The sequence below is a fragment of the Pipistrellus kuhlii genome, unplaced genomic scaffold (genome assembly GCF_014108245.1).
Source record: "Pipistrellus kuhlii isolate mPipKuh1 unplaced genomic scaffold, mPipKuh1.p scaffold_m20_p_4, whole genome shotgun sequence".
Lineage (NCBI taxonomy): Eukaryota > Metazoa > Chordata > Mammalia > Chiroptera > Vespertilionidae > Pipistrellus > Pipistrellus kuhlii.
In genome coordinates, this window is record NW_023425540.1 from 68,512,375 (window position 1) to 68,800,732 (window position 288,358).

General features: G+C 40.8%; 2 protein-coding genes and 1 pseudogene across 3 annotated transcripts; 2 read left to right on the top strand and 1 right to left on the bottom strand.

Annotated features, from left to right (window-relative positions):
- Positions 1 to 297: 297 nt before the first annotated feature.
- Positions 298 to 148,311, top strand: MEGF10 (multiple EGF like domains 10). Of its 2 annotated transcripts, XM_036410554.2 has the most exons (25): positions 298 to 1,018; positions 45,117 to 45,246; positions 53,289 to 53,390; positions 53,574 to 53,674; positions 71,721 to 71,813; positions 92,359 to 92,605; positions 94,506 to 94,626; positions 98,592 to 98,728; positions 104,919 to 105,131; positions 111,836 to 112,010; positions 113,546 to 113,666; positions 115,033 to 115,196; positions 117,792 to 117,894; positions 128,147 to 128,293; positions 129,442 to 129,576; positions 130,745 to 130,873; positions 132,339 to 132,467; positions 134,561 to 134,689; positions 136,916 to 137,044; positions 139,209 to 139,445; positions 140,456 to 140,583; positions 141,927 to 142,050; positions 144,932 to 144,976; positions 146,265 to 146,471; positions 147,691 to 148,311. In XM_036410554.2, the coding sequence occupies exons 2-25, from the start codon at positions 45,134 to 45,136 to the stop codon at positions 147,876 to 147,878; spliced, it is 3,417 nt and encodes a 1,138-aa protein (XP_036266447.1). In that variant the 5' UTR covers positions 298 to 1,018; positions 45,117 to 45,133; the 3' UTR covers positions 147,879 to 148,311. The 2 variants fall into 2 exon arrangements, with proteins under 2 accessions (XP_036266447.1, XP_045427073.1); XM_045571117.1 differs by lacking the exon at positions 298 to 1,018 and having other exon boundaries at positions 45,115 to 45,246.
- A 1,847-nt stretch (positions 148,312 to 150,158) lies between these two features.
- LOC118703671 lies at positions 150,159 to 169,412 on the bottom strand (annotated as a pseudogene).
- Positions 169,413 to 193,902: 24,490 nt separating this feature from the next.
- PRRC1 (proline rich coiled-coil 1) lies at positions 193,903 to 220,148 on the top strand. The gene is made up of 9 exons (XM_036409797.2): positions 193,903 to 194,060; positions 198,828 to 198,986; positions 199,254 to 199,643; positions 201,510 to 201,670; positions 205,168 to 205,270; positions 208,091 to 208,254; positions 210,109 to 210,212; positions 211,866 to 211,968; positions 217,370 to 220,148. Exons 2-9 carry the CDS (start codon positions 198,848 to 198,850, stop codon positions 217,577 to 217,579), a joined length of 1,374 nt encoding a protein of 457 aa, XP_036265690.1. The 5' UTR covers positions 193,903 to 194,060; positions 198,828 to 198,847; the 3' UTR covers positions 217,580 to 220,148.
- The last annotated feature ends 68,210 nt before the right edge of the window (positions 220,149 to 288,358 follow it).

A 288,358-nucleotide genomic window follows, 5' to 3' on the forward strand; every position in this document is an offset into this window, starting at 1 on the left:
GGGCAGTCAGAGAAGTAGATTCCAGAATTGGCGCACAGCCAATTGAGAAAAGACTTTTTCTTGGTTCTAACTTTCTAATGTGGGGTTGTCCCGGGACCTCCTTGAGGAATCGGCAGAGGGAGCCCTTCCCCAAGAAATCTGCGCGAGGCCTCGCAGATATTTCCTTGCGGGTCCGGAGTTCTTTGTAAAGTAGGCTCCCTGGGTCCCACCCATCCCCCAACTCCTGGCCCCACCTTCCCCACCGCTCCGTGCCGCCCCGCACACCCGGGCATCGCTAGGTCACCCCTCTCTTCGTCCCACATTTGCCATCCCTTCCTGCCACTGCTGGGGACGGGCCCATCCGCTCCGGCTGGTGGCTCGGGCGCTGTCCCCAGTCCCCCAAACCCTCCTAAAGGGTCTAGAACACCTCCCGGGTTTTGACCCGGAGGCGCTCACTGGACGATGTGGTCTGGGCTCAGACGCGCACTCCGCCACCCGCTGCAGTAACCCCCCCCCCCCCCCCCCCCAGGTTTTCCAACTTCGTGACCCGGACTCTCGGCGGGGTCACTCTCGGACGGTGGAAGCCTCCCACGGCAGGGGCGACCTGCGGTCGGGGCGCAAGAGTCGGGCCGGCAGAGGGATCCTGGCTAGCTGCATTGGAGACCGTGCGCGGCGCCAAGCGACGCCCCCTCCAGTGGCCACTGCCCCTGCGGCGGCAGCTGCAGCAGCGGCAACTGCGTGCACCCAGGCCGGGCTCGGGTTACTCCCCTCCTCCTGCAGCATCTCGGGCCAGAAGGGAAAACCTTACTCAAGTTTGCAGCAGAGTACTTTCTCTGGTGCGCAAAACTGCGCTGAGACCAGCCTCCTTTCCCGCATTTCCACCTCTGAACCTGAACCAAGACTCCCCAGTGTGGTTCTCCCCTGGGACGCAGCTTGGAGGCGAAGACTCTGTGCGGGGCAGGTTTCCTTTCCTGGCTGGCATCCGGTGAAAACCAGGGGAAGAGGGTTGCATTGCGAATCTCAGGATCTCTGGACCTGGGTAAGAGTTGGGCACGCTCAATGCTGCAGACGCTGGACTTTGGCAGGATGGTCGATGGTTTCTTGGGGGGTGGGGGGGTGGGAGGGGGGCGAAGGGGAGAAGTGGGGAGACATGCTTTCCTTCTCCAGGATATCCCGGTTCTGCATGAGGTCTGGGAGACGGGCCCAGCCTAGGCTGTTTACAAGGGTTTATGGTTATTGTTTACAGTTGATCCTGTTACTTGGGACTTTTAGGGACTTCTTGGAGTATTTTTCATGGGGAGACAGCCACACCATGCATTTCATTTTACATAATTTCTGCCCTGTATTGCCTTGTCCGTTCTGTGATGACGGGTGTAGAGAAGCTTGGGAGCAATAAGACAGAATGAAAAGTAGTTTCGCAGGACCTTCCTTTGAGATCAGCTTCCCTTCTCTGGGATCTTGACTTGTTTTCTAACTTTTCTTTCTCCGGTACTTGATATTCAGATGGTGCCCATGGACCTGGGATAGTCCCACATCCCCTGTTCTCAGCGTCCTGTCAGGGTCAGGATAGCAGGCTGGGTGGCTTAGACCAGAGGGTCTCTTCCTTGTATGCATGCCTAGTTCCTCAAGGAATGTTGGAGGAGGTTGGGGAGAGGTCATTCTTCAAGCCATAGTTACCATAGAAAGATCTATGTCATGTTGCTCTTTTAAATTCCTTTGATCTAGGACTTTTACCCCTGGATTATGGAAATATTTTTTTCTTTTTTCTTTTTTCTTTCTCTTTTCTTTCTGGAAGTTAGAATGATCCCACTGAGTAAATGAAGTATAATGAAAATTTAGAAAAATATCCTCACATGAAAATCTAAATTCTTTTAAAATCTGTTTTTATTGATTTCAGAGAATAAGGGAGAAGCAGAGATAGAAACATCAATGATGAAAAGGATTCATTAAGAGGCTGTCTCCTGCAAGTCCCTCACTGGGGGCTGAACCCCAAACCCCGAGCATGTGCCCTGACTGGGAATCAACTATGACCTCCTGGTTCATATGCCAATGCTCAGCCAATGAGCCACTCCGGCTGAGCAAGGACCCAAATTCTTTAGAGGAAAATTAAAGATTTGATTATTCCAAAAGTTTTTAGGTTCCCAAGGCAGAGGAGAATCACATTCCTTCTTGGCTCTCCTTACCTTTCTCCTTCATATCCTGGGTCTCACTTTCTGTGGGGTCTTCTCAACTTGCTTCATTCCTTATGGATGAAAAGACTGGGACCAGGTCATATTCTTCAGAAATGTCTTCTGCCTGGTGGGACTGCTCCAAGAGGTCAGCTTGCAGGGTGCTTTTTGCTTTGGTGCCCTGAGCTTAGAGAGCTGAGGAGATCATGAGCTCTGGGACCAGGTAGCCTAAAGTCAACTCTCAACTCTGCACTTTCCAGTTGTGTGATTGGGACCAGGTAGCCTGAAGTCAACTCTCAACTCTGCACTTTCCAGTTGTGTGATTTTGGTCATTATTTAACCTCTCTATTCTCATCTATAAAACCAGCATGATAATGCAGTGCTTATACCAGAGGGCTGTTAAATGGATTAAATGAGTATAATGCATGTGGTGTGCTAACAAGCTTGGCAGATGATAAGCAAGTAAGTATTAGCTATTATCATAATTAGGCTAATATTGGTAACTTTTGCTGTATTAGGATAATAGAGCTTTTATTAGCTGCCAATATGTTGGCTATTATTTCTCTTTGGATGGCTTTTGAAGACCATTCTCATTTGGGTTTGCCTCCCCCCAGAACATAATGTATTGTCAGATTTACCACAGACATGATCTTTCTGTTGGGCCCCTTTGGAGGAAAGAAAGTGTATGTAGCAGGGCTGGGATTGTAGAGGGGGGATCATGGTTGTGTGCCAAAGGGTTATTGATTGGGACAGGCTAGCAGGTGGGATATATACACTTAGTTTACAATCTGTAAACTACACTGCCTTAGAAACTCCTTGCATTAATATACTTCCTTTAACCTATTTTTTAAGAGGTCAATCATTTATTCAGTAGTTATTTATGAAGCATCTATTATATTTCAAGCACTGCTCTAGGTTCTATGTGAGGTTCATTAGCTTTATTTAAAAAAATGGATATGCATGAGTATTTACTTTATTACCCCCCCCCCAATTTCACACATATTAGGGCTTTATGTAATACTAGCACCCTATAAATTAAATCTCAAATATTTTTAGCTACATTTCTTTTAGTAACTGTTAAAGTGAAGAACATGCATCGCTGAAAAATTGAACAAAATATTCAGTATAATTTCTAGCAGGGTTCTTCTCCCCCATCAGCTTCAACATAAACTTGTGTAGGGAGGTGGGGGAAAAAGCTGAATAACTTAGTGTTCCTTCTGGCTCTAAAATCTTTAAATTAGTAGCCTTTATTGATGGTTGTTTTTTAAACTTTCTTTGTTTAAACATTTGCTTTGAGTACATAAATATGTCACTTCTATTGTTGCATGTTAATCAAAGTAAGTAATGACACAAATAATTAGTAAAAAAAGGAAAAGTATTTAGTTCTGCTTGTATTTCATCAGCTATTCTAGACTTTGATGTATATCAAGCATGGAGGAGCTTGTTAAAAATAATAGATTGAATTGTGAGAAATTGCCAAAGTTTGACATTTTGACCTACATAAAATGGAAATTCAATATCGTTCAACCTAATATGAATCCCAGCCCCCGCTGCTCTGGTTCAGACGCAGTAAGTCTTGGGTGAAGTATGAAAAGTCTGCAGCTTTACCAAAGTTCCCCAGATGATTCTAATACAAACCCAAGTCACATGCTTATTTAGCAGCAATGGCTTTACCTTCCTCATGATCATCTTTTTGGCCCATTAGCATATTTCTAAAATACAGATCTGATCATGTCATTTCCTCTTTTAAAAATCTATGGCGAGTCCCCAGATGGTGACCATCAGTGTCACCAGGTGCTTCTTAAAAATGCAGATTGCAGGGCTGTACCCCAGATGTAAGGGCCAGAAATCTGCATTTAACAGATCCCCTAGTGATTCTGGAGGAGGTGACATCATATCACACTTGGAGAAACACTGGCTTATAGCAGAAAGCTATATGATACAAATGTTCAGGTTTGTACTGTCTTCTCTGTGTTGTCTGCTTCCCTGTCCTCCAAGCATCTAAGCCCCACTGATCTTGATCTCACTACTTTTCCTTGGAGAACACATTGCCTGCTTTCACTCCTCTATCACCTAGCTATGTATGCTGTTCTGTCTGCCAGAAATGTCCTTGCTCCTCTTTTCAATCTAATCAACTATTTACTACCCATTTATTCTTCAAGATACAGTTCAAAGAAGACATCACCTCTGAAACATTTTCTAGTTCTCATAAACTTAGAGATGTCTCATATGATTCCTACTCTATTTTGTGGATAGCTTTAATATTCTCTATCATATCGAATCAACTATGTTTGTTGTCTGGAGATGACTACACCTGGGTGATGAGATGATCATTTCCTATTTATCTAAATGGCTGGCACATAGTAGTTACATAATAAATACCAAAAAAAAAAAAAAAAAAAGTAAGGGAAGAACAAATGAATGAACAGTAGTTGACATTTTCTTAGCATCCCAAGTGTTTGGGACAGTCACTATATACAGACTGAGGGCTGTGGAGAAGCCAGTTAAGAATTTACAGTTTGGTTAGACATAGTCTAGAAAGTGAGTAACCTGGAGTGGAAAAAGGCAAGATAGAATAGCCTAAGATGACTTATGAAACACCAGATGCCACTGAATTAATGTCACTATGGCAGCACTATGATAAGCCTGAGTTTATCACACCTTTGGGATGGTTTTGGTTGTGAATAACGGTGTTAGGGCACTGAAATAAAGTGCCAATGCCAATAGAAATAAACAACTTTTGCCTTGTGCTTTTCAATTTATAAACACCTTTGTATTTGTTTTTATATTTGATGGTGACTCATTCGGCACTGTTTTTTCTACTTTAGTATAGTATGCATTTCTAGAAATTGGTCCAAAGATTGTGCAAAAGCCTACATGTTATAAAGGATGCTTGCTGTAGAGGGCCAAATTTATTATAAAATTTTAAATTACACCTTGCCATTAGACATAGCATTCAGGTTTAATGTTTTAATTTTTTTCTTTAAACTCCTATAATTTTAGTTATTTTTCTTATCTGAACAACAGTTGACTGGCTCATAGTCAATAAATGTCTGGTTCTGACTAAAGATTTGCCATTTTGGGCATGACTAATAACTTCTATCTTTATCTAACTTATATTAAGTTTATGATGCAAAACTTTCTTATAATTACTATTATTTTTTAATTCTTATTTTTTTCATTTTTCATTCTTTTTTATAATTAATGAGAATATACAATAATATTTGAACAAATGAACAAAAAATTGTAGGGTAATGACAGAGCTGGTGATGCTGCAAAATGGAACTTTTATCTCATGGGCAGCTCCACCATAAAATAAACAACATCTAAAAAGTTCACTTACTGGCTGACATATGCGAGTTCCAATGTCATAGGGCAGGATGTTAACAGAATTAATACGTGAAGTAAAATGTCTAGATTGTTTAAACTTCAAACAAAGCCAAATTAATGCCAGTGATCTCAATTTCTCAAGGATGTGTATCCAGGATTTCATTCTAAAAATTAGCTTAGTTTTAAGAATTAAGTGAGATTCATTGGATTCTGTTGATTTGTCTTCATTTTTCAATCCTCTTTCCAGAATGAACTCTTTAAACCTTAATTTAAGCTTGCATTTGGCTGTACTCTTATAAGTTTCTTACCTAGTTTCCTAATGTCTTCATTTATTCATTCTATTTTTCTGAATTTCCCAAGATTTTGTATTTCTCATGTCTCTCTTTTCTTCACAATTTAATACTATTTTTCACTGGAGTCATCCTAATGCTTTTTAAAAATAGTATTGCATAGGATTAACTTATAGCCCTTAATAAGAGGATTTCTTATAGAATGAGGACAAAAGTAAGATACAAACCAGTGCTATTTTACTTTATTCAACTTATTTGCAAAACTGCAAGTCACATGTGAATGTCATTTGATGATGCATACTCTGCACCATTAGCCAGTCTGAAGTGTGAATGTGATAATATTTCCTGTTATTATCTATGTTAATTTTTAGTGATTTCCTCTATTCATTTCCAGTGATTTATACTTCTAGATAAAGAAACTATGGGGAGCATTTCAACCTCCTCAATTTTCTACTCAGAGGGCCATAAATTGTACCCTTCCCCCTTTCTAAGACAAAGAATACAGTATTTCAGTATGGAAAGCCTCATCTTGATAGGTACATGTGCAGGACATTAGCATCTGTTAAAAACATCTTATGTTTGGAGCAAGGAGACCCCATCATAGAGGGTGACTAAGTGCCTTGTCATTAACATCCTGGCCTGACCTGGATTTGCTGCACAGATCTGGTTAGTTCTAACCTCACCACAAAAATAATAATAATAATAATAATAATAATAATAAAAATAAAAATAAAACCTCACCACAGGTGACCATTTCATAATGGATCTTTTAAATGCCTTCTGGTAAAGATTCAGGTTTATCTCTTTATTTATTTATTTATTTATTTTAGTATGTTGATTTTAAAAAAAATACATTTTATTGATTTTTTTACCGAGAGGAAGGGAGAGAGATAGAGAGCTAGAAATGTCGATGAGAGAGAAACATCGACCAGCTGCCTCTTGCACACCCTCTACCAGGGTTGTGCCCACAACCAACATACATGCCCCTGACCAGAATTGAACCTGGGACCCTTCAGTCCGCAGACCGACGCTCTACCACTGAGCCAAACCGATTTTGGCTATTTTTTTTATTTTAAATAAATTTTTATGGAAAATTGAAAATCAAAACACACAAATTTAACTTGCTCTTCATGGAACAAAATAGGAAGGTTAATTAGACTCAGGAGATTATTTCTACAATTAAAATGGAAAATTTTAAATATCTACATTGATTGATATCTTCAGAAGGGTACTTGATTTATTTTTTTTCAATGAGAGATTGATGACAAGATGTTTTTTTGTGTTCTTTCAAAAATTAATTGACTTGAGTTTTATTTTTGCTCCAAGAGTTAGTTATTAGGTGAACAGGGCATAGAAATAAATAGGATGTGGAATTACCAAGATACTTGCCTTAAAAGAATAAAAGATAAAGAAAATACACCTGACTGTGTAAGGACCAAGTGGGCAGTCCTGAGAACTCATTCTAGAGAGAGGACTCCATGTGGTGTGCTCGGAGGTTTCCTGGAAGCCTCGGGCCTGGAAGGAGAGAGGAGTTGAGTATTTTAAACAGGGGAGTGAGTTCAGCAAACATGTGGCAATAGGAATTTGCAAGACATTTTCAAACAATAATGACTAAATCATTCCACAGTAGAGGTGAGTTAACGGTGGAGAATCATTTATGACAGCCATGCATGGGGCTGTGGGACTAGACTCTGCCTGTTCCCAAAGCTCTATGGGCATTAAAGGACCCCCTCATATTACACTGCTATTTCAGTATATAAGCCAGATGTGGTGTGGGGCACCCTATGGAGGTTCAAGCAAAAACTGAGTGCCCATCCCATGCAAAAGTGTGAAACAAAAAAACATTTTTCAGCAACTATGGGACTTCTTGGGTGTGGGGATGGAGACAGGGGTTGTTTTTCTGCCAGCACCATCCAGTTCTGTTTTCTTCCTTTTATCTTATTATTTTTTCCATCATCATTTATCCCCACATAGCCTCCTCCACCTCCACCCACCTCTCTATCTCCCACAATCACCACACTGTAGTCCATGTAGCACCATCTAGTTCTGAATTCATATTTTCCTATAAGAAGTTTAATTTAAAGTTGATCTTGCCACACCAGTGGTCGGCAAACGCAATAGTCAACAGAGCCAAATATCAACAGTACAAAGATTCAAATCTCTTTTGAGAGCCAAATTTTTAAACTTAAACTTCTTGTAACAACACTTCTTCAAAATAGACTTGCCCAGATCATGGTATTTTGTGAAAGAGCCACACTCTAGGGGTCAAGGAGCCGCAGTTTGCGGACCACTGTGTCACACTATTGTACTTTCTCTTTTAGGATGAAATGGTCCACCCTACATCTCCTTTACTTCATAAAATATCACCAAACATGTGCCTCTGAGTGGCTGACTTTTAAGGCTTGGAACTATGGAGAAAATTTACTCCTTAAAACTAAATATTAAACTTGCTAGTTTTTAAAGAGCCATCTGTCCATCCTACCTCTGGGAACTTCATTTCTGAAAGAAGTGCTCACCATCCATCCTCTTCTGAAGGCTCCAGCCTCTGCCAGATTGCTTCAGCACTCTCTTCTCCTGGAATCTCCCACTTTATGCTCATCACTGACCCCACTGTTATCATTATTTAATTTCCTGTCTCTGTCCCCACAGTCCTCGGTGCCCTCATCTTCCTCACTTATCTTCTCCCCAAATGTTTTCCCCGCAGTAAGATTTGATTATCATGGCATAAAGTATTAGCCCTTTCAAAAATCCTCCCATCTTCAGTACACCCCTTGAACAGACAGATGTGCAAAAGCAGTCCGTTATTAGTGAAGACAGGAAAATTTGAGGCCTCTGTTTAACCTATGTTTTCAAACTTTAGGGGCCTGAGAGTCACCAGTAGATAATGGCTCCCATCTAATGATTTGGGTTCAATAGGGGTGCAGTAAGGTCCAGGTGTTCTGAGGCAGGTGGTCCACAGATGCACCATAACTTTTGTTAGGGCTATACTCCATTCAGAAGGCACGACTTCTCTTCTCTCTTTTTTAATGTTTTAGTGACTTGGTCAGAGTGGATCACAGAGAATAACTGGTCTGTGAAAACCCGTGCCTCTCCATCTCTGCTTGGAGGGACAATGGCTGTAACACAACGCTGTTCATGTGACAGCCGGAGAAAGGGGCCCATTGTTCAGGGGTTGGCTGATGCTCCATTCTGCTCTGGCCAACCATCCAAGTGAGCTTGGTAGCCCCAAGGAAACAGACACACTTGAATTGGAGAGACAAAGAAAAGAGGTCAAGGCCTTTCAGAGTTAAACTACTTGCAGCAATGAGGTAGGATTTGGGAAGGAAAAAGTAATTCTGTGGAAGCATCATTAATCTGCTGGTTTGGGAGCTTGAGCCATGGTGTTAAGGGAACACAAGTCTGTGTGAACTCCCCCAGCTGATCTTTGACCAAGGAAGAATTGTGTTCTACTATGACCACTAGCTTATCGTATTGCAGAGTTTTATTATTGATTTTAAAAACGAGAAAGCTCTTTCTCTATTCATGATAGGCCAAGAGACATATCTCAGCCTCTTTCTCCAGGTTCATCAAAGACAAGTATCGGCTCTGCAAGCCCACCTAAATCAAGGCCTGTGACCTCAGAGAATGATTCTTTGTTCTTGGGTGTAGTCACCATATATACAATGTATTAGTAATTTCCTTTGGAATCTAGATTCAGATATCAATTTTGAAGCTGACATTTTTTAGTTAAACCCATTGAAAATTGTTGATCTGTTTGGACAATTGTGAGGTTGGGGGACACCCCAGATGCCATTCGTCTCCCCCAACTTCTAAACCGGATTCTAGCCCTGGAGGGAAAAGGTTGCAAAATTTCCTGCAAAGATCTAATCTGGAGCTCAACAATCAGCTACATTCTGTGTGTCAGAAGAAGATTCAAATTCAAGGTCATAGCCCCAGCGAAGGTCGCAGATTTTTTGCACAGATTGTTCTTTTAGCCTGATTATTCTCTTCATGAAAAAGTATGCCATTCATTCAGCCTTTTGCCTCTGGGTTTTTTTCAAAGAGAAACTTAGTCTGTAGTTCTTGTGGATATTTGTAAGTGGCTTTCAAAAAAAAAAAAATACAGCCTTGAGTGATGCAGAATGGAGAAAGCTTTTTCTGGATGTAATGGGCTGCAGAGAGCATCTCTACAGGGTGCAGGCAGCCGGTACTCATTGCCATAGGAATCCTTTTGTCTCTGAGATAAGAGGTTTTCTGACTGGGAGCATTAGGCTTAAAGAAGTTTGTACCCAGAAGAAGGCAACATGTGATTTGCCAGAGGTCACTTAGAGCTTCATGTAATTAAGTCTGTCATTGCACCTTGATTATAGACTATCATTGTAAATCCATTAAAGGAGAAGCAAGTGGATTGCAGAGAGGCAACTAGCTTTATTTTCTTCATTATGTTTCCACTCCACCCTTCTCTTGCTGTTTGTTTATACTTTACTGAGTGGGTATTTGGTTTTACCAATGATACAGATGCTTTAGAAGTGAAGAGGGGAGAGAGGAGGCTGTTCTTTGCAGGTGGCAAAAGGATTGTGTTAAACATACTCCTGATGAGTTAATTTTTGGTTCATTGTCATTAGGCCTATTCATTGGGTCCCATTCCTGTGACTTAGAGAGGCTCTCTCCTTGGTGCTTGTAAGAGATGAGAATGTGCTGTCCTTGAAAAAACAGGCACGTGATATGTTGTCTTTTATTCCCAAGTCGCATGTTTAATATAATACTAATGCTTTTTGGCATAGGATGCTTGCTGGGACTTAGTGTTGTGTCGGAATGGAAGTCTGGGATGCTAACATTGCTCTATTTCATCAGGGTATGCTCCCTTTGTGAAAATGTAACAAGCTCTTCCATTTTTATCTCTGTTCTTTTGCGGAACGTATTTCATGCTTCAGTAAAAAGTACAAAAACTTTTAAAGCATCATGTTTAATGTAGAAATAAAGCTCTCACATTGATGGAAGATGAGAAATTTTGAGAAATTTAACTATCGCATAATTTGGGGCCTGGTAGGGCTGGGAGGGCTGGAACTTTAAACATCTAAAAACTCACCCTTACTTCCATAGCTGGAAGAGCTTTATGTCAGAAAACGTGGACCAGCACTGTCATAGTTGATTGTTTTACTTTTTTACATAGCAACTTCAGTGCCTTAGAGGTCAACAGTGTTAACAGAACCCTACACTTTAGAATCTAAAACAGAACCATTTTTCCAAGTTGGCCAAATAGCAAATCTCATTTCAACTCTACTCTCCTTCTATTCATTATAATCGGTTCAGAAAAATCAGAAAAAGACTATAGACATGGATGTTTTTCTGAAATTTTAGTTGACATTTCTTCTGAAGTCCAAATTGGAATGCTTTTATTTTTCTCACTCTCCTTTTTCTAACTGGGACAAAGTAATATGAGGTCTTAGGATCATCTCTCTCATTCATTTCAGCCATCACTTCCTGAACTCCAGGAGCAGTACCTGTGAAAGTGGGACAGCCCTATAAGCAAAACAATGCTTCTGGCATGGGAGTGGCTTGTGGACCCTTTTCTCTCTGCAGGACATTGGTCGTCATCAGTGTGGGTCATTGCACTACAGAACATCTCAGGTTGCTGTTTGGAGCCAGTAGACTCTAACAGAGAAAACAAGATCTTTTTTTTTTTTTTTTTTTTTCTCCTGAAGGAAAATTCAGGAAACTTGGCTTTGAAATGGTTATGGCACATCTGTCTGAGGTTTGAGTACCCATTCTGGATACTTTCTTTGGGCATTGAACTTAAAGGTTAACTGTTGATTCACATGAAAACATGTGATTAAAATAGTAAGATGATATATGATTTTGTTGGTCTGAGTCTACTCCTGACTGGTCTTGTTATTTACTGTATGAAATGGGACAACCTGGGTCAGGAACCCATCTCTACCCCTTAAAGCTTCATGACCTTCAGAAGGCTACCTAAGCTCGAGGTAAGCCTCTTTTCATCACCTGTGAAATGATAACAGTATATACTTCAACAAGTGTTGCATTTACCATAATGGTAAGCACATAGTAAGCACTCCATAAACATTCATTATCATTATAACAGCGAATAATGTTAAAATAGCGGAGATTATTAACATGTTAAAGAATAAGGCCTGCATATGGTTTTTATGAAAGAATCATCCTAGTGCTTAAGATCCTATAATTAAATACAGAAGTTAGAAAGTGTAGTTTCTGATACAAAACATAAGCTATAAAGAATTTTAAATATTATGTAATACAAAAAAACACACACAAACTAGTTAAAATTACTCATGGGAATGAATGTGTGTGTGTGTGTGTGTGTGTGTGGTTTTTTGTTTGTTTGTTTGTCTTAATGAAGGCAGTATTTTATTTTTAAAAGTTATTTTTCTCAACTGTAGAATAAGGATGAGGCTTCCTAGTTAACACATTTATTCTTCCCTAGTAAGATGTCAGCTGAAGGAAAAGTGTTCAAACAAAAATTTGTACATAGATGTTCACAGCAGCATTATTCACAATAACCCAAAGGTGAAAACAACCCAAGTGCCCACCAAATGATGACTGGAGACTGGATACACAAAGTGTCATATATCATATGATGGAATATTATTCATGCATAAAAAGGAATGACATATGATATATACTATGACATGTATGAACCTTGAAAACTTAATGCTAAATGAAAGAAGCCAGAGACAAAATGCCACATATTTTGCTATTCCATTTCTGTGAAATACCAACTATAGGCAAATCCACAGAGACAGAAAGTAGTGGTTGCAAGGGACTGAGGTGAGGGGGAATGAGGAGTGACACTGTCATGGGTACAGGGCATCCTTTAGGGCTGCTGAAAATGCCCTGGAACTAGATAGTGGTAATGGTTGCACAATGTGGGTACATTGATGAATTTTTATGTTATGTGAATTTTACTTAAAAACGTTTAAGATGTTTTATTTTAAAAAGGGGGTTTGCATTTAGATAAGACTGAATCAGCCAGTTGGTCTGTGTTCACAATGTGTCTGCTGTGAGCCAAGTCTTTATTGCATGTTAGAGAGAACACTAAAAGTGAGAAGCCATGGCCCCTGCCCTCGGCACATTGCTAGTGTGCTGGTGAAGACAGGAAAGGATGAGGAAGCAGGTGATAGATTTCAGGTGAATCCATCTCATTACCAGGTGTAATCACTGTGTGTTTGGAGAGAAGACTTCTTAGAAGAAATGGGACTTGGAAAGATAAGTGAGCTTCATGTAATTAGAGAAGAGCAAAAAAAAAAAAAAAAAAAAAAAAAAAGAGTTCCCCAATGGGTAGAAATGCACATGGCACTGGTAAGGGTGGGCACGGGCAGGAGCAGGCAGAGATGGTCAGAGTGGAATGTTTGTATAAGAAATATTAAGAAATAAGGTTGGGAGTGTATGCTGAAGCCAAGTTGGAACATTTTTGAAAGATGCTTAGCTTCACCAGGCAGTGGATAGCAAAGGATTATCATTAATGACAGGAGTAGAAAATGAAATACTAATGGGAAAACAATATAATAAGACTATTGCAGTAATTTTACTAAATCTAACATATAATCTGTTATTTATTTATTTATTCAACAAATATTTATTCAGTGCCTATTATGATCCATGTGATTTTCTATGCAAAGGGAAGGACAGCACCTAAGATGAACAAGGTCCCTGCCCTCTTGGATTTGCATTCTGAAACACATTTCAATCATTGGCTGCTTTGTGCAGTGGACAAATGTGTTTGAAAAGTGAAGGCACAGGCGTGCTAGACTGTAGTGATTTAGAATGTGGATTCTGGAACCAGACTCAGTGAATTTGAATCCTGGTTTGCTTCATTGACTACTCTATTTATGACCTTGTGCCAGTTACTCTAGACTTCATTTTCTATATTAATTATGTGGGGATAAACATGGTAGCTCTCTTGTAGAGTGGATATGAGAAGTAACTGTGATACTAACCAACAAGGACTTGGAACACTATATGACATGGTAAATGTTCAGTAAATTTTATTTATTTGTTTGTATCTGATGATTAATTTCTACTCAAGGATTTGTTGGTCACTTCTGTTTGTAATTCAGAGAGACTATTGCAGAATTCTGGTGTGTTGCATCTCAGGTGTATGCTCTCTTTAATATGTCATACTATTTTGTATATTGAACTTGTTGAATTTATTGGCATACAAACTCGGTTCATAATTCAGGAAAACAGCAGTTTTTCTTTCTAACAAACTACAGTCCTGACATTGCTTGGGCAAAAGCTTCTAGATAATGATTCTTCCAGATGCTGAATCAAGAAGCCTTTTTAAACTCTTACCTGAGCAGTACGGTCCATATTAAGAGTCCAGTGACAAATAATGTGCTTGATGGCACAGACCTTAGCACATCTAGTCTCCCTCTGGAGGCACAGCCACAGTTTAAATTTAATGTCTTTATGTTAGCCCAGTGGTGGGCAAACTGTGGCTCGTGAGCCACATGCAGCTCTTTGGCCCCTTGAGTGCAGCTCTTCCACAAAATACCACACGCGGGTGCGCACGTACAGTGCGATTGAAACTTTGTGGCCCGTGCGCAGAAGTCGGTTTTCGGCTCTCAAAAGAAATTTCAGTTGTTGTACGGTTGATATTTGGCTCTGATGACTAATGAGTTTGTCGACCACTGTGTTAGCTCATCACAAGTGCCGCAGGCCATCTTCACTCTCGGGGCCTCTGTGTCCCTTTCTGTGAATTAGGGTTCAATAGCCAACCACCTCATCAGGAGGTACATTCTTGACGTGTAACTAGAAGGAATCCTTGGAGCTTGTGGGGAGAGACTACATAAACATTGAGGGCCTTTCTATTTCTAGAATAAACTGATTCTAGAAAGTAAGGTCGTTGAGCACATAGGATCTATATTACTCACCTTTCTGTCCCCAAATGGTCCCGCATAGTGCTATGGACTGAATTGTGTCTGTCCTCCCTGCTTCTACCATCCATTCTATGTTGAAGCCCTTCCCCCAAAGTGACTGGATTTGGAGATAGAGCCTGTGAGGGGTGATAAAGGTTAAATGGAGTCATAAGGGTAGGACCCTGACCCAGTAAGGCCGATTGGTTCCCTTATTAGAAGAGAGGAGACATCAGCGCTCTCCTTCCATCATGTAGGATGCAGAGAGAGGGGACCAGCTACAAGCTGGGAAGAGAGCTCTCACCCGAAACTGAATTGCCCAGCAGCTGGCTCTTGGGTCCCCTAGCCTCCAGAACCATAAGAAATAAATTTCTGTCATTGAAGTCACCTGGCCTGAGGCATTTGGCTAAAGCAGCGTGGGAAGACCAAGACACGTAGACCTTGTCCCCTCTTAAAAAAAAAAAAAAAAAAAAAAAAAAAGTGGAATAGGAATCTAAATATCTATGGACCTGACTGATTTTGAGATTGTTCAGAACTATGGGGACATAAAAATAACATGTAAAAGTGAACCTGACCCACAATCTTAATCCTCACTAACATGGGCAGTCTTTGACCTTGTCTTCCTCCATATATCACTGAGGCCAGGGTAGCATTAGTGCTTGATTAAAACTTCCCCAAGACACAGTCTTTTCCCCAGGGGAGGTGCCAATGAGCAGGACCAGAGTCAGTCAGTAGCAAGTGAGAACCATTGTCAGAGGGCATGAAGGAAGAGCCGGGACAATGTAGACTTGGGACGTCCAGGTTTTGGACATGACCTTCTAGTTCTTCTTTGTTTGGATGCAATGGAATCAAAGTGGTGCGAAGGAATGGGATGTAATGGAGGTCACATCACTGAGGAAGACAGTGACCTAGGCCAGGAAAGGTGTTTCCTGGCAACGAGAAGAGATCCTTCTAAAGAGTGATGACTGTGCCTGGGCACAGCCAGAGGTTCAGGTACAGGGCGTTCCTCAGCGTCGCTGGCCAGATGGCCTACTTTTATTTCAGTGAAGACCAGCTTGGAGCAAAAGCACTTTTCTTCCAACATTCAAATACAAAAACAGAAAAGCTTATGATTGGAGCTCGGCCAAACCAGGGCTGGAAAAAGACCCCTTGCCTTTTTTTCAAGGCTGCATGGAAGCTTTGTTTGTGCAGCCACCGGGACCTCCAGAGGGCCTCCCACAGCCCATTGCTGCTGTAGCGTTTAATTTTTGTATATCCCCTAAGCTACCCCTTCAGGTCCAGTTTTCACCTCGCAGCGTAATTGTTCTTGGTTGAAGATATTGCATTGTTATGAAATCCAGAGACCTTCTGAAAGTGGTCCCTTAAGTTTGCTTTAGAATTTTGTGCGCTTACGTGTAGCTCTCTCCCTAAGGACGAAACGCTGGTCTTTCCCAATTTGTCCAGCGTTCAGGGGTGGCAGTCAGGAACACTGATGGTCTCTCTCTAAGAAGGATTTCTTAAAGTTTGACCTAAGGAAACTGCTGTCTAGCCAGAGAACTTGGAAGAGCATTTTCATTTCTTGTCCAGGTTGTGCTATTTGTGAAAACCAGGCCATGTAACAAAGGGCCCCGTGGCATGGTATTCACTCCCGGGCACGTAAGGGAGACAGCAGTGCTTTTATGCGACAGTGGCTGGTGTGTCCTCTGTACTTTCTGTGATGGTGAGTGTGTCAGGCTCCACTGCTGAGAAGGAAGGCAACCAAGCCCGAAAGGTTGATTTTCAGAACCAAGTGTCAGTGGGTATAGAAAGGGCTGAGGAAGCCAGGAGAGTTTTGTCACCAAGTTCTCAGAACAAAAGCAGCTTCCCACTCTCTGTCCAGGAGTTGGACCGATCACAAGTGAAACCCCAGGCAGAGCAACCCCCCATTCAGTGTATATTGGGAAGCACAGTGCAGTTTCTTCCATGGTGAAATCCCTGAGACGCGAGGGGGTGACCGGGCCTCTGCCTGGCTCTGGACCTTGTGCCCACAGAGACAAAGCTGTGTGCGCTGGCTACCCACCCATTCTTTTTGGCTCAGCAGTTCCTGGCAGCTGAGCAGCTAGGGTCAGGGAAGATGCTTTCAAGTGGTCCGTATCAGGCATCAGAATCATTGTTGAAGGCCCAACGGGGAACTCATGGGAGAGGAAAGGAGTCCAGATGAAGCCAACTTACCTAAGGAGAAAGGGATATGTAGGGAGTTTCACTTCATTGGCTCTGTTCAAGGTTTACCTTAAATGTATTTTATGTGAATCGAGGGGGTGGTAGAATCACCATTTGAAGTTTCAGCATTACTCCAGAGTGTAGCTAGCTGCCCATTTTTGGAACTGAACTGATTTGAGGTAATTTTTTGTTTTCTAATCCCAATGCCAATGAAAAGCATTAACAGTGAGGCAAATATCAAGGCCAGCATCATTAATCCATTATTATTATTAATAGCAATTATTATTATTTTGTGTGAAGCCAATAAATGCTTCAGGACAGTGATTTTCAACCTTGTTAATTTCATGGTACACATAAACTAGTTTCTAAAATTCTGCGGCATACCAAAATACGTATTTTTTGCCAATCTGACAAAAAAAAGGTATAATTTTGATTCATTCACAGCTGATGGCTATTGTGTTGGCTGTTGTCATTTTTTTATAGATATATTTTAATACACTTTTACCTATTTCAGCGAGGAAGAGAGAGGGAGAGAGAGATAGAAACATCAATGATGAGAGAGAATCATTGATTGGCTGCCTCCTGCATGCCCCACACTGGGAATTGATCCTGCAACCTGTACATGTGCCCTGACTGGGCATCAAACTGTGATCTCCTTGTTGTCGCTCATCCACTGAGCCATGTCAGCTGGGCTTGTCATTTTTTTTTTCTAATTTGACAATCTAAGGGAAAAGAGGCAAGTGCCCTTACTAAATAGTCAGGTATTGCATGTTTTAAAAATTCTTGCACCCTGACAAGTTTGGCCCAGTGGATAGAGCGTCAGCCTATGGACTTAAGAGACCCGGGTTTGATTCTGGTCAAGGGCGTGTACCTTGGTTGTAGACACATACCCAATGGGGAGTGTGCAGAAGGCAGCGGATTGATGTTTCTCTCTCATTAATGTTTCTCTCTATTCCTCTCCCTTCCTCTCTGAATTTTATTTAATTATTTTTAAATGAAGTATATTTAAAAAATAATTAAATTAAAAGTATTAAAAAAATTATTGCAGCATACCAGTTGAAAATCGCTGTGCTAGAGTGAGGGAGCTTACTTTTCTCCCCAGAGCTTGGTTAGGCAGCCCAGAATAGTAGAAAGATTTCTGCTTCTGGAGCAAAAAGTTCTTGTCTTGAGATCTGCTTTTGCCACAGTTTGATCTTAGGCACCTTAAAAAAAAACCCAACAGACTCTTTTGTGCACATTTCCTTATTTATGAGATGAAGAGGACATAAGGCCTTTTCTAACTCCATGAATTTAATTAGAAAGCCTCTCGCCCGTGTCTAGGGTGTAGAGTGCAGCTGAGTGGGTGGGTGACAGTGGGGTAGGTGAGGGCAGTGCCCCCACTTTGCCTGAGCTGCTGTCTGGCACGGCCATGAAGCCAGACACCAAATGGAAGAAGCACAACTGCGACATAAACAGCTCGCCTCTCTGCTCCTCCCTGTGGGGGCAGCTGTTTTCCTGGGGGCTCCTCCGCTGAGCTGGCTGTGCCTCTTTCCTCTTAAAGCAGGGATCTAGCTGAGTCTCACGTGGAGCGAACTTCATACCAAATCCAAACTTTCTTTCTGTCCATGATGGATGCATTTTCTTCCAGCCCATTAGGATAGACAATATGTAAAAATGAATTGTTCCCTCTCTGTCTCCTTTTTAAACTTACAAAATATTTTTTTTAAAAGACAGAAAATGGTTAGCTTTACAATTTTTGTGAAGTCTGATATCTCCTTCTACACCTCTAGAGACCTTGAGGAGTGTCACATGCCGTCACAGAGCCCAGTTCAGGAGTGTGGTGTGGAAGCCCAGTCCTGCCTGGGTAAGAGAAGCAGGGCTCTCTAATCCACACCACATGTGGTGACCTGAGCAGACCCTGCAGGACAACAGCCTGGCTGTCTCCTGGCGGAGCAGTTGCTCAGAGCCCTGGTCCAGCTGTGGCCTGCTTTGTTGGGAAGTGCATTGTGACTTGATATTTTAATCTTTTTTCTCCTTATAGGTATTTAATAACAACTGGTCTGAGGGCATACCTGCCAGAAGGGATTGAAATCTACATTCTATAAAAAACACACACACAACAAAAACCAAACCCAAACACATTGTTTTATGTTATCTTAACTTCATTAGCAATTAGAGGGGTTAGGGGAGAATAAAATCTCTAAACAAAGCTACTTCAAGACTCAGAAAGTCCAACCTGAGAAATTTAAAATTGAAATTGGGGAAGACAGTCCATTTAAATCCTCAAATTCCTTAGAACTTTTCTGAGAAAGTAAGTAGCATACAAAGTCCTAATCCCTAAATCCATTCATTCCAAGTTAAACAATCAAGTCGGGGTTTTGAATTCAGGCCCACAGTAGTGGAGAGCTGTGTTCTAAGGTGCACTATGGCTTCAAAGGGTTGGATGCCTTTTGGTTTCTATTTGCTGAGAGACAGTTAAGTTGCTCTATTTTGGTTTCTGTGTCTGGGTTCTGGAGAAACCATCACCAGTTTTACAGCTTCTTGGAGAGCCGAGAGAGGTGATGTTCTGGCCACCGAGGAGGCCGGGTTGGGGCTGCCTGGACACAGGAGCACATTGCCATTACATTTGCTGGCATTTGCTTCCTTCCACTCTCAAGTTCTAGCGACTAGATTACAATTCCAGGTGTGATTCCTGGAAGAATGTGTGAATGCTTGTTTTAACCATGCATGTGGGCAATAAAAAGATGCAAACAGAAGTCCTTACATCTTGGGCAGACATCTGTTACTCCTTTGAACTTGACTTACTTCTAGATAATTTTTTTATTGTGGTAAAATATACATAACATAAAATTAACCGTGGTAACCATTTTTAAATGCGCAGTTTTGTGGCATTAAGTACGTTCATATTGTTGTGCAACCATCACCACCAGCCATCTCCAGAACTTTTTAATCTTTCCAAACTGAAACTCTGTACCCATTAAGCAGCAACTCCCACTTCTTTTGGCCCCAGCCTCAGACAACTACCCCTCTACTTTCTGCCTCTATGAATTTTACTACTCAAGATACCTCAGGTGAAATGTATGTATAATCTATATATATATATATATAAAAGCCCTAAGTGACCCTTACGACCAGATGACTGGCTGGTAGCTATGACACTCACTGACCATCAGGGGGCAGACACTCGATGCAGGAGCTGCCCCGTGGTAGTCAGTGTGCTCCCACAGCCAACTTCCTGTGGCAGGCCAACCTCCTGCAGTCACTCCCCCAGCCAACCCCCATGGCTCCCCCACCCCACGTTGGTTGGCCCCAATCGGCCCAAGGTGAGGGACCCCACCAGTGCACAAATTCATGCATGAGGCCTCTAGTATACAATGTTTGTCCTTCTGTGACTGGCTTATTTCACTTAGCATAATGTCTTCAAGATTGATCAATGTTGTAGCATGTGCCAGAATTTCCTTTCTTTTTAAGGCTGATTAATATTTTATACTAGCATCCCAGTGCATGAATTTGTGTGCATTGAAAGGAAATTAATTGGAAGAAATATTTTATTATTGCTATTCTCCCTTTCTCTATAATAGAAGTGTAAATCAAATTCATGGTCAGCAATGACAGATTGAAGCACACACTTGCAATTGGCACCAGTGAGAGCTTTATATGTATCGTTCACTCTCAAGTCAACTTAGCCTTTTATAGAAATAGAATAAACTTGCTTAATTAGCCTTGCTTTCTGATTTAGCTAAACTTTTTCCAGCCCAGTGAAGCACTCCAACTTCTCTTTCAGGTAATTGTCAGCAACAGTGTAAGATTAACACGAAGCAGATTATTGTAGATCTTACAAGGAGAACAAAGGATAAAATATTTAACTTCAGCAATGTTTGACTATATTTTGAGTAGTGAGAAAACCTGAAGTCATTTTCAAGGCCCGCCACTTCTTACTTCTTTTTAGTCAGGTCAAATTTCTAAGCTTTCTAAATCTCTGTTTTCTGGCTAATGAAAAGAAAACAGGATTCCACTGAGTCTCCCATCTACCTACTCCAGAACTTCTGTGAGGATCAAATGAGATGAGGCATAGGAAAATGCTTCTCAGACATTTGGTTCAAGTATAAAATGTTTCCACCTGGCTATAAAGTAAATCATGTTCCTGGACTGAAGAAACCCCAAGGAGGCTAGTCACTAGGGAGAGGAAGCTGGGTGTTGCTACTTGATACCATTACCTAGTGCCCACAGCCACCATTTCTGGGCGGAAGTGGGCTGTGGGCTGCGTTTTGTGCCATTGAGGTCTTGGCAGCATTGACTGTGTTTTGGTTGGGTGTTGCTCCAGGGTGGTGGCAGGGCCTGTGTCCCACTTGGGGGAAGCCGAGTGTTGCTTTGTGGGAGATAGGTCTGCCATGCTGTTTCTCTGTAAAGGGCCAGTGTGCATCATGGCAGCTCCTGTGTTGAGTGTATGGCCCCTGGTAGTAAGTGCATGTCAAAGCGACCAGTTGAATGGACACTTAGCATATTAGCCTTTTATATATATAGATACCATGTTTTATTTATCTAATCATTTATTAATGGGCATTTGTATTATTTCCACTCTAGAGGTATTATAAAATGCTGTTAAACATTCATGTACAAGTCTGTTGGAATTCCTGCTTTCAGTTCTTTTAGAGTGTACACTCAGAAGTGGAATTGCTGCACCATATGGTGATTCCCTGTTCATTTATTTATTTATTTTAAAATATATTTTTATTTATTTCAGAGAAGAAAGGAGAGAGAGATAAAAACATAAATGATGAGCATCATTGATCAGCTGCCTTCTGCACGCTCCCTACTGGGGATTGAGCCCACAACTGGAGCATGTGCCCTTGACCAAAATTGAACCCAGGACCCTTCAGTCTGCAGGCTGATTCTCTATTCACTGAGCCAAATCAGCTAGGGCTGGTGATTACCTGTTTAATTTTTTGAGGAATGGTCATACTGTTTTACATAGTAGCAGCATTTTGCATTCCCAACAATGCACAGGGTTCCAACTTCTCCACAATCTCACCAGCATTTTTATTTTCTGCTTTTTGTTTGTTTTGTATTTTAATAGTAGCCATCCTAATGGATGTGCAGGGTTATCTCATTGTGATTTCAATTTGCATTTTCCTAATGATTAGTGGCCATTGGTATATTTTCTTTAAAGAAAATCAATTTAAGTTATTTGCCCACTTTTAAATTAGGTTGTTTGTTTTATTGTTGTTGAGTTGTAGGTTTTTGTTTGTTTTTTGTTTTTGTAAGTCTGGATTTTGATCCCTCATCAGATATATGATTTGCAAATATATTCTCCCATTGTGTGGGTTGCCTTTCACTCTGTTGTTAGTGTCCTTTGATACACAAAAATTTTAATTTTTAGGAAGTCCAATGTCTCTGTTTTTTTCTTTTGTTGCTTGTGCTTTTGGTGTCATATCTAAAAAATTATTGCCTAATGGCTCTTAGACATTTTCACACATAACTTCTTTCTCTGTAATACCACAAAACCATTACTGGTGGAAATTTATTTTTTAAGACAATGGCTCTGAAATGGCTCTTTTTTACTTACTTGAAGAGTGGTCTTTTTATAAGTTCAGAAAAGGTTAATTTCACTTTCTGCTGTGCTCTCTTATCTTCCTTCTGTCCTCAAGGGATCACAAAGGCTCATTTGTGGATAATGAAAAAGAGAGAGTGAGGGAAAGGCTTAGTTTGAAAAGAGCCTCAATCATTTATCTCATAGGGGCTGAGGAGAGAAAGGCCAGATTTAAGAAGTCCCCGGAATGAATGAGAGAGGGCCCTCTAGCAATCACTACTTGCAGGAAGTGTATGAGATTCCACACCAGACCATCATTTGTCTGGGAAGGCTGAGATCCGTTTCCTAAAACCCCCTTTCCCCTGAAGTTGGACAGACAGTTGAAGAGTGGGTTGGCCCTATGGCGAACTTCTAGTAAGCTGAGAGTCCATCCCAAGTCAGAAAAGGTGTTTCATGTACACTTCTCCAAGTGCATAAACAATGGCTTTTATAAATGTTCATTCTTTTTTAGAAAACACAAACTACTTTTATTTTTATAATGCTGGTAAGACTTTTTAATAGCTTTAGAAAACCTTTTTTTGTTTGCCAATTTCTCATACTTGACTCATTATTTCTGGATATTATTCTGTACACAAAATACCACTAAGAGTAGTCACACATCTAAACACCATGGATATGGCCTTAAACAAGAAAGCAATGGAGTAGTGCATCATAAATGTATACAACCCCATTCTCAAAGGGCAAAGAATGCACAGAGAGAGAATGCTTAGGACACTGTTCTTTATACGTGACTGTTCTAGGAGAATGTATTCACAAGGTATTGTATTTCTGTTTGATAGCCTTTTCTCATTAATTACAACCATCTGACACAATTTCTGTAGCATTGGGCTATTGTCTAAAACAACCAGGGTTAGGTGAGTATGTGTGTGTTTCCCTACCTGGTGTGTATTCAGACATGAGGTTTCTTGCTTGCTGTCCTTGTACATCTGATCTGAAGAGTGGTTTTCTGTGTCAACAATGTCCCCGCGCAACAGCCTGCATGGTCACTTGACTTAGACGTATGGAGGGCTGTGGGTGTCTGGATTCTGCACTTCAGAAAAGTTGAAGATGGCCTACATTATGAAGGCAATCCTCTTCAAATGAGCTGTTTAATTAGTAGATTCCCAGCATATACCTATTTGCAGGAATCCATGAGCAGCTTTACTGGAGACAAGGAACGATTAAGTATGACTCCAGTAAGTACGTCACAGAATGAGACACTAAAATGCCTAAAGTCCAATTTGGTTCAAGAGCCCAAGACATCCAAGGAACTAGGTCTCCTGAGAAACTGGCTTCGGGGTTGCATATTAGCTACCCATTTAGCCACAGAGACCTTGGGAGCTCGGAAATGCTTTTCCTTTGCAGCATCACATCTGAACTCCTGATTTTAATGTCTGCAAGCAGGCATCGCCACAGGCCACAGCTCAGCCCCTCCTATCTCACCTCGTTCCTTCCTCTCACCTGTGCCCCTTTATTGTGGACTGCAGGGAAGCAGGATGGAGCCCTACCTGGAGAGAGACACAGAAGACAGAGCAAGCAGCCCAGGCCCTGCTCCCAGCTTAACGGGCACCAGGAAAAAGTGCCTTCAGCTGGTATGGGGGCTTGTGCGAGCCAAGCTTTGCTTGTTTGCCATGGAAATCCTGGTTGTAACAGAGACCAATGCCATTCAGGCAGCGAGCAGGAAACTGCTTTCATGGGGAGGCTTTTTTGGCACTGTGTCCGACATACACTCCAGTCAATCATGGTAAAGTGCCTAATAACAGATGTGGTAATTAAGCCTGAAGAACTCTGTCTCTATTTTTTCGTTTTTATTGCAGGGAATAACAAAGTGCCTCATTAAACCCCCAATCATGCTGATTTTTGAGTTGAGCACACCGAAGTCCTAAAAAATGCAGTCTCTGCAAGGGTTTTCTTCTTAGGTCCGCCGCGGCCCAGGGAAAGGTTGGGTCAGTTTGGGGGAGAACAGTTCTGTTTTTTTCTGGGCTGCCATTTTCACTCCTATACAAAGCATATGCAGACTCCTGGGGTCCAATCAGGTTCCTTTAAGTACCTTGGATATAAATAAACAGTTTTAGCTTTTACGTGCTTGGGAGACTAGAAAATGCTCCCTGATTCTCTTTGGTTCAAATTATACTGTTTATAGCAAGAAATTAACCTCTGCTTTCAATCTTGCTAAGGTTTCAGATAGCCTGAAACCATGGTCAATTACCATATTTTAATCTGATACATTTTTTGTGGAAAAAATGTAATTACATCTGAAAAGACCTGTCTTTGTGGCAGCTTCTTAAAGCAAATGTCTTCATTAAGCGTGTTTTTCCTTCTTTCTTTTTTCTAATGATGAACATGAGTCTGGATCATCATTAAAGAAAATGAATCTGAGAATTTAATGACTTGGGACAGGCAGAGGAAATACATGTCCTCCATAGTAAGAGAACATGGCTCAAACTTCCTTCTGAGCTCTTCCTGGTGGCTCAGAGCTGGTTCTCCGTGACCATGTACTGAGGAAAGACAGCCAAGTGCTTAGCCCATTTCTGACATGTCTCTACATTGCAATACTATTGGATAATGTAGATTGTGAAGCTGCATGTATGCTATAAAGATGATTTTTTGTATTTTTTTCTAATCCAGTATGGCCATAGGCCATAGAGATTTGAACAGACATGTTGAAAAGGCCTTAGGTCCCATTTTATAAAATTATTGGTTTGTTTCCTTGACCCCTAAGTGCATAATTTGGGTTTTTCAGGATGTTCCAAGAGAATTTGTAGGTGACTAGATTCTTAAGTTAAGCTCTCTTACTTGGAGCTAGTGAAGCACATGCTTCATAAAGCATAATAAAGATTTAATTTATTCAATTCTTTAATCAGTAAAGCATAAACCTGATCTGCTCTTCTGGTTAGCCCTGACAAGGAATATGCTGTATTTAACAGTTGTACACACACATATGTCATGTAAAGCCATACCATTAATGATCCTCCATATTTGTTTCCTATCCAATACCTAACATTTGTAATTCATTTTTATCCTCTTTATGCATTTAAGACATTTTATGTCATTGATGTCAATCATATTTCTTGCCAAAGATGAAAGTAGGCATGTGAACACTCAGATTTTACCACATTAAAATGTGTTTTGAGAAACCTTCTCCATATACAGTACACATCAAAAAGTGAGACATCCTAGGTATAGTGGAAAAGAACTGTGGTTCAAGCAAAGATACTGTTTTCATGACTATTCAGTTATGAGAAAAGCAACATTTTCCTTTAAATAAGATTCATATTAGTTTTTTTATTTATGTTTTCCTTAATAATAACAAAGATCTTCTGGAATAATGCAGTTTATATTTTAGTTCCAATTCTATTGTTGGGGGAATTTTTCTATAAATTCATGGCAATGCCTTTATGAGAGGAAGTGGCTACTTGGCCAACCAAGAGTGGCTGTGAGCTAACACACCACCTCCTGGAGGAATAGATCATATCAGGGATCCTTTCTCCAAGTTACTCAGGGTCCCACTGATTCATTGTTTCCCTCAGGTATGGATCCTGTTCTCAGTTATTAGCCTCTCATTTCAAGCCTCTGGACTCATATCAACTGTCTATGACCCACAGGATATGATCCCCTGACTGCCCTCCAGCCTTAAAGATGATGTGAATGTTGTGTGCTCGGTATCCCCAAGTTTTGATCTAATTCAGTTAACCATTTATTGAGTATCTATTATGTTCTCCTAGATGGGGGAGAGGTAGAAATTAGGGAGGAGTGGAGTGTAAGACAAGACAAAGACATGGGCTCTGCTTTCAAGGAGTTTAGTTGAGCAGATGTGATTGGTTATGTCAAAAGATGACCAGTAGCCCAAGGTAGCATATATGCATCAGATGAAGAATGTGGAAAGTGTGTTCCATCAGAGATTTCTGTGCAGTTTTAGTGAATAGACTAAAGAATATATTTACTTATGTCCTAGATATGATGTGTTCCCATTCAGAGGATAAATTAGTGCAGAGAGAGAAATGTTGACAGGAAGCTTATATAATAATAAGAATTCCAAACAATTACAGAGGCTTATATGTTGACCTTGATTCGTAGGAGTGAATCATAAACACTATCAAATTAGCAAGGAAGAAAAAATAAAATTCATGTAGGAAACTATTTCCATCCTCCATAGACTCTTCTATTAAGATAGTCTTTATGCATAGTTTAAATTCATTAGATTTTATTTTCCCCTTTTAAATTAAATGATTAGAAAGTTAAAAATCTTGAACAAGTGACAGTAATATAGTTTATAGGAATTGCTTCTTCATAAGAAGTATACTAATGTATTCAGTGTGATGGGGTTAACTTAATATTGAATGGTTTCTGTTACCAGTGGTTTCCAGTATTTATGATAATGTGAAGATATAGCTATTAGAGATTTTGAAATTAAAAAGGAAGAGAATTTACATTAAAGTCAAAAGGGAAATGACATTTTAAAAGAAAAAGAATGGAAGAAGGGAAGAGATTAAAGATAATTTCATAAATTGCAAAGCCCATGACTGTGCAGAATCCAGAACTCATAGCTTTAGTTCAAATACCTTTAGCCTCTGTGGTTCAAATTGCCATAAAGAGTTATCAAAATCTGCTTAAAAATAAAGGTGATTCAGCATGAAACCTGTAATTATTGTGATAATAATGTTACAGTTTATTTATTCTTAACATTATTCTTAGTGCATTAATGCCCACCTATGCTTTCCATTTCCTTGCCACATTTGGGTAATGAACACATGTACATTTAGGGTCCATTGCAATTACAATTATTCTTTTACTTGTATTTACAATGTGGCCTTCTTCGAAGACCACCAAAGAACTTAGTTACTTCTCAAAATTAAACCTTAAAATATATCTGAATCTCTTTTTTTTCTTTCTGTCTATATTTCAAGAATATATTTAAATCACTTTATAATATTATCTTTCCCTTTTGTAAACTGTATTTATATTATACTCCATGAACATGTTGAAGCAGGGCAGTTCTTCAGTTGCTGTGGACTGTAATAAACTGCTAATTATTGAGGTTTCATTTTGGGGGTTTTCCAGACATTGTTTTGCTGGTGAAGTTTGTTGAGTTGGGTCTCTCTGCCAGCCCGCACTGGCAGGCCATATGGATTGTGCTTTTCAACCACAAGGACACTACTCTTCCAAAGAGTTCTTAGCACAGCCTTTGAAAAGTTGGTTCCATTTCTCTTTTGCTCCTGATTCCTGTATCTTCCTTTGTGACTTCTGTTGCCTGACTCCCAGCTCATCTTGGACTCTCCCTTTGCAGCTCCCAAATGTATGCTCCTGGTCACCTCGCTTTGCCCACAGCTGAGACAAATACCAGGTCCAAAGGATCCTGTCGCATGTTTAAGCAGGGCTACTTACTGAGAATAAAGGAATGCCAATGAATAGAAAGTCTCAGGCTTTTAAAGGAAATTATAGAATAACTATTCATTAAGCCCTTGAAAGTATCCATAGATTCTCTTCAGAAACAACATACATTTTTTTCCTCTAATTAAAACAATATTTTTATGGCAAAGCTTTCATTGTTTTCCTTTACTTATATTCATTAATATTGCAATCATTTTGTTGCAACTCTGGGATTTTCCTTTACAGTTGTATAGTTTAGAAATTAAATGGGACAATTGTGACCTTTCTTTCCTTTTATATTGGGGAAGACATTTCAAGATCCAGTACAACTGATTTATATAATCTGAGCTTTATTTTTCCTATGGGTCATTCATTCGTTCATTCAATCAGTAGTCAAGAAGTTAAGTGCTCCATATATGGCAAGAACATGTACAGATGAACAGTGTACTGTTTTGACATTAAGAAGTTCACTACCTAGTGGAGAGATGAGTAAGAAAATGGTGAATAAAATAGTGTGTGTGACTACTCTGACAAAATCCATATCATCTTCTCCCAAGAGTCCTAAGGATTATGGGAGCAAAGAAGAACAACGTCTAGACTGGCCTGGGAGCTCTTCTAAAATGAAGTAACATTTGATTCTCTCTGTTTATTAGTTTTCTTCTCCCTTTTAAATTTTTATTGGGTTTATTGGATAAATTTATTGGTTAATAAATTACTTAGGTTTCAAGGTACAATTCTATAATACATCATTTGTATATTGCATTGTGTGTTCACCACCCAAAGTCAAGTATCCTTCCATCATTATTTATCTCCCCTTCCCTTTTTCTACATCCTTCCACTTCTTTTCCCTCCAGCAATTAGCATACTGTTGTCTGTGTCTATGAGTTTTTTTTTTCTTAATCTCTTCACTTACTTCATCCAGCTGTCCAACTCACCTCCCCTCTGACAGCTGTCAGTATGCTCTCTGTATCTATGAGTCTGTTTCTATTTTATTTGTTTGTTTATTTTGTTTATTAGATTCCACATATAGGTGAAATTATATGGTACTTGTCTTTTACTGACTGGATAATTTCATTTAGTGTAATACTCTCCAGATCCATCCATGCTGTCACAGAAAGTAAGATTTCCTTCTTTTTTATGCCAAGTAGTATTACATTGTGTAAATTTACCCACTGAATGGGAGAACATATTCGCCAATGATACATTTGATAAGGGCTTAATACCCCAGATTTATAAAGAACACACATACAACTCAACACCATAAAAACAACAAACAATCCAATTAAAAAACAGGCAAAGGGACTGAATAGACACTTCTCCAAAGAGGATATAGATGGTCAATAGACATATGAAAATATGCTCAACATCAGAGAAATGCAAATTAAAACCACAATGAGATATAACCTCATACCTATTAGAATGGTTACCTTCAATAAATCAACAAACAAGTGTTTATAAGGGTGTGGAGAAAAAGGAACCTTCTTACAATGTTTGTGGGAATGCAGACTGGTGTAGCCACTGAGGAAAACAGTATGGAGTTACCTCAAAAAGCTAAACATGGCCCAGTGATTTCCACTTCTGGGAATATATCTGAATAAGCCAGAAACACTAATTTGAAAAAATATATGCACCCCTATGTTTGTTGTAGCATCTATACTTAAAAGGTGAATATGCAAGTGCCCCTTTGCGAGTTAGACCAGGAGATGGGCAGTTTGATTGCTTGCTAAGTTGTGAGCTGACCATAGGGGGGTGGCACAGAATGAAGGAAGGTCCTGGCTGGCATCTAGCAGCTAGCAGCCTGGGAGGAGAAGGCCCTGGCTGGCAGCTGAAGGCCCCCATAGGCACTGATCACTGGCCAGGCCTAGGGACTCTAACCATGCACAAATTTCATGCACTGAGCCTCTAGTTATTTATAATAGCCAAGATTTAGAAGCAGCCCAAGTTTCCATCAGTACATGTAGTGTCATTATTTGTCTCATTATAAGTTTTAAAGTCCCCCTTGTCTGATATAAGTATTGCTACCCCAGCTTTTTTTCTTCCCATTTGCATGAAATATCTTTTTAAATCCTTTTATTTTTAGACTGTGTGTATCTTGCATTTTGAGTTGGGTCCCTTGTAGACAGCATTTATATGTCTTTTGATTGGAGCATTCAAATCATTTACATTTAAAGTGATTATTGATAGGTACATATTGAAAGCCTGGTGCACAGACTCATGCACACTGAAAGGAAAATAATTAGAAGGTGGCCAGCAGGGTGGGACTGAGCAAAACAGGCCAGACATGCCCTGGAGCCAACCTCCCACAATCCCTCCCCAGCCGGCCATACCTGGGGCAGTGCTGGGGCTCGAAGGGCATCTGTGGAGTGAGCGGGGTCATTCCGGCAGGAGGGGTCCCTCGGCCTGGCCTGTGGGGATTGGGCTGAAACCAACAGTCTAACATTCCCCAAAGGGTCCCAAGAGTGTGAGAGGGCAAAGTTGCTGTTGCTTGGCAGCTCCTGTGTTCAGCATCTACCCCCTGGTGGTCAGTGCATGTCATATCAACCAATTGCTCACTTAGCCTTTTATATATATAGTAGAGGTCCAGTGCATGAAAATTCATGCACTCAGAGGGGTCCCTCAGCCCGACTTGCACACTCTTGCAGTCTGGAACCCCTTGGGGGTGTCCAACCAATGGCTTAGGCCCCATGAGGAGTGGGCCTAAGCCATAAGTTGGACAGCCTTAGTGCTGGCACTGAGGCTGGAGAGGCTCCCATCACCACTGCTGCATTGGCCAGCCATGAGCTTGCTTCTGCCTGAGCAGAACTCCCCTGTGGAAATGCACTGATCACCATGGTGACTGGTCAATTTGCATATTACCCTTTTATTATATAGGATAACTATATTTTTCTATTTTTTCTTCTTGTCTCCAACTCCTTCTTCTCTTCCTTTTGCTCCTCCTCCTCCTTTTCTTCCTCCCCTTTTTCCACTCTCCTGCCTTTCTTCTTCTTCTAGAAGGCACTGTAACTTTTGTGTGTGTGTGTGTGTGTGTGTGTGTGTGTGTGTGTGCTCTAATTGGGTGTCTTCTGATATCTAGTCTTCTAAATTGCTGATTCAATACTAGGCTTCATTTAACCTACTGTTTATTCCTTCTAGTGTATTTCTTCATTTCAGGTATAGGGGAGATAAGTAATGATAGAAGGAGACCTGACTTGGTATGGTGAATCCACAATACAATATAATAGAGGATGTATTAGAATTGTACAACCAAAACTTATATATTTTAATTAACCAATGTTACCCTAATAAGTTCAATAGAAAGAAAAATAATTAAAAAAAACTTACTATCAGCAAAACCTATTTATCTTTTCCATTAGAAGTTAAACTAAATGACTTACCTGCTATTCTAATAGTTAGAATGAGGAATAAAATTGTTAGTCACAAATGACAGGGATATATATTTCTCAACTTTTTATTTCATATTCCAATGTTTCAATGAAATGTAAAAAAATCTTGACTTTTTTAGGAATATCCAACCAAAAATTGACCATTTCCTCTTTTCTGATAGATGGTTTTGCTAAAATATAAAAATGATAAACAATTTAAAATGATGGGACCATAATAAGTAGGTACAGTTGGCATCATTGGCTGAAATGAACTTAAGAGTACTTTGGAAAGCAGATAAAAATGCCAAATGATGTGTTTTTAAAAAGTTGTAAAATCTGTACATGAGGTAAAAGATGACAACTGTTGCAACATTTTTTTTCCACTGGGAAATTCACTTAAGCCTGAAAAATAATGAAAAATAAATTTAAAACAAAATACTTCCAATAAGCAGATCAAGTATAAGTGGCTGAGAGTAAGAGATAATTACTTCAGTGCCCATGAAAGTTGTAAAACTATGCCCTATTTCAAACTGACAAGTGAAATTCATCCTGAGAACTTTTAAAGAACAACAAAGAGAAGTATTTTAAAGTGCATAAGGAATGCACAACTGCCTCATGATACATGAAAATTATTAATTATTGAAATACATATTTTTGAAATATGTTTTTTCAACAGAATTTTATTTTTTCAATTCACTAGTTTTAAATATTGCTAGAGAAGTCTTACCAGACCCAAATCTTTTTTTAAACGTGAGTGTGGTTTTTTTCCTTAAATTCTTTGTTCAAGTTCACATCCTCACTATACTTTTTATTTTCTAAATTCCTTCATTCATTTGCCCTCCTCTCTGCCAGGTGCTGTTCTAGGTACCAAAGATAGCACAGAGAACCAAAAATGCACCATTGCACTGAAGAAATTGAGGTTGTCCATTTATCTTTAAACTCTTTCGCCACAACCATTAGCTAAAGTTTTATGAAGCCTGTGTCTAATCTACTCCTTGGATGAACAGATTGAGTAGACATAACGTACTGTGAGCACCTTCCTCCTTGGAATGAAAAGGAGCATTCATAAGTTGCCTTATTAGAATGTTGGCCATTTCCTCAACATTTTAGTGTTAAATTTTTATAGGAACCCTAGGGCTTATAATTTGTATATTTGCACTTTATGTAGACTGGCATCAGCCCCAGGATGTAAGTTTATCATTATTCTCTTTGTATGTAGCAGTTCATAACACTGTGCATGACAAGCTCACAGAATCTTGAATTTTGGCCTAACATTAGCCTAAACGGAAGCTATTCATGAAATAGCTTTGTGACCTGGAGCATGCACTCAATTTTTCTGGACCAGAGCATCATCATCTGTAAATTTAGAGTATCGGCCCAGCTTCCTGCTAACAGCTATGTTCACACGAAAGTTAGTGAGTCGTAGGCATTCTGAAGGTATATAAGACAGGCAAGTAGAAAACTCAGCTCTCCTTGTAAGTTCGCCTGGCCATATATTTTGCATTTTCTGGCTGATATTCCTGAAAAGGAAATAAAGCAGAGAGAGAATGAGTGACTCGTCAGTGACCAAAGTTTGACACTGAGTCAGACTAGAATGTACCTTAGTCTCTAATTCTTTCCTTCCCCATGGCATCCAGGTCCCGGATTTCCCTAAAAATGGCAAAAAAAAAAAAAAAAAAAAAAAAAAAAAAAAAAAAAAAAAAAAAAAAAAAAAAAAAAAAAAAAAAAAAAAAAAAAAGACAAGTATGCAGAGAAATAAGAAGAAAGAATTATGAATAGTGTGAATGAAGGAAGTAGTATGGAGAATGGCTCTTCATTTTCCTATCAATATGAGATTGTTCTCGGACTGTTACTCAGGGTCAGACAGGGTCACTTCTTGAATACAAGGTCTGTCTAGATACTCACAGGAAGTGGTGTTGCTACTTCAGCATGTGGCACTTTATCTACCAAAACAAAGGCCTATTTTAAGAGTCATAAAGTTGGGGTTTGGGTTGTGGCTTCGTATATTTGCATCTATATGTGATTGGCGAGGAAGCGGAGGTGTAAGGGAAGGCTGCCCAGGAATTTTCTCCTAAATGTTCTGGCCAAATGCAACTTTGAATAATTACCTTCTTCTGCCTACTTAGACTTCCTCAGCAGTTTCCTCACATTTTGCCTCATATCTTCAAAGATTTTGACCCTGTGGGATAAAAGTGTCCAGACACTTTTGTGGCAATGCCCACTGTGGGAGATGTCTGTGGTCACTCCGCATCCTGGTCTGGATTAGTGGTTCAGAGCCGAGTAACCCTGGGAAGAATGGCAGCGGAGTCCTGGTTTCATTGATTATTGGAAACATCTGTACAGTCTAAATGTGGAAATACCTTATGTACCCTCTAATTCAGAATCTCAGTTTGACCAGAAAATAGTTTCGTCACTTGGAGAATCTAACTTTTAACGAATTTGCATTTCAAGAAGCATTTATTGCTTCAGCACAGAGATGGAAAACTTTTATTTATTTATTTATTTATTTATTTATTTATTTATTTTAATATATTTTATTAATTTTTTACAGAAAGGAAGGGAGAGAGATAGAGAGCTAGAAACGTCGATAAGAGAGAAACATCGACCAGCTGCCTCTTGCACACCCCCTACCAGGGATGTGCCCGCAACCAATGTACATGCCCTTGACCAGAATCAAACCTGGAACCTCTCAGTCCGCAGACCGACGCTCTACCACTGAGCCAAACCGGTTTCGGCAAGATGGAAAACTTTTAGAAAGACTGTTTTTACCTGATGGAGAAGTGATCAGACTGGAGTTAAGATACCTGATTCTGGGTGCTAGCTTTCGACCATCCATGTACTTGCTCCATGATCATAGTCAAGCCATCATAACTTGGGACTTGAATTATTTCATCCATAAAATGAAAGATTTTGATTGGATCCCATAGTGCCTTAAACTGTAACTATATTTTCAGCACAAAAGCTCTGTGGAACCCAGGACATATATAGTGTTGGGAGCCAAATGAATTAGAAAAACCTAAATTACAATATCTACTTTGAAGCATTAAAAAATAGAGGAATGGTATGTGTGTGTGTGTGTGTGTGTGTGTGTGTGTGTGTGTGTGTGTGTTTTAATCGAATCTGGATAGATAATTTTTTCTAAAATCTTGGTTCCCTGGAAGTTCTTTTCCTCATAGGGTCTTTGCCCCCTGTGTTTTTGTCTCTAAGAAATGGCCTTTGAGATAAAGGCTGGCTTGATTTGGATTGCTCAGCTGTGTCCTAATAGTGAGTATCTCGGGAATTGAGGGTTATATAATGACTGAGTTAGGAGAGCAGGGGACATGCAGGTGCTCCCGGTCATGTCAGTGGTGGGGCAGAGTGAGTGCTGTCATCTTTCCTACTAAAGCAGCACACAGCATGGATAAGAACCTTCCCTAGAGAGGGCCATGTGAATACTTAGGCTTCCTATTACTGTTCCACTCCCATGTTCGAGGAAAGACCCAAGTTTCTCATGACACTCAAGCATCCTGCTGCGTGTCAGAGAATTAATTTTTTCCTCTTTCCTTTTATTACACTTCGACTTTTTTTTTCTAAAGGAAATTGCCTTCTTTTGTCATTTATTTTGTAGCAATTAGATTTTTTTTTTCCTGCTTGTGTCAGGGGATTGGTTAAACCCAAAATGCTCACCTTCTGTAATCAGTATTGTTGATTGAAAGAAAAAAGAAGGCAGTAAGTCCCCCTTTCTTCCTGGGTTGATCAAGTCCTATTTTCTCATTCATTTTTCTCAGACCTGTTCAATCTTGGACTACCTGACGTCCCATGAAGTGCTTGGACATTTTTACCTTAAACCATGTTATTCAATATCATTCCTGACCTGACTCCAACACTTTCCCACTCCTTTCTCTACTCTGTGTTTCAGACGATCTTGTCCATTTGCCTTTCTCTCTTACCTTTGCTCTTACTGCTTCTTCTGGATACAACCTCCCCTATTTCATCTACTCAGCAAAATCTTTAATAATGCCATCTCTTGTGCCCATGCATCAGTTGAAAATACTTTCTGAATATTTATTTTGTAACCTTCTTTAGACCCTAATCACTTATTAAATTACCTTGTCATTATCATCCAGATGACACTACTTTCACATTAGATTGTCAACTCTTTGAGGGCAAAGATGGTCTTCACCAATGTTTGGTGATTGAAAGAATAAATGCATGTTCTATAGCAAAGGCATTGAAAATTTTCTATGTAAAATAATGTGAAAATAATTACATTACTAAAATTGTAAAATAGTGTGAAAATAATTACATTACTAGGACAGTTGATGAAAATTGACTTGGTTCTGTAAATTAGATAGTAGTATTGCATCAATGTTAAATTTCCTCACTTAGATAATTGTATTAGAATTATATAGGTAAATATCCTTATTCTTAGAGAATGTATATTGAAGTATTTAGAGGTATAGGGATATGATTTTTACAATTTACTCTCAAGTGGTTAAAAATATATATATATATATCCTATATAATAAAAGCATAATATGCAAATCAACGGAACGGCAGAACAACCAGTCATGGGGGGGGCGGGGGCAAGACCAGCGAGCAGGTGGCAGCAGGCCAGCCAAAGTGCATGCCAGTGGGCAGAGGAAGGGGACAGCAATGGGGAGGTTGGCGACCAGTGGTGGCAGAGGGGTGATTGGAAGGGCAGGGCCGGTCGCTTGGCATCCCCAGATTGGCTTGCCAAGTCTGTCTCCAGCAGAGGGAGGCCATCAGCGACAGCGGTGGGGTGATTCAGGGAGGGGCCGACTGCTTGCCATCCCCTGCAGAAAGCAGGCCTAAGCCATCAACTGGACATCCCTTGAGGGCTCCAGGACTGAGAGTGCATGAAGGGCTGAGGGATCCCTTCACCCACAAGTGTACAAAGGGCCTCTAGTGTGTGTGTGTGTGTGTGTGTGTGTGTGTGTGTGTGTGTGTATGTATGTACAGTATATAGAGAGTGACAAAATAAATGTGGCAAAATGGAGTCTGGGTTAACAGCATTCTTTATTCTATTTTTGTAGCTCTCAAAGAAATTTGAAATTATTTCAAAATAAAAAATTAAAAAAATATTAATTCAATTTCATATATCATCTAATCAGAAATAATCATAGAAAACTAGTTCAACTGCAGGAAAATGAAATGAGGATTTATTTGTAGGTGAAAAGGTAACCAGGAGAAGAGTTTAGAATGCACTTATTCACTGTTTTATATGTGAGCCAGCACAGAGTACATGATGAACTCTCCGGGTTACTGGGAGGCAGGTCAATTCTTCTGGGCAGTACAATGCTGAAGGCTTCAGGATAATCTGGGGCAGTGCTTTGTGTGGAAAAACAGCAGGTGAACCTCAAAACACAAGCATTGCCAGGGCTATGCCTTGAGGGACAAAATTACTTAAATTGGAATTAGAAGTGTGGAGTCTTGCCAGGAGTTCTCAGATACACTGCAGGTGGTTCCTTTTGTATGCTACTGCCACTGATGATCCAGCAAAATAGTGGGCATTATTGAGAGCTATTTTGCAAGTCAAACAAAACATTTTGGATATCTGACATATTGAAATACAGGCATATCGGTTCTCTATTGCTGTGTAACAAATTACCTCAAAGCTTAATGGCTTAAAACACCAAACATCACCTCACAGTTTCTGTGGTTCAGGAATTCGGGAAAAGCTTAGCTGGTGGTCCTGGCTCAGGTTCTCATGAGGTTGTAGTCACTGTGTCAGCACAGGCTGTGGTCACCTTAAGGCTTGACAGAGGCTGGAAGATCCACTCACCGGGCTGTTGGCAAGAGTCCTCAGTTCCTCTCTATGCAGATCTCTTCATTGGGCAGCTTTAGTTCTGATGACACGCCGGGAAGCTGGCTTCTCACAGAATGGCGACTGAGAAACAAGATGGAAAGTGCACTGCCTTTGGTGACCTAGATTCGGAAGTACTCTGTCATTTTTGCCATATCCAATTGGTTGCACTATTGAATGCAATGCAATGAATCTACTCTATTCATTGTGAAACAGGCTCACACAAGGCAGGAATCATTAAAAACTTGCATCTGGCTATCACAACTGGGTATAATTAGGGCTGCCAATGTATAGTTGTTGAAAAAAGAAAAAAAAGAGAAAATTTTATAAAAAGGGCTTTGTGTGTGTGTGTGTGTGTGTGTGTGTGTGTGTGTGTATACAGACCCCCCAAAATTAGGACCCTTCAGGTTGAGAAGAATGAATGGGTATGTTATTGAGGAATATTAAATTTTGAGAAGTTTAGGAAAACAAATATGATTTTATCTACCAAATTCTGGGGTAAGAAGTAGTGTTTGAAGTTTCTTTTTCTATTAAAAAGAGAGGTGTATTGTTTTCCCAGTAGGAGATAGACTAAACCGAGAAAACAGAACTGGGATTCAGAATAATTTAAACCCCAAGTAGCTGTCTCTGATATCAGCATATTTTCTATTATTTCCCCCAGTCTTACCAATTCTTTTTTTTTATTGGTATATATTTATATAGTTCTCATTCCTTAGGCCACTACCCTGGGATGGGCAGTCTCACCCCACACCTGAAGCACTAACCTCACCCACTTTTCTTTGCCCCCAGTCTCTGTCCTCTCCATTGGATTCTGCACACCTTCTCTCCAAAACACCTCTTTCACAAAGAAATGCACCCCGCTCAAAGAATTAAGTGCATTTCACTGCAGACAAAACAATCATCTGACCTCCTTAGTCTGGTGCTCAAAACCCTTGCTCACCAAGTCTGTCTCCCTTTCTAGCACCACTTCTCAAGATTTCTTAGAGCTTCTGCTCTCCACCCTTGAGACTTGGCTCACACCTTTCTCTTTGCGTCATGGCCCATGGTTTTCATTCACCCAAATCCTTCCTATTGCCCAGAGGTGATTGTGAGGTCAGATTGCAGACATTCAAGTCATCAGCCAGACTCTCTGAATTCTCTTCTCTGTTTTCATTGTCTGATTTCAGGTGAAACACGTGGTCTTAGTGGATGAGACTGCATATGTAAGGTGAGAAGGCTGAAGGAGGCACGCAGTGACTTCTAGTTGTTTTTCTTTTGGGAGCTCTGTTCAAGGGTGGCCTCTTTCTTGATCCTTTGCTACTCACATTGATGCCTTCCTTCCTCTTCAAACTCTAGCAGTTTATTTCCATATTTACTCACCTGATAAATAATCATATTTCATTTATGATCTTCCTTCCTATTAAATTTGGAACTATCAAGGGCAGCAATCGTGCCTTAAGTCAGAATAGTCCTCACTGTTGCTTGCATGATAGCTCATTAGTGAGATATGTTTGTGGATTTTGTTCCATATATTGTGGATGATGAATTCATAGGAACGTTGTAGAATATTTCCCAAAATTGATGACAAGTGGGAGCCAGGATCTCCCCCAGCTACGGTTGGCTGGTTACGTAGGTGAAGCTGTACCTCTGTGCTTCCTCAGCATTTTCTGGCCTTAATCATGGCTGCATCATTCTATATTGAAATGGTCCATTCGTGCCCATTCTCCACGTGGAGTATGAGCTCCCTTGGGGTAGCTCAGTGCCTGTCATCCCCAGGGCTTTGCTCAATTTTTTGTTTGATGTGAAGTGCCAGAACTGTTACTAGAACACTCACTTCATGCTAATATTTAAAGGATTTTTTTTTTTGGTTGTTTATGAAACGGTTATCAATTTATAAAATAGGGTTTGAGAATTTTTTTATTAATGCCAATAGATATACTCATTTAACTTATATTCGTAGCAGCTTCCAAGGTGTGCTGTGGGACTGCCCTTATAACATGTTTTATTTTTTCTTAGAGGAATATCTTCATTGTGGTATTTAATATTAGCATAATGACATGAGCCCTTCCCTCTCCCCCGAGACAAAAAGTATGTATCACACTTGTATTGCTTCAAATGAATGGTTACGTTTAAGGAAAATAATACGCTATTAGAATAACTAGCTTTGGATGCTGAAAACTGGAATCATGACAGTGCCTTAGGATTTCTTCTTATCAGCAAGTAGTATCTACAGGGAAGTCCTCATCTGGGATTTTCTCAGGGCAACAAACAAGCATTACTCTTTTGACATATTTAATACTCTATTAATATTGTTATTAATACTCTATTCACAGGCTCAAAGAAAAACACAGGAAGAATACAGCATATTACCTTATCCCCCACATGGGCGGCCTTTCCGTTAAAGCTAGTCCATCCTTTATAAATAACATGTACAGGGTGGGAGATTGCAGGGTGGATTGTGGAAAAGTAGCTATTCTTAATCAAGAAATTCATTCTCATTTAGAGAACTGTGAAAGGAGTTTAGAGAAATGAGCTTGAGAAAAAAACTGGATAAGGGCACCCAAGTTATTTCTCTGTGCCCTTAATGTTTCTAGGAAGGAAATAGATTTTAGAGTCAGAAAGAATTGTCTGAAATCATTTATCCCTCTATTGTTGCAAAAATAAATCAGCTAGTCAATGCCCCATTATTTATTTCTCCCTAGCACACCGATAGAGAAACTACTCCCTATCATCAGAGGCCAGACTCATGTCTTGTAAGGACTTTATTCATCCTGAGTATTTACCGTGTGTTTTCGTGGTAGGTAAGCAAGCCTGCCTTCCTAGTTGGCAGCAAGAGTTAACTTCTGCCTGCTGTGTTTCCTCTTTCTAATAGCAGCACTTTAGCAACGCTAATCAGTTATACTGATTTTCTGTTTTGATTTTTCCATAATAATTAAGTGAATGATATGGAATGCAATCAAGTTTGGCAGTAGGGGGTTCATGCAAATGACTCTTTATTTTTTTACATTTTAAATTTTGTCAAATGGAACCTTGAGAAAAGTTATTTGAAAACTGAAGACTGGCTAGATGGCTGAAGTAGCTTTCCACCCAATTTAGAGTTTTGAATATTTTCAAAATGTCCATTTTAATAAAGCAAATTGACACAGTGCCACCTTTTTTAAGAATTAAAATAAATCTATTATTTAAAGATCGTATTTTGTTTTTAGTTGTGCTGCAAAGTGGAAGATTATAGTGTAAGATGACAGCTTAAAAGAGAGGAATGAGGGAGAAAAATGTATTACCTTTCTTGCTTCAGGGTTGACATAAAGGAAAAAGGTACCCACATGGAAACCTATAGAACCTATAGAACAAATAAACTAGGGAAAGAATATATAACACATTCCTCCCAAAATGTATACACACTTTAACAACTGATAACTCAATTTTTATTCCTTTTTTTTTTTTTTTTTTTTTTTTTTACTGATTTGAAATAATGGGTGAAGCCAGACTAAGCTTTGAACAAAGAAAATTTATCCTAACGTGTTACTAGACTTTTTTTAATGGGGTTACATAAAAGATAAAGTTTAAGGTACAAAACCGGTAACAGTCGACAAGTTTAGGGTGCACAAATACGGAACAAAATGATTCTTGATGTTTGCAATTCCATTGCTTTGCTTTGTCAGCAGTGCCTGCACCAGAATGATCATCAGTTTGAAAACAGGCATCGACAAAAAAATTATTCAGTTCTGTAGATTCTTTTAAATTTTGAAAATGAACTTATGTTAATAAACACTCACTTTATAATCATTCAAAATGTGTGCATTTGGGGGGCCACCCTGCATGTTATTTTGATAGTCTTTCATTGCCTTTATTAAACTAGACAGAACAAAAGGATCATCCATGTTTCTGAACATAATGAAATGATGCATTTCTATAGTTCTTTACAGCTCATTGGCATGTTTATGAATTGTCTTCTCCCACCGTGTGTGTGTGTGTGTGTGTGTGTGTGTGTGTGTGTGTATCTTTTTTTCCCCACTGTTGGAACATAAATAGTTTAATGACCATTTCTGAAGCCTCCACACGTACCCTGAAGGTCCTGAGGTCAGCCCACGTCCACTGACACCAAGCTAATAGGACTTGGATCTATTTGAAGGGCCCAGGGCAAGGCCCCAGACCGAGCAAGCGCAGCTCAGCTGAAGTGCACACAGTTGCTGCGCGTAGGTTGATGGGGAGGCGGGGCTGTCCAGGGCTTCACGTGCAGAGCTCAGGGCGTGGCGGCCCACGTGGCTGCGTATGCACAGCACAAGCCCCAGGGAGCCGGAGAGCAGCCGTGGGCGCCACTCCTTCTTCGCAGGAGCCTAGAAACGTGCGTGGCTGGTGGTCCCCGAATTTTTGCCCTCGAAGTGGGTGACCTCTCCGTGGCCACAGTGCCCACCCACGTGGGCCCGCACCAAGGTCCCGTCGCTACGTCAGCTGGAACAGGAAGAGGTCTCCAGGCTTGGGTTCCTGTCCTCCAATTCCACAGCCTCGAGTGCTGAGCCAGCAAGGCCGAGGGGGAGGATTTAATGGTATCGAAGCCCCAGTCTGGGCCTGGAGTCCAGAGAAGACGAGACAAGCTGCAGCCTTCTGCTCCAGGTACCTGGCATGCGAAGCTCATTCAGTTTCAGAGGAAGCATTGTCCTGCTGACACCTTTTCCGATTTCTAACCTCTGGGCCTCCAGTTTGGCTGTCCCTTCTTTCGACCCCCGTGGTCTCCAGGCGCCTCAGAATGAGCCTCACCCCTCTCATCCCAAGGTGCCTCCATGTCTATACAGACATTTGGATTATTTTCACAACAGGTTTTTTTGTTGTTGTTGTTGTTTTTTGTGAATTTGCATGATTCCAGCCTCTTAGTCTAGTAATTCCTTTTGCATTTGGCATTTTATACTTTAATGTAAATTATTCTAGAATTCAGTTAATCTAATTTTAATTTGGAAAATACTTTGGGAATAAGGAACCAAATGGAGCATGAATACATTTTTTTTTAAATGTACTGATATTTTCCTTTTCATGAACGTAGCCCGCAGCTTTGGATTGCAGTTTGATTTTTTTTTTTTTAATGTCGAATTTCAAAAGCAACGAGGTGGCTAAATTCTGCTTTTTTTCCCCCCTTCCTGCCACCCACCCCCTTAGAGAAGTAAAAACCTTCAGAAAGCCATGCGTCAAGTGCAACACAAGAAGGACTACCAAAAGATTCATCCTGAAATCTTTATATTAAAGGAAAACACACCACGTTGTTCTTTTTTTATTTTGGGGCAGTTTGATTCATTGCTTGCAGCGATTTCTAACTTTACAGACTAAACATTTCTAATTGGGAAATGGATGGCTTGAATCTGAGATGGTGATGCAGGATATAAACTTTTCAACTAGGGGTAATTACTTTTGAGTAGTTGGCAGATTACTGCTGACCAAGCCCTTGTTTCGCCTTTGAGGAAAGAATGAAAATGAATATACACATTTCACACTTCATTGAAAGGAAATACTTAGCCTGACATAGATAAAGCCAGGAGACAAGAGGGATATTTGCCATGCTTATTTGTTCCCATAAAATGTATTAAAGGTTTACTTATTTTGATGGATGAGGAAAACACTAGCAGTAAATTTATGTGTTTTCAACTGGGGAAATGAGGCAATAAAAACACCTACTTCTTAGGTTAAGTAACTGTGAGGATTAAATGGGAAAATCACATAAAAGGTTCAGCAGTGCATCTGGCTCACGGTAATCAGTCAGGAAATGTTAGCTCTTGTTGTTTATTGTCATCGTTACTTTTTATTCATCCCTATTCAGTGGAATAGCTTTCGTTATATAATGTTAGGCTTCAGGTTTTACAACTTCCTGATGGTTAGTTTGTGAGATATATCAATAATTTGAATCAATATATAAGCCATATTTTGCTTTAAATGCTTTAAATGTTGGAATTATTATATTTCATGAGGATTGAAGTCCCCTTTAAAAAGTTCATAACCTCTCCCAATGGCTTGCACCATCTTTTAATTATTCTACAAATTAATGATATAGTTTTTCTTTTTTCCAATCAAACATTTTATTTGGTTTTAATCTTGGGGGAGGGGTTAGATATAGATAACTTGTCATAATGTACCTGATGTAGTTGTCCTTATAAACAGTCCTGCTTTTGAATAATTTAATACTTCTTCATTTGATATATTCCCTTGAATTTGCAGGATAAACTGTTTTTTAACATTAGGTTTTTGTTGCTATTCTTGTTTATGTGTTTGTTTTAAGATAACTTAGTTTTTAAGTTATTATTCAATACACTTGGATCCCAAGTGCTGAAGACCGGTAACTTCATGGTGTGGAAAGTTAGTGTAACGCCTCAAAATGCCAAACTGCATGGGTCATATAATCTGGCCTGTTGTTGCTAGTTTCACTAGTTTATCTATAAACAGTTAATTTTAATTAATTATTTAGTTAGTTTTAATTAGTTATTGCTTATTTTAAATTGGTAAACGGATCAGCGATTTCTATTTCAAGTCTATCTGTATAATGATTATATAGAACTAGAGGCCCGGGTGCATGAAATTCATGCATGGGTAGGGTCCCTAAGCCTGGCTGACGATCAGGGCTTATCTGTGAGGCAATGGGAGAGGGGCCCCCTTGCTGGCACCCACCTTGGCTAGCCTGGGGCCTGCAGGCTGGGGGCAGCTCCTGCATTGAGCATCTGCCCCTTAGTGGTCAGTGCATGTGTTATCGACCAGTTGTTCCACGGGCTATTCTGCTATTTGGTTGATTTGCAAATTAGGCTTTTATTATATAGGATACTTTTACATAATATGACAAACTTTTCCTTCTTACTAAATGCTGAGTCCCTGGAGGTGAAGAGATGGATATGATGTCCTCGCATATACCATTACAATGTTACACTCTGGAGCTGACCTCACACGTGGTAGGCATTCAATAAATGCCTGTGGATGACCTCATTTGAATATCTCATAGGAACCTCAAAGGACATATCTAAAACTGAACTAAAGCTTCAGCCTCCAGAGGAGGAGGGCTTCTGTGCTTCCCATCTAGAGAGGTTCCACTTTCACCCAAGTCCCTTCTCTCTCTTTTACTCTCACGTTCAGTCACCAAGTCCTGTGGGTTCTACTTCCTAAAAATGTCTCAGTTTCCTTCAACTCCAATGTAGCTCCCTTCATTCACCCCAAGTCATGTCCTACCTGATCTCCCTCTAAGAGTCTCCTTCAGGTCACTCTCCCCTGCAGCCAGAATGATCTATCTGGTGTCACTGCACCCTTTCTGAGGTCTCCCTTATCCTTGGATGAAGTTCACAAACTTTGCTATAACCTATATAACTCATGATATTTCTCTGTCTCTTTCTCCCACTGAATTAAGTTGAGCCTCCTAAGTGCCTGGCCCTCTCTCACCTTCAGTTTCCTCTGCTTGGAATGTTCTCCTCCCTCTCCTATCCCTTTTGCTGCTCTGTTTTACAAAAACACCATGTTGTTATTTGTTTTTCTATTATGGTCTCTTCCTCTCAGTAATACCAGGTTCATTTTCTCTAACACTGACCTCAAAATAGTTTTATGCTTTTTATCTGCACATCTTTGTAGAAATAGCTGGTTTATAGAAATAGCTGTAAAATAACTGTTTTTGTTTCATTGCAACAGGTAGGGAAACTGAAGCACTAAATGTAAGAAATATATGTCATAATTATTAAAGTATAAATTTCTTAAAGGGCAGAGACAGGAACTAGATCTGTGCTTTATGTCCAGTTTTGCACAGTGCCTAGGATAGAGTATTCAGGGCACATTGATCTCAGTTTGAGCCTAAGGTGCTTCTCTTTTGAGTCAATGAGGCTTCTGTTTCATCATTTATGCTTTGGGACAAATGAGGCCAAATTCTACTGTGAGCCTTCTTCTTCCAGAAGGGAAATATGCCTGAGGAGAGAATCTGGAAGCCCGTATTGCTTTGAGTTGTTCGGGTAGATTCTTTTAATGTTAGCTGGCATGGAAGAGAAGGGCTTTTGTTGTGATGGCAATTAATGATGATTTTCACATTGTAGAAATTTACAAAGCAGTGGCCACCCTGCACCACATAAGAAACACCTCTCTCTCCTGGACCATGAAATCTGTGACCTGTCTATTTGAATACATGGTTGTTATGCATGCTTCAGCCCTGGTGACAACTGGTCCCAAATGGCTGCTGTTGGGTCATTTTAATGCATCTCTAATTTGGATTTCTTTTTTCTTGTAGGGTGTTCATCAGAAAAAATGGTTATTTCTTTGAACACATACTTGGGATTTTTCTGTTTATTATGCCACTGGATAAAGACAGGATCATCTCTGAATCTTGAAGACCCTAATGTGTGTAGCCACTGGGAAAGGTAATAGTTCTGAAAGTAATCTTAGAAATAATTTCTAATACATTTCTTTATATACTGTCATCTTCAGTCAGATATATAAGGTTAGAATTTGATGATTGTAAAGTTACTTTTATGTAAAAATCAGTTATAGCTAATAAATCAGACAGTATTATTCATTTTGGTCTTATAGAATATATATTATGTGTGTGTGGGGGGGAAACTTGATATATTGATTCTTACACAGGTGCAATTATAAGTTTGTAAGAGTCAGGGAAAACATTACATTAATCGTTCAGTTAAAATGAATTCCCTAAGGTCCTGTCTCTGCTCTAACTTTATTTATAGTAAGTTGGGGGAGTTGGACTTCTGTATGGAAATCAATGAGTAAGCAGTGGAAGACAGTGTATAATAATGCACTTAAAATGTATGGCAAAAAAAAAAAAAAGTGCTTTCGGTGGCCTAAAAGGGAGACATTTCTGGGGACACTGGTAAAGCTACCTGGAGGTGGTGTCACCTAAGATGTTTCTGAAGAGCTGACATGAGCAGGTGGCAGTGATCGGGAGGGGTTCTAGAAATGGAAGATGGCCTGACGCCTGTGCCCAGCAAGACTAGAGTCAGTACAACCCTTCTGGCATGGCTCAGTCGTTGAGCGTCAAGCTGTGAACCAGGAGATCACAGTTTGATTCCCAGTCAGGGCACATGTTTGGGTTGCAGGCTTGATCTCCAGTGGAAGGTATGCATGAGGCAGCCGATCAATAATTCTCTCATCATTGATGTTTCTATCTCTCCCTCTCCCTTCTTCTTTGAAATAAATAAAAATATATTAAAAAATAAAAATATATATTTTAAAAAGGACTGGAGAAGAATAAGACTGGATAGATTATATGAGAGCAGATGATGTCATGTCCAGACCTGGGCAATCTGCAGTAGGAAGTACAGAGAAAGAACAAAACAATGGGCTGTTCTCGGGGATCTCATGGTCCCCTTTGGAACACAGAATTAGCACAAACCATGTGATAGTGCAGCACAATCATATGCAGTCTACTGAGCTCTAATGTGCTACTTGCATGGCTAAGAAAGTATCTTTATCCAGAATAACATTGCAAATGCAAGTTTTTCAAATAGGAGGTGTCAAGTATTAGACTGTAGGGGTGTCGAACTCAATCAGAGAAGGGGCCAAAATCTAAAATCCAGCCTAAATCGCGGGCCGAATGGTTTACTGAACAGTCATAAACTGTCATTGTGATGGAAACGCAGCGGAGTGCAGTGATGACAGCGCGGTGCGGGCCACATTGCAAGGCCTGGCGGGACGGATTTGGCCCGCGGGCCTTGTGTTTGACACATGTGTACTAGAGAGTAATATGTGTTTTTATTATCTGTAAGTGCATTAACATAAGCTTTTTGGTCTCTTTTTGCTGTCACCATCAGCACCGTGATTACTCCCCCACTGAGCACACACTCTAATCACCCACTGGTAGGATGCACAAAGCTCAGAGCCTGTCCAGCACAGCAGCTCTGCTCTCCCAGGGCACACTGGCTCCTCACTCACAGCTTTATTCTTCAGTGAGGGCTCATTCCCATCCCCATGGGCAGTACTGCAATCAGGGTAACAAAAATACATTTCCCCGATCTATCAATAGAGCTATATATTATTATGAAACTTGAAGCTGTAGAGGAAATATGTGTATGTATAAAGGTCTTTTGTTTGTGATATTAACTATATCATACAGAATGTAAGAGGAAGGATCTGTGTATTATCTTTATAGTCATTACAGCACCATTCATAAAACATTTCATTAACAAAGTATATAATATTTATTAAAGTAATAAAAATACATCTCACATTCAGAAAAGGGAGAGTCCGCTTGTGGTTGAACTTCCTGGAAGATAATAGTGTTGGAGTAGGAGGAAGAACAAATTTGTAAGATGCCATGAAATAAAAATCATCAGGTCTTGGTAAAACATTGACGACAGGATGTGAAGGAAGCAGAAAAGGCTGTGTGAGAGTGACGGTGTCATTGCACATGTGGAAAGATAAAAGGAAGAGAGCCGATTTGAGAGGGAAGGGACTCAAGTAGTTTACTCTGTTGTGTTCATAAGGCCAGTTTGAAATATGGGCCTGGAAGTGTGTGGGTGGGTGTGGGAGCATGATGAAATGTGAACCGACGGGTGCTCCAAGGGAAAGGCTATGAAGAAAAAAGAATCCAAGACTTCAAATACACATTTTTGTCCTGATTCCTTGCTCAGTATCTGACCAAATTTGCCAACACTTACTTGCATTGTTTTATTCACCACTGATGATCCCAAGTGTCTGAAACACTGCCTTCTATTAATAATTGTCGAAGGAGCTTTCACCTTCTGATAGGAGATGACTAATAATGGACATCAATTGGGAGGGAGGAGAAAGAGAGGCAGAAAGGCAAGGGGCACATTCATTTTTAACTGTAATATAATTCCACTGTTGCACAAGTAATTAAGATAACCTCTAACATAGTCACTAATGGACCGGGAGGTTGAGCATGAAAAAATAGAGAAATGATGGCGATTTTTTCCTGACTCTTATTTTTTTTTTCTATATTAAATGAACTGCTAGAAGGATTGACAGCTACAGTCTTCTTATGGATAGATTTTCTGTTACAAAGCTAGAAATGATTCTTTGAAGAAAGGAAAAGGAAACTGGAATTGTTTTGAGAAGCATGGAGAATGGAGGATGAATTAAAATGATCAAATAAAGGTGCAGGTGACAGGTTCTTGTATATTTTTGAAAACTATTGAATAAAATGGGCTTGAATGGAAAAGGGGAGAGGATGGTTAGCTTAGGGAAACAAGTCTTACTATAATAGTAGGGCTGAAGAGGGCTCATTGCAGGCTTTCCTATACTAACGCCCACCTGTACCCGATGGTTCGGAGCCGTGGAGTCACCTGGAGGCTTGCTTCTCCGAGTGCAGCATGAGCCTCACCTTGGAGCTTGTGGGAAATGTGGGGTCTCTAGCTCCACCTCAGACCTAGAAATGATTTATTTTCAATTAAAAGTATGCCTCATTTTAATGCAGCAATGCTGATTCTCAGAAGTTGTACTTAAAATGAAATTAAGAAAAATGAAATAATTTAAAATACACAGGAGGTAAAGTTATCAAAGGAATTCTGCACAGCATCCTTTTGGAACGTGAGTAATTCCATGAATCACCTGTTCCTTCTCTCCATCCTCTCTTTCTGTTCTGTGAGTCCAAGTTCTTCCTTCTAAGGAAGGCACAAATGAAGAGAAGCTGTTCTTTGCCCAACCAACCTGTTGGGGGTAAAACACAGAACTGGTAGTAATTGAAGCAGCAATCTAAAGCAAACAGAGATAAGAAATGATGATTGTTATCATATCTGATTTTAGTCACAAGATAATTTAAGCAGATAAAATGTAATTAACCACTTTGGAATGTGTCCAACTGGTGATGGCTTATTTCCTCCATGTTCTTTGACCTTAAACTAAATCTTGCTAGGGTTTCTCCCCAGATAATACTTAATAGGTTAACATCACACTGATTATATGTTTTCAGTGTGTTGAGAAGGTTAAACAAACAAGCAGGAGATAAAGGGTTTTGCATCTGGATGCTTAAAATAGTCTGGGATTGAGATCAGATTCCTTTCATACCACAATTTGCCCCTCACTCTCTGCTTTAGAAACTTTAGATGTCCTAGTGACATTTGAAAGGAGACAGAGGAGCAGGGAGTGTCCAGGGGGTCGTGATATTAGTGCTGAGTCTAGATTACCCACTAGCACTGGGGCACTTAGTGTTGCTCATTTGTGATGAAAACGAGATTGGACTAGGTCAACAATCTTCAGCCTTTTTCATCTCATAGCACATAAACTAATTACTAAAATTCTGCAGCCACCAAAAGATATATGTTATGCTAATACAAAAAAAAAAGTATAATTTTGATTCACTCACACCAGATGGCTATTGTTGTATTGACTGTTGTCATTATATATTAGCGGGGCATCTTATATACTGGAAAATACGGTATTGATTTTCCACAGAGAGCAAGGAAGAGGGATAAAGAGCTAGAAACATTGATGAGAGAGAAACATTGACCAGCTGCCTCCTGCACACCCCTGGCGTGCCCGCAACCAATGTACATGCCCTTGACTGGAATCAAACCTGAGACCTTTCAGTCCGCAGACCAAGGCTCTATCCACTGAACCAAACTGATTTTGGCTGTTGTCATTTTTTTTTTTTACTTGACAGTCTAAGGCAGTGGTCAGCAAACTCATTGGTCAACAGAGCCAAATATCAACAGTACAATGATTGAAATTTCTTTTGAGAGCCAAATTTTTTAAACTTAAACTTCTTCTAACACCACTTCTCCAAAATAGATTCACCCTGGCCGTGGTATTTTGTGGAAGAGCCACACTCAAGGGGCCCAAGGGCCGCATGTGGCTCGCGAGCTGCAGTTTGCAGACCACGTGTCTAAGGGAAAAGGGATCATGCCCCTGACTAAGTAGTTCAGGTATGGCATATGTTAAGCATTCTTGCAGCACACCGCGTGAAAATAGCTGGGCTAGACCATCCTGCTCTGCGACTTTGGAAGCAGCTGCTCGTGAATGTGAAAGTGTTAGCAGAGATGCTGTGTAAGTTCCAGCAGCAGCTGAGGCATTGGCCAGAGAAGCAGTGATAAAGACTAGAGAGGTGGGCCAATGATCAGGGTACCCTTCACGGTACCAGCACACAGCTTCCAGAAAGTGGCCCCTGGAAAAGTGACAGCTTATGGAGTAGCAGTCGGTGGGTATTGAGTACCTTAGGTGTAGGCACTTAGGGAGTATTTGGCAATCAGAATTTGAAGACTGTTTACTAACATGGAAAATTCTTATGACATGAACTCTTAAGTTTAAAAAAATGGGCTCCAAACTCAGGTGCATAGCATGACTATATGAATATAAAAAGAAAATACGCTAAACTAAAACTAAAAACCCCTAGAGCAGCGTTTTTCAACCGCTGTTCCGCGGCACACTAGTGTGCCGCGAGATGTTGCCTGGTGTGCCATAGGTGCAGACAAGACAATAATTTTATAATTTTTCACTATTTTGTTTACTTAATATTTCATAATAAAGTAATTATAAAATACTTTGTGTTTATTTGATTCCTATTCAAGAGAATTACTTTATATATAGTCAATATAGGCACAGAGTTAAATTTTTTAACATTTTCTAATGGTGGTGTGCCTCGTGATTTTTTTCATGAAACAAGTGTGCCTTTGCCCAAAAAAGGTTGAAAAACACTGCCCTAGAGACGAAATAAGTACAGTACAATGCTATTGATGGTGATGGAAGAGTTATGGAATTCTCTCATCTCTCTCTTTCTTAAAATTTATTTTCCAAACTTTGTTGTGTGACTATAATACTATTAAAAAAATAAAAAAAGAAAGATTGTGTGGAAAAGAAAAAATGTATATAAAAAACAGCAACAGAAAAGACAATAAATTTGGGTCAACAAAGTTTAAAATTCTTCTTCTATAAACTTAAGTGGGAGCTTCAGCTCAGGCCAAATTGTAATTTATATTCAGTCAGTTATGAATTGAGTGTAAGCCTCTGAATAACTTGAATGCAAAGAATCAAAATAGAAGGGAAATGCTCAAGTGAATTTTATAGTCCTATTTTCCCCAAACTGCCTACATATCTCCATTAAAGTTGTATCTCATTATTTTTAGTATTTACAGGCTGGGCTTTCCTGAGAGCTCCTTGATACCAGGAATTTCATAGAATTGGTTCAATAAGTTTATTGAATTGGATCCTAAATGGCTTGATTTCTCTTTTATAGAGAAGAGCTTTTTTGTATATTCAAACGAGAGAAGCATCCTGCAGATGTATACTATTGGAGAGCAGCAAGTGGCAAGAAGAGGAAATTCCTGTGCTTGCACATGTCCTCTTGTGTAAGCACTCTTCTAGGCCACTAGAAATGAGTAGAAATATTTTTCCTGTTTGCTTGTGGCATCAGTTCTCCAAGCCACATCAAATGGGATGTATTTGGCCAGGATTGTTTGTTGGTGATCACGTTTGTTCGAAGGCATTCAAACCTTAACAACATAACATGTCCTTGGAAAATTTAGGAAAATTCCAGCAAACTAATTTAGTTAAGCTAAATTGCTAAATTAATACGGCAGAGCCCCATAGAATGATTTTTACCCCCAAATGGCATTAATTTAGAGTGGTTTCTTTTTTATTCCTGCAGCACCGTGGAAAGCTGCTCTGTCTTTCCCACGGGCAATGTAGCCCTGCACCTGTACAACAGCCCATACAGGGGCATTTACTCTCTTTGCTCTTCACTCGCAGTGGAATGGAGAAACAGTGCAGCAGGCCTCAAAATTTTGCTATTTACAAGCAGCTGGGTAGGAAGAACAAAAAGTTGGCAAGGTAGTCTCAGAGTCTGCATCAATCTGAACCTCAGGACATTGCTAGTGGTCTAAAGAAAATATTAATAGCTTAATATGAAATTTAATTCTAAGAACATTTATATTTTAATGGAGGCCTCTTGCTTTACCCAAAAGGAGTTATATTGCAGATGTAGGTAACAGCACACTCTAATCTCCTCCGAACCTGTTCTTGCAGGTAACAGTGGGTGTCATCAACTAGAGTAAAAGGAAATAATCATCTAAAACGGGTTAGAAGTTCAGAATGCCACATGGGAAGGGATCTTCAGACCATGCCTGACCTCGTGGTTTTAAAATCTGACCATCAGAACCCAGGGAAGTGGGGTTATCTGCTGAAGGCCATCCAGTTTCCCAGCGTCAGATTAGAACTATCACACTGGCTTCTCATCCGATGAGCTTTTTATAGACCTACTGCAGCTGCCAAAGATTTGCGGAGAAACCTTAAATTTGCCTAGAAATCAAGTTGCAATGTCCCAAAGAATGAACACAAAAGTGTGGATAGTATGATTATTTCATGAGTGTCCAATGGAAGCCTAGGTACATAGTGACTGACAGACCAGCTGGGGAAAGGAAGGCCACTGTTGGTGGGGCCTGCACCACACAGCTTTTCAAATTGGGAGGTTCTGCTCTATATCTAATCTGAATTTTTCGTGCTGCTGAAATATTGACCTCTTTTTTTCGGTACCTTCTCTAGTTGTTAGTTTCTTTTAGTGAACTTGAGTGATTGAGTTTGTGATTTCAGCTCAGTGGAAGTCTTTAAAAGAATGTTAAAGAAAATAAACTGTATGGAAAGGAGGATTCTTTAAATCTTCCTGCAGGCAGGAACTCAAAGCTCTTTTAAAATGAAGTATGGGATTGTACACTGACAGTTCTTTATACCAGTATTTCATGGATGTTTTCCATCCACATTCTTAGGCCCAGAGGAGTGCATGCTTTTCCTTTAATCAGAAGTTGTTAGTGAAAATGTATTGGAAAACAGGCTGCCTAAATATCAACAGGTCTGGTATGATCATTTTAAACTAATTGGGTTGGCCATAGGTTTACTGGTTTTAGAGACTTCTTTAGTAGTTTTTATTCAGAGGCTGTGCATATTCTTCCATTGTCTGAGAAGTGAGGCAGGCACACAGAAGCAAATTATTGCAAGTTTCAACCCAGGAAATATCCTCTTCCTGATATTCCAGAGTCAGTAGCAAAATGTGCTGTTATGAATACCCAAAGTGTCTCTTTGCTGATTACTCTTATTATCTGCATGCAGACTTAGACTGAAAACTTTTATTGTGAAAGGTTTTGGTTATCCCTGGACCCCTGGGGTGAGAGGATAGAATGAAATACAGAAAAAAATATGGTGATATGTTTTTAAATTTAGGAATATCAGAATTTATGGTGAATTCTAAAAGAGAATTTATTTTGAAATTTATAGCATGAACTCTTATCTTTTCAATATATTTTTAGTTTTGGTTCTGGTTCAGATAAAAACCTATAAAAAACATGGAGACTCTAAATCAGTATGGAATTGCAAATGGGGCTAATTTAGCCTGTGATTGCGTTTTTTTGTTTTTGGTGTTTTTTTTTTTCTTTTTTAACATAACATATAATTAATGTAAGAAAGAGAAATATTGATTCTTTATCTTTCCTCTTCTTTTCAGCTACTCAGTAACTGTGCAAGAGTCATACCCACATCCCTTTGACCAAATTTACTACACCAGCTGCACTGACATTCTGAACTGGTTTAAGTGTACACGGCACAGGTAATGAAAGCTCAGATATATTTTCGAGTTTGGCTAACTGGGAAGGAATTTGATAACAGTCATTAAATACTTTGCTTTTAATACCTTTATTCTATTTAATAACTCTGTATTGAAATATACATTATTTATTTCTAATCTAATTGCAGGTCAAAAGAGGTAACTGTGCTTTTTTCCTCTATATAGAATCAGTTATCGGACAGCCTATCGACATGGGGAGAAGACTATGTATAGGCGCAAATCACAGTGCTGTCCTGGATTTTATGAAAGCAGGGAAATGTGTGTCCGTAAGTAAGACTTTCATTTCCACGAGGTTCGCTTATTTTTCCAGTGCTGGCTTGCCTCTGTTCACAGCAGCAGAGATGGAGGCCTGGGGAGATAGGGCATTGTGGGTCATTGCCTTTCTCTGTCAGCTGCTGCTTTCTTGGTCTGTGTAAGGAGGGAAGCATTTACTCTGTCCCTCTGTCCTATCGAAAATCCTCAAATGAATTTCCCCTCCAGGAGAAAACAGATGCTATAGATAGATGCTTCAAGGCCAGATATAGTAATGTTAATCACCGTTTTCAGTACACGTCTCTTTGGAAATGGGTTGAGGAGTGATTAGGTTTAGGTCACAGAAGGGAACAGAGATGAAACTTTCCCACAGCAGATGACCAGAGTACTGCGTCAACTTCTGGGAGGCCAACGTGTTCTTTGCTGGTGAATAGAATCATGAGGCTTATTAAAAGTAGAGGAGCTGTCACAATAAGAAGTGACTATAGTCATTCAAGTAGATTTTTTTAATTGACATTTTCTCTCTTCCCTCCCCTCTCCATCTCACCAATTCATTCTGGATGTGTTGAGAGAAGTTTGTTATTTAATGATACACTTTAGAAAATCCTAGACTATCACACAACATGCAGTTTGCAACCGAGGTCTTTTACCATTGTGCATTGGATATGTAGAAGAGAGATTTTTAAAAATGATTTTATTCAAATATTTTGGCTCAACACACAGCTGGAGGGCATCTTTGCTTTCTGAGCGGAGACATTCGCGTTGAGTAGCAGAGAGAGAGATAAGGTCTGTTCTAATCTGAAGGCACTAGGAACGATCAGACACATCTGGGCTTAAGAATCTGCAGTGCCAGGTGATAGTACCACTCAGCTGTGTGACCTCAGATAAGCTACCAATACCTTTTTGAGGTTCCTTTGAAAGAGAAGGCAGCAGGAAAAAGGGAAAACAAATATGATATGTACTGACTTCATAAAAGATGCCATATGCATGAATCTACAGGAGCTGAGCAGGGCTGTTCAGAACAGCACATGGACATCACACACACACACACACACACACACACACACACACTCGCATGCGAGGCTTAGATCAATATATGTGTTCTCTTCCTTCAAATCCTGGATTTTATTCAAAGTTCTTTTAAATGTTGTAATATTCTATTTGTAAGATTTCAACTTTAAAATAACATTTCTAATCAATTATTGCATTACACATTGAAAAAGTGAAATTAGAAGACTGCCCTCTTATTCTACAATAACAGGCCTTTAAATATTACAAATATATTTTAAAATTATAAACACACTATATTTTGATTCTTTTACACATTTCTATCTTAAAATTAAAATATTCACAAGACTAAAAGTTGATTAACTTCTAAGCCAATAATTTTGGCATCTCATGTTTTTTGGTTCACTTTCCCCCCCTTTTTTATTGAATTTATTGGGTGACATAGGTTAACAATATTATACAGGTTTCAGGTGCACAATTCCACAGCATATCATCTGTACTCTGTACTGTGTGTTCACCACCCCAAGTCAAGTCTCCTTCCATCACCATTTATCCCCCCTGAACCCTCCACTACATCCCTCCTCCCCTACCCCTCCTTAGCAATCACCGCACTAAATTTTTGTGGTCTCTTCTGTATGTGAAGTTATTTATTCTTTTATTTTTAGATTAGAGTAAAAACAAAGATATAACATTAAATTTACTATCTTAATCATTAAAAGTTTTTTTAGATTATTAATTTGAGAGAGAGAGAGAGAGAGAGAGAGAGAGAGAGAGAGAGAGAGAAATTGATTTGTTGATCCACTTATTTATGCATTTTTTGGCTGCTCCTTGTATGTGCCCTGACTGGGATTAAACCTGCAACCTTAGGATATTGAAATGATGCTCTAACCGACTGAGCTACCTAGCCAGGGCCCATCTTAATAATCTTTAAATGGTATTAAGTATATTCAGATTGTTGTGCAATAGAGCTCTAGAACTTTTTCGTCTTTTGAAACTGAAAGCCCCCCTCACCTTTCCTGCAGCCATTTACTTCTATTTTCTGTGTTGAGTATTTGACTACTTTAGCTATTTCATATTGCGAGTTTTTACTACGTTTAGAAATTATGTGGTATTTGTCCTTTAATGACGAACTTAGCAACCTCATCCATGTTGCAGCATTTTGACAGGATTTCTTTTTTTAGGGCTACATAATATTTCTTTGTGTTTTCTGAAGTTTTTTTAAATACCAGAAAACATGGTCCTTGATTACTGCCTTGATGGAACATACTGTGACCGTTGTCTGTTTTAGATGCTGTATCCTGTATCACTGAGATTTAAGACATTATTTCCTGGTGCCATTTGTGTTTTCCTTTCAGTGACAGGAACAGGCTGGGGGATGAAGTGAGACTGATTGGTTTCTCAGAGAGCCACAGAAATGCTGATTAGAAACAACAGGTGGCAGTGGAGAGGGAAACTGGCTGATTTCAGGGCTGGTAAAGGAGACAGTCTGAGACTGGGACTTGAATAACACACGTCAGGGAAAAGTCGGCAGAAGCCAGGCTCTTTGAAGCCCCTTATTCTCACCAGCATCACGGGGATTCATTCTCACCTCAGAGTTCCACAGGTCCCCTCTCCTAAGAGCTCAACTGTTTTCAACTCCAGTGGTGGTCTGGAGCCAGGGCAACCTCCTGTCTTTTTGTATGACCCCCCACCATGAAACTCTGAGGAGAGAGGAATAGTCTCCGGTCCTGTGGCAGCAAGAGGAGCTAGGCAGCCCGAACTGAAACGTGAATGCGCTGGCACATGGGAAGGAGTTGAGACCCACACTCGTGATCTCCACAGCAATTTCCAACCATTTACAGCTCATGGCACACAGGAACTAACTACTGAAATTCTGTGGCACATCAAAAAACATACTATGTTTTTTGCCAATATGGCAAAAAAAAAAAAAAAAAAAAAAAAGGTATAACTTTGATTCACTCACACCAGATGGCTATTGTTGGGTTGGCTGTTGTCATTTATTGTTTGACATTCTAAGGGAAAAGAGGTCAGTACCTCTGACTAAATAGTCAGGTATTGCACATCTTAAAAATTCTTACAGCACACCAGTATGTGGTGGAACACCATTTGAAAGTCAGAGTTGTAAATTATGGAGCAAATGTGTATTGTAGGCTGCCCTGGGCACCTAGCCATTATTTACAAGTTAGAATTCTAGAAAACGTGTTTGGAGGTACACAAAACTGTCTTCCAAACACCTCTTTGGAACCCACCCTGTTAGCAAGTGGAGATTGCCTATAGGTTTGGTTGCGTGGAACTAAGGCAGGATCACAGGAAAAGCAGCAGCAGGGCGGAAAGTGGCAACTCTCCCTCTGTGGGAAGGATTGGTTGATCCCAAGATTGGGCCGACTGTACATTCTCACTCCAATGTCCTTGGCTTCCCCTTGGCTGATCAGAGAGAAAGTAAATCGTTTTAAGCAGGGCTGTTTGCAACAGAATCAGAATGGACAAAAAGCATGGCCTTTCTCCAATCCAGCTTCCATCTTCTGCCCAGATGCCTTCTTCTCCCGCTGGGTGCTACTGCAAAGGAAGGGAACATTCTGACGACTGTTTCCTTGGTGGTAGACAACTCCTAGTCTAGGTTTGTTTGATGGAAGAGGTCAAATACTAACTTCAAATCAAAGCTGGAATGGGAGCATTGCAGGCAGTGTGACTTTCAAGGAAGAAACAAGGGGAGGTTTGGGGGCTGGGTCACCCGCTCGATTGCCTTGTCGGCCAGCTCTGAGCAGAAGATCAGTTCCCATGGATGTGCCCTGTATGTCTTTGGCACTTAAGAGAACTTGGGAACCGTAAATAAGAAGCCTGAACTCCCACACACGGAACTGTATATGATTTCCTGTCCTTAGCAGAGATGAGTGTGACAATTGATTACCATGCAGTGAATGAATATTCACAGCTGATTTTTAGCTTGGCCAACTTTATGAAAAACTGAGTTGGCTGTAGGCAAATAAGGGGACTAGAACTGTGTTTGGTGTTCACATAAAAAATAATTCTGGCAGATAAACTTTATTCATGTTTGAATATCATGCTTAAGTAAGTAATGGGGTTTAAACCCAAAATTTAGGTTAAGGACTTAGAGACATCTGCACCTCACTTACCCAGAACTGTGTTTCTTCAAGGAGACAATCTGCCACAGAGGTAGCACTTTTAGGGGGCCGCATAAGGGTATTTTGCCATATAATCCATACATTTCCCCCTTTCTTCTTTTTTGTTTTGAAATATTGTTAGACCAAAACTAATAGTTTCCCTTTTGGGAGAGAAGGTACCTTCTCTTGGAAGTGACTACCTGGAACCTTGTGTTTAGAAGGAGTCTGAGGCCATATCTGTACTGAGAGAGAACAGATAGACGACTCATTAGTGATCTGTCTTGTTCTTGGTATAACCCAAGGGCCCACATTTGCCATCCCTGTATTAGACTCTGTCTGGCATCCTATAGCATTTTGGACCTTTGAGTCGTAGAGATATCAGCTGAGATTCCTGAGTCATGCACCTGGCCCACAGGCTCTTGCTACACGTAGCTTCTCCCTTTAACTGGGGGTCCTATGTACTGTTCCTGCTCTGGTCCCCAGGAAAATGAGCTTCTTCTGTGAACTGGAATATTTGCTAAGCTAGCTCAGGATTATATTGTCAGAAATTTCGTTTGGGAATGCAAAAAGATATTCAACAGCTACCTTTTGCCTCAGCATCAGCCATAGGAGGGCCTGATAGGAAGGATATTTCAGACGTAGGCAAATTGGGCTTTTGGGAAGAGCTGGGCAGCAGATACTTGTTTCTCTGACTTGGAAGTCACGGAAGGACACCTTTAATTCTCTATCTAGTCATCATGTCATTTTGGTCTTTGGCTGCTGAAAAGTTGGGGCAGGTTTTTCAGGACGAGAAGAGCTAGAGGGCCGACAGGATGCCGTGTACGAGGCTGTGAAGATTCAGCGTTTGGCGGGTGCTGTGTTGGCAAGCTGGGCTCTGGGGGACTTTAGAGGAGCACAGAGAGAGGTTAGGAGGGGAGGACCACCTCTCTGAAGTTGAAGGCAACCTGAGCTCTCTGCTCTGAGTATGTTTGAATCTTACAGGCTTGTTTAATAATAAAGTTGTGACCTTGTTAAAATATTTTCAAACAACCTTAGGGTGTAGTAGACTCTTTTATGCAGCCCCTTTTGAGTACAGCTAACAGTGAGACAATCCTTTTAGGCTAGCCAAAGAGCCCTGAACTGACAGCGATCAGATGGTATGTTCTTCAGTGTACACACCCTTGATGCCCTTTCTGCCAGTGGCAGTGGATTTTTCCATGTTTCCATGGGACCCAGCGCTCTGTTGCTATGGAGCCTGATGTGGTTCAGAGGAACCTACCAGTACATACTGGGAAAGGCCCCTTGTTCACACACTGCACCAGCAGAAATTCTAATTCCCCCTACACATCTATTGGAACCTAAACTTCTGCTTCCCAATTTTAGTCATTGGCCTTTGCTAGCAGGGAAGATAGGATACTGGAAAACAATGCAGAAAATCTTTGTGGCCTCTCTAATGGCCAATATCTGCCACTTGTTGGGATTTTATAAATAGAAACCATGAATTTAATAATAATAATAAAAAAAACACTATAAATTCAAGATAGCCTTGTTCTAAACAGACAGAAATCATGACTCAGTCTAAACAAATGGAAATCACATCTGCTACTCTTTTTTGCTTAAGGAAGCCTGGCTTTAGGGTCCCATAGAGGGCTGAGGGAAACAATGAAAATTCTTGCCTTATCTCTAGAAAATGAGTTTTTGCAACTGCAGTCTTTGCAGGGCAGATAGCATTTTTACAGGCCTAATAATTTATGCAGCCTCCTTATATAGATAGATAATAGCTACTATAAAAGCTCAGAACTGAGAAGCCATTTTTGTTGCATATTGGTTCAAATCCTTTTAGAGCAAAGTCATTTAAAAATGATGGCAAAAACACATTTTGATCTAAGCGACCAACCACAAAACATTTGCATGACCAGGTGGTAACAGAATTTGTGTTGTTTTTTTTTAGTTTGGGATAGCACAACTGTCCGAACTTTTACAGATAATCCAGCATAAACTTAGTACATCCCTCTGGGCCACACACAGAGATACTAATGGGAGAGGAAGACCCGTGCACTGATATAAGCAAAATTGCACAGACACTATTCTTTCCTCAAGCTTCAGTGGTAGCTCAAGTTCTAAGTGTGTATGGTTTGTTTGCTTTCTTGAAAGATATCAGGTCAAGCTCTCAGAAAACCACCACAGAGAACGGGAAGAAGCCTTCTCAGTTAAGGTCACAGGAGGCAACATGATCGGAAGGTGGGCCTCCCAGGCCAGCTGGGCACATTGAAGGGCCAGAGGCCGTTATGGCAAGTCTAAAGATATGGCAGTTGTTTAAGCCGAAAAATAACTCAGTTAATTTATTGTAGTTAGCATGTAATTGAGGGTCAGAAAATGAAATGTGCCACCTCAAATGAAATCTATCTGTTGATGCAGAGAGGAAAATAGGTTTCTAGAAACTTGGGCCCTGGTAGTTGCATGCCTCTATTGTGAGCCACTGAATAATTAATTGTCCTGCAAAATTTATCCAGTTAGATTGGGAAATGCCTTCTGCTGGATCCCCTTTAAGGTAGTCTGTTAAGGCTCTGAGCATGCTTGGAGTAAAGGCATGTCTCAAACTTATTTTACCATGGAATTTCCTAATCTCTCCCTAACCCCCCACTAGTCCCCCCAAGAACATAATAGAACTGATGGCCTATAGAATCGACTTATTTGGAAAAAAAATGCTTTAAGGGATTTGCTTTGCTTTTATATAACGTTTGACTGGCAATTATAAATATTTAACTTTATCAGAGACTCTTTGGATCATAATTTTGTTGTTGTCTTTTAGTTTTATTGAGATATAATTGACGTATACCATTGTATAAGTTTAATGTGTACATTAAATAAACTTTCTGCTCCCTTATTCCTCTCTTTTCCTTCAGAGATTCGCAATTGCTTCTTTTGATGTTATCCCATAGATTATATAACCGACTTTCTTCACTCTTTAAAAAAAAAATTATTGTTAAAAGTATTACATATGTCCTCTTCTTCCCTATTGACCCTTCCTAGCCTGTAACTGCCCCCTATCCTAGGCCTTTACCACCCTATTGTCTATGTCTATGGGTTATGGATAAAATTCATTGGTTGATCTCTTTTTCACTCTCGTTCTTTTTTTTTTTTTTTTCACTCTCTCCTTTAACTGGATAGCATCAAAATATCTTCTACTTCATAGTTTCTTTTCTTACTTGATCCATTCTTATGTTGCTGCTTTCTATTGCATTTTTATTTACATTCTTTAAATCCAGAATTTGTTTGGTCTTTTTAAATTATTTCTTATTCCTTGTTAAACTTCTCATTTTGTTTATGCATTGTTTTCCTGATCTTGCTGAGTGTTTTTCAGTGTTTTCTTTTAACTCATTTAGATTCCTTAAAATAGCTATTTTGAATTCTTAGACAGGTAAATCATAAATCTTCATGTCTTTGAGGTCGGTTACTGGTACATATTGTATCTCTTCAGTGGTGTCATGTTTCCTTGTTATTTAATATTCCTTGAAGTCTTGCAATGTGTGTTCACGTCATCACCTTTAGTCTTGACTAATATTGGAAGGTAAATACCTCTGTCAGATCTGCTAGGGATTCTGAGGCTTTCTCAGACCTATTGATAAGCCTGCTCCCTTTATGCTCCCTCTTGTGGCAGAATTCTTAAACTTGTATACCTTTTCTGCATCCTGCAACACACCTGACCAAGTGTTGACAGCCTCCCTTTTGCTTTCCCAAGGGTGGAGATAAAGCTCAAGTTTGTGATCTCTTTCTGGCCATATATGAGCCAGCTTTCTGCATGTGCTCAGTAGACATCTGCCAAAGCTCACTCTCACCACTGTTGGGAGTGTGGACAGAGAACTGGACAGAGTGGAGGTTTTTGCATGGAGCATTGATAGTACCCATGGGCCATTTGGAGAGGTGTCCATGAGCCATGAATCCCATACAGTATTATTAACTACTTGAGGCCTGGTGCATGAAATTCATGCATGGCAGGGCCCCTAGATTTGGTCGGCAATCAGGGCTAATCAGGTTCCTTGCCTCCCTGCCTTCCTGCCTCCTCTCCTCCTCCTTCCCTCACTGCCTGTGTGGTTCCTTACCTCCCCGCCTCTCCCCCTTCCTTCTTCCCTTGCTGCTTGGTCTGCTTTCACCCACCCCTGGCCCCAATCAGGCAATCAGGCAATTAGGCCTGCAGGCTGGGAAGGGACCTGGGAGGTTGGCTGGCAGGCCACATCAGCAAACGGGGCCTGCAGACTGGGAGGAGCTTTCTGCATTGAGTGTCTGCTCCCAGTGGTCAGTGTACATCATAGCATCTGGACATTCCAGTAGTTCTGGTCATTCCATCGTAATTGTCACATAGACTTTTATATATATAAATAGTCATCATGGTTTACATTACATCCTCATGACATTATTTTATTTATTTATTATTTATTTATTTATTTATTTATTTATTATTTATTTACTTATTTAATATTTTTAAAATCCTAACCTGAGGATATTTTTTCACTGATTTTTAGAGAAAGTGGAAGAGAGAGGGAAAGACAGAGAGAAACATCAATGTGAGAGAAACACATTGATTTAGAATGGCATTCCTGCAGAGCCCTGAGCAGGGCTCAGGCTGTGGAGGAGCCTACAACCGAGGTACAAGCCCTTGACTTGAATCAAACCCATTACCCTTCAATCAGCAGGCCAATGATCTATCCACTGAGCCAAACTGGCTAGGGCCTCATGACATTATTTTATAACTGGGAGTTTATACCTTTTGACTCCCTGGAGCTGTACTTTTTAGCTGAACAAGTGCTTTATGAGTTTTCCCTGACCTGCTTACTCATCTCTTTGATCCCACCTAGCTCCTGGAGGCATCTCAATTTATGTTCCTTGGTTTTTTGAGGAGTGTTCTAGTAGCAAAGGTCCTGGTGCTTCCTCTCAGACCCTTAATTCTGCCCTTTTTTAAGAAATCCTACCACTTACTTTACACATTGGCTTAAGGCCTTGATACTGAAATGCAAATGTCTTTGACCAGGGGAAAAGCATAGCTGTTATTATTAGTCATTGACCCTTGAGTATGAGAATTCCATTTATTCACAAGCTAATATAGACAGGAAAGGAGAATAGAAAGAACATAAGGGCACCAGAATCCAAAAGGAAATGTCTGGAGGATCACCACCGAGGAGGGAAGAGGGATGAGGGCACTGAATGGGAAAATGGTAGCCTCAATGGTTACCACTGCCGCCTTAACTTCCCCTGGGGCGAGCCTCTATTATTAACGTGCGGTTCTGATGCATTGGATAATCAGAAGCAATAGTATCTGGAAACAAGTGTCAGCAAGATGAAATAGGACAGACTGGGGGAAATGCCATGTGGTGGAAACATGCTGTGGGTAGGGGGTATTCGTGAAAGAATTCCGTGGCTCTGTAGAGAGTGGTTGGACCAAGAGGAATGCCATTCTAAAAACAGATCCTGGTGTGGCACTTCCCGTAGAGTCACCATTCTTTCCCCACAGACATAAACAAAACAGGACCAAAGGAAGTGATTTATCCAAATGAAGGTCCCTTCCATCTGATTTCTTCTCCAAAGTGTATGCTGATGATTTTGAAATCTTTTCCAAATAGAATCAGTTTGCAGTTGTATCATCAGCTATAGGCTAAGTTGCTAGGAATTTGTGCTTAGAAAAGTGGGAGTTTATCCCAGTGCCTGTTAATTTTTTGAAACTACGGTCCATTAGGATCGTATTCCTTATTACTTAAATCTGATTTAACCTAAAGAGACAACAATGCCAGAGTCATGGCCAAAATAGATAATGCCTGTATATGTGTGGAATTAAGCTAAATACTTTTTCCATTTTCCATTAAATGAATAGGATTATGTGCTCCACAGATGGTATTTCAATCCCTTGTGTGGAATCTATTACAATAGTCTATTTCAACACAAACTTTTTTTGTCTGTGTCATTCACTTTGTAGAGGAAAAAATTAGAAGAACATTGCGTTGTGAGTTTTAGTATTAGCATTTCCTCAGATATTTTTGGGAAGGTCTAAAGCCAATACCTTCATAAGCATTTGGAGAGCCCATCCATCAATGACCACAGACTCTTACTGAATTTGAAAAGTATGTATAGTATTTTAGTGTTAGCTCAAATTTTTGTAAAAATAAAATAAATCCGCCCTGTTTTGTATATAGAGAGTTTTCTTTGTTCTTCCCTGGAAGTTCTTCTCACAGTCTAGTTGTATGCGTCTTGAACCAGGATCAAATCTACAACCTATGTATGTGCCCTGACCAGGAATTGAACCCATGATCCTTCCGTGCATGGGACAATGTTCTAACCAACTGAGCCACACCGGTCATGGCTCTAGTTTTTTTTTTTTTTAAACTGCTTTACTGAGTAACAAAGACATAAAACAACTAGACAAATTAAGTGTATAATTTCATAGGTATGGCAAATATATATATATATATATATATATATATATATATATATATATATATATTATATAGCCATGAAACTGTCACCTCAGTTAAGATAGTTAACTATTCATAGCATACAAACACATTTTCAGACCCCTTTGTAATTCCTCCCATCTATCCCTACATGCCCTTCACTTTCTGCAGGTAACCACTAATTTGCTTTCTGTCACTCTAGATTAGTTTGTATTTTTCTAGAGCTTTATATAAGTAGAATTATACAGTATGTTTTTTTATATATCTAATCTATTTCACTCAGAATAGCCATTTTGAGATTCACCCATTTTGTCTGGATTATCATTTCAAATAAAGCTGCTCTGACAATTCCTCTACAAGACCCTATATGAATATGTATTTTTATTTTTCTTGTGTAATACCTAGGAGTATTATGGCTGAATCAATCGATGTTTCAGAGATGCTTTATTTGAAATAGCCAAACTGGAAACCATCTAACTGTCCATGAACATTTTTTAAAAACTGCCAAACTTTCCCAAAGTGGTGTCCATTTTAAAATCTCGCTAGAAATGTATGAGAGTTGCACTTATTTCACATCCTTGCTACAGTTTTTTTAATTTGTCATTTAAATAAATACATATAGTTTTAATTTGAGATGTTCTAGTGACTAATGACATTGAATATCTTTCCATAAGCTTAATTGCCATTAGTACATCTTCTTTGATGATATATCCAAATCTTTTGCCATTTGTTTATTTGTAATTGAACTGTTTGTTTTTTATTTTGTACCAGAGGCCTGGTGCACGGATTCATGCGCTGGTGGGGTCCCTAGGCCTGGCCTGTGGGGATTGGGCTGAACCTGGCTCTCCGACATCCTCTTAGGGGTCCTGGAATGCCAGAGCCTAGAATTGGGCTTCCTCCTGTCTGGTTCTGGGTGCGTCACCCCAGAACCGCAGCTGCCAAGTCACCGCAGCTCTGCAGCTCCTGCATTGAGCATCTGCCCCATGGTGGTCAATGTGCATTATAACTACCAGTCAGATGGTTCAATGGTCACCTGGTTGGATGGTTCCTTTGGCTTTTATATATACATATAGATTCTTTATATGTTCTGGATACAAATTCTTTATCAGATAATATTTTTAAAAGTATTTCTTCCAGTCTGACTTATCTTTTTATTCTCTTAATGGTGTTTTTTAAAAAGCAGAAGGTTTTAATTTTGATGGAAAATTTTATTTTTTTTCTTTTGCAATTATGTTTTGGTGCTATATCTAAGAAATTTTTGTCCAACTCAACATCACAAAGGTTTTATCCTATGTTTTTTTCTAAAGTTTTTATACTTTTGTAGATTTTACATTTATGACTATGATTCATTTTTATTTTTGTATATAATGTGAGATTATATATCCCAGTTTATTTTCATAGATGCCTGGTGCATGAAATTCATGCTCGACCTGCACCCTCTCCAATCCGGGAGTCCTTGGGGGATGTGCAACTGCCATCCCTCTCACAATCCAGGACCTCTGGCTCCTAACTACTCACCTACCTGCCTGGCCTAACCACTCTGCTTGCCTGCCTGACCCACCTAACTGCCCTCTCCTGCTGGCCTAGTCACCCCTAACTGCTCTCCCCTGCCAGGCTGGTTGCCCCTATTAACTTTTTTAAAAAATATTATTCCCTTCACACACTAGTCTTTAAATCAAGCAGCATTAGTCCTAAAACTTATTTTTCCTTTTCAAGGTTGTTTTGGCTGTTATAGGTACTTTGCTTTTACATATGAATTTTAAAACAAGCTTGTCATTTTCTACTAAAATAGCTAGTGAGGTTCTGATTGGTATGTATGCAATCTATTGATCTATTTGGGGGAGAATTGGTATCTTAAAAATATTGAGTCATCTGACTCATAAACGAGGTCTGTCTCTCTAGTGTGAACGTGTATACATATTCTGCCTTTGTTGGATGGAGTTTTCTGTAGTTGATTGGTAGTTTTGTTTCATTTTTTAAATTCTCTCAGCAGTAGTTAGTTTTTCAGTATAGTTCTTTCACCTTTTAGATCATATTTATCCCTATATATTTCATATTTTTATGCTATTGTAAATGGCATTTAAATTTTCAATTTCTAATTGTTCACTGCCAATGTATAGAATTATACTTAAATTTTGTATGTCAGTTTTTATCTACAACCTTCTTAAACTCTCATTATTTTAGTAGCTTTTTATAGTAGATTCCATCTGATTTTCTACATACATACATACTGTATATTTACATAATCTTTAAATAAAGGCAGTTTTACTTCTTAATTCCAAATATGGATTTTAAATTTGTTCTTGCCTTATTACACTTTGCTACAACCTCTAGCACGATGCTGAATAGAAATGAGTAGATATCCTTGTCTTGTTCCTAATTTCAGAGGGAATGCATTCATTCTTTTACTATTGAGTATAATATTAGTAGTAGGTTTTTCATATTTGCCCTTTATCAGGGTGGAGGAGCTCCTTTTTGGTTCTGTCTTGCAGATAATTTTAATCAGAAATAGATGTTGTATTTTGCTGAATGCTTTTTCTGGGGCATTTTTAAAAATAATAATTTTATTATGATTTTTTTTTTTAATTTAGGAACTGACTCACCTGAAATATCTCCCAAAGAGGCAGGGTATAAGGATTTATGTTTGGATGCAATAAATAAATATCTGAAAAATAGAAAGTTACTGGTAAATAGATAAGGTTTGCTGGTATTGTTTCTCTGTAATGAGAAGTCTAGAAGTGGGTGCTTTATGATATTCATTCATCTGTGCAAGGAATTCAGAGTAAAGTTCTTCATGATCCTCTGGGCCCTTCCCTCAGAGCTGCCTGATGGTATTTGCAGATTCGGCATTTTGCTCACACACCAGGCACCAGGAAGGAGAGAGTAAAGGGGAATTGTACTTACTGTCCCCATACACTGTTTTCCATATGGACACTTCAATCCAGAGTGAGGGCTGGGAAATGTAGTTTCTTACTGGTCACATTATTCTCTGTGGTGAAACTGGCATTCTATTAGTAAGGTTTGGTATATAATTTGATATACATACATTGAATATATATACTGTATATTGAATTTTTACAGAGAGGAAGGGAGAGGGATAGAGCATCAGTGAGAGAGAAACATTGATTAGTTGCCTCCTGCACACGTCCTTCTGGGATGTGCCCAAAACCAAGGTATGTGCCCTTGACTGAAATGAACCTGGGACCTTTCAGTCTGCAGGCCTACGCGCTATCCACTGGGCCAAACCAGTTAGGGCTAATTTGGTATATTATCAACGTCTACCAAAGACACTGCTAGTAATTACTCTTAGTACTTATCCTTAAGAATCATGAAAGCCCTATCAGGAATGGAGGGAAGGAAGTTAGATATGGATGTTTTTTCATTACATTTACTAAGTGCAAATGTGTGGGCTCCCAGTATTCTCTTGCTTCCCATGACTGATCACCATTTATGCAGGCTCTGCATATGAACTCCTGGTAGCTGTGAGGCAAAAGCCCTTGACCCCAAGCAGTGGGTTTTGCAACTTTGGGGATGGAATGGAAGGAAAATGGGGTATGAGGCAGCTGCTGTTGGCCACTCTTCCTTACAATTTTATTACAAAGGTGTCCACTTTCCGATGTTCTCTCTTTCAGGAGACCCACCTTTATCTTACTCAAGTTGGAATCAATTGCTTCCTTCCATAGCTCCCACATTATTTTTTATGACAGCTTTATATAATTCATAGTATACCATACAAGACAACCATTTAAAATGTACAGTTGAATGGCTTTTTTCATATATTCAAAGTTGTGCAATCATCACACAATTTTAGAACATTTCCTCACCTCAAAAAAAAGAAAAAAATCCCTGTATCCATTAGCCACAACCCCACATTCACTCCTAATCCCTCCCAGCCCTCAATAACCACAAATACACTTTCTCTGTCTATAGATTTAACTATATGAATATTTCATATAAGTGGAATTATTAAATGTGCTCTCTCAGTATTTTGCTCATATTTCTGTTATTTCCCCTGCATTCTGCTCTGTGTTTATGGAGTTCAGGGACCTCTGTGACTTTCTCTGCAGACTAGGAGTTCCCGATCTGCTGTCTTTGGATCCACAGTAGCAGTGTGTCTAAATATTAAATATTATTTAGTGATGTATTTATAATACATCACTAAATATTAAACACAATAGAGTGTATAATTTGGAAATATGGGCACAAAATTATTTCTGTCTGTACTTCAATTAGATTTTGTAGTAACAATTAGATTTTGTAGAAACAATTAGATTTTGTAAAGACTCTGCATATAGTTAGTTTCTAACAAAAATATTGAAGGAATGAAGTTTACTAGTATCTTGAAAATTAACTCTCTGCTCTCTCTCTCTTTGTCATTTGAATCTTCTAACTTCTGACTCCTAGCCATCTAATACATCTGTCCTAGTTTCTGGCCCAGCACAATTGCTACCATCTTTTTCACCCCTGTATCTCCCTCCTCCCATAAGACCCAGCATAAGTTTTGTTCCTGTGGAGTCAGGCACCTATATCGATTGGGAACATCATTCCATTTCTCAAGTTTCTGCTTCCTTGTCCGAAAAATGTGGGAATGATGTTCAGTAAAGGCACCTTTAACTCTATCCATGTTCCTCAATGCCAACGCAGAATAAATGAGCAAAAACAAAGGCCATGATAAAAGGAACTTCTGAGGAAAGTTGGGTTAGCTGGAAGGTTTGTGGTTTGTTGGACAATTATTTTCAGGAGATACTCTGATGATGGAAACATTTTTTCACATTAACTTAAACTAATTGATTATATTATATTATTTAGGATGACTGTAGGTACTGTGCTTAAAGATATAATTGGCTTATAGAGAAGTCTTTTACTGCCCACTCTGACTTTCACCTTTTTGCCACACCCTAGGTGTAAATCCAAAGGGAAATGGATGTGGCAGAAGAGAAAACTATTGAGTGTAGTTAGTGGCTCTCAGTATTAAAGCCAAATATTTGCTCGTGAAAGCAATGAGGTCCATCGCACTGGTAATGGGATTTAAATGGATTAAGGAATTGAGACTGAAACAGGAGCATAATTAGAAAAGACTCCAGGGTCATCATGTCAGTCCTCACCTGTTCATCAGGCAGACAGTCTGTCCACAGCTTTCACTTCAACAATGTGGGTTGTTCTTCTCACCATTGTCTCTTGCCTCCCAGAGTTTTTGGGAAATGATGCCTGGGCCACCCCTTGCAGTTCAGTGTGTCTGCAACAGTGTGATTATTGTGGGTCCAGAGATTCAGTTTATATCTGATCTTTAAAAAACAAACAAATACACAAACAAAAAACAAACAAACAAAAAAACACAACAACAACAACAACAAAACAACTCCTGAAAACTCAGAGTGTGATTCTTAATGATTTTCTTAAAAAGGGATATAAGAAATAAATTATATAGGCCATATATAATCTCTGCCTGATTTAGATGAACCTTTTCCAATTAAGAAGAAAGGACATGACCAAGAAATAAAATGACTGTTGCCATTAATGCCCAAATTTCCTGTATGGATAGACTTGAGCCTCCTGTGGCATTAACTTAATCTTTGCATACTCTCGTTATGATAGTTTTCTGGCTTGTTTGCGCATGTCTTAATCTGAAAGACTAGGACAGAGCTATGACCTTACAAATGAACAGCATACCTGCAGTATCAAATACATGCATGGATGTAGCAGGAGACACTGAGCCCTGAGGCTGGCACATGCTGGCTTAACCTGGCAACTAGTCAGCACATTGTACATGTTTCAAGGTGATTTCGCTTTTAATTACAATTAAATATGTAATTGTCTGAAACAAATATGGTGAAGTTCCTAAGCATCTCCTTCCAACTGTAGTGTCAGAATTTCTACTCTGGGCCAACGTCCCCAGGTCACCTGGCCTGGCACCCCTCACTAAATTGCCCAAGAACTCAGAAGTATTCTGGTGATGTAAGAGAGCCTCAGTTTCCTGAAATTTGTGGTCACTTTATTCTGTTGTGCTGTCCTCTACCTGATGGGTTGTTTGGGGTTTTTTTTTGTAATAAATTTATATTTTTTTCTTTAGAATATTTCCAGATAATTCTCAGAGTAAAGTCTTAACACCTTGGTTTGGTCTTCAAGATTTTTCTCTGTCATTTTCCAAAGCTAGTGCTCCAAACAATGCACCCAAACAAACCTCATTTTCATTTGTTTTTCTTTCCACAGTTTGCTTTTGCTGTTTCTTCTTCCATAATGTCATTCCCTGATGTCTAAACCTTTTTTTTATAAAAAACTTAGAAGTGATTATCATTTTCATTTTGGGTGCAGCAATATAGAGAACATAGGCACACACACACATCCAGTATATAAATCACATAAAATATTAATGACATGGAAAGATTTTCCCATTATATTAAGTGAAAAGGCAAATTGAAAAATATTATGATTCTGTTCTTCTTTTCCTTGAGGGGAAAAAAAAATATATATATATATAAGAAAAAAAATTCCTGAAAGTTTCCACCGACCCAAAAATGTTACTAGTTGTTGGAATTGGAGATGAGGTTTATTTTGCTTATTGGTATTTTATGTTTGGATAGCAGATCTGTTTTGTTCTTGTAATAATACATGAATTAAAACATGTGGTACCCTAAAGCATGTGGTACCTTATCTCATCCTTACATAAAATTTTGCAGTATCTTAACCCCAAACACTTCCAAATTGTTCTCACCATTACTCATATATCCAGGTATTTAAAAATATTTAATCAATGTGAGTGGCACTAATGTTGGAGGTAATGCTCATTAATGTTCAGCACAGAATAATATTTTTGAGAGCCTTTTCTGCCATCCCAATGGACTTGGCTTTGGAAATCATCAGACTATCCATCCACTCATGTCTGTAATGACCCCCCTTACCTACAGAGGTTGGGTCAGAGCTAAGATAGTCGCTAATGAAAGAGGAATTTAAATTTACTGCTTCCTAAGACCTGGGTGACATTTTTTGAATATTCTCCTCTAATAGGAAAGGGGCATGTAGTTTTCCTGTGTTGCAGTTATGAATAACGTGTGCACAGAGGGGTTTAACTATGGTTTCTGGTGAAGGTTAACAGGGATACATCTGTCTGCTCGGTCACCCTGGATCCCTGATGTCTTCCTTTGTGCTTTGCCTCTGCATTCACAGCCACATACTCATCTCCCGAAACAAAGAGGATATATTTGGTCATCACTGATCATTTTTTAAAAACTGGATTAGGCAGTTTCCCTTGAAACTTCTTTCCTAATGCAGCATGAAGTAGAGTTAAATAGCAAAAATGAAGGAATTTATTTGGAGCTATCAAAATAGGAAGGGGAATTGTTTGGTTCCACCGCAGACTGCAAGAGGGCTGAGGCATGGATTGAAGGAAATTATCAAGCGTGCATGTTGTTTTTAAGTGATACTTGAGACTGGGATGGGAAACAGCTGTGTTGTTGGGGGGTTTTTCTCGTGCCAATGTTCCTCATTTGATTGATTTCTCTCTCCGACAGCCCACTGTGCAGATAAATGTGTCCACGGTCGCTGCATTGCTCCAAACACCTGTCAGTGTGAGCCTGGCTGGGGGGGCACCAACTGCTCCAGTGGTGAGTGTCCACCTGCTGTTGTCTGTCTTGGAATGTTTGTGCTGGAAGAGCCCCTTGTCTGCAGATTCCCCTGAGCCTTGGGTTTCCCATTTCACCCTATGCAGAATGTAGTGCAGATTCCCCACCCAACTCATTGACAGAGTTTCCTTTAAATCTGTGCAAGTTATTAGATACAGAGCTGTTGTTAACTGAGTACAAAGAAAGGTGCTCAGTTAATCTGATGTTGATGCTTCCGTAAATACCAATGCATTTGCCAGAGTAGGGCAGTCGTGGTGACATAGCTATTGTGGTCTCACTTCTGTTTTCACTTGTTGATTTATCTATGGTATTTGCTTGGTGATTAAAATTTACTACTTGCTGGTTTTAACTCAGAAGAAGTAGAATTGATATTTTCAATGCTTAACCGATTTGTCTCTACATTTTGAGATGCAAATAACGAGTACTTGCTTGAGATAACTTTGGGGAGAAATATTGGCAATAAATAAAAATTCATGAACAGTTTAGTATTAGACATATATAATGTGTCATCTGTCTCGTTAAAATTACAACACTAAAATAACAATATTTGGACTACAAGCAGGTTGCATTTAAAATCTCACATTGTTTATTATGAGTATTAAATGATGGCATGTCATGTAGTGCAGTTGCTTTTCTAAATTTCACAGTTAAAACTTAAGTTTTCTGGCTAATTTGTTGCTGTGTGTGTAATGGTGTATACTTCCTTTTATCTTTTATTCTTGACAGTCTTACAGATGTCCCCTATTTTCCCCACATTCACCCTCCACCCAGCCCCTTGTCCCACCTCAGGCCTTCACCACGCTATTTGCCTTGAAAAATGTGCGAGGGACTCAAAGAGCAACTAAATTGTAAAGAACGGACCATCGTACTTAGAGAAAGGAAATAATAGTTTTAAAAATTAGCAGGCTCTCATGGCAGCACAGAGGTGTCCTCATTGCTACAAAACAGTTTTTTGAAACTAGTCCAAACGGACTTCCAGCTGTCTAGGGAAGCCAGGTTTAAAATTTTTGCTCACATTGGAATGGGGAGATGACTGTTTATCTTGTTAGAACTACTTGTTTCAGTTTTGTGGTCTCTTGGCTGCCCCTCGTGCTGTCTGTGCACAGAACATTCTGTGTGAAAGAGCCTTTTCATTGTATCTTAAGCCGGGTGAGAGGGGGGAGACAGACAGTGAGTGAGAGAGAGAGAGAGAGAGAGAGAGAGAGAGAGAGTGTTTCTGCCCCTGATGGACTTCCAGTCCCAGTGCATAACTGTACTGCAAGGTTTTGTTTTGCTTCTGTTGGAGATCGGGAGAAGAGTAGGCATTCTGTTCACATGCTGTTGAGGCAAAATGTTTGGGATGTGGGGGTTGGCTCATGTCCATTTCTCTGGCCAACTGACCTCAAAAGTGATGTGGCTTTTATGAACTTTTCCAGCTTAATAATCATTTGTGCCTACACATTTTGAGGAAAAATAACATTATTCTGTAAACTAGTGGGCAAGAGAAGAGTGGATGTATTCGTCATTTGGAAAGTGAGGTTTGTTGCTAGGTCCAGGGCAAGAATGCTGTGGAATAATTTCAGCTGTATTTATATTCTGTCTCCCAAGGACTGCAGCCTGTGTCAAGCTGAGAGATCAGACTAAGAGTGTGTAAACAAAACAAAAGCCTACATGGGTTTCAGATCCTTGAGAACTGGTTCAGGCCTCCTGGAATATAAGATAGTGTTTTATTTTGCAGGTTAGGCCTTCTCAAAAATAAACTATCATTTCGGAGTTGATTCCCTTTTGCAGAAAGCTCCTTGAATTCAGAGAACACATGTTCTTTTAATCCTGAAAGGTGCTATTGACTTGACTCTTATTTATTCTCTACAACTCTTGTTTTGGTTTATTTATAATGATCAAAGGCATAAGTAAACATGGACAGTTATTTGACATCTTCAAAGATGTTCAGAGAAAAGCATTTCTGACGCCTTTTCTAAGCACGAAAGAGAATGCTATTCTGAGCTAGAGCAGTGGGTCTTGTTACCTGGATTTTGTCTGTGGCAGTTACTCTACTGTCACTAATTAGGAGTTGTATAATTTACTTATTATTCTTGGCCAGATAATTCTTGCAATAAAATTCATGCGCTAGTAATCTATCTAGTAACAGAGTTAAAATAACCTAATTTTCAAAGATTTTATTTCTATGTCACCTCTTCTCTGGTTATTCTTACATATATATTTGATGATATATATTAGATCCATAAAATAATTGCTTTGACAATCAGAGCAGTTCCTTATATCAGTCAGGGTCCAATCAGGAGACAGATACCACAATAATTTTTTTCCAGTAAAACTTGTATTTTGGAGCCATTTTAAATTTATAGGAAATTTGCAAAAAATACTAGAGTTCCCATATGCCTGCATCCAGGTTTCCCCCTTGTTAATGTCTTACCTTTAGATTGTCAAACTGAGAAACTATTAGTACATCATTGTTAAATGAACTCCAGACTTCATTTGGATTTCATCTGTTTTTCTGTTGATGTTTCTTTCTGTTCCAGATTCAAATCCAGGGCACCACTCTGCTTTTCATTGCCCTGTCCTCCCCGACTCCTCTGGTCTGTGACAGTTTCTCAGTAATTGTTTTTCCTAACCTCAAGAGTCTTGAAAAGTACTGGCCAGGTATCCTGTAGAATGTTCCTCAGTCAGTGTTTGCTGTTTTTTTTCATAATGATATTATGGATTTTGAAAGGAATATTACAAAGTTGATATGCCCTTCTCATGCCATCATATCAGGTGTTTCATGACATTCATGTGACATCTCTGGTGGTATCATCACTTGGTTAACCTTCATCGCTTGCTGATTTATAGTGTTTGTCAGGTTTCTCCACATAAAGTCACTATTTTCCGCTTTCCCTAATCTATTCTTTAAAAAGCAAGTCACTAAGTCTAGCCTTCCCTTAAGGGTGAAGGACAGGAATTACTAGTAAGCTTTAGTCTTTGAGGGGTGAGTGTCTACCTATGTTATTTGGAGCTCTTTTCAAGGACGACTTGTCTTTCCCCTATTCATTTAATCACTAATTTATATCAGTATGGGCTCATGTATAATTATTGATATTTTGGGTTATATACCAACAGTAAGTTATTTGTTTGATTGTTTGTTTTTCTCAAGTTGTTCCAGCTTTGGGAATTGGGTGTTCTTTTGGGTGGCTCCTGTGTGCTGTTGACATGCCCCCTTCATTCTGTTTGTTTGTTTCTGTTGGTTTGTTTTGAGCACTTCCTTACTTTCTGTACTACAGGATACTCCAAGCTTATTTTGTGTTTTTCCTGCCTCAGTCCTAGAATGAGCATTGGAAAATGCTATTTCAAAATGAAAATTGGTGTGTTGGGAATGCTCATTGCTACTGGGACACATAGTAACTTTAACAGGGAGAGTTTATTAAAAAGATTTATGAACTACCACAGGGGGTTGGAATAATGAGGGATCAGCTGGTAAGAAGCAAATAGCACTCAAGACAGTGCAAGTGTAGCTGACATAAGGAGCAGCCTCCGCTCTTCCGGCTGAGATAAAGTGCCCCAAAGGAAGCCCCACCTGGGGTGGGATCCAGACCTCGTCAGAGAAGGCACATCCACAGCGCACTGAATGGCAGAGAGGCTGCCGGAGGACTGCTCTCACAGAACTTACTGGAAATCTGCCCTACAGGACGCTGGGGAAAGCTTTGGATAGAGAAGTGTCTACTATCACAAAATCCCGAGGGGGTACCCAGGGACAGTTGCTGGCTCATGGGTTCTGCTGGCCAGTGTGTTGCAGGAGCTGGATGCCAGACAAGTGGCCCCTGGTGCAGGAACCTAGCGCTGGGCTGCAGAAGCTGCCTCTTCTGCAGAAACGGGGCTCTATGAAAGCTGCCACGCAGTCAGGTGCTGTAGAAGCCAGTCCCATTGTGCTTCCAGGGCAAGACCTGGAACTGCAGAAGCCACATGCACTTCAGGAGTCAGTTGAGCTAGCACACTGGGACGTGACGGACAACTTTCCTCCTGGGATGTCTCTTCTGTGTCCTCTAAAGAAAATGCTTCTCTCTCGGCTAGCTGGAAAAGGAAGAACATCTAAAGGGCCCAGATCCATTTTCGTAGAGCCCGCAGTGAAGGATGAATTTAGTACTGAGAGGCAATAAAGAGGTAGCCATTGCAATCCCTGCCTTTGGTTACTCAGCTCCTCTCTGCACACTTCTACACACATTTTAATTCTTACATATCAGCAAAATGACTCTATATTTCCACCTAATAAGCTATAGTTCCTTATCTTTTAAGTCAAGACCTTCTCACTCTTTTCCCCAAATGACAAGATGCAAGTCCCAATAGTTGTGTATCCATTGTTGATTAAACCAATCTCTCCTCAAATTCATGCATAGCTCCACTGAATATTGTTACCTAGATACTAATGTCCAACAACTTGTTTATAAAGTAACATAAAAATGAAAAGAGAGGAAAAAGAAAACAACATCTACAAATGAATGTATTCATATAGCAAGCAAATAGAAACTATTAAAAACTACAGCAGGCCCCTGTTCAGTAACTAGTCACAAGGCTGTCATTGTATATGCACCTCCCTTCTTCCATTCAGCATTGTGTGCCCACCCTTTCTCAGTCCAGAGCCCACCTGCTTGGGGCTCTTTACATGGTGGAGTGATTTCAGCCTCCATTCCTGAAGGACCTGAATTCTCAGTTATCTTGCCTTTAAGTAAATTATTGATGTTTTCTGTTAACCTTCCCTATTGGGCATGACTAAGAGGTGCCCCATATCAGAGTTCCTTGGTTTCATGTAGCAACCCAATTTCCTCTCGAAAATCAGGATCAATCATTACATCCAGAAGAGTAAGTACTTTATTTACAGTAAGAGGCTAAAATGACCAGATGGCAGTAAATTGATAACTGTCACCCAGAACTATCTCTCTGTATTTTTCCCCAATAAACTTGGAAGATTAAGGGACTAACAGATACCTTCCCATGTACAGGTTCACTAAGGCCTCCCTTGGAAATTTAATCTGCTCACTTTGTCAGTGGAGGGCAGGGTTCCTTGAGTGTGATATATAGTCAGAGTTCCTGGTCTCAGTGTATTCTCTGTATAAAAAACCAGGTGTGTCAGAGAACTGTACAGAGTTTGTTCCCCCCGGAGTGAAATAAAGATTTATTTGACTAGACTTGGACATATTGCTTCTTTTTAAATTTGATGAAATGATTTTTTTTTAAAAAGCACACACATATTTTACTTTTATTGGCATTCTAATGTATACCCTAGCCTATATGGCATTAATCTATCTTACCTCCATCTTTCTTCTCTCCTCTCTTTCCTGTTCTCTCTCTCTCTGTTTACCTTGTTCCCTCATCAATCTCTCTGTCCCATCGTCAGTCCGCTATTCCAGTTCCTTCCTCACTGGATGACAAACAACTCCTGGAGGGCAGGAACTGTGTGTTATTAATCTCTTCAGGCTCCATAGTGCCTGGTATGAGGTTGGAGCACAGTAAATGTTTGTTCCATTTAATTAGATTAAATGAACCACATGATTCTCTATGATTCCGAGAAGGTCATTTGTGTATTCATGAGTGATTACTGTGTGCAAGGAACTGTATTGGATGCTGAGGATAAGGAAGCAAATGTGGGACGAAAGCTCATGCTTGGAGAAAGGTAGAGAGCAGCATGAATGCCTCATTGTGAGGAAGAAAATGGCCCCAGTCATGGCGGTGGATTGAGGAAGCCTAAGCGGAGCTGGGTAATGTAGTTCGAGGTTTTCTGGGTGGGGTAGGGCAAGAAGGACCTCATGTATTGCTGTGGGCAAGGGGGGAGGAAAAGAAGATGATATAGACTACTCTGCCAGAAAGTTAGCTGAGAAGCCAACCAGGAGGAGCAAAGAGGGAGTTAGCGAAAGGCAATGAAGACTCACGGAAAGCTTTGTGTTTGCTTTCGTTTACTAGCAGGGGTCCTCAAACTTTTTAAAGTGGAGGCCAGATCACGGTCCCTCAGAGAGCTGGAGGGCCGGACTATATGAACTACTAATTCCTACCGTAACACCTCGGCTGCGCTCACTGCCCAAAAAACCTGGCGGGCCGGATCAGACTCCTCTGCGGGCCGCATGTGGCCCGAGGGCCGTAGTTTGAAGATGCCTAGTAAGGTGAAAAAGATTTTGAGGCTGAGGGGATGGTGAAAGAAAAGGGAGGGAGGCTGGAGATGGAGTTGAGAGAGACCATTTAATTGAGGAAACAAGGCTCCTTAGGTGACGATTGGTGGGCGGAGATGGATAGGATCCCAGGAACTGATTAGCAGGAAGAAGTACTTCCCATTCCCAACAGAATGAGCAGGAAACAGTGTTGGGCAAGGTTGTCCATAGGTTTCTAGTGTCAGAGGTGCTAGTGGGTGAGGGAATTCATATTTGGTGATCTTCATTCATTCTCTTGGTAAACTTGGACGAGAAGTCATCTGCTGATACTAAGGGGAGCAGAAGTTGGGTCACGTTGATAATGACATTGACTGTTCTCTTTCATTGAGCACTTAATACGTGCCAAGCATCAGTAAAAGGGCTTTACATGAATGACAGTTTATGCTCACAACAGACAATGGAATGGTTACAATTCTTACTCCTATTTTATGGATGAGAGAATGGTGGTGCAGAAAAATTAAATGACTTGCCTAAGTTGATACACCTGGTAAACAATGGAGACAGACTCACATCTCACTGAGAGGCGTTAACTTCAACCACAGGGGCATGGTGCCTCCTGAAGTTGGAAAGGAGGTTTTAGTGAAAGTGACAAGGGGCAGTGAGAAGAATGAGAGCAGGAGGCAGGGGTTGAACACACCAGACAAGTGTTAAAATAAAATTTCTGAAAGATGGTGTGGGTACACTAACATTAGAGATGGGGAATTCCAAAGGACACCAGTTTGGCTGGCCTCATTTGTGATTTTTTAATTTCCTCATTTACAATATTAAGAACATTGGCCAGATTATATATACAACCCTATTCAAGTCCATGTTTCTGTGTGTGAGATTGACTCCAATAGCTACATACATGCAATTCCCAAGGCTTTTCTTAGTGCTGGAAACCATTTAAAGCTTTTGTATGAGTTACAATAACACTTTTGTTCTCCCAACCTATATACTCCACTTATGATTTTCTAATGTCTATAAAGAAATTTATTTCTCCTCTGGCTGTAGGGTACATTCAAAACTCTTGGGAAAGTCCTAAACCAGCCAGCAGCCAGCAAGTAGTTCTCAAATTCTTGTTCTTTTGACCTTAGGACCAAATAGAGGCAAAAAAGTGGAAATGAATTTTGGTTTAGAAAATCAAAACTAGAGTTGTTTTGTCATCGATAGTGTTTCTGATTAAATGTACTTGGAAGTAGTGGAAACATGCCTAAGAAGCAAAACTAGCTTAAACACTTTCAGGTACTACATTAGGAACACTGATAGCCTTTTATTATAAATAAAGAAGGCACTCCACAAAGCACTGAGTAAGTAGAAAGACTTTGCCTGCAGGATATTCGAATTGGGGAGTCCATTTGAAGGCTGTTACAGGCCAGAAACCGTAGGCACAAAAGCTGACTTATTCCCCAGCAAGACTTGTAAAGGACTATTGACTGGGCACAATAGTCTGATCGATATTGTCTGGGAGAGAAGGCACTCGGAGCCCAGTCCTGGAGGCAGGTCATTAACATGTCCATCTCTCTGTCAGAATTACTTTAGAAAGTAGGTTGATGGAGCAGCAAGAATAAGAGTAGATAATTGGTGTTCAAGAGCACGGGGGCAGGGCATTGATGGGGGTTAGGATTGAATTCAGAATGGTTGAGCAGAACTGCCCTAAAGCAGTTTCACTGATGGATTGCCCAAATATTTTTATAGAGGTTACAAGCAGAAACCGCTGACTTTGCCTTCTGAGGGAGCCTGAAATCTGGGCTGTGCTTGGTTCCTTTCTGAAGGGGCAGAGCACCTCCTCCTCGCCTTCCTCCAGCCCCCAGGTTGGAAGTGAATGGCAGCAGTCCTAGCTGCTCTCTGCTCTGTTTCTCAGCCTCACTTCCCTCAGACTTCAAATAAGGGTGAGAATACTACCTACTTCATTTTCTTGTGAGGATTAAATGACACAATACCGATCCAGTGCTCCGCGCTGTGCCTGGCAGCATAATAATGGCAGAATAAATGGTGCTTTCACTTTCTGTGTGACACACGGGGCTACCACCAGACTTCTTAACAACAGTCTGGCCTTTGGACTGGACAGTGGATGGGGTGGCTTTTTGTGGCTCATTTCGTCCTGCAGGGGACAGTCTTCATTAAGAAGCCTCTCTGCCCATCGTCACTTGCCAGGCGGCTCCCCAGGCAGCCCTAGTGGGTCTTTTGTTTTGTTTTTGGTGTGATTTCCAACATCGGACCATGGATGTCCATCCTTACCAGATAAATTCGGGTTTACATTGATTGCTTCTGGCACAGTTAAGAGCACTGTAGACGTTTATGTTCCTATGCTAATCAGTGTGAAGACAAGGCTGGGCTGGCATGTCATTTAACCCTACTCCACATCATTTATTGATTTTCTTGTTATGATGTTGTTGTTTCGTGTAATATCCCCTGACATCAATTTATTAGAAAATCTTGGTTCAACCTCAAAATATGACCAAATCTAACCTTTTCTCATTCTTATTAACATGCCCATCTCTGCCAGAATTAGTTTAGAAATCAGGTTGATGGAGTTGCCACCCAAGTCCAAGTCACCATCCTCTTTTTAATTAGAGGCTAAATTGGTTTATATTAAGACTTATATCTTTCCCTTTGTTCTTACAGACTTAAAATATCTACTATATTTTGCTTAATTTGGAAGCTCTAGATATTTTATCTTTTGTAGTAATTAAATATATTTATTTATTTAAAATAATTTTTCATTTTTCAATTATAGTTGATGTATACTATTATATTAGTTTCAGGTGTATAGCCCAATGATTAGGTACGTATTTATATAATTTACAAAATGATCACCTCAATAAATCTAGTACCCATTGGCACCATACATAGTTATTAAAGTATTATTGACTATAATACATATGCTATTGTTTACATCCTGATAACTATTCTGTAACTACCAATATGTACTTCTTATTCCCTTTACTTTATCACCCATCCCCACCTCTACTCCCTCCAATCTAGAAACTATCAAAATGTTCTCTGTATCTATAAGACTATTCGTGTTCTACTTGTTTATTTTTGTTTTGTTTTTAATATTCCACATAGAAGTGAAACCATATGGTATTTGTCTTCCTCGGTCTGACTTATTTCATTCAGCACAATATCTTCTAAGTCTATTCATGTTGTTGCAGATGGCATTATTTCTATCATTTTTATGGCTGATTCATATTTCATTGTATATTTATGCTCCATTTCTTTATTCACTCCTCTGTTGATGGACGCTTAGATTGCTTTCTTTTCTTGGCTATTGTAAATAAGGCTGCAATGAGCATATGGCTGTATATGTTTTTTGATTTAGTGTTTCAGGTTTCTTCAGGTAAGTACCCAGTAGTGGAATTGCTCTTATATTGGTTATCACAATTGTCTCCTTGATGCAGCATCTACTTGGGCCCCACTAAAGTCAGTTCTCCCTAGTGAGACCAGGTGACCTGCAAGTGTATAATGTATAATACACACTTATTATACATAATAAATTCCAATGGGTTAAATCTGAAAAGAAAGAAACATCATTTAACACTATCAGCTGTTAAAGTGTGTATACATTTTTGGGGGCACCCTGTATATAAGCAACGTAATTGGAGAAGTTAAGAAATGGTCAAATGGTCGCCAACCTTTCGGATCTCATGGACCACCAGTTGGCGACCAGTGCTCCAAAGGTTTCTTTAATCTAGTGGTCACCAACTTTTCGTACCTCAGGGACCACCAGTTGGCGACTGCTGAAGTCTAGAGAAGGGCATGACTTCAAGTCTTTCCTCCAGTGGCCTTAAGGCAGTTCAGGCTCCTGCGGCTTCAGGATTCACTTCGGCTGGTATCTTGAAGGCTCACTAATCTTTGGTGACTTAGCAGAAGTTTCCTTCCTTGCCCACTAACTGGAAGCTGCCCTGAAACTAGATTCCAGGAGAGATGCAATAGATGTAGTTTCTGTGAACATTGAGGAAGATGTAGATGTGGAGTTCCTCAGACTCAAGAGAGGAAAGGTCGTAGTATAAGCGTCAAGATTCTAACTCATATGGAGTGTGACTCCTGAATTGGTGGTCCCGGACTATAAGAAGTTTTGAAAGTCAGCCTTAATATGAGTGAGAATGCTTAACAATTTCTCATCAAAACTTTCACATATTACTTTTCAAGGTGCACATTTTATAACTCAGCTGTTAATTTGTACCCAAATGATGTGTAAACTAAGGAATAAGGCAAATAAATTCAAACTACAAGTTATTTCAAATCACATATTAACCATTTTCTCCTGGCAATAATGTGCTTCCTGGTTGTTCTGCTTAGAGTGAAATAACGATACCATGTGTATTAGGTGATCCTGTAGCCTCACTTGTTATCCCACTCATAAAATGCAATAGATTAATACCCAATTTTAGAAGAGATACATATAACTCTTTTATGAGGTTATGTTGATAATTGGCTGAAATTAAGTGCTCTGGTTTATTATATAATTAAATTCAATTGAAATATGATGTTGGGGGAGAGCTCTATGAATGGGACTGCCAGAGTGATGAACAAGTGGCTTTTAGAGCAAATTAAACCAGAAACATCACTGAAGGCAAATTGACAAAGCTGTCCTACAGGGCACATCATGAGAATGTAGGGTTTTTTGGAAAAAACAATAATGCTGGAAAAAACCGAAGGCCTCAGGAAAAGAGGAAAACCAAATATGTATTGGGTTGACTCTATAAAAGAAATTACAGCCACGAGTCTGCAGGAGCTGAGCAGGGCTGTTAAGGACAGTACATTGGGGACCTCACTCATTCATAGGAGTCAGAGGTGACACAACGGCACATAACACACACATCTTTTATGATTAATCTGGTTTCTTATTGCTTGTGATTGTCAAAGCATTTTTTTTTTAAATACTAGAAAACTTCTTCAATGCAAATAATAAAAAACCAACTAACCACAGTTTTTCCTTTTTGGTCAAAATCTCCCCCTCCCCCCAATCCCATATACATACACACTTTTTAAATCATTTTACCAAACTAGTATTATATGAAATGTTAAAGGCTCTTCTTGAAGAAGAAAAAGGGGAAAAATAGATTTAAAAAAACATGAACAAGAAAATGGCAATAAATACATATCTATCAACAACTGAATCTAAAAAGCAAAAAGAGCAGGGAAAGAACTGAGAACCAGGCAGAAGGAGACAGAGAAGACTTGAACTTGATCTGCAATTTTTTATTTCTTGCATTAAATGTGGAAGCAAATGTGATGAGATGTTCACAATAGTTAATTCTAAGTGTGGCTTCATGGGCCTTTGTTATAGTGTTACTTATAGTCTTCTATAGTTAATTTTTTTTCTCAAGGAAATGATAGTAAATTTTTCAGACCATCCACTTAGCATTGAGGGCTTGAGGCCTGGTTTTCTTACTATGAGATTTTAAACAGAACATTTAAGACCTCTGCCCTCTGGCCTCTCACATCCAGATTGAAGATGCTAAGTACTTTGCCAGAGATGGTCCTGATTGCTTATCCTTCAGTGCGCACCTCAAGCCCCACCTCCTCTGGAAGCTGTCCCCCCTCTGCCCAATGGTACAATGTGATAGGTCTTCTGGGTTCCTTGAGGACCTACACACAGCAACACTTACTGGTACACATTGTTTGTGATAAACCAGTCTCTTCTAGTAAATAGAGAAATCTTAACCATAGAACATGTCTTAGGCAGAAGCAAGTAGTAAGTGCTCAACAAACAACTTAGTAGCCATAGAAGATGCTTAACACATTTGTAATGAAAGAATAAATGAACAAAGACCAAAAATATGGCAAGACTTTTTAAAGCAAGACAACCTGTGGTGGCCCCTGAGGTTATTATTCTTTTGACTTTGTGGAATAAATGTAACCCCCCCCCAAATCCCTTACCTAGTCCCAGCCTACAGTATGTGTCCTGGAGGTTTCCCTGCACCACCAACAGGTTCATCATTGTGTTCTCATAGAGACATCAACATCTGTAGTTAGATACATCGAAGAGTAAATATTTCATGCCCCCTTTGCTGGTTCATAATTTGAGAGAAATACACACTGAAATTATTAACAAGATAGTGTTGCTTTGAAAATCTAAATAGCATACATTTTTTAAAAGAAGGGAAAAGGTCCTCCCTCAGCACTGAACGATATTCATATAAACAGCCCCGGTGGTGTCCACAGCGATGCTGGCACCGTGTCAGCTCTCCAGTGGGGCGTTTTGACATGTGAAGGACATGGGGCTTTGGTGCTTTCAGAGGATCTGGAAAATACATTTTTGTTGTTCTTCTTCATGGATGGAGAGGCTTTCCAGAGTTGTTTTATTTCTAAAGCATTGATGTTTTGAATGAGGATCTTTTCTTCTACATTAACAAAAGGAATGACACAGCGCTGCCTTGTTAGTCTGAAGCACGGGGAATAAAATCACAGGAGATAAAAGACGCTGGGAGACCCAGGCTTAGGAAGAAAGGGTGTGTGTTTCAGCAAGAACTGTTTTTTTCTGCCCTTTTTAGGCAACAGAATATTATGCCGGTCTCTTCTAAAAGACACACTCTGTAGAGATCATTTCTTAAAAGCAACTTCTTTGTGCTTTGCCTGTATGGTAGAATATGAAGGGTTGAATTTCCTTCCCTAGTAATTTCTCTCATAGGCACAAACTTTCCTGCTTAAAGTCAATGGAGAACATCATGGCAAAATTCCACATAAAAATATTTTTTCAAATTAGTACAGCTGACTGATGTATTCTGATAAATACTTGACATTTATATGTTACGAGGACTTACAGTCTTAGTTACTTCAAAAAGCAACCCTGGTGAGGGTAGTTAGGTATTATCAGCTGGCATCACTTTCCCCATGATAAACTTGAGTTCCAAGATTCAGTACGTATCTGGTAGAGAAGTATCCACAAGGTTCTTGAACTTCAGATAATTCTACAATTTGATTTTTTAGATCCTGGAGGCATTAAATGAAGACCCACACACACACACCCAGAAACCAAACCAAACCAAAAAAAACAATGAATAAAAACTGAATTGCTCATTTATCCAGTTTGTTTAGACCTAACACAAGTGCACAGAATTAGGCACTTTTGTTGTTCTCTATAATTCAGAATCAATTGCTTTTAGAAAGCGTCTTATATTTCAAAATGTGTTTTAAGACTGCTCTGTGGTCTTAGTGGGCATAGATTACCTGAGGAAAAGTTAAGTCATTGGGATTGGTACATACTATGCAATAATATGGCCAGATGCTCCAGATTTTATTAATGACCATTGATTTTTTTTTATGCTAAGGAAGGATGACTACAATTGTTTGTATGTTTGTCAGTTTCTCCTTTCCCATGTCTGGGCCTCACGGCCTATACCTCTGGACACATTAACTTTCAGCAAGTGGGAAATTTCTAAATCCTGTTTTGAACTGGCAACTAAGAATGCAATGTAAAACGTAGGGTTTTATTGCACACTCGAGCCTTTTCCAGTTGGCCTTGTAAAAACAGATGAAAAGGGTGATACCAGGGCTTGTTTTTACTTCATGGAGCTACTGGAAAATTTGTTTTTGAAATTCGCATTGTGAGAACCAAGTTGTCTTTTTGGGGCATGAATGATTCATGCAAGACAAACAAATAGTATAAACCAAGGACAGGCCTGCTATTCCTGCTTCATATGCACTGGAGGATGTTTTTCTTGAGTGTCCTTCCTGAAATATTCCAATGTGCCAACCATGGAACAACATTTCTGCCTCTAGTAGGTCTGTGTACATTTTTGTAATTAGTGCATTCTACCATCTCCATTTTACAAAAGAAAACGTAGTGTAACAAAGGTCGGGGGACTTGCTCAAGGTCCCATGGCTCTGAAGTGCCGGTGGCCTGGTTGGAGTCCAGTCTGTCTGACGCTAGATCACTCCACTCCGCATTGAGCGAGTTGCTGATCAGTGAATTTTGTAACAAGGTGAACCTGAGGGTAAACATGACTCCATCACTCCTTTCTCAATAAGAAAATTATTTCATCCTTTCCCTTTCTTTTTATTTTTTTGATGGAGTCCTTAGGATGAAACAATATATTAGCATGCCCTTGTTCCTTCTCAGTTTGACATTTCTGTTTATCTCTAAATGTGCTCCTTATTCTTTGTTTACACAAACACAAGAGATGTACTAAACTGTCGCCCTTTTTTCAGAGATTTTCCCCGTGCCTTTTTTTGTTAATACCTTGTGTGGCTGTGGACATGTTGGGGCATTCCTTATCAAAACCATTCGGATGAACTGGGGATGTCGTCCTGGCAAACAAGTATTGTTTCTCAAACACATGTGAGACTTTTGTCCTGGAAAGATCCCCTTTGGAACCAGGCAGAAGCAGTGAATGTGCACCGATGTGGGTTTTGTCATTGCTGAGCATCACTCGCTGGGGATGGGCTGCGTGGTGGGGGGAGATGCTGGCTCTGGAGGGAGGTCTTGAGAGGTTGGGTTTATCCATTGCTTCTGCCCCTTCAGTACCGAGTGACTTTGAGCAAATTATCATGAGTCCATTTTGCACATGAAATGTTGGAATAATTATACCTGGTAACATTGAATGTTATTGTGAAGTTTAAATAAAATAGCAGCATAAAGCTGACACATGATTGAAAACTCTTCTCTCTCTCCCTGTCCTTTGCACGGAACATTAGATTAAGGGTTTGAAGTGGGTTGGGAGGGGAAAATGTGCCTAGAATTGTGATAGTGGTTGTATAGGCTTCTCTTCTTGTGAAAGCTATAGTGATGTACATTTACCTTCATCCGTCACCAGATGTATCTTAAGCGCCAGCCGTTCCCAGTGATAAGTGGGCCTCATTTTCAGGTCTGTGGACTCTGAAAGCTAATGGCATCAATACCTTTTCCACAGCAAGCTCATTGGCATTTCTGTTTGCATAGAATCATTATCAACTCACAGAGCTCTTTGGATCTGAGCATCTCCTTAATTTTCTCTTTGAGAAATGCCCTCTGTTCTTACTACTGAGATAGTTTCCTACCTCCAGTGTCCCTAAGTATTGAGTCACTGGCTGGACCCATAGGCTTGCTCATGAAAAGTTTTATCCTGGGTTGCTCTGCTTTAATGAATCATATTAAACAAAAAACATAATTATGGGATATGCTTAACAAAAATCTGTAATTTCACTACTTCAGAGCAGAATGGTCTCCTGAAAAGTGCTTGGACTTGTTTTCAGGAAGTCTTAGACTTGAATATTGATGCCATCTCTTATTGGTTGGGTGTTTTATGGACATTTTGCCAATATGTTCTCATCTGAAATATGTTCACTGTGCTTAAATGTGATCATGGTGGCTGAATGTGATCCTGATGCCCACCTTGTTGGAATTGCTTTGGGAAGAGCTGTGTAAAGCATGGAGCATAGGACCTGGCTCAGGATAAATGCTCAGTGGATCAAAGCATTTGAAATCTAATGTGTTGCTTGCTCTTCTCATGGGCCTAAAGGAGACAGGTAGAAAATGTAGAGCATCTACCAGTAGGTCATCCAAAGGAATAAAAGAAAAACCATATATGCTCTTAAGATCCAGAGCTACCCAGTGGTACCATTTAACAATGGAGCTCTTCCATATCTGTCTCTCTGTCTCTGTCCCTGTTTTTCTTGTTATCCCTCTCCTCATTCCTTCTCCAGATATTAGATACAAACATTATAATTGCTGATATTTGGCCACTTCTCCCCCTAAATTAATGGCAATTTAATCTGGTTCATTTTAATACATTGCTAAAATAGGATCATGTGGAGCATACTGTTTTTAATGTACTTTTTATAATTATGATATTGCTAACATCTTTCAAATTCATTAAATATTCTTCTCTAAAACCACTTTAATTGATGCATAGTATTCCACTATATGACTGTACCAAAAATAATAGTCTTCTATTACTAGAAAATTAGCTGTTTTTTAAATTTTTTGTTATTATAAAAGGTGTTGGGATAAGCATCCTTATAGCTTTGGAAGGAGTAAAATGTAGAATACAAGCTCTGAAGACAGGTCTTGTGCCTCACTGCTCACTACCTGTGTAACTTTAAGCAAGTCAACTGGGTCACAGTTTCTTCATCTAGAAAATATAGATAACAGGCCTTGGATGGTTTGGCTCAGTGGAGAGAGTGTCGGCCTGTGGACTGAAGGGTTCTGGATTCCATTCTGGTCAAGGGTACATGCCTGGGTTACAGGCTCGAGCGTGCAGGAGGCAGCCAATCAATGATTCTCTCTCATCATTGATGTTTCTGTTTCTCTCTCCCTTTCCCTTCCTCTCTGAAATAAATAAAACATATTTTTTAAAATGTAGATAACAAGATTCCATCCGGTTACTGTGCTTTAGAACGGCTGTAACTATTATTAGTTAATCAGGGTACATTGTTATTGTCTTTACACAAATATATTTATTTATTTTGGAAAAACTCCAAAAAAGGAATTTATGAATCAAGGGCTTTAGATACACTTTTCCAGACTAATCTGTAAAATGGATGTGGCAACCTATTCTCCTGTAGTAGAGCCTAAGAGTGCTGCTTCTGCCCAGCTGGTGTGGCTCAGTGGTTGAGCATCAACCTATGAACCAGGAGGCCATGCTCAATTCCTGCTAAGGACACATGCTGGGGGTGCAGGCTTGAGCCACAGATGGAGCTGTTCAGGAGGCAGCCAATCGGTGAAGTTTCTCTCTCATTGGTGTGTCTATCTTTCTATTCTCTTCCTTCCTCTCTAAATATTAATAAAAACATAGTTTTTTTTTAAAAAAACAACAACAAAAAGAGTGGTCGTTCTCACAAAAAGGGAAAGGTTATCATTATCATTGTATTAGCCTCATCTTTACCATTACCTTGCTTCATGCCTCAGGTTGTGCAGTCTTGCGTTTGATATCCCTGAAATCAGAATGCATCTAACCATTATTGTCAACCAGGGGCTGCCATGAAACCTTCTGTTGTCAACAGAAGATCAAGAAAGGGTGTCAGTGTGTCTAAACACCTGTGAAATTCAGTCTTATTGGAAAGTCATGAAGAGATATAAGTGGATGTAGTATAAAATTCCTTTTATTTCCAAGTTATTTTGAGAGCTTAATAGAGCGAACTGTCCATGCTCACGTCTGAGACCCTGATGAATCATCTCTTGAAACATCTGCAGGAGTCTGGGCACACCAAATCCGACAGCCCACCTCTAGCTGTTAGCTCAGTAAGAGCTGAAAATGAGTCATCACTCTCTTACTTGCATTTGGGTTTTTTTCAGTTTCATCTGAAACAAAATCTTGTTCATTTACCTTTTGTTTTTATGATTTTCCAGCTACTTCAATGTTAACTACATTTCATAAGTGGTCGGTAACCAATCCAGTCGCTTTTTCTTCAGGAGCACAGCACTTTCCCCCTTGAGATCAGAGTGAGGTTTTAAGTAAAATAAGTCAGATGATTTGAGTTCAGAGTCTCTCAAGACTGCCTTTCCAAGCACAGTACTTGAACTCAGGATAATTGGTTAAGCTTGGTGCTAGACATAAGGAACTCATTCTGCCTATGGTCTAGAATCTAGACTCTAGATAGACAGTCAACACACCCCTGAATTTGTAGGAACCAGGGGAGAAAGCTGGCCTTTGTGCGATGAACTGTGTAACTCGCTGGGATCCGTTGAAAAATGGATGTGTTGACGTGGTTAAATATGACAAATGAAGAAAGGAAGTCTCAGTGATGCCTTAATTCAAGCCAGGCTTCTGTGTCCCGCTCTTCCACTTCCTATTTGTCTGAAACTTTCTGTGTGCGAATTTCCCCCCAGCATCGCCCCTGTGGGTGACCAGTGAATACATTGTGAGGTCCGTGCATGAGGGGCCTTTTAGGGAAACACAGCCTCCATGGATCGGGGGCCTTTTAGGGAAATACAGCCCAAGGGGAGAAGCTGTCACTTCAAAGCATACCACAGTGCTTAGATAGAGCCAGGAAATTAACCATGTCTGCATGATAATATTCCTTTAAAAGTCTGAAACCCTTTCTTTGATGCTGCGGGTTATCAATCCCTGCTATATACTTGCTTCTATCATGAGATATAGTCAGGCTTTTCACTTTTGTTTTTGAATTGAATCCCAAGAAAACATTAACTGGTCTCTCTCTGCCTTGCTGCTCTGCTAGGAGAGAAGCATTTGGATGGGATGTGGAAATGGGTCAGAGGAGAGGAGAGACCAGCTCTGACCCCTGTACCTCTTCCTGCCCCTCACCTGGTGTTGTCAGACATTCTGTAAAACACATGGGCTCGGCCTATTTGTATCACAGTGTCACCATGATTTTTTTTTTAAAGCCTTTGACATCATCTTGATGCCCTTATCAAGGAAATTTTTTAGCTAAAATTATTTTTTTGTGTCAATCAATGAATCCTCTATTATACATAAGGGGAAAAGCAGGTACTTAGTATCTGAGGCTCCTGGAAGTTAAGAGGATATGGGAACTTGGAGAGAATTTAGCAAAGAAAATGAGTGAAATTGAATAAACTTTAAAAAAATAAGTAAAAGTTTTGCGACTATAGTATTTAGTCTAGCAAGAGCAAGTTCAAGGATGCATTCAGATTCCAGGGATAAGATCACTTATAATACAGAGAACAGTGGTGAACTGACTATACTGTAAGGAAGGCAGGAGGAAAAGGGATCAAATTACAGGAACAAAGATTTTTTTTTCTTACTCTTAACATCAATGGGCCAGGGAACATGTTATATGGGACTATGGAATTCATTTTAGTGGACCTTAAAAACAGGATAGGTGCTCGCCTAACTGGGATCACTGAGAGAATATAAAGGAACATACTACGTAATTTAAAATAAAATAAAATAAAATAAAATAAAAATCCTAGATTGAAAAAGTTAGAATTGAAAAAAAAATTCTTCATCCATATCAATAAGCAATAAAAGAAACAACTCATATGAATAACAAATAGGCTTAAATCTCATCTTGGAAAGGCCACCTAATCTTATTTTCAGAAAGAAGATTGTGCGTTCTTAGGTAAATTGCTTTCTTGATCTGCTTTAGGTTCAAGAATTCTCTCTCATTGTTTTTAATTGTGTTAAAATATATTTATTGAAGTACTAATGAGACCGAAGCCATACTGATTAAAAACAGAGTTATTCATTTCAACCTTTTGATAGTATGGAATGAAAGCTAGGTTCTCATATTAGAAGATGAATCCTGTATGTCTAATTTGTTGTTTGCCATGTGCCTAATTTTCATTTGTTTTTTTCCTTAATAGTTCATTTCAGGTCTGTTGAAATTACAAAATTTTTATGAAATGACACTTTTTTTTTCCATAAAAGCAATTTATCCTAAGAGCTCTAGGCAGGGTGCATCTTCCCTTGTGATTTTTATAGCATCTAATTAATAAATAAATCCACGACTGGCTAGGCAATGCATATGAAGAGTAGGTTTTGCTTATCATCACCCTTTATAATTTTTAGACCGTTTGGGGTTGAGGGTTTTTTCCCTTCCCTCTTCCCCTTTTAGGACTCATTGACTTGAATTACAGCCACTCTTCCTTTTCTTTGCAACTGTACTTTTAAATCTATCTTTCAAATGGTGTGTGTTTTTTCTTCTGCCTTTGACTTATCTGGTTTAATGGGCCTATTTATTTCTTTATTTACTGTCGATTTTCTGTTTCATTGTTGTCTTATTTTTAAAATAAGTCAGTGAATTTAAACATTTTAGTCAAAGCTTTTCCTGCCTTTTTGCTTACGTCCCAGTCACATATTTTAATGGCTACTTTGAAAACAGTTCAGCTTGGAGAGAGCTCAGCTCAGACCCAGAGCAGGGCCAGTCCACGCTTCCACTCTGCCTGTGGGTCCCCTTTTGGTCTTAGTGATCACCTCACTGACCTGACTTCTTGCCATCCTCTCACTGTTAGCTCCTTCCTGCCCTTTCCTTACATATTAGCCAGTGACCTTACTAGGAAACATACCCGCAGTGTTCTTCATTGCTTAAAACCCTTCACTACCACTTCCTTGTCCAAAAGATGCAATCCTACTTCTTAGTATGCATAACCGTCCTGCATGAGCCGACCATTCCTACCTGCCAGGCCAACCTCAACTCCCCCCATCACCGCTCACACCCTGCCCTAGCCAACCACACCGAAGTCCACACTTGGGGGCAGGGAACAGGCTGAGCAAGGCATGGAGTTGGAACTTCATGGAGTTAAGCTTCAGCAGCAGAGTGATGGGAAGTGGCTCACTTAGTGCTGAGCATCGGTGGTGAGGCATTGCCCTGGGTGGGTGCTGGGGCCCTCACGCCCAGCTAAGGAATGGCGATGGAGGGATCATGAAGCTGTTTTCTCTGAGAGAGAGAGAGAGGAAAGCTCATTCTGAAGAGGTTGCCATGACCCTTCCCACACTCTGATGCCCTCCGTGTTTCTTTCCCAACCTCAGCCTGCGATGGCGATCACTGGGGACCGCACTGCAGCAGCCGGTGCCAGTGCAAAAACCGGGCCCTGTGCAACCCCATCACGGGGGCCTGCCACTGCGCCGCGGGCTTCCGGGGCTGGCGCTGCGAGGAGCGCTGTGAGCAGGGCACCTACGGGAACGACTGTCACCAGAGATGCCAGTGCCAGAACGGAGCCACCTGCGATCACATCACAGGGGAGTGCCGCTGCCCACCTGGGTACACCGGAGCCTTGTAAGTGACAGGCTGCTGGGCTGCGTGGCAGAGCCCATCCCCTCCCTGCGTCCCTGCTGCCGTCTTATTCCTGTGCTTCTGTTTCTGTTGCTGCCTGAAGAGTCACTGAGAGGGCAGGCGTCCATGCACAGAGGTGGGATCAGCAGTGATGGCCACGAGGGGATCCTGCTGTTGGACCCTTGAGCACCAGAGCCCAGCAGAGCCTCAGGGCCAGCTTCCATGCCTTGCTCTCTGCAGGACAAACATAGAGTGGGCCCGGATGTTGCACTGGATGGCCAGTTGGGGGTTGTTGGGGCAGATTTGAAGTTCTACTTAATACCCCCACAATCACATTCCTTTGATACCACTGGCGCTAATGGTCTATGTTTTCCTGTTCTGTGTGGCAAATTAACTAGCTGGATAAAACAGGATGGGTTCAGTGCCTTAGAAAAGAAGAAAGAGAGAAGTTGTTAGAAATAGCTCATGATAAAAGGAGAACTGGGTTAATGAATGCCCATAGGCACATATGTTGTTTTGTGAATATAAAAGCCTATGCATCACATCTGTATAGGATAGTTAACTCCTTCCGGAGAACACAAAGCAACTACGGTACTTAACCTCCACTTACTTTTGTGGGAAGGACAGTCTTTGCTTCGTACAGATGCTCTCCCCCCAACTTGACAATGCTCCAATTTAACAATTTTCCAAATTTAGGATAGTGTGGAGCGATACACACTCAGTAGAAACCGCACTGTGAATATTTTGAGTTCGGTCTTCGCTAGGACTGCTGATATGGTGTGATAGTCTCTGGTGACGCTGAGCCACAGCTCCCTGATGACGAGGGTGAACCTCTGGTACTCTAGAGCATGTTTATTGTGTTAGGTGATTTTGCCCAATTGATGGCTAATGGAAGTGTTCTGGGCACATTTAAGGTAGGCTGTGCAAGTGACAATGTTCAGTAGGTTAGGTATATTCACTGCATTTTGAAGTTATGTTTTCAATTCATGATGGGTTTATTGGGATGTAATCTCATTGTAAATTGAGGAGCATCTGTTAAAGCAAACAGAATTTGCAAAAAAAAAAAAAAAAAAAAAAAAAAAAGTAGGAGATGGAAAAATCTTGTTCCCTTACTGAGAAAATTATACTTGTAAATCATAGAACTAAAACTTGGGGGGAAATGGGGCTGATTAGGTAAATACTTCCTGCTGACAGTATTGGGGCTATAAAGTAGAGCTGGAGAAAAAGTGCATTAGCTTAGAAAGCCCTAATTTTCAGAAGAATGAATGACCATCCCAAATGATTTAATTGTTAATATTGCTTCTGTGGGTTCTCATTAAGACCACATTTGAATAGGGCTTTGAAAACTTGGAGCAGTTTCACCAGAGAGAAAAAAAGGCAAAGGCTTAGAGAAGAAGGTTGGTTCATACAATGTGGCACAGGAGATTAAGGCATGGAAACCGGTCCATCTGAAGGAGAGGATGCTGAAAATTGATTATGAAAAATATGTGCACAGAGTGGAAATGTGCAAACATTTCAATCTCCTTCAAAGTTAGAACAAACGCATAAACAAAAGTAGATTTCCAGCATGTGGGCTTTAAGAAAGTTACATTGAAAGTTCCTGACACCAGGAGTGCTTTGCCAACCTGAGTCGTTCTTGGTGCTCTCAGAGGACAGATTCTCCCCAAATTGAAATGATTTTATCAGACAATACCCTAAAACAAGGGGAAGGGCCAGGTTATCCCTTAAAGACCCTTCCAGCCAATATGATCAGCGCTCTAAGTGTTAATGAAATGAACAACATTGAACAGAGAATGAACAACATTGAACAGAGAAAGGACTCTGGGTGCTGTTGTGTCTGTGAACCTAAGGCTTGTGTGGTTGAAACAATAACGGTGTCCTTTGTCACCCATTAATCCCTCAGCTGTGAGGATCTTTGTCCCCCTGGCAAGCATGGTCCGCAGTGTGAGCAGAGATGTCCCTGCCAGAATGGAGGAGTGTGCCATCATGTCACTGGGGAGTGCTCCTGCCCTCCTGGCTGGCTGGTAAGCTCCCCTCCTCCCTCCGCAAGTCACCTGTCTCAGGACATGCAGGTGAAAACACACATGGAGGACGTTTGCACAAAAACAGAGTTACACTCATGGTTAAAGATTCCAAAACTGGAAATACCCAACCACTTCAAAGCTGGAACGCTTCCTGTCCAGAGATGGCAGAGGGTGATTCAGTCCTGAACTTGAAGTGCAGTAAGGGCCCTCATGGAAAAGACAGTGGGCCGTCTGTCCTGCATTTCCCCTCAGGGTATAAAAGGGAAATAGCTCCTCTTACATATGGCAGCCAGAGCTGTTAAGCATTGTGCATACTTAAATAACCATTTTCATAATTACGTTCTATTGATCACTGTTGTTTTCTGAGAGTGTTATTTTCAACAGAGTAAGTGTTTTATGAAAAAGTTATCTGGTCATATCAATCTGGAGATACTTTCAGGGAAACCAGATTTCCCAAGTGTTGCAGAACGTTTTTAGAGCCTTTAGTATCATAATCCAAGAGGAAGTTATAACCTTCCACAATTGTCATACTTTGACCATGATACTCTTTCTTTATGTGGCATCACACAATCTCAATGTGATGTGCAATGCACAATGCCAAAACAGGTTTACAACTAGATTTCTCTGAAATGAGGAAATAATACTAATTCTTATTCCTCTGAGATGGTTTGTGCCTTCAGATAAGTCTGCCTGAAGGCAGAAGAGTGAATAACCAATGTCTGCTTCCTTTATTAGCAAACAAAAAATAAAAGAGCAATTTACTTCATGATCATTTTCTATCTCTATAAGGGGGTGAAGCTGCTCTTATATGGTAAATTGACTTCTTAATTGCCAAATCCATTCTCATTCCACACTTCCATTCTCATTAGCATCACTCTCCAAAGCTTTTGACCCTGCTTCTCATCCACTTCCTTCTGTTAATCTCTTTTCCCTGATAACCCTCTCTCCTACCTCTCACTAAAGATCTCCTTTCCTAATCCTTCTCCTCATACAAATCACTTTATTGTATTATTCTCTAGGTTTCAGTTTTGTCCTTCTCTATTCTTGATATAAATCTCTGAAAAATCTCATCCAGACCCATGGTTTTGAGAGTCATATGCTGATTTTTCCAAATTTTAAGTTTCCTAGACAAGTGTCTGTCACTATCCTGCTAGACACCCCAACCTAGATTACTATGTATGAAGCCACCGTCTGTCTAGGTGATGCCCAAGCTGGAGGCTTAGGAGCCAGACATGGGATGAAATTGGTCTAGTATTACCCTTGTTGTAAGCATGGAGCAAAGGAGAGCTGGAGTCCAATTCCCAGGAAATTATGGGAAATAAGGGAGAGGTCAAGAAGTTCAGACCACTGGGACAAATGGAAACCAAATATCATACCCAAGGTGTGAGTTAGAAATGGTAGGCAAGACAAAGTCTGATTCTGGAGACAGAGCCTGGAGAAGTTTTATGAAGTGGTAGAGTGAGAGTGAGGGGCCTTTTATTGGGCACCGATGATAAGGTGGACAAGGGATCATGGAAGGAGCACTGAGGTGGTTCAAGCAGGCCCATCAAAGTCCTTGTTAATAAAACCAACTTTATACACCCAAGCCTTTTTTAAGCCTGCTCATCTTCTACTTTGGGAAAAAGAAAATCTAGTTAAAACCAGTATTTCTCTCTTAGTGGCCCAAGGTAGAAATGTAGAATTATCTTTGACTCTTCCTCTACTTTTACTTTTTATATTCAGCCTTTTGTCAATACTGGTCCTTGCTTTGTCCATGGTAGGGGAAGGATTTTGCTGGAGAGAGCTTTGTGTTCTTTGAATGAGGAGCTGTAGATTTTATACTCCTGGGACTTTTATTAGACATTAAATGTAGAGTTGCTTTTCTTCTTGGTTGAGGTGGACATGATCAGCATAGTGAGCCCCACCCAGTAGGGGAGCAGATGGCCATCTCCATCAGCCCAGAGAAGACCCCCCCTACACTCTGGGCCCCCTGCCTGGCTCTGTATGGAATGCTCAGATCATCATTTTCTGTGTGTAGTTAAGCTTCCATCTTATACTTCTTTTTTAAACATTTTATTTGTGCTATCATCCTAGGTGCCTTTCAAAGATGAATATACCTTCCTATTACACATGCACACACATATATATGTCAACCAGAATTAATGTCCTACTTAAAGCTGTTTGCCCACATTAATCCGTACTCATAAACAACATTTCAACAGCGTTTCCGCAGCTTATGTGGGATTGTTACAAGCTGAGTAGTTCAAGTAAGTCCCTGAGAGAGAAGAATTGTCACCAGAACCCCTGCTTCCCACAGATTGATCCTTTGTGTATTATTCCTTCAGTCATGTTTATGTGTGTGCTCATGGAGGGATTAGAGTTATTTTTACATCTGTCCCCTTCACCACATTGTCAGTTAATAAGGGTTGTGACCTTATCTTTGATTCTCAGAATTAAGTGCTATGCCTGGCACATGATGATTCCCAGTTAGGCGTTGATTTGAATAATCTCTCAAAGGTTTTTTCGGTTCCAAGAGTCTGTGGAAGAACTTTCTCTGTTTGTAGGTAGATAGAAACCACCAGAGGAGACTTAATTAGCACACCAACTGCCTTTGTGGGTAGCCAGGAGTTAGAGGAAATGTATTTTCTTATGCGCTCCAGAATAAACATTTACAAAACCATCTGGTGCTCACTAGCCTCCAATTTCAGAGTGCCCACAGTCTGCTTTTCTCTTTCTTTCTTTCTCTTTCTTTCTTTCTTTCTTTCTTTCTTTCTTTCTTTCTTTCTTTTCTTTTCTTTTCTTTCTTTCTTTTTTTTTATAGAGGGAGACGGAGAACAAAACAACAGCTTCCAACATTTAAAAACATTTTTTTAAATTCCTGTTATTTGCAATATGTTGTTTGCTCCACCAAAATCCCAATAAATAGATAAGCTACAAGGCCAAGTAAAGTAGAAAATAGTAGAGTATTTCCTAGATTTATTGGTACCGTATCTTATTCTTTTCCACAGAGAATAAGAATAAATATGCCAAGGTGGACGGCCTCTAGGGTGGGGACACATGTCCAAGATACTCGTGATTTTTCTTAACAGGAAATAAGGTTTCCTATTGATCTTGGCCCAAAAATGTTTGTTGAACCTGCAGAAAATAGAAGTGTTTTTCTTCTTAAATAAAATGTCTAGGTTCATTCCTTTAGATATATTTCTACGGCGATGTTATTTTTAATTCAGGCACACAAACTTTCAGTCTTATATTATGCAACATTATAAGAAAGAAAGCCAATGATAATGTATATTTTCTCCAGAACATATGGTAAAGCATTTGGATATTTCATTTGCACCAGATGTTGCTGTTTATGTAATGGATGCTCAATAAGTATTGTTGACTTATTGTACTTGTAAGACACAAGGAAGAAAACTTAGAAGGATTTATAAATTCTATAGGTTAGCATAATAATTTAATGTGACTCTATCTTTTTTAAAATATATATATTTTATTGATTTTTTTACAAAGAGGAAGAGAGAGGGATAGAGAGTTAGAAACATCGATGAGAGAGACATTGATCAGCTGCCTCTTGCACACCCTCTACTGGGGATGTGCGGGCAACCAAGGTACATGCCCTTGACTGGAATCGAACCTGGAACCCTTCAGTCTGCAGGCTGACGCTCTATCCACTGAGCCAAACCGATTTCGGCTAATGTGACTCTATCTTAAGCTTTAGTTTTTTAATATGGGTGAGTATTTCTTAAGATTACTATTCTGCCACCTTTGAATGTGTCTTGAGATTTAGGCCTACTGAGTAAATAAGTCAGTTTAAAATTTCTAACATTTTTTAAGATGATGAGTCTGTGTTCTAAAATCCCCTAAATCTCTTGCAGCTCTGTTCCCATATTCCTCCTTCCCTTTCTGTTTCCTCTCTTTCCCCCGTCCTCCTTTGGCCCTTCCCTGGCTGGCAGCCCATCTAATTTACCAAGTCTCTTTGAATGCAGGGCACAGTGTGTGGCCAGCCTTGCCCGGAGGGTCGCTTTGGAAAGAACTGTTCGCAAGAATGTCAGTGCCATAATGGAGGGTCCTGTGATGCCGCCACAGGCCAATGTCATTGCAGTCCAGGATACACAGGGGAACGGTAAGGGACAGTCTTGTATTTCTGTTTGTAATGGCGTGAGAGGAGAAAGCTCGAAAGATCCAGCACACACCTCCATTACCGTGTGTCTGTGACTGTTATATAATATTCCAGGTAATGACACCTTCAGGTAGCAGAGGGTTGTACACGTTCTTTCCCAGTTCACTGCATAGGAGCTGAATCATTGATGGCGAGGATGAATTGAAGAAACAGAGAAAGTGTTAGAAATAAAAATAATAAAAATATCAGCCATTCTAAACCTATGATGAATGTGTCATTCCAAACAGATGAGTGCTTAGGACAGCCACTTTAAACAACAATCTTAACAAACTTAACCTTGTAAACCATTTTGGACAGGTTTATTTTTAAATCGGATGTGTACTTAGGAATATTTTAAAAATATGTTGCACATAATGTTACCTCCTTATGATTCAGAATTGTATTAAGAATGTCAATCATTTTATTGTGCTCTAGTGACAGAGTAAGATGCAATGGGACTTATGGGGCTCCCCTGTCCCACATGGTATCCTGAAAAGCAAGATAATCAAGCTCATTGGATATGTATCTAAAATAGAGAAAAGAGACTTGCAAAGTAAAAGAGTATAATGCCTGAAAGCAAAGATTTTGGAATCTGTGTCCTCCTCTATGATGTTCAAGTAATAATTGTACTTTCCTTTAGGATTATTATAAGGGTTAAACAAGTACATTAAAGCATTTAGAACTATGCTGAAACATGAATATTAACTATTATTATAGTTGAGTAATTTCTATGAACTGTATAAATCCTAGTGATTTCAATTTGAATAATGTTAGGATTGTACAAATATTACCTATCTTTTTTTTAATCCTCACCTGAGCATATGTTTATTGATTTTAGAGAGGGGAGAAAGGAGAGAGAGAGAGAGAGAAACATCAGTGTGAAAAAGAAGTATCAGTTGGTTGCCTTCTGTATGTGCCCTGATCAGGAATCAAACCTGCAATCTTTTAGTAAATGAGAGGACACTACAACTAACTGAGCCACACCAGCCAGGGCTAGCTATCATCACTTTTTGATGGTTTCTGTGACCTAAGAATTCTTTCAAACTCCTTCCTTAAATTTGTTTCTTTTTAAAAGCCTGTTCTAGTTTTATGACTTTCAATAAGATACGGTAGAGTGCTTTTCCCCAGTTAGATTCTCTACTTTCTTGTTAAATTGTATTACTAAGCATCTTATAATTTTTTTAAAAAATCCAAATCCAGTTTCTAATTGGGCATTTTTGAATAAAAGAAAGCTTACTTTTGAATACACCATGGGGCAAAAGTAGATTTATAATTGTGAGTACATGAAATGCAGAGTTTATTCCTATATTATTATTTATTAATTATTGTATTATTTTCCATACAAACAACTGTAAACCTGAATTTACCCCACCCTATATTTATTTCTACCAATCTTTTTTGTTAACTGTTATTTTTAGCAAGTGCTAAAAATTTTTCATCATCTACAAAGGTAAGTCAGTCTCTTCTTTTCAATATATAATGACTATTTCATTTTCTTGTATTATTGAATTAATTAAAACCTTTAAATCAGTGTTGACAAAAAGAGGTGAAAGTAGGAATTCCTCTTTTGTTCCTAATTTTATTGGCAGTGGCTTCAGTATAGTTTCATGTTTATCATTGGTTCTTAGAAAACTGTCTTTCATGCTCAAGTGGGCTTTTTAATCCCTATTTTTATTAGGAACTTTATTAGTTATATATGTTTAATTTCATTAAGGGCTTTTCCATATTTTGTCAATAAAATTAATGCCTTTTTTCTTTGTTTGATGCTATGACTTTAGTGCCTGGTTTTTATAACATGTAATTAGGCTATTTGGTATGTTTTGTGACCTGCATCCTGGGTTGTGGTTATATTCTGAATAGAGGAGGTTGCTAGATGAGTTCTGGATCCGTGTGTCACTAACATCTTATTATAGAAAGATGAGTCAGGAAAGGAGAGGCACAGGACCAAGCAGAATCCTAAATATAAGTTTGTGCAATATTTTAGTGCACTAAACATTTAAATGTAATTATTTTTTTCCCCTCTGGGGATTCAAGTCTCAAATTCGAGGCAACACAAAAACCACAAAGATATAAGGCAGGCTTATATTTATCTTATTTGGAATATAAGGGAAAGGAATGGCAGCTCATTTTCAGGTGAATTTTAGACTTGAAGCAAGGAAGGCGAAGAGCCAGAGAAAGAGAAGGAAAATGAAGAAGGAACTTGCTTCTTGAGTTGTTCTTGTAACTATTATTATTTTATTTTATTTCATTTCATTTCATTTCATTTCATTTCATTTCATTTCATTTCATTTCATTTTATTGATGAACTGATGGTGTGACCTCTGTTTTCAATTAGTCTATACCCATCTGGTTTCTAGAGTTCACACACACACACACACACACACATGCACACACACACGCACATGCACACGCACACGCACATGCACACACAGTGAGGACAAGCACATTTGTCACTATGAAAGGAAAACCATGTGTGACTATGGGGCAGTTTGTGGCAGGAGGTATAAGGAATGGGCACAGAATCTCTGACTATTTTTCCTGTGCTGAGCAGTCAGCAGTAACCTGATGACTGAGGTTAGGCCAGAGGCTGTCTGGAGAAGCAGGTACCACCACATGCAATGCCAGCCAGGCATTAGCAGGGTGTGGGAGCAGCTTTCCCAGCCAGAGGGCAAACAGGAAAACAAAACAGGCACCTTGGGGCAGGCAGAGCAGCTCATGGGAAGCCTAAGTAATAGTATGTGGAGAGGATGAGAGAATATTATCATAAGGGAAATGTAAAGTGTCACAGCCAAGCAAGAGTAAGGAGAAGTTGGTTTCCAGATCCTCCCAAAAATTCTTCTGAAGGGGTTAAAAGAGTGTGTTTAATGCTGGGGATCTCTGAGGCCTTCGATGGCCTCGCTGGGGTCTGTGCACATCATGGGTGCTCCCTAATGTCAGCTGGACGGACAGATTCCTGGATCAATTTTGGACTCTGCTAAGATGCAAACTAAGACTGTCCTGCCACGCCTGGGTCCATATTGCCCTCGAAGCGAAAAAGAGTGTGTGAGAAAGCAGGTCAGAAATTATAGACAGAAATTGGGAGGATGCAGCTTGCTCTTCTGCAGAGGAACCCTGCCCTCTCCCTAGGGCTGTGGGAAGCGGGCTCTTTTGCAGCGCTTGGTATATGTTCTCCTGAGAAGTTTGAAAGGCAGGAGCCTAATTCATCCATCCAGGCTTAGTGAGGAATGCGATTCTTTTACTATATCATCGTTTGGCCCAATTATTCCAGTCACTCTGGGAGGGACATGTTCAAAAGGACAGGGAGACAAGGAAGCTGCCACCCCCTTCTATGCCAACTCACTTTCTTTTCCACAAGTTCACAGTGAGATGCAATATCATTATTGAAATGGTATTAAAACAATTCTGTGACCCTCATTGGTTTGGGAATTGATATCATGCTTTATTAGTTTATCTCTGTTTATTGCTTCTCTATTTTTCCTAATTCCCGGGCATTATTCAAAAATCATATATATCTCCTAAATATTTCTACTGTGGCCAATATTTATTGCTCTGTTTTTATCCACCTCTCTGTCATCTCTCCTAAGAAAATGTATTTCCAGTTTTCCTGATTCCTAAGATAGCTTTTCTTGTTCCACTTGGTACCACAAAAGCAACAGTAGGGGCATTAAATTAGCTGGGAAATAACTTTTTACATAAAGGGGCCAAAAAGAGAGATAAGACTGCCTGAGAAAGACTTCACATTCAGCCAATCAGAAAGGTAAAGCTACTCCGTGATCGTGTTTATTTTCAAGATGGAAAATGTCTACTTCTAGAAAGATACCCTTTCATTTTGGTTTGGAAGACGGAAATGGGCATACCTATTACTAACAGGATTCTCCTACAAGCGCAATGTTGACAGAAAAGAAGTGGGAATATGAGCCAAGCTTTACATCCTGGCTACTTTAGGAAGTAAAACTCAAATGGCTGTTTGCCATTTATAACACAAACTAGTAGTATATTGAATTATAGGTTAGGAAGATAAATATGGCCAGGACCAGCTATTATGGATATTGTTTTCCCAGAGAAAAGGAAGTCTCTGCCAAGATATGATAAAATAGACACACCAGTTCCCTGTCATTTCGTAGCTGACGCTTTTCCAGGCCTCCTATCTCTGCCCGGTCCACCCACTTGAAGAGCTGTGCTTTCTACTACGAACACTCAGTTACAATCACACAGTCCAGCACTTAGCATTTCGGGTTTGTTTTCAAATCCATGCCAGAGGGAGAAGTCCTTTGCCATCTCTTTTCCTTTTTTGGTACTAACTTGCAATGAAACCTGGACAGACAGGTGGCAAAGTTGTCTTACTAGCATTTAGCAGAGCCATGATGGGGCCAAATTATAGGACCTCGGTATTTCTTCGTTCTCTGAAGTTTACATCTTCAAGGAATAAACTAAGTGATGTCACTTATTAAGCTTCTTACTAGGTAAAAATAGAATACCTTTAAAAAAAATGCTCTGGTCTAAAAATAGGTAGACGCCTGTGTAACTTTAAAACACATGTCTGATTCTATGCTAAATATTCGTGCAGTGACTCAGGAATTCACCAAATAATTTGTTGAGCAGTTGATTCAAAGACTTTGCCTATTAACACACACACCTAAAGATGTGTAGAGTCTGTGAAACCCAGTTTGCAAGAGGCTCTTTTCCCTGTCTCTATCCCATTAAATATATGCAAGAGTCAGAGTTAACCAGAAAAGCATCAAAGGATTGTCAAGATTTATCCTCTATACTTAAATAGAATTCCTGCCCAGCCCTGGTATTGTTCGTACCACACCCTATCATTAAACATAGGCGGGCGTGTGGGAAATGTTGCCTTTTAGTAAGCTTCAATGTGTTTTGCACTTGCTGCTTGCATTACATCCATCTGCACAGGGCAGTGCTGACCTACATTTTAGACTCTGGGTCTGGCATGGCCTGGGAAGCGCCTGCTGAGACTCGCAGTGCTGCCCTACTTGTGGCGAGCACTTGGCTAGACAAGACTCCGTCTCCCTTTCCTTGGCTACAAGTACTCCTGCTGCTGCAGAAAGCTCCATCCAGTCACCTTGCCCAGTAGAAGGGAGGCTTGGCTGGCCGGTAACTAGTCCTGCTCTCTCTGGAGCAATGGGTATTCTCTTCTCTATCACAATTCCCTCCAACAACTCCGCTTCTCCCTGGTCCAGATTCCCAGAGCATGTCCCTCCTCTGGGACTGAGCTCTAATGTTATTTTTTATTTTTTAAAGGCACTAAAGAGAATTTTTAAAAATATTTTTTATTGATTTCAAAGAGGAAGAGAGAGAGATAGAAACATCAATGATGAGAGAGAATCATTGATCGGTTGCCTTCTTTGCACACCTCCTACTGGGCATATGCCCTGCCTGGGGATCAAACCGTGACCCCTGGTTCATAGGTCGACGCTCCACTACTGAACCTCTCAGGCTGGACAATAAAGTGAACTTCTGAGGTCTGATGTTTTTTCCTTGCCATTTGGCAGCCCTTCTCCCCAACAGAAGACAATTTTACCTGTCCAATAAAAATTTTGCATTAGGGATCTCCACAACTTCCTACAACCTGCCCACTTCTGTTCCCAGGATGGAATCGCGGACATCTTATTTCAGTATCTCACACCTCCCAGATCTAAAGAGGACTTTGTTTATTAGTTACATAACTTTAATTGCATGGCTGAGATTAAAAATTAATGTCAATGTGAAAGCCAACAGGATTAAAATTTAGTTTAGAATCTCCTACAGTTTTCTCTTTGGAACCAGGAAACACGTGTTTTAATTTCCTGATCATAGACTGGGACTGACATTTGGACAGTTTCTTTTCTCTCTTTCCTGGTACCTACTAGAGAATGTTATATGTCCCTTTGGCAAGCACTATGTATAAAACATACTTCACGTCCCAAATTCCTTATTTTGTTTACGTTACTTCTTTGATCAGTTCATATTACTGTTACTACTGCTTGTAGTCAGAATAATTCATCTAAACGCTCTTCACACCTGTATAGGGGTAATCACTAAATAAATACCAAGTCCAAAAAGTCATGTCAGTTTATGCATAACAAAGTCTGTCTGAATGGACTGTTTCACAAGGTACTAACCAATCTACCTTCCGCGTCTGCCTTCCGCCTGACAGGTGCCAGGACCAGTGTCCTGTGGGCAGGTACGGGGTGCGCTGTGCGGAGACCTGCCAGTGTGTCAACGGGGGGAAGTGCTACCATGTGAGCGGCTCCTGCCTCTGTGAGGCGGGCTTTTCCGGCGAACACTGCGAGGCCCGCCTGTGTCCCGACGGGCTCTATGGCATCAGGTGTGACAAGCGCTGCCCCTGCCACCTAGACAACACGCACAGGTGAGGGCCCATGGCCCCTGGAAGGAGAGATTGGCAGAGAGATTCCCACCCCAAGACGGTTCCTCTCTCTGAGTTGTCCAGGGCAGTAACCACTGAGTGAATGGAAGACTTCCGTGCTTGGTGGGAGGTGGTCTAAATCAGAAGTGCTAACACTGTGAGATGGTCGTGGGTGGACAGCAAAACCTATTCTGTACTAATGGTGACTAGCAGACATTAAACTTGCTGAGGTTAATGGAACGTTTCCCTGAGAGAGGGATTCTGTGACATTCCCTGAGCAGCAAAGGTGCGGTGAGAGATATGGGGTAAGCCAGTGTAGTATGTAAAAGTCTCTCACAAAGTGATTCTCACGGCAACATCTTTTGCTGGACAGAAAGAACATCTGTGTAGAGAGGAAGTGTACCGGCGGACGTTTTTGTGAAAGTGCTTCACATGTGGCTGTCACATGTGAAATATGTTTTCAGAATTGATTACCCTGACATAGAACTCACAGGGGTCTCTTAGCTCAAAAATCTCTCAAAGAATTTCAGAACAGGAAGCCATGATCCCACCCACCCTACTGTACCTTGTCTACCCCTGAAAATATCTTTCTACCCCCCCACCCCCGACTTCCTCTTCCTTCCCCAAGGACCAGATACATATCACTTAGAATTCTGGGGTTCATTTGTAAACTGCTGGGAAAGCTGAGTTTGACCAAAATGTTGTGCCTTGTACAGCAGCTCAGACGTTACAAGAATTACTTTATTTGCATTCAGCACAGCTGTTATTTCATTTATGTTTCTAAAAGATAGCTCCTGGCCACATCAAATCTGAAATGCACAAAAGTTAAAAGTAAACACAGGCCTGTGGTTGGTCTCTTTTGTAAAGCCATTGTTTGGAAATTAAAAAGCGGACTTTTGCATTGCATGCATGTGTGGGTGTGTTTGTACGCAAGTGCATGCGCACATACCCACATGCTGGCATACATTTCAGTGGGGGACATCAAAGAAGTAAATTCTTACAATCTCAAGCAACTTTGTGAGCTACTTTAGTCAACTTTTGGTTTTCTTTATTGGAAAATCCTGCCACTGTTTCCATAACAAGGCTAAACAAACATTGGGAAGTAAAAATAAATAATCTCTACAGGATTTTGTTTGTTTTTATCTTCTCCAATATTCAAGGGGCTGGCAAAATTTAGGGACAAGTCTTGAATTTGGCTACCTTTCCTGCAGAAAGCTTTTCCCAGCAAAGGTAAACCTCATGTAGTGACAGTAAAGAGTTTTTTAATGTCAGTTTGCTATTTCATTGTGTGAAGGGACAGCCTGAAATCAAAGAGATTACTAAACCTATACAAAGGAGTTCCACTAGGAGAAGAATTGGAAGAGCAGATAAAATGTTGGTTTTATTGTTAGGGACCATGATAGCAGTGGCAGGTGCAATTGACAGTTCATAGGTAGTATTTGCATATCATTTACATTTGCACATAAGCTATGGCAGGGTATGCCTACACATCATTTTTTCACGTGGATTCAGCAAATTTAAGTTATGCTTTTTGGAACTTTCTGTTTTTTTTCCTAAATATTTTTTATCTGCATTTGATTGCATCTCGAATGCAAAATCTGTGGACAAGGAGGACCAACTAACTGTACATGAAATTATTTGACAATCACATAGATCAAAAGAACACAAAAACCTGTATAATAAAGTATAACAATCGAAGATTAAAAAACAAATAGCCTGTAAAGTGCTTTCCTAATAATAAAAGCTACTTTTAAAAATTAGCTTTTACAGATTTCTAGTAAAACTGTTTGAATGTTGATTATATAACTCTATCATGCTGAATTCACAATTGGAGTCAGCCATCTGATTTTTATATCTTGAACTAACTTCAATGTAAAATTCCTGGAAACATATGGTTCCTTTGAACTAAAAGTCATATGATATTTTTATTATTTGAAAGTCAAGCTTGTTCATTTTATCATTTAAGCATGCAAGTAGAGCTTCTATTACATAATTTATTATGTATATTTTAGAACCTTTCATTATAATTAATGAGTTAAACTAATACAATGCAAACTATTAGTTTAGTTTGTCTCAGTAAATTTTGAGTTATATGGATATACATATTGACATATATTGCAGTAGTATATTTGGGTAGAGGCTTGTATCAGCATTTGCTGCATTAAAAATAAAATCCTATCCCAAATTTAGTGATATAAGACAATTATTTATTAGCTGGTGGCTTTTTATTTTTTTTATGCATGACTATTTGTGCTGGGCTCAATTTAGCAGTTCTTTTGTTGGTCTCCCTCTGTTCAGTTGGCAGATCAACTAGAGCCTGATTAGGCTGGAATTCTTCACTTACATAGCTAACATTTGACTGGATGATAGGGCTGACCCCAAGTCTCAAGTATCTAGCAGGTTAGCCTGGGCTTCTCTATTTGGTGACAAGCAGCAAGAGACAGCAACGAGCTCCAATGTGCAAGCACTTAGCCAACATTTGGTTATGGCATGTTTGCTAATATTCCTTTAGACAAGGCAGGTCATACAACCAAATCCAGATTCAATGAATTCTACCTCTTGATGGGCAGAGTTGTAACCATTTTTATTTTGCCATCTATCATAGGGTTCAAATGAATCTAAATATATTTATTCATGATATAAGCATTTAAAATTACATTACTGTTATAGAGCCTAAAAAAAGTCACTGTGGACTTTCCAACTGAAAACTAACTTCCATGTTGGGAATGATTTTTATTGTTTGGTAACAGCTACAATTGATAAAAATAAAATGATAATAAAAGATTATATGTGAAAATAAAACTTGAGATTTAGTAAGATTCCACATGAGATATTTATATTAACTCTTGTTAATAAGGATGTTTAATAGCTGTGGGCAATCAGGATATGCCTATTTGAAAATGCCACCTGATTATATTTGAACATTAATAACATCTAAGGAAATGAATAAAAGGAAATTCTAGAACTCACTCTATTTTAGCCAGTATTGTATTGGATTTATAATAACTTAACTCTTAAACTGAACATTTTACTAGAAGATGGATATCTATTTTTATATACATGTATAAAATGATAGGTGTTCCTGTATTTGTATAATCCTGTTTTCACATACACAAAGCAAGCTGTTCTATAGACAGAGACCAGATAGGAGTATACCAACCTTCAGCCTTGAATCTGCTGCTCTCACATCAACACGTAAATCTATCTCATTACCAATTAAGCTGCCTGCACGAGAACACATCAAATGCCTGCCAAGTGCTCTGGCTTCCTATACCTAATTACAAATTGCAGAATACTAATTTGGGTGTCAATCAATCCGAGAACCAGTGAGCTGCACTAATACTCACTGGGGGGGCATTGAATATCAATTTCTCTGTCTGCCTCTAGCTTAGTTCAATTTCCTGTCCCCAGATTATCTGTTTTGTTTAACATTTATGTCTACACCATGAAATTTATTTTCTTCCTTTTACTGTAAAATATTTTCCACGAGAAGATGTCCTTTTCTATAGTATGGTTAGATAAGGTAAATTACTTTAATTAATCCATTTCTCGAACTATTTATTTTCCTCTTCTCAGATGTAGTGCCTTAGTGAACTAAATTTAAGTTTGTCTTTGCTTTTTACACAATATGGGCTTTTATTGGTCCTGCTAACATTTGATCTGTGCTCTATCCTAAGTAATAGCAATTCTTTTTTCATACCTAGCTTTCTTAGCAGACTGCTATCAAAGTTCCTTGCTTTAGGTTCCCTCATCTGCTCCCCCGATCACAGGCTCAACCCCTTCCCAAGCCTAAAGCCTCCATCCCTGGCTTTGGGCTTGAGAAGGGGACCCTCCAGCCCCTCTGATCCCAGGCTTGGCCCCTTCCCCTCCGATTACAGGCTTGGCCCCTTTCCAAGCCTAAAGCCTCTGCCTGATGGGCAGCTGGGTGTGACCTGGGTACCAAGGAGGTTCCCAGGACCTAGGTATGTATGCAAATTAACATCCATCTTTGTTAGGTTAATTTGCATACTCACTCTGATTGGCTGTGGGCATAGCAGAGGTATGGTCAATTTACATGTATCTCAATTATTAGGTAAGACTAGAGGCCCCATTGCATGATATTCATGCAAGAATAGGCCTTCCTTTTCCTGGCTTCACTACTGGCTGCCTGGGAGCCGGCAAGTCCCTGCTCCTGGGCCACCCAGGAGCTGCCAAGTCCTAACCTCCTCTTCCCTGCTGGCCTAATCACCCTAACCACCTCTGCCTACCAGCCTGATCACCCGTAACTGCTCCCCTACCAGCCTGATCACCCCCTAACTGCCCTCCCCTGCCGTCCTGATTGCCTCCTAACTGCTCCCCCCTGCCAGCCTGTTTGCCCCCTAACTGCTGCCCCCTGCCAACCTGATCACCCTTAACCACCTCTTCCTTGACCCCTGCCACTATGGCTTTGACCGGAAGGATGTCCAGAAGATATCCAGTCTAATTAGCATATTACCCTTTTATTAGTATAGATAGGTAGATGGGCCTGCTGTTCACCAGGGACAAGTAACAAAACACACCTGCCCTCATGGAGCTCAAAGTCTAGAGGAGAAGGAAGACAGTGAAAGATAGTAAAAATAAACCCAAGTTTATAGGCAGCGGTGAGTAAGAGCAGTGTGCTATGAAAAAGAATGACAAGAGAGACCTGTTTTATTTTTATTTTATTTTTTAATATATTTTATTGATTTTTTATAGAGAGGAAGAGAGAGGGATAGAGAGTTAGAAACATCAATGAGAGAGAATCATCGATCAGCTGCCTCTTGCACACCCCTTACTGGGGATGTGCCCGCAACCAAGGTACATGCCCTTGACTGGAATTGAACCCGGGACCTTTCAGTCCGCAGGCCGACGCTCTATCCACTTAGTTAAACTGGTTTTGGCTGGAGAGACCTGTTTTAAATGACAGTGATCAGGACATGTCTCCATAAGGAAGATATACTATTTAAGCTTTGACTGGGCGGGGAAGATGAAGGGAGCTAGGCAGAGTGGAAAACAGCATTATTAGTAATTCCCTTTTTCACTCTAAAAATGTCCTAGTTTTGACAATTATGTAATCACTCGCTATATTAAACAGTATAAGTTTTACTCTAAGTGTAGTGGGGAGCCTTTGGAAAACTTTAAGGAGAATGATCTACTTTATGGTGATGAGGCATGAGTGGAAGCAGGGAGAAAGGTAGATGGCCATTCAGAAGTTTAGGAGATAGATGATGTTGGCTTGGAGTAGGATGGTGATAGTGAGGATGAAGAGAGATAGATGGATTCAAGATACATATTTCAGAGGTAGGATAGATCATGGTGATGAAGTGGATATGGGAGATGAGCGATAGGAAATTATCAAGAAAAACTCCAAGATTTAGTTTAAACAACTGAGTGACTGGAGGTGCCATTACTTCAGTGGGTATAGTTGTGAGTAGACACCAAAGGAGGAATCAAGAAAGGGAAGAACAAATATTTAGTTTTTAAAGTATCAAGTTTGAGGTCCATGGAGATGCCAGGTGTTTGCCCTAAGATAAATATCAGATAACTAAATCTGTGTAGATCTAAGTGTACCTGAGACTCAGACCCTTGTCTTCCAAATTCCAACTTTCTATATCCTAATAACCCTCTTAAATATGGAGTTGTACTGAGGTATTGCTTCATGCCATGTTTTCCTTAGGAAGGCCTGTGACAGATGCCTAGGTTTTTGCTTGTGGGAATTTAGTTGTAATAGGGGCCTAAAAGTATAACTAAATAAATTTATGAAAATGGGAGCAAACTGTCCAACCTACCAGGGTGTGGCTGAGACCCTCATTTGACAGATGAGGACATCAGGCCCAGAGAAGTTGTGTGTTTTCTCTTCGGTTACCCAGGTAGTGGGACAGCTGGAGTTCCTCCCTCTGTCTCCATCCATCCTAGAGAATCATTCTTTCCAAGAGTAGAAAAATCTGTCAACAGTCCTCCAAGAAAGGTCCTTTGCAAACGTGTGGATGCCACAGTGGATTTTGTTGTTGGCCCTACGTAAGGGGAGGGTTTTCTCTCTGGAGAGGATGCCCATCTTGAACAGTCTTCCATTGTGAGCAGAGCTAGTTCCATTGTTAAGATTTTCCTTGCTGAGAGGCACATGTGTTTTGAGTGTCACAGAGTGCCCTATTGTGTCAAGCTCAGAGAGGCGTGCATCCTAGCACAGCTGATGTATCCATTTGCTGTGGGACGACAGCCGGCTGCCTGGCCCATCCGTGTGGCTGCTGTTACAGGTAGAGACAGCTGCACCACCCCCAGGTATGGGGAGCTTAGAGAAGAAACAGGCTGAAAAGATGGCAGCTTTTGGAGTTCCTTGGACATCACCCTGATTAACTGATAAGATATCATTCCTTGGATGGAGTCCTTCTCATCGTATTAACCTTTTTTTTTTAATCAGTGCTTTTGATTTATGAAAATTAAAATGAGTTCCAAACCAAAGGACACAGCAGTGGTAGTCATCCTCCCAGATCATGATGCTGATTTTATGCAACGTTTCTGTAGGGCCCTCCCATTAATTGGTTGAGCCAATTAATTAAATCACACCATGCCTGAGAATGAAGTTTAAATTTACTCGTATTGCATTTGGGATTACCCACATGATTAGTGATCACAACCAAAGCAGCATTTGCATGGGCTTTGGGTGTCACGTTTCCCTGAAAGTGACTTGCTCCTCTCATCCATTCTCTCAGCTGTCACCCCATGTCTGGAGAGTGTGCCTGTAAGCCAGGCTGGTCAGGCCTCTACTGTAACGAGACATGCTCTCCTGGATTCTACGGGGAAGCTTGCCAGCAGATCTGCAGCTGCCAGAACGGGGCTGACTGTGACAGTGTGACTGGAAAGTGCACCTGTGCCCCGGGATTCAAAGTAAGTGGCTCGGCTCTGGAGGAGGGAGACAAAGGTGTGATGTGGCTCATATTGGTACCATGATTTATGGGACCTTTTCTGAAGTACAGTGAACGTGCTAAAATCAGTCCCATGGTAAACAAGATAAAGCATGAAAACTAGTTATGGAGCGACACAAGGAATTGCCTTAGAATGATGATTGGGAAAGCCGGTAAAACTATAAATGTGGCACCAAGGGTTAACTACTTAATTAATATATGTCATGAAGTATGCTGTATTGTAATTATTCCTTACATAATTACTTTACTGTTGAATGGGCAGTATAAAATTACTTTTCCAAGTAGGATATGTATTGTTGTCAACAGTTTTTGTCTTAATTCCATGTATTGCCATGTGATGGTTAGTAGTATGTAAGTTTTTTGGTTTCTTTGGGAATCTAGAACTTACAAAAATGCCTATGTATGCCAATAGAGCAGAATTTTGCCTAGTTGCTAAGGTTTCTTAGATATGAAGCAGGAATCTTTGTTTTAAAGGAAAACAGGTTGTTTTTTAATTATTCCTCCCATTTTAAAGAGAACATTAAACTCTGAAGGATGTTGATAATTGATAATTATTCCAAAGCATTTCATGCAATACAAGAGGATCATAAACTCTCTGAGCTGAGAGATCTTTACAAGGTTTTCTAACCTGTCATAGTCCTTTGGTTGAGGCCTTGGATCCACCTTGTCTTAAAGAGTTCCTTCTGTGGTTTTTCTTTTCTTTTCTTTTCTTTTTGTTTTTTGTTTGTTTGTTTTTGTTAATCCTCACCCAAGGATATTTTTCCATTGATTTTTAGGGAGAGAGAGGGAAAGACAGAGAGAAACATCAATGTGAGAGAAACACATCAATTTGTTGGTTGCCTCCTGCAGGAGTCCTGGCCAGGCCCCAGGCCAAGGAAGAGCCTGCAACCAGGGTGCATGTCTTTGACAGGAATCAAACCCACAGGCCGAGGCTGTCTCCACTGAGCCAAACCGGCTAGGGCAGCCTCTTATGTATTGAAAGGAGGTCGCCTCCAGTCACCTCTGGTAACCTATGTCCCTTTAAGGCTTGCTGTCAGATAACAAATTGAATCATGTGGGCTGTTTCCTTTGCTGTGCCCACTAATCATATTATATATTTATTATACAAGGAAGTCTGGGAAGCATTGCAATTTAATGTATAGCTCATATTTATGTTTATTTGCTGACAGTAATTTTACAGCTGCAGTTTATTGTGATATATCTACTTGTCTGAGCAAGGACAAAAGGTTTTATATTTGCTATGAAGGAAACTAATGAAGGCAAGCAGGCTTTTTTGGGATGTTATTCAACACTGTATCATAAACATTGGCCAGTTAACATTGCCCTTGAATCTCTAAATTTGTATGGTGGTGACATTATAGCGACTTTGTAATATACAATGTGTTAAAATTGGAGCGGGTGTATAATTAGCATCACCAAGATATATTTTTGTTTATTTGTGCTGGCCTTATTTCAGCGGGTAGAGTTGCATGCATTTTCCTGTTTGCGCCTGTCTAGGGAACTGACTGCTCTGCCCCGTGCCCTCTGGGAACCTATGGGGTCAACTGTTCCTCTCTCTGTGGCTGTAAGAACGATGCTGTCTGCTCTCCTGTGGATGGCTCGTGTACTTGCAAGGCAGGTAAGTGGGTGATAGAGTATTTCTTCAGGTCCTGGTCCGTTTGTCTCCTAAAGTCACAGGAATGAAACCTTAACTGGGTTCCTAGGTCCAGCTGTGCCAAAATTCAGTGTCTGATCTCAACAAGCCCTTCAGCCAGGGGTTCTCCTGCTTTCATGAATGGATGGGGAGAGGCTCACAGATGAACTCTGATGAGTGAAGGGAAGAGACTCCTGCATAGGAGATGATCTAGGATGAGTCAAGGAAAAGGCTCATTCATAGGGGATGATCTAGGATGAGTCAGGGAAGAGTCTCATTCATAGGAGATGATCCAGGATGAGTCAGGGAAGAGGCTCATTCATAGGGGATGATCCAGGATGAGTCAGGGAAGAGGCTCATTCATAGGGGATGATCCAGGATGAGTCAGGGAAGAGGCTCATTCATAGGGGATGATCTCTGAAGAGTCAGGGAAGAGGCTCATTCATAGGGGATGATCTAGGTTGAGTCGGGGAAGAGGCTCATTCATAGGGGATGATCCAGGATGAGTCAGGGAAGAGGCACATTCATAGGGGATGATCCAGGATGAGTCAGGGAAGAGGCTCATTCATAGGGGATGATCCAGGATGAGTCAGGGAAGAGGCTCATTCATAGGGGATGATCCAGGATGAGTCAGGGAAGAGGCTCATTCATAGGGGATGATCTCTGAAGAGTCAGGGAAGAGGATCATTCATAGGGGATGATCTAGGTTGAGTCGGGGAAGAGGCTCATTCATAGGGGATGATCCAGGATGAGTAAGGAAAGAGGCTCATGCATAGGGGATGATCTCTGAAGAGTCAGGAAAGAGGCTCATGCATAGGAGATGATCTCAGAAGTTGCCTCCAGCTCCAAAACTCTGTGAGTCTCTGCATTTTGGAGATGACTAAGCCAAGCAGACATGTGTCCATGCCCCTAAGCTCACTGACCTGGAGTCATGACAAGAAATGCAGCCAAGCACCGATTTCACGAGAGGGCCAGAATGTGTCTAATTCAGAGTTCCTGCAGCAGTTAAAACCCTAGGTACTCAGTGTCCATAGTTAAGGGGGTCCTGCATTAGAGACAAGGTTGTTCTTTCAAATACAAACCTTCCTTTTCCCTCCCATATATTTCAATTTTTCTAACCTGACCACAACTCAGCACCACTGTGCATTAAAGCGGCCCCCACTCCATGTCTCCTCCCCGTTAGCCCAGGAGAGCTTCTCATGTTGGTATTTGTGTGACTGAACCCACAAATTGTTAAAAATAGGGGCGTCTGGTCACCTTATTCTAAAGGGAAAGTGGCTGGGAAAGGCTCGGCACAACGCCCTGCTGCCTCTGTTTCCTCACCTGTGCTCTGGCCTTCTTGTCCTGGCAGGCTGGCATGGGGTGGACTGCTCCACCCGCTGTCCCAGCGGCACATGGGGCTTTGGCTGTAACTTAACCTGCCAGTGCCTCCACGGCGGAGCCTGCAACACCCTGGACGGGACGTGCACGTGTGCACCTGGATGGCGCGGGTTGAAATGCGAACTTCCCTGCCAGGTAGGACCAAACCAGTCCCCCCGCTGAGAACGCCTGGGAGCCCACGCAGGAGGGTTAGCCTGTTTCTTGCAGTTTTCCTGATTTAGATTTAAAGTGCCTGAGTGCACACCAAACCTTAGTAACTATTAGAAGAATGAAGGTACCTGAACTTAGGATGGATATAGGATCAGAAAAGGGGTAGACATGAAATTGATTAGGTAGCTTTGTAAGAATCGGTGTTTTGGGTTTTTGTTTTTGTTTTTTTTTAATTATTGATTTTCCACAGAGAGGAAGGGAGAGCGATAGAGAGCTAGAAGCATCGATGAGAGAGAAACATCGACCAGCTGCCTCCTGCACACCCCCTACTGGGGATGTGCCCGCAACCAATATACATGCCCCTGACCAGAATCAAACCTGGGACCCCTCAGTCTGTAGACAGTCGCTCTATCCACTGAGCCAAACCAGTTTCGGCAAGAATCGTTTTCTTATTTTCCTCCATCTCTACTCAGGTTTCCCTAATTGCCACTGCTCCCCGCTCATTCCACCTCCCTGCCTAATTTTTTTGTTTGTTTATTTGTTTGTTTGTTTTTGTAGTTGTCCTTATACACCCATCTCTTCCTGGCAGCCAATCAATAGCATTTGCTCAACACTCAAGTGTATGCCTCTCCACTCTCCAAATACTGTGTTTCGTTGTAATGGGAAACCTCCAGCATGTGGGAAGGAGAGTGGCAGGGAACTGAAGGGGGTGGTGATGGTGTCACAGACATGATCATTGAGGTGGTAAAAGAAGATTTGGAAATGGCCCATTTTTTTTAGTGTAAATAGCTCTGGAGTCACAAGAATCCCCAGAGTTTTCCCTTGTTTGACCCTAACTCTTCCCTTGCCCCGCTTTGGAGATATTCGTCACTAGACGCCCCCCACTGTGGCGGTCACCACACACCGACAGAGGGTGCCAGTGGACAGTGCATTCTCTAGTAACTTGCTGATTTGCCCTTCTTCCTGTTTCTCTCCCTCTTTTCTGTCATTCTTTCTTCCTCCACAATTCTTTTCTCCTGAGCTGTTAAGCGTTCTCTCCGTAGTGTGTGTTCTCTGCGTCTGGGAGGACAACTGATAGCAAGATGGCACTGTGCCCCCTGAACACAGCCCCTCACGAAGGGCCTTTCTCGGGCTTACTCTGCATTAAGCAATCCATTTCCCAAAGCAGAGGCTTTGCCCTGGGCCAGTTCATGCCCCCACTTTATCTTAGGATAAAGTTGAGTCAGCTTTGCCGCCTCTCATCCACCAGTGCTCTCAGGTGGGCGAGGAGAGCGCCTTTCATTCCCAGTCCAATTGTGGACAAAACAGAGCCTCTGGCACAGTTTTGTCCTTTTTTTTTTTTTTTTTTTTTTTGTATATTAGATGCAAGGCCTGTGGTTTGGTGGCTCGTATGGTAACAAGGCTAAATCCTATGAAACCCCATAAAACTGTGGGGCCTAAAAAGTGGTTTATTTCTTTTATTTTAATAAGTTTAACAATCTGGACAAATAATTATGGCATCTGACACCCACTGCCTATTTCATGCTGGTTCTCGGGTTCCTCCCTCTTTGCAATTATGTGCTCTTGCTCTTTTCTTTGCTTTTTTGCTTCATATTTTTAGTTGATTCTTAGAGAGGAAGAGAGAGACATGAGAGCTAAACATCAATCTGCTGCCTCCTGCATGCCGCCTACTGGGGATCTGACCAGGAATCAAACTGGCAACCTTCCAGTGCACAGGACAACACCCAACCAACTGAGCCACACTTTCCCGGGCCACCCACGCTTTTCTGAGTGCTGATAGCGGGGGAGGCTTGTAGTGCTTCCCTCCATTCATCAGGGCCTGGCATGAAGAACAGAGCATGTCAATGCACAGATTCCCACTCCTCTCCCACAGACTAAATGACCACATCCACATCTCCATTGGCCAATAACAAGGACAAGCCTGTGAGAAGATAGAGGCCTGGGGGGTTGGGGGAGGGGAGAGAGACAAGTAGGAGGGTGTGCCAACACGTTCTTCATCCCCCCAGAATCCTGAATCAGAACACTTCATCTTATCTAGACTCCTTTGTCGAAAGGCGGATACTAATTAGGAAAAATAACAAAAGATTTACATTTTTCTTTATCGCTCCCTATATCCCATTGGCAACTTATGGGAAAAGCTTAACTCAACTAGAGCTATAATACTTTTTAAAATTTTGGAGCTTCGCTAAGTGGGTCAGGCTCCTTCTTTTCCACCTAAGAATAGAATGCCTTGAATAAAACATTGAACTATTTTATAAAAATTACTAGGAGCAAAATAAAATATGTTTACAAGTTGTGGTTTAGGATAAGATAGAAATATTATTTTAATTAGTTGGCATATTTACATATACCTGCATATATGTATTATTGATTTCACCATTCATATGTCTCAACCGTATGTCAGACATAAACTAAGGTGTGAGGGACTTTAAAACACTGACCTCCTGGAGCCCCTATTTTGGGGGCCAAGGAGGCAAAGAAAGAGGTGTTTATAATGCATGTAGCTGAGAGGTATTGGGACTGTGGCCCCTTTCTCTCCCATTGTCTGTTTCCCTGTCCTCATTGCTGTCTCCCATGCAGGATGGCACGTACGGGCTGAACTGTGCGGAGCGCTGTGACTGCAGCCATGCAGACGGCTGCCACTCCACCACGGGCCACTGCCGCTGCCTCCCCGGATGGTCAGGTGAGAGCCCAGGAAATGGGAATCGTGCCAACCTATGCCCAACGCTGCTCCTTGGTATTTCAAAGACACACACACACACACACAGAAAGAATGAAAATAGAGTCGTCTCGGTAAGCTGACACATTTTTACTCAAGAATCATTACTATTAGGCCTAATGAATCCATGATCCAGAAAGGACTTTTTGTTGAACTGGATGGGGCAGTTCTTCTGAGCCTGCATGGAAGGTCCAGCTGTCAGAATTCAAGCGGCCAGAGGGAAGAAGTGTGAATCGCTTTGAAGCATTTAGCAAGACCTCCGTGGTATTTTGGAGCATTGAGGAAAGAATGATTAAAATAAACCATAAGAATGTAATTAAGCTCACCTTACCAAGAAATATTAAATATTAACCTGGTGCATATACAAATGTTAAAATATTCATGACTAGGATTTGAAAGTTTGAAAACATAGTTTTTCTTACAATAATGTTCCTCATAAAAATTCATAATATGGTTGAATACCAATTTTCTAACCAAATTTCTCCTCATTTATATGACTTCATGGTTTCAACTAGGAAGTTTAACAGACTAACAGGGGTCTGAAAAGAAGAATGATTTTTGCTCATGATGTACAGACGTGGAAGATGGCACTAAATGCCCAAACACATTGGGATCATGTTCTTTTTTATACACCAACTCAAGTCTATGCTAAAAAAAAAATAAATAAATAAATAAACAAACTTTTGAGTACTTTTTAATAAACAGTATAACTGGCAATGCAACAGGACAGTTATTAAACACTAGGAGCCAGGTGCGGTGCCAGTACCATACTGTTTTGATTATTTTAGCTTGGTAGAAAGCTTCAAAATTGGGACGTGTGAATTCTCCAACTTCGGTCTTCTTTTCCAGGATGGTTTTCCAGGATGGTCCCTTGAATTTCACTTCTTTTCCAGGATGGTTTTCCAGGATGGTCCCTTGAATTTCCATATGAATTTTAGGATCAGCATGTCAATTCCTGCAGAGAATTAAGGTGGAAATGTAATGAGGATTGAAGCTATGGATCATTGTGGGGAGTATTGCCAACTTAACAACATTGAGTTTTCAGATCCTTGAACACAGGGTGTCATCAGCACCCTCTTCAGTGATGTCTTCCAGGTCTTGGAAGTTTGTTGAGAGCTTCTTTGGCTTCTGACAGGAGTAACCTGAGAAGAACCGTCATGTACTTGATTTCTAATGTCTGAGAGCTACCGTGGGAAACACCATGGCTGGTGTAATGGATTCTATTTTCTATTGATCGGAGCCGCCCACAGACACAAGGACTCCGTGGCCCTCTAGTTCCTCCTTGACTTGCAAAAGCTGAGGTTCCTCAGACTTCACAATATGACATCCTACCTTCTCATAGTTTCTGTTTGGCTCTCAGTTACTGAATGTTAAAACTACATTATTTCAGGGATTAAAGCAGATTTTGTGACTTCACCAGGCTTCTCGAAACTCTCAAATGGAGTGAGTGGCACTAAGTTCTCAATAACCACAGTGAAACGAAAAAGCCTTTTTAACCCCCAGCAAATTCAAAAATTCCCTTACAGAGAGGCCATATCATTTGTTTTGGGCAAAACTCCACCTCGTCTACTCTTGCCTTATGAATATAGAGGAAATGTGAGGTGTTCCCGAACACACCAGTCACTGCTCAAGCATCCACCTGCTTTGATGATTTAGAACCAGCCTGTGAAATGAACGAGGCGTACATGAGCAAATCAGGAACGAGGATTTGGCCTGAAGCCAGTCAGAAAATGTGTTCGTTGCATTCCACAGTCTGGGTCATGGGGTAAGACAAATGATCCCATCTGGCCTTAGACCTCTGGGCTCCTGTGGGAATGCAGTGGCTTTGTCACACAACGTAATCTTGTAATCCTCTGTCCGTCTGTGACTGGGGTGCTTCTCCAAAGGGAGGAAGCTCTATCACGTGTCGCCCACCGATCCTTTGCTTCATGGTCCCAGTGACTTGTTTATCCGGGACTCTTGTGTGGGCATCGGGTCTGCAAGTATGGAAGGCTGCTGTGAAACGTGTTTCAGAGAGGTCATCTCCACACTCACAGAACACACATGGGATAAGCAAGTGTATGTCGAGGAAAGAGAGTTCCTGAAGTTCCAGACAGTACCCTACACTTGGACCAAGAATTGGCTTTCTCCCCCCCCCCCCCCCAAAAGAAAAGTGAAAGAAGCGTAGCCTCTGTTATTTACACAGAACATCATTACATTGTCAACACTGGATGGGCTCACAGCTTTTCATCGCAAACTTGTTTAGAGTAAATCCTTTTAAAGGACCTTTTCCAGCACAAAGGAAGGTCTGCTTTCCATTCCAGCACCAGTTTCAGGGTTAAATCAATAGCATAAGCCCAGGGAAGCAAGTGCTTCTTTTCCTCTCCTCCCGGTCCTCTCCTCCTGTGGCTACAGGTGAAGTGTCGAGACCTGCCGGACAGGGTAGCAATGGACGGGATGACAGTGAGGCTTTTGTGAAGGAATCGGTGAGATCTGACACAGGGACCTGCGCTCATCTCATGACCCAGTTAACAAGAGAGCCTAGAGACACCACTGACCGCAGGAGTTTGGAGCCAGAGATAGGGGTTAGGAGAATTGTACCCCAAATTACAAAGAAATGGATACACCTAAATTAAGGAAGTCATGTGCTAACCAGTTATGTCAAGGGATTCAGTTTGCTTTCTTACTAGGGAACTCACCTACCACTCCTCATCACTTCATCCGCTACTCTAATGTTTGACTGTCTTTTTCTAGTATTTATTTCTGTTATAATGGAAAGACCTATTTTATAGTCATAAAAAAGTATTTGTAGTGTACTATCACATAGATTAACCAAAACATGCATGCACTTCTATTTTATGTGGTTATTTAAAACCTTAATTTATTGATATTTTTAGCCAGTGGACTACCTTATCAAAAAGGGGAAGATTGCAGTGAAAAAACAAAAACAACAACTAAAAACCACGGGGAAGAATGAAACACCTTTTACACCTTTTATCATTGAAAAGCCAGTCTCATTTTATTGAAGGGGAGCATTCCTGTGACAGAAGCTGTATAACCAGTGTCAAAAGACTACAGGAGGTTTAGAGACGCATTCATACCAGAGAAAAAGTAACATGCTAAATGGATAGAAAAATTATTAGGATGCCAAATAGCCCCTGGAGTCAGGAAAGAGAAAAGGACTAGCAGGGCGCGGTATAATGGAAAGAAGGGGAGGAGAGGAGGGAGAGAGGTGGGCTGCTCATCCAAGCCCTGCCAGGAAGGGGGACACTGGGCGAAGGAAACCTGGAGGCAAGTTTATGAGACTGTGGCTTCTCTACTCTGCTCATCAAGCAGAACTGGCTTGCAGTGGTTCCAGCCCCTCTCAGAAGGGCACCGCCCTTTCCACGCTTCCCCAAACACAGCAAGTGTGACCAGCTGCGTAAGTGAATGGCTCCTTCAGGTTCTCCTCTGTCCTAGGCTGACCTCTCTTGCAGCTGAGAGATGCCTGAATTGTTATAATAAGGGTCAGTGACATGCAAGTGCAAATTCAAGTGCAAATGAATTTTAATGAACGTTTTTAGCCAGTGGACTAAAAAAGTAGTGATGCATCCAGTCAGTCACAAGTGCAAATGACACGCTATCTGACTCTTTATGGTTTTGAAGGGTGGGTTGGAGAGTGTGTATGCAGGAACATCCATCTGTCTATCTATATGGTCTTGCGGGGAGGGGTAAAAGCAGAATGTGGAGTCTCTGAAGGGAGGGTGGATGGAGGGACTCGCCTTCCCGAAAGAAAGGCAGAAAAAGCCCACGTTCCCTGATCTCCCAACCTGCCTAGCAGTCTGTTCTCCACTTTTATCTGGGTCCAACCTAAGGCAGGCCATGCTTTCTGGTGTTTATGTCTTATAGCTGCAAATGCAAACATCTCTGATTTATAGGCCTTATCGGTATGTTTTTATCACAGTGGATTATTTATATATATATATATATATATATATATATATATATATATATATATATATTATTGATTTTGTACAGAGAGGAAGGAAGAGAGATAGAGAGCTAGAAACATCGATGAGAGAGAGTCATCGATCAGTTGCCCCTTGCATACCCCCCACTGGGGATATGCCCGCAACCAAGGTACATGCCCTTGAGCGGAATCGAACCCGGGTCCCTTCAGTCCCCAAGCCGACGCTCTATCCATTGAGCTAAACTGGTCTTGGCCAACAGCAGATTATTTTTTAATGGATCTTCACAATTGGCAGTATCCAAATAAACTTGATAAATGTAACAGTCGTTGAGTGTTCCCACAGTGCTTAGGTGCTGGGCCATGACGATAAGTGGTACCAGCTCCTGGCCTGCTGCGTTCTCTGGGGCAGACACTGCGTGGGCAGAGGAGGGCACGCCAGTCAACAACTTTTGACACTGACGTGTGCCGTCACTTCACTGGCTGAGGATTACAAAAGCAAAGAAGTATTAATATTACGATTAAATACTGTAGTCCCTTTCTCCTATCACCACCAAGCCCAATTATTATTAACACATCTCTCTCGGCTCTAATACATGTTTAACAGCTTACTGCTCAGGAACAAGACCTCAAATTGAAACCATTTCCTTCATTCATTTACGCCCCACATATTTCAATACTGCCATAAGGAATGTAAACAATTAAGCAAGACAAGGAGTTTGGGGGTTACCGCGGAGAAGGGGAAATAACGACACCCCAGATGATTCATTCATTTGCCGCATTCATGGACACGAATGCCTGGTGAATGCTGATTTCCCATGAGGCTGCTGGCCCGGGCATCAGGCATTAAAGGCACGGACATTTCTTTAGAGCTGCTTAGCTGAAGTTTATCGCCATCATTCAGCCATCGCCTAGCAACTTGGGAAGGCCATGAAAGAGCTCTTTGTCCAGAGGCCTGGCAAAAACAGTCCCTTACACATCTCCTTATCAGTGTTAGAGCATTTATCAGGGAGGGGAGAGGGAGGGGAGGCTTCCATTGAGCCAGAGATTCCTGCACATTTAAAGATACCTCGGAGTTTAGAAAGTTGTTTCCTGGAGTAGCTCATATGGGAGCTTTTATCTGTACTCTGAGAAACATTCCACAGAATTTCCTCAAGGTGTCCCATAATTCTTCTCTTGCTTTATAGTCAAATTGTGGAGGGGAGGGGAGGGAGATCTGGGGGAGATAATAGATCAACTGAAGGACTTGTATACATGCATATAAGTACAACCAATGGACATAAAACTCTGGGAAGGGAGGGTATGTTTGGGAGGGAGGGATGGGGGCAAAAAAAAATCAATAAAATATATTTTTAAAAAAACAACCCATAAACAAACAAACAAACAAACAAACAAAAAACACACACAGACCTAAGCTCATGAAAGTTTATCTTCTCCAAAAGAAGCAAGGCAGACACCTCCACTCCCTTTGCTGGGAAGGGTCACCCTGTGAGGTGCACAAAATGTGACTATGCCGGGCTTCCCGGCTTCAGCCTATTTTTCGTGGCTTCTTTGGGGAAGGAAAAAATGACACCATTGCTCCATCTAGTTGGGAAATGGTCCTGAATGTCACACCGAAAAGGGACAGTGCTAATTCATTCATTCAGCCAATATTTGACACCTCGCATGTGCTAGGCACTGTAGTGAACAGAACCAGGCACCATCTCTCCTTCATGGAGCTCCCAGAACTCATCAATGACCCTGGGTGAGTCTGGGGAGGGGACTGTATCCTTCGTCTGCATCCTCTCCTACATTTCTCTGGGATTCATCTTCCCCTGCATCCTAACTACCATTAATTTAGTTTAAGACCTTGTCATTTTTATCTTTTTTTTTTTTAACCTGGAAAATCCTAAACAGCCACCTGACAGGTCTTCCTTCCTCCAGGCTCATCTTCAAAGCAGCTTCTGCCCTTCTACAAACATACGTTTAATTATGCACATCTCCTGCGGAATTGCCCATCTGGTCCCTGTTAGCACTCTTACCAAACTAGAGGGGTTTGTTCTCCTGTGTACATCAGGGCCCAATCAAATGCAAACAGGAGTTTGCAGCAAAGAAAATAAAGGTTTATTATTTTTTAAAATGGTATCAAACTGAAGCCATTGCTCTAAGACCTAGTTCCCCGAACAAGGGCTTCCAGGGGATGGTTGTATAAGGGACATTCCTTAATCATGGTGGAATTAGGGTCGTGGTCTCTACTGATGGGTCAGCGCTGACCATTGCCTCTGGTCCTGATGTCAGCCATGGTGTCGCTCTGTCTGGTTTCACACCGGTGTGGTTGGTGGGGCCATCCTGCTTTTCAGGGTCTGGACCTGAAACAGGACTGAGGCCTAGATATTATCTGTAGTTTGACTAAAACTCTGTCTCTGTGGGCAACAGACTAGAGGCTTTGTTCCTAAGATTATTTGATGGGGTCAGAACCCCATTGTCCTGAGGGCTTTATGGTTAAGGGAGTGGCCATGCAAGTCGGGGTGCCGGATGAGGCCAGTTTGAATCAAGAGGAAGGAAAGGAGAAAAGATTGTATTTAAAAAATGAAGTTTCTGTGTGGTTACAGCACCAGGAGGAAGCTCACCCTCCATAGTGAGGCATTCTTGGCTTTTCTACTTGACCCTGCCTGGCTGCCCCGAGGGCTCTGCCGCTCTCAGCCCCCTTCTGAGAGGAGAAGACACATATATATTTCTTGGAGTTTCTGAGCCTTGCACCCAACTTTCCTTTAGCTCAGAACCCTCCTCAGCCTTCACAAGCTACCTTCTCCCACCACAATCCCCTAGCAGGACTGGGCGTGCCTGTTCTGGGCCCATTCTCACTCTAGGTTTAGAGGTCTTTCTCAGAGAACCTCTCACCAGCAAGCCAGCAGCTGTCAGACCCCATGAATGTTTACTGAGTTGAATCCTCTCTTCTGTCTTTGACAAACAAGGAAGTAAAACGATGTCTTATAGGACTCTAGGAAAGTTGGCAAAGACTAGGATGAGATCAGTGGAAATAATTCATGAATAAAATACACACATACCCATACACAGCCAAAAAAAAAATGATTAAAGGAAAGTTATAGTTTCCTATCCTGGAAGAAGTTTCATGCTGTGCCTGGCATAGAGTTCATATCAGTAGCACTTACCCTGGTATCCACTCTGTAAGTCTCATTGCCTGTAATTTCACCGTTAGAGATTTATTCCAATATTTCTTAAGCTCTTAGCCTGTATATTTCTTAGAATATCAATATTCTTTAGAAAATGTAACACCTCAGCAATAATAAATGTGTCTTATCCTTTCCTGATTCTAAGACGGAGGGAAAGATACAAGAGGCCTGAAGGGGAAGAATAGCAATAGAAGGAAATATTAGAAAAAGAAGACAGCTTCACACTTTTCCCTGGAGTTGCCCCCTGATTGAGATATACTTTGTCTTGAAACAGGTTAGGCATTAATATCTGCAAAGTGATGACTCATTGTTACTAATGATAGAGAAAAAGAGAAATATAGACTTCTTAGGGGGAGTTGGTAATAGAATTGTCATAAGTTTCTTTAAAGGAAATACTTCATTGTGGTCATAAAAGTTATTTAAAAGTAAGCTTGGATTGTTGAAATTTGTGTATCATGTGTTGATTGGAGATAGAGATTTGATTGATGATTTCTAGAATTCCCTGTGATGGTCTGGAAATGAAATGATGGGTAAATCATTTGAAATGAGCTTATCTTTGCAATGGATCTCCTTGCCATATCGAGGGCCTTGTTATGTTTATGAAAATTACCTCGATAAAGTTGATTATGACTGATGGTTTTGCTAATCAGCTGAACAAACCTGTTAGGAAAGAGGAATCAGATATGAAATAAAAGATCACTTATTCACATTTGTCAACCTGCCCACGAGTCATTTTTCTCAACAGGCTCTGATTGAGAATGTGCTAAATCCTATGTAAATCATGATAATCTATAACGGCACAAGTCAACATAGACTTTTGGATATAAATTTTACTCCATTCCATCTTAACTGCATTGATTAATGTGAAGGAGAGATTGGCAAGCATCTGATAAACTATGTCACTATAAATAGCTAAATCTTCTATTTCCCCACGTTCCCTCTCTACCCCCCCCCCAAAAAAAAAATGCCAAAAATCAGGATGAGTCTGAGACTGACAAAGTAATTACTCAGCTTTGACTTCTCCAAAATCCAACTGGGATTCGCCTGGGTGGCTCCAGATTAAAATGGCCAGGGTGTCTGAATCTCCAGGAAGCAGGCGTCCCTATGTCAGCGGCTGATGCAGGGGAGGGAGTCCCGTTCAGGGTCAGAGCTCAGGAACTGAACTTGAACGGAGTGAAGCCTTAGCAGATTACTCTCATGGCCACTTCCTTCCGCTGCACAAAGAGAAGTTTAGGTTTGCAGCCCCCATACAAGTGATTCCCTCCTTTGTGCTTCTGATGCTTCTGCCTTGCAGAGTCGTGAGTCACAGCACCAGACAAGATTCTATGGCCGGTGAGTCACATTGGGAATGTGGAGTTTGCAATTCCATTTCAGCTTTTCTAAAACAGATTTGATTTTTTTTTTAATTCATATATTTGTGAACTCCCCCCAAAAAAAGAAAAAAAAAATCATAGTAGGCCAAAATCCCATTATCTTATGCTGTGGACCCTGGTATAAGTTGACAAGTAGACCTATCAATTTATACCAGGCCTAATCTCCTTTCCTCAGCCAGCAGTACAAGCTAAAATAATAGTCTATTGTTGCTTCAAGCCAGACACAGTGAGGTCTGTGTGCTTCCATGGCTGCTTTACCATGTGGGAGACTTTCTGAAGGAAAAATCAGTCAAAAGTGAAAAATGTGCTTCAGCAGAAATGGCTGTGTACCAATTAGCAGTGTTCACGTTCTGGTTTGGGGCTGCATCTGTTTTCAGGTTTGGGCCACGGTAACTTTTCTCCTAATCAATTGAGAGAAGCAAAACTTGCAATACCAACATTGCCTCCTCAGCATCCTTGGTGCTGGGGGGAGGGGAAGTTGTTGGTGTTTTGTATCCCTGAGTGTGTGCATGCTTGTCCGTATTGTGTTTTCACTTGGTTGAAAGCCAGCCGTCACCAGTTTTCTACTAATTACAACTCATTCTCATTGCCTGTCAGTGCAAAGAGTGGTTATTTGAGTTGGGAAGAATTCGACATATAAGAAGAAAGCCTCTGTCTTATTTTAAGTACAGACTTACGCAGGACACTTCCATTTAATTCAATAAAACCAGGGTTTATATTCTATTCTTGCAACTTGGGATTTTCTTTATGTTCCCTCTAGGCATTTTGTTCACTCATGACTGACTCTAAAGTTTCAGTATTTCCAGAGTGAGAGTTAAACACCTACATAGTTTCCTAAGAATCATTAACTTAGACAACAGCTATAAATAACATCGATTGTGACATTGCACCTAGAGCTGCTCAGAGTCAGATTAAATGTTTAAAGAGGAGTTCGGTGGCACAGATTTATGTGCTGTATAGTGTAGCATCAAAATATCATAATAGTTTAAGATTGTGTGTGTTTTTTGTATGTGTTAATCCTCGCCTGAGGATATTTTTCCGTTGATTTTTAGAGAGAGTGGAAGGGAGGGAGGGAGATAAAGAAAACCATTAGTGTGTCTCCCTCACATTGATCGGTCGCCTCCCCACATGTGTCCAATCAGGGGCAGGGATCCATCTTGCAGCTGAGGTAGGTGCCCTTGACCATAATCAAACCCAGAATCCTTCAGTCTGAGGGCCAATGCTCTGTCCACTGAGCCAGACCAGCTAGGGCTAAGATTGTGTTTATTTGATTGCTCCAGGGAAAGGGTTTTCTTTATGTAAAACAATATAACCACCTTTTATTGCTCCTTGTCTTTTTACACTTTGTCTATTTCCCTGTACAAATACAGAATGGAGGGGGAGGGAGGAAATCACTCAGGGCTAAACGATGCAACTGTTCCGATAAATGTTGCCTTCCCTCTGTTCTCTCCCCCCAAAGAGGAAAGTCAGTAAAAACCAAGGTGTTTTACTCCTTCTCTTCTCTGACTGTAGAAAGCAGTCCCGGGATTATTTTAACCTTAGGGGGACACATGATCATGCAATGTATGGAGGCACATTGATGTGCATAAGTGGATTTTAAACCTTAGGCCATCTCCACTCGCTGTGTGCTGGGATAATTCAGCTCTGACACCAAGATCTTGGTCCTTGTCTCTGACTTAGCCTCCCCGAGGCACCGGCCGCCCTGCCTCCCACTCACTCAGCCCTGCCCGTGTGTGTTGTTCCAGGAGTCCACTGTGACAGCGTGTGTGCGGAGGGGCGCTGGGGTCCCAACTGCTCCCTGCCCTGCTACTGCAAAAACGGGGCCTCGTGCTCCCCCGACGACGGCATCTGCGAGTGCGCACCGGGGTTCCGAGGCACCACCTGCCAGAGGAGTAAGTGTTCCCCTGGGCGCAGTCTCTCCTGCGGGGCCATCTCTGTCCTCTCAGTGACGTCTGTGGCAGCTGAAGGCAGGAGGAAGTGTAATGGGCACCCTGACCTTTGCAGAGCGGCCTTCCTAGCACGTCCCCGGCTGCAATTCCTTCCAGCCTTCCAGGGCTGACCTCACAGATGGGGCGTTAGCCGTTTTTTCCCCAGTAACGATTTCATTGCCTCATTGGCATCACCATCGGGATATGTTTCTTGATCCTGCCTTTAAATCGTGCAAATGGTGTTCCAGAAATCCATTGACCTGTAAATATTTTATTAGGCAATTTGGCATTGGCCTTCTTTCAATTACTAGAAGTCAACATCAGCCAAACCTTGCGGCAAATCATGCATCCTGCCAGTAGTCTGAAAGTTAGTACTGTGGGGGACATAAGCATTGCCGAGTTAAAAATGGGGGCTGCTGACATTTGGTCAGTTGAAAAAGTTTAAGTTAGGAAATGATCCGTAAGATTTTACTAAATCTTCTTGTAAGTGTTTTTCAAAAACTGAATATAGGACCAACTATAAGATACATTATTCTGATTTTTCAATTACTTTTTGTTACTGAGAGCTCTTTGCAGTTGTCCTATATTTAAATCCCAAATACTGTCTTGGGAAGAACCTAATTGTGTAGTGTTTTGCTTTTTCACTTTTCAGGCACAATCATTAAGCTGGACCATGCAGAGGAGGAGCCATCTTTTAATTCTGACTATAGACCTATTTATTGCCAGTCATGACTAAGCGAAGGGTCGAGAGTATTTGACATGGCTTGAGAGTATTTATTTTGGCCTTCTTAGAATTTAGAATTTTATTTCCTTCTTTCATTTATTTATTAAAGCCTTTAGCTCCATGCCAAACCTCGAGCTAATTGGAGCCATAAATGGGAAAATAAAGAGGACGAAGTCATTTGCCTGTCCTCGGGCAGTTCAGAGTTTAGTGGTCTTTTTTTCATTATGAAAGAAAACCCTGTTTCTTGGTGGTTGTTATTTTATATTTGGAAAATTCTCAGTATCATTTAAAAACATGTTTTACTCAAAACTTGAACTCGGTCTCGGTGTGGGATATGAAAGAAAACTACTTGAGGAAAGATAACGGTCGATTTCCATTCTCGTTCCAGTCTGTTCCCCTGGTTTCTATGGGCATCGCTGCAGCCAGACGTGCCCGCAGTGTGTGCACAGCAGTGGGCCCTGCCACCACATCACCGGCCTGTGCGACTGCTTGCCTGGCTTCACGGGAGCCCTCTGCAACGAAGGTGAGGCGCAGCCTGGGAGGGACACCTGGTGATGAGCAAGCCCCATGCGGTCTGTCCTCAGCTCCCCAGGGTCCTGTCTGCAGCTACTACCCTGTTTCCTCGAAAATAAGACAGTGTCTTATATTAATCTTTGCTCCCAAAGATGCGCTAGGTCTTATTTTCAGGGGATGTCTTATTTTTCCATGAAGAAGAATACAGTGCACATTTATTGTTAAATGAAAATAAAGGAAATTTATTACCCGTATACGGTACGGTAGTACGGTAGTTGTCAACACAAACCAGACAAACTGTGAATCCTACAGTATCAAGAATTTACTCATTTATTCAATGACAATCATGTCATCATCTTCTGGAGCATCATCATAACAATCCAATTCCTGAATTTCCTGGTGAATTTCTTATGACTCCATTTCTTTCAGAATCAGTGGACCAAATCTCTCATGTTTAGCAATGGCATTCTGAGACAGAGCCTAGGGGGGGCAGGGGGCGGGGGCTTATTTTCGGGGGGATGCCTTATATTTCACTCAGAAGGAAACCTGTAAGTAGGTCTTATTTTCAGAGGATGTCTTATTTTCAGGGAAACACGGTAGCTCTCAATGCCTCCAGGAGGCTGTGTTTGCAGCCTTTGCAAATATGACTTTGAGCTTTGGAAGAGTTGGCTTGCCACTCCAGCAAAACCTCTTTCTTCTCTGGGCGGTACTACACTAAGGTGACCAGACGTCCCACTTTTGGCGGGACAGTGCCAATTTTTAACAATTTGTCCCGCTTCCCGCGGCATTTTAAAAAAGACTTTTTTAAAATGCCTCGGGACAAATTGTTAAAAATCGGGACCTCTGGTCACTTTATACTACACTTCAGTTTTAATTGCACAGCCTCCCGTGAAAAAATCAATCTGGGGAAGGATTTTGCCTTCTTGAGCAAAAAGTTATGAAATCAGATTTCTAGAAATGTGCTGGTGTCTCCTAACTCGTGATGCTTTAATGAGGGCGTGTGGCTTAATGTGTTTGTAAAAACAAGTCCACTGAGGACAAAGGATGGTGTTAGGTGGGGGCAGCTACTGAATGGGCAGCTGGGTGGAGGACCATCAAAGTTCCCTCCTGTCCCCAGAGTCTAGGGTTTTGTGAGATGAGACACAATAATGAGATACTGACCTGTAACTTGTTCACAGTGTGTCCCAGTGGCAGATTTGGGAAAAACTGTGCAGGAGTTTGTACCTGTACCAACAATGGGACCTGCAACCCCATTGACAGATCTTGTCAATGTTACCCAGGATGGATCGGCAGTGACTGCTCTCAGCGTAAGTCTCATCTGAGAAGAACTGATCAACTATTTATTATTTGTTTGTTTTCAAACTCTTTAGGGTTGAAGTATGAGTTGTTATCTAATCAGGCAAACTATATGAATAATTAGTTTAATTGGCTTTGTTTTGCCTTTAAGAGCTCTGTGCAGTGGTGCTATATTTAAATCTAAATAATGTCTTGAAAGGGACCTAAATAAATGGCATTTTTTGCTTATTTACTTTTCAATGATTCTTCATCTGTAAAATGGGCATCATGTACTCAGAAAATCTGTGCTAAGATTCACTCCAGACCTCAAGTGGGAGATCCTCTTTTTCCCTTGCTCTTGGGGGGGAGGGGAGGGGAGTGTGAATGGTCACACAATTATGGGAGACTTTCTTCGTTTTTAAAAATTACTTCAGATTTATTTATTGTCTTTTGGGCCATATTTCCTACTGGATAGCCATATAGAAATTATAGATGGTCCCCCTTTGAAGCAGTTATGTTCTTTAAGTGTTTGCATGAGTAAAAAGATTGTTTGGTTGCTGTTTTTTGTTTTTGTTTGTTTTTGGTTTTGTTTGTTTTTTTGGTGTTTTTTTGTAAATAAATCATTTTACCCCATCACCTTACATTGTTATTTCTCAGATACTTTGAGGTTCTGGTGGCCCTTCAATGATCAATGACCCCCTAAAATTTAGTTTCATTTTTTCAACTCTAAGAGTTTAAAAATCTGTTTTATATTGAATCTAAGTTAACTGAAGATTTAGTTTTATTATTTTCTGCTCTTTCTAAGTAAGAGATTTTACAAGTAAAACAATTCTTACCTACAACGGGGCACCGTAACGTGTAAAACAAGCCCCTTGTGAGGACAACTCTGGAACAGGCTGACAAGCACCAGCTTCCAAGGTCAATGACAAAAATTACATGGCCCTGGTCTCTCACCTCTCTCAAGTCACATCCGTTTTCTATCTGATCTCTGCTCAGCAGCCTCTCTTCAGAGAGCCCCTCCTTAAAGAAGCAGCTCTACCATTCTCATCCCCTTAACCTGTTTAATTATTTTCATCTTATCACCTCCGGTTTTGGGTTGGCTGGTTGATTTGCCTGCCTCCCCTACTAAACGAAGCTTCTGGAGCATAGCCTTTCTCGTTCTCTGCTATCACCTTCATTCCCCAAACAGTGCTGGGCACAGAGATGCTCAGTGTACTTGTTAAATAATGAAATCTGTGACCTTGAGTTGATTCCTGCTCTGCTCTGTGGTCTGTGAATGAATTCCTCTGTCAGTGGTGCTGGTTGCTGTCACGGTCAGCATTGCCATCTGGGCCTTATGTGTGGAGCAGCGTGCTTTCCCAGTCCTGGTGCACACTGCTAACCTCTCATGTGCAAGGAGGAGTGTGTGTTGGGGGAAGGTTGGGGGAGTGTTGAAACCTTCTCTGCAGGGTGCTGGCCTCGATCTCACAGAGCTCTCCACGCGTGCTGTGCTTTCAGCTTGTCCACCCGCCCACTGGGGCCCGAACTGCATCCACACGTGCAACTGCCACAACGGGGCCTTCTGCAGCGCCTACGACGGGGAATGCAAGTGCACTCCTGGCTGGACGGGGCTCTACTGCACGCAGCGTAAGCAGCCAGCCTCCCGAACCCCAGGGGAGCCCACCCAGGAGGACACAGCCTTTCCCTGTGCACCCATGAGCTCTCCGGGCATTCGAGTGCTCGGTCTACCCAACGACCTCTCAACATCTCACTATGTGGTTAAGAGATGCCATGTCCCAGGTTTCCTGTCTCTGTGTCATCTCAGGGCCATGAGGTGGAGCAGTGCTTGCTATATTAGATTTTGTTGGGGCAGTCTCTTTCTCCTCTTTAAACAGACCCTGTTTATATGGCTCAAACGCCCTTTCATATATTCTAAACGCACATGGTTAGAGTAGGTGACAGCGATTAAAAAGGGAGTGAAGGTGACAAGCCTCCGCCTGCCGTACTCTGTGCTCTTGGAGAAGATCGAGTTCCATGGCTCTCGAACTTGAGCGAGCTTCCCAGCCACCCGACGGCTCAGTCAGCTGGCCCCGCTCCCAGCGTGTCTGATCCAGTAGGGCTGGACGGGCACCAGAGCACTCACACGTCTAACAACTTCCCAGATGGTGATGCCAGTCTGGGATTGTGCTTTAAGAATCACTAGTTGTTTTTTCCATTTTGTATCCCACAGTGTCCTGACCATTTCTTCTTCTCTAAGATCATTAGCGTCATAGGTTATAATGTGACGCAAAGTACTCCCCATCTTGGCACTGTTGGGGGACAAAAGACTAGTCTCTACCCTCTTGCCTTTAATTGAATGAAGGAGAGAAGACAGGAAGGTATGGATTATGATTATCATTAATACTAGTACATAATTTTAAATTGCAGAAGTGAGCAGACGAAGAGAGATGAGCCAGAGATTAAGCAACATTGGTTTAATACTAATTAGAGAACACAAAGAATGGGCTGAACAAGCCTTTTGGAACTTTCTAAAAAGGAGTATAGACCGTGAGCCATAATTTGAAAAGGAGAATTGGCAAGGAGGAAGGCTGTCCCAGGCATATTCTGCTGAGATTGTATATATACACAGAAAAATTTTTGAGCTCCTTAGGGAAAATACCTTGCAAGTTGTTATTTATAATTCCAAAATCAGGACCTGCCTCAGGAAGAGGAGCTTTTAAGTGGCTACATCACAGAGCAGTGGGAAGAGCAATGGGGTCTAGAGCCAGACCTCCCTGCGTTTTGCATTGTCACCCGCCATCCTGCCATTTGCTGGCTGTGTGCACTCAGGGCGTGGTTCCCACATGCAGGGTGATATTATCCATCCTGCGTTTCTGGACTCCTGTGAGGATTCAGTGAGGGTGAGTGAGAAGATCTGGCACAGGGTGGGTGCTAAATGGGTACAATGGCCACGGGAGCTGTCACTGCATTCCAGCAGCTGTGTCTGCCTCTGTGTCCTGAAAGCAGAGGCTTCCTTAAAACTTCCCTGTAAAAAAGGGGGAAATAAAAGGCACATGTGATGCTTGGAAACAACCATGGAACCAGCCAGTGTTGAAGCTTTCTTGATTCTCAGAGCCCTGAAACTCTCTTGCTGCCGGCCCACTGAAGCCAGGAGGGCTGTGGAAGAGTTTCTGGGTCTTGAAAATTGTGCTGTAGTGGGAAGGCAAATGGCTTTGTTGTAAAGCACCTGCAATGTGCAGGGATGCTTAAGTTCATCATTTTCCACATATCTTCAGTGAAGGAGATCATATAACCTAAGTGAGGAACACATACAGTGGACAGGTGTCAGAGTTGCAGACATTCTGTACCCAAAGTAAAAAGCATCAGATTGTTTTTATATAAAGTACTCATTTCAGTCTATGGAATTGGAGTCCGGGATTCTTATAGTTTCATGAAAGAATGAAAGGAAACGCCCAGACCTCTGCAGGGTTGAGGATGCCTTGTTCGAAGACACCAGTCTTGCCTCCAGGGTACCAGTGATGGGTCACCTGCCAAGTGTGGAACTGGCTCCTGCATGAGAATACCACCCTCCTCACAAGACCCCTTCCTGGGACTTCAAAGAAGGCTTTGTGACAAGCTGACTCACGTGTTACTGTCTTGACTCACTCTCTGGTGGCTCAACGTCTTTAAAATGTTGGAGGCGAGAGCGGTGCTTCTCCTCGGCAGCCTCTTGACTCCAGCTGTCCTTCCTCCTCGCACAGGCTGTCCCCTGGGGTTTTACGGGAAAGACTGTGCGCTGACATGCCAGTGCCAGAACGGAGCCGACTGCGACCACATCTCCGGGCAGTGCACCTGCCGCACCGGGTTCATGGGGAAGCACTGCGAGCAGAGTGAGTACGAGAACACCGCATCTCTAGGCGGTCTGCCCACCCCTACCTCCTGAATTTACTTTTCCTAATACCTGAAGGTATTTGACGTTTTTTCAGCTGATTGCTGGACACCAGCACGGTTTATTTCCCTTCCAAGACCTGGTCACCTTGGGATCTTTGCTGCTTTTTTCCTCAAAATTCTTCTTCTGAGTAATTCCTCATTGCTCTGGGTGGAGGGGTGTAGCTCCAAGACTGAAGACAAAATTCAAGTTTTCCATCTCTTCATCCTGGCTCCCTCTTCCACTCTTCTTATTTTTGGAACGTGGATGCTCAGAGCTTTAAAAGAGCCAGTCAAGCTTTCTTTATGGCAAAGGCAGAGCTGGGGTCTCTCACGGAAGGAGGTTGCAGTCAGTGGGCCGGGCTGGGTGTGCGGGAGGCGGAGGGCTGGGTGCCCAGGGCCAGCCCACTCTGGGTGAGCGAACAAGCCTGTGCAGACATGGCCACCCATCTGACAATCGCATTTAGGAAGGTTTTACACTGTTTCTACTAACAACTTCTTATCTTTGCCTTAACAACCTTCAAGACAACATGTCGCCTTAAAATTTTGTTCTAAAATTTCTCTCATCCTGGGAAACTGTGCTCTGTTGGAATTACCCACCCTGGGTTTCCCATTTCTGCCCCGCCAGCTCTGCATTTCCTCACTGGGTTTTGGGAATATTTAGTCTCAGACTGAGCCTTTCAGATTAGTTCACTATTCTTTTCCTCTGTGACTTTTGGTATTTACAAGGAATAAATAAATACTAGTACTCAGAGCTGTGTGGGTCTCACTTTACAATGGTACTGGCAGGAAAAGAAGCAGGAGATTCCTGCTCACCAGAGGGAGCAGCCTTGGGAAGGATGAAGCAAAGATGAGAGGCCTGCAGGAGCCATGTGACTTGGAAAGACTGATCAGCATAGGATGCAATAAAGCAGCATAGGAGGATTTTGGCACTAAAGCGTTGGCCTCCACCACCCTACCAGCACGTCCCAGCACCACAGGGCAGCCCAGTAACATGCTAAACCTTAGAATATGTGTGCATATCCGTCTACCTAGCAAATATTACAAGAATGATGTCCAAGGAGCAGCTGGACAGAGAAGGCCTGATTTTAGTTTTGCTCTGCTAGTTCATTTAAATCATGAGACAGATACCGAGTCACAGAATTACCTGCACACCTCTTGGTATATACGATTATTGTGCGCATTTGTTCAAATGTCTAAATGTATGTGCATATGCATACAGGGATGGGTCAAAGTAGGTTTACAGGTGTGAGTACATGAAACACAGTTTATTCTTCTATTATTATTTATTAATTATTGTGTGATCTTCTATTTGAACAACTGGAAGCCTACTTTTGCCCACCCCTGTATATGTGTAGAAACCAGAATAAGCTCCAAACTGACTTTCGCTTGAATGGCAGACTCTAACCACTCTTATTAAGTGCTTCCATGATTATTCTGAATGACAAATTTATAAACAAAAACCCTGAGCTGGACAGAGAACTCTGATAATAGTAGCACATTGCCCCCTGCTGTTCGCTCTACAAAAGAATCACTAGTTTGTCATGATGGTTTTTAGATTTAACATGCCTATGCTCATCTTTGAAATTCATGCCCAAACTTAGTAAGACTACATCATAAAAATCCCACTACTTCAGTCTTTCAACCTTTCACCTGCAAATCCAAATTTTGAGCCATTCTTTGGTAAATGAAGTTCTTACCTAAAAAATTAACAAAACTTGCCCCCCACTTTTCCCCTTCTGCTAGCTAATTCAAGTCAGAATATGCCATTGGGAGGATCCCTGAGCCTGTGTTAAGATATACTTGTTCTCAAGGGAGCATCTCTCATTTATACTTTTCAGTCTGGTCTCCTTCCATCCCATAGCTTTGTTGGTGGAGTCACCTCAGGTTGTCCTTAGTCAGTTCTGTTGGATTCCACAGGCTCTGTGCCTACCCATCCAGGAGGGGGGTACATGGAAGCTGAAAGTCTCAGGAACTGTGATGAGGGGCTGTGATGAGGAGACACTGTGTCTCCTGGCCTGTGAGTCACACCATGAAAGCTGGCCAGCTCTCAGGCACGTTGGGTGGTACAAGTCGGCCTGAACAGGGATCCCTGAGAGGGGTGGCCTCCAGACACTCAGGGTCACACAGTAAGAGACAGCCTTGCCCCAGGTTCCCAGGGCTGAACGGGACTTTCACTTCCTTCTCAGAGTGTCCTGCAGGGACCTATGGCTACGGCTGTCGCCAGATATGTGACTGCCTCAACAACTCCACCTGCGACCACATCACTGGGACCTGTTACTGCAGCCCAGGGTGGAAGGGGGCGCGGTGCGATCAAGGTAAGGATAAAGAATAACCATCACCTCGTATGGTGTGACCGCCATGCACCCGACATGAAGTATTTTCGCCTGTGTGCTCTGATATAATCCTCCCTATGACTGCAAAGCATAGCTGGCCATTCATGTAGTTGCCAGGTGGATGCCTTATTGTTGCTGTCCTGCAGATGAAAAAACTAAAGCTCAGAGAGGTTAAGTAATGGGCCCAAGGTCATGCAGCTGCTACAGAACATGTCAGGGCTTTGATGCCAGATTTCCAAAGCTCATGAACTTTCCATTGCACCTGCAACTTTTTTTTTCAGTCTTACTGAGGTATGATTAACCTATAAAAAGCAATACATATATACAATATATGTACAGTAACACAGAGTATACAATTTGATAAAAATCTGACATGCATACATCCATGAAACCATTACCACAATAAAGAGAATGAGTATCCTTCCCTTCCAAAACTTTCATCATGTCGTTCCTTTCTAGCACTACTCCCTAGCCCCATCTACTTTCTGTCTCTATAGACTAGTGCAGTTCTTAGAACTTCATATAAATGGGATCATATTGTACATTTTTGTCTAATTTTGTTTACTCGGCATAAGTATTTTAAAATTAAACCGTGTGGTGGTGTGTGTCAGTGGTTCAATTGTTTTTACTGCTGAGCAGTATTCTATTGCATGGAATACTCCATCATTTCCTTGCCCATTCACCTGTTGGTGGACTTTCAGATTGTTTCCGGTTTGGGGCTATTACAGATAAAGCTTCTGTGTACAATAGTGTATCAAGTTTTTTTAATAGGGACATACTAGTATGCTTTTATTTCTCATGAGTAAATTAGTAGGAGTGGAGTGTGATTGGGTCATGTGGTAGGCATATGTTTAGCTTGTTAAGAAACACTTGCTCATGGTTTTTAACTAAGGTGTGTGTCATAATCCTCTTGGGGTATTTGTATGCAGTGTCCCACTTGGCCAATCTGATTCTAGGGTGAATGGGGCTTTTGAGAAAGTGCTCCTTGCGGTTCTGAAGCATGGCCTCCAGAGAGTTCTTACTGCAGGCAGTGCCCTTCCGTTGGTAAATAATATAATGCGCTCATGGGTGTAAAGGCTTTAGAATTCATACGGTATGGTGGATGAAGTCATCTTGCACCAGATTGTGTAGGTACTCAGTTCATTTCTCTCCTACAATATCGGTTGCATGATCGTGATTTATGTCTGACTGTCCTAACGAAGGATGCTATGTTCCACAGTCACATCATTACAGATGCGCTGTAGTCACACCACACTGGTCCTTGGCGCTCTGTGTTCCGGGGCAGACTGTCTCATCAGGAGGTCTGGCATTTGGCCTCATAAAGTCACAGGGACATTAGAGCTGGGAGCACCTTCAGGGAGACCAGTTTCCTCATTTTCAGATGACGAAGCTGCAGTGGAAGAGCTTAGAGGAAAGCTGAATATCAGGGTCAAGTGTTTCAGATGCCAGTTTCTCAACCCTGAATACATACCTTTAGTGCTTCACTTGATGAAAGAAGAGGAAGGGTTGTGGAAAACTTGAGTTTTGAATTATGAGTATGGTTGTAGGGTGATGTTATCAGGTATTACTGGGACAGACCTTTCTGTCATAGAAAAGAACTGCATAAGTAGTATTTTCTGAAATAAAAGCCCATTGAAATCAGGATAAGGCAGGTTCTGATCTTGGACTAGGTTTAAAATGGAGTTATTCTTGCTTGGAAGGAAAAATTACTGTTAAAAATGCTAATGATAGACATAAGATTAAGTTAGTTGAGACATTTAGGAGCTAGCCCTTCATAACCTTAATACTGTATAATAAATAAAGCACAATAAAAAAATGTATGAAGCGCCACTCCCAATTAATCACCAATGTGTTTAAACTGAAATAGGTGAGAAGCTCCCAAATCCTACTATTGAATTTTGGGGTTCAGGAACTTCTGCCTTTTTTTTTTTTTAAGTTTAGAGCTGCCTTCTTCTGGGCACAGACCAGCCAACAACATCTGAAAATGAGGAACTTTTGTTTTCCTCTCCCACTTTGTTTCCAAATTAACATCTTATGAGCTAAAAATATCTTGGTCTTAGCACAATGGGAGATGTTTGTAAGTAGAGCTCAAGCATTTACACAGCACGTTGTCATCCTTATTCAAATCTCCTTTTCTCTTTTCTAGCGGGTGTTATCATAGTTGGGAATCTGAACAGCTTAAGCAGAACCAGCACGGCTCTTCCTGCTGACTCCTACCAGATCGGGGCCATCGCTGGCATCATCATCCTCGTCCTGGTCGTCCTCTTCCTTTTGGCCTTGTTCATTATCTACAGACACAAGCAGAAGGGGAAGGAGTCGAGCATGCCGGCCGTGACCTACACCCCTGCCATGAGGGTCATGAACGGAGACTATGCCATTTCTGGTGAGACTGGGGTCCTCAGAGGCCTTGTTCTCCTTGAAAAGTGCGGTTTTCTTACCTGGTTCTTTGAAACTGGGTGTTTGAGTGTGCTGTCCATTGTTATGGTCAGGCAGCCTTGAAGAAATGTTATGTTTGGAAAAGATTCGTTGTTCAGGACGTGTTCTATATGTCAACAGTGGTAATATCATTACTGTTGTCTTCTGTGTGATTGCTTTAGACTTTGGGCATTTCAACCTGGGAAAAGCTTTACTGGGTAACGAGTCCCAAGGTTTTGCCCTCTGTGGGGACAGGGAAGGGAAAGGGGGTGGCTGTAACGTCACCAAGGCCTGGAGCAGGCCAGCAACTAGGGACAGGTCCACTGTCTCTCGCTTTGGGTTGTTCCCGCAGTTCCTTCCAGCCCGTCCCCACACAAATCCTTAACTGCACAGCAGCCAAGTTACAGCAGAAACAGATTTTTGGTTTTAACAAGAACCGTGGCATTTCCTTGAGAAAACTCTTAAGTCTTCCTTTCCGTCAAAACTCCTCATCAAAGTAAACTTTTAGGTGACATGCTCAATCATCAGAAGAAATAACCACTTAAACAGAGGAATTTGGAAACTTAAAATATGCATTCATTGGTAGGCAATTGCTGAGGATTTTGGCGGGGTGTCACATGACTGTAAATACACTGATTGTGGGGGAATGCATAAACTAGCCATACAGAATACTGTAGTACAGAATATCGTGTTAAGGACTCAGGTGTTTTTTTTAAAAAGAGGAAAATAACAGCAGAAATAACTTCAAAGCGGTGCCTTCCCAGCCATATCTGCAGATATTTCACATTTTTCAAGGAGGCTGGTAAGAAGTCAGACTCCTGCTGCTTCCGGGAGCTTAGCTGGGTAGGAGCGTACTCCACCCAATTTGCAGTATGGAAGCGGCCCAAACATATGTTCCCATTACAGAGTCTGCTTCCCTTTTTGCCACCCAGGGTTAGGGGAGCCTGCCACCTTCACTGTCTCCTCCTTTCCTTGCAGAAACCCTTCCTCACGGCAGTGGAGGGAATGCTAACAGCCATTACTTCACCAACCCCAGCTACCACACGCTCACACAGTGTGCCGCGTCCCCTCGGGTCAACAACAGGGACAGGATGACCATCGCCAAGGTGAGAGGCAATGGCTCCGGTCGGTGAGGGTAGGCAGGGGAGAGAGGACACGCAGGTATGGAGGGCTCTGTGTGCCATGCTGTTCTATTGATAGATACTTTCTATCTATTGTCTCCTTTATCTCTCTAAACGGCCCTGTAAGTGCTTATCCCGCTAAGTAACCCCGAGGAATGGGGACTTTGAGTCACTTCCACACACAGCTCCCCAGCCAGTGGGTGAGGCAGCTGTGATGTGAGGCAAAGTCTGCCTGTCTCTGCAGTTTGTACTGTTTCCATCGCTCCCCTTTGGAAAAAATGTTTCTAATATTGGGTGAGGTTTTAAAATAATGTCTCATAGCAGAATATAGCAGACTCAGTCCTGGGTAATATTGCCAAGTTTGTCTTTTCTGATCACCTGTCTCCTAGGGCACTTTCCTGGCCACTTGTACTTTCATAACAACAGCAACAACAACAATGATATGTATGTATATAGGTCGAACCACACTGCATTTTTGTAGGTCAAAGGGATCAAACAGAAACAATGTGCCAAGCATTTCTAATTATTTTACAGACAGAAGCTCGTTTAGTCTTTAGGCCAATCCTACGAAGCAAGCGTCGTTATTATCCCCACTTGGCGGCAGGGAGGTTGAAGAGCCAGGGCTGCCTAGAACCCGAGCCACTTCCTGTAGGACGCCCCAGGTCCCTTCCACATCCCCTGAAATCCCCAACATGCCTCCCTCCCAGTTGTACCCGAATTATATTTCCAGTCTCCGTTGTCTAATTCCAGCTCTCTCTTAGAAGACAACCAAGCTAATAAAATTAATTCAGTTGCAATTAAGTTAATGCAGCTGGATTTTAATTATAGTGCCTCGTAGTTAAAGAGCACTTCCCGTTCCCCAGAGACTTCCGTATTCAGCATTCCATTTGTTCTCATTCACATTCAGGGAGGGAGGCAAAGCAGATGATCTTATCCTCATATTTATAGCTCGGAAAACTGCTGAGAGTCACTGTGACTCTTACAAGATCACACAGTGTTGGTTGGGAGAGCTCCGACTAGGAATTTGTGGGGGGTTTTTTCAATGTAAAGTTCCATGTATGTAAACCCAAATAAGGCCTGATTGGCACGGAGTAACAGCATGAAATCGAGAAGCTGAGGCAGTGGGGGGAAAGTTGGGGCCAAGGGACATAGGCACCTGCCGCCTCGGTGTCCCGCCAGGTCAGACAGGGTCACCTCTGCCCCTTCCCCCGGCCTCGTTCAAGGACTGGCCGTGGTATGCCATGGACTTGCTTCCCCAGACCCGTAGCATTGTGCAGTGCCACATTAGATCCTGTTTTTACGTCTTTTGTGGTTTATGTTTTTAATAGTCGAAAAACAATCAGCTGTTTGTGAACCTGAAGAATGTGAATCCTGGGAAGAGAGGCCCAGTGGTGGACTGCACGGGCACACTGCCCGCGGACTGGAAGCACGGCGGCTACCTCAACGAGCTCGGTGATTCCCCCGACTCCCGTCCCCAATGAGCACCTTCACCTTCTGGTCACCTCAGATAGTCAGAGGTTTTCCTCTTAGAAACGTGCGTGAAAGACAGACTCATTGACCATAGGGGGCTGAGGACTGTCCCAAGTGCCTTATTCATTCACCATTCATTGCGTTTCTGCTATGTGCCAGGAATGATCAAGTGAGATGAGGACCTCTGCCTGCTTGTGGCTGTCATCCCAACTCTCTCTGTAGTAACTGACTTAATTCTCTAGGCTTTATAACAGGTAGGAATTATTATCAGCAGCAGCATCTCCATGTTACACTTAAGAAGCTGAGTCTTCAAAGGTTAAGTAACTTGTGTGAAGTCTCAAACCCCTACTAAGAGGTAGAACTGGGAGTTAACCCTATTCAGCTGGGTACCAGGTTGTGGGCTCCCCTTTGTTCCCCTGGGACAGTGGTCGGCAAACTCATTAGTCAACAGAGCCAAATATCAACAGTACAACGATTGAAATTTCTTTTGAGAGCCAAATTTTTTAAACTTAAACTTCTTCTAATGCCACTTCTTCAAAATAGACTTGCCCAGGCAGTGGTATTTTGTGGAAGAGCCACACTCAAGGGGCCAAAGAACTGCATGTGGTTCGAGAGCCGCAGTTTGCCGACCATGGCCCTGGGAGGTGAGGAAATGGAGATATCAACAGGAGTATCATAAATCAGTGGTTCTCAGGTGTTTTGGAGTCAGGACCCTTTCACACACTCTCCAAAGCTATCAATGGCCCCAAAGAATTTCTATTGATATAGGTTATATCCACTGACACTTACCATATTATAAATTAAACAAAAACACTTAAAGTAGTTATTTATTAATTTATCATAATGATCTCATTTCATAACTTCAGATGCATTTTATGGAAAATTACTAAGTTTTCCCCCCAAAAGAGCGAGAAGAGTGTCATTCTTTAACACTTTTGTCAGTCCCTTTAATGTCCGGCTGAGTGAAGGTCAGCTAGATTTTCGTTCTGCTGCTGCATTCAGGCAGCAGTGATCTCACACTTGGTGTGGTTCCTGGAAAACTCAGCTACAGACTTGAGAGAGAAGGAGAGTAGAAAAGGCAAACAGTGTGGCTGTAGTATTATAAGAAAAGCTTTGGCCACACGGCCCTCTTGCAAAGGCAGGGAGGACCCTGGACCGCACGTAAAGAGCTGCCGGGATGCCCATGGAGTAGGTGGTGACCTTCCAAGCATGTGCTCCTTGTTTCTAAGGAGAAGCTTGGTGATATAGTAACTGATGTGCATGGCACCTTATGGTTATCAAACCCTTTCATGTGTGTTTATTCGCTGGTAAGGTTGCCACAGAGTGCAGTTAAATTTGAGTCTCAAATAAGCAACAAATATTTTTCATGTAAATATATCCCAAATATATAGGGCATGGGACATACTTATACTAAAAACCACTTGTTGTTTCTCTGAAATCCAATTTACCTGGCCTTCCTGTGTTTTTATTTGCTAAATCTGACCCCCCTCCTGGATATTGGCCCTTCTGAATATTGTTTGGTAGAGAAGGGAAAACTGGGAAGCACGGAGAGGTCAACCTCCTGCCCAAGATGCCAGAGGAGGAAGGGGGAAAGCTCCATGGGAGGAAGGGGGAAAGTAGGCTTACAGTTGGGCTTTGACTGCGCCCCCTCTGATCTTTCTGTGAACACCATGTATGCTCAGTCACCCAAGCCAGATGTCAGGACCAATCCCTGTGGGCTCTAAAGTCCCCTATTACTTCAGAAATGCAAATGTTTGAAAAGCAAAACGAGCTTACATTTTTAGCTTTTATCTGCATTCTACACCAATATTATCTATGAGATGTGTATTTCTACCCATGCACAGTAAAATTGTTTCTAAGATATTCTTGCAGTATACTTATTTATAACACACTTATTGGAGAGTTTAGTTAACATTAGGGAGGTTTGTAAGAAGTCTCAATTACATGAAATTGATATTCAGTAAAATGCCACCAGGTCCTCCTAAGGGAAAAGTCCTCTTGTTCCACGTTTCCCAATGTGATTTGTTCTGACTCCAGAACACACAGTCATTGCAATGGTCACAAATAGACTTCTGCTTTTTGTCTCAGTGAGACCCAAGGCACATGAAGTTTCCATTGTAAATTCTGGATCTTCTTGGTTTGTTCCATTCCAAGAATAATTTTGCATTCCATGTACTTTTGTTTATTTTTATTTTTTAAATATATTTTACTGATTTTTTTTACAGAGAGGAAGGGAGAGGAATAGAGAGCTAGAAACATCGATGGGAGAGAAACATCGATCAGCTGCCTCCTGCACTAGAAGAGTGTCATTCTTTAACACTTTTTCAATCCATTGGGGATGTGCCAGCAACCAGTGTACATGCCCTTGAGCGGAATCGAACCTGGGACTTGCGACGCTCTATCCACTGAGCCAAACTGGTTTTGGCTCATTGTACTTTTAAAGTTGTTACACGTAAAAGCCTTCTCTTAAGAAGAACAGAGTAAGGCGCATTGCTGATGATGAAGTGTGTCGGTGGTTCAATGATGGAAATGTTGTGGAGAGCTTGTCTGAAAGTGCAACCTTGAATAAAGTGGACTCGTTTGTCTGTGCCTCAGCTGCTACCCTGAATCAATCCGCCTTTCCCAAGTCAGTGTAAATGAGCAGGAGAATGATCAGAATGACACGCGTGTATTTTTAATTCTTAGGGCTAGGGTAACCAGCATGGGAGACCTGGAGTAAAGGTGTGAAAAGCAGCAGCCTTGGTGGTCTGCAAAGGGAAGGCAGCCGGTGCCCCGCCATCTTCCTCCGTGACCTTGAAGTAGTACATGAGCTCTCTCTTGCTTTCAGTTCTCACTGGGTATTTCTTTTCTTTCTTTACCACAGGTGCTTTTGGACTTGACAGAAGTTATATGGGGAAATCCTTAAAAGGTATGGTGTGGATTTGAGGAAGAAATACATTTATCAAAATCATAATTTAAAAAATACATCTCAGAGACCGTAGTAATTTGCCACATGCACAAGAGTGTCAGTGTAGGAGAAATGTAGACTTGCTGTCTTCATTCCACAAACACACAACCATGTTTAACTGACATCAAGACAGTGACCACAGGTGGATCAGTTAGAGCAGAAGTCTGGGGAAGTGCAGGTTTCTCTTTGCTGGGGAAGCACTCATATTTCCCTCAAAAGAAGTATGGCTTATGGGGGAGAAAAGGAAATAGCAGGGGGAAAAGGAAGAGATCAGCATGGTTCTGTGTTCACTGAGGCCTGCTCTTCAGAAAGAATTTGAGTAATAACTTCAGGTGCCCAGTACTGAGGTTTTACAAGAAATCCACACAGCACAAATGCTTTCTTCACCGTGATAATAGAACCTTCTTGTGTTCCTGAGTTAATCAGCAAAATGGTTTCCCAATTAAAGCCTTTGAGAATTTGGAGACTTAGTAAAATAGAATGGAATTCATTTTATTTGAGTGTAATAATCAAAATGAAATCAAATCCATGATGTTTGTATTGGCATTCACCTTAGTAATTTTATTGAAAATTCTCTCCAAAATAAGTGAAAAACATTTAGTATTATTTTCAGTGTATATAATTCAGAAAACTAGCTAGAAAGAAAAACTGCCCGACTGTCAAATTACAGTGGGGAGGGGAGGGAGATCTGGGGGAGATAATATAATAGATCAACTGAAGGACTTGTGTACATGCATATAAGTACAACCAATGGACATAAAACTCTGGGGAGGGAGGGTATGTGTTGGAGGGAGGGAGGGGGGCAAAAAAATCAATAAAATATATTTTTTTTTTAAAAGAAAAGAAAAGAAAGAAAAACTGCCCAGTCCTGGCCGGTGTGGCTCCATTGGTTGGAGCATCATCCCATACCAAACAGGTGGCGTGTTCAAGTCTTGTTAGGGCACATACCCAGGTTCTAAGTTTGATCCCTGGTCAGGGTGCCTGTGGGAGGCAACTGGTTGACGTTTCTCTCTCACAGCAATGTCTCTCTCTTTCTCTCTCTGTCTTTCTCCCTCTCTCTGTAATAATAATTTTAAAAATTAAAAATTGTCCAAGTAAATTATCACCAAGGAAAAAAAATTAACATTGTTCAGTACACCTGAAACTACTACAAAATAATATTGAATGTAAACTGTAATTGCAAAATAAAATTTTAAAAATAACGTTCATGTAATAGCATTTGCTTTTTCCCTGCTATTTCTCTTTACAGACTTGGGAAAGAATTCTGAATATAATTCAAGTAACTGCTCCCTAAGCAGTTCTGAAAACCCATATGCGACTATTAAAGATCCGCCTGTACTTCTCCCCAAGAACTCGGAGTGTGGCTATGTGGAGATGAAGTCACCAGCACGGAGAGATTCCCCATATGCAGAGATCAATAACTCAACTTCAGCCAACAAGAATGTCTATGAAGTTGGTGAGTCTCCTAACCTAAGAAAGAACCTGGTATGGGAATTTAAAAAGCAAAACAAAACTTTCAAAGTCTTTGAGAATACAACAGCATTTCATACAAACATTATTAGAAATAATGGCCCATATTTTAAATGTAAGCTGTGTCTACCATGATCATATTAATTGATGTCGTATAATTTATTCAGGGAAACACCATTTAGAAAATTTAAAGGAAGTTTTCCTTATCTCCCACCTGGTCATCCATCTTTTGTTTTGTAACCATAGTGAATATTTTAGCCTACTTGTGGAATAGCATATGTATCATATTAGCTAATGTGTCAACTTGGCCAAAACAAATGGTTCCACTAGATTAAACAGGTGGTTCCAATTCCTGGTTGCATTCATTATATTAATATAATATAATGCTTTTAGCAGGATTAAAACATTTTACTTTTAAATGTGTCTAATATATCAGTAAGAGTCTAAACTGTGAGTCTGGTACAAATTAATAAGAATTCAATTTAAAGTTAGAGATACTTTGATTGCCTCTTGCAAGTGCAATTTGGGGAAAGTTAAAACATATCAGTGCTATCACTAGCTAGATAATAGGGCTATATAATTTAATTTTTCTTATTCTCTATCTGTATCAGTACTTATGATTTAAACTTTAAAAAATTCTCTACTACTTGTAAATGAAGTGACTAATTTAACTCTAGTCGCTAGTGATTCATTTCATGCTATAGACATGTCACTATAGATATATAACTATTTTAAAAGTATTAAGACAGCTTTTTAAAATGGAAGGCGTCGTGAACAAAATTGTTATAGAAAGGTCAGTAACCAGTCCCCTTTGCACTGTCCCTGTAAACTTACCATCGTAAGATTGGAACTCAACTTAAGTTTCCATGAACCGAGTTAACTTCTAAGGACCTCAGTCTTCTTATCTGTAGGGTGAGGGGTTTGCACTAGCTTATTTCCCAGGTTTTTCAGACAATGATTCATATCCAGGATTTCTGTCTATTCCCTGGATGTCTTGACCCCAATCATACAGTCATCCTTTGGTTCTGAGCACCATTTGTGGGCATCCGTGGGTCTACCACCCACAGAGTAACCATGTCTGTGATTATAAAAGGATCGTTTGTTTTTAAAAATAATATTTTCTTATTTGCCATTTCCAAGAAATCCCATGATCAATTTATTAATTTTTTATTGCCAATAAATTAACGTGTCCCTGGTTGTCACAGAACCTACAGTGAGTGTTGTCCAAGGAATATTCAGCAATAACGGGCCTCTGACCCAGGACCCATACGACCTGCCAAAGAACAGTCACATCCCTTGCCATTATGACCTGCTGCCAGTCCGAGACAGTTCACCCTCCCCCACGCGAGAGGACGGAGGCAGCAGCGGCAGCAGCAGCAGCAGCAGTGAATGACACCAAAGGACCTTCTGTAGCCGCTGGAACCCTTTCCAGAACTGCAGTTCAGTTCTTCTCCATCCTCAAGTTGCCACCTTATGTGAATGTTAATCAACTTGGTAGGCAGTTACTGGGCATAACCCAGAAAGCTCAGAGCTGAGGCTGACTGATGGTAGGTCCCTGGGTACGGGTGGCTGGGCAGGAGATACCCTGTGATTCTCCATTCTTGTTAGTTTTAGAACTGCGCCCCTGAAGCATGACTTCCTGTAAAACCTTGGCTATGAGCATGAACTTGCAGAACTCCTTCAGCGACGTGGGTTGCAGTAGACATGGGTATGACTGTTTGAAAAACTAAAGTTTGAAGATTTTCTTTCTCATTCGCATTATAGATCTGTACCTAGGCTTGTGCAGTTTGCCATAAAATTTAGTGTGAATCACTAAATATGTAGAAGAAAGGGGCATATTATTGAGTCCTGATTATTTGGGTGTGTGTGTGTGTTTTTGTTTGGTTTTGTTTTTTAAGTTGGACTCAGAATTGTAGGAGTAACATGAACCCAGGAGAAAACATTCTGTCAAGTGGCATAACTGGATAGATTGAATAAAACCCTAGCAGAAGTAGAAAATTTAAATATGAAAACTTTAGCCTTTTTTTTTTAGAATGAAGAAATGTACACTTAGAATTATTTTAGAAATACTAGAGTTATTATGGGAGTAAATATGTATCAGGCAGAGGTGGTTTTTCTCCGTGTTTGACCCACAGCCCACGTTAGATCCATGACATTATTCTGATCACTGTCCCCATCATACACATTCACCACTTGAGATCCATAACATATCAGTAATTATTGCATAAATATGGAAATGGAATAATTTTATTTTTGACAGACTGGATTGAATGAATGCATAATGAGTGATTGGGAAAGGGTGTAAATTTTAAGTGTATGAAGACAGTTTTGTAAACCATTAGTAATACATGCTGTAATAGAGAACTAGCAGAAAGTTTTTTTATTAATTTTCCCTACAAGTGACTGAAATGTTTTTGTTTTCTTTTATTAATTGTTGATTTAGAGAGGCTATGCTTAAGCTGGTCTTTTGCATTGCTAATATGACATGTATCCCATTTTTCTTTAATTTGTATTTTCATTTTTAAGTTGTATATTCTACATTTTATAGTGTTTGAATTGTTAATGAAAAAATATTATATGTCTGTTGTTTCTTGTATTGTTGCCACTTATCTTTTGCTTGATAAAAATGCATTGCTTTTTTTTTTTTCTTTTGGAGGGAATTTTGATTCAAAGAAATTTGTATATTTCTTTATATAGAAATATACAAATCAAATATATTAAATGCATTGCTTTTTTTTTCTTTTGGAGGGAATTTTGATACAATATTAAAAATTGGTCATTACTAAACTAGTACAAAACCATAGGTGAATGACTTATAATTGAAATAGACAAGGTTTTCAATATTCTAAAATGGAGTTTCTTTGGTCTGTGGGTTCTTAGTCTTGGTTAAACGGGGTGGGGGTGGGGGGAGTAAAGAGGAGTTTTTGTTCCTGAGTGAGTGCCACAAACTGCTCTTCACTGGGGTGATCATCCAAACTGGGACACTTTTGAGAGCAAATGTGGACATTATCAGTGATCATCCTGCAATGGGCTTCCATCTGGACTGCTCCAGGCAAACCAGAACAGATGCTCATCCAGTGTATCCTGATCCGTGTGCACTAACATTTCCACCCCAAGGTAGTTGTTCATGAGAATGCCGGTGTAATGCCAGAAAGTTAGTTTCTCTTTCTTGGACCTGCATGAGCAAGCCAAAGGGCTGGAAGGCTGGAAGTGGAAGCAGCTTCATAAGAGAACACATTGGTCTTCAACCTTTTAAACACACCCTGTGTGGTGTCTTGTCTCAGGGCGTCAGTTAACTAATATATACTGTGCACCTGTCCTGCCGGTAGTACCCGTGTACTCATTGTCCCCACTGAGCTGGGAAATCCGGTGATTTCACGTCATACACCTGCACCTGCGATGGCGGTTTGGTCTGAGGGATGACAGAACAAACATACTTACAGCATTTACTCCTTTGGTGGCTCTTTCTTTTAGGGAACCCCAAAGTTAATTCAAGGAAAGATGGGCGTACCTGGAATACACCTTAGAAAGAATTGATTTATCCCCACAGTTAACCACTGCCTGACTCTTGCGCAATGATAGGGGGTAGGCATCTATTGGAGGCTCTTGTTAGTCAATAGCCATAAAGAGTCCTTATTGGTAAGAAAAAAAGTGACAAAAACCCCCCCTTTATTTTTTTAAGGATCATCTCTTCAAATGTCCATGGTAAGTTTGAGTTTTTCCATTACTCCCTGGAGATAAGTAAAAAACAAACAAACAAACAAAAAAACAAAACCCTGTTTCTTTTCTCATCCCACTATAGGAAGAGGGGAGGGGAGAGAATACTGACCCTACAACTCATTCACATCTGCATGCCACACAATTAACACATTGGTCATAAAAAGGGTTCCTAGATGTCCCTGACCATTGGTTTTATCATAGGCATGTTCTTGTGCTATTAATCTCAGCTGCTTATTTTGAATTAGTGCACTTCTCAATTTAAAATCATGATACATTTTAGAAGTTGCACATGTTCTGTGTACTGCAATCACAGAAGTAAAAAGTCTAGGACTTCCAAGAACCAAATTTGTAAATATAAACTCAAAACGAATACTGTTACATTTTGTTAGTCTATAAAGAGCTTCAGTTTGGCCTCGTCATTTAGAGTTAGCAGTCCTTGTCGTAGTATTCAATGTGCAGTTGTAACCGATGGAAGGGTTGAGTCTGGGTAATGCCACAGAGTATTCTAGAATTCTTAAATCTGTCACTGAGAGTCTACCTCCCTCCCCATTGTTTTCTCTGGTGTCTTTAATTGAATCTAACCAATAAGGACTTCTCCAGGCCTCATTTTCATGTGGTGCGAGGACACCTGCAAGCAAACATCCTGGTCTTCCCAAGGCACGCCCAGCACTGATGTGGTGACCAAGGCCCACCGCGGGCCCTCCCCACAGAAGTGGAGCTAAGGTTACAGTTTGTAAAACAACGAATTTTCTATCTCTGGGTAACGTCTTTATTATTCAAAATAAGTATTTAAGAGGTATTTTGGTCTTCAAGGCTTTATGTCATGGAAATGTACATAGATACACAAGTGTGAATCACATGGTGTGGATGGGCAATTGTTTATTAACTAAAGATTGTTTATAAACTAAAGATGTTTACTGCCCTTTTAAGGTCCTCTTTAAATTAGTATCCAAACACTGGATCTGCTTATTCCAGTCTAGTATTTAGTCCAGGCTTCATTATGATGTGAGCAAATAGCAATATAATTTTTTGAAGGAAAAAAATGAGACTATATAAAGTTTTCTTGATTTTTAGTAAATAAAAAAAATGCTTTCAATGTTAAAATATCTCTTCTCCTAAGATGATAACTTTCATCAGTATTAGCCTCCATCGTTGTTTATATCAACAAAATGTGTTATAGATGAATGCAATAAACTTTCTAATAGAAAAAATGTAGTGTTTATTTCTGTGTTTCATCCCATTACTAATTAAAGAGAAGAAAAACTTATGATCCTACTGGAAAAATTAATATTTTTTTTTAACATGTGGCCTCATAGTACTTTATATGTACACTAAAGGACAATGCATGAATTCATGCACCAGTGGGGTCCCTCAGTCTGGCCCTTGGGATCAAGCCAAAACCAGCTCTCTGACATCCCCCAAGGGGTCCCAGATGGTGAGAAAGTGCATGCCAGGCTAAGGGACTCCAGCAGTGCACAATTGGGGCTAGGGAAGGATGCGGGAGGTTGGCCAGACAAGGTGGGACCACCACCACACGAGGGCTCCGGGGCATGTCTGGCCCATCCCACTCAGTCCTGACCAGCTGGACCTCAGTAGCAAGCTAACCTACCAGTTGGAGCATCTACCCCCTGGTGATCAGTGCACATCATAGCGAGAGGTTGAGTGGCCTTAGCATATCATTAGCATATTATTCTTTGATTGGTTAAACAGATGACCAGACACTTAGCGTATTAGGCTTTTATTATATAAGATTTTTTAAAAGTATAGTTTATAATATTTAATTGCTCATGTATCTGCTTTTCCTTCAGAATTCTTGTTCTTAAAGGACAGAGGCAACATTTTATTCATATTTGGATCTTTGGAACCCAGGTTAGTGGCTGATAAGTCTTTTAGAATTAACTTTAGGTTATCTTATGTGGATTTGCTTTTTAAATCTCAGTAGCCTATTAATACTTTCTTTTATAATGAAAACATTTCTGAAACACTTTATTGCATCAAATATAAATAAAACATTTCTTCTCTCAATAACTGTATATTTACTGAGGGCCTGAGTGCCCAGCACAGTAGGGATGCAGGGAAATACAATATATGACATGAGCTACTCTTGAGTTACTCATTAATATCATTTATTAGGGAAATAAAGTATCTTACTAACTATGTGACTTTGGGAAGTTACTTGACTTCTGCGGGCTTTGAGTTCTATATTGTATAATGCTGGAAATAACAGTACCTATTTCAAGGAATTTTGTGAGAATTTAATAACTTTATACATAAAAGCACTTTCCATGTCTACATGTGGTAGATACTGGTGTTAGCTGTGTGACATTATGAAAAATTAACCAATAATATGATTCAGTTTGTTATAATCAGATGAGTTATGAGGATGTTAAGTGAGAAGTGAGCATTTAATGAGTATTATGAAACACCTACATGTCCATGTGACCACATCCTGATCTATTTTTGTACTATAAAAAAATTCCATACGTATTTTATTTCTGGAGTAGTAATTGAGAAAAACAATAATAATATGATTTCATCTTCCAGTAATACGTTATCTTCCTAAGAATTGTGAATGCTTTTGAAATGTTTGGTTGTGGGATTCTTGGAAAATGGTGCCCTGGCTTGCATTCCCATCCTGGCAAATACAGCTGTCCAGACACAGGGCTGCCCTTGGCTACCTGAAGAGGCTCCACCCACAGTGGGACAGCAAATCCTTGAAAGGGGTGCATGCAGGGAGCAAAATGGGGGACTGTGGAGAGAGTGTCTGGGGAGAGCCATCTGGCCGGGGAGATACACAAGGAGAAATAAGGGAAGACTGTCTCTGCTGTGTGCATGTGCAACAGTGAGAGAGGCTGCCATCTCAGGAGGGGTAGTGTCCAGGCTGGGCTAAGATCAGATTTCCCTACTTGGACTCGTCAACCAAGAGGCCTTCTGCCACTTAGATCAACATCCAGCAAAGGCGATCTCTGGCTGCCCACTGAGGGGAAAACCCCTACTCGCCGCCAATACACAGGAAAGACCAGACAGATCCACAGAAGAGTTGAAAACCACGTTATCAACTCAAACAGGCAGAGAAAAGTCACAAAACCACTTGGTGGGAACATCACAGCCCAGGTAGAAGGAAAAGAAGCTAACCTGGAAAACCACAATAAACCTCTACCGTGGGGGTGGAGCTAATTATGTACATAATGAAAAAAATCCTAGATAAAATACGATTAAAACTTTTCAACGCATATTGTAGGACCAGAGGAAGTTTCTTGGAACTGAAAATAATGATTTGCCTTTTAAACTATGAGGGCTGCTTTAAGGTGGCACTTCGGTTCTCTTACTAAAATCCATGGCCTCGTCTCTGCCTCAGTTTCAGCATGGTGATCCCGGTGGCCAGTGGGTCAATGTGTAGCCGCCAGCTGTCAGAAAAATAATTACAGGCACTGATCTGTCCCACCAGAGCCCATTTGAAGCTACAACAAGACATCACCGGATGATTAGGGAGAGATGCTCCGTAGCACACCATTATATGGTTTTTTCACAACATAGACACGATAACTGTTAAATACCATCAAGGACATAACTAATAGTAAAAGGTAATAAAATAAAGTTGGTGAATTTTAAGCACAACTTTTAAAATTATACCTTACCAAATTGTAAATGTATATACTTTAATTTTAATAATGATTATGTGTAGCCACTGGCTCACAGAATTCCAAAGGTTTTAGCAGTTTGGCTCTCAACAAGCCCATATGAGTTCTTTCAGCACATCACTGTGTTTGGGTAACCCTGAGTTACGATTGTCCAGGCAGGGACCATGATCTCAGGCCACTGGCATTAATTCACAGAAGGAGCTCACAGTGTATTTCCTCCTGCCTTTTAATTTTACATCCAGAAAAACTTGGCCCATTAAGCTTATATATGAACATAAGCATTTACTTTCTGAAAATACCATGAGCTGTATCTTCTCAAATGTATACATTTCTGATAGACTCGTTTTACCAGAAAACGATGATAGGCACTGGACTCCTTCTTTCTTAAAAGATCTCAGACTAATTTGGCCTTGAAGGAGTGCCCTTCCTTAGTGGCTTTCCCGAGAAACATTGAATTAGAAGATGGCTTCACTCCAGGGTCCTGGGCTCCTTAGCATGATGATTTATTAAGGAATTGCCATTGAGAAAAAAAAATACACGTATGCACAGAGCTATTTCATGATGCCATCGCTTATAACTACACACAGAGTTCCTTAACTTGGTAACAGAACCCACCTGAGACTTTTCCCAGGATGAATGCCCAACTAACAGAGACCAATAAAAATGGATGGCTGTGTTATAAGAACTGGATTGACTGTTTTCTTCACAGTGCACTGGTTTGAAAAAGACTCACTTTAATTTTCTATTCACTAAATAGCTGGGCATTGATAAAAAGCAACTGCTTGAATTATAGCTACAATTTTTTTTTTAAGTCCTGAATATTTTTTTTGTATTGCCGGTAGATTTTATTTCTAGCAGAAAGTAAACTGCAGTTGAGTCACTAGACAAAGATAATTTAAAACACTGGAATGGAAGGCAGGTGTTTTCTTACTTGTCTGAGATGTGAAAAGAAGGCCCTGACAGCTTACGCTCAAGGGTTAGTCTCCAGAAAGAATGTATTTAAAAAGTGGAAAAAAATAAAGGGAAAAAATATGCAGAGGCCCAAACTACTGCTATTTTCCTCTGTAGAGAAAAGTAAAAGGTGGTTGCCAGTGAATATCCTAAAACTTGGAGTGAGAAACCACGTGGCCATATTAATGATGAGGAAATGCCTTTCGATTATTAAGAGTGTCATTTTCCTCAGAAGGAGAACTGATTCTTCCATGAGCTCAGCACCTGACATATAAAATGGGTTACCATTAAGTAATTTCAACTAAATAAACAAGTATAAGAACATTACATACTTCATTAAGTGCTTTAAACTTTAAAAGCAAGTCAGTATTAATTTACACGAGAAGTAAAAAGCCACAGTGCCATTAAACAAAACCTATAAGAGGAAGCATAATCTATTAAAACATTATCCTGTAAGTCTATATATTACAGAATACAAGACACATTTCCTGCTCTAAAGGCAGACTGACTTAAATGATGCAGGCCAGGACAGCCTCCCTTAGACTAATTTCGTTTCCACCCAAGGTGATGACTTAAAGGAAGACATTTCTTAGGTGTTTGCATCCTGAATTACTCACTTAAAAAAAAAAAAAAACTGGACTCCCTACTTTATAGTCAGAGCTCTTATATTCTTAGAAATCAGTTCAGAGGCAAAGGACACACAAGTTCTCCAAGGAAAAACTCAGAGGAATCGGGAGAAACCAGTGACTGCTCTGAGAAGCAGTGGCCCTTTATCTAAAGTCAGAGCTGGCTGGTGTGATCAGCCAGAACCCAAATCCTCTGGTGGCAGTGATTTCTTTCTGACATTTTTACTCACAGCTGCTCTCAGCGTCTTGTCACTTCAAGCACGCAGAAGTGGGGCGTGTTGCGTGTACACAGCCATTACCGTGTTGATTGGAACAGAAGTCTTACAGCATTCCTAAGTAGGACTTAAAGACAGATGTTGATTTGATTTCTCCTTGCTCCTCCATGGAGGACCATTTCACCCCTTCTTTAGCCCCTCATCCCGCTGTCCTCTCATCCCACCACATGCAGACCACACCACCGCTTCCAAGCATTGCTTTACCATGCAAAGATTTTGCTGCTGTATTTAAAGAATTCCGATCTCATTTTACGGTTAGTCACAGTCATTATTTAAGTCTCCATGTTTATTCCATTTACCTTCTCTCTATATATACCTTACTGTCTTCGTTATCAATTGTTTCAGAGCTATAGATGAGGCTTTTATCGTGACTGCTGCAAATCCTTTCTAGGATTGAGAGAAACATACTTGAAATGATGTTCAAATTGATACCATTTGAGAAGGATAGAATGGATGAAGCTGCTCTCAACATCCATGTGCAGGTTTTTGTGTGGGCCTAGTTTTCAGTTCATTTAGAAAATGCCAAGGAGTGCAGCGGTTGGGTCAATGTGGCAAGTATGTTTGGTTTTGTAAGAAACTGCCAGGTTGTCTCTGATGTGGTTGGTGGTGCCATGTTGCATTGTCACCAACAATGAATGAACAGCCCCTGCTGTTCCACGTCCTCACCAGCACTTGGTGTTGTTAGTGTTGCAGACTTTGGCTGTTCTAATAGGTGTGTGGTGGTATCTCGTTGTTATCGTTTGAATTTCTGTAATGACATCTGACCTGGAGCATTATTTCATATGCTTCTTTGCCATCTGTGTATCCTTTTTGATGAGGTGTCTGTTAAGATCTTTGGTTCATTTTTTAATCGCTTGTTTATTTTCTTGTTCAGCCTTAAAAATTCTTTGTACATTTTGGATAACAGTCCCTGATCAGATGTCTTTTGGAAATCTTTCCTCGCTGTCCATGCTTGTCCTCAGTCCTTGACTATGTGACAATTTTTGTGAAGGTGTAAGGTTTTTGTCTAGATTTTTTTCCCCCCTTTCTTTCTTTCTTTCTTTCTTTTCTTTCTTTTTTTTTTTTTTTGCATGTGGATGTCCAGTTGTTGCAGCATCATTTGTTGGAAATACAGTCTTAGCTCCATTATATTGTCTTTGCTCTTTTGTCGAAGTTCAGTTAACTGTATTTATGTGGGTCATTTCTGGGCTCTCAGTTCTGTTCCATTGACCTATTGGTCTACTCTTTTTGCCAACTATCTTGGTTTCATCTGTGGTTGAGTGACATGTGGGGAAAATTTTTAGTCATTATTGGTTAAATATTATTTATCTTCCTGGATTTCTTTTTTCCTTCTGTTATTCCCATTGTGTGTATGTCAGATCTTTTGTAGTAGTCCCAGAGATCTTAGAAATCGTGGGTGTTTTTTTGTTCTGTCTTCTATCTCTTTGCTTTTCATTTTGAGAAGTTTCTGTTGTGCTCTATCCTCACACTCAGAGATGCTTCCCTCAGCTGTGTCCAGTCTGAGCCCCATCAAGTGCAAACTTCAATTGTTACAGTGTTTTTTTATCTCTAGCATTTCTTTTTTATTCATCCTTAGAATGTCCATGTGTTCTTACATTACCCACCTGTTTTTGAATATTATCTACTTTGCTACTAAATCTACTTTAGTATATTAATCATAGCTTCGCAAAATTCCTGCCCTGATCATTTCAACATTTGTATTATATCTGATTTTGGTCTAATTCTTGTTCAGTCTCTTCAAACTTTGCTTTTGCCTTTTACTATGACTTATAAATTTTAAAATTTTTATTTATTGATTTGAGAGAGAGAGAGAGAGAGAGAGAAACATCAAGTTGTTGTATTTGTTTATGCATTCATTGGTTGATTCTTGTATGTGCCCTGACTGGGGATCGAACCGCAATCTTGGCGTATTGGACGATGCTCTAGCCATAAAGCATCCAAGACATATGCCTTATCATTTCTTGTTGAAAGGTGAACATAACATATTAGATAAAAGAAAGTACCGTAGGGTGAGCAGGAGCTGTACTGTAATGGTAAGATGTGGGGGAGGAGAAGTGACCCCTCCTCCTGGGCTCCATTGCCCTCAGTATCCTGGGCTGGGAGCTCACAAGTGTTCCTTATCCTGCACCCACCCCTCCACCCCCACCCCTACCCCACCCCCCTTCTGTCAGGTGGGACAGGTGGGAGGGGCTGGAGGCTGGGTTATCCTTTTCACCTGAGGTCAGGCTTGTTAAGAGCCAAGTGCTCACCTTGGTGTTTCAAATGGCCCCTTTCCCCTCCTCCCTCCAGGAGTACGAGAGTTTTCTCCCCTATTCTCTGGGAGAAGCTGCTCTGAGTACTTGGGGGGAAACTTACAGGAGCATGGGCACCCCTCAGAACTGGGTCCCCCCGAGTTCCTCTGCTCTCAAAGACTTGTTCATCCTGAGCCGCAATGCCCTGGCTCCCAGCAGCTCCGGCCTCCTGCCCGCTGGCTCCTGCCCTGTCTCTGCTCCGGTGAGTTGTGACCCTTTACCCACCGGTCAGTCTCTCGCCTGTGGCCTCCCTTCTCTGACGGAGCTAAGACCGTTATTGGCTTTTCAGTTTATCTAGCTTCTTGCTGATTGTAAAGTGGTGTGGCGACCTCTAAGCTCTTTTGCTAGAGCCTGTGGGACTGGAGAAAGGAAGGCTGCAGCATCGTTTTATATCCAGGAAATGAATACACCCTAGTTCTGAGCGTGTGATTTCCATGCTGGAGAAATCCTGAACTCTTCCTTCTTGAATATGTAAATGACCTTAGTCATTGGTTCACACTTAGAAGGACCTCTGTGTATTACTAGAACTTTTCAGGGATTAACATGTCAGCTGTTTTCTTTTAATACAGAAGAAATGTTCATTTTGAAAGTTTCATTTTTATCATTTCATGTAATGGTATATATATTTGGTGCGGTGTGGAATATTATACATTAGGAAATTATTCTTATCTTTTAGTCTAATTTAAATCCTCTGCCTTTTATGTAGAAAAACCAAGAGAAAAGGTGTTAATGCCTTTTTCCTCGGCACCTGCTAGTCCTAAACTCCATGAAGAGTTCTAAAATGTTAAAATGCCACTGTGCGCCTCTTCTAAAAGTAAGGGTCACAGTATTTCTTAAAATAAGTACAATAGCTATTTTCACTGCCTGAGCCAGACTAGTGCTTATTCTCTTGGAAAAGTGTAAAATTCACTCAAATTGCCTAATTCTACACTTTTTTCCTCTCTGCTTTTCTCATCCAAACATGTATGAAATAGTGGCTGGATCCTTTCCTGTCAGGACACCGCTAGGTAATAAATCACTTTCTACTTGAAGCGACAAGTGATTTCCTTTATCTCTGATCAAGGAATCCAAATAGTTGCCTAAATGGGTACGACAAACCCAAGAAAAACGGGGATTGACTATCACTGTAAACCTTTTTATTTCTTTGCAGTTATTTTTAGATATCTTGTTCATTGGTCTCGTTACCTTTCAGTGCTATCATTTGTGCTTCTGCTATCAGATAATGTTTTGCCCAGATTCCATATCAGATGTGATCAATCCAAACTTTTTAAGGTATTATCGTGACTTAAAAGAAAATGGAGGATGGCCATTCATCACTTTTGAAAGCTAAAGGTTTTTTTCACAACCCTCAAGCATGTCCATGAGATGGAGCTAGGCTTTCTCACGACTAAACCACAGCTCAGAGCTTACATGTCCACACAGATACAATGTCCTATGGCTTGGCTATTTGTTTTTTGTTTTCTAATCCTCATCTGAGGACATATTTAGTGAGAGGAAAGGGGTAGGAGAGAGGAGAGAGGAGGAGAAGGGAGGGAGGGAAGGAGAGAGGGAGGGCCAGCCGTCAATATCAATCATTTGCCATCAATGTCAATAATTTGCCATCAATGTCAATCATTTGCCATCAATGTCAATCATTTGCCATCAATGTCAATCATTTGCCATCAATGTCAATCATTTGCCATCAATATCAATCAGTTGCTTTCCATATTTGCCCTGACCGCAATCGAACCGGCAACCTTTTGGTGCACAGGACGACGTTCAACCAACTGAGCAACTCTTTATTTTTTTTCTTAGCATCATAAGGTTTCTGTGAGGCAGCCAATATGAAATACAGAAAGTCCGAACTCATGATAACTTGGCAGTTCCTGTTGTGGGGCCTTGAATTCCCCTAGCTCAAAGCTTCAGTCAGAAACTAAAGGGGTTATGCAGGAAGTGGAATTCTGTTTCAGTACAAACTCAGGTGTGAGCAGAAATCCTTCCAGGTTTGGCATGAAGAGCCCAGGCTCCTGCCATATTATAGATTTGTATCCACCAAGCGCAGACTAATAACCCAGTTTGCAAAGGTATCCCATACGCACTGAGTGCTCTCCAGCCTAGCCAACTCTCACCTGTGTAGACCTGGAGACTCGGACAGGGGAAGGGCAGTTTGCCTGAGCCTTAGCTCACTTCAGTTCGGGCTTAGCTACAAGCACGTATGCCTGAGCTGAAGTGGATTATGAAGATACATTTGGCTCTAAAGAGCCTTAGATGTCGGGCCTTGGGATAATTGCAAATTTTTAATAAAGCGCAATCAATTTGAAAGATTTCCACACTTTTAATTTAATTTAATTTTTTTAAAATATATTTTTATTGATTCCAGAGAGGAAGGGAGAGGGAGAGAGTGAGTGAAACATCAACAATGAGAGAGAATCATTGATCAGCTGCCTCCTGCACACCTGGTACTGGGGACTGAGCCCACAACCCAAGCATATGCCCTCACCAGTAATCAAACCTGGGACCCTTCAGTCTGCAGGCTGATACTCTAGCCACTGAGCCAAACTAGCTAGGGCAGTTTTAACACTTTTTAGAACAAACATTAGAGCTTGATTGCAGCACCTGTCTTGTATGCCATTGGGAATATAAATTAATCTTCATCTCTAAACCTTCTAATCTGTTCTCATTGTGTGGGACATAACCCAATAGTCTTAGATAGAGATTCTCTAAAAGGGATTCAGAAATACTCATTTCATGGATTTGACAAAGAATTTAATTCAATTATCAAGAAAGCAATTATAGGATCAAAAGTGAGAAGAGAACTTTAAAAAGAGAAGTTCCAAGAGCCTATATGAAACTGATTCTGTATTTCCATGACAGTTATGTTGGGAGATGTCTCATAGAAGTGATAACTTAGAGCATATATGCTCAAATCCATTGTTATACTAGTAAAACTTGGTGAACATCTGTTGGGGATTATGAACTGGTAAAAAAGAAAAATTAGAGAAATGCTGAAACCGGTTTGGCTCAGTAGATAAAGCGTCAGCTTGTGGATTGAAGGGTCCCAGGTTAGATTCTGGTCAAGGGCATGTACCTTGGTTTTGGGCTCATCCCCAGTAGGGGGTGTGCAGGAGGCAGCTGATCGATGTTTCTAAGTCTCTATCCCTTTCCCTTCCTCTCTATAAAAAAAAAAATCAATAAAATATATATTTTTTAAAGAAAATAATTTACCTGGTCTTACAATATATTTTAAACCCAAACTCTTTAATCTTATTTGTTAATTTTATGACTAGTTACTTTATTTTTATTTATTAATTCAGTACTTGCTCATTGTGAATTGTTTTAGACGAGAAAAAATAAAAAAGTCACCTTCCAGAGATAGCCATAAGAGCATTTTGTTCTTAAATACACTAAATAATCATACTGTAAGTACCTTTTTGCAGCCTTACAGTTTTTACTAGTCCGTTCTATTTAATTTATCATATCATTTACTTAATTACTTACCTTTGGATATCTGTTTCCAAAATCTCAGTATATTTTATAGGGCAGCACTGTAACACACATCCCTTGAGCCTTAATCATCAAAATGTTTCTAAGTGGAAGTTCTTGGTCAAACACCATAAAAAAGTCTAAAGCATCTAATGCCTATTGTATTTTTCTCTGTAAGGTTTAATATCAATGTATCTATGTATATTTTAACCTTTTAAAAGTGTGTGGTTTGGGGGGTGGGGGGGAGCGCAGGGGACGAGCAAGTGACTAGTAAATTTCCATTCCACAGTGAGCAAATGGAAATTTTTTTGAAAATTTCAGAGGTCAGCACAAGACTGGGTAGAGTTTATTGTAGTTTAATGTCTGGTGATAATGTCAACTTGTAGGCAATGCATTTAATGGAGGGTATCAATTTCTCTCCCTTTCCTTTCTCCCTTTCCTTCCTCTTAGAGTGAGGCAAGTTTCCCTTATTAGGACAGACACCTAAGGCAAAAATCACCTACAAAGCTGCTTGCTGGGGCTTAGGAGCATAAGAGCTTAAGGGGAGGGGCTAACCAGCAGAAAGGGGGATAATAATGAAAGCGTTTAGGGGAGGCACATTACAGTGGTTGCATGTTTACCTGCACATTGAGGTGCAGACCTTTGATTAGGGAGAAGGGTCAGCATTTGAGAAGGAGACTTAAAAGGAAGACACTCTCCTTCCCTTTGATTTCTCTGATTATTAGTTAAACAAATGGTGAAAAATTACTGGGAAAAGCCAATAAGGCCCCGATTTCCAAGGGGCCCTTCAGACTTAAAAGGCCAATGTGTCAAGACCAAAATGATCAGGGACTGAATGCCTTAAGGAAAGGAATGGCTTAGAGGGAAATGAGGGGGTGCGGTGAGTGGGTTGTGCAAGACAGATGTGTGAAGTGTGAACATTTGGGATTTAAATTGCAAAATCAAGCAAGAAAGCAAACCAAAAAAATGTATTTTAAGTGAGATCTTCCCTGGGTTATTACAGTTTCTAAGTGAATCTTTTTAATAGTTATTAATGAAATAACCATGAATCACACTATTAGTTAATGATGAAGTCAAATGTGAAAGATGATTTATTTTAAAATTTTTATTTTCTTTTATTTCTTCCTTCCATAACCAAAGAGAAGTCCGTGTTATTTACCAAGTCCATGTTATTTCATTTGTCATGAATTTTGATTCTGCACTTAGGGATAAGAAAATAAACAATTTCAGAAACAACCTTGTGACTCATAGGGACAAGATCATTGACATTTACTGTAACAGCAAGGGTATTGTTAAAAACAAAATTCAATAGAATAAATTCAAAGATCTAATTGGCTTTATTAAGTGATTCGTCTCAGCTGGCAACCAGAAGGGCGCTCTGAGGGACTGTGTAAAAGGAAGGTTTTTGTAGGAAGCAGCAAGGGAGCTGTTAGTAAAAGGGGAAAAAAAAAGTTTATTCTTGGTTTGGGGCCAGGCATCTTTCTCTGGAGGAAGGGGAAAGAAAGGGTTTGTTGATTGCCTCTTCTTTCTATGGGGGATGGAGAGGGATTGTGACATTACCTTACTGGTTAATTAAGATTGTTTTTGGGAGAGGTTGAAACTGCCGTTAGATCAAGCATTAAATCTAGGTTTGGTATCATGGGATTTTTGTACGAGTGATGCCATTTTAGGTTTGTGGTGTTATTATTTTTTCTCTCTCTCTCTAACAGCTCAAATCACTCATTTGCAAATTAGACATGACAGTATGGATATATTGTGGGCGGCAGGAATGGCACCGGGTGTTAGACCCATCCGATCAGACTGGACCTGAGTTTAGCACCCTCGATACTTGAGTTGGCTAGGACAGAACTCAGAGCCAAGATTCAAACTGTAAGAGAACATCTATGTAATAAAAACCTAAGCGACCGTTATGGTGGGGTGGCCAGTCATTATGATAGGCACTGACCACCAGGGGGCAGATGCTCAACACAGGAGCTGTCGCCCTGTGGTCAGTGAGCTCCGCAGGGGAAACACTGCTTAGCCAGAAGGCAGGCTCACAACTGGCAAGCGCAGCAGCGGTGGTGGGAGCCTCTCCCGGTCTCCGGTCTCCGCGGCAGTGCTAAGGAGCAGCGAGCTTCTGGTAAGGAGTGAGGGGTCCCGGACTTCGAGAGGGCACAGGCCAGGCTTAGGGAACAGCCCCTCCACCCAGTGCACAAATTTCATCCACCGGGCCTCTAGTTTATAAAATCACAGAGGTAGCCCGGCCAGTGTGGCACCAGTGGTTGAGCATTGATGTTTGAACCAGGAGGTCCTGGTTTGATTCCTGGTCAGGGCACATGCCTGGGTTTAGGGCTTGATCCTCAGTGTGGGGCATGCAGAAGGCAGCCGATTGATAATTCTCATCATTGATGTTTCTATCTTTCTCTTCCTCTCCTCTCTCTTCCTCTCTGAAATCAATAAAACATTTTTTTTTTAAAATCACAGAGGTAGAAGAAGTAATTCATAGAAGAAAGGGCTAAGGAAACAAGTTATAGAGGCAAAGGAAGGGCCCTAGGAGCTGGGAGTGAGGAAGGTACAGGTGACATGCCTGGGTGGATAGGAAGGAGAAAGGAAAGGTGCATGGCAAGCTCCCAGAGGGTCCTCCATCCTAGGGGTTTTAAGGGTGGAATTTTTAGGGAGGTCCCAGAGGAAGATCTCAATAGAATAGTCAACAGTTTTCCAGGTGTGTCCTTTCAGGGTGTGGTCCCCACTGACTAATTGGCACCAAGGCAGGGGGTCATTCGGTGCATCTGGCTGTGGTTGTCACTTGTCTGGTTTTGATGCTTCTCAGGGCTGGAGCTGAAACACAGGTACCTCTGAGGCCTAGTTATCTCTAGGGAGGAAAGGTCAGGTGGTCCAAACCGCCAGTGGAGAAGGATCACTCTGAGAAAGGTCACAAGGTCCCAGCATACAATTGTCCTTCCCTAGGCTCTCAGGGCTTTCTGCCCAGGTGACCTTCTGTACCTAACCCATCCTCCTTGCTCTGATCATATCTGCCTAACTACCTACCCACCACAGATATGCCCCAGGATCATTACATTGTTAGCCCTTTGCCGTTAATCTAAGAAATGTTGACTAAGAATTAATTTTGTGCCAGGCATTGAGCTAGGTATCAGGAATAGAAAATAAATAGATTTCAGTTAAAATATGGCACGGTGAGGTATTTCTGCCCCCCACGTGCTCTGATCTTTGGTGAACTTTGACAGCAGCCACATCCAGATCCTCCAATGATGGGGGAATGTTGCTAAGAGCAGGGACAATTAGTGTGGTCAAGTGGGGAAGCCAAGAGAGGATGCATTTTAATTTTGATCATCCCAGGTAATGAGCTAAAAAAAAAAGAAGAAGAAAGAGAGAAAGAAAGAAATGTTTGAGCTTCCTGAGAAGTCTGACAACTTCTTGTTTAAAAAGTACAATTTGAATGTGTGTGGGAGCTGCCCTGGATCCCATACACACCAGTGAAGGGCAGGTGAGGTGGCCACATTCCGAGATGCTATCCTAAAGTCACTTTAGGAAAAAAATAAATGTTAAATAAAAGTTGGAATTAAAAATTTTGAATAGAATATGAGTATTATAAACCTCAACAACACAAAAGTAGCAAAAGTGACTAACAAAAACAGATTGGTGAGATGAGAGGAAAAAGAGATATAATGAACTTAAGTATATTGATTGACACATTTTTCACAGTATGGGAAGGTTCAAAAGGTATTATCTAAAGATGATAGCTCAAGAAAGATATCCTATATAATAAAAGCCTACTATGCCATGTGTCCGACCATTCGTTTGACCATTCGCCAGTTGCTATGATGCGCACTGACCCCCAGGGGCAAATGCTTTGACTGGTAGATTAGCTTGCTGCTGAGGACCAGCCAATTGGGACTGGATGAGATGGGCTGGACAAGCCCTGGAGCCCTCCTGCATTCTCTCCCTGGCACCAATTTTATCCGGTGGGGTCCCTCAGCCTGGCCTGTGCCCTCTTGCAATCTGGGACCCCTTGAGGGGTGTCAGGCTACTGGTTTCAGCCCAATCCCTGCAGGCCAGGCCAAGGGACCCCACCGGTGCACGAATCTGTGCACTGGGCCTCTAGTATCCTATATAATAAAAGCCTAATATACTAAGTGTCCAGTCGTCCAGTTGCCATTCAACCAATCAAAGCGTAATACGCTAATGATATACTAAGACCACTCAACTGCTTGCTATGATGTTCACTGGCCATGAGGGGGCAGACAGTCGACTGCTAGAACAGTTGCTATGACATACATTGACCACCAGGGGGAAGATGCTCCAACCAGTAGGTTAGCTTGCTGCTCAGGTCCAGCTGATTGGGACTGAGACAGACTAGACACACCCTGGAGCCCTCCTGTAATCCCTCTCCACTCTCAATCATGCACCGGTGGGGTCCCTCGACCTGGCCTGCACCCTCTTTCAATCTGGGACCCCTCAGGGGATGTTGGAGAGCCAGTTTCTGCCCAACAGCAGAATGGCTGGTTGCTATGTCACACACTGACCACCAGGGGACAGGCGCTCAATGCAGAAGCTGCCCCCTGGTGGCCAGCGCACTCCCACAGTGAGGGTGCCACTCAGCCAAAAGCTGGGCTCATGGCCTGCAAGTGCAGCAATGGTGGCAAGAGCCTCTCCCTCCTCTGTGACAGCACTAAAGATGTCCGACTGCCATCTTAGGCCCACTCCATCCCATGAGGGCTCCCGGACTGCAAGAGGGTGCAGGCCAGGCTGAGGGACCCTCCACCCCAGTGCATAAATTTTGTGCACCGGGCCTCTAGTTATAATATGTTAGTTAAAGAAATAAGTATAAAAATAACAATAATAAAAGAAAAAGGATGGTATAGTTGGGAGAATGCCCTATCTCAGTGAGAGGAGATAGTAAATTAATTACTCATTTTAATAGTGGAAAGTTAATGGATGCTGCATAAAGGCAATAAATCAAAGAATAAGGATTTAAGTGAATTATATCAAGTAATGAAAGCTATAAGTTACTAGAAGAAAAAGAAAATCTCCAAATTTTTAGAAGAATAACATAAACAAATGAAAATAAAACACATTCAATAGAGATTAAAATATAAAGAAATATTAAAATAGAAGGCATAAAGAAATATTAAAAATAGAAGGCATAAAACAAAATAGTAGAAAAGGATTGAAAATACATGTCATATACTAATGTAAATAGTATACAATTTTTGTTAAAAGATTTTAGGACAGGTAAAAAATAAAATCCAACTGTATTGAACATATAAAATCCACATTGACCAAAACAAGTGACTCCAAAATGTTAACTGTGATGAGATGAGTAAAATATACCAGGGAAATAGTATAAGAAGTCAGGAATTTTGATGTTAATATCAGATTATGCTTAATCCAGGGTAGAAAGCATTAAAATAAAATAAAGGCAATTTGTATCAATCATTGCTTCAGTAAGCTATCAAAGCAAATATACCATCAGAATGCTAAGAAATAGAAGACTCGGAGAGGAGAAACACGATAGTCGTGGAGACTTAAAGTTTTCCAGTCAGTTTACGACAGACCAAAAGGACAAACAGATACAGATAAAAGGGACTTAAGGAATGTAATGAATAAAAAGCTACATCCAACTCTATATGTTAACAGCACAGAGCACACATTCAATTCTGCCTTGTAATAATTTATGAAACTGTTTACAATTATGCTACAAAATACATACATACATTCAAGGCATATAAACATGTGAATTGAATGCCTATGCCCCCGCAATTCATATAGTGAACCTCTGATCCCCAAGGTGATGATATTTGGAGGCGGACCTTTGGGAGGTAATCAGATCATGAGAGCGGAGCCCTCATGGGCAGAATTGGTGCCCTTACAAAAAGAGACACAAGAGAGACCATCTTTCCCTCCTCTGCGTGAAGTACAGCAAGAAGGCGGCCACCTGCAAACCAGGGAGCAGGCTCTCACCGGGAACCTAGCCAGCTGTCACCTTGATTTTGAACTCCCTCTGCCCCAGAACCATTTGTGTGGTCTAAGCCACCCATTCTGTGGTACTTCTGTTGTAGCAGCCCGCACTGACCAAGACATGCTTTTAATTGCTCTAATTATTCATAATTTCTAAACACACAAGTTTAGACAAGATGCCATGTTTCATTTAGCCGATGAGAAAAGGTGGTCATGTTTAGTAGTTCAGCACTGTCAAAGATGTGGACAAAGAGAATCAGGTACACTGCTGACAGAAGTGAAATTTAGTGATCGACTGTTAAGAATTCTATCTCAGAAATTTAACATAGAGATATGCTCAAAGGCATATCATGCAGTTACTCAGAAGGAAGAGTTTGATCACAGGCTCGTGTGAAAGACTGTAAAAAAACAACAACAACAACAACAAAAACACACTGTTAAAGGAAAATAAAGAATGTTCAGAATATGTTTTGTAACATGCCATTGTGGGAGAGGGAGAACTTTCCTCTACCCTCAAGACATGCGGCAGATTAGCAAGAGAAAGTAACCAAATTCAATTACACACGTATGTGTGGGAGCCCCACATACATGAGAGAGTCAGGGACAGAACAGGAAAGTAACGTGTGTATGACGTGCTGAGCTATGGATATGGTGAGGCACCTGGAGAGCATTTTAGGAGGAGCACATGTTCCGTGTTTAGTAATGTACTCTGCTATGTAGGTATGTAAAAAGCCTTGTCTGATGATAACTCTCATTTGGGCTGGGCCCTAATTGAAAAGTTTCTAGATAGCTAAGGGGGAGGCGACTGTAGCTTTTCCTGAGCCGAAGGGCCTTGGTTGCTTTTAGCTCAAATTAATCTGCACCCCCTGAGACACACCTTGGAGTGGCCTACACCATCATGTTACATGCATTTGTATGTGCACATAAAACTTCCTGGAGGACATGCACACACAAACCAATAGTGGTTGCTTCTGGTGAGAAGATAGTCATTCTGGAGCAAAACAGAGGTTGTTTTTCACTAAAGATACCTCTGCATGGATTTTTTATGTCTAAATACTAGGCTTACAAGTTTTTTAAAAGAGTGGAAAATAATGAATGAGAGAGACATCATATGCGCCCGTAGGGAGCCTTCCCTAAGGGAGGAGACATATACCTAACAATGACAACGCAGGGCGAGAAATGACCAACTGGATTAGTGCAGCTGGAGCCTAGAGCAGTGGTCGGCAAACCTCGGCTCGAGAGCCACATCGGCTCTTTGGCCCCTTGAGTGTGGCTCTTCCACAAAATACCACGGCCTGGGCAAGTCTATTTTAAAGAAGTGGCATTAGAAGAAGTTGAAGTTTTAAAAATGTGACTCTCAAAAGAAATTTCAATTGTTGTGCTGTTGGTATTTGGCTCTGTGGTCTAATGAGTTTGCCGACCCCTGGCCTAGAGGAAGCGCCTCGCTGCAGTAGAGATTTTCTTGTAAAAGCAGGAGAAAGCGCTGCCCGATGGCACCTCCCCCACTTCTTTTCTTCTCACGCTGTTCGCATCCCAACTTTTTTGGAAAATAGGCCTCATTTACCAAATATGGAATTCTGTTGTGCCCGGAACAAAGGGAGCAGAAACCCAAAAGGAATCATTTCTAAAAAGAATACTCCACTCTCGCTGTGGGGAGGAGTTTCTTCTTCAATGCCGTCTCCTCCGATTATGTTTCCCATCCTCTCCTTTGATCTGTGGGCATCTTTCAGGTCGAGTGGAGACTCGTGTCCCCAGTTTGCTGCTATCAATAAATAAAGTGAAACATGTCCCATGAGCAGTCGCCGGCGGTGTTCGTGTTTTAAGGGAACTCTCCCATCCGGCGCTATGGCTTGGCCCAGGGGCTCTGCGTCCTCCGTGGCACCGGCTCTGCCCGCCTGGGACACCATGGTGACCGAGCCGTGGCCATCATCCCAGGCCCTCTGCACAGTGTGACGCGCCTCCCGGCTTTGTGCACGTCCAGGGACTTGGACGACGTGGCCCATTGTTGGAAACAAGGGGCCGCTTCATCTTGACACAGACAAAGGGGGCGAATTGCTGAAAAGCTTGAAGGAGTTAAGTTTCTCACAATAAATAAATAGTCTGGGACGCATCGGCAGCAATATAATCCTTTAGAAACACACTGCTCTCTGGGTTTCTGTTCATCGTCTGCTGGAGTTCAGAATCCCATGCTTCTGAAAGAAAAAAAGAAAATGGAATGTTTAAATGTGTGAAACAATAGTTTACTCTGTGGGTGAAAGGGCGATGTTTGTAGGTCCCCATCTGACAGGTTTCCCCGGAGAGTTTCAGAAATCTCCCTCTGAACTTTGATGCCTTTCATTCTAAATTGTACTTCAACTCTCCGAAATCACATTTCTGCAACATCATAAAAAGACAGTTGATTGGTTTTTATGTCTCATTGCTGTTTTTCCCCTTGCTGACTAAGAAATTTTTGAATATGAATTATTTTTCATATTTAGAGCTTATCTCAAATTACGGAAAATAATTCGGCTAGTCAATAGAGTCAAAGAAATATCCAACTGTCTGTTCGGTGATTTCTCCCATGACCTCTGTAAGCTTTCTGGTTGGTAAAAGTGTGTACTTCTGCTGCTCTTGGATGGAAGGAAAGTTATATAATGTCTGACTGTTATTTAACAGCCAGTTTGCAACAGAAGCCAAAGCAAAAAGGGCAGTAATGTAAAAAGGGATTTACAACTCTTTTAAATGAATATCAGAATTATTACATTCTACATTTCCAAAAAGATTTTTCATTCAAATAGAAGATTATAAAAATGACACACAAGTTAGAATCATTAATTATTCTACATGCTAATGTTTTCATTGATCTTTTCTATTACTATCTCTAATATTAGAAAGCCCCCATTTCAATATGAAGCTACAGCTCTATCTGTATTTCATAACAGATAGAGTTTAGATGATGTTAAAAAGAAAAACACAAGTTATTGTAACATTATTTGATCATCATTTCAACCACCTACTAAGAGCACATGTATATGTTACAAAGAATGTAACCTAAGCTGTGTTAAGTAAACATAAACTTTAACTCCCATCACGTTACGAATTTAGTTTAATACAATAATAGAATGGGTTCTTGGGCTTGCACCCCTCTCTGTATGAAAATGCTTTCTCACTGATGTTGAGGGGTTTGGTGGTGCTGATTGTCCTCTGTGCCATATGCTTTGTAAAGTCTCTGCAACCAGTTAATGATTCAGACTGGCTCCCTTTGCCAAGCTATGTGCTGATTCTGTGTCTGTGATGGACCGTTGTCTTCATAGAATGAAAAATCACTTTAATATTGACTTCAGCAAGACACACTGAGACAAATTGGCCCCCTAATGACAACATCATGCTCTTCAAAGTCAATAGAAATGAACTTCAGATCATCTTCTGTTTGCAATTATCGCCGCCACTGCTTCTGCAGGTGTGAGAGCATAACACATTTCCCCTAAATGCATCAAAGGTCATCTGATGGTTGACATCAAGATTTTTGCCAAGTTTCTTTCATTTCTGGTTCTACCCAACCATTAATCTAAGCTCTCTGACATATATTTAGCTCAAGTTCAGTTTCCCATCTTCTTCTTATAAGAACTCTGTTCAGTTTCATATTCCCAGTACTTACCTCAATGCCTGGCCAGTAGTAGATCATCTTTATCTTTGTAGCTACCAGCATACTTGCCAGATGCTATTCCAAGTTCTGTGTGTCCTGACTCACTTAATACTCTGAACAAGGAGTATTAATGGTAAGAACCATTGTTCTCCCCATTTTACAGGTAACAAAACGAGAGGTTAAATTATTAATACTTGTCCACGGTCATATAACTAGAAACTGGAGGAGCCAGCCTGGAAACTACAGCAGCTTGTCTCCAGGTCCTGTGTGCTTAATCACCAAGATTTACCTACCCAAGCAACAATGATTTCACAGAATGGACCGATTTCACTAAATACTTTCACAGGTTCCAGGACCAAAATGGTGAAAGGGGATGAGGAAATGTACTTGGCCAGTGAGATCTGATAACTAAGCAGATGTGGCAGCTAGAATATGTTCTCACAAATCTAATTTATTTTGTGCTACTGTAAATTGAATGCAAAGAGAAAGTTTCTTTTATATGTGGTGATATACTATCTTATATAATAAAAGCCCAGTGACCATTACAGTGGAACGACCAGAATGGCTGGTCACTATGACACACACTGACCACCAGGGGGCAGATGCCCTGATGGTCAGTGCATTCCCATAGTGGGAGCTCAGTCAGAAGCCAGGCTCATGGCTGGTAAGCACACCAGTGGTGGTGGGAACCTCTCCTGCCTCTATGGCAGCACTAGTAAGGAGCAAGCAGGTGGGTGGTTAGGAGAGAGCAGGCAGGCGGTTAGGAGCAAGGGGTCCCGAATTGCGAGAGAGTGCAGGCCCGCCTGAGGGGACCACAAAATCCCTGCATGAATTTCGTGCATCGGGCCTCTAGTCCATTTACAAGTTCTCTTAAAACATCATATGCAACTTAGGTTTCCTATTTTCAGCATTTTAAGTTTCTTTCTCTTTAAGTAAAAGATTCGTTGTAATTAACATTCAAGTCTCTTCCTCTTCAAGTATTCTTCACAGCATTTGCATGAAATCATAAAGGCATGACCTTTCACATGTTTTTATTGATTCAACAAATATTAGAATATGATATAAGAATATCTCAGATTTGTATAACTCATTGAAATTAATAAGGCTCTTCTAAGTACATAGTTTTTATTTTATCCCCCTACAATGCTGGGTGTGATGATTCATTTATGCATAATCCAAGTGGAAAGGCGTTAACTGACTCAACAAATAAGTAACACTTAGTAGTTTTTTGCCTATGCTGTGTGTAGATAGATAATGCAGTGCATGGCTGTAGATACACGCCATTTTCCTCAAGATTCTAAGTAAGTCAATAGCTATGGTGAACATGGGCTGTACTGTGCCATGAGACAGATATTAAATTATGTTCTGAGAAGAGAGTGAATGTTCCTGTCTGAGGGTGTAGGAAAGGAAGACCCAGAAGAACATCTCCAAAGCGAGGTCTTCAAGGATGACCTACAAAAAGATGCAGAAGACTGTTTCGGGTAGAAGGAATAATCAGAGTAGGTAAGACTTGTCTGGTTCCCAGAACATGCGAGACTCAGCCAACACGGAGTCTTTCCTGCTACAAATACCTGACGATTCTGGAAGAAGATATAAGAAAAAATTATGTAGATACATGGCTGATGTTGCAAGAAGAAAAAAGAAAAAGAAGTGGGAGGGGAAATCCTTCTGATATCAGAAAATAGAGTCCCTTGAAACCTAGAACGTAGAAGTAGAGGCTAATGTGTTGTGATCAGCAGGTGGAATATGAGGCCCACAATTAAGTCTTATAGTCCTAGAAGCTAAAGACTTAAAGTCCACAAGAGTCAATGGTTTTGCTCCGCATGAAAATATGAGCTGGAACCATAAGGCTAGGAAAGGCTACTTGCTCTGTGAAGGGGGGAAAAAAGCTAAAAAACAAACAAACCATATATTCTGGACCATTGATGCTAAAGAATATCCAGAGCCATGCACAGAAAAAAAATATCCAATAAAAGTGTACAATTCATTTGGTAAAATAATCATCAAGATTCAAAGTTGCCATAAAAATCACTCAGAGGCCAGTGATAGCCCTAGGGGTACCATTGTATAAATGATAAACATGTGTTCAATCTGACAAGTTTATGAGAAATACAGATCTAAGAAAAATGACCCAGAACCCAAAACTATGATATATTCTGTATTCATCTAACAGGGCAGCCCTGGTTGGGCAGCTCAGTGGGTTAGCGCATCCTCCCGATATGCCAAGCTTGTGGGGTTCAAACCCTGGTCAAGGCACATGCAAGAATTAACCAATGAATGCATAAACAAGTGGAACAACAAGGTAATGCTTCTCTCTCTCAAATAAGTAAATAGTATTAAAAATGTTAGCGGTTATTATAAAAATAACAGTGGGGGCAAAAAGAAACATCTTAATTAAAAAGAGAGAGAGAGGAACAAAACAGTTGACTCATAGATGCTTGCTAATGTAGTTCAGAAATAAGAGCACTGAGCCCAAAATAAAGGAACTGGTCCTAAAATCAATCATGATAAACATGATTTAAAATGAGAATAAAGTATCAAACAACTACAAAATGATTATTTTTTAATAATGCAAGATACTAGGATATAATAACATGAAAAATGGGACACTAAATAGAGTTAAATCATTTTATGGGCTTTCTATTATTCAAAAAAGGATAGATATATTTGAATAAATGGACCCTTTTTAAAATCAAGGCATAAAAAGTAAAGGGTAGTATTTCTCATAAACATGTCAGATTGAACACATGTTTATCACCACTTATTAACCCAAGTCAAATTAATCTAGCAGTAAATGAATAAGAAGAAATAAACCCACGAGAAAAATAAAACAGTAGAGAGGTCCTGGTTCAGTGGTTAGAGCACTGGCCTGTTCACCCAAGGGAGGCAACCAATTGATGTGTCTCTCTAATATCCATATTTTCCTCCCCCCCTCCTCCTCCTCTTCCTCCTTCTCCTCCTCTTCTTCCTCTCCTCCTCCTCCTCCTCCTCTTCCTCCTCCTCTTCCTCCTCCTCCTCCTCCTTCTTCTTTTCTCTCCCTCCCTCCCTCCCTTCCTTCCTTCCTTCCTTCCTTCCTTCCTTCCTTCCTTCCTTCCTTCCTCAAAAACAATGGAAAAAATATCCTCAGGTGAGGATTAACAACAACAAAACAGTAAAGAGAATGACTATAATGTGTGTTTTAAAAAATGGCAACATGAAATGTGTGCAAGAGCCTTTAATGAGTTAAACCAATAAACAATCTGGCAAACATGTTTTCCTATCCATGGGTTCCCTTTTCATTTTGATGTTGGCTTCTTTGGCTGGGTAGGTTTTTAGTTTGATGTAATCCCATTTGTTTGGGTTTTTTTTTCCTTTGTTTCTCTTGTACTGGTGAAAAGTGTGCCACATGAGATGTTTGATATTTTGCTGCCTATGTTTTCTTCTAGGATTTTAATGGTTTCACAACTTATATTTAATATTTTATCCATTTTGAATTTATTCTTATGTCTGGTGTAAGTTGTTGATCTAGTTTCTTTTCTTTTTCTTTTTTTCTTTTTTTATGTACCTGCCAACTTTTCCCAGCACCATTTATTGAAGAGACTGTCTTTACTCCATTGTATATTCTTGCCTCCTTTGTCAAATATTAATTAACCATAATGTTGTGGATCAATTTCTGGGGTCTCTGTTCTGTTCCATTGATCTTTATGCCTGTTCTTGTACGAGGCTGCTTTGATTACAATGGCTTTGTAGTATAGTTTGATATCTCATATTGGGACCCCTCCACTTTTATTCTTCTTTCTCAAGATTGCTGAGACTATTCAGGGTCTTTTTTTGGTTCCATATAAATTTTTGGAATATTTTCTCTATATCTGTGAAATATACCACTGGTATTTTAATAGAGATTGTGTTGAATCTGTAGATTGCTTTGAGTAATATGGACATTTTAATTATGTTAATTTTACCAATCCATGAACATGGTATATTCTTCCACTTGTTTGTATCTTCCCCTATTTCTTTTTTCAATGTCCTATAGTTTTCCTAGTAAAGGTTGTTTACCCTCCTTTGGTTAAATTTATTCCATGGTATCTTTTTTAAAAATTTTAAAAAATATATTTTATTGATTTTTTTACAGAGAGGAAGGGAGAAGGATAGAGAGTTAGAAACATTGATGAGAGGGGAAAAATTGATCAGTTGCCTACTGCACACCCCCTATTGGGATGTGCCTGCCACTAAGGTACATGCTCTTGACTGGAATCGAACCTGGGACCCTTCAGTTCACAGGCCAATGCTGTATCCACTGAGCCAAACCAGTTAGGGCATTCCAAGGTATCTTATGTTTTTGTTGCAATGGTAAATGGGTTGTTTTTTTTAAGTTTCTTTTTCTGTTTTACTCTCATCACACCAAAAAATAGAAAGTTTATTCTCTGATGAAACTGACCAAGAGTTCTAGTGTGATGGATGCTGGACATGCCCACGTCTCAGCCATCTTCTGACTCTGGGTTCTTGGAATGCTGAAAGCCAGGCTGACACTCCCAGATAGAAGCCACAGAGCCTCTTTTTTGATGAAGCTGACCAGCTCAAGAGAGCAAAACAGTACTTAAAATGTAATGGACAACCTTAGACTAATGTGTGTGTGAGTGTATGTATAATATACAGGTATAGGTATGGATCAAGGTCTAGTTTTGCATCTTCATAGATGACTTGTTGAACTGTCCAACTGGCTATTGTAAGATGCAAGGAGAAACCAGCAAATCTTTCAACTTTTAAGGACTTTGCTCCTGAGTGTAATCTTGGCAGGTTCAGTTCTTCCAGCAGCTTTTACGTAATAAAAATCTATTCCAATCCAATATATGCATTGAATTTTAGGAGTTAAATTAGGAGTCATATATATGGTGTGTTGTTATGAAGCTTTGCTTTGTATGCCACACCAAATTCTGGCTCTGTCTATAAAGAGACATTCTGTGAATTTTTAAGAGACCCCTTATTATTGGAATTTTATGTTCCCAGCTTGGCCACCAGCTTCTAGCATCCACCTTTCTGTTGAAGTCACCCCAACCCTCTAAGTCATGCTCTTGGGGGTGTTTCCCTTCCAAGAGCATGTTTTATTTTATTTTTTTTAATATATTTTATTGATTTTTTACAGAGAGGAGGAGAGAGAGATAGAGAGCTAGAAACGTCAATGAGAGAGAAACATCGACCAGCTGCCTCTTGCACACCCCCTACTGGGGATGTGCCTGCAACCAAGGTACATGCCCTTGACCGGAATCGAACCTGGGACCTTTCAGTCTGCAGACCGACGCTCTACCATTGAGCCAAACCGGTTTCGGCCCAAGAGCATGTTTTAGAGTGCATACATATAATCTTAAGAAAACTGTGCATCCACATTTGCCCTAACGGACTCTGAAAGCACAGCCCACTTCTGGAAGACCGCATTAGCCAGGATTTTACCTTCAGAATGTGTAGTCATGCGACAGGTACCAAGTATTGTGCCCCCGAATTCTATAGCGCACTATCTAGCTCTCTAATTGGTTCTTTGGAAATGTGCTCCTTGATTAAAATGAGAACAGCATCAGCACCACATCTGGATGGAGAGGAGAAACACCATTGTTCTCCAACTCTCTCGCTAAAAAAACATTTCCTTTCTGACCTCTTCATCATCATCACATAACCAATTCCCTAGGCTGATCTCATACAACCTTGAAGTGAGTGAGGATAGAAGGGTTGTAAAACCCGTCTCTCATTCATTTAGAATGCTAGCAAAGATGTGCATTGACAAGCTATGTGACTTCTACGGAAACACTGAGACAACAAAAAATCACATGTAACATCTTGTTTCACATACACATACACCACCCTACACATACAATTTAAACCCATAAAAGAAAAAAGACACAATGCAAGTCTCCACATATATTGAAGAATTGACATGATACAGATCATGTTCTTTTAAATTTTATCTTGCAATAAAATTAGAAATCAATCAACAAAAAATAAAATATTTATGTATTGGAAAATTTAAAACACAATCCTAAGTGAGCCATGGGTCAAAGATTAATAATTAAATTAGAAAATAATTACTGCCCAGCTGACATGGCTCAGTGGTTGAGTATTGACCTATGATCCAGGAAGTCATGGTTCGATTCCTGGTCAGGGCACATGCCTAGGTTGCAGGCTTAATCTTCATTGTGGGATGTGCAGTAGGCAGCCAATCAATAATTCTCTCTCATCACTGATGTTTCTATCTCTTTCTTCCTCTCTGAAATCAATAAAAAAAATATTTTAAAAAATATTTTATACTTTATTTTTTAAATTTATTTTTAATAAATATTTATTGTTCAGATTATTACAATTATTCCTCTTCCCCCCCCCCATAGCTATCCTCCACCCAGTTCCCACCCCACCCTCTGCCCATTCCCCTTCCCCTGCATTGTCCTCATCAAAATGTGTATGATTTTTACAGTCTCTTCCCATTCCCCCCAACACCACTTTTGCCCAGAGAATTGTCAGTCCATTCACTTTCTATGCCCCTGATTCTATTATATTCACCAGTTTATTCTGTCCATCAGATTTTTTATTCACTTGATTTTTAGGTTCACTTGTTGATAGACATGTATTTGTTGTTCATAATTTTCATCTTTACCTTTTTCTTCCTCTTCTTAAAGAATACCTTTCAGCATTTCATATAATACTGGTTTGGTGATGATGAACTCCTTTAGCTTTTTCTTATCTGTGAAGATTTTTATCTGACCTTCAATTCTGAATGAGAGCTTTGCTGGGTAGAATAATCTTAGTTGTAGGTTCTTGCTATTCATCACTTTGAATATTTCTTGCCACTCCCATCTGGCCTGTATAGTTTCTATTGAGAAATCAGCTGATAATCTTATGGGTGCTCCCTTGTAGGTAACTGTTTTTCTCTCGCTGCTTGTAAGATTCTCTCTTTGTCTTTTGCCCTTGGCATTTTAATTATGATGTGTCTTGGTATGGTCCTCTTTTTATTTCTTTTATTTCTGTGCGCTTCCTGGACTTTTAAATCTATTTCTTTCAGCAGGTGGGGGAAGTTTTCTGTCATTCTTTCTTCAAATAGGTTTTCAATATCTTGCTCTCTCCCTTCTTCTGACACCACCATAATTCGGATGTTGGTACACTTGAAGTTGCCCCAGAGGCTCCATACACTATCTTTAAATTTTTGGATTCTTTTTTCTTTTTACTTTTTCAGCTGAGTGTTTTTTGCTTCTTTGTATTTTACAACTTTGACTTGATCCTTGTGGTCCTCTAATCTGCTGTTAGGTCTCTATATAATTTTTTTTTAATTTAAGTCAGTGTATATTTAATTTCTAATTGGTCCTTTTTCATATCCTCAAGGGTCTTGCTAAATTTATCGGCCGTTTCTAGGAAATTCTTGAAAAACCTTATAACTGTAGTTTTGAACTCTATATCCAGTCATTTTCTTTCCTCCATTTCTTTCATTTGTGACCTGTTTCTTTCTCTCTACATTTTGGCTGCTTCCCTGTGTTGATAGAGTGGATTTGTGTGCTAGGTGTCCTAAAGGGCCCAGTGGCTCAGCCTCCCCAGTTACTTGAGGTGGACACACTTGGTGCAACCCTTTTTGGGCTATGGGCACAGTCTTGTTGTAGTTAAACTTTTATTGCTGTTAGTATCACTGGGCAGAATTGACCTCCAGGCCAATTGGCTGTAAGAATCAGTTGTGTCTATGATGGGAGAACTTCTGTACTGGAGACACCCTTAATTGGCAGGACTTACTTCATTTGGGCTTTGGTGCTCACTGAGACTTAACCCTGAGTATGTCTTTTATGGATCTGAGGAGTTGTAATCTGGATGGTCCTACTCTGACCACTTGGTACATTGGCTCTTGGATCTCCAAGGAGGTGCAAATTTATCTCTTTTTGAGGCCACCCAGCAGTAGCTATAGAGAGATCTTCAGATTCCTCTTCTTTGTTTGGTGTTTGGAGGTGCCAGGATGAGGCCCACATGTGAAACAATGCAAGCTGTTGTGGAGCCTTGGAAATTTTGGGGCTCTCTCACCTAGCTGCAGTTTGTTAGGTAATTTAAGATTGCAAAGGGCCAGAACATTCAAAAGCCTCTGCGAACAGCTGGGATGGTGTTGTAAATTGGGTGGGGCAGGATCTCAGGGAATCAATAGGGCAGAGCAAAGAGCAATGGCTAAAAGGCCCCCAGGTCTCAGTGTCCTGTGGTAATTGCTGCAAGTACCTCTGAGAAAAAGTTGCCATTGTTTTCCGGCCTGATGCCAGACAGTCCAGTTTCCCCCCTGTATGAGTCTGGGTCCCCAGAGTCTCATCTGGAACTGATGAGACTGATGAGTCAGAGCAGTCGGGCTTGTGTCTACCTCCTAATTGAAAAAGACAACCACGTACTCAGCTGCCAGCCCTCTCTGCACGCTCACCAATGTACCTCTGCAGTTTACTTCTGCACATCCTGTGGTCTCAATGTGCTTTTCTCTTTCCTTATAGTTGTACAATTTCCACTCAGCCAGCCTTCCTGTGGTTCTGGATGATGTCCGTTTTTTCTTTTAGTTGTAGTTTTGAAGTGGTTGTGCGAGGCAGCAAGTTCAGGTGTTTATCTAAGCCACCATCTTGGTTTCTCCCAAAATATTTTAATGAAAGAAAATAATATAACACAATTACAATGAAAACCCCTATATATCAAAACATGTCCATCTAAAATCTAATTTAAAGGGAAATTAAAATTTTTATACTAGGAACAAAATTTACCGATATAGAGTAAAAATGTTAACCTTTACTAAATGTCAATAGGATGTTGCTTATAGATATTAGATCATGCATACTATCTGTGGCTTTTTAGAAAAACAATTCATTATTTTTTAATTTTGGTTTTTGAGGATCTCTAAAGTAATTTCTTATCCTTTGTATAGTTAAAAGGAAAACAAGCAAATTATTCTTTAAGTACTATTTGTTGATATAATATTTTACTATTATTAACAATAAATAATGCCTTAAAGCAATTTACTTTCTTTAACCAGGTAGACATAAGCAGGTAAATTTTCTCCATTTCAGTTGATCTAAAAAAAAAAAAAAAGAAGAAAGAAAGAAAAATCAAGGAAAATTCAAGGTCTTAAAGCAATACAATCAAGTTCTGAAAACTTAGAAAGAAAAAAATTTTAAGCTTTGAGCTCCCTCTATTGGCTCAAAGAGAACATTCCCAGAAACAACAAGACAACTTCAGTTAAGTAATAAATCTCACATGAATATGTTTTAAAATTCTCAAAATTATTCAGATTGCTGTTTCACTTTAAGTGGAGCGTTGGTAGTGATAAAGAGCTGAAATAATCCCAAATGTTGCTGTGGTAATAGCCTATTCTTTTCACTTAGTTACTGATAAGGGTATTTGCTCGCCCCCTAGTGGGTATTTGCAAAAAAATGACACAAAGATACTTTCAAACTAAGATTAAATTATTACATTCTTAGAATTTACTTTTATGTAATTAAAAAAATTCGGTTATAGTGGTCATACAATACTATATTAGTTTCAGGTGTACAAATTTTTTAAAAATATATTTTATTGATTTTTTTACAGAGAGGAAGGGAGAAGGATAGAGAGTTAGAAACATCGATGAGAGAGAAACATTGACCAGCTGCCTCCTGCACACTCCCTACTGGAGATATGCCCACAACCAAGGCACATGCCCTTGACCAGAATTGAACCTGGGACCCTTCAGTCCACAAGCCAATGCTCTATTCATTGAGCCAAACTGATTTCAGCCTGATGTACAACTTTTTAATTTTTTTTAATTTTTTAATTTTTTTTTTGTTAATTCTCACCTGAGAATATTCTTCTTTCCCCAGACTTCTGAAAATATAAGATTTCAGAATTTCCCGCAGCTGCTAATTTTTGCATCTGCTTTCCTCAGATTGTCTGCTGCTGGGACTTGGCCTTTCAGCATAGATGTAAGCGTTTCGGTTTGGAAATACAGACTGGAAGTCAAGGAAGGCTCTTGGGAACCATATAGCCAATAAGTCAAGTAGCACAAGTGTCTGATTTAAACATATAAAGGTGAATACTACCAAAAATACACAATCAACTACCATGAGATGGTAGCAGTTAGGAAAGGCCATGAGCATATACTACTTTCATCTTCACTCACAGCAGGGCATCAACAGGTGCTATATAGAGGATTAAATATATTTCATAAAGTAACAATTATAAGGTTAATCATTAGAATAAAAACAAACTCTAGATTATCAGACAATGCACACATACATACAAAACATTACAGAAAATGTAATGAAAGATTATTTTAAAAGTCAATGTAACAGAAAACAATTTGAAATACATCAGGTGAAAACTAAAAATACATGTCATATAAATAAAGTTGATAATGCCTCAGTGGAAGGAAAAAAAATTCTTAAAGTGAATCATAAAGCAAAATTAATTATATTTTAAAGTTCAAGATATACATCTAAGATAAAATAACTCATAAAAGTTAAAGGATGAGCAAAGGTATGTCTGACAAATGTGAAGTAAATGATAAAGGGTACAATCCACTTTGATGATCTCATCGTTATGGAGACCTATGAATCAAGTAACCTTGTATCTACATAATGAAAGCAGAAATTACAGGAAACACAAGGGAAAATAAGACATTAATTATAGAATATTTTAATTCTATATCTCAGTTCATGGCATAGCAAGTGAATGAGAAATATTTGTCAATGGAATACATAAATAATGAAAGTAGTAGGTATATTTGCTTTGCATAACTTGACAATCATTTCATGTACCCATAAAACATTGGAGGTAACTGGCCATATTTTAGGACGCAAATTAAACCTTACTCAATTTCAGAAATGTATGTGATAAAAATAAATAAGTGTAAATATTGTATAGGGCATATTAATTCATTGACTATTAGCAACAAGCCAATTCAGTAAGGAGACTGGTTATAAAATTAATATAGTAAAATAAATAATCTTCCAATATATAAGCAATAATAATTACAAAATGCAATAGAAGAAGAGACTATTGACAATGGCAAGAAAAAATAAAATACCTAAGAAACACTTAAAAAGTGTGTGTTTTGCATTCATGTGTGTGTTGCATTCATGCAGTATTTTACACATGCATCAAGCACTAAGTTATAATATTCTGGTGTATTTCCAGTTGTGCAAAAAACATAAGAAAAGAACATGTATATATACTTGTGATATACAGAGCTGTGGTTGTCTCTGAGGAGGGGACAGGCTTATGAGAGAAGTTGTCACTGCACACTTTTCTGTACCTTTGAGTCCACAGATCACCTTTGAAAAAAACCACAAAATCAAACTCTTAAAAAAGTATAGCATCTGAAATAAACGTCTGAACTTAACATTTGCTAAGCAAGAGAGAGCTGCGCTTATAGACTCCAGGCCCTCCTTGCACCTGCTGCTGGTGCTGGCTTCCAGCACAGCGCATTGCTGACGTACACCTGGTCCATATTGGCCACTCCTCCTCTATGTGATTGCTACAACCTTAGCGGCATTGTGTCATCTCTCACTTGGAATTCTTCCTAAGGGCCCACCTGCTTCCACTCCTGCCTCGAAGGTGCTTTTACACAGAGCTTTACTATGGTCCACAAGACAGTAGAAAGCTTTAGCAAATTTGGGGTCTTAATGAATATTGTTGGCGAAGGATGGAGAGCTGTCAAATACTTTTCTGATTACTAGATAAAAGTGATATTAATGAACTTGAAAAGGCAACATATGAAAATAGTTTTATGGAAAATAGTTTTATTTGATTGAAATTGAGAAGATGGTGAGCTTTTTAGGTCCTTAGAAACTGAAATGCAAGCTTTGGAGAAGGGTCTAAGGGTAGATTGTTTCTCTTGTCTATAAGTAGGGAATGTTCAGGTGCATTGGCAGTCTTTTAAAACAATATGCCAAGAGTTTAAACCCTTCCCATCTAATGTAGCAGGGCAGAAGGGGGAATGCGGAAAGATAGAGGCAGTGGGGACAATGGTGGGTGATACACGGTGACTCTTGCAGGCCAGAAGGTGAAGATTTGTCGGCTATAAGCTAGTTCCTGTCTTTTTGAATAGGAGGAATGTGAGATGAGTCCCAGTGTTGGCTCCCATATTGTGTCTGGGGACAGCAGGAATAAGATCTGACAGATAGTATTTAAACCACATGTGTCAAACACAAGGCCCGCGGGCCAAATCCGTCCCGCCAGGCCTTGCAATGTGGCCCGCACCGCACTGTCATCACTGCACTCCGCTGCGTTTCCATCACAATGACAGTTTATGACTGTTCAGTAAACCATTCGGCCCGCGATTTAGGCTGGATTTTAGATTTTGGCCCATTCTCTGATTGAGTTCGACACCCCTAATTTAAACAGTCATTGTTAAATGACTCCAGTGCATCATCTCCATGTGAGATAGGTAATCCTGTATAATAAAAGACCGAACTGCAGAACAGCCAAACAACCAGTCACTATGACGTGCGCTGACCACCAGGGGGCATGTGGGACATGGCAGGCATCAGCAGCAGGTGGCAGAGCACAGAACATGGCCGACATAGGCTGGGTGGGATAATGGAGCAGGTGAGCGGGAGCACCAGACCAAGGCAGGACGCCGGTTGCTGTCATTGGGGCGAGCCTCTGGTGGTTACTGATAATTCTTTGCGCCCGTGTGCCACAGTCCTGCCCTGTGCTTGCACCACTGCCAGTGCCAGAACTGCCACTCGCACCTGCTGCTGGCACCAGGCGACAGCCCTTATTACTCAGCACTGTCAGCAGGTGGGAGTGGCAGCTGCCGGCTTTGATAGCCCCTCAGGGCTTCTCTACATCCCCTTGCTCCTGAGGGGCAATTGGGGCCGGCAGCCACCACTTGCATAGGCTGATGACACCTGCCTTACTTGCACCTGCTGCTGGCACTGGCCCCAATCGCTCCATACCATCAATGGGTGCTCCATACCATCAATGGGTGCGAGTAGAGCTGGCACCCTCAGCACATGGGAGCAGTGGCTGTAGGAGCAGGCTGCTGACAGAGGAGACTGGCTCTGCAACAGCTGGGTGGGGGTGTGGAGGATGGGCAAAGACCCGCCCCTGTGCCCACCACAATCTCCAGCCCACAGATCCTTTCAAGGTGCACGAATTCATGCACTGGGCCCCTAATGCTCAAATAAGAAGACAGGAACACTAAAAAATAGCAAATTCTGTCAGACAGAAGTGGTCAGAAAGGAGTAGAAGAGGTTAGTTCAGCATGGATGCAGGGGAAGAGAGTCTCAGAAGGGGACAGCCTGTCCCATAAAAGCAGTGGTGCATGAACAGATCCGCTCACAGCCCCTTGTCCTTGTTGCCCGCTGCCATTACTCCCGCCCCAATAGTGTATTAAAAAGGCAGATGTTTTTCATGCAGCTCTGAGTGGTTATGACTCATGGTTGGTGTTCTCTCATACCATTTCGTGTGAACTTGTCAAAAGACTCCAAATTTTCTTTCTTGGATTTTCATGCTTTGGGTGCAATAGCTTTCCTATTGACTGCGGTGGTTTTTTAGGGCAGGAATTCATTTGTGTTATTTCTGGTCCATGGCTTCTAGCACAGTGCATCGGTCAATAAACATTGGTTGGGTGAATGTCTCAAAATGTTTACAGATGTTGTCACGTGTAGAAAATTAAGCCACAGACAATGCACATGCCTAGGCTTGCAAACTATGTAAGGAATCTTAACTTCCATTTCAGATCACATTCCTGAGGCCAAGTCAAATGGACTAAGTGAAATACATTTGATGTATAGAAAGGAAATAAAGAACCTAATTGTCTCTGCAAAAAAAAAAAAAAAAAAAAAAAAAAAAAAAAAAAAAAAAAAATTTTGATGGAATTGAAATTATGAGCTATTTGAAAAGAACTACAAGAGCACTCTACAGCATTAGCATGCTGACCCCACTCCAGCCGTTTACTTATTCATTCACTTAAACGTGGATTGAGTGCCTACTTAGTACTAGGGATTAATGCCGGGGATGCGGTGGTGAACAAAACGAAACAGTTGTCCTTGAGCTCATGGACATTTATACGCTGCCCAGTGTGCGATGAACAGTAAACAGATGGGAATGTTCAGAAGTGCTAAGTGTTATGAAGAAACATTTAAACGTATTTTTTAAAAGAAACATAAAGCAGGGTGCTTAGGGAGGGACTCTCTGGGAGTGAAGTGACGCGAGGAAGCAAATCGGTGTTCAGGAAGAGGGAGCCAGTACAGAGGGTCCAAAGTGCGGTTGGGCGGGTGCACCTGATAAACAGTCTGGAGGCCAACGTGGTGGAGGCGGAACGGGGACGGGGAGGGGGAGGGACATCCGGGCAGAGAGGTCCCAGGGGGAGGGGTCTGTGCACCTTAGGCCACAGGAAAGCTCTGCAAGAAAGTATGTTAGAGGCAAGGGTGCAAGCAGGTGGGCCGTTAGGAAGCTCATGAAGACTTCCAAGTGAGGGATGATAACGTCAGGGCCAAGGTGACAACAGGAGAGCAGAGGGGGTGGGGTCATATACTAAGGATTTGCTAAAGGATTCAAGAAAGTAAGGAGCCGAGGATATCTCAAAGGTTGTGTTTTTTGTTTGTTTTAATGAACTTTATTTTATAGACATTTTTTATTCACAGAAAACTCAAGAAAGTAGTGCAGAGGCCTCATATCCCACTCCCAGTTGCCTCTATTATTAACATCTTATATTCACAATGATACATTTCCTACAGTTAATAAACCAATATTTCTATGTAATTATTTACTAAAGTCCATATTTTAATTCAGAACTCTGACCCATAACATATAGCAACCTGCCTTGGAACCTCCGTAGCAATCAGCCCCCAAAAGCCAGGACTTCATTAATAGCTGACAGTTTTCATACGCTGGCCCCCAGTTCCAATTTAGTTCCAACCAGAGAAAGCCGAATATGCACCCCCACGCAATCACATGGAGTGCCCCACTTCTATTCGGCTCTGCCCACAGCCTCTCATTGGGCACCCCTGACACCTTTTCATTTCCCACCAGAAAGCTTTCCATGCCTCTGCCAGCCTCGGAGTCTCTGCCAAACGCAGTGATGGTGGCTGACTCCCCTGCAGGCCCTGACTAAAGAGCCTCTCCTCACTCTCAGTTGGCTGGTCTTTATTTCCACACCACATGACTAGTCGTCAAGGTCACCTTCAGCTCCCATTGGCTGAAGCAGTTCCTCAGCCCTTGAGGAATACTGGTCAGACACTCAGTAGATAGCTCCATCTCCATGATTCCATCAGAGGAAAGCCACAGAGGCAAAGTGCCATCTTCCTCACATCATCGCAAGGGCAGATTCAACTTTGATCCAAGGTGTTTTTCACCGGAGCAACTGGAAAAGCAGAACTGCCATTTACTTAATGGAAACAGTGAAAGTAGAGTTCATTCTTTTGAGTGTTTCTTTGAAACATTAAGGGTTTTAATTAGCCCCCTAATCAGACACCAAAGTAAAGCTATTGAGTAGTTGTGGAGTTTAGGAGAGAAGTATGGTTGGACATATAATTGTGGAAACCTCTAGGATAGATGTGTAAAGGCATGGGCTAGGAGAGATTAGAAGCCTGGGAAAGAGATGCAAGGACTATGTGTGGAAGATACATACAAGAATGTTTACTGCAAATAAGAATAGTTTTGCTTCTTCATGCTATGTAAAACTTTTATCTCTTTCTACATTGTTTTAAGTTTATGTGAAATGCTTCTAATATCTCATAATTAAGTACAATAGTATATTTATTACTAGAGGCCTGATGCACGAAATTTGTGCAAGAGTAGGCCTTCCTTCCACCTGCTGTTGGCCCCGGCTTCCTTCTGGCACCCAGGACCGGGGCTTCCCTCACAGCCCCAGCTTTGTCCGTAAGGATGTCTGGAAGGATGTTCGGAAGGACATCCGGTCTAATTAGCATATTATGCTTTTATTATTATAGATGTTATTTCATAGATGTCCTTTATGGACATCTTACCAAGAGTTATCAGAAATAAGATTTGACTTTATCAGATGCTTTTCCCTTATCTATTGATGGGTGGTATCAAATTTGAAACATATCAAATCATGAGCAAATTTTTCTGAAATTTGAGGGAGGGAGCAGGAAACCTACTTAATCACAGTGAATATCATCATCATCACCATCATTGACTCTTCAATTCTATTTTCTAACATCTCATCCAAGACTTTTCACCTATGTTGATAGCTCCTTATCGGCTTCATGTCTTGTCTTGTTAGGAAGCTAACCATAACATCCACTACAGAAATCGCTTAGCTCTTCTTCTTTTGTCAGGGGAGGGAGAAAATGGGAGCTCCGACGCAGTAACCCCCGGGTTACATTGTTAATTAGCGGCAGGAATACTAGATTTCTAATCTGGTGTTGCCCCCTTGCCCTAATGACCTGCTCAGAAGGAGTTCTATGAGACAAGTGGGAGGACACCAGATGGCTAGTGACATGCAATTAGGCTGAGTTGTGATTATGTGAATTGGACCCATTCATCTCTCAGGCTGTCTTCCCAACATTTTACTTCTGAGCCTTAGAGAAATGCTGAATTGCCAAAAGAACAAATACAACTTTGAACATTACTCAAAAACAGAAGTACATGTAAAAATAATTGTGTTGTGTTTCCCTTTGTAAACTATGATGTAAAATTCATAGGGAAATCCTGTGAATTCAAAAACTTGAGGAACATTTCGATGGGTATAAATATTTAGGAGTTCAGATGCATCAGGAAGCTATTGGTTGAAGTTATGCAAACTTTTAACTTTGTAAATTCACAAAAGTCTAGAAAAAATTTAGAATCATTTATGTTATTGCATATTAGCAGTATTTCCTTGGCTGCAGAACTAATTTTAGTTGCATGCTTCCTTATTCAAAGTAAATTTTTAAAATTTCCAAAAGAAATTTATTCTGTCTCCTACAAGATTATTTTTAGTAAAACCATCTGTAGCAGAGAAAAGGCTGATTATGAGAACTTTTTGCAATGTCTGTACTACACATGAGTCTTCTTAGAAATTCAAGTCAATTTAGGAATATTCAAAATATTTAAAAATTTGAATGTCATGGGCTTCAAAAAACAAAGTATTACCTGGCTGGTGTGGCTCAGTGGATTGAGCATCATCCCATGGACCATGAAGTCCAAGGTTTGATTCCTGGTCAAATCTTGCTGGGAGATAATCCCCTAGTGGGCTCAATCCCCTACTGGGAGATAATTCATGTTTCTATCTCTCTCAAAGCTCTCCCTTCTTTTCTTTCTAAAAATCAATAAAAACATGTTTTGAAAACCAAATTACTATCAAGGAGCTTATAAACAAACTAGAGCCCATGACTTCAGCCAATGGGAGCTGAAGGTGACCTTGACTACTAGTCATTCAATTTACTTTGAATAAGGAATCATGCAACAAAATTTGTGCAAAGGTGTTGGCCCTCACAGCCCCAGCTTCATATGCTATTATCTATACTAATAAAAAGATAATATGCTAATTAGACCAGACATCTTCTGGATGTCCTTCTGGACAAAGCCACAGGGGTCAAGGCAGAGGCAGTTAGGGACTGGCAGGCTGGCAGGAGAGGGCAGTTAGGGGCAATCAGGCTGACAGAGGAGCAGTAGGGGGTGATCAGGTCAGCAGGGGAGCAGGCAGGGGCATCAGACTGGCAGGCAGAGGCGGTTAGAGGTGATCAGGCAGGCAGGCGAGTGGTTAGGAGCCAGTGGTCCCAAATTGCGAGAGGGATGTGTGGGATCCGGCCTAAACCAGCAGTTGGACATCCCCCAAGGATCCCAGACTGGAGAGGATGCAGGCCGGCTGAGCCGCCGCCTCTTCCCCTGTGCACATATTTTGTGCACTGGGCCTCTAGTTATATAAATAAATAGGGAATATAAACATGTACAACCAACAAAATGCAATGGGGAATGTTTTAAGATGGGAGAAAACTTTGATCTGGTCCTTGAGAAGGAGGAGTACCTATTAGAATGGGAAAGGACTGAGGGGAACACCGGCACATGGTTTCAGCCTTGCAGCTGGTGCCGGGGGATGTGGAGGAAGATGCAGGAAGAGGAGGAGAGTCTAGAAAGTAAGGGTGAGTTGAGGTTTTTTTTTTTTTTTTTTTTTTTTTTTTTTAAGATTTACCATGTGGGCAACAAGGAGCCATAGAATGTTTTCATAAATATTTTAGATAGATAAGCTAGTCTTTAAAGCAAATTGAAATGGACTCTGGTAATAAATATTATGTGTGTACAGGCTAGAGGCAGGGGTTGACATTTTCACACTATAACTCACATGTGCAAAATGAAGTTCTTAATATCTCCGTAACTTAAGATTTTGTTGTCCAAACTGGAACACTTTTGAGAATAAAAGATGGGTATTTTTAATAATTATGATGGGCCTGGCAGGAGTGGCTCAATGGTTGAGCAATGACCTATGAACGAGGAGATCATGGTTCGATTCCTGGCAGGACACACACTCAGATTGCAGGCTCGATTGCTGTGTTGGGTGTGCAGGAGGCAGCCAATCAATGGTTCTCTCTCCCATCATTAATGTTTCTATCTCTCCCTTTCTTTCCCCTTCCTCCCTGAAATCAATAAAAATATAATTTAAAAAATAATAATTATGCTAGGTCAACAGCCCTAAATTGGAAGTGCCCTGCACAGATTAGGAGGTAGAGTCATCTCTTTATAATTAAAGTAAATTTTCTTTCATTGAAAACAAACAGGCAAATGAAATCTTGATTCAGAAATTACAACTTGGACTCAGCTAAATAAAAGTCTTTTTGGTTTATACCAGTCATGACCAGATGAATATTAAGACAACTCAAAAGTCAAAGAATACGAGCTAACACTTATATGAAGAATGCTATGTTGGGCACTGCTGCAAGCATTTCCCATATATTAAGCCATTTAATCCTCAAGTTAAAACCATGAGGTACATAGGAGTGTAAGTTCTCATTTTATAAGTAAAGAAATCAAGACACAGTGAGTTTAAATGACATGCCCAAAGTTAGCAGGTGCTAGAGCCACAATTTCAAATGCAGGTTGACTGGTACCAATATCTACGTCCAAATCCTTACTACATTGCCTCTCAAACAAAATCATGGCTTGTTGGCTCCTAAATTTGAATTCCACTGAGCCATGCTGGCACCAGATAAAAAATGAGCAATTCTTTAATACAAGTATGCCCCATGAAATATTTGGCACAACCTTCCACCCCCTTCCTAGTTGCTAAATGAACTTAAAATAACCTCATCGCATGGGCTGGGTGTAGGGCTGGGCCCTGATTTCCACTTGGCCTACACACATCTGCTGGGCTGTCCCTGTGGTTGTAGAACTCATGGCTGTTCTCTGAGCAGAGCTGTCATCTCTCAAACCAGGTCAGCTTTGCCTCTGCTCCTGGTTACACTGCAGATGCTCAGGATCTTAGCTCTGCTCCTCTCCACCTGAAAATACATGCTTTACTATTAACATGAATGTTAGAAAGCTTATGGACTATTTAGGGATATTTAAGGATACATCTATTAACTCTGAAATGAGCTAGAAAAATCCCTCTACTCAAACTATTTGGAAACTCTGTGCAGTACCAGAAAATTCCACTATCATACTCTCTCGTTATAACTCAAAAATGAACTCTATAATGTATCAGAAGCTTCCTGTAAGGAAAAAAATGTGATGGGTTCTGTTAGCAACAACTAAAACAAAAAGCATTTTGTTCTTTGTTCAAAATTTAATTTTTCCATTGATGCCCTTTATTGCCTTCCATTCCAAACACATTTTCTTACCTTGCCACTCCAAAGCAGGCAAGAAGTCGGGGTATAGCTAAAGAATTCTGAGTTCCCACTCTAGGTTTACACAGAATTTTCAGAGCCTTAGTTTCCTTTGGAATAATGTTAGGAAAAAATGATTTCTAATATTGGAATAATAATAATAATAATAATACCTGCCACATAAAATTCTTTTGAAATTTTGAGAAGTGGCGAATAAAACAAAATATTATAAATGGAATCCAAGGTTAACAACTTCTAAAACCATCATTTTGTTTGGTTGATTCCGGTCTCTCATGCCCCATTTGGCGGGTAGAATAGTTCGTGCCCCCTCCCCCAAAAGAGATATGCACCTGGAACTTGTGAATGTGACCTTATTTGGAAATGGGGTTTAGCTCCTCCAGGATCTTGAGATGAGCTCATTTGGATTTAGGGTTGGCCCTAAATGCAATGACAGGTATTCTTCTGAGAGAAAGGCAGGAGGAGATGGAAGACACAGACACACAGGGGTGAGGGTCATGTGAAGACAGAGGCAACAGTTAGAGCTATGGTGGCACAAGCCAAGGATCTGCCAGAAACTGCAACTGGCAAGAAACGATTCTCCCTAGAGCCTTTAGATCGGCCCTGCTGACCCTTGATTTTGGACTTCTGGCCCCTAAAACTGAGAGAATACATTCCCGGGTTTTTGTGGGGTTTTTTAGCCATAGTTATAGTATTTGTTTAGGCAGTGTTTGGAAACTAATACAGTTCACATCCCCACCAGTAAATCATCAACTCAGTCTCCAAAATATGTGCCAGACCATGCAGCACCTGCTCCTGCCCCAGTAGCTATACCCAGCCGCCACCATCTCATTCCTGGCCTTCATGCTTTAATCCTCGCACCTCTTAAAGTCATACTGCAGTGGGAGTGTGATCTGAAAAAGAAGTCAAATCTTGTCAGTCCTTTGCTTAAAACCTTCCACCTACTTTTCACTTCTCTCCAATTATATCTAAAGACCTTGTCATGGCCCACCAGGCTGGACCTGATCTGGTTGGGCTCTCTCTCTGACCGCATTTCTCACCATTTTCTCACTCCCAGTCTCCTTAGTGTTCTGCAAATGTGTCTAGCCCTCTCCCTCAGAGCTTTGAGTGTTCTTTTCTTTCTGTCCAAATAACCTCAGGCCGGCTTCTTTGCAGGTCTGCTCAAACCCCACTTCCTCAGAGAAGCCATTCACATTCATCTCATACAAAGTGGCTCATCTCAATTGCAGTATATCACACCATCTTCAAAGTGCTCATCACAAAACAGTATTTGCTTTGCTTATTTTCCTGTTCTTAGCTTCTCCCTCTCTTATGAGAATGAAACTGTTATGGCAGAAATCAGGTTGATGGGAAGCGACAAACCATATGCACTCCAAGGTTCAGAAAAGGACTATTTATTCCGATACTGCCAGGAATATGGGAAAGCAGCAGGTCATGCACAAAAATCTGCTCTGCCGTTCCCCCCCCCCCCCCCCCCCCCCCCCAAAAAGCCAGCTGCTTTAGGCTAGGACAAAGATTACACGAGAAGTTGGACTATCGACTTGGAGAAACTAGGAGACTCCATTGTTTGGGCAACAAGAGTGTTAATCTTTCCACAATAGACCTCACTCCAAGGTTGACTCCCTGGTCCAGTGTTGACTCCTGAGGGCATACAACTCCCAGCCAGGTCAGAATGTCCTTTCTTTAACCAACACAAAGCAGTCATGGTTAACAGAGCTTGATGAATATTTTCCACAGCCATTTTCAGTGCCCAGTATTCCTTTCTTGCCCCCTGACAAAGTCTCCTTAAGTATTAGGACCTTGTCTGTCTTGTTCAATGCTGCATTTCTGGTACCCAATGCTCAGCATACTGCAGCCACTAATACAATATTTGTTGAATGAATGAAGAAACCAATAGACCTTTTCATTACTAAGGGTGTTAACCCAATAGGATGGAGATGGTAACTATTGTCAGCACCACCAAACAGCACTTTCTGGAGAGTAACCTAGATAGCCACCTACACACATTCTCAGTGGATAGGGTAAGCATCACCACCAAGGGAACAATCCATTGTAGTTGCAAAGGGAGATCTGAAGACAGGGCATAAATAGTATTAACTTTTCTGTGAAGTATTTCAGAATGTTTAAAACTATCACGTTCAAGAGATAAATTAATGTTAAATCTATGAATGGATTCCTGATGGAAATTGAGAACAATTTTCCATGTTTTTAACACTCGGCAATTTAAAAAGTGCTTTCATGTGCCTTATTTTATTTGATTTTTTACCTGCCTAAGAAATGGAAGACAATATTATTCCCATTTTACAAATCGGTGTATAGAGACTGAGTGACCTGTGCAAGGTCACAAAACTGCACAACTGGCATTCGCGTGGTCCCAGACCCAACCAAGTACTTCTGACTTCAAACTCCTTATTTTTCTCACTGCACTCCAATCATCAGTTTACTTAATGTACTATATTATTGAGCATCGACCGTTTCAGGTACTGTTTTAAGTGGAACATATGAGGTTACAAAAGGACTGGCAAGAAAATTGTCTTTAGAGCATTCAGATTGGCGCTCCTTGACTCTTGATTTTGGACTTCTGTTGATAATCTTTGTCTTTTGTTTTCTTTTCTTTTCTTTAAGTAATGCATGTACTTGGGAGGACAAATCAGTACAGTAGCTGCTACCTGTCCCCACCCCACTCTCTCCTGACGCAACTGCTGTCTGGAAATCTGTGAAAACACGGAGGGTAAGTTAGTTCCCTGTTTCTGGAGTGAGGCCCTTCCTGGAGGTGGGGACTGAGCCAGCTGACCTGGGCTGGCTCATCTCCATCCCTGTGGGCAGCCCAGCACAGGACGCTCCCGGTAATAAGGGTTGTGCTGCGGAGAGGAAAGGAGGGCAGCTCAGCTGGAGAATGATCTGGAGTAAAGCAATGCCAAGCCTGGGCAGGCAGGACGTTCGGACCCAAGTCCCCAGGTCCTCAGACAGGTTTAATGTGGGCCTGGGGCGGGGCTCCCGGCGAGTGGGATGGAGCGGGGCCTGGCGAGGGCGTGGTTGGCCCGGGGGCGGGGCCTGGCGAGGGCGTAGTTGGCTCGGGGGCGGGGCCGGGGCCGGGCGGGGCGGGGCCGGGCGGCGTGCCGACGTGGCAGGCGCAGGGGCGTGCGCCTCCGTGGCCATCTTGGAGGCGGGGACGCGCGGTGCGAGCACCTCCGTACCTCCTCCTTGTCTCCTCTGAGCCGTATTCTTAACTCCCTGAGCGCCCTGTCCCCCCACTTTTCAGCCGCCACGCAGACAGCTTCTCGGGCCCCCAGGTGAGCGTCAGCCTGGGAGCAACGCGGGTGCCTGCGGGCGGCGGCGGCAGCCGCGGGTGAGGGCGCCGGCGGGCGCCGTCTCTGCGAGGTGGGCGGGCTGCCGGGCCCCCGGGAGGCTGGGGTCTCCCCAGAGCCCCGCGGCCTTTCGTCCCTTCGTCCCCGGCGCGGGCTGCGGAGCCTGGGGCTGCAGTCCGGGCGCCGTGCGCTTCGCCCGGCGGGCTGCGGTGCTGCTGTGGGCGCGTCCCGGGGGGCTCGTTCGGCGCTTTGCCCTCGTCCAGGTGCCGGGCGGGCGCCCTGGTCTCGGGGCCCCTCCTTCCTGCGCTCGGCCCGGGAGACACCCGCCCGCGGGCGCCGCTGACCTTAGTCCGCCCGGCGGGGCCTGGAGACGTGGCAGAGCCTGTGCGGAGGCCCTGCCTCCCGGAGCAGGATTTCGGCTGCTCCCGCCTCGCCTCGGCGGCTTGGTCACACACGGGGCACCGTGGGAAGGAAGTAGTTTATTTTTCCGCAGGTCCCGGGTCAGCGCCTAACGCTGCTCCGGGGGCTTTGTCCTCTCTGCTCTTAGTCAGCTCCTGGGACCTACTTCCCGAACTTTGCAGGGGTAAGCCTGTCTCCCACATTGGTAGGATTTATACCCAGGAGAGTTTTTGTCATTCAGAGGAGTCTTCAGAGACACCGTGCACATTTCTGTGAACATGGCACATTTGGGCATCCCGGTCTTTCTAATGTCAGCCGCTATTTTAATTCAGGGAACATTTGTGGAAGTTTTATTTGGGGATCGGAGCTGAGAATGCAAAGACAGGAGGAAACTCAGACCCATGCCCAGGCGCTCGCTCGTTGGTGGTACAGACCAACCAGCCCTTGCACCTGTAATGCATCAACAATAATTGGCTTTTAGTGCTTTTACGGTTATCAAAGCTCCATGATGCCATTGATTTTTTTTTTTTTTTGTATCCGTATAAGTAGCCATCCACTTTAATGTTGATACATAAATATTCCTGTTTGTGCCCAGGCTTGAGCATTAGAAACTTTAACCACTCTTGGTACTTCACTGTTATTTTACCACAATAGCTTTTCTTTAGTAGTAGAAGGTTATTACATTTATGTATGCAAAATTTACCCAGTATTGTCATTAAGCTGGTTCTCAAAGAGTAAAGCTTTCTAAAGGCTGAAATAAATGGACTAATTATTCCATATTACGGGTTGTAGTCATTGTGCAAGTTCTTATGCCAACACATTTGTTCATGTTGGGGATGAGGGTCGTCTTTAAGTCTGACTTCCACTAGCCATTGTAAGGATTCGGTGGTGTCTGTAGTAGGACAGGAATGGCTAATAGGAAAATGGGAAGATGAAGAAGAGAGAGCTTTGGGAAGAGACGTGCATATTTGCCTCCCACTCCTCAGTCCAATTCAGACCGACCTCTACCCCATTCCTTCCATGGAAATGGCTCTCACGACATCATCTCCCATTTAACAAATCCATTGAACTCTAGTTACCATCCTCTTTGTTTCTGCAGATTTTAATACTGTTGCCTGTTTCTACCTTGGAACACACTGGCTGTTGGACACCACAGTCTTCCTGGTTTTCTTCCTATCTTTCTGGTCATCTCTTGTTCTTCTCTGTACCCTTGACTTCTACCTGGCTCCTCTTGAATGACTGGTTGGGTCATATTCTCTTTTCATTTGGTATTCTCTTAATCTTCTCAAAACATGACTCTAGGGACCAGGTAGAATAAAGGAACCTACGCTTACATGGTTTCTAAGCTACAAACCAAGTCATTGCCTTTCGTGTGATGTTTCAAGGGACTTAAAATCCAGCATGCCCAGCATAAACACTACATAAACCTAACCTACATAACGAAAAGGTACCAAGCAGATACCTCTTCCATTGTTCCCTACGTGAATGATACCCATCTCTGTCCAGTTGTGCAAGTCACGTATCTCCCCGTCATTGCCCCATATCCAGTTCATCACCACCACCTACACATTTCTTAAATCCACTCTTCTCTAGCTCCACTACCACCACTTTACTATAGGCCAAAGGTTTTCAGCCTTGGCATTATTGATATTTGGGGCCAGGTAATTTTTTTTCTTGTGGGGGCTGTCCTGTGTGTTGTAGGATTTTTCGCAGTACCCCAGCCTTTCTCTACTGGATTCCAGTAGTACCTTTCTAGTTCTGACAACCAAGAGTGTCAGAATCACCTTCTTCCCCACCTCCCTAGGTGTCTAGGGTGTTCCTGTTTGAACTACTTCTGTATCCTTCTTAATGGTCCCTCTGCATTTACTCTGACTGTCCTGTGGCCCAATTTGCATACTGTCATCAAAAGAATCTGCTCAGCACAAATATGAATTGTCAAAGGCTGGAATCAGTCTAAATGTTTTTCAAGAGATAAATGGATAAAGCTAGTACATCTATAAAACGGAGCACTATTCGGCAGTAAAAAAAAGAAAAAAAAGAACTAACTATTGATACACCCAGCAACTTGATGGATTTCAAGAGCATTATGCTGAGTGGAAAAAACCAGTCTCAAAGTGTGATATGCTGCGTGCAATTCTATTGATGTAATATTCACAAAATGAGAAAATGTTAGAGAAAATGTTTTGTCAGGACTTATGGTTGTTGGAAACATGTGACAGGATGTGACCCGGGGGTGACAGAATAGTTCTGTATCTTGATTGTGTTGGCATTTATGATGTAACTTCATAGAACTATACACACACTCACACACGTGCACAAATATAAAAACAGGTGAAATCCAAATAAGGTCTATAGTTTGATTATTAGTATTGTACCAATGTTAATTTCTGAGGTTTTACCATTGTACTAGAATTACATAAGATGATATTGAGAGGAGCTGGGTTAAGGGTACTCATGAGCTCTGTTTTATTTTTGCATCTTCTTGTGAATTAAAATTTTTTAAAAGACAACAATGTCACATCCAGCTTAAGTGCCCTCTATTGATTTTCTGTCCTTGAAAAAAAATTGCTGCCCAGCTGGTATGGCTCAGCGATTGAGTGTTCACCCTGAACCAGGAGGACACGGTTTGATTCCCAGTCAGGACACATGCTGGAATTGTGGGCTCAGTCCCTAGTAGGGAGCATGCAGGAAACAGCTGATCGATGGATGTTTCTTTCTCATCGATGTTTCTACCCATCCCTCTTCCTCTAAAAATTAATTTTAAAAAACATTTTTAACAAAATAAAACACTAATTAATTTTTTAAAATATTTAAAAAAAAGCAACAACAACAAAAAACCAACTCAATTCCTTAACCTGGCTTATAGGGCTCAACCTGGCATGAACTCCTATGTCTCCAGTCCTCATTCTTTTCTGTTTTGTGCCACATGGGATTTCTTGAATGTGGCTTGTTCCCTCCACCTTATTAGGGTCTTTATACTTCCTATACATTCACTTTCTTTTTGTCTTAATTAAATTCTGCACATTCTTAAGAACCTGGGGGAACCCTTTCCTGACCTTCAGGTCAAAATCCTATTTCTGTCATACAAAACTGTTTTACACCCAGAGCACACGACTCAGTCTACAATTCTTTGTATTATTCTTCCATTATCTCCTGGACTGTAAGTATCCAGTTTTTGCATCCATTGTTTTTCCAGAGGCACCAGTACAATGCTTGGCAAGTAGTTGACCTTTCGTGAAGGATAACTGAGTAAAAACAAACAAATTTGGTGTATTTAGAAGTTTTGAGTTTATGCTTGAAATTTTATAATTTTTCCATATTTTATCATCATTATCATCTGTTAGGATTCTGGTATCTAGGGAAATTTTTGCTATAGTTAACCTTTTCTAAAACCCTGACATATCATTTAGCCATTAATATGAGGAAATCAAGAATTGAGCAATTTTTTTTTTCAATGTTAACAGGAGTAGCCCACATACAATGCTTTATTGGGAGAGAAGAAGTGTTTCAAAAATACTGATTTTTATTTTAAATGTAATACTGCCTGGAACCCAATGTAAATCTAAAATGCATCACCCTAGCTGGTTTGGCTTAGTGGGCAGCGGTCCTGGGTTGGATGCTGGCCAAGGGCACATGGCTGGGTTGCAGGCTCTATCCCCAGTGTGGGGCGTGCAAGAGGCAGCTGATCCATGATTCCCATCATTGATGTTTCCATCTCCCTATCCCTTTCTGAAATCAGTAAAAAAAAAATAGATTTAAAATAAACAAAATGCATGCATGTGACAGAAAGTAAATGAGTAATTTACTATTTGAAATATATTGGATGAGTAATTATAGTTAACATAAAATGATAATGATTAATTACTTAACATAAAATTATTTCCCAGTATTAAGTATGTCACAGATTGCCTATTTAACATTCTCCCATACTGTGTTTTGTTTTGTTTTTTGTTTTGTTTTTAGGAATTTTGACAGACCCTTCATCTGGAAATAAGTTAATGATTATTCTTTTGTTTTTGGTATATTTATTTTTTTTATTATCTTTGTTGTTGAAAGTATTACAGATCAACAAACAACAGGTGCTGGCAAGAATGTGGAGAAAAGGGAACCCTAGCACACTGTTGGTGGGAATGCACACTGGTACAGCCACTGTGGAAAACTCTGGAGTTTCCTCAAAAAATTAAAAATGGAATTGCTATTTGACCCAGTGATCCCACTTCTAGGAATATATCCTAAGAAGCCCGAAACACCCATCTGAAAGATTATTCTTTAAAATTATTCTCTGACTATACAAGCTATAAAAAGATGCTTTGACTACTGTGTAATACTTATTACATTTTTATCATTTTACAGTATATCATAATTGAAAAAAAATGATGGAAGAGAGTGGAATAGAGACAACACCACCTGGAACTCCTCCGCCGAATTCTGCAGCGGGACTGGCTGCTACGGCTGCTGCTGCTGCTACGGCTGCCGCCGCCGCTGCGATGTGTTCCACCCCCGTTCCGTTAGGTACGTGGCGATGTCGGCATACAGTGTGTTGTAAGGATAGTGGAGAGACTTCTCTTTTCTGTGACAATTTAAAAAAGGCAGATATTAGAACTTATTTTACTTATGGGAGTTGGAAGTCGTATTTGTTGTATATTTTAAATTACACATTTTTAAAATCTTGGGATGTGGTCTGTTATATTTAAACATTTTGCAAGAAAAAAGTCTTGAAAACTAAGTGAAAGTGTTTCCAATTTTGTCTTTTTTTTCCCTCTCTTCCCTTTTTCCTAGCTGCAACCAGTTCTTTTTCTTCTCCAAATGTATCTTCTGTGCAGTCCCTGCCACCACACTTATCCTCTACCCCTCAGCCATCCCTTCCTCCTGTGAGGCCTTCCGCATCACTGCCTTTTGTGCCTCCTTCACCAGTTCCGTCTGCTCCACCGCTTGTTACCGCTGTACCACCTCCTGTGTCTCCACCGACCGCTGCCGCCTTCAGTAACCCTCCTCTACCCCACTTCCCAACCTCACCTTCTGCCCCGAGTACTCTCCCATCTGCGCCCCCTTCCAGTCCTCCCACGTCAGGGTTTTCTGTTGGATCAGCGTATGACATCACAAGGGGACATGCCGGAAGAGCTCCCCAGACACCCCTGATGCCGTCATTTTCTGCACCTCCAGTAACAGGTAATCCTCTCATACTCATACTTTGAAGTAGTGGTTATAGCTAATGTTTTGTTTTTCAAATGATAATAAGATATAATTTGCATACTGTGTAATTTATTAATGTATTTGCAGAATTATGCAGCCGTCACCACAATTTTAGAACTTTTTTATCACCCCAAAAAGAAACTGCGTGACTATTTGCAGTCATTCCCTACTTCCTCCCAAATCCTCACAGCTCTAAGCAACCACTAATCTACTTTCTCTCTCTCTGAGTTTGCCTATTTTGGGCATTTTGTGTAAATGGAATCTTATAATATGCAGCCTTTTGTAACTGGCTTTTTCACTTGGCATATTTTCAAGGTGTATCCACGTAGTTATGTCAATACTTCATTCCTTTTTATGGCTGTGTAATATGCCATTGAATGCGTAACCATAATTTGTTATTCAGTTCATCAGTGGTGGTTTTTACTTTTCTGGCTATTATGAATACCTCTTCTATTAATATTTGTGCACATTGTGCACAAGTTTTTGTGTAGACATATTTTCATTTATCTTGGATATGTAAGTAGGCATGGAATTGCTAACTTGAAAAACCACCAGATTATTTTCCAAAGCAACTCTCTTACTAGCCATGTATAAGGGTTTCAGTTTCTCTGCATTAATGTTTTAAACTCATTTCTTGGACTTTCAGAGTTTTCTATTCTCATGTTTTTGCTACTTAAATTGTTAAAATAGAGTGATGTAACTTAGTATATGATCTTTGTATGTTGTAAACTTAGTAGTACATACATGGTTAGTATATGGACTGTGCTCTAATATTTTGTGCACTTACCGAGAAACATCAAGGTGAAATTTAAGAATTTTTTAAAACTTTACTTAAAAAGTTATCAGACTGAGTGGTCCAAGGAGTAGTTTTATTTAGCCTGGTAAAAATTTAAAACCAAATAAAAGCTTCTGTGTAAATTGGTGGTATTGGGTCGTTTCCGTAGGTCAGCTATGCCTTCTATTGGCCTCTCTGGAATGGTTGTGAGAAACCAATATTAAAACTTTGTCCTTGTTATTTTCTGCCTGTCATTTCTCATTTTAGGAAAGGAAACAACTTTGCTATAATTTTTATTATCCAATTTTGCATATCAACCTTTACAAATAAATATTTTTGCAGAGTAAAAGTATTATACCCATGTTTATGTATATGTGAATTTTTTAGTTAAAGTAGGATATAGAGATACATGTACTAATTGTTATATGCTTTTATGTGATGAGCTTGGGTACTTACACCAGTGATTTTTATGCACTAAAGAGATCACATCTTTTATACTGATCACATCCAAGTGGTAAATAGAGTAAATGTGAAGTAATTTTTTGTTGTTTTTAATCCTCACCTGAGGATATTTTTTTTATTGCTTTTCAGAGAGAGTGGGAGGGAGGGAGGGGGAGAGAGTGAGAGAGGGAAACATCGATGTGAGAGAGACATATCAGCTTGTTGCCCTCCCATATGGCCCTAACCAAGAGTGGTGAGTGAACCTGAAACCCAGGTATGTGCCCTTGGCCAGGAATCCAACCTGTGACCCTTCTGGGCATGGGCTGGCACTCTTAACCGCTGGCCAGAACATGAAGTACTTTTTGATTGTTATTTTTTGTCCATTTTCAGGACAGTTGGTGTAAGCCTATGAAAAAAGGACATTTATTTTTTTGAATTTTGTTTCATTTGTATTTTATAAAATAGTTTCAGGTGATTCTTTGCGTTCATAACTCTATCTTGAAATGCCTGAGTGCACAGACACATTATTTAAGCTGTTTTAAACTGCTCATCTCATATATTGCATCTTTTTATAGGAAATCATTTGGAATAAATTACATATGTTAAACCTTTTTGCCATTAACTAGGTATTTTGCCAGCCCCCATTACTCAGCAAGCCAGTTTGACACCTCTGGCCCCGGGAACTGATACCACGTCAGCCATTACTTTCCCAGAGGAACAAGAAGATCCCAGAATTGTTAGAGATCAGGATGAAGCATCTGCTAGTGGAATCTGGGGTTTTATCAAGGTGAGCTGTATTCACTTTAAAAACCATGCTTAACTTTTATGAAACTAATAGGCATTCATTAGAGAGAATTTTGAAAATACAAAATGGTGTAAGGAAAAAAATGATTTTTATTCTCTTTACTATAGTTTTCTATAGCTCCTCTGTCTTTTGTTTGTGCATATCTATGTGGACGTTAATCTCTTTTTAAATAAAAGTCACATTGGGGTAGTGGCACGTGGAGATGTCTTTTGTTTATCTTTACCTATGGTATATCAGGAATGTCTTCCTAGCCATAGCATATCTTGAGAAGTGTTCTTTCTGGCTGCTTTGCCCTACATGCCATTGCATTTATTTCCCATATTTATTTTGCTAATGTGATTTGGCATTTTCTAATTGTAATTCTTATCAATAAAGCTATGATGAGTGCTCATATATGCAGATCTTTGTGTTCATCTGTTTCATCAGGATTAATTCCCAATGTATGTGCAAATGAACACTATTTTAAAAAAATATATTTTTTATTGAGTTTTTACAGAGAGAAAGGGAGGGGCACAGAGTTAGAAACATCGATGAGAGAGAAACATTGATCAGCTGCCCTCGTGCACACCTCCCACTGGGGATGTGCCCGCAACTAAGGCACATGCCCTTAACCAGAATCGAACCTGGCACCCTTTAGTCCGAAGGCCAACACTCTATCCACTGAGCCAAACCAGTTTGGGCAACAAGTGAACACTAAAAATTACTGATACATATTGCTGTCCAAGAAGTTATTCCAAAATAGACAAAGCATTTGTCACTTTGCTAGCAGTGATCTTGAAGTACAATGTTTTCTAATTTGAAAAGCAAAAATACTCCTGGTTTTAATTTGCGTTTCTTTGTTACTGAATTTGAACTTTTTTTTCAGATTTATTTGCAATTTATAGTTTTCTTTTGTGAAGTCTCTATATTCTTTGCTCAATTTTGAATTGGGATGATTTTCTTTTTCTTTTTTAAATATATTTTATTGATTTTCCACAGAGAGGAAGGGGGAGGGATAGAGAGCCAGAAACTCAATGAGAGAGAAACATCGACCAGCTGCCTCCCGCACACCCCCACTGGGGATGTGCCCGCAACCAATGTACATGCCCCTGACTGGAATTGAACCTGAGACCCCCTCAGTCGGCAGACCGACGCTCTATCCACTGAGCCAAACCGGTTTCAGCGGGGGATGATTTTTTTAATTCATAAGATCTGATAGTGTAGTAAGAATATGTTTTTTGACACAAAAGTTTCTAAATTTTCAGGACTCAATTTTTTTTAAGTCGTCTTTTCATTTTTTTTTTAATGATAAAAATGACTTTTTCCACTATTAATATATGATGTTTTTCTTTGGTTTCTTAATTCTTTTTTCTTTTCACACTTGCCAATTTAATGTAGCTATACCTATTTTATTATATGGCATAGAAGTCAATTTTAATTTTTTTTCAACCACTTAATTGACTGTTCCAACATAATCTCTGAGATTTGATATGTCACCTTTATCTCTGTTACTGAATTGCTGGCTAGTATCAGCTTCTGGGCTCTGCATTCTGTTCCACTACTCTGCCTGTCCTTGCAATAGTTCTACACTTCTTCAGTTATTGTAACTATTAATATTCATTGAAAGCCTACTCCATGCTGAGCTGGGGATGGCAGAGGATTCATTGATGAGTGAGGGAGGTCAATTTCAGGTCTCTGCATTCATAAAGATACATCAGAATTTGGTTGTATAAGTTTGCTGATTTCTCTTTTCATTAAAATTTTTTTTTTTCTGCTGAAACCGGTTTGACTCGGTGGATAGAGCATCAGCCTGTGGACCGAAAGGTCCCGGGTTTGATTCCGGTCAAGGGCATGTACATTGGTTGCAGGCACATCCCCAGTAGGGGGTGTGTAAGAGGTAGCTGATCGATGATTCTCTCTCATGGATGTTTCTAACTCTCTATCCCTCTCTCTTCCTCTCTGTAAAAAAAATTCAATAAAATATATTTAAAAAAATTTTTTTTCTTCTATTTTTTCCATTTATTTTTCTTGGTGAAATTTGGAATTGTTTCATCAAGTACTCCCCCCCCCCCCACTAGCCCCCCACTAATATTCTGCTAGTGGCTTGGTTGCAGTTCAGTTGTATATTATAATAAACATTTCTAGGTGTTAGTATATGTTGACTGACTTACTGCATTTTTCATGTTTAATGAAAATGCTGTTTTTCTACTGCTTTTTCAAGGCTTTCTTTATATAAGGACTATCACTTTTTTTAACTTTTTAAAAATATATTTCTTTATTGATTTCAGAGAGGAAGGAAGGAGAGGGAGATAGATACATGATGAGAGAGAACCATTGATGGCTGCCTCCTGCACAACCCCTACTGGGGATTGAGCCTGCAGCCCAGGCACGTGCCCTTGGCCAGAATCGAACCTGGGACCCTCCATTCCGCAGGCTGACTTTCTACCCACTGAGCCAAGCTGGCTAGGGCATTGTGAAAAGCATGTCATTATGTCAGTTATCAGTTGAATACCCAGTTTAACTCTCCAGGTTTTGTGACTAACTTCTGATGTTCAGCATAAGGTTGGTTGACAGTCTTAAATGTCACTGTTAACAAACTCATCATTTTTTCTGAATCACCTTAGTTTAATGTAGGTTGGAAGAGGTGGAATCATGGTTGTTAGCCAGATGCCATCTTGAGTCATTGCTCTCAGGAATCTTTTATCATGGGAGAAGTATAGCACAGGAAGGAGGCATTTAGACCTGGCTCCTCATTTCTAATACACGGTTTTAAGAATCAGATGGTGCAAGGCCTATCGAGGGATCATTTTGTAAGTTATATAAAGATTTGTTTACTATGCTGTAGACCTGAAACTAATGTAATATTGAGTGTTAATTCTAATTGGGGGGGAAAAAAAACACACAATCCAGAGGCCCGACTTAAAAATGAGAATTTGGGTATGAACAAAACAAGAAACAGGACCTAGGACAAAGAATAAACTCTGGTGAAACATAGCAGAATATTTTATAATAAAGTATCAGGTAGCTGCTTTGGGGAATAGATACGTAAATGTTTTCACTATTTTTATTTTTATTTTTTATTAGGGAACAAAGTATGGGTCTATGGAGACACCTGATTACAAACTTTATTTGGAACCTTGATGGACAAGTTTTGCCTCATCTTTTAGATAAATAACATATTCATAGAAATTAAGTATATATGCATGCACACATATGAAGATGCAATATACATATGTCCCAGGCCAGTGCTACTAAAAGTGTGGTTTGCAGTCTGTTGTGGGTCTGTGATAGATAAGAGAAATTGAGAGTAAGCATTTTGAAATTTAATAGCAATTTAACATTGATATAACCTTGTTTTGTTGTTTTTTTTTTTATATATTTTACAAAGTACAGGTCTGTGATGCATTGTAAACCTAAAAAAATAATTTATTTCATTAGCTGGTGATCATTGTTTTTCTTTGCTTAGAATGGGTATTTATATGTTAATTTGTTTTATGCAGGGCGTAGCTGGGAATCCTATGGTGAAAACTGTGCTTGATAAAACAAAACATTCTGTAGAAAGCATGATTACAACGCTGGACCCTGGCATGGCTCCATATATCAGTATGTACTTAAGATAGACTAGCATCTGCCATATATTTTAAAAGTATGTGCTAATGTCAGCCATTAATTGGAAATCCATAGGTCTTATAATCAGTAGAAATCCTCTTAATATCCTCTTAATAGTCTTATATTGTCAAATCTTAGTCTTGGTATTTTTAATTCATCTCTGTTATCACCATTAAATGCATTTTGAAACTCCTTAGAATAAACTTCGGAGGAGTAAAACCATATGAATTACTAGTGTGCATACTGACTAATTTTAAGTGTAAATGTGGTTAGTCACTTGCTTTATTTGACTTTTACTTTATTCACTGTTGATATTTGAAGTAATGCTTTTATATTTGGTTTTGACATTTCTTCAGTTATCTATTTTAAATAGTAAGTATATCTATGTTTAACTCAATATTTTTAGAGGAAGTTAATCTATTAATAATACCGTAGATTACTGGGTTTGTTGTGAAAGCTGTTTTATCCATTTTTGAATCTTTATTGCTTAATTATTTTTGGAGTTTATATCTGCTAAAGGACTTAGAAATCAGGCCCTATCATGCATATTGATTTTACATATTAATAATAAGTTTGACAATGAACACATCATGATAGTCTCCTATTTTTGGAGCTCTTGCTGTTTTAATGGGTACTGTATTAGACTGTGAGAGCCATTATTTTATGTATTCTTAGAGCAAGTCCTGTGAGGTGATGGTACTTTCCTATAAAACAAGTTCAGTGACTTCTGCAAGATAATGAAGCTAGAAAATGATAGTTAGGACTATAATCCAAGACCATTTCTCAAGCCAGTAGTCTGCATGACATCAAGAAAAAGTAAAAAACAGAAAACAAGAAAACCCTCAAGGGTGGAGGAAGAGATACAAAGTTTATATTATTAGATAACAACATATATCTTAATCAGCTTTAAAAAGTAATACTGAGTGTGGAAAAGCTGACACTGTCTTGACAGCAAAAGCAAGACCATTCTTGACAGCAAAAGCAAGACCATTCTTACCTAATAAAACAGTGAATCAGTATTTTTACTCAGATATTCTAGAAATCATTTAATAATTTTAAATGTATCAAAAAGGCACAAGAGCTATTAGAAATGCTCTAATATATCTTAACACAATTTAACTTTCTACATTCTTTTAATTAGTTCTCCCTTTGCTATAAAAGGCCACACTAAGTGAAAGCTTAGTGGAGTAGTCCTCAGCTAGAGTCAAGAGCGATCTCATATGGAAGGAAAAAAATGAGAAAAAAATACGTTTCCTCTTCCCTCCTTTGTGAGCTATTGCTTTTAGGTCTTGGTAATGTCTAATAAAAAAAAAAAAGGCGGGGGGGATCCGTAATAAAAAAAACTCAGAAATTTAGAAAGTATTTTCAACTGTTCCAGAATATATGTATTAGGAAAACCATAGCATCGTTTCTGGGGCAAAATATTGTACAATACAGATGGCTTTCTTGAGAAATCTCTTACCAGTGATAGCCTAATGCCAAGTAGCAAAGTATGCTGGGCTTAGAACCAGGCCTTTGAATTCTGTGTATCACGAAATGTTAGATCAAGATCTTAAGTAATTAGTCACATTTGATTCAATTACTCTAAATAGAACACAGGTTTTTAAAGTAATTGCAATATTAAAATTTTAAAAAAATTAATTTAATACTGCTTTTAGTCTTTAAATTTCAGGTTTCATAAAAATTGGCATTTCATTTTTTAAATATATGCTTGCATATTTGTATTAGGTCAGTAATAAATGTATAATTTATAAATACCCATTTGTGGTATTTTTTTTTTTCAGTCATGGAGCTGTATAATAAAATTTCAACTCCCATATTTTAAACTATTTTCTAGATAAAAAGCATATTTCATGGTAGTCCTTGTTTAGTGCAGAAGTTCTGTGCAAGTCTTTGACAGGTTATATCAGTAATAGTCATTTTCTGTGAATAGTGTCCCAAATATGTGACAATTTTACAAGTCACGTATCCCAAATATATGACAATTTCACAAGTCACATTTAATTCCTCTGATTGCTGAAGGATTGGCAACTATGGCTTCCAAAAGGTGTTAGAATTTTGTGTATAATAGCTATGTCTCTAGTAATTACCAGTAGAAAAACCATTTTGATTTACAGCCTTTAAGATGCAATAAATATGTCTAATAATTTAATCAGAAAATGAAATTAAATTAGTAGAGCAGTATAATAGAAAATGTTCTCATAATGGCCCTAACATCATTTCTCAAACAGATATCTATGGAACATCTTTTAGGAGCTGTTATTATATGCTAAAAAAGTGTTCCATGAACAAATTAAGCATGGAAGTACTGGGTTATAATTATAGTCATGATTTTTAATTGTTGGACTTCTCAGAATCACATTTCCAACAAAGAAATACGGAGTTGTGCAGCATCTCCCAAGCTGTTTGACTTTATCACGCTGTCATCAGAGGGAGCTATCACGCTGTCATCAGAGGGAGCTATAATATGTTCTGGAACAGTAGTTCATAGGATTCAGAACTTGCCAAAGGTTGTTATTTCTGGTTAGAGTGTGGTGCTGTATTTGTGGCAGATATGATAATCAGAACCATTAGAAGGTATGCGCCATCCTCTGCTTGCAGGTAGATTCCCTAAGGCTTAGATAATACATTAGTTCTCATTTTTAAAACTAAGGAAAATTTGGTAGTTCTGTGCTAAGCTCTTGTTGGAATAAAATGCCTATCTTGCATTGTTCTGTGAGCTTAGTAATTATGCAAATGAAATGTCAACTTATGGTAATTTTGAGAATTTCATTATTTTAATTTGGAATTGAAATTTTCTGCTGCTGTTTGTAGAATCCGGAGGTGAACTGGACATTGTAGTGACCTCAAATAAAGAAGTGAAAGTGGCTGCTGTTCGAGACGCCTTCCAGGAGGTCTTCGGCTTGGCTGTGGTTATGGGGGAAGCTGTTCAGTCCAATATCGCCCCTCAGCCAGTGGGCTATGCAGCTGGATTAAAGGTGAGTAATAGAAGGAAGACCTTCTAGGTATAGAAACTAGCAGTAATCTCTTCGTAATTCTGGGAATAATCCTGTGGTCTGTATGGAGCAATTGGTTTTTACATAATGAAACGTTCAGCTTAAACAATCAGCTTGGTTTTAATTAGACAACTCTGTAGTGTTATGAAGATATAGTGGACTTTTAAAGAAATCTAAGGTAGGTTTTTAATTGGGGGAGGGAATACACACATGCAGAGAGCACAAAAATAAATAAGTCCTAAAAAAGATACTCTTAACCTAATGTTAACATCAAAATCAATTACTAAAGAGATAACAGCCCTCAAATCCCATAAGCTTTTTTATTACTATCACTATTAATAATACTTTACATTTAACTAGTATGTATTTCTTCAGGGTTAGGAGCCTCTAATCACAGCATTTTGCCAACCAATTAATAAGTAACTTTGTTTTATGTTTGCTCTGTTTAAATATACCTTAATGTATATATTTTATTCATTATATTCATTAACATTAAACTCTGATAGTTAACAGCACTAAATTCATACCTGGATGAGGCTATTCTAACACATACTTTCTCCATAAGGTACATCAGTCTTCTTTGCTTAGGAACACTAGACAGCACTTCCACATTATACCTAGAGCCATTTTTAAAACAGCAAAATCACCAAAAAAGGCACAACTGAAAAATATAGTATTATATAATTTTATTGAAAAGCCAGCCATAGTTATGACCATTGTTGAATAAATAATATAGGGTGGGGCAAAGTAAAAGTAGTTTTACAGTTTGTGTGTATGCAAAACAGTTTTACATTGTTCATATGGAAAATAATACAAGAATAATCTACTTTTGCCCCACCCTGTATGTTATAAACACAGATGTAGTTGATACCTACAAGCATTTATTTAGAACAGTGGTTCTCAACCTTTCTAATGCCGCGGCCCTTTAATAACAGTTCCTCATGTTGTGGTGACCCCCAACCATAACATTATTTTCGTTGCTGCTTCATAACTGTAATTTTGCTACTGTTATGAATCGTAATGTAAGTATCTGTGTTTTCCGATGGTCTTAGGCTAAGACCCACAGGTTGAGAACAGCTGCTGTAGAGCCTAAGACCATCGGAAAACACAGAATTAATCCCTTAACCTCATTTACTATATATTAAGCTCTGCTATCTATAATAAAAATAGGTATTAACTATGGCTAATTTTATTTAGTAATAAGTTTTTATCTTGCTCTTAACACATCACTCATAATCACTATGAGGTGATTCAGTTAAAAGTAGTAAACAGCAACCTTGTTTTCACTGGTCCAGTTTTTAGTTTTCTGTAAAATTATTTAATTCATGATCTTGATTTATCTGCATAGTGTTTGTAGCCCCTCAATTTTGTTTCATTAATGGTGATAATATTCCTGAATAAAACTGTCACGTTAAGGTTATATTTAAAAATAATCAGAAGAAAGAATGAACATTTTTACTATTGATATGATTGCCTACTTAGAGAAAATTTGAGAGAATCAACTAAAAATCTGAGATTGATAAAAAAAAAATTTATTCTGTGGGAGGGCTCCTTGCCAGGTTAACATTAAAAAAACAGTTTTCTTATATTAGTAAATAACCATTTAGAACATAGAATGTCTAATCCATTTTATAGTAGCAACCAAAACAATAATACAAATTGGAAACTGAGTACTGAGAGGAACACAATTAGACTTTTTCACCTTTTGTCTTCTATGTTGTGTGAATGAATGTGTGAGCTTACATAAATGTATGCATATATTGCTTATATAATCATAAATTAGTATACTTAATAATGAATAATTTGAAATGGTTTCTAACCTACACTGTTATTCAGGGTGCCCAGGAACGGATAGATACCTTGCGTCGAACTGGAGTGATCCATGAGAAGCAGATTGCTGTGTCAGTAGAAAACTTTATTGCAGAATTGCTTCCTGACAAGTAAGTCTTGTTTTTTCTTGTAATGAGAACTCTTAAGATCTTTCTCAGGAGCTTTCAGATATACAATACAGTATTAATTATAGTCACCATGTTGTATATTATATTCCCATGACTTATTTTATAACTTGAAGTTTGTACCTTTTGATCCCCTTCACCCAGCCTCTGGCAAGCACCAATCTGCTCATCGTATGTTGTGTTTCCATATATGTCAACTCATACAATATTTGTCTTTCTGTTCCCTTAGCATAGTGCTCTCAAGGTCCATGTACCTTGTCATAAATGGCAAGATGTCCTTTTCATGGCTGAATTATATTCCAGTGTCTGTGTACCACATTTTGCTCATTTATCCTTCAGTGGACACTTAACGTTGCTTCCATACCTGAGCTCTTTTAAATAATGTTGCAGTGAACATAGGGGTACAAACATTTTTTTAATAAATACTCAGAAATAGATTGCAGGATCATATTTTTCATTTTTTTGGGACACGTCCATACTGTTTTCCATAGTAGCTGTACCAATTTATATGCCTACTAACAGTTTGTAACTGTTCCCCCTTTTCTCTATATCCTTGCCAAAGGTTGTTATTTCTTGCCTTTTTTATAAAATCCATTTCAACAGGTATGAGGAGATATTACATATGGTTTGGGTTTGCATTTTCTGGATGATTAGTGATGATAGGCCATCTCGTAGTTTTATGATTCTGGTTAAAATGTTGGTGGTATAGTTGACTTCACTTTAAGTCAACTTACAAGTATCTTTTTTTTTATGCATTTTATTGGTTTTCTTAACAGAGAGGAAGGATCAACTGCCTCCTGCACAACCCCTCCTGGGGATGTGCCCGTTACCAAGGTATATGCCCTTGACCAGAATCAAACCTGGGACCCTTGAGTCTGCAGGTCAACTCTCTATCCACTGAGGGCACAAATATCTTTTAAGTGGAAAAAGTTTTCATTGTGAAGGATTTATCAGAAATGAGAAAAGGATTTGTTATTCCCTGTGAGCTTATTTTTTAATTTGCTAGTAACTTTTCCAGTTGGCTATACAAACAAAATGTTCCATATTTTTTTCAAGTGACATATTAAAAATATTATGCATGGCAAACTATTTGCAAATTCAAATGAGTAAATTTGGTGCGTTATTTGAACTTGATCAGTAGAGATTGTCGTTTTTCTTTTTCCCTGGGGCAGGGAGGGAGGTGAAGTTGAGAGATTAGTAGGAAGAAGAGGGAGGCGAACCGAAAGTTTCCTCAGCCAACAGCGCTAATAGTGAAAGAAATAGAAGTTTGGTGGGTATGATAGATATTGCAATTTTAGATTTGGGTTGAAGGGGACATGTTTAGGACCATGATAAGGACCATGATAGTATTTTAGAGAACAAAGATGACCTTGAATATTCTTCTAATGTGTATTCACTAGCACAACAGTGAATACACAAAACTTCACATGATAATTTTCAATTATTTTTTTTCATTATTGTTCCTCATTTTTCTCCTCTTGGAATTAAGCCAACAGGGGAATTTTATATATTGTTTTTGTGGATTGTCTTCTTGAAAATTGATTAGAAAAACATTTCCTTTTTGAAGTCTTAATATTTTATCAAAATAATTACTTATACCTTTTATTTAGCACATAACTTAAACTCATTCTGTTGCAGATGGTTTGATATTGGCTGTTTGATAGTTGAAGATCCTGTCCATGGCATTCATCTAGAAACATTTACACAAGCCACACCAGTGCCTTTGGAATTCGTACAACAGGTTAGTTTTCTCCATTTTCAGATGCTCCTGGGAAGCTTTTAATATTGTTTAAAAATAAAAATGTGGGCATATTTTTTGTTGGAAATAGCGATTAACTATATAAATATATACTACCGTATTTTTCGGACCATAAGACCAGAAGGGGGGAAAAAAGTCCCTGCGTCTTATGGTCCAAATATAGCCTACACATATACTTTAAAAAAAGTTTTTTTACTTGCCCGGCTCTGTGTGCTTGCCCGGCTCTAAAATGGTTCTAAATGCTGCTGTTTACTTTACAGGGTTGATTACATGTGTTTATGACTGTGATGTTGGGTTTTAATGCACATAAAATATTTTAGGACACTATTTGTTTCAGAATCTTTTTTTCTTCATTTCCCTTCTCTAAAAACTGGTGCGTCTTATGGTCCGAAAAATACGGTACCTTTTCAAAGACAGAAGAAAAAAAAAGCTAAAAGGCTATTTTCTTCACCCTAGGATGAAAAGAGATTTACCTTTTCTCCTGGTTTTATATTCACCTTTCCTTTATTTTCCCTAATACCTTTGTCTTGATCTTCCTCTTTGGTGGTAAGTAGAAACCTTAGTGAAAGGCATATGTCTTTACCTATTCACATCGTTTCTATACTGAGGCATAAATGTATAATGATTTTGATTCTATATTTATTTCATTTTGTTCAAGAAAAAAGTGCATATTTACATTGGAGTCTTTTTACTCTTAAATGACATTTTTGTTGACTTTTTCCTCTCTTCCATTTTATAAAATTTCTACCCCATTTGAACTTTTGCACATTGTCACATGTCATCTCAAAACTTGTATTTTCTTGGGAGAGAATCTAATAATATACGTACTCACATATAAATTGGCAGATGTGTGCATAGAATCCCTGAAAGCAACTTGTGGCTCTCTTAATAGGTTTACCGCTTAGATGCGGACTAAGAATTGATGCTTAGAATTTTGAAGTTATTGAACCTTTTACTTATACCATAATTTCTTTTCACAAGTGCAAGAAAGCATTTTTGTAGATGTTAACATTAAACTCCAATATGAAGGTGATTCCAAGCAAATATTATAACAATAAATTAGGAAAATTGGACAAAATGGTCGCTTTAGTAATTAAGTTGGACCATATGGAATTGCTGTCTTTTACGATGACCTGCTGCTCTCCCACGCTGCCGGCAGTATTGGAATAAACGCTCATATATGATTCAACCCTGTCTCTGCTGAATTGGCTCAAGAAGTGACAGGCAGCTCGGACCCATTGGCTGAGTGCTTACAGTATGTGCCCTGACTGGGGATCAAACCCACAACCTTGGCATACTGGGATGATGCTCCAACCAAATGAGCTACCTGGCCAGGGCCTGGAATTGCTGTCTTTTAAAAAATCAAATATTGGTAGTTTCATATGATTCAACATTAATCACCTCAATGAAGCTTTCCAAAGTCATCTCATTAACCTAATACATCTTCATAGCTCTTAATACTTAGGAAATTACAGGAGTTTTGGGAGCTCTGTCAAAAATTGGGATGAAGACTATATTTCTTATTAGAGTCTACCACTGTGGTCTTCATACACAAGATACAGTCATGAAAGCTCCCATTCAGTTGTTAATAACTTCTAGTCTTTCATATATGAAAATGTCTCCCAGGGTGGGGCCTCTCAGGTTCGTAGGCTTCTGTTAGCTCTGTTCAGGTTCCCAAAACAAAGGTGATGTCAGCAGTATAGGCTTCACCTCTTCAGGCACCTGTACAAGCATGCCTCAGAGATACGCCATTTGGTTTCAGACCACCTCAATGTTTTCTGTGCATATAAAGGTAATGTTTACACAATACTGTAGTCTCATAAGTGTGTAATAATATCAGTATGTCTATAAAAATCAGTGCACATATCTTAAAAGTACTCACCATTATCTGTGCCTCTTAGAAAAATGGTGCTGATAGACTTGCTTGATGCAGGATTGCCACAGACCTTAAATTTGTAAAAAAAAACAAAAAACAAAAACAAAAAAACTATCTGCAAAGCAGGAAGTGAAGTGAAATAAAACAAGGCATGCATATATAAGGAAGGTAAGAGACAGTATCATCTCTTGCACTGAACCTTTTGAGTTGTTAATGTATTTGATTTCCCTCATTACATAAACCATTTATTCATTACATAAACCATTTATTCATTCTCTTACCCATAGCAACTATTTTCCCTTCTCTCCATTTATACCCAAACTTTTCTATCTTTGGAAGGGACATTAGGTTTGGCCACTGTGCTGGTCCAGAGAGCAGGCAGCAATACGAATCTAGCAAGTGTATTTCTCTCAGCCCATATGAGCATCCTTTTAACAGGCTAGGTTCCCATTGCTCTCCTGCCTGACCATAGGGCCAGGCCGCTGCCTGTAAATCAGTAAAAAATGAAACATTGGGGATTTTACTACTGTTCAGTTTCCCTCACTATTAGGAAAACAGCATGCACTTCAGCCCACCCTGCTGATTTGTTTTTACTTTAAGTTAGTGGTGGCCTTCCAAATGGGATATTGTCTATTTACCTTGGAGCTGCCATTTGTAAACCAAGGAACGCTTCCAGGGGAGAGCTGTTCATAGGGCACTGTCCATGCAGCAGTTGGTTCCAGCAGCTCCTCAGGTGTCTCTAGAATTGGTCCCATGAGCAAAGAGACTCTGCTAGCATCTCCTCCTTGCATTCCCTAGGCAGCATGATCCTGTGTAAACCACTTCCATAATATTGTATGGAAATAGAACTATGAAAGCTCGTTGTTCCCGTCACTGCCATCCCATTAGGGCATTTTTTCAGCAGCAGCATCACTGTATGTCCTTCAGTCATAAGTGTAGCTTCAATTAAGAATGTCTAATAACAAGGTAGAAAATGCCCCGCAAATGGAACTCCTCTGATCCAAAGTCCCAGTAGTCATTGCTGGGAGGCACTCACAGGTTTTTGCCATTAGCCCCAGCCTACACGCCCCATAGGGTTATGGCAGGAGATTTTTGCCCCTAACATCACTCCAGCTTCTATCCTGTACTGTTTGGGCTGAGGCAGTAGTACCGATTCCCATTTAGCATGTCTAATTAACAGTGCTTGTAGGGCCGATGTACATGCCTGTTTTACAACACTAGATAGACGAAGCTTCCCCAGTGAGACAGTGTCCATCCCCAAAGTAGTCAGGTAAAGGAAACACATGTAAAGCCCATTCAAATATACCAATTTTCCTACAACTCCTATGCTTCTAACTGTATTCTGTTAGGATTATAAAACCAAACCCTGTTGATAAAATCCTAAGTAGGGAAAATGTTCTCTAGCAGACAGAATACCTGTTCTCATAAAGCTCCCAGGTAGAGGGACACAGTTTATTTACAAAAACCTTCTTAAACATTGAGCTTTCAGAATTCTATCTACCTTTGCATTTATATTATTTCAATCTAATATAGGAGTGTCTTGGAAACCTCTTCACCCTATGACCATTTTATTCACTATTGTGACAAAAGGCTCTAGAATGATAAACATTAGAAACTTTGTCATTATAAGGGTGCTTCAGGGTCAGCAAAAAAAAGTGGCCTGCAGCCATATCTGGCATGCCTGCCTGTTCTGTAAAATTTTATTGGAACACACTCCTGCCCATTTATTTACATGCTGCTTTTGTACTTGAGTTGTAGAGACCATCTTACCCACAAAGCTTAGACTTTTCACTATCTGGCCCTTTTCAGAAAAAGTTTGCTGACCCCTGTGCTAAATATCCATTACAGAAGGATAATTTTTATTTTTAGGAATACATATTAGAAAAAAATAAGATATAATGCTCAAAAAACAAAGCATCAAAACTGTATATACTAATATCAAAACTTAGGACATATTGCCAAGTAAAAATACTGTATCTGGTATGATCCATATATTTACATATGCACACATATATACACATATGCACACATATATACTTTAAAACTATATACACTACTAGAAAACAAAAGGCCTAGAAAAATACACAACAAGCTGTTGATGTGGTTAACTCTGAAGAGTGATAGTGAAAGAGTGTCTTTTACTTTGCCTTGTTTCTATTGTCATTGTTTAATTTTTTAAAATTTTTTTTTAATTTTTTTTTTGGCATGAGGTTCAAAACTAAGATACCAAAGCATGTGTCTTCCTTTTATTCCTGCTATTCAGCTCTCCCTTACTCTTGGAGTTTCTTACTTAAGGGAATGAAAGTCAGCTCTTTTAGGGATTATAATTACAATCAGCATGCATATTAATGAAGTCTAGAAAAAATTTATACAAATAAATTAGCCCTCTGTCCCCCAATTAAAACTCATATGTTGGAGTTTCGCTTCTAGGTCAATATCTTGTTTCTAAAAATGTGATCCTAGACCCAGCACCCTAAGGGTCACTCACGTGGGACCTTGTTAAAATTGCAGTCTCTTGGGCCCTCACCCAGAGGGCCTGAGTCAGGATCTGCAGCTTCGCAAGATCCGTGGTGCTTGGTGTGCGTGTCACCTGTGAGCAGCACAGTGTGACAGTGTCTCCGGAGATCTTTGTGATCCATCTGCTACTGCTCTTCTCTGAAACCCAGTGAGATACTGATCGTGCAGTGGGCACTGTGGTAGGGAGGACTGAGCAAGCTCCCCAGTTGCTCGGTCTCCTAAGTGTTGTACTCCTTCTCTGGGAACCTGCTGTGGAGTTTCAAACTAGGGGTCTTAGGTAGAGTATTAAAAAAATGTGGTTTTCTAAAAAAAAAAAATTTTTTTAAAAGCATCTCAGGTAATTATAATACAAAACATGTAACTATATTCATCTGGACTCTGCCTAATAACCTAAAACAGAAAATCTTCCTTATTCTTGGATACTCAGCAATGGGCTTATTCTCTCATTTCTATGTGGGGTGAATATGTAATTTGAATGGGAACAGATAAAGGTTGGGTCAGGTATTAATGATGCTATCCTGGACTGCATATTATTTTATAGGTATTACCTTAGTCACATGAAAATAAAGTTTCTGGGATACTCTTCTACAAATTAATTGAAGTATCCTTTTCTGAATGGATTAAAGTCTAATATGCATGCGGTTTCCTTCTTTCTGGTAGGAATGTCATAACTAAAAAAATGTTTCTATTTTAGTACTAATTTTACTATGAACCTGAAATGACAATGAATGTAGAACGTAGACCCTCTGACACTGAGCTTTGTTGGATATGGTCATTACACTTAAGACCTTGACTATATTTTAAACAAATTAGCTATGTGCAATATCGTGTTCTTTCATAACTTTGGAATTTTATACAGTTGGCAGTATTTTCTCAGGATCTATCATCAGTATTAAGAGCAACCTGAGAAACTTGGAAATATCACTTTCAGCCATTTCCAATGATTTTTTTTAATGTTTAATAAATAATATAAATTTCATTTTTCCATAGGCTCAAAGTCTAACTCCCCAGGACTACAATCTGAGGTGGTCAGGCCTTTTGGTGACAGTTGGTGAAGTCCTGGAAAAGAGTTTAGTAAATGTCAGCCGGACTGACTGGCACCTGGCTTTCACTGGCATGTCACGGCGACAGATGATCTACAGCGCAGCCAAAGCTATAGCGGGCATGTATAAACAGCGCCTGCCCCCCAGGACCGTGTGAGAGACTTACCTCGATTCTGAGATGGCCTCACCTTGAGCTTGGTGGTAAAGAAGACATTTTACTTTCTGAAATTGGATAGCGTCAGTAATCCAGCAGTTTTGGTAATTTTCCTGAGGGCTGCAATTTTTCCTTTCCCTTTAAAAAGCCATGGTGTCATGTCAGCAAATGAAACAGATCCTTTTATGATCATTTAATTACATGTACTATAGTTCTCAAATATGTAAGTATTTTTATAAGACAATTTGATACCAGATTTAGAGTACAAATTCATATGTTAAGAAATTTAACTTGATGTGTACTTGATTATTTTGTTTTTCATAACAGTTAATGATATGCTCCTTGAATATTCTTTAAAAGCATTGTTTCTTTTAATTCAAGATTAATCTGTCATTTTTTGAAGTTTTTTTTTGTGTGTGCACATGATCTCAGATCTGATGCTGAGTGTGTGCTCAACAATTTACCCTAAAAACACCTACCTGTAGAGAGATGGTGCACATTTTGTTTGCATATTTTTAACTTGGGCCAAACAACAGAATGGATCACTTTCTCTTTGGTTATCATGTACACACATAGTGTGAGTATTGCTATGTTTTTTTTCTTTTCCTTTTTCTTTTTTTTAAGTTCTGGCATCTTACAGATTTATGCTCTGAGCATTAGGGTAATACATTTTACTTTTTGATTGTTATGTGACAACTAAATGACAGATTATTGGAGTTTTAAATGAGAAGTCTTTGAGTTTTCTTAATACTGCTATTCAGTATTTTCTAGTAAATTCTGACAACAGCCTTTATTTCTGACTCCGTCCATGTTTTCCATTGTAAGAAATTTTGGGAGGGAATCACTTTGTTGTTTATGGGATTGAATACTTCTTATTTAATAAGGTTACTTACGTTTGCCTTAAACACTGCTTTTCCAACCTTGTCGAATTCTGCCTTCACTTTTAATGGAACTTTTCAAAGAAACTTTTATATGCAATCTGGTTTATTTAGTCCATTATGTTGGTAAAGTTTTTCTTCCAAATATATTTACCATTTTTGGGTTTTATATAAATCAGAATTAGTTTGTCTTACACTTTTAAACTCTATATACGCACGTTTAAATAACACTTAATACAGTAGTTTCTTATATAAATGTAATTTATTTACTCTTCTATGCAGTTTTTTTAGAGTTAAAAGAATTAGCACAATCTTATAAAGGGAGTTAAAGCTCTTATCCCTGCACTGTCATTACTTGTAAGATTTGCTTTGTATTTTTGCAGTTTTTTACATGGGGCTGAGATGAATTAAGTATTCAGTGAAATTCAAGCTGTCAAAGTAATGAGAGAAAAGAGATGAAACCAATTGTGGCATAATAGGGACAGAATACTTTTTTTTCCTCTTTATTGGTATTTATGGAACAGCTCATCTGTGTCTTCTCCATCTTTCATGAATAAGAGAAATCTTTCTCTACCATTTGTATTAATATTTGTCCTTTAAAATACTATTAGAAAAGGGAGCTTTTATCATGGGATGGCCTGATGACTAATTATGGATGAAGGCAAGTATTCCTAATTAAAATACTTTTGCTACTTCCCTTTTATTTACTGGGAAATTTTACAGAAAGTAACTCATTATCTCTCACACCACAGCAGCATTAGTAAGGCTGTCTGCTGATGTTGGTGTTTTGGTGCTTACCAACAATTTAAGACTGCGGTTCCCTTTACCCAGCATGCAACTTCCCTCTGTTCTTTCTCTTTCTGCTCATCTTCTTACCTCTCCCACTGTAGCATTTCTTAAAGTTGGACTGGGAGCTGTTGGCTCTTTTCCTCCCTCAAGCTTCTTAGGAAAGAAAACCTGTCTTCCACATGATCCTTGACTGCTATTGTTTTGGTTGAGTTTGTGATTTATTTATTTTGAAGTGCTCCAGTAACTACTAACTGAATTTTATAAGCTTACACATGTCTTCATTTTAATTAGTGTGAAAGAGAACAGGTATAACTGCAGAGTAATTTAATATGAACCTCAGTTGACAGAGGTACTCAGGAAGATCTTGAATTGAATAATCTGTTACTAAGTTTGTCCAGCAACTCTGGACCTTGAACTGTGCCACAGACTTATGGAGTTGGAAAACTTTAAGCAATACTAGTGGTTTTCTCTTCTGATCTCTTATTATTACTTCCCCACTCTGTTCCTCTTTCTCTCAAGGATTAATGAGGTAAGAAATTTGAGATAAGTGAATATATACAAAATGGTAGTAGATAGTAAATAGGTAATACATACAGATGAACATGTATTATGTACACCTATTAAAAATTATGCAAATTAGTAACATACTCAGGGTCAACTAAATTACTTTAATATGATGTTGGATTTATTTTATTCCTTGACTAGAAAAAATTCTTAACAGGAATTGCTGTTCTGTGAAGCCAAACTTTGTGTTCTAGATGATGTTGAGTTATGCGTAAATTATTAAGAAACTTAGGTTTTTACTCCCAGAATATGGTTTTTAAGATTCTATGCAGGGTGATGTATTGGGTAATAATCAATTTTGTAAGTATGTAAATATAACAAATAAATAATACCTTTACTTACTTCCCAGAAGTGTACAGTTGATTTTTTTAAAGCTTATGCATATTAATATTATATTAGAAAGGCCCATTTTCCTTTGTCTAAACTGGCTACCAAGAATTCCTATAGAAGAGTAACTTCACCATCTTTCAAGTGGAAACTATAACATTCAGATATCTCAGAGTTGCTAACTCTGCATTCATAGAACTCACAATATTTAGGGGAGAAGATGCACTGGAGATAGTTAATAGGCCTGTGTTCATGAAGAGACCTGCATCTAATTTATCTTTCACCGTCATCTTTAAAACAAAGTTTTAGTTGTTGCTATATTTGCCATTTAGAGCCTAGTAATCCCAGGAGGAGAGATTATTGTTTTGATTTGGCACAGGAAGGGATATTGTAAAAGACACTGAAATATTGATATGGGGTTTTTGTTAGCAAGAAAAAAAAAAAATAGTGCTGTCAATAGACTAACTGAATGCCCAGGAAAGGCCCTTTTATAGTTACAGGAAAGGCCCTTTTATAGTTACATCTTTTTTTCAGAATGAACTAGAGAAGAAAAAAAGTTTTGGAAAGAAAATTAGCAAGGCCATATGAAGGAGATCTTTTAAGTTGTCAAGAATTTAAAGCAGTAAAAAATATACCTATTTTTGTAGCCAGATCAGCAAAAATATAACACTTTTTGGTGTGCTACAGAATTTTAGTAATGTAGTACAAAATGTGTGAGATGAGAAAGGTTGAAATTGTACTGTAAACCATTCTCTTCCAAAAAGGATATCCTAAGTATTTGCTTTAGGAAGTTATGGGTGCATAATCTTACGACTGTTGAATTCAGCTTAATTCTCATAATAACAGAAGGACTTTGCTCTAGTATACTATTAATTTTATAATATACTAGAGGCCTAGTGCACAAAACCATGCTCTTGGCGGGGGTGGAGGGGTGAGGCCCCTCAGCCCGGCCTGTGCCTTCTCACAGTCTGGGATCCCTCGGGAGATGTCCAACTGATGGCTTAGGCCCACTCCCCATGTCAAACATCCTTAGTGCAGCTGCGGAGATGGAAGAGGCTCCTGCCACTGCTACTGTGCTCACCAGCTGTGAGCCTGGCTGCTGGCTGAGCAGCGCACCCCTTGTAGGGGTGCACTGACTACCAGAGAGGCAGCCCCTGCATTGAGGGTCTATTCCCTGGTGATCAGTGTGTGTCATAGCAACCAGTTTTTCTGCTGTGGTCAATTTGCATATTAGCCTTTTATTATATAGGATTTTTTTTAAGGAAAACATATTTTTATCCCCTATTTTTATTTTATTTTATGTTTTTTACTTTGCTGCTAATATGAGAATATATCTGTGATATTTGAATATTCTCCCAAATTTGGGAAACCATAAACTAGGTTCACCTTTGAGTATAATTTTTAGGATTAAAGCCAGAAATGTTCTAATTGTTAAACCACTCTTCAAGCAAGGCACTTTTAAAATAATACCTTTTAAAGTATTTTGAGAACTACTATTATAATACACTTCCTGACTCATTCTGAATGTCCTAAGATATTTTAAAGAGAATGATGTCACCAAGATGGTGACAGGTTGTTCCTGACTTTGCTCCCCCGCAAGAAGAGCTAACAGCTATTCAATTACAAGACTCCGCTGAGAGAATCCTAGAACATGGGGATGAGGTTGGGCACCTTCATGCATCAAAGATGAGGACGGACTGTAGGTTGACCACATTGCCCTCCCCCTAGGCCAGGCTAGTACTATGCCAAGAAGTAAATCCCTGGACCTATGGGTTCCTTTAGTGGGAAAAAGCTCAGGGTGGACATCCAGCTCTCCCACAGTCGGGGGTCACTTAAGAGCCCCCATTTGTTTCGCTTCCTGAAGATTGCAGAGGAATCTGCACAACTTAACCACTGGGAACCTGTAACAGAGAAATGGGGATGGGCTTACAACAACCAGCATTCGGATCTTGGCATACTGAGTTCCTATCCGCAGCACCTAAGTACAATAGTTATCCAAACCAGTGTCTTTGCTCATCTGCAAAACCAAGCGAGTGGCACAGTCTGACCAGGGAACTTGGCCGGGTGCAGGTATGCCTAACCAGCCCTGGAGCCTAATGTGCTCTCATCTAGGCAGGGGAGCCGAGTCATCGTCCAGCTCACTGCTGAGTGTAACTCCTGGCTCCATCTGCGCAGAAAAGCAGGCCAGAGTATCCGTTCAATGCTTGAACAGAGTCCAGAGTGAGAATGTACAGTTGACAATGCACAGAACAAAGCCAGTGCTGGGTATGGAGTGTTACCCTCTCCACACAGTCAGGGAGGTAGTTCACTTCTCACCAGAAAGTCTGGTCTGGTTGGGGAAACCTGGGATGCTGCTTGGAGCTGAGAATATCCCTAGTCACCATGCACTGAAGCTTCCAGGCCTGTCCAACCAGAAAGCCTGGTGGGACACCTGGAAAGCTAAGTAGCCCATCAGCACCAGAGCAGAGAGGCCAGCACGCAGAGCTGACAGTCTGCAGAACAAAACCAGGAAACCTGTTTAGCCAGGAACGGGGCATGGGTCAGCTTGGGTCCAGGCAATAAACAGAATCTTTCTGGCTTTGGAGTTGGTTCTCTCAATGCCTATTCAGGGAAACGAATTTGTAACCTCACTCATTGCTGAATACAATTTCCAGCCCCGGTAAAGTGAGAAACTTAACCCAACCAGGGAACTACCTGAGCACAGGGGAAGCTGTGAAGCCCATCCAGCAGCCCTACTTACAGCAGCACCTGAACAGAGAGCATAGCCAGTGACTTTCCCTATTTGCAGAGCAAAACTGGTGGCCTTGACTGGCCAGGGAATTGAATGCATACCCTTGCCTGATCAAGTCCCCAGTCAACAAGTTGTGCATGTTTTGGGCCCCACCCAGGGCATGGAGGCTAATGTATAGCCCTTACTACTACTGAGTATAGAACCCAGTCCCGAATGTCTAGTAAGCCTGATCAGATAACATACGTAACTTGTGGAACACATCCTGCCGCTTCATTGGGATAAGACTACTGGATTGACTCTCTGCCCACGTGTTTTCACACAGTGACATCTCTGTCCCTCTCCTGGCTGTAGAGCTCAAGGAGTGGACTTACTCATAAATAAGACTCTGATAACCCTCTCTATTACCCCCAAGGCTGTTACCAGTAGATACACCCAGAAACCCTCAACTGAGCTTTCTGGTAAAGAACTATTTCGGCCAAAGCAGACTTGTAAAATCTGGAAGAAGAAATTACTCGAACGCACAAATACCAAAGTAAGGAACTAAGAATCACGAAAAGTCAGGAAACATGACACCATCAAAGGAAACTAATAGAGCTTCAATAACTGACCCTAAAGAATTGGAAATCTATGAACTGGAAGACAAAATTTCAGAATAATTTTCTTTAGTGAACTACAAGAACATAGACAACTAAATGAATTAGGAAAACAATGCATGAACAAAACAAGTTCAACTAAGTAACAGAAACTCAAAAAAGAAAAAACCCAAACAATTCCTAGAGTTGAAAAATACAGTGACTGAATTGAAAAATTCAATAGTAAGCTTCAATAGCAGACTTGACAATGCAGAAGAAATAATCTAACCTATAATAGAGGACATTTGAAATTATCCAGTCAGAGGACCAAAAAGAGAAAAAGAAAAGTCTGGAAATAATGGAACACCATCAAAAGGAACAATACCTGCCTTGTGGGAATTCCAGAAGGAGAAAAAAGAGAAAGGAACAGAAAGTGTATTTAAAGTACAGAAGCATAAAGCAGACTGTCAAATCTCAGAGGGAAGGCAGGAGTGTTGAGTGGGTGGGAAGAGATTAACCAAAGAAATTGTATGCATGCATGCATAACCCATCGACACAGACAATAGTGTGGTGAAGGTCTGGGGAGGGGAGCAGTTGTGGGCTAGACAGGGTCAATGGGGAAAAAATGAGACATCTGTAATACTTGCAACAATAAAGGTGTGTGTGTGTGTATGTGTGTGTGTGGGTGTGTTTAAGTATATCTAAAGCAATCATGACTGAAAACTTTCCCCACCTGGGAAAAGAAACGGAAATCCATGAGACCTGAAGGACCTCAAATAGATTGATAATATCTCCCAGGTAGGGATATATTGGGACATATTATTAAACTGTGAAACGTTAAGGAATAAGAAATCATTTTCAAAGCAGCAAGAGAAAAATTACAAGAGAATCTCCATGAGACTATCGATGTTTTCTACACAGAAATGTTTTAGGCCAAGATAGGATCCGATGATACATTCAAAATATTGAGAGAAAAACTCAGCCAAGAATCTATACCCAGCAAAGCCATTCAGAAATGAAAGCAGGATAGACTCCTGAACAAACAAAAGCTGAGGGAGACCTACCTGCCTTGTGAGAAATGCTACTAAAGAAGTTCTTTAGGTGAAAGTAAATGGATGCTAAGTAGCGTTATAAAAACAAAGTAGTCTGAAATTTATTGGTAATATTAAATATATAGTCAAAATTCAATTCTGTAAATGGTAATGGTGGTGCATAATGCATTTACAACTCTAGTTTATAAAATGGGAGCTTCCTGTCAAGATAGTTTCATCTTTCCATACCACATCAAAATTACAACCAAATAACAGAAACACCATCATTCAGAATTACCTGAAATCTAGCTGAATAGAAAAGTCTTATAACCAAGGAAATGAAGCAGTTGCATGGAGACTAATAGGAGGGACATGTAATGGGCTGGTTCCACTCCCATGTGTGATGGTTAAAATTGGGAGGATTATCTCAGCTTCAGAAGACCCCCTCAGGAATGAGGGATCCCAGGTCCATGTCCTAAGTCTCCCCACCCCTACACACCCCAGGCCTGGATTCCAGTGCTGATAGAGAAGTCACCATAACTGCTGGTTGTGAAAATTGGCAGGGATTGTGGCTGAGTGAGATAAGGGCCTGCTGGTGTCTAAGGCATTCCTTTAAAAACAAAACAAAACAAAAAAAAACCTTTGCCAGACTTAATTCAGATTTACTTGCTCTGAGTTTCAGTGCTGGGGCAGCAGCTGGAAAGATGCCAGGGACATAGAGGAACTAAATTGTCTGACATCAGGGTAAGAACTGGAGGGGAATCTTTCTCCCAGACCACAGTACTAGCAGAGGCCATTGTTCCTTCACTGACGACCCCCCGCCCCCCCCCCCCAAAAAAAATAGAATCAGCATATGGCACCATATCAGAGTCTCCATTAACTGGGCTAACTGTTCACCCTGCACTGGTGATTTCCTGAGACCTTGTCCCATCCAACCTACAGCCAAGCCATTGCAGTGGCTTTTCAATACAAATGACCTGTCCTAAAACCTCTCAAAGGCTCACAAACCCTAAACAAGCAGCCTCTGGCCTCAGGGAGTCCTATACTTCTCTCTAAATGGCCCCAGGCACAGCACTAGTAGCAACCAGCTTCAGTTCACAGATTGGCCTCCATAAGTAGCATCCATCTGCAGATTGCTTTATAGCTCATCCTGGGTAGCCCCATGAAGAGCAATGGCTCATCTTATTCTGTATCTCCCTGGAGTCTCTAGAGCCAGAGTCCTTGGTTGACAGCATCAGACCACACCAGAGTACCACATAACACACTCAACGGGCAGACTCATGGGGCACCATAAGCCTGTTGAAGTGAGTCCTGCTTCCTGCACAGTAGCTCCTCCACAGTAGTCACCACCAGTCCTTGTAGCCAGTTGGCCTTGGGATAAATCCCTCCCACTGCTTTGCAAACAGCAATCAAGGTGCAACTACAGCTGGAGGGTGTACACAATCCACACAGTGGAGTAAAATTACAGACAGAAAGACAAATGCCATATAATTTCACTTATATGTGGAGCAAAAAAAAAAAATGCCAAAAAAACCCCAAACACATATAAGCAGACAGAGATACAGAGAATAAACAGGGTGGGAAAATGTGAAGGGAGTAAGAAGTACAAATTGGTAATTACGGAATAGTCATGGGGATGTAAAGTACAGCATAGGAAATATAGTCAATAATATTGTAATAACTATGTATGGTGCCAGGTGAGTACCAGATTTTGGGGGGTGATTACTTCCTAAGTTATGTAAATGTCTCATCATTGGGTTGTACATCTGAAATTAATATATCATTGTATGTCACCTATAATTGAAAAATAAAAATTAAAATTTGAAAAAAATAAAAAAATATTTAAAATGTAAAAATAACCATAAGTAAATGTTTTACTTGTTATAAAATATTTAAAAATATGTATATTGTAAAATGAGTAACCTAAAAGGTGAATGAGAGAAGTGTAGGTTTAAAGTTTAGGAATGCTATTGAAGTTAAGTTGTTATCAGTTTAAAATAGGGTATTATAACTTCAAGATATTTTATGTAAGCCTTATGGTAACAACAAGGGAAAAAGCTGTGGTAATTACACAAAAGAACATGATAAAGAAGTCAAAGCATAATGATTCCAAAAGGTATCAAAAAACAAAAAGGACACTGAAACCGGCTTGGCTCAGTGGTAGAGCGTCGGCCTGTGGACTGAAAGGTCCCAGGTTCGATTCCAGTCAAGGGCATGTACATTGGTTGCGGCACATCCCCAGTAGGAGGTGTGCAGGAGGCAGCTGGTTGATGTTTCTCTCTCATCGATGTTTCTAGTTCTCTATCTCTCTCCCTTCCTCTCTGTGGAAAATCAATAAAATAATTAAAAAATACACAAAGTTAAAAAAAAAAAGGAGAAGAAAAAAAGGACAGTAGGATAAGAAAAAAGGTATATGGATCTATAAAACAAAAGAATTAAGAAAATGTCGATAGTAAGTCTTTACACATCAAAATTAAATAGATTAAATTTTCCAATCAATCAAAAGATATGAAGTGGCTGCATGGATAAAAAGAAAAAAGATCCAATAATATGCTGCCTATAAGAGACACACCGTAGTAAATGTATAAATCTATAAATAGAATTTAAAAAAGACATTTCAAGCAAATGGTAACAACAAAAAAGGCAGGTATAACTATACTTATAGCAGACAAAACAGACTTTAAACAGAGACTTTAATAAGAGACAAAGAATAACATTATATAATAATAGAGTCAATTCGTCAGGAAGGTATAACAAATGTAAATATTTATGCACCTAACTACACAAAGCAAAAACTAATAAAACTAAAAGGAGAAATAAACAGCTATATAATAGTTAGAAATTTTAGTACCCTACTCTTAACAATAGGTAGATCCACATGGCATCAGTAAGGAATCAGTAGAATTGAACAATACAGTGGCCAAATGGCCTTAAATGTATATATACACAGAGCACTCTATCCAGCAAATACACATTCTTCTCAAGCGTTCATGGGACATTTGCTAAAATAGGCTCTATATTATTAGGCTACAAAACATGTTGTAGCAAAACTAAGAAATCACACTACTATCTTCTCTGCCCCGAGTAGTATGAATTAAAAAAACAAGAACAACAAAAAACTAGCAAGAGACAAACTTGAAATGTTATGATTTCCTGACATTCATGCTCCTGAACAAGCAATGGATCAAAGAGGAAATGAAAGGGGAAAATAAAAAGTATCCAAAGACAAACAAAAATGGAAACACAGATACCACAACTTATGAGACACAGCAAAAGTAGTTCTAAGACTTTTTTAACTACTTTGCCTACATTAAAAAGATAGAAAGATCTCAACCTGACTTCATACACTAACAATGCATTATCTGAAAAAAGCGACCCTGACTTCACGCCTCAAGGAACTAAAAAAAAAAAAAAATTTACTGAGCCCAAAGTTAACAGATGAAGGAAATGGTAAAGATTAGACCAGAAAGAAATGGAAGCTCATTTTTCGAAAAAATAAAATTAGCAAACCTTTAGCTAGAGTAACCAAAAGAAGACGAGAGATGACCTAAGTCAACAAAATTATAAATGAAAAAGGAGACATTTCAACTAATACCACACAAATACACAGGATCCTAAGAGGCTACTAACTATGAACAACTATAGACCAACAAACTGGACAACCTAGAAAAAAAATTCTTAGAAAAACACAACCTACCAGGATCAAATCAAGAAGAAATAGAAAATATAAACAGACTAATATTAGAAATATTGAATCAGTAATCATAAATCTCCCAGTGAAGAAAAGCCCAAGACCAGATGGTTTGATTAGTGAATGATGCCCAATATTTAAAGAAGAATTAATACCAATGCTTCTCAAATCCTTTAAAAAAAAAAAAATCAAAGAGGACCAAACACTCCCAAACTTCTTTTATGGAAAACAGTTTTACCCTGATTCCAAAACCAGACAAAGTCACTACCAGAAATTACAATTTCCCTGAGGAATATGGATGCAAAACTTCTCAGTAAAATACTTGCTAACATAATTCAGCAGCACATTAAAAAGGTCATTCACTGCAATCAAATGGTATTTATCTCTGAAATGCAAGAATGGTTCGACCTAAGCAAATTAATCAATGTAATAAATCACATTAATAGAATAAAAAATCTATTGATTTTTTTAATAGACATAGAAGCATTTGAGAAAATTCAACATCTATTCATGATAAAAAAAAAAAATACAACAACACAAAAACAAAAACAGTTAGTTGCCCTAGCTGATTTGGATCAATGGCTATAGCATCAGCCTGTAGACTGAAGGATCCCGGGTTCAATTTTGGTCAAGGGCACATGTCCGGATTGCGGGCTCACTTCCCAGTAGGGGGCATGCAGGAGGCAGCCGATCAATGATTTTCTCTCATCATTGATGTTTCTATCTCTTTCTCCCTCTCCCTTCTTCTCTGAAATCAATAAAAATATATTTAAAAAAAAAACTCTGAACAAATTAGGTATAGAAGGAATATACATTAACATAATAAAGGTTGTATATGGCAAGCCCACCGCTAATTTCATACTCAACAGTGAAAGTTTGAAAGTTTTTCCTCTAAGATTAGGAATAAGACAAAGATGCCTACTCTTACAACTGTTACTGAACATATACTGGAAGACTTAGAACAATGGTGGGGAGAAAAGGGAAACACAAGAAAAATGAAAGAAAAAAAAAACCCCAAAAACAAAAACATTACGATTAAAAAGGAAGAAGTAAAATTACCTCTATTTGTAGATGCCATGATTTTATATATAGAAAATTCTAACGACCCCACAAAAAAAGAACTATTAGAGATAATCAAACAATACAGTAAAGTTGCAGGATAGAAAATTAACACAAAAATTAGTGTTTCTATACACTAACAATGCATTATCTAAATAAAGCAATCCTGAAAAAGAACAAAGCAGGAGGCATCACACTTTTGATTTCAAACTATATTATAAAGCCACAGTAATTTCAGTGTAGTGTTGGCATAAAAGACACAAAGACCAATGGAACAGAAAAGTCCAGAAATAGACCCATGCATAAACAGCCAATTAACATTTGACAAGGGAGCCAAGAATACATGGAGAAGACAGTTTCCTCAACAAGTGGTGCTGAGGAAACTGGATAGTCACATGTAAATGAATGAACCTAGACCCTTATCGTACACCACTCACAAAAAATTAACTGGAAATCAAGTAAAACTTAAATTTAACACCCAAAATCATAAAACTCCAAGAATAAAATATAAGAAAAAGAACTTTACATGGCTCCTGGCAATGACTTTTTTGGACATAACACCTAAAGCACAAATAATAAAAAATAAGGGGAACTACATCAAAACAATGATCTATGACAACAACAAAAATGAACAAAATGAAAAGACAACCTATTGGTTGGGGGTGGCGGGGGAAGGATTTACAAACCATGTATCTGATGAGGGTTAAATATTAAAAAAATATATGAAGAACTCATATTACTCAATAGTAAAAAAAAGATAATCCATTAAAAAACGGGCAAAAGACCTGAATTTACATTCTGCCACAGAACACATACAAATGGTCGTCAGGTACATGAAATGTTGCTCAACACCCCTAGTCATTAGGGAAATGCACATTGAAACCATGAATCACCTCATTCCTTTTTTTTTTTTTTTTTAATATATTTTTTTGATATTTTACAGAGAGGAAGGGAGAGGGATAGAGAGCCAGAAACATCGATGAGAGAGAAACATCGACCAGCTGCCTCTTGCACACTCCCTACTGGGGATATGCCCGCAACCAACGTACATGCCTTTGACCAGAATCGAACCCGGGACTTTTCAGTCCGCAGACCGACGCTCTACCGCTGAGCCAAACCGGTTTCGGCTCACCTCATTCCTGTTAGAATGACTGGCATCAAAATACAGGCAACAACATATGCTGGGGGAAGGATGTGGAGAAAAGGATGTGGAGAAACCCTTGTGTACTCTCAATGGGACTGTAAATTGGTGCAGCCACTTGGAAACAGTGTGGAGTTTCCTCAAAAAATGAAAAATAGAACTACCACATGATCCAGCAGTTCCACTTGTGGGAATATATTGAAAATACTATGTGGAATAGATATCTGCACCCTCATGTTCATAGCAACATCTATACTAATAAAAGGGTAATATGCTAAGTAGGCCAGATAGACCTAATGTCTTCCTTACCTCCTTCTGGACAAAGCCGCCATTGTGAGGGCGGAGCCAAGCTGCCACGGCTGGGAGGGCCATCACTGAGCCCTGGCCGGGTGGGCTCTGCACAGCATTGATCACAGAGCCCCAGCAGGGCAGGCAGGGATCAATGGAAGAGGCCCGGCCCAGAAAGAAGGGCCTCCCTCTGCTCTGCAATTGATCCCAGCAGGGTGGGCATGGCCGCCCTCTGCACAGCATGGATCACAAAGCATGGGCTGGGTGGGCATGGCCGCCCTCTGTGCTGGCAGCCATCAATTGCAGAGCCCCGGGGCCTCCCTCTGCAGGGCATTGATCTGGGGGCTCCCAGACTGCAAGAGGGTGCAGACCAGGCTGAGGGACTCCCTGAGTGCATAAATTTCATGCACAGGGCCTCTATTTATAATAGTCAAGACTTAGAAACAACCTAAAAGCCTAAGTGTCCATCAATAGATGAATGGCTAAAATAGTTATATACACACTCAAGCCATGAGTCACTAACATACTTCCTAATAAAAGAGTAATATGCAAATTAACCATCACTCTGCTATACCCATCAGCCATGCCCACCAGCCATGCCCACCAGCCAATCAGAGCGAGTATGCATAAACCCAACCAAGATGGCTATAGCCACAAAGAGAGGGAGGCTTGGGTTTCCCAGGCAATGGAGGAAGCCAAGCTTTCTGCCTACTCTTACCGGCCTAGGCCTCCACTCGAGGCTACTAGGCCTCCACTCGAGGCTACAAAGTTTCAATTATAGAAGGTAAACAAATCCAAACAGAAATGGCTGCTGGCCACAGAGCGAGCAGGAGGCTTGACTCCGCTCCAGGCTACAAAGTTTCAATTGTAGAAGGTAAATAATTTCCAGATACCAGGGCCTCTGCTTGGGTTACCAGGGGGCGTAGCTGGCCTGCAAACCACCACAGGCCCCTCACCCTGTCCACCCAACGCCCCAAGGGAACCCCACCCTGATCTGGGACATCCTTCAGGGCAAACCAGCTGGCCCTCACCCGGGCACCAGGCCTCTATCCTATCTAATAAAAGATTAATATGCAGATTGACCATCACTCCGACACACAATAGCTGCCCCCATGTGGTCAAAGATGGCTGCTCCCATGTGGACATAAGATGGCCACCACAAGATGGCCAGCAGGGGAGGGCAGTTGGGAGGCACCAGGCCTGCAAGGGAGGGTAGTTGGAGGCGATCAACCCTGTAGGGGAGGGCAGTTAGGGGTGACCAGGCCAGCAGAGGAGGGAAGTTGGGGCCAAACAGGCTGGCAGGGGAGCAGTTAGGCATCAATCAGGCTGGCATGGGAGTTAGACATCAATCAGGGGGTGACCAGGCTGGCAGGCAGAAGGGGTTAGGGGCAATCAGGAAGGCAGGCAGGTGAGCAGTTAGGAGCCAGCAGTCCTGGATTGTGAGAGGGATGTCTGACTGCTGGTTTAGACCTGATCCTAGGGATCGGGTCTATACAGACAGTTGAACATCCCTCTAGGGGTCCCAGATTGGAGAGGGTACAGGCTGGTCTGAGGGACACCCACCCCCCGGCCCCATGAACAAATTTCGTGCACCAGGCCTCTAGTTTTTATATATGATCAGTGACATATTTATACTTAACTAAGTGGCTGACATAGATTTTGTTAATTGCTATTACTGAAAACAAGCTTATTCATCAGAAGAATCTGGGTATATTTAAATGTTTGGGTCTAGGGTATATTTAAATGTTTGGGTCTAAAGTAGTATAAACCAGAATGGTTATTTACTTTTTATATTCAGACTTAATTTTATTATGTAGGTATCCTTATGAAAAACTGTAATGCATTTTATTAATTTGACCCTTGTACTATTTCTTACAGATTGAGTATGTCTAATTTAAGATATTTAATTTTGTTGGTAGAGCTAAGGTCTAAAACTAGACTAATTATTAAATTAAAATTCTGTTTAAATGGCTTAAAATTACTATCTCCTCTGTTAAAATTACTACCTCTTCACTATCTTTGTTAATGTGTCTCATAGGACACAACATAGAAATTATTTTCTGATAACCGTTTTTCAAAGAAAATTCTGAATTTTAATGCTGTCAGAAAATAGAGTAAATTTAAAGAAATTTTTACAACAATAATTTCTTTTTTCATTTTAATTAAATATTTCACCTTTATATGTAAAATATGTAAGTAATACATGGGAAATTGAAATGGGTAATACACTTTAAATGGCTTTACAGCTACATACTTAGACGTATCTAATTTTCAAGTCCAGTTGCCAGATAGAATGCACCCTGGTCTGCTAGAAATAGTGCCATGTTACCCAAAGCCAGATGCACAGAAAAATGATGCTGTGAGCAAAGGCATGTTTTATCTGGCACTCGTTAGGTACTCTACTATGCCAGTTCAACATCTAAAACTAATTCTGCCAGCTGTTTTGAAATATCCAAGGATACCAATATATTACCTCCTGATCCCTTAGCTTTAGAGCTGATTCCATAGGCATTTGATTAAACCAAATTATCCTACACAATAAAAGCCTAATATGATAAGTGTCTGGTCGTCTGGTTGGCCATTCAACCAATCAAAGTGTAATATGCTAATGATATGCTAAGGCCACTTAACCGCTCACTGTGATGTGCACTGACACCCAGGGGGGCAGACACTCCAACCAGTAGGTTAACTTGCTGCTGGGGTCCGGCCGATCTGGACTGAGCAAGATGGGTCGGACATGCCCTGGAGCCCTCCTGTAGTTCCTCCCGGACTGGCCAACCTCCCACATCCCTCCCTAGTCCCGATCCTGCACTGGTAGGGTCCCGTGGCCTGGCCTGCACCCTCTAGCAATCCAGGCTGAGGGGGACCCCCCGACCCCTCAGTACATGAATTTTGTGCACCGGGCCTCCAATAGAATACATAATATTGACTATTTTATTTACTGTCTAAGATGTTTTGCACCTAATAGAGTTTGGAATTATCTACAGGAGGTTGGATGGGTTGTTGAAAGGAGAGCAAAGGCTTTGGTTGTGAATAGGGCTCAGATTCAAGAATTTGCCCTTGCAATGGCACCACAGTTTGACATAGCCCCCAAAGACTTCAAAGCATCACAACACTGGCTGGATAATTTCCTTTAATGAAGTGAACTGTCTTTAAGAAGATCTATTGGTACAACATTGTTTAGGTTGGAAGATACTCAAGTTATTAAGCAAACACTTACGTTCAAGTCCTTTATTGATGATGCTGACTTCTCTAAATACAATCTTTTCAACATGATTGCTATAGATAAAACTGCAGTATTTATGGGCCAATCATCTCAAACAACAATTGAACAGCAGGGTGCCTCCTTAGTGTACATTCCCTCCACTGCTTACGAAAGTGCATGTGTTTCCTGTATTTTGGCAATTCATCTGGATGGCACTAAAATCCCACCTTTAATCATTTCTAAGGGCAAGAAGGAAAAGATTGAACATGTTTTGGGAGTTTTTATTCTTGAAACTGAAAAATCCTGGGCCACACAAGCAGTTATAAGGAAGTGGGTCGATTTAATGCTACTGCTTGTTATACGAGGGAGCCAAAGAGGTCTGCTAGTCTGGGATGCAGCCAGCACTTACCACGCTCAAGACATGAAGACATTTCTTCACAAAAGAAAAATAGATCAGATGATTCCCGCAGGAATGACAGCCTATCTCCAGACTCTTGATATTGCAATAAACAAGCCATTCAAAGACAATTTGCGCATGGAAATTCATGACTACATTGAAAATAGAATGGAGAGAAATCAGCGTGGAAACTTGGTGAAACCTAAACTGCAAGAAGTTGTGACTTGAGTGAAGAATTCATGGGAGAAAATCACTGACAGTTGCATTGCAAATGTACTGTGAGCAGGCTACCTTGACAAGAAGTACTCATTTAAAGACAGTGCTATTGCTAAACATGAGAGATTTGGTCCACTGATTCTGAAAAAAATGGAGTCACAAGAAATTCACCAGGAAATTCAGGAATTGGATTGTTATGATGATGTTCCAGAAGATGATGACATGATTGTCATTGAATAAATGAGTAAATTCTTGATACTGTAGGATTCACAGTTTGTCTGGTTTGTGTTGACAACTACCGTACTACCGTACTGTATACAGGTAATAAATTTCCTTTATTTTCATTTAACAATAAATGTGTACCATATTCTTCTTCATGGAAAAATAAGACATCCCCTGAAAATAAGACCTAGCACATCTTTGGGAGCAAAAATTAATATAAGACACTGTCTATTTTCGGGGAAACAGGGTACCTGATATCAAACAATACTATAAGGTTATAGTAATCAAAACAGCAAGATACTGGCATAAAACAGACAGATCAATGGAACGGAATAGAGGTCAATTGAACAGAAAGAGAGCCCAGAAAAAAAAGAAAAGCAACCCATGCTTATATGGTCAATTAATCTATGACAAAAAAGGCAAAGATATACAATGAGGTAAAGACATTACCTTCAATAAATGATGTTGGAAAAACTGGACAGACATACAAAAGAATAAGACTGGATCATTTTCTTACACTATATAGAAAAATAAACTCAAAATGGATTAAAGATTTAAATGTAATACCTGAAACTATAAAAATCCTAGGAAAAAACCAAACCACACACATAGGCAATAAACTTTGACATCGCTCTTAGCAATACTTTTTTTGGATATCTCCTTTAGCAAGAGAAGCAAAAGAAAAATTATAAATTGGACTCCATCAAACTAAAAAGTTTCTGCACAGCAAAGGAAACTATCAACCCAATGAAATAACAACTTACTAAATGGGAGAAAACATTCACCAATGATTCATTTGACAAGAGTTTAAATAAATATATAAGAAACTCATACAAAAAGATTTTAAAAAAGAAACTCATACAACTTAACGCCAAAAAAACACACACACACAAATACTATGATTAAAAAATGGCCAGAGAACAGACATTTTCCAAAGAGGGGACCAACAAGTAGATGAAAAGATGTTCAACATCACTAATAAACAGGGAAATGTAAATTAAAACCACAATGAGATATAACCTCACATCTGTCAAAATGACTATCATCAATAAGTCAACAAAAACAAATGTTAAAGATTTGAAGAAAAGGAAACCCTTGTGTACTGTTGATGGGATTGTAAACTGGTATGGTCACTATTGAAAACAGTAAGTATAGTTTCCCCCAAAATTAAAAATATAACTATCATATATCTAGAAATTCCTCTTTGGGTTTTTATCCACAGAAATCCAAAACACCAATCCCACAAGATATATGCATCCCTATGTTCACTGCAACATTATTTACAACAGCCAATATATGGAAGCAACATAAGTGTCCCTCAATAGATGAATGTATAAAGAAGTGGTACATATATCCAATGAACTATTAGCCGTATAAAAGAATGAAATCTTGACAATTGCAACAACATAGATGAACCTAGAGCATACTATGCTAAATGAAATAATTCAGACAAAGATAAATATCATATGATTTCACTTATATGTAGAATCTGAAAAAAAAAAGAAAAGAAAAAGAAACACACTCATTGATAAAAACAACAAACTGATGGCTGCCAGATGGGAGGGGCATTGAGAGCTGGGTAAAAAAATTGAAGGAATTAAGAAGTATAAATTTCCAGTTATAAAAACAGTCATAGGGATGTAAAATACAACAGAGGGAATATAGTCAGTAGTATTGTAATAACTCTGTATGATTCCAGGTGGTACTAGGCTTATCTGGATGATCACTTCATGAGTTATATAAATGTCTGATCTATATGTTGTATACCTGAAATGAATACAATACTATATGTCAACTGCAATTGAAAATATGTTCTGGTTCAGACTGTCAAACTTCAGTGGGAAAATGGGGTGATGGTGGGAGGTGGGGCTAAGAGATCAACCAAAGGACTTATGTGCATGCATATAAGCATAACCAATAGACACAGACACTAGGGGGTGAGGGCATGTCAATGGGATGAAAAAGGAGACATATGTACTACTATATATAATACTTTAAATAATAAAAAAAACAATGTTGACATAGATCCTGAACTGACCTCCTCTCAGAGACACACCAAAGTACAGCTACATATGGAACCATTTCCTCTGGGAGAGTACCGGAAATGAACATTGTCACTGGCGGTTAAATGTGGAAAGGGAACCCAGAAGGCTGGCCAACCTTACTGGCTCTAAATGGTCAGAGCTATCAATGCATTGTTGAGACTGGTAGTTGAAGCAACTTTAACCTGTGAATCATATGTAAATTCTTGCTGATTGTCTATTATTGGAATTTCCTGCCAAAAGGATATGGGTGTTTCCCATAGCCTCAATAAAAGGGATAGCAAAGGCCAGAGCAGGGGTAGTCCTTCCCCTTGAGGTGGACTCCCCCCTGGGTCCTCATTTTCCCAAATTAACTCTTTTCCAGTCTCTCTCCATTTGTGTGTGGCCTTCTCCAGAACACGGAACCCTGAAGAGGAATCCTGAATCACGTGGGATGTGGAAAGGGATCCCACAGGAAAGAAAGCAAAAGCTAGCTGAGTGACACTATAAATGGGCAAATGAAAACAAACAAAACTATAAAACCCCACATTGAAGCTGGTAGGAGAGACTGAGACAATCTCATATTAAATCCCATCCCTTGTGCCATGACCCAAAATTGGGAGAGAATTCACAACCTCAAGCTTCTTCCTAAGGGAAAAAAAAAAAAAATGGAACCCCATTATCTGTCAACCCAACTTTTAAGACCCATGATAAGAGAAGAGCTCCCCAAAAGTACAGCTTTGAAAGCCAACAGGGCTAGTGCCAAGGAGACCCACAATGCTATGTAACAAACTGAGAAACAGGTTTTTGGTGTGGTTTTTTTTGTTAATCCTCACCCAAGGATATTTTTTCTATGGATTTTTAAGAGAGAGTGGAAGGGGGAAGAGGGAAATGGGTTGGGGGTAGAAGGGTGGAGACAGGGAGGAAGGGAGGGAACAAGGGAGGGGAAGAGGGAAAAGAGGGAACAAGGGAGAGAGGGAGAGGGAGAGGGAGAGAGGGAGAGAGGGAGAGAGGGAGAGAGGGAGAGAGGGAGAGAGGGAGAGAGGGAGAGAGGGAGGGAGGGAGGGAGGGAGGGAGGGAGGGAGGGAGGGAGGGAGGGAGGGAGAGAGGGAGAGAGAGGGAGGGAGAGAGGGAGGGAGGGAGGGAGGGAGAGAGGGAGGGAGAGAGGAGGGAGAGAGGGAGAGAGGGAGAGAGGGAGAGAGGGAGAGAGGGAGGGAGGGAGGGAGAGAGGGAGAGAGGGAGAGAGGGAGGGAAGGAAGAAGGGAGAGGGAGAGGGAAGGAAGAAGGGAGAGGGAGAGAGGGAGGGAGAGATTGATTGACTCCCATGTGCAATCAAGGTATGTGCCCTTGACTGGGAATCAAACCTAAGACTTTGGTGCTGGACTGACATTCTAACCACTGAGAAACACTGGCCAGGGCGAGAAACAGATCTTAAAGCATTCACATGAACCAACCCACCCCAGGACCAGGTGCACTTTTTAGATGACCTATTATTCTCTTTTATCTTCCTATCACAGGGCTGTTTCATCCATCCTTTTCCCCAAAGAGTATGATTCTGTCTGCCTTTGCAGAGCTGGTATGTTCAGGATAAGTAAATCCCCACACTGTGTGATATAGTAGGACCAGATGCAATAGCTTGAAAGTCTTCCCCTAACTTGAATCCTTATCACCGTTTTATTTCACAAGAAAACAGCGGGTGGAATAAAATTCCAAACTTCTCTAAACAAACATAACTAATTAGATTCTTAAGTCTCTTCTGCCAACATAAAAACTGAAGCAGGTTTAAAGCCGAAGCACCAATTAACAGAGCTCGTTGTGGAAAGAACACTTACAGGGCAAAACTTAATACCCCGTTTTTAGATTTGCGTAATGGTTTGTTGGCAAGCTGGACCTTTTTCCCCTGCTGCCTTGCCCGTGCTAAATGCTTTCAGAGGGTGTAGGCAAGTATCCTTGTCAGCAGGGTCTTGGCAAGTTATGTCTCTTTCCCTAACCCTGAAGACAGCGAGACAGCCAGCCACCCGGGCGATGGTTTATGGACCTGATGCTGTGAGAAGGAGGGCAGTAAATTAGGGGGGGGCTGGATTCTGTCTGTCTCTTTCAGAACACCTCGCTTTGGGTATGTGCAATGTGTGCTGCCAGCGGGAGTTTCTGAGACAAGATGATGAAGTAGAGGTCTGAGTGTATGATTTTATTGTTTTTTCAGCTGATGTGGCCCCAGGGATATACAGAAGGTGAGAGGGGGGGAAAAACTGATTAAATTTCCTCGTAGTAAAAACACACCTCCCCCTGCTTCTTGGTATGAGACGAAGGAATGGCAGACGAACATTTCCATGAAGTAATAATCGCCCCTTGAGTAAGCTTCCATTAGTTTAAAAAAAACATCATCATGCTATGCCAAACGCAAGTGAAAAGGTACATGGAGTCAGGGTGGAAAGTATAGATATATTCAGCATGAGATCAGAGAGACAATTAACTACATTTTCCGAGTTTCCACTGCTGCTCCAGGAAGATCAATTCCTCTCAATCATATCCATGTGTACATTACATGTCCGATGGATATAAAAAAAATCTCCCTGCTGAGTTCTCCTAGGCACATTACGCACATTCCCTAACTCAGTGTTCACTTTGTATAGAAGGCACTATTATCCCCATTTTACAGTGAAAAATATGCTCAAAAAGGTTAATTACTTGTCTAAGGGCACACAGCTTGCGAGAGGTGGCAGGAAGGCTCACTACGTCCCACCAGATGCTGAAATGCATGCTCTTTTTGGCTGCAGAGCTACAGATAAAATGAAGCTGTCCTTCAAGATTGTCCAAAACCCTTTCTCTTCCCTTTTCTTTCTGTGTATGTGTACTGCTACGTGCCAGGCAACTTTGGGACATATGAAAAGAATAAGCCGGTTATGCTTAGTGAAACAAGTCAGAGAGACAAATAACATATGATCTCACTTATATGTGGAATCTTAAAGAAGAAACAAACCTTAAAAACCGAGCTCACAGATACAGAGACCAGATTGGTGGTTGCCAGAGGCAGGAAATGGGGGCGAGGAAAATGAGTGAAGGGGATCAAAAGGAACAAACTTCCAGCTATAAAATAAGTCACAGAGATGTAACTAACAGCATGGTGACCCAAGTTCACAATCCTGTATCATATATATGAAAGAAGCTAAACGGGTAGATCTCAAAGTTCTCATCACAAGAAAAAACAATAACAACTACGTATAGTGATGAATGTTAACTAGACTTATTGTGAGGATTATTTTGCAATATATACAACTATCAAATCATTCTATTGTACACTGTAAATGAATGTTGCATGTCAATATCTCAATACAAATTTTAAAACATGTCCAGTTATACTGCTCTCGTTTCAGCAAATTTGTGTGCACAGTATTTTTGTGTATAGTGTTGTATACCATTCACACAGAAAGTAATTTTTAAATAGAAAATAAAAGAACAAGCCTGGAGTTTTGCTCTGGTGGAGGTCAACGTGGAGACAATGCATAAGCAAATGACAGCAAGACCGCTCTGACTGGCATTGCTGCTGAAGCAGGTGGTACGGGATCATGGTTGGGAGCCGTTAGGATGCTGGGAATGCTTCCTAGAAAAGGCGGCATGTACAGGCGATGAAGGAGGCCAGGGCGCTGCAACCCTCCACACAGAGGGCAAAGCACAGGTGAGACAGGAAGCTGAGAGTGTGGGGAAGAGGAGAGGCTGAAGAAGTGGGCTGCGGTCATTTCATGTTATTATAGTTTTCCATAAGATCACCAGATCAGAAAGCATTTTTTTTTTTTTTTTTTTTTTTTAGAAAAACAGTTAGCGACAGTGTGAAAGATGAGTTAGCAGGGGAGAGAGAACTCAACTTGGAAGATATAAAGACATTCTCAACGGGAAAGGATCAAGGCCTGGGTTAAGGCAGCGGTTGCCGGGACAGGTGAATGGAAGACGGGACAGGTGAATGGAAGACGCCCCGTAGCTAAGTGATGATGCCACCTCAGAGTGACTGTGGTTTCTGCCCCAGAGACTAGCTGGGGGCCATCAGCAAAGATGGTCCTGCAGGCCAACGGACAGGTTTGATGGGAAGAAAGGCTTTGGACGGTGGGTGTGTGTAGAGGAGTCCTAGGTGGAGGTCTTTGGTCCTCTGCTGGCCTGAAGGAGTTTCAGCTCCCAAGAGGGCCCTATTCTATCCACTCTGGCTAGAGACTATGCAACGGTTATGCTCTGCCTCGCTACTCCAGTGTCTCTCAGAGCCAAGAGGAACTGCGCCGTTTTTTGGAGCGTTTCTGAATTAGCTGACACAGACCAGAAAAACTCAGTTCCCACACAAATGGAGGTTCCCAGAGATACCTGGCAGACAAATGTCCTCATTTATGGGAGAAACGTGAATCCTCCTTGGCATTTAAAACCCTTATTTTATAAGCCCAACGATGCCTGCTAGGATTTGCCTTCGGAGTTCCAAAGGAACCCCAAAGCACCTTCTTCCCTTCCAGCTACTCTGCGTTCTCTCCCCTCCTTTTAAATCCAGCAAAGGATAAATGAGAGTGGAATTCTTTGGCTTTAAAATTGAACAATACATGGCTAGAGACTTCCCCCACCACTAGAGGGCACGAGCTGCACATAAAATGTCTAGGTATCACCTTCATAAACAGTCCAAATGCAGCAAAGGTCACATGGAACGGCTTGTAATAAGGTACCTATTGTAGCTTTCCCACGACTCTGCTCAAGTAACTCCATTTCTGCACCCGAATAAAAGGAACCTGGGAACTTTCACTTTGTAGTGTTTTCAGATTTTTCTTTCAATTCTGAAAACAAGTTGGAACTAAAAAGAACAGGTTTTTTGTTTTTTTGTGTTTTTTTTTTTTTAATAAAAATTACATGACTACCTTGCCTTTGCTACCACTTATCTGGCTCCTACCATGCCCCGGGTGATGTGTAAAACCTTCGATGAATTTTGCACATCATTTTATTTCAAATCCTGAAAAATAAATCGTTGGTATGGGCATCATGTTTGCCCTGGATGGCAAAGCTGCCGGATAAAAATGCACCACTCCGCTTGTACATACAGGTGTCTATCAAACCCAGATGTTAACATCTACAGGAAGCTTAGAAAGAAAATCTGTCCAGACATTTATTTTTTTTGACCCTCCATGGAAAGGCCCAGAAACAAAGTGTCACGAAGGAGCTCTAACAAACCAGTTTCCACCAGCTCTGCTTCAGGGGGCTGACGCCCTGTGCCCAGACCCAGCTGGAACTTACACAAGCAGAACTGGCTCACTGTTTTCCCTAACCCACAGTCCTCGCTGTGGGGCAGGGGTGGCGTGGGGCAGGGGGTGGGGGGGGGGGAAGGAGGGAAGAAGAACTATTTGAGCCTGGTGAGCGCTGACAGGTACTCTGTACAGAGAGGAATTACAGGGACTCCGCCTGGCCCGGTGTCAGGTCAGCTATAATTAGCACCTGCGAGAGACACAGCCTTCAGCTGGAGGGGCTCAGGGAGCACATTAGCTGCGTTAGTTTCCCCGTAATGTCAGGGAGGATCTTCAATCACAGCGTGCTGTGTGCTCTGAACTCTAAAAATGGAAATTCAACCACCAGCTCCTCGCCGGCCTGGGTGAGACTAGATGGATAAGCTTAGCGAACCCAGGAGAAAGCAGTGAGCTCCAAAGGAAGGTCCGCACAGAGTGTGCGCTGTCCTGCCCTTGGAACGCCGCGTTTTCTCCGGGAGGGGGCCGGTGGGTCGAGGGGCGCTCCCAGGGGGAGGGGAGGGCGGGGAGGATAAATTTACATCACATATTGAGGAGCCATTGAGTGTCTGGCACTGGGCTAGGTTTTATAGGAAGAAGAATATTTACTCTAGTTTAACAGAGGAAGAAATAGGCTGCACTGATGTTAAAAACCTGCCAACGATGAGACTACTTCGTGTAAGAGGTAGCAGGATAATGAATAACAGCCGCCACTGACCACGCGCATCCCCTGTACCCGTGGTCGGCAAACTGCGGCTCGCGAGCCACGTGCGGCTCTTTGGCCCCTTGAGTGTGGCTCTTCCACAAAATACCACGGCCTGGGTGAGTCTATTTTGAAGAAATGGCGTTAAGAAGAAGTTTAAGTTTAAAAAATTTGGCTCTCAAAAGAAATTTCAATCACTGTACGGTTGATAATTTTGGTCTGTTGACTAATAGTTTGCCGACCACTGCCCTGGACCAAGCACTAGCTTCTCTCTGATCCTATACCACCGCCAGACAGATATCAGACCCATTTTGCAGATGAGAAACCCGAGGCAGTGAGAGGTGAACTCACTTACCCCAGAGCGTTGCCTTCCAGGAATCTCCCAGGCCTGCCCACCCTGCAGGCTTTCTCTGCCCCACGGCGTCCGCAGAGGAGCTGCTCGGTCTGGAACTGGGGAAAAGAAAAAGGAAAAGCCTTCTAACTAATTCTCAGGCACACCAGGGGAAAGCTGGCACAACCAGGCCGCCCAGGCGAGCATCTCCCAGGTGTCAGGCAGAGCAAGGACTCTGCTTCTAGGCACATGTAGGAGATGTCTCCTGCTGTATCTTCCTTAGAGATTCCCCCCTTACCTTGGGATGTCCTGGGAAACAGAGGACACCTGCTCCATCGAGGACAGTGTTTGCACAAACCGCCTCAGTTACGGACCTCCGCCTCAAGCTGCCTCGGCCCTGAAATGAATTGCTCTTGGCAAAAGCGCTGAGCGCAGGTTCCATATAAGCAGGGATTTGACTGCGGCCACGAGTTCCACCTGCACACGCGGCTCGCCGAGCATGCGCACTGGCGGCTGCATGCCAAGGCGAAGGGGTGCGGGGCAGCCTCCCGGAGCCCCCGGGCACCTGGAGTCTGGTTAAGGAGGGATGGGTTTTCATGCGGTCATGGTCTGCGCTCCCCTTAACCTTTCTGCGTCTCCCTTTCCTTTCACCAGATGAGGATAAGATACTCCGTTTCTTTGTGTGTTTGTTTTTTTTTGTGAACCAATAGCTCAAACAGGTGCGAGTTGTTATTATCCACAGAAGGTCAAGGGAGCGCACCTGTGGAGCTTGAGGGTCTGCACCCACCGGGGGGGGGGTGGGGGGGGGGATGAGTTTCCCCAAATGCATCTCTTCCGCCGCCTCCTCTTTGTACCGTGTTGGTAAAAAGGGAAACATTTGCACTGAGAAGTTTATTTGGGCAAAGCGTATTGGGAGGAAGGCTACACTTCTCGTTCTTTCTAGGGAAAAAGCACGATGAAGCGAGAGGAGGGAATTGCCTGGTAGGAAGAACCTGGGGCGGAGCGAATGGGGTCTCTGGGAAAGGACGCGCACAGCCCTTCGGAAGAGCAGGGCTGCGAGGCGAGGCCAGCTCCCGGGGGCCGGAAGGGCTCAGGCGCCTGGGAAGGATGCAGGGGGCATGGGCCACGTCCAGGTAAATACAGGTGCTTGTAAGGGACACTATTCTTTTCTCAAGATTCCACACAATCCTTTAAATAGATCCAGCCTGCTTTCATTCAAGCCACTGTCCCGTTCCATCGGTGTTGAATCTGAAAGAAAAATAAAGATCGTTCTTTTTTTTCATTTTTTAAAATATATTTTTATTGATTTTGTACAGAGAGGAAGGGAGAGAGATAGAGAGTTAGAAACATCGATGAGAGAGAGTCATCGATCAGCTGCCTCTTGCACACCCCCTACTGGGGATGTGCCCGCAACCAAGGTACATGCCCTTGACCAGAATCGAACCCGGGACCCTTCAGTCCCCAAGCCATTGAGCCAAACCGGTCTTGGCTAAAGATCGTTCTTATAAGTGTATTTCTAATATCACATGATCTCACTTGTAGAGGGGAAATAATGAACAACATAAACTGATGAACAGAAACACACCCGGAGACGGGGAAGCATCGATCAGACTGTCAAACCTCAGAGGGAAGTAGGGGAAGGGGCGGTTAAGGGGGAGAGATCAACCAAAGGACTTGTATGCATACATATAATATAAGCCTAACCATTGGTCGTGGACAACAGGGGGGTGGGGGCGTGCGTGGGAAGAGGTTTGTGATGGGAATGGGGGGGATGAGGACAAATATGTGATACCTTAATCAATAAAGAAATAAAAACAAGACCCCTCTGGGAAAACACTAAGCAATTACAGGCCCCTTCCTGGGTCGGGATTCTCTGTCTCTCCTCCCGGCCCCTGTGAGATGGAGGTTGAGGCCTGCAGCCAGGGGAGCGAGTTGGACAGTGTGTGAGGGCAGGAGGAGCAGTTGAAGGTCAGAGAATGGTATTCAGAGAATAGAGAGGCTGCATGTCCAGGCTGCCTAATGAGGTGCATCTCACTCCAGAGGCTAATTAAGTCCTGTAAGGAGAGAAACAGAGCGAACAACCAGCCAATAAAACTTGGCATACAAATTACAGAATGAAAAGAAAGGACATGCATTTGGGTGTGTGTGTGTGTGTGTGTGTGTGTGTGTGTGTACTTTATATAAAAAAATAAACGTATGCTCTGCAAGTCACAGAGGTGGGGCAGCTTTTTAGACGTGGCTGGATATAGTAAGCCATCCAGAGGACTTTGACATCTTAAAACATGGCACTTCATACATTGCCATTGTTACTTTAAAAAAATCCATCTCGGTTAGACATGTCCTAAAAATCCAACTCATGTTCACTGGAAGCATGGCAGGATTTTTCAGATGAAGCCGAGGGAAGGAATCCTTGTGATTCCTCAACAACTCCTGGAAAACACTTGCTATCAAAGTAGGGACTCAATAAATGTTAGCATTTATTTCCCTTCCCTTCATCAAAGGGGGATAAAAACAACAACAAAGCACATAGGAAAGAGAAGAAATAGGAAAAGAGAGGAAACAAAAGAAAGAAGGGAGCTAAAGGATAAAAAGGAACAAAAACTTTCCCCAGAGACTATGCCAGCTAAAACATGGAAGAAATTTGTGCATTTAAATATTAATAATACTTATAGACATTTTGGGGAGTTTCCCACAGTGCATCCTCTGAGTAAAATCCTGCAGTATAGATAGGTGGCTCTTTGAAAAATTAGACTTTTCAGGCAATTTATTGTATCACACCAAATGCATATCTTAAAGAGATGTGACCACCAATTAGATTGTATATGTCCTCCTATGCTTATTTCTTATCTCTGAGTATTTGTTTTAAAGGTTGTGAACTGTACTTTTAAAAAAGTAACCTTTGAGCCCTTCCTCACCTGTGAGCATCCTTCCATCCCTGAAGGGTGGCAGGTTCGATTCACAGTCAGGGCACATACCTAGGTTGCAGGTTCAGCCCCTGGTGGGTGCACATATGGGATGGATGTTTCTCTGGCTCTTTCTCCCTTTGTCTCTTTCTACACAAATCAATGAAAACATATCCTCAAATGAGGATTTAAAAAAAAAAAAAAAAGGTAACCTTTGAAATCAGGCTGAGATCATCTTGTTGACCTTGGTTGGACCGCACGATTCTCATAGGTCTAAAGGCGTGAATAGATCTCTTTGTGTGCTTAGCCCTCGTCCCAGCCAAGCCAGCCTGGGTTTGTTTGGGCACGTCTGGGAGTGTGCCACAGACAAGTAGGTTTTGATTTACAGATACACAAAAGTAGATATGATTTCCTCTGCAGGAAAATGGCATGATGGCTAACGCACTTTAATTTATACACATGGGGCTCTTTTAGAGCTAAGTTGAGGCCTTTGGCAAGAGGCATTGCTCCCAAATGCTTGCTGATTGGCAAGTCAATCTGGAAAACCATCAACTCAAGGAGGTAGCAGGGGAAGACTGGGGCAGAAGAACATTGGAGGGTAGAACTCTACACATCTCACTGTAACGGTTTCACAAACTTCACATGCGCCCACATTTCCCCCTCTCTGGATCTGGTTTTCTTTGTTTTACTTATTTCCTGTTGTTCAGGCACGAGTGGTCCTTTTTCCTGGAAACATCAACTGCTCTATTTTCCTGACCTGTGCTTTCGTTATGCCCAGACTTCGTGATCCCCAAGGACCACCGGGGAGCTGAGTCAGATGCAATAAACAAAAGAGCCTTTTCCATGCTAGCATGGGCTCTGTCCCACTCACGCCAGCAGCATGGCGGAAGAGAGAGCAAATTTCGCCGAGTCCAGGGTTTTTACTATGGTCGGTGGTGATGTCACTGCCTCAGCTAACCCTGATTGGTTGGGTGAGGGCTAGGGTTCAATTACAGAATGGAGGATAACTCCGCCCTGCCCCACAGTGGAGTCAGGAGCCCATCCTCGCCCTGCCCTGCCCTCTCACTTTCTGTGGGATAAGATTTCTGAAACAAGTGAGGTTGATTTGGTCCCGTCAGCTTGTGTCTGTCTCCCAGGTGTGAACATGGTTCCTTCTCAGCACGTAAGCAAAATCTATACCGTAACTATCGCCAAAGCTCCGTAAACTGTAGTAAGTTTAGCAAAGAGACAGACAGGTTGGTGCCCTTGTACGAGTCCGGGTCTCCTGTGGAGGGGGCCTCTCTGTCGGTGTGGTGATGGGGCTGAAGAGGTCCAGGCTGCCTCAGCTCCCCGGCGGGCTGGCTTTGCACAGAGAAAAGTTGTCCCGCGGCCACAGGTTGAGCCCCTCGGCCTAGAGACACTTGTGTTGCACAGAGAGGCATGGAGGGAAAGGTCCTCTGCAGCCTCGCTAGCCCTCTTCTTCGCATTTGTCCTTTGTTCCCACACCACCGGGGAGACAAAGAGCGCCTCTGTCCTTTGTGTGCTTGGCGGCTGCTTTGTGGAGCTTTCTGATCCTGCCTCCACTTAGACGGCTCCTGTGACCGGGAGGTGATAAAAGAAACACGTTTCAAACAGTAAAAACAAGTGTCCAGGAAGGATCTTGCCGTGGGGCTAAAACAAATGAAAGCGCCAGGCCTTCAGCTGCTCCATCTGGACGGGGAACAGGTGAGGGAGACACATGGGGAGGCTCTGAGCAGCTGTGGGCAGGCACAGCGGCCTTGGCCAAGCAGCCCAGCTCCTCGGAGGCCGGACACGGGCGGGCAAGGAGGCATCGCCAGGGCAGCCGCTCTGTCCACAGTCCAGACAACTCTTGCTTCTCTTCATCCCGTGTCAATTTCTCACCCTCGCCCCCCCCCCTTTTTTCCCCCCATTGTCTCTCACCTTCCCCCTTTTCCTCTCTTTGCCATCTTTTCCTCTCTGCTCAAAACTCCAGCCTCTCACCTCCTACCCACCCAGCTAATCCCCTCAGTCCCCAGCTCTGGAGTGTGCCCTGTCTGAAGATGATGGCGATGACAATAGGAATCGTGGCTACCGGTTACTGAGGGCGTCTCACACGCTTTTAATCTCACTGCAGCATTTCAGCTCCGGCGGGTGGCGTGCTGATGAGGATGGGCCAGTTGCTGTGATGAGCGGCCCCAGGCTGCAGCGGGACTGTTCCTCGCTCTCATGTGGGGTCTGGAACGCGGGCTCCCAGAGGCTCACCTGGAAGCAGGGTTGCCAGCCCCTTTCATCACTGTCTCAAACACCAGGGCTTTGTGTGCAGAAGGGGGGAGTGCAGGGATGTTTGGGGGCCTCTGAGCAGCTTCCCACCACTCTCCCCACTTGCTATTGGCCACAACCTGCCATGTGGTCCCTCCTCGCTGCAGGAAACCAGGAAGTGCATGATGAAGACAAAGCTGCATAGTGGGTGCAGCATAGTCTCTTCCACAGGTGGGCGCTGTCATCCCCTCCGCGTGGGGAATGGAAAGGCATAAATTCGGAGTCACCAGCTCATGCATGGCAGAACCAGGTTCCAACCCTGTGAATCTGACTCCAGGATCATACGCATTATCTTGTGTTCTATTTTCTCTGTCTGACCCTCCCCCCAAAAAAACACACAAACAAACAAAAAAACCCAACAAACTGATTATTTCATCTTTTATACTAACACTTTACCGTTTACAAAACGTTACTACCCTGCTTATCACACTGTGCTGCACCTGTTGGGCCAGACTGTGGGTGCCAGGGAGAAGGAAACCGCACTCCCATGTCTGCATCAGCAGCAGGTAGCACAGTGCCTGGACCCAGGGGGGCTCAACAAAAGTTTGACTGCAGTTAGTGTGGGGGTTCACCCAAGGGCATCTGACTTATTTCACCCTACAATTCTTCTACACTGATGGTAATTTGTTACAGCAGCCAGAGAACTGAGCTCATAACCTAATCAAAACTGATGCCCAATGGCACTGCCCATCTGGGATTTGGGACCTGCTGAGTATTGACATTTGGCCAGTGCGGGAACAATGTGCAAACTGAAGACCGTTTTATCTTAAAGTCTCCAGTGGTAACAAGAAATTGATGAGATTCTATGGGCCCCGGGTGTGTGTGAGGGTGTCTGTGAGGAGGAACCCTAAAAGACCTCACAGGCAAGTCCCTCTCTTTGGGGTAAATAACAAGAGTAAGGCCTTTACCATTTCTGTGTTCACGATTCAGAGCCTCTAGGTCTAGGAGGACTTGATTCTCAGACACTGCCTGAGTGCCCTGCACCATGCTGGCTGCTCCGGACAAGAGAGAAAACAGTGGCCACAGCAGCCTGCAGCTTCATGCCCAGGGCTGACTGAGGCACTAAAGAAATCTGACAGGAAGAAGTGACTATTGAAGCCACTGCAAGTGCCTCTTCTGTTCTTACTTAAAAGAGTCCTTCCCAGCCAGAATTACACCTTTGAGGGATAGTAGATTGATGGGGGAATTTGTTGTTTTTATTACGTAAAAATAACCAAAGAGCCAGTGCTGGAAACCCATCATTGTTTCACTAATAGAAAGATGTAAAAAGCTGGTCAACCTTGAAGTTCTAAAAGGTCAGGGCCAACCACTCCCTATCTAATTGAGACAATGGTAACTGAGGCAACTTCCCCATCTTGTAATCATGTAAATCCTTACTGATATGATAATCTGCTTATTACTTGCCTAAGGGCTATGAGTGTCTCCCAAACCTGCTTAAGGGTAATGGGTGTATCCCATTGCCTCAATAAAAGGGATAGCAAGGCCAGAGCCTAGTGGTAGTCTTCCCACTAGAGGTGGACTCCCACCTGGCCCCCCATTTTCCCAAATTAAGTCTTTTCCAGTCTCTTTATTTTAGTGTGTGGCCTTCTCCAGAAACCGGACCCTGAGTGGGCCCTGAACCACACGGGGTAGTGTTAAGGGATCCCACAAGCCAGAAGCAATATAACCAAAATACCAGAGAGTGTTATGAGTAAAATAGGAATAGATACTTGAAAGATAATGTTCCCAAGCACTTTAGAAATGACAAAAGTATTCTGAATTTTTTAGATGAATGGCTCTGAATTCATTTGAAATGGGCTTTGGTTGTTAAATTTCCTTTTCTGAGTAAGTCAGAAAAAGTTTTAACTAAATATAAACCACAAAGTGAACAGCAAGAGCATCCACGAGAAACTGTCCACTGATGGATTTAATGCAGCCATAATCATGCTGTGCAAGCAGACGATTTGGGTTTGTACATGACAAGAAACTCAACTCAATTTGGCTTAAACAATGATGGGGATTTACCAGCTTATAAAATCATAAAATCCCGAGGTAGGGCAGGCTTCAGCAAAGTTTGTTCAAAAGTTTATAGTATCACCAGGTGCTGCCCTCTTATCCCCGGCAGTTCTCTCAACTCCATTGTCCAGTTTGTTGGCTTTTTTCTTGGACTGGCTTCTCTCCCCTCTTCTGGCTCCCAGAGGGACCTGCTTCCTTACTCATAGTTGGTAGGAAGAAACCACTGGCTGGGAAATTCAGGGTTGACCATGGTAGAGCAGAGGTCACAAAACAAGGTGACGTTGGGCCATTTTCCCGATTTTGTAAATCAGGTTGCACTGGGACAGAGCCAAGCCCGTATGCTTGCCTATTGCTGCGGCTGCTTGCACGGAGGCGGAGGTGAGTATAGTATCACCACAGAGACCTTACGTCATGCAAAGCTGAAAATATCTTACAGAAAACGTTTGCTGGCCCCGGTGCAGAGTAATAGGGAATAACTCTGAGGTGACATTCAGCCCAGAGCTGTTCTCTTCTCACCAATAGCAGTGGATTCATTCTTGCTATTTCTTTTCTCCCCTTTTCCCACCAAAGCACAGAGAGATTTTTCTCAGGCAAGCACAGCAAGCGGTTTTCCAAAGTCCTGTGTCAGACTCCCTGTGCTGAGGATTTACATGGATCCTCACAATAGCTAATAGCAACAGCAATGGCTGTGTTAGAGAAAGGGAGTCATTGAGGACTGCCCGGTGAATGAAGACTAATAGCACTCACTGGAGGCCACATTCTGTATGAGCCCTTTACATAGGTTAACCTCTCACAAAATCTTATGAAGTGTTTTCTCTTAATTGTTCCTATTTTTATGGATGAGGCACTGTGAGTTTAAGAAGTGTCCTCAGTGTACATGACTGGTAGGTGGCCCAGCTGTTGCTAAGAGTCAGGCTGTGGGATTCCAGAGTCCACAGTGTTAATCAGCACATGAGGCCACCTTTCGGAATGGGAATTCAAACTGAGCAAATGTAGAAAGAGGCTTAGAATTATCTGAGGTGTGTGATGTGGCTTAGCACTGAACATAAAAAGTGCGAGACATGCAACCCACCCCCCCAAAAAAAACAACAACAACAACAACCAAAAAAAAACAAAAAATCAAAAACAACACAGCAGGCCTTCCAAAAAGAGAAGACCTGGCCTGCACACGACCAGACCAGGAAACAAAACACAGAGGAAGTCAGGAACAAAAAGTAAACACGTCCTTTTGCCTCCCCTGGTCAAAGGCTCAAGCAAGATCCTGGCGAAGGAGGCTTGTGAAGGGAACGCCTGAACCACACCAGTGTCAGCCAGTGATCAACTCAGTCGAAGAAATAGCATATACTTACCCGCTCAGGGAGGTTTCCATGCAAACACGAGACTCGAGACTCTGAGAAATGCTAGAGTGAGGAAACCAGCTTGCTTAACCCTGTGTTTACGGAATTTATCTGATCACTGCACATTCTTTGTGGCTAGGTATGTTATCTGTAAATATGTCAAAGAACAAACTTTTGATCCATTTTTATATGCACCGATAAATGCTTTGTAATGTGGTTTACTCCATAGCTCATAATGTGAAACCATTGCTTCTTATCTTTTTTGATCATCTTTTTATAATCTTAGTAAAAGGCCCCTTCCAAGGTGATTAAAATAGGAATCTGAAGTATCTCTGATGGATCACGAAGGCCTGATGGACTGTGTTGAAGGTGAGCTTCCTTGCTAAAAGGTGCGCTGTAAGGCGCACTAGTAGAGGGACCTGCCATATTACAATGGCAGCATCATAAATAGTATTGGTATAATATACTGAAATGTTAAAGGGCTAAATTGTGCAAGACAACTAAGTAGTGAAGAAGAGTCCAAAAAATAAAACAAAATTACAAATAATATAAGCAACAATTCAAAAGAATTCAAAGACAGAATCTACTAGCATGGCATGGAGTATTGCCAACTGAAAGAGTGCATAAGAGGATGGGTCACCTGAGCTGGACCTTGTAGTGGGCATGTGCAGTGAAAAGAAGGTAGGAGATGGGGTCTCAGACCAGCAGAAGCAGAGGTAGCCTGGATGTACACAAGGCTGGGGCTGCAATGGGTGGAGGATGTTGGCTGAGGTTGGTGAGATCTGAGAGGTGAAGTGGCCAGGGAATGGAAGGCCCTGAATACACAGCAGAGAAATAGAACTTTAACTCAGCAGGTAATAGGGAGACAGTGTAGGTCTCTGAACATGGACAAAGTGTGTGTTGACATAGAGCTTTTGGGCTGCAGCATAAAAAGGGATTGTGAGGAAGGAAACAATAGGGAGAAGGAGAATTCTCTTGCTACAGAGGAGGAAGAGACCATTAAGGACTGTTGATGTTCACTCTAGTTTCATGCTTTTAAGAGTTCTAACTTCCAAATTACTGAAGTCAAGGTTGTTCATTTTACTTTTTTGGTAATATTCATAGACATTGATTCTATAAGCAATTATAATTGAATTGACTCGATCCATTGTTGAATCACTGGTATAATTAGGAAGATGGTTTCTTTGCTTTCTTTTTAAAATAATGTGTATATGTCAAAGGACTACACACACATATAATTTGTTTTGACAGCATACTTGGAAAATATAGAAAGAGCTATGGAAAGAAGTAAATAACCCACAATGTCAGATACGGCTGCATGTATTAGGAGTGTTTCCTCTGAGGCCTGTATGAGGTGATGGCGGTGCCAACAGACGTGACCATGCTCAGTAGTCACTGCAGTGATGCCCAATGGGAGCCCTGATGTCCAACACAGAGGAGAGGAGCAGGAGAAGGGCACAAGTGGGGGTCAGGTGGTGCGCATTAGTCTTACTCCTGATGAGCCATTTCAGTCACTTTTCATTCTCAAGGGCAGAGCCTCCAATGCCATTATCCCCTGATGTGATCCTTTCTCATGCTACCAAACATGGACATTGTCTCCTGCTCTAAGGTCTAGTCTAAGTCAATAACTTATAAAAAGAAATACTTCTGGCTCTGGCTGGTAGCTCAGTGGTTAGAGCATTGGCCTGAGGACCAAAGGCAACCAATGTATCCTTCTTTCCCTTCCACTGTCTGAAAATCAATGGGAAAAACTATCTTTGGGTAAAGATTAAGGAAAAAAAAAAAGAAATACTTCTGTTTATCATGTCTTAAAATAATGTGAGTCTATAGTGAAGTTGTTTGAAGGGGGATTGCATCATGTAACAGAATTGAAACCTTTTTTAAAAATCCTCACCAAAGGAATTTTTTTTTTTTTTTTTTTGAGAGAGAGAAAAGAAAATATCAATTGCAGCTGAACATGCCCCCACTTGGGATTGAACTACAACCTAGGTATGTTCCCTGACCAGGAATCAAACCTGCATTTTTTTGTTGTACAGGACAACACTCCAACCAACTGAGCTACCCAGTCAGGGCTGCCTTGAAAACACTTTATCTGTTCAGCTCCGTGAAGCTTACACTACCCATCAGTTGCTCCTCCAAATCTCTTCCAGCTGGCGCTATCCATCTCAAGGACCTGCTGGCTTTCTCCTCATTGCTCTTCATTCTCTGGCTTGCTTCCTCCTCTCCTTGTTGCTCCTAGAAGTTTCCTTGTCAAGGAGCTCAACTTGTTCCTTCTTTCCTTCCTTCCTCTCTTTTTTCCTTTCCTTTCCTTTTCCTTTTCCTTTTTCTTTCTTCCTCCTTCTTTTCTTCCTTTTTAATTCCTTCCTTCCTCACTTATTTCCTTCCTTTCATGTAAATAATGAAATGTCTAAGTTTTTTCTTTAATTTACTTGCTACCCTAACCATGAGACAAAGGATAGGAAACTGAGCAGTTCAGCTGGAGAATCTTGCTTAGAAAGCTGAGTTGCATAGAAAATTTCTATATATAAAAGGTTAATATGCTAAGTGTCCTACTATCTGGGTAATGACATCACGTAGCAACACCCAGCTTCTTCTCCCTAGCAACTAGCCTCCTTGTAGTTTCTTTATCCCAGGAACACAACTTGCTTTATTAACCAGGTGCAAACATTTCACACTTTAACCAGATGTCTTGAAGCATTTTCCCATGCCTCATCTCATTTGATCCTCAAGAAGTCCTAGAACACTGAAACCAGTTTGACTCAATGGGTGGAGTGTTGGCCTGAGGACTGAGGGTCCCAGGCTCAATTTCGGTCAGGGGCATGTACCTCAGTTGCAGGCACATCCCCAGTGGGGGGTGTGCAGGAGGAGATGATCGATGTTTCTCTCTCATAGATGTTTCTAGTTCTCTATCCCTCTCTCTTCCTCTCTGTAAAAAATCAATAAAACATATTAAAAAAAAAAAGTCCTAGAGTAGGTAGATAGGAAACTTGGTGGAAATCTGTTTTCTTTTCATTAGCTGGAAAACAGAGATTTAGAAAGCTTAGAGACTTGATCCGATTGAAAAGAAGTAAGAAGTGGTGAACCTTAAAAATGACTTAAGGTTTTCTCACTGCATAGAATATAGTCAAACACTGCTGCAATTAAATATTTTACCCTTTGTTTCCCTGTGTGAACTATAATAATCTGCTTCATGTTGATATTTACTGCTGTGTTTTTGACAATCACCTGAAAGAGAAGTTGGGGTGCTTCATTGGGCTGGAAAAAGTTTAGCTAAATCAGAAAGCAGGTCTAATTAAGCAAGTTTATTCTATATGTATAAAAGGCTAAGTTGACTCGCACATGCAAGATATATATAAAATTTCCACTGGCACCAATTGCATGCATGTGTTTCCATCTGTCATTGTTGATTGTGCATTTGGTTGACACTTCTATTATAGAGAAAGGGCGAATAGCAATATTAAAATATTTCTTCTAATTAATTTCCTTTCAATGTGCACAAATTTGTGCACCAGGCCACTAGCAGTAAATAATTGTTTTCATATTATACCTGCCACAGAAACAGGTGGGGGTAACCAAATACAGTATTATTAAGACTGCAACTCCTTAATCCTGATTATCTACAGATTAACTCCAGGCAAGGTGATCTCTGGAAACAAGAAAGCTGATTAATGCTGGTAAATAAATTGACCCTAAACTCTAGCAGGTGCCTAAAGAACACTCTGACTCCAAGTTAGTTGACTCCTTTGCTGATGTTTTCTGCCACTTAGAAACAAGTTTTTGGAGGCACTGATTTCTAATATGAAAAGGCTCACATCGGGCCTGGGGGCCCTGAATGTTCAGCAAAGCCATTTTGCTTTACATGGTTGTGATTTGTTGTAAAACATTTCGGAAATTTCTGGTTATTACTTGAGGGGTGAAATGATGACTTGTCAGCCTCATGTTCTCTTAGAGGCTGTTATTATTTAACTCAAAGTATTATTATATAAGGCCCTGTGTTAGTGTTATAAGAATTAAAGATGGCCTGACGTGCTCTCACTTTTGATGATGTCTATGAGTTCTATTGGACTTTCCAGGCATCAGCAGGCATGTCTTTCTCTCCTGCTATACCTTGAGTCTGTGGGTCTGTTCTTGTTTAAGCCTTTCCTTGTCTCTCTGTCTATCTTGTAGATGTCTTTGTGGTTTCTCTAGGGACTCCCTAAGCACAGACGTTAACCCTTCCCTTCTGCCACAGATGTGGACTGTAAGGTTGGCCATGGAGTTCTACAAAAAAAAATGTCAACAGCTTATAATAAAATGTTTAAGGAATAGGAACCAACAAATGGGAAGAAATCAATTGTACATGAAAATTACTCTCAGATACTAGAGACATTAGACTAAGGACATCTATATATATATATGTAAAAGCCTAAGTGACGGAACAACCAAACAACCAAATGATTGGTCGCTATGATGCACACTGACCACCAGGGGGCAGACGCTGAATGCAAGAGCTGCCCTCTAGTGATCAGTGTGCTCCCACAGCAGGAGTGCCACTCAGCTGACAGATCTGTCCTGGCTGCCCACCAGCCTGGCAGCAGCCACTCACTCCCTCAGTAGCCTGCAGTCCAATCTCCAGAGAATGGGCCAGGCACTGACAGACCCCAGCCACCAGCAGGATCCCAGCTGCTTCCCCTTGCCAGCTGGCTCCCAACAACCAGCGTGAACTTCAGTGGGATGGATCCCAATCCCAGGCTGGCAAGGGGACCCCACTGCCCTCCTGGAGGGCTGATCAAGTCCCAGCCCCTTCTCCAGCCTCCCTTGGGATGGTCACCAGACCCAGGGCTCATGGCTGGCAGCACAAACCTCTCCTGATCAGGACTGACAGGGCGTGAGCCCAAGGCAGATGCAGGGGGGCTGGATGATTGGGAGAAGCAGGCAGTCCAATCCACTCAGGCCACTGCGAGGGACCCCACCCGTACACGAATTCATGCATCGGCCTCTAGTATATTATAATTGAAAGACAATAATGGTGACCTGGAAGGAGATGGACTCTTCCTACTTTTACCAATAACATGAATTTATGAAAAAGGCACATATATAAGGATATTAATGTTCTTTTACAGTTAGAATAAACTTTAAATACCTAGGGCAGCTCTGAGACTCCAGGATAGAGACCAAGGCCTGGAGCAGTGGAGTCACTTGTTCAAGGCCCCTCTGGTCAGTGGTTGGGCTTCTTTTGTTGGGTGTCTAACCTGTGCCAGATGACATTCTAGTTCTCAGAGAAGCAGCCACAAACAAGGTCAAGGTCCCTGTCTTCTTGGGATTTAAATATCAGTGAGGGAGGCAGATAAACATGGGAACCAATAACAAACAAGATCATTGAAAGTGTTGAATTCTTCGATGGGAGGAATGTGATGGAGAGATGAAAGGAGGTTCTGAAGAAAGAACATGGGTTCGAGGTCTCAGTGGTGAGAAATACCAGTCCTATAAAGTCAGTGTAAGTCTGAATGTGTGAGCACCATGCACTCCAACCTACCTCCAAAGAAAACACCTAAGTCTCAGAGGGAAGGTGAGGGTGGGTAGATGGGTGGGAGGCGATTAACCAAAGAATTTATATGCATATAAGCATAACCCATGGATACACACAGTAGTGTGGTGAAGGCGTGGGGTGAGAAGCAGGGGTGGGGAAGGCCAGAAGGGGGTTAATGGAGGAAAAGACAACATCTGTATTACTTTCAACTTTAAATTATCTTTAATAAAGATAAATTTAAAAAAAAACAACAACCCACACCTATGACTTCTTTGTCAGTTCAATGGAGGTTCTGTCATCTCTGAGGAATGTTTTCAGAAATAGAAGTAAAGCAGAATGATAAGATGTAAATAAGATAGCATTTCAGAATGATAAGATAAGCATCCTGTATTTGGAAAAGAATTTTGTGAAGCATCCACTCCCCGCCCTGGAGGAGCTTACAGCCTCAGGACAGCTTCTCCCTCACAAAGGCCATCTCCCTGGTGAACACTGACAATCCTCTGAGATCCCTGCATCCTGGCAGAAGTGAGAGAGGCAGCTAACTTGGCTTAAACGGGATGCTAGACAGGGGTCCTATCCTCTTCTAAAAAGTGCTTTTAGCTATGGTCTCTGTAGCTTTGGCTTTATATCTTATCATAGCTACACTGGTGTTTAACGGTATTACACAGTAAAAAAAAAAAAAAAAAAAAAAAAAGAGTCATTGTGTATATTCACAATATTGACAAACACTGCTATTAATCATTGAAAATAAATGAGAAGAGCCAATGAACAAATACCAACATGCAAAGCATTTTTTTTCTTTTTTAAAATAAAGTTTGGCTAAATACATTGGTATTGAATGTGGAAAATTCAAGCTGCAACTTGATCATTATTCTTTAACCTGTGATTTCTTTAGGAGACACCAGAGATGGTTAATAGGTATTTAATATTGATAATAATAGGAAAAATACATTTTGTTGAAAATATTATCTCCATGCCTCTTTTCAGAGAAAATTTCTCCCAGATTATATGCGCCTCATATTATTAATGAAGAGAGAAAAATAAAAGCCTCAGGTAGTTGTATTTAAAGTTTGAAGAAGGCTAGACTAGAAGGGGCTTTAAATATATATATATATATTTGATTTTCTTTTTACAGAGAGGAAGGGAGAGGGACAGAGAGCTAGAAACATTTATCAGCTGCCTCCTACACCCCCCCCCCCCCCACTAGGGATGTGCCCACAACCAAGGTATTGTGAAAGAAAAGAGCCACATGCTGACCTGACAAGCTCAGGGAAGGCCTGCGTGGCAGTCTTGCAAACGCAGAAACCTAAGATAACCACAAAAGATGGGCTGAAAATTAAATATCTTACAGGTTATAGTAGGTAGTCTTGTCCCAGATATTTCATCTGACGAAGATCAACTTTGATCTTTTACTGAGCCCCTCTGCCTTCCTGCATCTAAGATAACATATCTGTGAGATGTCTGGTTAACTTGTAACTTCCTTTTTACCCCGGACCCCTCAGGGCACAACAAATGGCCTGGAGACATTCCTCATTGTTATTGTTATCAAGTTAATTGTCAACTGTTAATTACGTTAGAGTATTTTGTATCCATCTCTGTGAAAGAACCTCATGTCCATCATTTAACTTTTTATCCCATCCCAGAGGTTTCCCCGCTTCCCTCTGTCCCACCTCCCTAATCTATCACCAATGAATTTCATGTAACTTACCTATGTCTCTTTCCTTTGATTGCGGTGTATAAATATAGAAAGTAACAGCCATTCTCCGGAGCATTATCTCAATTCATTGAGGTTCTCCTTCCCCACATATGTCGACAGATTGGCTCAAATAAACTCACAAAAATTCTTTACAGGTTTCAATGTGTTTTTTTTTGTTGTTAATAATACATACCCTTGACCAGAATCAAACCTGGGACCCTTCAGTCTGCAGGCCGACACTCTATCAACTGAGCCAAACCAGTTAGGGCTAGAAGGGGATTTTTAAACAAATACATATTTGTATTGATTTCAGAGAGAGGGAGAGAGGGGTGGAGACATCAATGATGAGATTGAATCATGCATCAGCTATCTCCTGCACACCTTTTACTGGGGATCAAATCCACAATCCGGGCACGTGCCCTGACTGGGAATTGAACTATGACCTCCTGGTTCACAGGTCCTCAACCACTTAACCACTCTGGCTGGGTGGGATTTTTAAAAATTTTACTTTATTTTTTTCCATCATCTTTTATTCCCTTTATGTCCTCTACCACCTCCACTCAAGCTGGTTTAATGGAGATCATGGGATTCTTTAAGACATTTCTAAATGGTCTTTAAAATGATTATAAATTGTTTTCAGTCCCATTGTGATAACATTCTGGAAATTGTTAAGGGTGCTGGGGTAACCGTAAAAAAAAATCTAGAACAGTTGCATAGCTTAGAAAAATGTGAAAAACCCATGTGGCCTAATCTTCTCCTGGGAAGTGGGGGTTTATATCCACCTTGACATGTGAGTCAGAGCACATGTGCCATTTGCTACTCAAGAGCTTGGCCACACAAGGAGTTTTGGTCGCTGCAAAGCACAGTTTCTCAGGAGGTGTCCGTGGTGGAAGGAAAGGGTGAGACTGTTCAAGTGTACCCTTACTGGCATGTAGGAGAACTTCAAAAGCTTCCCTGCTGTCTCGGTTGAGCCTCCTGAGAATAAAACACCAAGTGCCGAAGATGTTTTCCATGTGCGGGGTGTGCTAAGGAGTGAGCAGAGGTTCTGTGAAACTGACCAGGGTTCAGGGATGTTTTCTTTGGAGGCAGTTTGGAGAGCTGTGCTATTGCACTTCACCCTTTCCTCCTCACCCCAGATCTTGCTGGGGGGAAAGGGAGAGTGTTACCCCTTAAGCCAAGTGAGAGGAGCTTCCAGGAGCCACTGAGGCAGTTTAGCCTAATGGGGCACACACCATCTTCAGGCTGGACTCCAAGGCCCGGTCAGCCAGGAGCTGGTGGAGCAAAGGGAGAAGGTGTCTTCTCGGGAGTGAAAGAAATGGCAGGCAAAAGTGATTGTTTTCCATGGATCAGACATTGTTTTCCATGGATCAGACATGGGCCTCCCAGCAGAGAGCAAGCCCGTCCATGAGGATGGAGGGATAGAGGAGAGACCTACAGGTAACAGAGGTATGGCGTTTGAAGCCCAGAGGCTGAGGGGTGCTGAGTGGCCAGCCAGAGTGAGGCACTGCCTGCTCAGGGTCACTGTGCCAGAGGTCACAGCTGGGTTCTCCGAGGAACTGCTCCACAAGGATAAAAGCCAACCTCAGACATTTCCTCATACTTAAAGGGCACCGACACCAACTTACACCTGTCCCCTTTTCCCTAAACTTACCCCTGGGCCTGTCGCAGGGAGGCCAGAAACAAGCTGGGAGAGAGGAGCTGACAAGAGCAGAGGGGCCCATCCTCACTCCCCCTTCCTCCCGGCAGACTCCCAGGGTGGAGCAGACCCTCACAGAGTGATGGGGAGGGGAGTACGAGTGAGTTCGGAATGTTGTTCCTCTATGAGAACAGGCTGAACCCTGCCATTCCGGGCAGGACTGGACTCAATGAAGTTTGAAGGGGAGCAGAGAACTTTTATGGTCTAGGTGTTCCTCGAAACCAAAGACATCCCTGAGATTGCGTTTCAGGGTCAGGAGGGAACGGGTGAGGGAGTTAACGGGCAGAGACAAATAAAGCGGAATTGGTTTCTAGATCAGGTAATGAGCCGGTATCAGGAACTGAACACACGCTGAGATCGCCTGCTGCCACGGTTCCAAGGCGATGGTCAAATGTCAATGAGCAGTGACGGCATTGCTCACTGGCACGGTGTCCGAAAAGCGCTCAGCATCACGTCTGGCACAGCGCACGCCCTCAATACCACATTAATATGGTATTATCATGCTACTTATCTTTAATTACTATTACAGGCATCTGGTTTAACACACATCCAGCTAGACTCTCAGCAGCTCCCAGCCAGCAGGTTAAGAAGCAGGGGCAGTTCCAGGCCGCGGCAGAGGGAGCTCTGAGACCATCCTGCCCAGGCTGAGGGGTGGTGGGGCCGCTACCAGCTCTGGCTTCCCCGGGGGAAGTGATACAAGTGATGGATCGGACTCCGGGGAGGCAGCACAGCAGAGGGATTAGGCTGTCCTGACTTGGAATCTTGGCTCCATAGCCAGTAACGGGACAAATTATTAACTTCTCTAACTTCAGTTTTCTCCTGTTTAAAAAATCCAAGAATAATATGTACCTACTTTGGGGAATGGATTTAATCCTCATTTAATTGGGTTGTTATGGTACATAATAGTTATTCCATTTGTTTGATTCCTTCTTCCCAGTTCACCTAGCTGTGTTCCTCTTCTTTTAATTCTTAAAAACCTCTCTCTACGGAGGCCCAGCATTCTTACACTTTGCTGCTCTGTGTCCTGTTTCCCTTACTCATCGGGAAAGTAGCCTAACAAGCCCATCTCACATAAGATAGAAAAGAATGATAATTGCTTAGGCTCGAGATTACCTTTTCCCAGAGGAATCTAGACAATGGAAAGCAGAGAAGAAATCTCAGGCCCTGAGCTTGTGTCAACCTGATGGGAAAGGCTTAGGGCCGGAGGAGCATAGTAGGCACTCCCACTAGCCTGGTACTCCACCAATGACAAAGCTACCTTTTTTCCAATGGGGGCATCCCACGCTGACAGCCCGTGACTTGCTCTGTCCTCTGTGCCAGCTCTAAACTGGGGGCTTTGCAACCGAATCAAAATGAAATTTTGCAGCATCTGAAAGAAAGGTAAGGTGAGCTGATAGAGGTGGTACTAAAATGAGACAGATATCAAAGTAGTCATTCATCCCAGACACACCCCATGAGAAGATGATACCGGAGTGTTTTAAGATATATTAGCACATGTGTGAAAAAAGGAAGGAAACTTTGCAAATAGGAACAGAGGAAGGAAAGAAAGATGCAAAGTCCTACACTTTAAAGGCTTGAGGTTGTCCTTGAACTCTCTACCTTCCTTCCTTGCAAGTTAATACCCATTTCTGTTGGATCAGCACACAAGCTACTTTCCACAAACCTGCCAGGTACTCAACCGGCAACAAGAGGTCAAAGTGTAATGCATGTCCAGCTCTTAATCTGCTTTTGACAGTGTTTGTGGGAGTTAATTCTAATTAATTGACCTAATTAATTAGGAATATAGCTGACAGTTCCCCTTGCATGAATTTTAGAAATTTAAACTTTTCCCTCAAAGAAACTTACAGTGCTCTAAATCCCTGGGACTGGGAAGGAGGTCATCATAAAACAGACATCTTCTCTCTTGGAGGGTCTCTCTCTTCACACAATAAAAGTGATAGTGTTCATGGTTGAGGGAAGAGGTAAGCCCTAATGGATAAATAAAGGGGTATTCAGTGATGAACGTGGAGAGAAATAAAGATAGTATAACTGACATGTGGCCCTTACACCGACCTCCTTCTCTTCAGGAAACTTTCTGGTGGCTTCCCACCCCTCACATTGATCCTTAGCGTATAATTAGTCCTGCTGAAGGAGCCTCAGAACCCCCTCGAAACAACCTCTACCTGGAGGCTCTGAGCCCACAGCCATCCGTCATGCCTAATCCCTGAAGTAAATGTGGCCACATGCTGGTAGCAGAAGTTGCATCGAGAGGCTGAGCCGTTGGCCCCAGGGTTCAGGCGTGTGCGAACTTGTCTGGAGAACCAGCGGACGGGCCCGCAGGCTCCTTGCCCTGTGAGGCCAATGCCCTGAAAGCCAAGTGAGTCATGCTTCCTGCATTGCACAGTGAGCTCCAAGGGAGCAAAGAGGGGGATGGCTGTTTGCCCCCAGGGGGTTGGCCTGTGTCCCAGGGAGGGGCTGAAGTAAGACAAGGCAAAAGCTGAAGTGCTCTTGGAGATGAGTTGCCAGCAATCCAGGCCTCCAGAGTCAGCACTGATGGAAGACACCTCCCTTAGTGTGCCCAGCTTTGCTGGGAACAACCAGCGATCTTACCATATGTTCATGTCCTGGCCAGCCGCAGTGGCAGCACTCTGGCATGCACCCATAGTGCCGTGTCTCTCATGAGCATTGTCAACAGTGACAGACGATGGGTTACAGTTGGAAGTCACGCTTTGGGGTCAGCCATGACTAGAGACAGCTCCCTGGTGAGCAGCAGTAGTAGCTGTGAATACCGAGGGAAGTGAAAACTGAAAGAAGTGCTCCGAGAAGCCGGTGAAAATTCCTAGACATAAGGAGCTGGTTTTTGAGGGGAGGAGTCGCCCAGACCTAGTGGAGTTGAATCAGAGAAATGCCGTATAGTGATATCAGTTAAGACTCCTGCTTCCCCTGACTGATATGTAATGTGAAATGAAGCCTGTGTGTGTTGGGACATTGGGTTTTGATTGTGGATGGTAGGCTTTGGAGATGAGACAGTCAGAATGCTGAGGATCATGCCAGGTCAGGAACTCGAGCCCTGAAGCTGAAGGAGAGATCCAGTGTGGTGCTGACCTTCCCTTGGTTTTGAGGCAGCTGGGCTATGTCAGCAGCACCACGGATTCTGCGGGTCCTGGGCTACGCCGATGCCCTCAGTTAGGTAGCACTAGGTACTCATTTCCCAAGGAGATTCCCCACATTGGGCCATGGTAGTAAGTGGTGTTTGGGTGGAGGAATGCAATTCTGGGCAAAACATCCTTGGATGATTGGATACCTCTGGTCCAGCTTCTGTAGCCTCATGGGTGACCTTGGGATGGTGACTGAGTTTGTGGATAGGATACAGAGCTGTGTCTAGAGTCTAGAGAGCTGTAGGGCTGAGAGCAATCTGAGGTGTACAAGGCACCAATGCTGCTCTCCTGAATGAGGAGAAACTCCTATGAGGTCAGCATCTCTGGCAGATGTGCAGTGCTGCTCCTCAGAGGTAAGGACTGCTTTAGCATAGTGGTAATAACAGCCCCTACAACTGAAGATTGACTGCTATAGACTGAATGATTATATTACACCCTCCTCCCCCCAATTCATATGTTGAAATCCTAACCCCCAATGTGATATTTGGAGATGGGGCCTATGTAGGGGATGATTAGATATTGAAGGTAGAACTCTTATAAATGGGATTAATGCCCTTATAAAAGAGAACCTTGGGATACTTCTACCAAGCAGGGATACAGCAAGAATTTGGCCATCTCTGAGCTGGGAATAAGGCCATCACCAGATAAATCTGCCAGGGCCTTGCCTTGGACTTCTTAACCTTCAGCATTGTGAGAAATAAATGTTTGTTATCTAAGCCACACAATCTATATAGTATTTTTGTTATAGCAGCTTAAAGGGACTAATACTCTAACAGAGTAGTGTATTTGTTCCATTTTCTCTTCTGAAGAGTTGGTAATCAAAACAGACCCATTGGACTGAGTAAGCACCTCTGAATGTCAAGACCTCTTTTGGGAATGAAGACCTCAGGGATGGAAGAAATACTTTCCTCCACAGGCAGACTATAGGGTAGGGTAACTTAATTTGAATATCAAAAAGAATGGTACCTAGTTCTGCTTCCCAAGCTGGTAATGTGGAATAGAACAATTCAATATGATGCTGCGCAGATATTGGGAAGCCTGCCTATTGTGTTTAGTGCTGATGTAATGGCCTCAGGAGGACTTTGGAGAAAAGGAGAAATCAGTCGTTTCTGATGGAAACTGAGTTCATGTCAGGTATAGAAGAGCCTGCAAACACAGGATGGTCAAGTGAGAAAACAAGCTTGAAGCTTGTCTGAATTAATTATAAAATGCCTGCAGAAGAAAATAGGACCTGGTTTGAAAATAATGTCCTGTGCTTTAAATCACTGCACTGTCCCCTACCATCAGCCTCCAGCAATAATCTCTGAACTCTGTCTCTCTCTGTCCCCCACAGTTTTTGTGAAGAAATAAATCACTCTGGAAGATGACTGTTGAATAAAATAAGAGATGAAACAGCAAATAAGAAAAATGAAACAATTTTCTTTCAGGAAAAATGTAACTAGGTACCTTTAAATCTCATAAGCTTTATAAGTAAATATAAATCTTTATATATAAATCTCATAAGTAAAAAGTTGTTGCTTTTTCTAAAACATGCAGATATTAACTCAATTTCTGCTATATATCCAGGACTAAGATTTAGGAATGGGTTGTGGTCTTGTTTCAATTGTTCCATTGCTAATCGTAATAAAATATTTTTTTAATTTTTTAAAGTATGTTTTTGTCGAATTTAGAGAGAGAAGGAAGGAGAGAGAGAAACATTGATGAGAGAAACATCAATTGGCTGCCTCCTGTAGGCCCCGCTCTGGGGATTGAGCCTACCGCTGGGACACGTGCCCTGACCAGGAATCGAACCGGCCACCTCTCGGTGTATGGGAGGACGCTCAACCAACTGAGCCACACTGGCCAGGGCTACAGTGTTTTATTTTAAACACACTCTCTTCTGAAACATCATAATGTCAACACTTCCTAAGACCAAAATAGTTTTGTTCAGACAAATTCGATCATGTCCTGAAAGTGTCAGAATGAGTAAAGGATACCTAAAGACTGTCAGGGAAACCACTGTCTATGTAACAATCAGTTGATTAGATTTTTTTTTTTTTATGTCATTGCAAGAATCAGTGTATCTCTAATTTTTATTGCTGTCTCCTGGGGCCCCCAGGGAATTACAGTATCTCAGAGATGACTTCACCCTTTTTTCCGATGGCAATTAGCCTTTGCTTGAGGCCTGTTCAGGATATTTGGAAACTGCCCCTGAAACAGAGATTTGTGTGCTGTAGGTTACAAAGGCAGACACTCAGGAATAACCTGAAAGGGAGTGAGGGAAGCAAGACTGAGCAAAGGAAGAAGTTGAGCTGATACTGTTGGAACCAAAGCCTTAGCCTATGTCCCTGAAGGCAGTGCCTGGAAAGGGACACAGCTCTGAGCCCTCAGCATCTATCATTCCTCCCACCTGGGAGAACGAGTACTTGGTTGTTCTGACGTGGAAGGAGAGAGATGGAGGGGAAAAAAGATGATGCAGACCCACTGCAAGGCCCTTATTGAAGAGGTCCTTAATTAAGTACAAGGTAAAAGTTTTTTCCCCCTGTTAACTAATAATTGTATAACACATTACTCCAAAACTTAGTGGCTTAAAACAACAAAAATAATGTATCATAGCTCCTGTTTATCAGGGGCACCAGTGTCAAGGGGAAGGGACACAGATTCCACCGCTTGATAGGGAGTGACAAGGTCTGTAAGCACATGACAGAAGGGACATTTTTGAACCATATAAAAGCCTATAAAGCTTATATTTTCCCATGCCAATAAACCCAATAAAAAAGAGTTTTAAAAATAATGGCAAAACTCAAATCCTTTGAATTTTTAAAAAAAACATATTTAGTGCATAAATTCAGTCCAGAATATGCCAACAGTTGTAAGGAACGATATCAAATCCAGCACAACTGTCTTCTACCAAACACTACACATGCGAGTATAGGAGACCCTAATTGAAGTTCTTCCCAGCCCAAAGAGTCAGCTGAGTACATTTTACATTCGTTTCCCTTCATTATGAGCTTAAACCTTCAAATATCAAGAGTCGATCCTCTTTTTTGCAGTGGAATTAGGAAGTCATGTTCTCACACTCGGACCCTCCGTTTCAGATCACAGAAATACCATTGGCTCCCCGTTCTCACTTGGCTGAAGCGATTGTGGTCACTGCTAAGGGAATTTGAACCTCAAATTCAATTTTAAAACTGACAAAAACTTTGATATTAGGCAAATTACGTTAGCTCCGACTGTGACAGACTGCAGGGTTAGCTCGGTGAACACTAGTTGGCTTGTCTCTCCAAAGTTTATTTGTTATTTCCCAGGAGGGAGACACAAATACCTCTGCGCAACGCAATGTGGGAAACAACAGCCGTGCTGCCTCAGAGCTCTGCTCTTTGGTGATGAAATTCAGACCCGCGTGCACCTCTGTCATTTGTCTGATCTCTTTCAGTGCTATTCTAGGTGGCAGAGGGGGACAAAGCTATTGAGGCAGGGTCACAGTTGGCCTTTGTTGGAGGGTGAGGGGGGAGAGGATGTTAGGAGACAAAAAGATTTGTTTTAGATTAGGAATCCACCAAATCATACATTTCAGAAAACTTCTGAATTATTTTATTACAATATATATTGGTATAGATAGGAAAGGAAATTGTTTGGTTTACAATTTGCCACTATTGAAGGCAGGAGATATAATTTAGATAATAACAAATGAGGCTCTGAATGCTTTTATGGTGCAGAGAGCTCTTCAGCAGCCTGTGGCCCTGCAATCAACACTGTTTTTACAACTTAAAGTAAAGAGCACTTGATGGGAAACTGCTATTGCGGAATGACATTGTATTTTAGTGCTTTCCCAAAAAACAAGTATCTTTAAAAAGGCTTTTAAAAGAAACGATTAAAGCCCCAAATATATAAAGTTACCTTAGAGTAGTTAAATGATGAATATCTGTATATTTTATATGCTCCAAATTTGGAGATATTTAAAGCAAAGCATTTTCATCGTTGGACAGAGAGTACATATTTTACTCTCTAAAGAGAAGCTTTTCAAGTCTATCTCTTTGAGGCTAGAGGAACTGGTTGGAAGAGGGGTTTGCATATTTATTTGAAAAACATTCAGAACTTTTCTCGGTTTCAGTTTACATTGGATTCCAAATCAGGCCTCTCTGACTTGAGGTGGTGCATTGTTTCTCAAAAGACCCAAAAGCACAGTATGGGGTAAGGCTTGAGAACTCTTCAATCCTGGAATATTGTCAGCGGTGCAAGTACGTGCTTTGCATGCTCCCCTATACCTTTGAAGCTCACTGAGGGGAGCAGGGAAATGGAAGAGGACAAAAGAAAAAAAATGGGGGAAAAGAGGAGACAAAGGATCTCCTGCCTATGACATGGCAAGTTGCCCCCAATTGGAAATGTCTTATTGACTATTGCATGTGTGAGTGTGTATGCGTGCCTAAGTGTGTCTGTGTGTCTGTGTGTTGTGTATGAGGATTTAAGCTTGCTTATCATTGCCCAGGAGACTGTATGGAGGTGGTATGTGTTTAATACTGAAGGACAGTCCTCAAGGAGCATGAGTAGTAAGACTGGGACCCTGGGCTGCCAGCTCAGAGAACCAGGACCCCTGTCTTCTCAGCTTCACCCACCAGGAGGCGCCTCTTCCAGGTTAACTATAATCTGGGACAAGGGTTTCTTCTTTTGTTCTTTAGGGGAGAGCTCCTAAGGGGTCCCGGGAAATGACCTTGAATGGCTTCTCAGAGGAAGAAGGCAGGTGGTTCTCCTCTATGTTTTTCTCCCTTCATCCTTTGTTTTTAGATTCTCTGGAACTTATCACTTTTGTCATTTTCCTTTTAAGAAAGTGACGGTTCCCTGGAGATTTTTCACAACACATCATCTCTTGACCTTTCTCTGAGGGGCTGTTTCTCACTTCACTGCCAGCTTGCTGCATGGCCCTTGCTTATTTGCAAGTGTTTAGGGTGACTGCTCTCATGTGTGAACTCTCTGTACCTCCAGCTGTGTTTTACACTGGGGCCAACTCGCCCTCGAAAAAAGAAACCTACAGCCAGGATAAGATGAAATAGTAACTGCAAGCTCTTGAATTTATGCAAATTTGACTTTACAGGATTTCTCTTTATGTTTTTTGAGCCCTTTCACTGAACCTAAAGAAATATCTGCCCTATTGAGATAATTGCAAAAATATCAAACCCTAGAGAATTTGATATTCACTTTTCTTCTTAATATTTTTTTTTGGGGGGGATATGAAAGTCCAACATTAATAGATGATCAAAAGCATATGGCATTTATAGCGTACCCTTCCTAGTTTGAAGCGGCATTAATATTAGTGAATAAGCTGCTGAGAAGGGTCTTTATTTAGTGATAAATTCTAAAATAGAAAGGAAGACATAGAATTTAGAAAATAACTGTCTCCAATAGCATAGGTTTGTTCTTGAAATTTTAATGATGGAGAAAATATTTTAACAAGTTTTGATTTAAGTTAGCTAAGTTTGCTGAGGTGTGATCAGTTTGGACTTCAACTGAATCACCCCATTCTGTCCAAAGAAAGTAGTAAACATGACCCAATATGGAAAATAACTGGGTAATATGGGAAGGGAGATCTAAAAAAGAGAAACAGTGAGAATCTATCCTCTTTTTTTTTTCCCTGCTTTAAAAACCTCTAAGTGAACCAAAGTAAGCAAAGATTTATCTGAGAAATCCTGGAAATTAAGATAGCATTCATGGGAGCCTGATCCTATAAAATACAATAAAAGGCTAATATGCAAATCGACTAAACAGCAAAATGACTGGTTGTTATGACACGCACTGACCACCAGGGGGCAGACTCTCAATGCAGGAGCTGCCCCTTGTGGTTAGTGTGCTCTCACAGGGGGAGTGCTACTCAGCCAGAAGCCCTGAGCCAGGCTTACAGCTGGCGAATGCAGTAGCAGTGGCAGGAGCCTCTCCCACCTCCATGGCAGCAATAAGGATGTCTGACTGCCGGCTTAGGCCAGTTCCCTGTGAGGAGCAGGCCTAAGCTGGCAGTCAGACATCCCCCAAGGGCTCCTGGACTGAGCGAGAGCGCAGGCTGGGCTGAGGGACCCCTCTGAGTGCACGAATTTCATGTACCGGGCCTCTAGTGTATTTATTTATAAAATTTCAGTAGTTTACATATCTTCTAGTAAATGTAGTACCTGTACTTACCCAGTTTGTTATGTATTTCTATCTCTCTAAAACTGTACTTTTTCTGAGATGTTATGTCAAGAACTTTTTTGTCATGAAAACTTTCTGGTTATTTGGGTGAGTAAGAAAATTTTGCATACTCTATTTTCTGCCCCAGCTGATGTGGCTCAGTTGGTTGAGTGTTGCCTCACGTATCCAAAGGTCACCAGTTTGATTCCTGGTAGGGCACATGCCGGGTTGTGGGCTGGATCCCCAGTAGAGGATAGAGGGGGCATGCAGGAGGCAGCTGACCAAAGTTTCTTTCTTCCTCTATGATGTTTCTCTCTCCATTCCTCCCTAAAATCAATAAACAAAGATACTTTAAAAGAGAATAAATAATTCCCAACTGATGAACACGTGCTCAGGCAAAGGTGTACATTGGGTTGGGATTGGGGTGGGGTAACCTTGTAGCTGTTCTAAGGACCAAACACATTCTCCCCAAAGTAAAAATGATAGAGGGGACTCCCCTTCTTTATCCCCACCCCCTTTTTAGGAGTTTAGGAAATGAATTTATTTCCTATTGCTGCTGTAAATACCACAGACCTAGTGACTAATACAAGATAGACTTATTCTGTTACTCTTCAGGAGGTCAGAATTCAGAAGTCAGTCTTACTGGGCATACACTCAAGGTATTGGCCAGGCTGTGTCCGATGGAGGTTTTAAGGGGAGATCGCCTTTCCTCGTCTTTTCTCTCTCTGCCTGACTCCTCCTGTGTCCCTTTCATAAATTGGGATACTCTTCCCATCTCAAGGTCCTAACGTAATCATCTCGGCAAGATCCATTTCGCTACGTAAACTGACATATTCATGGGTTCTAGAGGTTAGGAGGTGGACATCTTTGGGAGCCATTGTTCCGTTTACCATAGTAAACATGCTCTGTGGCTGTCAAGCTGGGCTTTCTTTCCAACACCAGGACTCCAGGAAGCCCTACAGCAAGCGGCCCTGTTCTCAGGAGAAACACACAAAACTGTACCTGCAACCACTGTTATAATTCTAATATTTACACCATCTTGTCTCATGGCGCTCTCTCTGGTGAAGGTTTATTTATTGAGTTTGGGCTTTAGGAACTTAGCTTTTAAACTTATACGACTGTTTGCAAGAGAGAATGAGAGCAAAACTATCTAGATACAATAAAATAAATTTTAGGAGTGTTTTACTTTTTTTGGAGTCCTTCCCAGCAAAGAAAAAAACACCCAAGATTTTCTATTTCCCATTTATAGTCTGTGCCATTTTGAAATGACTTGTCAAGTTTTCCAGAGGCTGGTCAATGAGTTTCAAATATTTTTATTAATGGACAAGATTAATTTTCACACCAAGACTTTTCCCAAAAGCATTAAATCAAAATGCAGATACTTCTGTCAACTGTATATTTCTTACTAATGTACCACATTCCATGCCAATTTTCTATTTCTTTTTTTTTTAAAAAGGTGGCATTCAATAAAAGGGTTTCTTGGTGTGAGATAAGGACAAATGTGTTCCCAAAATGCTGGCAAATGAGGACAAAATAGGTGAATGGTCGCCTTCAGAACACTATATCCCAGGCTGGCAGAGGCGATGGCCCCCAACACACAAGGCTGTGTTAGAAGTCTGGGGGTCATCTCTGTGGGTCTCAAGGAGCACCCTGGGCCAATAGGAAATTAATTAATGGCCTAGAGTATCCGTAGGGTAAATCCACATGGGCAATTTCTCAGGTTTTTTATTTAATCCCAGAGCAGCCCCCAAGCTGGATGCTTTTTCTGCTGATATGGACTTCCATGCACATCCAAGCTGTTCTCCTCCATGGCCTGATTCTCTGAGGAATCACAGCACATGCAGCCATTGAAGGTTCCAGACAAGGGTAATGGTCAGGGCAGCCCCAATCAAGTACCCACCTTTGATATTACCCATCATGATGCCAGAGATGTCACTCCCCCACTTAGGATGCATCATGGTTTTTGACATAATGAAATAAGCCCTGGAAAGGGCCTCTTTTAATATTGTTAAATCCCAACAAATTAATCTGCATTTTACTATAATAAAAAGTCTCAAATTAGTCATCAAAATGGCCACAAAGTCCAGTCATCATAAATCCTAGTTAAAAAGTTTATTTAAGTAAGTATGTTTTTCCCCCACCCTTCAGCTTTTATAGTTAGGGATTTAATTTTCAAGAAATCAGAAACATATTTTCTTTATAGGAAAATATCTGTTTTTCTTGAGATACATTTATAATTACTGGTGTCTTTCTTTTTTCAGTTAATATAAGAATTAGATTTTCTTTTCATGGGCATCTTCTAATTGCTTATGTAAGTGCAAGTAGTATAGCCACAACTTTTTAAATATTTTTTTATTGCAAGCCACAGTAAGTTCATCTTATAGTGAGCCCAACGCCTAGTCAGACTGTAGAGACAGTTACATATTTCTGAGGCAAAAGTTTTCTAAAAATAATTTCCCTCTCTATCGATATACTCTGATATTTTCTACCTATTTTATTAAGAAATTACTTATTGTGACCCACTAAACTGATTTCATGACTAGCAGTATGGAAAACACTGTTATTAAATGATATAAAATGATATAAAAACTCATTTGAGTTGGAAAGAGAAGCCATTATTATGGACAACCCATATTAATTGCCTGGACATAGTCTATTATAAAAAGATTAAAAGTTAAATCTTTAAATCATGAAGATCATGGTTCAAACTTTTGTTAAATTTGTATTTGTTAGATTTACAATGGCTTTTAGAACAATGACATTGAGTAACCCAAACTATCAGCGAAAATAAGATACTTTAAAAAAAAGCTGTGGTGATGGTTCAGTCCCAGTATGTGGATACAATGCCACTGGAGTCCGTCGTACCACTTACAAACCCCTATGATTATATTTCAACAGAGAAACTTACACCAAGGGTGTCAACACAAGCTATATCTATATCTGTATGTTGAAGGGAATCAAATGTCAGTGCTTTTTCTTTACCATTTCTGATCCCCACCCTCAAAATAAAGTTACGAGGCTGAGCATTTTTATTTTGGAATAATGCCATGATTCTCTCCAGCTGGTAGGAGCTTCAAAATACTCTAGTTTCTCTGTTGGGTTAGAGGAGAAGATACTACTGGGAAAGGTAAGGTTTTGACCAGCAGAGGATGGAGTTTTCATTTGCAAATAAGCTGAATGTTTGTCTAGAAAAGGGTAAAATGATGTTGAAGACCAGAAAAGAGTAAGGTGCTTCTCTACTCTGTAATTCAAATTTAAACAAGACTAAATTGTAAAATAAAAATAAATGGAATGTTTATGTTCCCATTATCACTTTAATGCTAAGGTTAATTGTTTATATATGTATATACAATTGTAGGCATATACCTCATTATCCTGCCTGAGGCCAGGCCCAGCTGCTTCTGGGAAGACGTGAGGCTGTAATCTCAGTTGGTGGTTGGTGGCTCATGGGTATTTCTTAACCACGCATAAAGCATCCCTGCTGGAGAGACGCATTTTTCTTGCCTTATTTCTCTAACACCTCTTTACTGAATATAAATAACTTCAATTCATCTTCACTCTTATATTGCCTTAGATGCTGCTTCTAAATGCATTTTACATCAACGGAAGAGTTTGCTAACCTTCACACCCTTGTACAGGGGAAAAGTGCAAAATGATCCAGGGATTACCATTTTATATGGAAGAGCAGTAGCTGGAAGAGATATAGCTCCTCAAGGCTCTAGAATAGGGGTGTCGAACTCAATCAGAGAAGGGGCCAAAATCTAAAATCCAGCCTAAATCGCGGGCCGAATGGTTTACTGAACAGTCATAAACTGTCATTGTGATGGAAACGCAGCAGAGTGCAGTGATGACAGCGCGGTGCGGGCCACATTGCAAAGCCTGGCGGGACGGATTTGGCCCGCGGGCCTTGTGTTTGACACATGTGCTCTAGAAGCAGAGTTAATGAATTGCAAAGAGCTTGAGGGCAGAAAACCTCTTGTTGCACTATTTTTGCAGAATTTCTTGACTGGTTTTTAGGTTCTAGGCTACAAAGAGGAAATCTCTACATGTAAAGACAGGGGAGTGAGGAATGAGAAATAACATTTGCTCAGTGTCAGGGGCTTTACATCTGCACTCATTCAACTGGCTCAACAATACCAGTAACTCCTTCATTCATCAAATACACCACACACACACATACACCACCTATATTTTGTACAGATACTAGAGGCCTGGTGTACAAAATTTGTGCATTTTTGTGTGTGTGTGTGGGGGGGGGGAGGGGTCCCTCAGCCCAGCCTGCACCCTCTTCAATCTGGGAACCCTCACAGAATGCCTGACTGCCTGTTTAGGCCTGATCCCTCTCATAACCTAGGACTGCTGGCTCTCAACCACTTGCCTACCTGCCTGATTTCCTCCTAACCACTCCCCTGACAGCCTGATCAACGCTTAACTGCTCCGCTGCTGGCCCAATTGCCCTCAACTGCCCTCCCCTGCCAGCCTGGTTCCCCCTAACTGCCTTCCCCTGCTGGCCTGGTTCCCCCCAACTGCCCTCCCCTGCTGGTCTGGTTGCCCTTAACTGCCCTCCCCAGCTGTCCTGATCGCCCACAACTATTTTCCCCTGCTGGCCATCTTGTGGTGGCAATCTTTGACCACATGGAGGCAGCCATCTTGTGTGAGGTTGTGAGGGTCAATTAACATATTACCTTTTTTATTTTATATGTATTCTCTAATAATTGCTAGAAAAAGCAGATATGTCAAAGAGGAAAAAAGGAGTGTGGTAGGAAGACAAAATCTCTCAATAATAGTGACCTCTGTAAGCATGTGCAAAGGCCTGAGGTGGGAGCTGCCTGCCATATCTAATGATTGGCAGAAAGGTCCACGTGTCAGGAGCTGAGTGAGTGAGGGGTACAAGGTGAGGCTATAGAGATAAGGAAGGAGTGAAGAGAGGATGGAGTGTAAGCATGGGACATCCTAATACTAAAAATTATTTGTTATTTATCTGAGGTTCACATATAACTTAGGTGTCCTTTTTCTTCTTACTATATCTGGAAACCCCTTTCCTTCTTCCCTTCCTTCTTTGCTTCCTTCCCTTCTGTGGGGTATTCATTTGAGATACTGAATGATTCATTTGTTTCAGTTTGCTTTCAGTGTCAATTTTTCTGTCCTATTTGATTTGATTTGATTTTCAAAAAGGCTTCAAAAAATCAAAACTACACAGTGATATTCTTGGAGAGATGTCATCTCCTCTTCTATCTGTTCTAACACCATTTCTCTCGTTGGCGATCAACTTCTTTCTTTTCTGGGTATGTTGTTTTTGTGTTTTTTGTTTGATTTCTTTTTTTGTAATGAAGAAAACAGATGCATATTTTCTTGTTTTCTCTTCTTTATTATGAAAATTTTGGCATTCTATGTATGGTGCTTTGCACTTTGCTTTTTCCACTTAATAATATCTCTTGAAAATTTTCGGTTCATAGAGAGCTTCCTCATTTTTTAAAATAGCTGTACAATATTTCACTCTGTAGTTCAATAATTTATCCAAAAAATTTCCTTTGCTTAAGCATTGAGGAAATTTCCAATGTTTTACACTTACAAGCAATGCTGCAAATGAATAACTTTGTGCATGTGTATTTGTACCAATGAACTTGTATCTTCAGGACAAAACCCTAGCTGTGAGACGCTGGGTCAACAGTGAATTTGTATGTCATGTTGTTAGTTAATGTCATTGCCCTTCTTGGTATGACATCATTTTACTTCCTGAACAGCAATGGAGGAGTGTGCCTGTTTCCCCACACTCACCAAAAGCCAGTATTGTCAAGCTTTTGAATTTCTGCCAGTCCAGTGAGTGAGAAATACTATGTCAGTATAGTTTTAATTTGCACTCTACTTATGAAATGCAACATCTTTTCATATGTTGAAGAGGCATTTTTAGATTCCTTTTGTGAATCATCTGTTCATATCTCTTGCCTAGCTATCTACAAGATTTTTATTCCAAAAAATTTGTTGTATATCAGGGATATTAGCCCTTTATCTGAGATTATGTTTCAAATATTGTCTTGACATTTTTTATTTGTCCTTTGTGTTCACTGTATTATTTTTTGTCAGTTTAAAGTAGATCAATTTCTTGTATAAACCAACAAAATGACCACATTTAAAGAAAATGTGAGCCAAGCTTTATTCTGTAGTTTGTTTTTCTTGACAGTGTGATGAGTAATGCTTGAGATGAGGCTTTCACTTAGGATGGGCATTGTAAAGGTTAGGGGAAAATGTATAACCAAAATCTATTGCTCTCACATTAATCAACTAGAGACCAAAATTAGTTTTAAAAATCTTAAGTTTGCCCACAAATATATTCCACTGAAAACACATAAAACACAAGCTTCTAAATTATCAAGTATATTATTAAGTGGTTACTGGTATTCTGGGGAAAAATAAAAGAAATCAGTGATTACAGTAAAAAAAAATAAAGTAGATCAATTTCTGTTCTTTATATTCAGTTTAATTGATCTTTCAATTCATGAACGTGGGCATGTTTTGAAGGTAGAGAGAGCTGACAGTGAAATTTGGCAGTGAAATTTGATGTGGAGCATCAGAAAAAAGGAGTCAGGCATGACTCCCAGAATTTGACCTGCGCAAATAGAATGTTAGAGTTTCTACTAAAAGAGAAGAATTGCGTGTTTGTGGAGAAGACTATGAGTGCTGTTTTGGCTACATTAAATCTGAGATGCCTGTTCGACATGAGGCGGCAGATGACTTTGAATATAGATTTAGGGACAAGGCAGGAGACATTGTAGTCGCAGAATTTAAAACCATAAAACTGTTAGGAAGTTTTGATGAAAGCATTATATCCCTTTTTGGGAAATACATCTGATATTTTGAGGGTATAAGTCATTTTTAAAAATATATATTTTATTGATTTTTTACAGAGAGGAAGGGAGAGAGATAGAGAGCTAGAAACGTCGATGAGAGAGAAACATCAACCAACTGCCTCTTGCACACCCTCTATTGGGAATGTGCCCGCAACCAACGTACATGTCCCTAACCGGAATCGAACCTGGGACCTTTCAGTCCACAGACCGATGCTCTACCACTGAGCCAAACCGGTTTCGGCAGTTTAAGTCATTTGTTCAAGTCAAGAGCAGGGCTGGGCCATGAACCTAAGACTTATCGTCTATATTAGTCTGCTAGGGCTGCATAACAAAGTGCCACAGACTGAAGGACTTAAACAACAGAAACGGACTTTCTCCTAATTTCACAGGATAGACGGATAGATGTTTGAGATCGAGATGTTGGCAGGGTTGTTTTCTTCTGAGGCTTCTCTCCTTGGCTGGAAGATGGTTGTCTTCTTCTCTTTGGTAGTCACATGGTCTTTTCTTTGTAACTTATCTGCTCCCTAATCTCTTTTTTTTTTTATAAGGACAATAGTCATATGGGATTAGGGCTTATCCTCATGGCCTCATTTTATTTAATTACCTCTTTAAAAGCATATCTAAATATGGTCACATCAAGAGGTTTTAGGTCTTAGGTAGACCTTTAACACATGAATTTTGGGGTACACAATTTAGCCCATAACACTCCTCTTTCTATGATGCCAATCTGCTATGTGTTTGAGAGAAAACAGGGCAGGTATTTAGAATGTGAAAGAACCTATTGTCTCATAGAGAAATTAAAATGATAATTACTTTGATGCTTGAAGGTTAAGCTTCCTCATTTACTTGAAGGATACTTATGTGGGTGATATAAACACAAATTCGAATGATATTTTATGTGAGCTCTCAGAGAAAAGACCTTGTCCTCTCTGGACAACATGGGATCTGAAAAAACCCCCAAACAGCAGTAAACTTGGTCTTATCTGGGCTGGAGGAAAGTAAGATAGACATATTTTAAAACTAATGCCAGTTCCTATCTCAGAGAAGTCGTTCTTTGACCACTAACAAATGTGGACTAATGTAAATCAGAAATATTGGTCAGTAAGAAAATATTCCAAACTCCATGAATATATTTTCAATTAGAAGTAACACCAAGGAAATTTCTCCTTTTAGATACAGTCTTTTAGTTAAATATGTAAATAAGAGTCAAGACATAAATTATTGTAGTTAATTCATTAAATAATTGTAAATACATCGAAAACAAAAGACTAAAACTCTCAGGGCCTCATGGCATGATTCCATAATTTCCCCAAGTCACCTTTACCTGGAAAGGTCCTAAAAGCTATTTTCTGCACTGTTTTATAAGCCGTTTTTCAATATTTTTTGTTACTTGGTTATTATTCATTGGACTACAATGTTCTAGTTCAGGAATATCTTCATAAATTACTAACTACAACTCATCAAGATTCTGTGGGAAATAAATTACTTTGAGTTTGCCTTCCAAGAATTTATAGTTATTTCACAGTAGCTTTGTCACTGACATTTGTGATAATATTTTGAAACTAGAGACCAGGTGCGTGACAATTAGTGCACTCCGGGGGGCTGGGGAGGTGACCCTCAGCCTGGCCTGCGCCCTATCACAGCTCGGGAGTCCTCAGGGGGTGTTCGAATCAGCTGCAGTGGGGAGTGGGCCTAAGCTGCAGTCTGTTCTCACTCTGTGGGAGGCAACCAGGCAGGCCAATCAGAGGAGTGTCACCTGCTTGCCCTGACCCCATTGCCCTGCCCCACATTGCCCTGCTGGTGGCCTCCCTCTGAGGGAGGCAATTGGACAGACCAATTGGGGGACAGCGCCAGAAGGTGAGTGACCGGCCCACCCCCCTCATCCCCATCGCCCGTCTGTTGCTACTGGTCACTGCCACCCCCCCCCGCCCCCCATCACCGTCCCCTTCCTCTGCCCACTGGCACGAGCCTCGGCTTGCCTGGTGCTGCCAGCCCTGCCCCTGCTGATGGGCCATTCCGCTGTTCAGTTGATTTGCATGTTACACTTTTATTATATAGGATTATAATGTAATCTAGCATTCCTACTTTCCAGAATAAATGATCTGAACTGAGTAAAATTTGCTCAAAAACATGCATTGATGTTTCTATTTCTCTCTCCCATCCACTCTCTAAAACCAATAAAAACATTTTAAGAAAAAGAATATCTGCATTAATTACAGCAAAATGTGGAAAAGAAATAACCCCTAAATATGATCACATGTACTATCTTAATTGAATGGTCTCTCATCTTCAAGCACCTTTGGTTCTCTGATCCTCCTGGGGCCCAGGCTGTGCTTACAGACAGTGCCACCAAATTCGTGTATGTAGGCAGTCACAGGGTACACAGGCACAACATGCTCAAATTGAGAAATAGGCAACCCTGCTACTGTTTTTCAACTTGTGGGTCCCTGCTGTAGAGCCTAAGACCATCGGAAAACACAGATATTTACATTACGATTCATTAACAGTAGCAAAATTACAGTTATGAAGTAGCAACAAAAATAATTTTATGGTTGGGGGTCACCACAACATGAAGAACTGTATTAAAGGGTCGCGGCAATAAAAAGGTTGAGGACCACTGGGTTAGAGGTTAGAAAAAAGGCATTCAGATAACAAACATATTTTTTTTGAGATTAAAAAAGATGATGGCTAAATGAAAAACTCAGTGGAAAAATTGAAAATAAAGTTAGAGAAGTAGCTCAGAAAATATAACAAAAAGACAGAAAATAGGTAAAAGGAGATAAATTTAGAAAACAGTCCAGAAAATCTAATATACAATAACAGAAGTTCAAAAAGAGCAAGAACAGAGAAAATTGAAGATAGGAAATCATCAAGAAAGCAATTGAAGACATTTCCCCAGGACTGAAGATCATACGTTTTCAGATTAAAAGGGCTCCTAGGAGACCTAAACAATGAGTAAAAGAGTAAAAATAGACCTCCATAAGGCACATCGTTGTGAAATTCCAAAGCTGGGCACAGGAAGGCTCTTAGAGCTCCCAGACGGAAACACAAGTCACACACGAAGTGTTACAAAGCATATAAACTCTGTAATCTGGAAAAATGGAGAGTTCCTTTTAACTTCAGAAAGAATTATTTCCTTTGTAGAATTTAATGCAGAGACAAAACAAAACAAAACAAACAAACAAACAAAAAAACACCAATCAAATGAGATGATAGAATACAGATATCAAACATGAGAGACATTCTTTTCCAGGAAATTACTGGAAGATGTGACCCACAAAATTGAGGGGGGAAATCAAGGAGGAGAAAAGCATGGGGCACAGGAAACAAGAAATCCAACCCAGAGGAGACACAGAAGGAATCCCTAGGAAAATAGTGGGAAGAGGGCTGCTCTTTGCCCATCACGTAGGACAAATGGTCTACAGTGTTAGATGGAAAATTTTAGCCAACGACAGTGAGAGTCCTTTTCTCTGTTGCCAGCCTCCCCCACAGAGGGAAGAGATAGGTATAGTGAGAGTCAGTGCAACCACTGCATTAATTGATGCAATCCATGATGGTATATGACAAAGGATTAATAAGACGATAAAAAATTATGCTGGACACTAAAGGTTGATGTCTCTTTTAATCTAAATCTTGGTAAGAGCCTATGGTTCCAATAGACAAGAATGAAAGAACACACAACTCTGCTTTAATAATCTTTGTATCCAATCATTCAGACTCTTTTCTATTTTTCTATGAATGAAGGGTATCCTTCTGGTATTGTGTTGGTTGCCACTTCTGTGAGTGGACACAATAATTACACTACATCATGAAAGCAGGGACTGTACCAGAAGCACTCTTAGCAGGAAACATGAAAGTCTGGGAACCTTAACCGGATGGAGCGGTGGACAAAATCCGGGTTCTTATCCTACAAAACAAGGGTTGTAACACAGCATTCCTTCAGGGCAGGGGTGGGGAACACCCAGCAGGCAGATCATATAAGGCCCTTAAAATCATTTGGTCTGGCCCTGCCAAGGCATTAGGGGTGAGTTAATTACTAGTAAATGTTTGACAAAATATAGCAGGCCAATTTTTAAGTTGGTAAGTTTGTATGGTCTAAGAATGATGTTATAAATATCCAAATGGCCTTTGATGGGGGGGGAAAAAAAAAAGGTTTCCCATCCCTTATTTATTTATAGAACTAGCTTGAAGAATCTAGAACCATTGTTTTTACACTGTGGCAACTGAGGCTTTCTATACGAATCGGTGACTCAGTTCGAGATACTAGGAGATTGTCTGATGATGTGATGCCTTACATGGGCTGAAAAGCATACCCCTACATTTATTCATCGTAAGACCTAGGATTTAGTGATTTTATAAAGGAAATATGCAGTTTTTGGATTGTTTTGGTATATTTTATTTTGTACAAATTTATGCTACTGAGTTTAACTATAGTCCATTGTTTAGAATGTGTGTTTAGAATGATATGTGTGCTAGGAAATGGCTGAGAATTTCCTAGACGAGATACTGTTTTGCTTCTGCCTCAGCACATCAGGAGGATATGTCATATCCCTATCAGCAACAATGACTCCTGGTAAGAACGTGCCTGCACACCTGGTTAGTTTGGATCCACGCTCTTTCTCAGACAATTTGAACACTGATGTCAAAGTCAGTCTGTTCAGTTTACTAATATCCAAATCTTCCCTCCTTAATTTTTGTACTGGATTTGACAGATAAAATAACTTATGGAAATTAAAATGATTTTCTCTACTTCTGTTTATAAAAGTTATTAATAAAGACCAAAGTCAATTTCTGTTTTATTAGAGGAAAAATCATTTTATTTTCACATGAATGGGATCAGAAATATTTCAGTTGCATTTTACGTGAATTAATTGCTTATGTACAGAACTAGCGTTTTCCTCTAGAAAGTAATTCCTGTGTTCAAGCTTTATGCCCCAAATCCTAACATCAAATTTAAAAGATATATTTCTTAGTTAGTATCTGTTGTGGTTTATCCTCAAGAAAATATTACTTGTCATGGGTGATTCTGCATAGTCTCTTTTGTTTCTCCAGAAAACATATCCTCTAATCCTCTTATTTAATTGAAAATAAAAAATGAGGACAAGACCATTAAAATACTACCAGATACTAATACATGAATTAAAATATGTAACACATAAGCACATGAATTAAAATATGTATCAAACTTAGGTTTTAAAGACATAAGAAGTTTTGTCAGTATGCTTTGCATTCACCCAGCAAAACTCCTACCTGATATATGCATTTTGAGTACTACTTGGTATCCTCAGAGTTTCTGAATATTAGTTTTGAATCGTATATTGTGGATGAAATGAAAAATCACACTGTTGGTAAAGTAACATATTATAAACTGGAGCTGTGCAAAATAAATGCAACTTTATTGTTCATTTGAGCTAGAATAGAATGGTTTCTCATTCTGCTTAATAGCAAACAATGTTTACCTAGTTACTTCTGGATAACCGGTGTTACTTGGAGATTAGTTCTCAGTCACTTAGGTAATACTCAGTCAATTCCAGGGTTTCCTCTTTCTCCTCCTTCTCCCTCCTCTTCCAAGGTTGAGCAATGTTCATGGTGGGATTGAGAAGGGCAGGTATTCTCATTCCCAGGGTGGAAAGGTACTGTACTTCAGTATCTCTCTAAGCTGTGTGTGTCTGTGTGTCTGCACCCGGAGAACAGCATGTCCATGCTTAATGTATGACTCTGTTGTTGCTAGTAGAACCACTTTGAATTGGATTGAATAGGTTGAATTGATAAAATGTTATATTTTGGAAAACAACTTGTAAATCTAATTTAAAAATCCCATTGTATATAAGGTGGTTGAGGAGATTTTAAATTTCTGGTTGTCTTTTAGTTGGGAAGTGTCAGGTTAGTCATGGAGAGAAAGGGACTGATGATGGAAGCTGAAGTTGATTTGAATGAACAGGATATACATATACTATATGAATTACATATCCACATATATATATGTCTACTAGGGGCCTGATGCTCAAAATTCGAGCAAGAGTAGGCCTGTCTTCCCCTGCCTGCCTGCATGGGACTCCCTCTGTGGCACCTGGGACCCCGGCTTCCCTCACAGCCCTGGCTTTGTCCAGAGGACATCTGGTCTAATTAGCATATTATGCTTTTATTATTATAGATTATTTGAATGCATTCATTTTTCTTTGTATCTCTCTGTATAATAAAAATTTTCTGAGGCTATATATATGTATATCTGTATCATACACTCACACAAAGCTATCCATTCTAACATTTTCAACAGTATTCAAGATATTTAGGTGAAATATGTTCTTGGAATGCAATGAGTCTAGAGGAAAACTTTTGTGACACTCTTGTGAGTAATTTTTTCCCTTCCCCGTCACTGTGCTGTGAAATCCACAAATGAAGTGTTATAGTATTCCCACTTCTCATTCACACTTGAACGAGTGCACCCACTCACCCCAGAAGTGTTTCGGAGGAAAGCTGTGACGAATGTGGCGTTGCTTCCTGGGCTCCCCCATCAGCACCGCCTCCCCCCAGGCCCAGAATCTTCCAAGGGACTATGACCCAGCTCACACATGAGTGCATCTTGATGGTTTCTGTACTTTTGTGTATGGGCCAATGAAAACAAAGAGATAAGAGTGCACGGAGACTATGAATAACATCACACTGCAAGTGTGCAGCCAGAGGGCTGCAGTGGAAAATTCCCGAGAAGCTGTAGCCTCATCTTCCAACCTAAGCTCCTTCCCACACCCCAACACCTCAGGCTTTAGAGACTTCCTTGCCAGATTTTACACAGGGAGGAGAAAAGAAACACCAGTTCTACTACCCTGCCTTAATGGACCTTTTAAAGATCAAAATCCTAGAGAATGGTAGGCCTGCATAGATTGGGGTGACAGAGAATTTCCTCTTGTCTTCCTGTTGAAATATACACTCTTCAAAAATAACATAGAATTTTTCAAAATGTTAAATTTGCCTTCATGGTATGACAATATAAATCATTAGTACTCTATGCAAAGGGACTTTTGCTATTAGATACCATGAAAAGTCTAAAGGTTTATTTATTACTAGAGGCCCAGTGCATGAAATCTGTGCACTTGGGGGGGATGTCCCTCAGCCTGGCCTGTGCCCTCTCACAGTCTGAGAGCCCATGGGGGATGTCTGACTGATGGCTTAGGCTCACTCCCTGCTTAAGCCATCAGTTGGACAGCCTTAGTACTGCTATAGAGGTGGAAGAGACTCCCACCACCGCTGTTGCACTCGCCAGCCATGAGCTGGGCTTATGGCTGAGTGGTGCTCCCCCTATGGGAGCACATTGACCACCAGGGGGCAGCTCCTGCATTGAGCGGTATTGGGCCAAAACTAGCTCTCTGACATCCCCCAAAGGGTCTTGTATTGCAAGAGGACACAGGTCAGTCCCAGGGACCCCACCAGTGTGGTGCATGATCGGGGTCAGGGAGGGACTTGGGAGGTTGGCCAGCAGGGGAGGGACTGCAGGAGGGCTCCAGGGTGTGTCTGGCCCATCTCACTTAGTCGATTGGCCAGACCCTAGCACACATGTGTCAAACATAAGGCCCGCGGACCAAATCCGTCCCGCCAGGCCTTGCAATGTGGCCCACACTGTGCTGTCATCACTGCACTCCTCTGCGTTTCCATCACAATGACAGTTTATGACTGTTCAGTAAACCATTCGGCCCGCGATTTAGGCTGGATTTTAGATTTTGGCCCCTTCTCTGATTGAGTTCGACACCCCTACCCTAGCAGCAAGCTAACCTACCTGTTGGAGTGTCAACTGGTCGACCAATTGCTATGATGTGCACTGACCACCAGGGGGCAGATGCTCTGACCAGTAGGTTAGCTTGTTGCTGGAGTTTGGCTAATTGGGACTGAGTGAGATGAGCTGGACACGATTTGGAGCCCTCCTTTGGTCCCTCCCCTCCTGGCCAACTTTCCCACATCCCTTCCTGACCCTGATCGTGCACTGGTGGGATCCTTTGGCTTGACCTGCGCCCTGTCACAATACAGGCTGAGGGACTCTCCCTCACAACCCCCCAGGTTCACAAATTTCATGCACTGGGCCTCTAGTTTTATAATAACATATACTTCTATGTGCCAAGAACTACTCTAAGCTGTTTTATATAAATTTAGTCTACTAAAATCCTACAAAAACTCTAGGAGATACATAAGTACTGTTATTATCTCTATGTCACATATGCAAGAATACAGGAATTGAGAGAAGAAGAACAATGAAATTATTTCAATTGTTTTATGTCTTTTGTTGACGATATCTAGGAACTCTTGGCCTCTCATTAGATCTCATTTTTAAATGTTTATAATCTACTAGAGGCCTGGTGCACGAAATCATGCACAGGGGTGGGGGTGTCTCTCAGCACAGCCTGTACCCTCTCCAATCTGGGACCCCTTGAAGGTTTGGGCCAAGGTTAGACCAGGGCAGTCAGACATCCCTCACACAATCCAGGACTGCTGGCTCCCAACTGCTCGCCTTCTTGATTGCCTCTAACTGCTTCTGCCTGCCAGCCTGATCACCCCCTAACCACTCCCCTGCCAACCTGATTGCCCCTAACTGCCCTCCCCTGCAGGCCTGGTCTCCTCCAACTGCCCTCCCTTGCATGTCTAGTCCCTCCCAACTGCCCTCCCCTGCTGGCCATCTTGTGGTGGCCATCTTGTGTCCACATGGGGGCAGCCATCTTTGATCACATGGGGGCAGCCATCTTGTGTGTTGGAGTGATAGTCAATTTGCATATTACTCTTTTATTAGATAGGATTGGTTTAATTTTTTAAGCAAAGTTTTATATGTTACTTATAATAAGATTTCACTGATTGTGTATACCATGGAAGGTCATTTGGGGAGAGGGCTAAGCTGACTGAGGAATGGACTACAATGGTTGAGTAGTTTCTGAAGATCCTTAAGAGATAGGTCAGAAAACTGGAGAAGTCAAATGACAACTGCTAGCAATAGAAATAATTTTGAAATTACTTTACATTATTTAATGTGACCAAATTCCTAAATGGCAAAGATGCTTGATTATAGGTCTTTAGTCTATTGTTTTTTGAGGAAATCATAATGGTGAAAAATCATCTAGCAAACCACCACAGGGAACTTTTTATTGGAAGCACTGATTTAAGCCATAATTTCTAATTACTCCCTGAGATGACTATTTATCAAGGTATGCACAGACCATGCTTCTTGAAAACTATTGAATTTATTTTCATTTTATAAACACTAACCTTTGAAAGGAACATAGCCAATGCTATTAGCAGCTACTATGTTTGAATTGAACCAATTACTCAAATCATGATGGATTTGAATTAGTTTTCTTTGTGTTTATGAAAACAGGTTCATAGACTTGAATTTTTCTTCTCCATAATTTACCAGTAAGAAGAAAACTCAAGGATTTCAGAATAATGGTATAATTCCCCATGATTGGTTTAAAGGTAACATTGAACTATTTTGATACTCAAATGAATGTGGAAAATACTTCTGAAAAGATGACATTTTCAATTTTAAAGTAGGATTATGTACAGAAGCTGTTCTTATGTCTGATCCATAACAGACCTGATTCTCTTTTGGCTCCAGTGAGTGACAAGCATATATGTTAAACCTTGGTAGGAATCCCTACAAAGGAGAATATGCCTCCCTGGTTCTCACTATGCTTCAGAACCTTCACCCTGATCTCAACAGCTGGCTTCTGACTGCAGATGAAGACTTGAGGCAAATAGTAATGAAGAGTTACCCCTATTCCTTCTGTCTTCAAAAGAAGCAGTCTATAAGATAATACTGCATATATATATATTGGGTCGGCAGCTAAGTAATTGCGGGTTTCACACATATATGGCTTCAGTTGAATTTTTAGGTTTGAAGACGTACTACAAATGTAAAACACATTTTGTTATTTGATAGTTGGCTATTCAGCTGTTAATCAGTAAAAAAAGTTTTTTGATCTGTTTTGTAGTTTTTGTTTGGCGTTCGTTGAAAAATGGAAAATCAAAAGGAACATTTTTGTCATATTTTGCTTTTTTATTTCCACAAAGGGAAAAACGTATCCCAAGCTCATAAAAAGTTATGTGCTGTTTATGGTGACGAAGCCTTAAAAGAACGGCAGTGTCAAAATTGGTTTGCCAAATTTCGTTCTGGTGATTTTTCACTCAAAGATGAAAAACGCTCTGGTCGTCCAGTTGAAGTTGATGATGCCCTAATCAAAGCAATAATCAATTCGGACTGTCACAGTACAACACGTGAGATTGCAGAGAAGCTTCATGTATCACATACATGCATTGAAAATCACTTAAAACAACTTGGCTATGTTCAAAAACTCGATACATGGGTTCCTCACGAACTGAAAGAATCACAGTTAACGCAACGCATTAGCAGCTGCGATTTGCTAAAGAAACATAATGAAAATGATCCATTTTTAAAACGACTGATAACTGGCGATGAAAAATGGGTTGTTTACAACAATATCAAGTGGAAAAGATCGTGGAGCAGGCCAGGTGAACCAACTCAAACAACATCAAAAGCTGATATTCATCAAAAGAAGGTTTTGTTATCAGTTTGGTGGGATTACAAAGGAATTGTCTACTTTGAACTCTTACCACCCAACCAAACGATCAATTCTGTCTACATTGAACAACTAACGAAATTAAACAATGCAGTTAAAGAAAAGTGGCCCGAATTGACAAATCGAAAAGGTGTTGTATTCCATCATGACAATGGAAGGCCACACACATCTTTGGTCACTTGGCAAAAATTAATGGAGCTTGGTTGGGATGTTTTGCCACATCCACCATATAGTCCTGACCTTGCACCATCTGATTACTTTTTGTTTCGATCTTTACAAAACTCCTTGAATGGTAAAAATTTCAATAATGATGATGATGTCAAATCGTACCTGATTCAGTTTTTTGCTAATAAAAACCAGAAGTTTTTTGAAAGTGGGATTATGATGCTGCCTGAAAGATGGCAAAAGGTCATTGATCAAAATGGGCAATACATTACAGAATAAAGTTATTTAGTTCCATAAAAAAATTGTCTTTGATTTTCTTTAAAAAATCCGCAATTACTTGGTTGCCGACCCAATATATATTTTTTTTGGGGGGGGGGGGGGGGGGGAAGAACACAAGGAAACTCAAGAAATAGCTCTTATCCTCCAGATGAAAATTTCCTTTTCATTTTCCTCCTGAAGTGCTGGGAGACCATTTTAGCCTGGGAAGGTGAAGAAGTTCTTGATGGGCTTGCACAGCCTCTAATTGTCCTGATGGAGATAGCAAGCATTCTGGTAAACTCATCCAAACATGGGAAGACAGTGGCGATTTTGTTCTCATGGGCATAAGATAGAGGTAGAATCATAGACTTTCAGGTCTAGTTATAGCCTCCTAACTTTAATAGCTGGGGAAAGTGGGACCCAAGAGCCAGCTTGCTCAGAATAACTTTGTCCCACAGCCATTGTAAGAATGCAGATCTAGGGTCTTTGTACTACTTTGCCTCCCATAGGAGCCTTTAGGTAATTCTCAATCCTCTTTTCTCAGTAGTAGATTTCACTGCCTTGAATGAATTATCATGTCCAAAATTATGTAAGCTTTCCTCCAAACTGCAGCTTGTTTGCATTCTGCTTATAATATGTATAGCCTGAGACTCAAAACTACCTTTCCTGAAATAAAGGAACTCAATATTCTTAAAGTAGCAAAACATTGAGTGCCTTATTTATTGATATCTCCTCTGACAGTGGTTCCAAGCTATTTAGAGCACAGTTTTGGGAAATGATTTTGTAATATAAAATATGAACATGACAAATATTGACAGAAATTTC

What these genes read in the sequence shown, in the direction of transcription:
- MEGF10 (XM_036410554.2), top strand. Translation starts at nt 45,134, where the DNA reads ATGGTTATTTCTTTGAACACATACTTGGGATTTTTCTGTTTATTATGC. An exon ending in CCTGGGTACACCGGAGCCTT is followed by an intron (nt 92,606 to 94,505) that starts GTAAGTGACAGG and finishes TTAATCCCTCAG; the next exon opens with CTGTGAGGATCTTTGTCCCC. An exon ending in AATGCGAACTTCCCTGCCAG is followed by an intron (nt 115,197 to 117,791) that starts GTAGGACCAAAC and finishes TCTCCCATGCAG; the next exon opens with GATGGCACGTACGGGCTGAA.
- PRRC1 (XM_036409797.2), top strand. Translation starts at nt 198,848, where the DNA reads ATGATGGAAGAGAGTGGAATAGAGACAACACCACCTGGAACTCCTCCG. An exon ending in TTCTGCACCTCCAGTAACAG is followed by an intron (nt 199,644 to 201,509) that starts GTAATCCTCTCA and finishes GCCATTAACTAG; the next exon opens with GTATTTTGCCAGCCCCCATT. An exon ending in GAATCTGGGGTTTTATCAAG is followed by an intron (nt 201,671 to 205,167) that starts GTGAGCTGTATT and finishes TGTTTTATGCAG; the next exon opens with GGCGTAGCTGGGAATCCTAT.